Source organism: Sus scrofa, chromosome 18 (assembly GCF_054392235.1).
Source record: "Sus scrofa isolate SSC_HxYL_T2T_F1_AM1 chromosome 18, Sscrofa_HxYL_maternal_Yorkshire_Landrace_v2.0, whole genome shotgun sequence".
In the NCBI taxonomy this organism is placed as follows: Eukaryota; Metazoa; Chordata; class Mammalia; order Artiodactyla; family Suidae; genus Sus; species Sus scrofa.
Window position 1 is genome coordinate 18,879,645 of NC_139400.1, and position 270,808 is coordinate 19,150,452.

At 50.2% G+C, this 270,808-nt stretch overlaps 2 protein-coding genes and 4 long non-coding RNA genes across 12 annotated transcripts; 1 reads left to right on the forward strand and 5 right to left on the reverse strand.

Annotated features, from left to right (window-relative positions):
* Positions 1-8,245: 8,245 nt before the first annotated feature.
* LOC146394907 (uncharacterized) lies at positions 8,246-12,916 on the reverse strand. The gene is made up of 3 exons (XR_014833646.1): positions 12,682-12,916; positions 11,087-11,168; positions 8,246-8,574 (listed from the first exon to the last, which is right to left on the reverse strand). It is a non-coding gene; the product is annotated as an uncharacterized LOC146394907 (long non-coding RNA).
* Positions 12,107-207,345, forward strand: HIPK2 (homeodomain interacting protein kinase 2). 4 transcript variants are annotated; one of them, XM_021078551.2, is made up of 16 exons: positions 12,107-12,270; positions 28,077-28,137; positions 75,808-76,894; positions 154,149-154,272; positions 154,553-154,672; positions 156,157-156,243; positions 158,823-159,007; positions 164,625-164,787; positions 168,285-168,492; positions 169,980-170,101; positions 178,354-178,496; positions 182,553-182,732; positions 185,845-186,126; positions 201,356-201,600; positions 204,462-204,622; positions 206,085-207,345. In XM_021078551.2, exons 2-16 carry the CDS (start codon positions 28,101-28,103, stop codon positions 206,541-206,543), a joined length of 3,603 nt encoding a protein of 1,200 aa, XP_020934210.2. In that variant the 5' UTR covers positions 12,107-12,270; positions 28,077-28,100; the 3' UTR covers positions 206,544-207,345. The 4 variants fall into 4 exon arrangements, with proteins under 4 accessions (XP_020934210.2, XP_084861379.1, XP_020934211.2 ...); XM_085005253.1 differs by having other exon boundaries at positions 168,366-168,492; XM_021078552.2 differs by lacking the exon at positions 28,077-28,137.
* Positions 113,652-118,868, reverse strand: LOC146394908 (uncharacterized). Its single transcript, XR_014833649.1, has 2 exons — positions 118,774-118,868; positions 113,652-116,440 (listed from the first exon to the last, which is right to left on the reverse strand). It is a non-coding gene; the product is annotated as an uncharacterized LOC146394908 (long non-coding RNA).
* LOC146394909 (uncharacterized) lies at positions 141,258-147,242 on the reverse strand. 2 transcript variants are annotated; one of them, XR_014833647.1, is made up of 2 exons: positions 146,996-147,242; positions 141,258-146,032 (listed from the first exon to the last, which is right to left on the reverse strand). It is a non-coding gene; the product is annotated as an uncharacterized LOC146394909 (long non-coding RNA). The 2 variants fall into 2 exon arrangements; XR_014833648.1 differs by lacking the exon at positions 141,258-146,032 and adding an exon at positions 146,317-146,374 and having other exon boundaries at positions 146,996-147,132.
* On the reverse strand, positions 179,158-186,115 carry LOC146394910 (uncharacterized). The gene is made up of 2 exons (XR_014833652.1): positions 183,325-186,115; positions 179,158-180,681 (listed from the first exon to the last, which is right to left on the reverse strand). It is a non-coding gene; the product is annotated as an uncharacterized LOC146394910 (long non-coding RNA).
* A 19,883-nt stretch (positions 207,346-227,228) lies between the features above and the next one.
* Positions 227,229-248,113, reverse strand: CLEC2L (C-type lectin domain family 2 member L). Of its 3 annotated transcripts, none has more exons than XM_021078806.2 (6): positions 247,681-248,113; positions 238,237-238,311; positions 235,532-235,698; positions 234,591-234,691; positions 232,287-232,399; positions 227,229-227,366 (listed from the first exon to the last, which is right to left on the reverse strand). In XM_021078806.2, the coding sequence occupies exons 1-5, from the start codon at positions 247,871-247,873 to the stop codon at positions 232,288-232,290; spliced, it is 648 nt and encodes a 215-aa protein (XP_020934465.1). In that variant the 5' UTR covers positions 247,874-248,113; the 3' UTR covers positions 227,229-227,366; position 232,287. The 3 variants fall into 3 exon arrangements, with proteins under 3 accessions (XP_020934465.1, XP_020934464.1, XP_020934463.1); XM_021078805.2 differs by lacking the exon at positions 227,229-227,366 and adding an exon at positions 227,952-228,091; XM_021078804.2 differs by lacking the exon at positions 227,229-227,366 and having other exon boundaries at positions 231,819-232,399.
* Between the last annotated feature and the right edge of the window lie 22,695 nt (positions 248,114-270,808).

Genomic DNA, 270,808 nt, shown 5'->3' on the forward strand with positions numbered 1-270,808 from the left:
GTGGTGTAGGTCTCAGATGCTGCTTGGATCCTACATTGCTGTGGCTGTGGCGTAGCCTGGCAGCTGCAGCTGCAGCTCTCATTCGACCCCTAGCCTGGGAACATCCATATGCGGTGGGTGCAGCCCTAAGAAGACAAAAAAAACCTAAACTCTAATCTTGTCACCCCTTAATGTCCCATATATGTCTCTGGACATAGCCCAACACTCTGATGAGGTTTATAAGGCCTCGCATGACTTGGCCCCAGTGATACCCCTCTGACCTCCTTCTATCCCACCTCCCCCATTACTCTTTCTCTTGCCAGCTTCCTACTCACCCCTAATGCTGCAGGCAGACTGAGTTTCCCCAGTTAAGCGCCGTGAGTTCCCATTCTCCAGACAGATCCCCTTGCTGCCAGGAACACTCACTCCTCTGCCTTCCTCGTTCCTCTGTGTTTGGCTTACCAGTCACTTTCTTGAGATGTTCTCCATCCTGTGTGTCCCCATGTCTGGGCAAAATTAGCCCTCAAGGGGCAGCCACAGTCCTCTCTTTTTCATCATCTACCAAAGAGGACCCTGAAATTGCCAGCCATGGAATTTTTGCTCTGCCCTCTTCCTTTAACCCCAAAAGGAAGGCAAGGTTGTAAGTCAGTCCACACAGTGGAATCCTAGGGTGCCTGGAGGAAGAAAATAAAATCTGGGGGTAGACTAAATGGAGATTTAATCATAATTCTTCTTCTTCTTCTTCTCCTCCTCCCCCTCTCCCCTCTCGTCCCCCCTTCTCCTCGTCCTCCCCCCCCCCCTTCTTTATTTTTAAGGGCCGAGCCTGCAGCATATGGAGGTTCCCAGGCTAGGGGTCGAATTGGAGCTGTAGCCACTGGCCTACACCACAGCCACAGCAATGCGAGATCTGAGCCACATCTGTAACCTACACCATAGCTCACGGCAACACCAGATCCTTAACCCACTGAGCAAGGCCAGGGATCCAACCTGCATCTTCATGGATCCTAGTCACGTTGGTTAACCGCTGAGCCATGAAGGGAACTCCCAGATTTAATTATTCTTGTAACATACTATGTGTTTGAATCCCCTTAGTGTTGTCCAGAAATGAAAAAAATCAAGAACTTATTCATTTGAAATTACATGGTGCCAATGGGCTGTCCTTGACTTTAGCTCTGAGAGGGAATTTCATGGGCTCAAGATTTCCCATTACCTTCATCCAGCACTCACCCTTTGTGCGTCAGAGCATCAGTCACACCACAGTGTTGTGTGTTTCTCCCCCGCTAGACTCCAAATACCCGGCACCACACCAGGCACATGGTGAGCCCTCTAATGATTGACTAATGAATGAATAAATGATGTAAAAGAAACTCAGTCACAAAGAGGTTAAGAGATTTGCCCAAGGTCAGACCACAAGTACTATGTAGAAGCAAACATTGAACTTGGGTTGGCCTAAAGGCCACGTCCTTAGCCACTGCCCCACGAGGGAGGCGCTCTAGGTGCCCCAGGCCTGGGTCCGCCTGGTCACAGTTGAATTGTCCGTACATGTATCCCTCGGTTTCCATGGGGGATTGGTTTTGGGACTCCCACCCCACCCCAGCCCCGCAGTTACCAAAATCTACAGAGGCTCAAGTCCCTTATATAACATGGCAGAGTACAGTCAGCGCTCCCTGGAGATAAAAATTGCCAACAAGTTGGTTGAATCCAAGGATGAAGAACCTGTGGATGTGGAGGATGGCTGTACATTCTTGTCAAATAAAGGAGAAGTGCAAAGAGGCTAATAAAAAAGAAAGAAAAGAAGAGCTTGTAAAGGCAAAGAAATAGGATAGGAGTTCCCTGGTGGCTCAGTGGGTTAAGGATCTGGCATTATCACTGCTATGGGCCTGGTTGCTGCTGTGGCATGGGTTCAACTCCTTGGCCTGGAAACTTCCACCTGCTGCCGGTGCATTGGGAAAGAAAAGGAGTTCCCACTGTGGCTCAGCAGTAATGAACTCGACTAGTATCCATGAAAACACTGGTTCAATCCCTGGCCTTGCTAAGTGGGCTAAGGATCTGGCATTGCCATGAGCTGTGGTGTAGGTTGGGTGTAGGTTGCCGATGCACCTTGGATCTGGCATTGCTGTGTTTGTGGTGTAGGCCAGCAGCTCTAGCTCTGATTCCACCCCTAGCCTGGGAACTTCCATGTGCCACTGGTGTGATCCTAAAAAGACAAAAATAAAATAAAATAAAATAAAAAAAATAAAAGATAAGAAAGAGACTAGAAAGCAGAGAAGGGGGAGAGGAGGAAGGGAAATAGAAGACAAGAGAACCCCTGCCACCTGCCTAGACTCAAAGCTGGTGCCTTCGGGCCTCACTGATGCCGTGAGTATTTATGGAGCCTCTAGGAAGTGCCAGACACTGTTCTAGATTCGTTGAACACATCAGCAAACACAATAGACAAAGACTCCTGACTTGGTGAAAGTTACATTTTAACAGGGAGAATCAGACAATCTAAAAAATAGGAACTTAATAAGTAAGTAAATAATATGTGACATCAAACAATAATAAATACTATGCAGGAATATAGCAGAATAGCATAAAGGCAGGCATTCTTTTTTTAAAGTTTTATTGCAGTACAGTTGATTTACAATATTGTGATAATTTCTGCTGTACAACAAAGTGATTCAGTTATACATGTATACACATCCATTCTCTTTCACATTCTTTTCCCACACAGATGATCACAGAATATTGGGTAGAGTTCTCTGTGCTCGGCAGCAGGTCCCCATTGGCCAGTTATTCCACAAACCTCAGTGTGCATATGCCAGCCCCAAACCCCTGTCTATCCCTCCCCCCTCCCCCATCCTCCTTAGTAACCATAAGCTTTCAAACTCTGTGAGTCTGTTTCTGCTCTGCAAATAAGTTCATATGTATCCTTTTTTTTTTTTTTTTTAAGATTCCACATATAAGCAATGTCATGTGATATTTGTTTTTCACTGTCTAACTTGATTATCATACTAAATGAAGTTAGGGCAGGAATTCTTATCCTAGAGTCCCATATCCACAAGGGGTTCATGGGCATCTGTAAACTTCGATGGGAAAAAAAGACCTTTATTTTCATGATCCTTTTTTTCCCTTGTCTTTTTAGGGCCCCACCTGTGGCATATGGAAGTTCCCAGGCTAGGGGTCGAATCGAAGCTGTAACTGCCAGGCTACACCACAGCTCAAGGCAACGCCAGATCCTTAACCCACTGAGCGAGGCCAGGGATCAAACCCGAGTCCTCATGGGTTCATTACCACTGAGCCACAATGGGAACTCCCTGTTTTCATGATCCTTAAATCTTCAAGTCTAACTGTAGGAAGTCAACCACAGGGGTAATAGCAGTACCTGTGATTTTGTTACCAATGGAAGTTACATGCATTTTTATGTCACATTGACAGTCCTTAGAGGTCTCTTGAAACATTGTTTATATTCATTGCTACTTTGTAGCTATTGGGCCTGCAGTTAGATCTTGTTATTTAATGTATCAGTAAAGAAACATATATTCAGTAACTGTATCTCATTATAATTAGATTGCTTTGTAACCTTATGTATCTTTTAAAATGCAACTAGGGGAGTTCCCTGGTGGCCTAGCACTAAGGATCTGGTGTCACTGCTGTGGCTTGGGTTCAGTCCCTGGCATGGGAACTTCTGCATGCTGCATGGACAGCTAAAAAAAATTTTTTTTAAATGCAACTAGGGGGAGTTCCCATCGTGGCTCAGTGGTAACGAACCCAACTAGTATCCACGAGGATGTGGGTTCAATCCCTAGTTCCACTCAGTGGGTTGAGGATTTGGCATTGCCATGAGCTGTGGTGTAGGTTGCAGATGCAGCTTGGATTTTAGGGTTGCTGTGGCTGTGGTGTAGGCCAGCAGCTGCAGCTGCAACTTGACACCTAGCCTGGGACCTTTCAAATGCTGCAGGTGCAACCCTCAGGAAAAAAAAAAAGAAAAAAGAAAAAATGGACCACAGTTGGAGAACTGGGGAAAGGCCACCATGTATAATCTGTTCCTGTGTGATCTCCTCACTCCAGCAGACTCGTCACCCATAATATAATGATGACTCAAAAAAAAAAAAGTTCTATTCCCCAACCCCCTACACCCACTGGGCAAAGGAGCATCCCTTTCTGAATATCTCATAGGAACCTTAAGTTCATGATTCAAAATGAAACTCGTTTTCTTTCCACATCTGGCATATACAGAATAAAGCCAGTTCCTTGACTTGACATTCAGGACTCTGCCTCTGTCTTCAGCTGGGTCCTTGTTCTTCGTGTTTGCAATATTCTGGCTTCTTACAGATCCTGGACACATGTGCCTTTCTACATACTGTCCCCCGGCCACAATTCATGCTCCTCCCAGACACCGACATCTGTCTCCTCCCATCCTATAAACACACCCCTGCCATTTGTCCCTTTGACCATATTCATCCTTTAATTACTGCACTCATCATACTGTATTGCTCTCTTTACCTGCTGGCTTTGAACTTCAAAGCAGGGGCTGTGGCTTATTCCCTTTTTCCTCCCAGCTTGCGCAGCAGACTAACACATAGTAAGCAGTCACCGAACATTTCATGAATTAAAGATTTTGGTAGAAAGAATGAAAGGAAAGAAAGAGAGAGAGGGAAGGAGGAAGGGACTAAAGAAAAAGAGAAAGGAAAGAAAATAAAAAGAGAAAAGAAAGAAAAAGGAAGAAAGAAGGAAAGAAGGAGGAAAAAGAGGAAGAAAGGCAGGCAGGCCAGCAAAGTTAAGGGAAGTGTTTAAAATGCATTGATATGAAAAGGAAGGAGATTGATTCAAGAAGGATGAAGGGATTAACAGTATCTAACTAATATTTGTCTAGAGATCAACCGGGGGAGGGGATGAAAAAAAGGCAGAGGATTTGACATCAAAGAGTTCACAGCAACGTCAGAACAAAGAGTCAGCCCGGATGGCCCTCTGCCATTGGTCAGTCTCTCTCCAGGTTGCCACACAGGGCTGAACTTTTTCATGCCAGGAGGAAGAAACTTTATGACACAAACTTTGCACAGCACAGAAATGCACAGGCCCAGTGATTCATCACTGAGCAAAGTTTAACTTGGCTTAACGGGACCCTCAGGCTTTTCAAAGCCTCTTCTGTGTCCACCCTCCCTTCCACACCCACTCGCAAGCTAGAGGCTTCTCTCCGTGCAGCATCTGCCTAGTTTATCCAAGTTCAGCCTAGACTGCATATCAGACAAACCAAGTATTATACCCACCTCCCCGCATCACAGAAATTTCTCTGCGGTGCTGGATTGCTCCTCCGACCTGCTTCTCATGCTAATGTGCCCTAATCTGCCATCCCTGAAACCTCCAACAGTGTTGCCCTGTCTTCTGTGTGTCTACATCACGGCTTCTTTGACATTCATAGACTGATTGTGCTTTGGGTTTGGGAGGAAGTGATTTCCAGAATTCTTTTCTTTTCTTTCTTTCTTTTTCTTTTTTTTTTTCTTTTTTTTCTTTTTTTTTTTGCATTTTTAGGGCCGCACCTGAGGCATATGGAGGAACCCAGGCTAGGGTCCAATCGGAACGACTGCTGCCAGCCTATATCACAGCCACAGCAATGCCAGATCCAAGCCACATCTGCGACCTACACCACAGCTCATGGCAACACTGGATCCTTAACTCACTAAGCAAGGCCAGGGATCGAACCCGCAACCTCATGGTTCCTAGTCGGATTTGTTTCCACTGTGCCATGATGGGAACTCCTCCATAATTCTTTTCTGTTGAATGTTGTTCCTGCTTCTCTTTGCATTTCCTGTATCCCTGTTCAGGTGTCTGATCGTTTTCCTTCCAGAAGCAGAAGTAGAAAATGAATGATGTCTCCCTGTTCCCCTGATCTTGCCGGTGTGATTTCTCCAAGGCTGCCATTTCCACCATAGATTCCATTCACCCCACCAAGCCTCACCCTGCCCTTTGCCCTTAAAGTCATAACTCCTATTGTTCCTAATTTGAATGCAATGTCCAATCCCCTGTCAGTGCACTGCTCCCTGCCACAGAAGCTTTTGCTTAAGGAGTCTTGTAGTTGCTAAAACCAGTTCCTTACAAAATGTATCATTTAAGACCATCGAAAATTTAAAGCAGAAGCTCTATCGTAAGAATAGCTAAAACAAATACAGGCCTGTATTATGACTTGTTTAGAAACAGAATAATAAAAAAGAGAAGAGGAAAGAGAGCAGAAATCATGTGTGGAAGAGGTAGAAAGATACAGAGAAAAAGCAAATGAGACAGAGACATTGTCCAAAAGAGGAAATCACACACATAGAGCAAGAGGCCAAAAGAGAGGCGTGATCTGGGAAGACAAACCCCTAAAAGCAAACTGCCTCCCCCTGGACACATCCTTGAAGACAAAACTACAGGCTCTGACACAAATAAAGACCAGGAAGGGAAATGAGGGCAATGCACACCAAGTCTGAGTAAGGTGCCACCTGCACAGGCTCAGGTGCGAAAGCCCTAAGATGAAGAACAACACCTGCTCACCTGAACCAAAAAGAGAACCATCTCCCTCTTGGTGGCCTGGAGGATGTTGTGATGCTGCATGTTTTTTCAACTGCAGGCATAAATGAAGAAAAGACCCCTCGATGCTTGTCCTGGGAGCAAAATGACCTTGAAATGAGGCCAAAGCTCCTTTATTAACCCCTGAGGCAGCTATTGCTGGTGTCATTTTGTAAAAGACGAGTTAAGAAGAGGCACCTGGCATTGACAGTTCCTAAGTCCCTTCCAGTCCTCTTGCCTTTATTAGGTTTTTCCCAGCATCCTGAACTTCCATGGACTTTTGGAAACCTGGAGTTCTAGGTAGTATAAAAAACTGGATTTGTTCAATGTGCTAATATTTGTAAATATCTTGAACACTAAGTGTCAATGCATTTATTAAACAAATAAAGCACAAGGCATAGGGTCTCTAAGCCAAATGTGGGAGCCCTTGGGCCCATCTCCCGGTCTCACCCAGGACGGTGGTCAAGCGCTCAACCTGAAATGCTCTCTAGTGCCCTCTTCTGGCACCTCCCGGACCTGCCTCACCATCTTCTCAGGCGGAATTTGAGAACCCTACATTTTGCCCAGTAATTCATCTCATCAAAGGCAGTTATGTAACTCTTGTTGCTCAACCCTGCTCTCATGGACTCCCTTGGTGGCATTTCCCTGTGGGGTGTATGTTCTGCTCTCACCTGACTGCACTCACCGGAGGGACGGAAGACAGATCAGGGGTCTCAATGTGGCAATTCAAAGAAACATTTAAATTCATTTAAATAACATCTTCCCATCTATATGATGACAAGTGTGTTGGCTCAGCTCAATGTTTTCGACTGAAGTTGTGCCTGGCAGAGGTCAGCTTTAGTCATGATGGTCTGAAGAGGAGATGGGGGGATTGTCCGTCTGGTTCCACGTTGTTCTTTCATGAGAATCCATTTCCATGCCCGAGATGGTCCCCTTCCTGTGGGATGGAGGTCATCCTCAAGGTGTTTTCAGCTGACAAAGTGACCTTTCTTCACTTTAATTTACCTTCTGTGTGGGTTTATTAGTTTGCTTGGGCTGCCATGCTAAATACCACAGACTGAGTGACTTTAAGAACTGAAATTTAGGAGTTCCTGTTGTGGCACAGAGGAAACAAATCTGACTAGTATCCATGAGGACTGTGGGTTTGATCCCTGGCTTCGCTCACTGGGTTAAGCATCCGGTGTTGCTGTGAGCTGTGACCTGCGGCCCCAAAAAGACCAAAAAAAAAAATATATATATATATATATATATATATATATATATAAAACCAGAGGCTCTGAGATCAAAGCATCAAAAGAGTTGCTCTCAGGTCGTTCCTGTTGTGGCGCAGTGGTTAACAAATCTGACTAGGAACCATGAAGTTGTGGGTTCGATCCTTGGCCTTGCTCAGTGGGTTAAGGATCCGGTGTTGCTGTGAGCTGTGGTGTAGGTCGCAGACGTGGCTCGGATCCTGCGTTGCTTTGGCTCTGGCGTAAGCCGGCAGCTACAGCTCTGATTCGACCCCTAGCCTGGGAACCTCCATGTGCCGCGGGAAGCGGCCCTAGAAAAGGCAAACACACGCACACATACACAAAGAGTTGCTCTCTTCCAAGATCCCTGTCCTTGGTTTGCAGCTGGCCTCCTCCCCCGGGTCTTCACGAGGTCCCCCCTCTGTGTGTCTCTGTCCTAATTCTCTCCTTATAAGGACACCAGTTATATCGGATTAGCATCCACCCGAATGACCTCCTTTTAACTAAATTACCTCCTTAAAGAGCCCCATCTCCAAACACAGTCACATTCTGGGGAGCAGGACTTCAACATGTGAATCTTGGGGGGACAGAGGAGGCTGCCTAGAACCACTCATGGCTAACCAGCAGAGGGAACAAAGTTAGAGGCAATTACTAAGCCTCAGTCAGTGCAAGCCCTGAGCCAAGGGCCATCCAGAGGAGCGGGCCATGGACCTTGCCCCAAGATGCTGCCAACCCAGTTGTGGGGACAGGGCACTGCCACAGAAGAGGTGAGTCACCATTGAGGCTGCGGTGGGCAGGGAACAACAGAGAGTGTGTGACAGGCCGAAACTCTTCAGTAAGCCTAGAGGAAGAAGAGAGGAAAATCAGTTGGTCACAGGGAGGGTTTTTTTTTTTTTTCTTTTTCTTTTTTTCTTTTCTAGGGTCACACCTGCAGCATATGGAAGTTCCCAGGCTAGGGGTCCAATCAGAACTGCAGCTGCCAGCCTATGCCACAGCCATAGCAATGTGGGATCCGAGCTGTGTCTGCAACCCACACCACAGCCCATGGCAATGCCAGGTCCTCAACCCACTGAGCAAAGCCAGGGATGGAACCCGCGACCCCACAGATACCAGTCAGATTCACCTCCACTGCGCCACAGTGGGAACTCTGACACAGGGAGGTTTTTGTGATAATAACAGTCACCTTTTACTATCTGCCAGCCCTCTTTACGAACTCTGACTCTCATCTAATCTCACCTCTGGGCTGTAGGAAGGACTGTACAAAAGTAAGTTACACCGAGTTCTTGGTGTTGTGCTTGGCACAAGGGAGCACGCAATAAATGGTAGCTATTATTCATCCAACAAATATTTGCACAGTAGCTACCATGTGCCACTGCTGGGAATATAATGCCAAGCAAGATGGGTTCTGCCCCTGTTGAGCTTAGAGTTTAGAGATGCAGTAGGCATGATGGTAGCTACTGGCCATATGTCGGTATTAAAATTAACTAAAATGAAAATTTCAGTTCCTCTGTCACACCAGCCACGTTTCATATGCTCTACAGCTACAAGTGGTTACATTTCCATCACTGCAGAAAGTGCCACTAGGTATGACTGCAAAGGGGAAGAGAGATAATACCTGTACGGTGAAGGTCACGACAGGGATATATAGGTACAGGGGAAGAACGTCGTTATTATTACTATTCTCATTGTATATTTTTTTTCTTTTCGTTCTTTTAGGGCCGCACCCATGGCATATGGAGGTTCCCAGGCTAGGGGTCGAATCGGAGCTGTAGCTGCCGGCCTACACCACAGCCACAGCAATGCGGGATCCAAGCTGTGTCTGTGACCTACACCACAGCTCATGGCAACGCCAGATCCTCAACCCACTAAGCAAGGCCGGGGATCGAACCCACAACCTCATGCTTCCTAGTTGGATTCTTTAACCACTGAACCTCGACGGGAACTCCTACTGTTCTCATTATAATCAAGATGCAGAAACTGAAGTTCAGAGAGGTTAGATAATATGACCAAGTTCACATAGCTACTGAGTGAAACAGCAGAGAGCTGAACTGGGGTCTCTTTTTATCTGGTGGGACCTCAGGCTGTTTTGTGGAGGAAATGAGTCAGACCAGACACAGGTGGAATCTGGTTAAGGAGAGAAGATGGAGAAGGCTTCCTTGGTGGGAGAGTGGCAGCTTGGGCAAAGGCACAAAGGCACAGCTGGCCAAGGCTGGCAGAGGACCACGAGTAAACCAGTTTGGCTGGAGAGGCAGTGACTTGCTGAACTCATGTGCTTGGAAAGTCAGAACCTGACTTTCTTGAATAAGAGCCAAGGAGCTGGGCAACTCGGTCCTATAGCCAGAGGTTGACTCTTTCAAGGGTATTAGCAGGAGTGTGGCATGGTCAGAACTGTGTGGAAACCCCCCCCCCCCCCCCCCCCGCCACCGTGGACTATAGCATAACTACATGGTGTTATCTCTGTAAGGGCTCAGGATCTGGCCCTGGAACCTCCACACGGCATGGATGTAGCCAAACACTTAAAAAACAAAAGCAAAAACAAAACCGTGTGTTATGGTAAACTGGGCTAAGACCTGATGAAGATGGCAGGTGGATAGACGGAAGGGATGAATGAATGGTATGAAGCAAAGAACACCAGAGTGGGAGTTGAGAGCTTAACCCTAAGACTTAATACCATTGGGCAATATACTTCACTTCCCTGGGCCTCGTCTTTTCTATTTTAAAAGGGTTGGGTGGGGGGACAGACTATCTCTGAGGCCCCTGTTAGCCATGGTAGTCTAGGATTCCGCACATGTGAGTGACATTAGGCTAAGCGCAGTGGTGGAAGCTGTAGCACAGAAGACAGAGGCAAGAAGGATAGATGGGAAAGTCCAAGGTCATCCTGAGCAAAGGCGGGTGGGGGTGGGCGGGTGGGGGTGGAAATGATGTGCAACTAACAAAACTAGGTAAGTGTGTGAAAAGGCTTCGGGGATTTTGGGGGGAGAAGGTTGTCACAGGGTATGGAGGTTGGGAAGGATAAGAGGTAGTGGGAAGACAATGGGTTCCTTCATTATTGTAACCCCCGACATACAGATTTTAAACTTTTTTTGAGTCCTCTGACGCGGAGAGGGAAATACAACTTACATCGTTGTCCAGTATGGATAACTGAAAACAGAAGGTTTATGAAACAAATACTCTTACTACGGGCAGTGGGGTCTGATATTTTCTATTCTAGTGCGTTTGATTATTTTAAATAGCTGGTTGCCATCCATTGAATGTCTTTCTTGATCAGTTAATGCGTCACGACCCACAGTTTTTAAAACACTGGCTAAGAGGAGACTCAGGTCTTAGGTGGGGGGCGATGGCAGGGCATCTACCAAAGAATCCAAGACGAAGCCGCAGGAGTGCACTGGCGAGGCTCCGGGCTGCGGAGAGTCTGGAGAGTGTAGAGTTGAAGCCCTGTTGGGAGAGAGTGTTGAGGAAGGCAGGGGCCTGGGAGGAAGTCGGTGGAACACCCGCCCAGGTGATAGGCGCGGGGAGGAGTGCCCTCTGGACCCCGTGGCCGAGGGGACAGGGCGGAAGCAGATTCCCGCAGGAATCCAGCGACCACCCTGCGTTCCCTAAGCGAGCGCGGCATGGCTTCTGCATCTCCGACCTCGTCGGGATTTGAAAAGCTCCTCCACTCACGCATTCCCGCCCCCCCGGGGGAGGGCGGGCGCCCCCTGCTCCATTCATCCCTCCCCCCGCCCCCGCGCCCCGACCCCGGGCAGCGCCTGCCAGGTGCGCGACGGCTAGACGCCGCCGGCCGGGGCTCCCTTTCCAGGGCAGCCCCTCCCGCCCAGCCGGCGCGCACACGCAAAGTTCGGCGGCGGCCGCCCCTGCGGGCCCGCTCTCCTTTGCCAATCAGAATCCAAGTGTGCGCACCGCCGCCCTCCCTCGCCGGCCCGGCTTCCTTTAATCCGCGCCCCCACCCCACCCCCCGGCCGGCTCCTGCCCTCCGCTCGGCCTTCCCCGCCTCGCATCCGTGCCATCGGCGCTCGATTGCGCGCGGACTCCGCTCCCCGGCTCGCTCGCTGGCGCGCGCTCGGCCGCCGCTCCCGCCCCCGCCCCCGCCCCTCCCCCGGCTCCTCCCGCCCCTCCTCCGCCTCCCGTGCAACTTTTGCCGAAGCCCCCACACACAGCCATGCTGAGCTGAGCCCCGGCCGGGGACTGGCCGCGCGCTGCCCGCCCCGGCTCCCGCCCCACCGCGGACCCGCTCGGGGGCCGCGGCCGCTCGGCCCTCGGCCTCGGCCGCTGCGCCCGCCCGGCCGCCCCGGAGCCCCGCGCAGGGCCCGGGCCGCGGCGGCGGCGGCGGCGGCGGCGCCCGGCCCCCTCCCCCGGCGCCGGCCAAGTGAGGCGGTGATGCGGGCGCTGGCGGCCCCGGCTGCGCCGAGAGCGGAGACACAGGCTCAAGATGGCAGATTCCGACTGAGGCTGGGGGGGCCGAGCTCGCGCGCCGCGTTCCCTTCTCCGTTGCCATGAATCGCGGACACCCCGGCCCCGATGGCCCCCGTGTACGAAGGTAAGGGGCGCCGGCCCGCCGGCCCCGTTCGCCCCGCGCCGCCCGGCCGCCGCGGCCCCCGCAGCTTTGTTCTGCCCGCGGCCCCCTCGCCAGGCAGCCCCCGGCCCGCAGCCCCCGGGCGCCCGGCCTCCGCGCCCCACCCCCGGGGCTCGAACCGGCTGCCCGCCCCCTCCCCGCCGCCCCCTCCGTTGCCCGGCGAACGACCGGGCTCCGGAATCGAACAGATCTAATTTCCAGGGTGGAGAAAGAGGCGGGGGGGTGGGGTGCGAGGGTGGGCTAGTGCCCGAAGAAAAGATATTGGGAGGGGGCGCCGGGGCAAAGACCGATCCATGACGGTGCTTTTTATTTATTTGTAATAAATAAAGGTGATGCGCTGTAGCTTTCCTCCCCACCCCCCCGCGAGAAAATTACCTTTCGGATGATCTGCTTTCCACTCTGTCCTCACAGCTCCCTTCCATTTCCCTCCATTCCCACCCCACGCTCCTTTATTCTTCGCCAGCCTCTGGTTTTGGGGGGCTGTCGGATCGGAATGTACCGGGCTAGGTGATGAGAGGGGGAGAGAGAGGGAAAAAGTCCATTTCAGACCCAGGCAGAACAATGAAATTGGCTAAAATCTGCCCGCAGCAGCGTGTGTAAGGGAGAATGTAGTTTAGGTTTTCAGGTCGGGGAGGCAGCCAGGAGGTTTGTCTCGCTGGATCTGGGTAAACCTGCGCCGTGCACCTTCACCTGGCGTTGGGTGCTTTTTCTGATCTGATCTGTCTTTAGGAAGAAAGAAAAGAACGGAAGGCAGAAGCACCGCGTTTCCCCTGCACTCTTTCGTTTCTCTTCAGTCAGTTCTGTCAGCTTCCACCCCGAAATCAAACCGGAATCAACTAAGTTTTTACACTTCGGTGTGTTTTTTGTATGTGTGTGCTTGTAGTACGAGGAATTTTGAACCAAAGGGTGCCTGATTTTTTTTTTTTTCCAGTCCTTTTCATCGTGAAAATGTTTTTCTCATGAAATCATGGAAATAGCAGCCTTTACATACTTTTAGCGTCAGTCCATCTGGCTTTCTTTCGGTTTTGTTCAGATATTCTGTGGATGAAATAGCAAATGAGAAGGGCAAGGGTTTGTGGGGAACGGAGGAGGGGCAAGGAGAGGGGCTTTTAATTCTTTTATAAACCCAGAGAACATTCACGGCCAGTGAGACAGGGAGCACATTAATAGTTTTCTCTCTGTTATAAAGGGAGATTAAAAAAAAAAAAACTTATCTGAAAAGAAAATCCGTTATTAGTTCCAGGGCTCCAGATGAATTAGGGTTCTGGATGGAATAAAGTTACCAGTCAGGCCCTGGATAACAAGGCTGTAAATAACCTATGGACTGTAAATATTTTTTTTCAGACTCTCCTAGAAACAAAGGGGCCTGTTTAGAAGGCAACAGAGAGATGTTATTCCAGGGGCTTTCCTCTCTGATTCTGAAGAACACAAGGTCCATTTAACCATTCGACAAAACAAAACGAAATTTCTGATCACTCCACCACGCAGGATGGAGCATGCCGGTGGCTCTATGAACATGCTAGGAGGACCCGGTCGGCGTTCATTGTTCGCCTGTGTCTCTGGGAGGGGGCTACAGTCAATGCTCCCACTGTCTATGGAGTGTTAAAATGAAACAATTTTCTCTTTATTAAGTACCTCTTTGAGACTCCCTCTGCTGGACACTCTGGGTGAGCATTGGAGAAGGAACTTGGCATTGAATTTGTAACTAGAGTAGACGGCTGCTTTCCTTTTCACAGGGGGGCCGGGGATGCCGGTTGGGTTGTATTTTGTCAACTTTGTCGAAAGCCGTCTTGGGAACCGTGCAGTTCCCTTCGTGTTCCTTTCATTCTAAATACCTCGGAGGCCAACACTTGGCACTCCTGTCCTTCCTACAGTGTTCTTTTAGCGCAGGACTCCGGATCAAGACCTGTGGGTGAGTAAGGTGTTGTGGCTTAAGAATCAGCGCCGATCTCAAAGGTCTCGGGAGCTCCCTGTTGTTATTTGCAAACCTGCCTTCTGTGTCCCGGGTGACCTCCGTGGTCACCTCCGTCAACCCCAGGTCCCCCTTGGTCTTCTCTGTGTGCTGTCTTCATTAATCCTGTGCTTCGTGCCCTTCGATTCTGCGAGAGTTTCTGCACAGCTCGGTAGTTCTTTTCCTAGTCTGCCTCCTCACCCCTGCTGAGCCGGTCCAGCATCCCTCTGCACAAGCCTAGGCCCCTGGGGCTTTGTGGAAAGAGACCGCTGGTCATGCTCTAAAACAGACGGATGACCTCTGTCGTCAAACATCGTGTTGCTGGAACCCACATTCGCTTCCTGTGTTGAGTGCCTCTAAGACTCCAGTGACCTCCTTTTTCCCTCCTTGGCGACAAGCATTGGATTTAGTGAACCTGATTTTTACCAGATCCCCAGCAGAGCACATGGACTCCTTGTGTGTGTGCTGAAGGAGCAGGGCTTTTCCTGAGGAATTGTCCCAGAAGAGTGATTTCTAATAGCTTTCAAGCTCCTGGAAGATTGAACATGGGCTTCTTCTTCAGAGAAGAATAAATAATGACAAGTCAGGCCTTTCAGCTGGAATTTGGGGATGTACTTATTTCTCTAAATGGGGGTATAGTTGCTCCTGGTTGGGATTTGACATGAGGGCCCCAGTGCATTGGCGGAACATTTGGAATTGCCAGGTATTTAGAGAGAAAGACTCCCTTTGTGCAGGGTAAGTCTGATAATAGGTAGGAAAGTGAATTAATGGGTAGGAAAGTGTAATCGGTCTTCCATGACTTACTTTTAAGGATAGATTTATAAATAGCACGTTCATTTTCAGTGGCTTGGTACCCATCAAGTGAAACTTCTTTAAAAAGGCTTATTTTATGGAAACAACCTAAATGTCCAATGAGAGATGAATGGGTTAAGAAGATGTGGTACATATGCCCAGTGGAATACTACTCAGCCATAAAAAAGAACAAAATCATGCCATTTGCAGCAACATGGATGGAACTAGAGACTATTAAGGGAAGTAAGTCAGAAAGAGAAAGACAAATACCATATGCTATCACATATCTGGAATCTAATAATATGGCACAAATGAACCTATCTATAGAAAAGGAACCTTCTCATGGACGTGGAGAACAGACTTGTGGTTGCCAAGGGGGAGAAGGAGGAAGTGGGATGGACTGAGAGTTTGGGGTTAGTAGATACAAACTCTTGCCTTTGGAGTAGATAAGCGATGAGATCCTGCTGTATAACACAGGGAACCATATCTAATCACTTGTGATGGAACGTGCTGGAGGATAATGTGAGAAAAAGAATATATATATATATGTATGTATGATTGTCAATGTCTGCTGTAAAGTGACCCAGAACATTGTCAATCAACTAATAAAAAAATTTAAAAAAGAATTCTAAAATTCTAAAAATAAAGAAGTTTTATTTTCTTTAGAAGGTTAAACATTCCCCTTGCGATTGTGTTTACTCCACCAACTTGTTAACAAAGCTTTTTCCAATACACAGTGCAAAGGCCAACCACAGAGGTCTGTAGGGCCACAGGTCCGGATAGAGGACCCTAAATTCCACCTTCACCGTGTTCCTCTGAACCTGAGCTGTGCCGTGTCCACCAGGGCTGGCTCACACAGTCAGACTTCCCAAAACTGTCGTGCTGAAGGCTGTCATCAGCTGGGCCTGAAGACACCTACCAAGAAATGGATTCTGAATCATCCTCCATTAAAAGAATTTGATGACACATGTTCAAAAATATCTTGTCCTGGGTTTATGTTTTATATTTTAAAAATGGGGAGGTATAAATATTGTTTTCTTTTTCTCCATCTTTATGTAGCACATCAAGGCTCACTAATTTTATTCCCAATCCTGGGCAGTGTGGCATAGTACTTGAGTCAGAGAAATCTGGGGTATGGTTTTGGGTGTGTTACTTAACTTCTGGGAGCTTTTTGCTTTTTTTTTTTAAGCCTTATTAGATTGTGCTAGGGTTCCATTGGAAACAAGTATATGTTAAAGCGCCCAGCTGTATAGGCTTTTTCTCAGTACGTGTTAAATCCCTCTATCTTTTGAGCTGCTTATAGGCGTAATGACTCCAGGGAAAGAATAACCCACAAATAGTTTAGAAAACCAATAATAGCAACATTTCAATTATTAATCTCCTGCTATTCCTTTTCCAGTTTGGGCAGCAGCAATAATAAACCCCCTGTGGCCGCAGAAGAAAGAGCCTTTTTTGACCCCCTGGGTGACCTTTCCAGATTCCTTCTTCCCACCGAGCTTCTGCTGGTTTCAGATGGAGGATTTCTCTTCTCTGGTGGCACATTCTTTGCCACTTTAAAAATGAGGCAACAAACCTTTAGAACAGAGCCACAGGGGCTGCAGCTGCGCCTCTGGGAAAATATCCCAAAGTATGAAAGATAATCTTTGCCCTTAATCAGGATCCACTCGTAACCCAGGCAGCAGGCCAGGCAAGGGAGCGCCCAGAGGTGGGTTAGTACCAAGGGCCTCCTCCGAGGGGAGGCACCCACTCAACCACGAGCCAGGGTCTGGAGCGATGCGTCGTCAAACATCATTTTCCTGCAAAAGAAAATTTGGCGCTTTATGCAAGTTACAGCTGCTCGTGTGCTTCATGTTTTGTTTTTTATGTTTCTCTCTTCCTTCCTCCCATAGAGACGAAGCTTAAAGGAACCCACCTTTGAGGTTTATATGGAACAAAGTAGCGATGATCAAGAGGGTGTGATACATGAGTATTTTTTTTGTTGTTCTCTGAAAGTGTCATTTGCCAATGCTTTCTGGTAGTCTTCTAATGGCAATTCAGGCTCTTCAGGTTGCTGTCAAAGGCGAGGTGCAGAATAATGCCAGCAGACTTTGCATAACCTCCAATGGAGTGTGAACTTGAAAGGCCCAAATGCAGAATAGTTCCAATTCATACAGCTGGAACCTGTTGAGGGGAGGAGAAGGTCTTGATTTTTCCTCTAAAAGAACCTAAAGTGGAGTTCCCATCATGGCTCAGTGCTTAACGACTCCGACTAGGAACCATGAGGTTGTGGGTTCGATCCCTGGCCTTGCTCAGTGGGCTAAGGAGCTGTGGTGTAGGTGGCAGACGTGGCTCGGATCCTGTGTGGCTGTGGCTGTGGTGTAGGCTGGCGGCTGCAGCTCCCATTAGACACTTAGCCTGGGAACCTCCATATGCTGCAGGTGTGACCCTAGAAAGGGCAAAAAGACACAAACACACACACACACAGAAAAGAAACTAAAATATCTGATGTTCATGGCAGTAGTTGTGATTTAGACCCCACCTAGTTTGTGCCCCACCCTCTACCCTCATGGATTCACTTGTCCTCCTAACAGACCCGCAAAGTAGGCACTGTCACCCCTGCTTTATAGGCAGGGCACTTCTTTAAAGCATCCATTTAACAAAAGTTTATGGAGGGTCCCTGACCTTGAGCTCAGGGGGTGGGAAGGGAAAGTCAAAACTAAACCTGAGCTCATTGGACTGTGGTCTGACTCAAGATGGAATGCCTTGTTTGTGTGCACACGTGTTCACTCGAGGACACTCACATGCACCAGTTCTAAATTCTTACATGCTGATGTTTCTTGAGGTATAAAAGGAAGACCCCCATTTCTCTATTTTCTCTTGAAATATTTTCTTTACTTGGAATCAGAAGCTTATTTCTTTTTTTAAAAAATTTAAAATTTTTTAGTATAGTTGATTTACAGTGTTCTGTCCACTTCTGCTGTGCAGCAAAGTGACTTACACATTTATATGCATTCTTTTTTTCATGTTATCCTCCGTCATGTTCCATCACAAGTGATTAGATATGGTTCCCTGTGCTGTACAGCAGGATCTCATTGCTTATCCACTCCAAAGGCAATAGTTTGCCTCTACTAACCCCAAACTCCCAGTCCCTCCTACTCCTCCCCCACCTCCTTCCCCCTTGGAGCCACAGGTCTGTTCGCCATGTCCACAAGTTTGTTTCTTTTCTGAAGATAGGTTCATTTGTGCCGTCTATTAGATTCCAGATATAAGTGATATCATATGGTATTTCTCTTTCTCTGGAGAGTCTCTAGTTCCATCCATGTTGCTGCAGATGGCATGATTTTGTTCTTTTTTATGGCTGAGTAGTATTCCATTGTGTGTATGTACCACATCGTCTCAATCCATTCATCTGTCGTCGGGCATTTGGATTGTTTCCATGTCTTGGCTGTTGTGAATAGTGCTGCAGTGAACATGCGGGTGCATGAATCTTTTGCAGTGAAGGTTTAGTCTGGATATATGCCCAGGAGTGGGATTGCTGGGTCATCTGGTAGTTTTATATTTAGTTGTTCTAAGGCACCTCCATATTGTTTTCCATAGTGGTTGTACCAATTTACATTCCTACCAACCGTGTAGGAGGGTTCCCTCAGAAAAGTATTTCTGAATGTAGAAAATACCTCCTGTAGATTTTCTAAGAAATTACCATCTCTTATTGGCAGAAGATTCTGTCTTCCTCTTTCATTACTTACATTTTTTATCCTTGTAAAAGCAGCACATTTCTTATTCGCACGCGTGGCTCAAAGACTTTCTGGTTTGGGTATTTGGCCGGTGGCCTCATTCACCTTAGGTGGCTGTTGGAGGATCCATTCCTGGCGTTGTTGCCTGGCCGAGATCTTTAATTCCAGGTAGTTTGTGGTCCTTATTGGTGGGAATATAGATCAGGTGGTCAGTTAGCAGATCCCTCCGGGAAGGCAGTTGTGGAGGAGGAAGACTCATCTCCACCTCTCACCTCTCTGGAACATGAGCTCAGAGCGGGACCTTGGGAGAAATGAGTTCCTTGCCTTCCGCAAGATGCATGGCCATAACTTGGAATTGTCATTTTTATCCAGAACGTTTCTTCCAGGAAAAGACCGTCCTGGGAACTCCTTCAGAACCACTTCCAGTGTTCTGTTTCTCTGATTGTCAAGAAATTCCTGGGCGGGCCTGAGATCTCGCCTCCTGTCATTCAAACTGTTCTCTTTTACTTGGTTTCTTTCTCTAAAGCCTTTCCTGTTGGGAGTTCCCATTGTGGTGCAGTGGAAACGAATCCACGTGGTATCCGTGAGGATGAGGGTTTGATCCCTGGCCTCGCTCAGTGGGTTAAGAGTCCGGCATTGCTGTGAACCGTGGTGTAGGTCGCAGGCATGGCTCAGATTCCATGTGGCTGTGGCTGTGGCTGTGGCCGGCAGCTATAGCTCTGATTCGACCCCTGTTCTGGGAACTAACTACCATATGCCACAGGCGCAGCCCTTAAAAGCAAAAAAATAACAATAAAAAAAAGTAAACTTTCATATTCTCGAAGATAATAACTAAGTCTCTAGCTTTCTCCTCCCAGAGCCTATCTTGTGTCCTCTGCCTCTCAAATCTCTCTGGTTTCTTGCATTGAAAAAGAAGTGGTAGTGGTCAAAATTGAATACAGTCCTGTAATCATGGCCTCATTAGTCCACCATGCACAAGAAAAACGCCTTCAAGGTGCTTGCCTCATTGTGAGCCCCTGGAGGGCGAGAACCACATCCGAGTCATCTTTGTGTCCCCCTCCGTAGCTGTGCAGTTCCTCACACCTAGTAGGTGCTTCATATGTACCTGTGGAATTGACTCTTCCCTTTAATACATCTAAGTAATAACTTGCATCACAGCAGCCCTGGACAGGTGACTCATCGTGGGCGTGCTCGCCCCTGTGCATGTGAGCCTTTATTTTTCTTGTACGTGCTTGTGTCTAACCATCCCTTGGCCCAGCAATGCCGTCTTCTGCTTGACCCTTGGAATCTTCGCGATCGCTTTGCATTTCACCTCTCTCCTTGCGGCTAAGAGCCTTGTTTCGTTATTTTACTTAACAGATCCGACAGACAGGATGCAGCTGACATAAGTCATTAAAAAAAAAAAGAGTCAAACTACTCCCCAAAGGATGTAGTGCATGGACGAATTGACAATTTGGTGTAATATGGGCTCGGCCAGGTTTAGGAAGGACGGTTTGTCAAATGCTCGAGAGGTTCTGAATCAGCGAAAGCGGTACCTGTTTTCCAGGTTCTCTGCCATGAGTAAGCAAGGTGTTGATGAGAGTGACTGCAGGTCACACTTGCAGCCCATATTCCTCCATCTCTGGTTTAAAGCCAATGGAAAAGGCAAAAGTTATGATGGGCAAAGCCATTCAACTTGCGATTTTCTGATGGGTGACTTTGCAGCTAGAAAGTAGCTAGTAAAATAGTTGCCAATTTAAAAAAAGCAAGGAGTTCCCGTTGTGGCTCAGCAGTAATGAACCTGACTAGGATCCATTAGGACATGGGTTCCACCCCCGGCTTCGCTTAGTGTGAGCTGTGGTGTAGGTCACAGACATGGCTCGGATCTGGTGTTGCCGTGGCTGTGGTGTAAGCTGGCAGCTGCAGCTCTGATTCTACCCCTAGCCTGGGATCTTCCATATGTCATGGGTGTGGTCCTAAAAAGACAAAAACTTTTTTTTTTTTTTAATTTTAAATTAAAAGAAGTAAAAAAATTTTGAAAGCAGCAAACGTTTCAAACTGCAAAATAATTTTGTGGTTTTATGGCCACTTATTTCTAAACCCAGCCTTGAAGAGATTTATAGTGTTTTTGAAAGTGGTCTGTTTTAGCAATTCTTGCCTAACTTCTTTTGCTCTAGTAGGTTCTGATTAATTAAATGCCACTGTGTTTAAGCAGAATGAAGATTGATTGACTCTTGCATGTGCTAATGCTGTAGACTTTATAAGACCTTCACGGTCACAGAAAGAACGCAGTTTAATATGTGCGTGGACAAGGGTATTTCCCTCCAGGTTGTGCTGTCCATTCTCAATGAAAGATCACTGTGCAATCTGCCGTAGTATTGGGGAGAAAAGCCCTTAGGGTTCATGTAGTTACAGATTGCATCCTGATGAAATAAGGGTTTTTTCCCCCCTGGAATGTTTTCCAGTTTCTTCCCTATCAGTATTACCTTTTTGATTCAACTTCTGGAATCGTTATTCACAATATACACTGACTTCCCAGAGGCATGTCGTAAAAAGGTGATCCATCATGCCAGTTATAGAACTTCTAGTTGCGTAGAATTAAAGAAGCAGATTTTAATGGTGTGTGTGTCTGGCATCCTGTTCCAAGTCACGTGGTGATGCGATTTGGAAAACTCTGGTTTGTTGGTGAATGTGGAAGTTTGATCTTTTTCTTCTCTAATGAAGCATTTATAGAGCTTGGACGAAAAGCAGCATGTAAGTTCTTGAAATTGTGCAGAAAGGCGGCGAGTTACACCCTCCTGAGTCCTGTGTAACTGCACCGCCTCACCAGAATCTGGGCTGAGAGCAGGAGCTTCTGCAGGAAAGTGTGTTTCAGGGGTGGCGGTGGAGGGGGGGGCTCGGGGCCGCCCACGCCCCCAAAGCACAGACATTGGCAGCTCCAGCGCTGTGATCATTAAGCATGACCCGCACCATCGGGAAAAGATTAATCGATGTTCATTATGTTCTGTTAACTGAGACCCGGCGTGGGGGGTGGGGGGGGTTCTCTGATGTGTTACAGAAAAGTTTCCATTAGAAAATGGTTAAAATAAAGAAACTCTTTCATTTAATTATACCATGACTCACTCCTAAAAAGATTGAAGGCCTCTTAAAGGGTTAAGTTACCTAAAGGGTTAAGTTACTAGAAGAGGGGGGACGTGCTGTATGTAAATCAGGTTTGTGGCGCAGCCTGTTTGTGGGATCTGTGAGGTGTGAGGTGTGCCCGTCTGAAGAGACAACAGAAATAGCAGCGCTCTTGTGCCAGCTTAACCCGGTGGACCAGCCGAGCGCAGGAGGGCATTCATTTGCAGAGTAATTTTTGCTCAGCTGGAGTGGGGAGCCCGGAGCAGAGCAGCAGCTAAGGGTACCAGTGCTGGGGATCAGTTGCTGAAAGGCTTAAAACAGGTTCTGATTCAAGAGACATTTTATGGGGTGGAGAAGGGACGAATATAATCAAAATGATGCTTGAAGAAGGTAATGCTTCCTGGCCTGGACGTCGGAGAGGGAATGAGGCCGCCAGAGGGTGAGGCGGACTGGGAGCCCCGAGGTGTGAGGGAAGGCAGGAGCGCCGTGGGGTGCCCACAGCCGTCTGGGTCATGCGGGAGGCGCGTATGCAGAACACTTGCCAGCGTGACCCGGGGGTTCAGCCAACATTCGTTCCTTTCCGCTGACCTCCCCACCCCTTCTAGCGGTGAGCCCGAACCAGGGAAGCGTGCCGTGTTAGCAATACCAAGATATTTACGTCCGCCCTCTGTGTCCACAGCTTGCACATCCATAGATTAAACCAACCGTGGACTGAAAATATTGGGGAAAAAAAAAATCCAGAGTTCCAAACAGCAAAACTTAAATTTACCATGTGCTCGGCAACTATCTGCATAGCATTTACATCGTATTAGGTGTTATAACTAATCTTGAGACGATTTCAAGTATACCAGAGGATGTGCGTGGGTGATGTGCAAATACTACGCTGTTTTATTCCAGGGACTCGCGCATCCTCGGATTTGGGTATCCGCAGGGGTCTTGGACCAATACTCAGATACCAAGGCACGGCTGTATTCTGTTTTTTTCTAAAGACTCTCTTCTTTCTCTAGACTCTCTCACATTATGTCCTGGCTTCACGGCATTGCAGGATCTTACAGGGTCTCAGTATAACCGGAGGGAGGTCATCGCCCATTCGGATCCTGCTTTGACACATGCAGAAGCTGAGGCCCAGAGGGGTGAAGCGGCTGCCTCAGCATCACCTTGAGCGTTGGAGGGGGGTGGAGCAAGACACCCCCATGCCCACTCTAGCCCTGGGCACAGGCGTTCCAGGGCACTGACCCCCAAGAGGAGCTTCCCTGCTGCTGGCAGCAGCTCCTCAGCAATGGTCCCCATGGGACTGTCAGAGCCACTCACCTTCCCCCGAGTCTGAAAGCCGGGACCTGGGCTCTGGGCCTCCCAGGTGCCCTGCTGCCCACAGTGCCTCCCTGAGCTCTCCCTCTGCCCCCCACCCCGGGGACTGTTACCCACTGTTCCAAGCAAAGCGAAGCCACATGCCCTGAGCTCCAGTGTTTAAAGAGTCTTCTCTGGGGAAGTTGCTCCTTATGTTGCCCTGAGAAAATTCACAGCTTGTCCCCATGAGCTACTTACTAACAACAGAAACAAAACCAGCAAAATCACAGAAGAGGAGTTCCCTTTGTGGCTCAGTGGTTCACGAACCCAACTAGGATCCATGAGGATATGGGTTTGATCCCTGGCCTCACTCAGTGGGTTAAGGATCCAGTGTTGCCGTGAGCTGTGGTGTAGGTCACAGACGTGGCTCAGATCCCGAGTTGCTGTGGCTTTGGTGTAGGCCAGTGGCTGCAGCTCCCATTGGACCCCTAGCAGTGCCCCCACCCTGCCAAAAAAAAAAAATCACAGAAGAGAAACCGGGACAGTTGTGATGGGTTTCACAGCACTTTTCAGTCCTTCAGCAGCTTTAAAAAAAAAAGAAGAACGTTAATTTTCCAAAGTACAGTTTGAATCCTTCTTTCCTGTTGATGTGACCTGACTTCAGCAGGCTGCTCTGAGCCTGGCTGGGGTCCTGTTGGTGTGCCTTCTGTCTGGTGCTGCTCCAGCCTCCTTTGGAAGCACTTCCATCCCCATGAGTGGCCCTTCACAGTATTTGAACTCAGGGCCATTCGTACTGAGGGATGGCTTGACTTGACGTGGGTGAATCCTCGGGGGGCGGTGCCAAACCAGGCCTGCGACCCAACCATTCTCGCTCCACCCCTGGTTTGTGTGTCCAGCCTCCAACCACTTCCTCATGCCCTCAGACCTAGGGATGCCCCTTGGCCACCTGCTCGGCCTCTGTGTACACCACGGGCCCTGCCTGGCGAAGGCCAGGAGGCAGGCACAAGGCCTTCTAGGTAGGGATTCCTGGGGTCCCAGGGCCCCAGAGGGGTGGCTGAAGGAGGACAGGTGCTCAGCCTGTGAGTGGACACACCTGTGACCCTGGGGGACACCTCGGAGGTAGGGGGTTCCAGGACAGAGCCCCCGTTGCCGTGTTCTAAGGTCAGTGCTGTTAAGGGGACTTATTGCTCGTAAAGCAGGTTGACATTATTGGTCAACAGCGGCAACTCGAAATGTTTCCGGTTTATACAGGTCACGGCCAGTGGTTGCCTCACTGGATCCTCTGCTCCTTTCTCTCCCTCCTCAACCTTGATCTTGTACTTTGAGTTGCTCCACAGAGCATAGTTGATGAAACTGCCCCATTTCCTGTTGCTGGCTGGGGAGAGCTCGCTAACCAGTCTGCTCCTCCTACAGTGAAACTTGACAGAGAGCCCAGGAAATCCAGCAGCTTTTCTGTTGTGTGTGTTTCAGCCATTGACACACACAGCCTCTCCCGCCGGCCTCCCGTGATGTCATCTCACCGCGGTTTCCACCTCCTATTATCTCCCACCCTTCTGCCCACAGCCAGCCAGGCTCCTCACCCTCTGCTCTTTGTTTGACTTTGACCTTGGCTGCTCATCTGCCTCGTTCTCCTTGTCAGGGTCAGGATCCGAGTGGAGGTGCATGGGGAGCTCCCTCTGGGGAGCGCTTGTGTGGGGACCTGGTTTGGAGGAGTGTGTCTCCAAACTTTGGAAACTGTCCCTCACCTGGAGGGCTTGCAGAGACAAATCCCTGGGCCCCACCCTCAGAGTTTCTGTTTCAGCAGGTTCAGGGCGGGGCTTGAGAATTTGCATGTCTTTGTCTTTTTAGGGCCAGGGATCAAATCTGAGCTACAGCTGCCTGCCTGCACCACAGCCATAGCAACATAGATCTGAGCTGCATCTGTGACCTACACCCCAGCCCACCACCACACAGGATCCTTAACCCACTGAGCAAGGCCAAGGATCGAACCTGCGTCCTCATGGATGCCCCTCAGATTCGTTTCCACTGAGCCTCGAAGGGAGCTCCTAGAATTTGCATTCCTAGTCTCAAACTCCAGTTTTAGAGGAATGCATCCAGAATGAGAAAGCAGGCCGTGTTTTGAATCTGGTGGGAGCCTCGTGGCTGAGCACTTGCTTTGGGCCCGTGGGCGTCAGACCTGCCGGGGCAGCCTTTCTTGGCCATGACTTCCTGAAGCCACAGGTCCTGGTGCGGACCCAGCCTCCAGCCTTCCTGCCTCAGGTCTGAGGGCTGAGGCCCCATCTTCTCCAGGGCCTGTCGGTAAACGCAGGGGCTCCTCTCCTGTTCTCCAGAGCCAGCCAGCCTGGAGTTCATGCGCCAAGGCACTGGGGCCCCAGAGCAGAATGGGTAGGTGTCATCCTCAGAGGAATAATAGATTATTAGTAACCAACTAAATAGCTCTGTGATTTTTCTCTGTTTACAGAAGAGGAAATTGAAGCTTATGGATATTAAATAACAAGTTCAGGATCTCATAAGCCAGGGCTCGAACCCTGCTGACACCTGAGCGTGCTCTTAGCCTGGCGAGCAGTTGGAGTGGTGTACGCAACACTCAGCCAGGAGATGCAGGGTTAACCCTCATAGGAAGGACCTAGGATCCTTCTGGGAGTAGAGGCAGCTGCAGTGGGGCTGACGTGCAAGAGCGCTGATGTCGCTTCCCTGGGGCTCTGCTGTCCTGCTGCCTCCTCTCCGTCCAGTAGGAGCCGATGAGGTGGTGGGCGTGAAGCACTTAGTCCAGTAGCTGGTGTGGAGGAGGGTAAAGGGCGGCCAAGCCATGAGCCCATTTGAGCAGTGAAAACAGATGCCTGAGAATAATCTTATGCAGCCGTCTAAAAGAAGGTTATGAGAAGATGGTAACAGCAAACCCTTACCAAGCCCTTGCTGCTGCCAGTTCTTCTCTAAGCTTTCGCACATAAGTTCATCAGATCCTCACGGTGATGCTGCAGGGTAGGGTCTGCCCCCACTGGGCTGAACTGTGGAGGCCCTGGAAGGTTCAGCAGCTCACACCTGGCTGAGCTGAGACAGCCTCTATGCTGCACCCAGAGCGCCTACCCTCGCACACCGGGCTCTGGCTGCTGAGGGTCTTCCCAACCCTACCTTGAAAAGAGAGTGAAATTTGCAAATAAGCCAGTTCTTTCCCAAATGTAAATGTTCTTTGTTTCTATCAAAATCTGAATAAGGCATCCATGAGGCCGTGGGTTCAATCCCTGACCCTGCTCAGTGGGTTAAGGATCCGGCGTTGCTGGGAGCAGTGGCGTACGTCACAGATGTGGTTCAGATCTCTAGTTGCTGTGGCTGTGGTGTAGGCCGGCAGCTACAGGTCCAATTGGAGCCCTAGCCTGGGAACCTCCATATGCCGCGGGTACAGCTCTAAAAAGACATAAATAAATAAATAAATAAATAAATAAATAAATAAATAAATCTGATAAGTGTTTTAACATTTGAGAAACTGATTTCTGTTGATCCTCCTGAAAGATAAAGTGGCGGGCCTAGAAGAATCAGGTCTGAGAGAAGAGCGCAGTGGTGGAAGGGCCACCTCTGCCGTGTGTTGAACTGAACTATAAAGCTTCACATCCGACACAACACTTGACAGAGCCGTCTGTACACACAATAGGTGCACCAGGTTTAAGGCCCTGTTTTTGAGCATTTAATAGATGATGAAGGAGGTACCCGAAGCAGAGGGGAGAGGAAACCTGATTTAATAAGTGCGACGGGGACCACGTGATAGCAGTTTGAAAAATCTCAGCAGATACTATCACCTGACATCCTCGCGAGCCCAGCATAAATTCTGCCTGATTGGAATGTCAACGTCACCAAAAGTCTGTCGAGTACATTCAGTGCGAACAAAACAGGCGAAAGCCCCTACCCTGAAGCCTCCTGCATTTCAGTTGGTAAAGGTAAATTTGTCAATGGGCAGGAAAAAAAAGAAAAATCCATTTTTAGAAAAAGCTTGAAGCTAAAAGTGGATATTCAGTCTCTGGAGGGGTTGAAATTTCTAAGCTTGGAATCTGTCAAAGCAATCACCGAGGAAAATATCGGTCGTTTTGTCAGTGTAACATTGCATCGATGCTGTTTCTGGGTGTCCTAGCAGTTATTTCTAAGTTTTTCTATCTAACATCAAGCAGTGTCTGAATTTGAGGATCAGTTCGCCAAAGTAAGCATGAGTAGGCCAAAGGCTATGGATATTTATCAGGTTCCAGATATATACCATCAGGTTAATTTCCCTTCGTAAGTATTTTTATATTAAACAGACCACCTCGATAAAGATTTAAAATCACCTGCCCATTCAGTCGGGAAGGGAAAGAGTTCCTCCAGTTCTGGGGGCGGGTGAGGATACCATGCCCGAGGGCCACGCGCCGTCTGTCTGTGCCAGGGACTCCTGAAGTTGTGTCTTTACCCAGATTTCTTTTTTGAGCTCCAAAGTCATAAAGCCAGCATCCTATGCACCATCTCCATTGGGGTGTCTCGCGAGCATCTCAGACTCTCCGTGTACAAAGAAAAGAAAGTCTTGGTTCCCGCTCTGGCACAGTGGGATCGGTGGCGTCTCTGCAGCACCAGGACACAGGTTCGATCGCCAGCCCTTCGCAGTGGGTGAAAGGATCTGGCGTTGACACAGCTGTGGTGTAAGTCGCAACTTCGGCTCGGATCCCTGACCAGAGAACTCCATATGCCGAGAGGTGGCCAAAAGAGGAAAAAAAAAAACCTGGTCAACTGTCTGAAATATGTGCTCCTCCTGGAAATCTTTATTTCCATAAACCGCATCTTCTTCCGCCCCGTAGTTCCCCTCAGAAACCTGACAGTCATCCTGACTCCTTTTTCCTTCACATGTAATCCGTCGCCGAATTTTATTGATTGCGCCTCTCAAATATAGCCATCCTTGCTTTCCACTGTAGCCGTGGCCTGTGAAGTCACTGCAGATGCTGGATGAACCACTGCGCCTTGGATTAGCCTCCTGTGAGTCGCTGGTCATATTCTCAACTGATCAGTATGTAACCTTGTTTTATGTGTGTTTGTGTTTAAAGACACCTATTTAATATATATTGTTGATTGATTAGCATTGAATTTGCAGCCCACAGCACTATAACTCATGCCCGAATGAAGCTTGCCTAACACATGTATTTTCCTGAAAGATACATCACCACCTGCTTGCATTTTGGAACTCTAGACAGCCCGTCATCACTGTGCTTGCGGATCATTTAAAAATTCCCAACAGGAGTTCCCGTTGTAGCTCAGCTGGTTAAGAACCTGACTAGTATCCATGAGGATTCAGGTTCAATCCCTGGCTCTCAGCGGGTGGAGGATATGGCTTTGCCATGAGCTGCAGTGGAGGTTGCAGATGCAGCTCGGATCGGGCATGGCTGTGGCTGTGGCATAGGTCGGCGGCTATAGCTCCAATTCGGCCCCAACCTGGCAACTTCCATGTGCTGTGAGTACAGCCCTAAAAAGCAAAAAAAAAAAAAAAAAAAAAAATTTAAATCCCCAATAAAAAAAACACATCAACAATGAAAAATATGGCATTAAATAGACCATGGACAGTATCCTTGCTTATAGTATAAGCTGAAACAAGAGGGCAGAGCACGACCTCGTTTGACCTCAACTGGGAACACAGGCATTGGGCATCCTGCAGCCCAGATTTTTCTCAGCAGCAGGCACACGTCCGGGGATGACTGTAAGAGAACCTGCTGAGGATTGATTTTGAGGTTACAAATAAATTTTAGCAAGGTGGTGAAATTTGCAAACACGGAATCTGCGAACAGTGCAGATCAGCTCTCCACGGTGAACCTCTCTCTTGCTCCACTGCCATCCCCTCGTCCACGGGTCAGCAGACTTCCTGTAAAGGGCCAGGGAGTAGATGCTTTAGGCTTTGCAGGCCAAATGGCTGGTGTCACAGTGGCTCAGCTCTGCTGTGGTACCAAAAGCAGCTGTAGACAATACATAAATGAGGCGGCGGGGCTGTGTTCCAGTAAAGCTCTATTTTCAAAAAACAGGCCCTGGGCTGGGTTTGGCTCTCAGGCTGTCGTTTGGACCCTGGTAACCTGGTCTAACTTACCTCTGTGTCTCACCCGCACTGCCCGCCTGAGCTGCCGCCCACATCCATTCTGGAGCTTCCAGCTGATTTCCTTGTGGATTTTAAGGGTAACTTAGGTCTAATCATTCTCCCACTTACGATGTCCAGCCACTTCCCAGCACACGTGGACTAGAATTCCACACGGCGACAGCACGGCCCCAGCTTATTTCCACGGTCTCACTGTGGGTCACCTTTCCCCTTTGCCCCATCCTGGCCTCTTCCAGCATGTGGCTGTCCCCTGCGGTTTCCTGCTTCAGCACCTTTGCACACCATCTCCCTGCTTGGAATGTGTGCATGCCCTCTGCCCGGCCAGCTCCCGCTCACTCAGCAGTCACACGGAAGTGACATTTGTCACTTCCTCCCGTGTAAATTAGATGGCACTCCTCTGATCTTAGGGCACCCCATGCTCTTCCTTCGGGACACTTGGAGTGGTCAGGGCCCAGGTGCTCAGGTGTGTCTCTTTTCCACCACCCCCCCCCCCCCCCCGCCGCCCCTGCATCAGCTGCTGGCTCCGGGAGGAGAGGAGCCAGGGACACAGCGTCTTGTCTGCTCATGTTGCCTTCACACACTTTGTAGACCTGGCCTAAAACTTGTGGAATCAGTAAGTGATTGTACACAGCAAACTTTTGTTCATACAGATCTTTGTATGAAGCTACAATACAGAAACCGGGAGAAGTCACCCTCTTAGAGCCTCTAGTCTGCCTAGTCAGTTTCAGAATGATGATTAAAGAGAAGATCCATCGTGACAAGTGAGTCTGGAAATGGCTGTGAGCGTGGGTCTTTGTTGTCTGAGGGTGGTTATGCCCTCGGGTACACCCAGTCCAGGGCTTTCTCCCCGGGCTCGAGAGCTCTGCTCAGGCCTACTGGTCTCCCTTTTCTCCTATTTTTTTTTTTTTTTTTTTTTTGGCTGGTAATGTTTTCATGCAGGAAAGTAGAGGTAAAGTGTGCTTGAGGAGGCATTTTGGTACCCCTTTTAGAAACTGACCTCGGAGTCTCCCTTGTGGCTCAGCAGTAATGAACCCACCTAGGATCCATGAGGACATGGGTTTGATCCCTGGCCTCACTCAGTGGGTTAAGGATCTGGTATTGCCGTGAACTGTGGTGTAGGTGGAAGACAGGGCTCAGATCTGGTGTTGCTGTGACTGTGGTGTAGGCCGGCAGCTGTAGCTCCGATTCACCTCTAGCCTGGGAACCTCCATATGCCGTGGGTGTGGTCCTAAAAAGACTAACTAATTAACTAAATAAATAAATGCTGACTTTAATTTCTTCTCTCAAACCATCCTCTCATCCCTCTGAGACCTTAGCTGGTATTAGTTTCTTCCTACAGCTTTGCCATAGTTTGGGGAAGAAGCTTTGACTTGCCAGAGGATCATCTAAACAGCAGATTCCAAGGGCACCCCAAGAATCCTGCCTGCTCCAGGTGGGCAGACCACTTAGCATATTGTAGAAAGAGCACACGTCATTTCTTAGGTGGTCTCTAGTAGGTTAGCAGTGATGAAATTTAAAGCCTCATTTAGCTTTTTTTTAAAAGATGTATTATGGAAACATTACCTGTGCATTATAAAAAGTTAGAAAGTAAAGGTAAGCCAAACACACTCTCCCCCTTTCTCTTACCTCTCTCCAGAGATGACCACAGTTATCCTTGTAGGTTTTTTCCTGTGTGTTTCTGTGTGTGTATATGTGTGTGTGTGCACGCGCACATATGTGTATATATATACATGTGTGTGTATATACATGTATATATGCATATGCTTTTTTTTACACCAAAATGATGTAGCACTGATTTGTAATCTGCTTTTTTCAGTGAACCATTTCCAACCTTTATTTCAGTAAATTTCCTTTAATTCCCTGCCCACATTCAATTTCTGTTATTGGCCCCCAAGTATACTTTGAAGCCAGTTTGTCTAAATCAGTATCTACTCTAAGACCATGCACTGCCCCTGGTTGTAACTTTCTTTTTGTCTCCCAACCCAGCAGAGTCTCTCCCTAACGGAAGGGGCCAGCTGTCCTTAGAAGCCCTCGTCTTCTAGACCTTCCTGAGGGCGCCGTGGCGCTGGATTCTTCAACCCCTGCATTTCCTGTTTCTAGGGATGGGTTCAAGTTCGTTTTGGGCTGAGGTGATTCTGGGCACTTCTTCCACCTTCCAGGGACCCAGCATTAACAAAGCCCGGGTTGACCCCTGGATGAGGGTTATGGCAGCCTTGGACCTTCTGCCAGGCAGTTTCATTCCCCCCACTTGACACCAAAAAGTGATCTTTGAGGTGTAACTTTGAGCGACTCACCACTTACTGAATGCTTTTAGCACCAAATGATAATTATTGCCTGAACTTACGTGTATTCGTTGGGTTTTAATAAAACAGTGTTTTTCTAAATCTTTCATTTTTTTAATATGAAATAGATTTTTTTCTTCTTCACTTGGGGCCATCTGATTACCTTGATCCTGATTAGAAAGGCAGGATCTTTGCTAGTCCTCACCCTTTAATCATTAGTTTTCAAAGTAAGGAGTTGAATGATAGCCATTTCAAATAGTGAGAAATGAGACTTTTCCTTGCCTTTTCTTTTTGCCATACTCATGGCATACAGAAGGCTTGTGGGCTTTGAATCGAACCCGAGCCACAGCAGTGACAACACCAGATCCTTAACCATAAGGCCACCAGGGAACTCCTGCCTTTTCTTTTTATCAGTATATAGTCATGGATTTTTATTGCTTTGGTGCATTTTAATCATTAATCTTTTTTATTATAACTTTAGGTAGGGAGACTCCTTCAGCTGGTTCCTGTGAACTTTTGTCAGAACCTCCATAATCTTTTTTTTTTTTTTTGTCTTTTTGCCATTTCTTGGGCCGCTTCCGCAGCATATGGAGGTTCTCAGGCTAGGGGTCTAATCAGAGCTGTAGCCACCAGCCTACGCCAGAGCCACAGCAACTCGGGATCCAAGCCGCGTCTGCAACCTACACCACAGCTCACAGCAACACCGGATCCTTAACCCACTGAGCGAGGCCAGGGATCAAACAGCAACCTGATCGTCCTAGTCGGATTCGTTAACTACCGAGCCACAACGGGAACTCCCAGAACCTCCATAATCTTGAAAAGCTTTCTTGCTAAGTGGCACAAGTGCCCCAGGCTTATCTTGGGACTTTGCAGGGTATTGGACAGTGGTGTTAGAGACCACAATCTGGGCATTAGGGGAGGTTGTTGCTATGGAGGTGACTCGTTTCTATAGAATTAAGTGAACAGAGTTGGAAAATATATGTTAAAAATTAAGAGTTCAGATTGAAACGGAAGTTTCCTTGTGACTCAGAGTGTTAAGGATCCACTATTGCCGCAGTTGTGACAGGTCACAGCTATGGCATGGGTTCAGTCCCTGGCCTGGGAAGTTCTGCATGCCTTGGGCTTGGACAAAAAAAAAAAAGCTCCAATTTAATGTTCAGTTTAAATAGTCCCCTGCTTTCACTTATTTTCCTCAATTTTATCATAACTCCTTTCTTTGGAGTTCCATGAGGATGCAGGTTGGATCCCTGGCCTCGCTCAGTGGGTTAAGGATCCACCATTGCTGTGAGCTGTGGTGTAGGTTCTGGACTCAGCTCGGATCTGGCGTTGCTGTGGCTGTGGCGTAGGTCAGCAGCTGTAGCTCCACTTCGACACCTAGCCTGGGAACCTCCATATGCCGTGGTTGCAGCCCTAAAAAGACCAAAAACAAACAAAAAACTACAAAAAAACTCCTTTCTCTTCTACAGAAAAAAAAAATCTTTATTTCTTATTTAACCTATAAATGTCGGAGTACAGTTTTGAAATTACAACATTTACATTATTTATATCATTACAAATGCTGCTGCAACTGCAAAGGAAAGTTTAACTTTGTACTTTTTGTGTTGTCCTTAGAGTGCGTCCAACTTAGGATTCTACAGTTGACCCTTGAACAGTGCAGCGGTTCGTGGCCCCAACTCCCGCCTCCACAGCCAAAAATTCAAGGATAACTTTTGACTCCCCCAAAGCTTTACTAATAGCCTGCTGTGGAGTGGAAGCTTTACCTACCTGTCAAAGAGTCAATTAACACATATTTTGTGTGTTCTTTATATATCTACATATATTCATGACATACCTAACTTTTTCTTGATTTCGGGGGGCAGGTATTTCTATGATTACACAGTTCATCTGTGAGTTTTTTCAAATTGTTACAACTCTCCCCAAATTTTTCCAATATATTGACTGAAAAAAAAAATCAGCCTATAAGTAGACCCACACAGTTTCAACCTGTGTTATTCAAGGGTCACCTGAGCAATTAAAAACTGTCTTCACAAATCTCTAAAAATCAGTTCTTCTTCAGAGTGACTGTGTCCCCAGCGTGGCACATGGTTAGTTCACATCTTTCAACTTTTCAGTTTAAGAACTTTTCAAATTTAGCTTTTTTGAGAGAGGTAATTTATTTACATTAGTGAAAGGTTAAAAGTGTACAAATGTTAAATCTAGGTGGCAGGTATATGGGGTGTGTGTGTGTGTGTGTGTGTGTGCTTTTTAGGACCACACCTGTGGCATCTGGAAGTTCCCAGGCAAAGGGTCCAGTTGGAGCTACGGCTGCCAGCCTATCCCACAGCCACAGCAACTCGGGATCTGAGCCTCATCTGTGACCTACACCACAGCTCATGGCAACGCCAGATCCTTAACCTACTGAGCAAGGACAGGGATTGAACCCGCATCCTCATGGATACTAGTAGGGTTTTTAACCTGCTCAGCCACAACAGGAACTCCCTATATGGGAATTTGTAAGTCATTCTCTCTACGTTTCTCTTTGAAAGTTAAAATAATTAAATTTAAGCCATATAGAAAGATATACACAATTGTCTTTACCTTGTTCCCTCATGGATACCCCTTTTATTAGCATAAAGCTTGACCCTTTGAGTCTTTGTTTTGCAGATTCAAACTGTGTGTGTGTGTGTGTGTGTGTGTGTGTGTGTGTGCGCACGTGCGCGTGAGTTTGCAGCAGACTTTTGATCACTGTCCAGGGATTTCGAGACTGACAATACTGGATTTTTATACTGCCCCAGTTATGTTCAAAAGATGTGAATTTTGGAGTTCCCATTGTGGCTTAGCGTTAATGAACCCGACTGGTATCCGTGAGGATGATGGTTCAATTCCTTGGCCTTGCTCAGTGGATTAGGATCCGGCATTGCTATGGCTGTGATGTATGCCGGCAGCTGTAGCTCTGATTCCACCTCTAGGCTGGGAACTTTCATATGGCCCTAAAAAGAAAAGAAAAGAAAAAGATGTGACTTACGAATACTGCCTTTGGAGTTCCCGTCGTGGCTCAGAGGAAACGACTCTGACTAATATCCACAAGAACGCAGGTCTATCCCTGGCCTCGCTTAGTAGGTTAAGGATCTGGGGTTGCCTAAGGATCTGGGGTTGCCGTGAGCTGTGGTATAGGTCGCAGACCTGGCTTGGATCCTGCATTGCTGTGGCTGTGGTGTAGGCCAGGGTTACAGCTCCGACTGGACCCCTAGCCTGGGAACCTCTATATGCCGTGGGTGTGGCCCTAAAAAAGACAAAAAAAAAAAAAAAAGTTACTACGTCCTTAGGCATACTTGGGTTGAGGGTCGGGGAAAGACAGAGAGAGAAGGATTAATTCAGTGATTCCTTCTTTTAGGTAGATTTCCCTAAAGTATCTGAACCTGAGAGACAGGGAAGGTAGAACAGGGTTTGGAAACATCTGCATTTGCTAGAAGAAAACACGAGCTGACGGCACTAACTGAGAATTGAACTGCACGAGACAGAAGCAAAATCTGAAGGGCAGATGGATTTTTAAAAGGTAGCTGTGGACCCAGTTGGGACCAGTGATTCGAAAGCCACAGGGAGCAGGTTTAATCAAACTGTCAGAAAGAACTTTTTAATGCCGAAATCTCTCTACAAATGGACAGCCTGGGGATCAGTGGCTCCCTTACAGCTGGGGGTGTTCAGGTTGAGCACCTTTCAATGAGGCTGCTGGAGAGTGAGGTCCAAAATGTGTGGTTGGGCCAGGCGACCTGCACGGTGACTTCTGAGAGACAGTGGAACTGTCCCAGTTTGGCCGAATGTATCTGAAGGATGCGGTTCTAGCTCTTACGTGACCGCCACCCAAAGGTCCCTGTACACCTGCTTCTGTTCAAAATGAAGCTTCAGGAGGGTGTGGCCTTGACCCAAAGCCAGGTGACAACCCCGAGCATCTCCCATTCCTCCTCCTTTTTCCCGAGAGACTTAGATACAGTGATATTGTACCTCACATGGTTCTGAACCTAAAGGACAGGGCTGGGTGGGCTGCGTCGTCTTTCCAGCCCAGCAGTTGGGGCCTGACCTGCAGCTCTACCCCGCTTCCTCCGGTGTCGACGCAGGGATGAACAGGACTCGATCCCGAGCTGAAGCGGGGAGCCGGAGCCCCAGCATTCCTTGTTTTTCTGTCTGTGCTGCAATGCCTGGCTCCTGTGTGGCACTCACCTCTCAAGTCAGGTTGAAGCCCAGCAGCCCAGGCTGCTGCCCTCCTGCTCCTTGGTTATTCAGTGCAACCTTTAGTCTAGGAAGAGTGCCAGTCTTCATTTCCAAGAATCATATCTCCTAAATGGGGCAATCTGCTTTAAATGCCTGCTCGCCTGGCGCCTTCCCCATCTCCTGATTGGCACAATGAAAGGAACAGTTTTACCTTTTTAACTGCCTGTACTGTGCTAGACAGGGTGTGTGTGGGTGTGTGTGTGTATGTGCATGTGCACACACAAGCACATGTGCACCAACGTGCCATCCTTGCACCCTCGAAGTGGACGTTTTCGGAAGCCTTAAGAGTCATAGGCAAGCTTTCCTTTTGCATTTTCCCTATTGTGCTCAACCTAAAACAAGTTATTTTTAAGACAGGCTGGCTATTCCGATGCACCAGACTTTTTGTTTCTTGTCGGGAAACACACACATGGAGCTGGGAGAGCTCCTTCTCCCTGCGTGGTCCCAGGTTGGCATTTGCTCCATCACTCATGACATCAGGCACCTCATTCCGGTACCCTCTCACTTCTCCTCCTGTGTTCCCCATGTCGGGCGAGTGACCTGGCATTCTCCCTCCGAGAGAGCTGGGCTGGTCTCGGCATGGCATGGAGAAGCCACCGGTGGTCGCTCGTCCTCTCTGATTTCCAGTTTGACCCAGCTCCTCTGGAACCTGGGTTTTTATTTCCTGCCCCTCGGCTGCGACCAGAGGCTTCTCTCAGGAAGTGCCAGTGACCCCTCTGCCCCTGTCTGTGCTGGCAAGGCAGCCACTGTGTGCAAGTATGTCCCTCTCAGAACGTTTCAGCAGCATCTGAGGCTCGCTGGGTCAGAGCCCTGCGTCCAGTAGTTCAGCCTGGTCACCACCTGCCGGGACAGAAGAACCTCGGGCCAGATGCCCACCTGTGCCCTCCCAGAGTAGGTGGCGACGCCCTCTGGTGGGGTGTGGACCTGGAGTTGATTTCCTGGTTTGGGGACAAATCTGTGCTCCCTGCGGCCTTGTTTGTCACCTAGGTCTCCTGGGGATTGATGGGGTCAGACATGCAGACGTTCAGCCTGTGGTGGTGGCACCGACCACTGTTCTCAGTCAAGGAGTCTCAGCCTGGAAGGTCTGGCGAAGCGAAGCCCCTTGCGTTTCAGGGGAGCAGGTGTGGCCCATACCGCACGTGCTTCGGCCGAGTGTGCGGCTCTGTTCTCTTTCCTTCCAGAAGGCGACATGGGTTGAGGAGAACCAGGATTTGCTTTACCGGAAATGACTTTGGAGAAGCAGCTCCTTAAAATAAAATCCTAAAAGAATGAGAACCGAGGGAATGTTGGGCGCAGTGGTCCCGACGCCGAGGCGTCAGCTCCGAGTGCCTCCAGGAAGACGGTGGCGTTTCAGCGCTTCAGAAGGGAGGGAGGGGAGTGCGGACGTGAGCAAATCCGGGGCAGCCTCCGCATCGGGAGGGCAGCGAGGTCTGGCATGGGGGTAACCGGGACACACGGGAACGTTATTTCGTTTCGATCAGCGCAGGACCGTTTGGGATGTGGAGAACAGCTCTGTGACCTGCTCCATCTCAGGGGTCTCCGGGACACCCATGGGGCTCATGACTGTGAGCTGGGCGAAGACTCAGGGTGGGAAGTGGCTGACAATGGGGCAGAGGATGCAGGGCGACAGCCACTGTGATGAAAGAGATGCAGCCCTCGCCCAACCAAAGAAGAGCATCTGTGGCGGGGAGGGGCAGGGGGAGGGGTGGCTTGGAGAACGTTTAAAATATCCCGCCTTGGGAGTTCCCGTCGTGGCTCAGTGGTTAGCTAATCTGACTAGGAACCATGAGGTTGCAGGTTCGATCCCTGCCCTTGCTCAATGGGTTAAGGATCCAGCGTTGCTGTGAGCTGTGGTGTAGGTTGCAGATGCGGCTTGGATCCTATGTTGCTGTGGCTCTGGTGTAGGCCGGCAGCTGCATCTCCGATTGGACCCCTAGCCTGGGAACCTCCATATGCTGTAGGAGCGGCCCAAGAAATGGCAAAAAAGACAAAAACAAAAAAAAAATAAAATAAAATATCCCGCCTTTGGGAGTTCCTGCTGTGGCGCAGTGGGTTGACGATCCGGCTTATCTCTATGGTGTAGCCAGTTCAATCCCCAGCCTGGCACAGTGGGTTCAGGAGCTGGTGTTACCACAGATGTGGCGTAGGTTGCAGCTACAGCTCAGATCAGTCCCTGACCTGGGAACCTCCATGTGCCACAGGTGATGCCAAAAAAGTAAGAAAAAGAAAACCTAACCATTTCTGAGCATGTGTGCATGTGCCTGCGTGTCTGCCAGACACAGAAGAGACGATGCTGTGGGTGGCCTGCGGGCAGTTCAGTTAAGGTGGGGGCTGTGGTGCCTGGTCCAGAGAGGACAGTGCATTTCCCAAGGTAGGAAGCTCCCCTGGCCTCCCCCCATCCGCTTCCTCCGAATTCTTTTCTGGAAGAGCCAGAGCCCGTCGTCTTTATGGGCGGCGCGGGGAGAATCGGTGCATGTGTCCTTTCTCAAAGTGTTGATCGGAGCTGACCACCTCCGATGGTTCAATAAGCTCCAGCGGGATTGCTTCCTCCAGCCCTTTGTCATTTCTCATGTGTCTCCGTATCTCCCACCGGGCGCAGGTCGGCATCCAGCATTTAGGGGTGGTAAACATTAGCACGTGTGCTTGGCCCAGCAGAGATCCGTGTTTCTCCATCATCCCCTTGGCCGTCCACCCGGCCGTGGTTCCATCCATCCCGATAAACCCTTCGTCAAACAAGGAGCCTTCCCCTGTGGCCCCCATCAGTTCTCTCCCTCATAGGTGGGACCGGGTTTGTGCCCTGTCCCATGACTGCCAGACCCCCAGCAGCAACGCCAGTCTACACGTCCATCAGACAGTCTTTGCAGCCTTTACTTCTTTAACTGGTTGTGTGTGTGTGTGTGTGTGTGTGTGTGTGTGTGCGCGCGCGCGCATGCGTGCGCTAAGTAGCTGTGTGTGCTGTATGTATACGTCTGAAGAGAGAGTTTGAGGTTGTAGCCCCTTTGCCCACCATGCTGTATTCTAGCTCACTGATCCAGGCGTTAGGAATCGACCTGGTAAGGTTGCATCTCCAGTAGAAATTAAGGGTTCTATTTGAAACACTCACAAAGGAGAGTTCTATTTTTGTAAATAGGATAATTGGGTGGAAAACTGTGCTAACATCTATTTTTATTTAACCACTCCCAAGGACAAAGCCTAACAGTTAAAACCACCATTTACCCAGGGGCAGAGTCCTCTGTATACAGGCCGAGTAGTCAGGGAGAGGGGGGGACATCAAGAGTCGAACCGTTAAGTCCCATCCTCTTGTCGCAGGTGTACGGATGGAGGTGGGACAGTGCGGAAGGGGGAGGAACAGGCAGAGGCGCCCCCGCACCTGCCGGGAATGTGCTGTAGTGAGCAAGAGAGCTCGTCATGAAAGAGTCAGATGAGAGACGGGTTGTGTTGTGACAGAGGTGACATTTATTCTGTAAGGTGTTCGGTCATCTTTCACTCTGGTGCAGGCGTGGGGAATGGTGGATGGCAGCACAGCATGGCTCGTTACACGGTGTGTACGACCCCACAGGGGAGAAGCGGGAGGAATGAGCATTTATAGAGCTCCCACTGTGTACCACGCGGACCAGCAATGGTTAGGGCGTGACCTTGCCATCAGAGAGACCTGGCTCTGGGCTCTAAGCCTGCATGTGCTTGTTCAGAAGCGGGGATAATGGTGGCTGCTCAGCCCACAGACTGGTTGGGAGACATCAGCAGCACATCGCTGGTGCTCAGGAAATGTCATTTGTTAGGATGAAGGCCACCCATTGGTCTTTGTTAACACTACGTGAGACGGGCCTCGTGTTCCCTATTTTACAGATGGGTAAACTGAGGCCTAGGGGGTTGATAACCTTACCCGAGATCTTTCATCTTGTAAGTGTTGAAGCTGAGATTCACACCAGGTTTTCTAGCACACAAGCATCTTGTTTTTCTCTATTCCATGCTGCCTAGATTCATAAATCACTCTGTTGTTTCTTGTAACTGGGAGGTGTGGGCTGTGGACCAGAGCACTCTCCTGGGTCCAGGTGCTGGTGGGTGACTGTGTCCTCTGCGATCACGTTGACAAGCTCAGGCAGGATCTGTATGACGATGGTGACGAAGCAGGATGCTGAGTCTGGGCAAGGGGCGATGCTTTCCGCCTGCGTTTGGCACACCACCTGGAGAAGCGACCTGTACTCTCAGATGGCTTGATTCAGTGGACGCGGAGGCACGTCCCAGCTCTGGTTTTGTGACCACAACAGTTGCGTCCCTTTCCTTTGGCTCTCCTGTCAATGTCCAGGTTTCGGACCTTGTTCAAATCTAGTGTGATGGGCTCGAATTGACTTGATAGATGATACAAACGGCGTTATGTGGTCTAAGCTTCTCCCCGGGTCTCCACCTGCTCCCACAGAGCTGAAAGGTCAGTAGCTTCTTACAGATCTTTTTATATTAATAGGATGATGATCTGCACATGTATGTGTGACGGGGTCACCATGCTGTACAGTGGAAATTGACAGAACACTGTAAACCAGCTATAATGAAAAAAATAAAAATCATTATATAAAAAAATAGGATGATGCAAACAGACAGTGTGTCAGGGTGGGGGGTGCTTTTTCTTGGAGGCTTGAGGGCGCATTATAGGTTGAGCTGTGTTCCCTCCAGATTCATACGTTGAAGTGTTGGCCCCCAGTACCTCAGAATGTGACATTGTTTGGATACAGGGTCACAGCAGATGTCACTACTTAAGATGAGTTCATACCAGGATGTGAGGACCCTAATTCGATATGACTGGTGTCCTTATAAAAAAAGTGGGGGGGAGGGCGTTCCTATTGTGGCGCGGTGGAAACAAACCCAACTAGTATCCATGAGGATGTAGGTTCGATCCCTGGCCTCACTCAGTGGGTTAAGGATCCCAGTGTTGCCGTGAGCTGTGGTGTAGGGCAGCTCGGATTTAGCATTGCTGTGGCTGTGGTGTAGGCCGGCAGCTGCAGCTCTGACTCTATCCCTAGCCTGGGAACTTCCATGTGCCACAGGAGCGGCCCTAAAAAAGGAAAAAAGGGCGGGAGGTGGGGGGGGGATTTGAACACAGACACACACATGGGTAGAACTTCCTGTGAGCACGATGGAGAACTCGGGCTGATGCATCTATATTCCAAGCAACACCAAAGATTTCTGGAAACCACTGGAAGCTAGGGGAGAGGCCTTGAGCAGATGCTTCCTCACAGCCTCAGAAGGAACCGGTCCTGCTGACACTGTGATCTTGAACTTCTAGTCGGGATGACACAGTTCTCTTGTTTTAAGCCACCCGGATTCTGGCGCTGTGTCACAGCAGCTCTCACAGCAGGGAACCCATGGAGAAATCGTGACATAAACTCCAGGAGAGGAGTAAGAATCGCTCACGCGCTTTGGTTAACGCTTCCATTGGATGTAAGGCTTCAGGAAGTAAAGAGAAGAGAAGCGCCGACAAGCAGACCAGCTTCTTTCTGAAGAACGCGAGCGTTTGTTCCAAGAGAGACATTGCTCTGAGGTGACATTTTGCCTCATTGGGTTTTTTTGTTTTTGTTTGTTTGTTTTTTGGGTTTTTTTTGCGTTTTGCTTTTCCCAGCTTAGATGTCGAATCAGAGCTGCAGCTGCCGGCGTGCCCCACAGCCACAGCAACGCAGGATGGGAGTTGCGTCTGCGACCTACGTCTCAGCTCATGGCAACACCGGCTCCTTAACCCACTGAGTGAGGCCAGGGATCGAACCCGAGTCCTCATGGACACTAGTCAGATTCATTACCGCTGAGACACAAGAGGAACTCCCTTAATTGGGTTTTTTAAAGGGAAACACTTTGTCCATTAGGGTTGGAAACATATTTTCGTCAAGACCATAAGGCGACTTAAAAAAAAAAAAAAATTGGCCACCCATAAGTTTAAATTTCACTGTGGCAAACGGATTTGTCTAACAGAACTTTCTGTCCAGATTATAATGTTTGCGATCTGCGCTCTCCAGCACAGTAGCCACTGGCTGAGTGTGGCCGTTAAGTACTAGAAAGGCAGCTGGAGTGGCTGAACTGCATGTTTAATTTCTGAAGTTCTAATTTAACTCTCCACTCGTGGCTGATGACACCATGCTGGGCACTGTGGATCTAGAACGTAAGGTGGCTGTGGGATGGGGCCCAAAGGGGAAAACCGGGGGGCCTGGATCTTTAGCGAGGTTCATGGGAGGGTTGGGTTACCTGGTCACCCTGGGTTTGCTAGTGCCCTTGAGTATGGCCTTGTCCTTAGCCAGCAGGACTCTGGTGGGAATAAACGTGAAGAAATGCAAGCAGAAGTTTCTAGGCGTTTTCCTAAAAAGATGCTTAATATGGGCCTGCTTCTCAGAGCCCAGGTCCTCTTCGGCTGTTCAGGACTCAGTAGGGAGATGGGGCGGATTAAGGAGCAGGAGAGGAAAGGCTGGAGATGCTGGGTCTGAGGCGCCAGGGGGACTGAGAAGTTGGTTTCAGGTTGTGTGTGCTGGCCCCCACATACCCAGAGGGACCCAGAGTCCCAGCGTTAGGAGGTCAAGGATGTCCAGGTCAGCCCACCTTCTCTGAAAGCAGGAGGGTGGCCCTTGCAGTATGTGTGCTAGATTCCCAATAGTTGTGTGCAGATGCCCAATAAAAGCTCCTGGAGTTAGCACTGCCCCCCGCCCCTCGCCATCTGCATTGACGGCCGCTCCGTGGGATGTGTGGCCAGGGGATGCTGATTTGGAGAGAGTGCACGTGGGCTGTTTGAGAATCTAAAACAGACCCACAGCTGGGCGTTCTCAGATGCGGTTTCACAGCGAACAAGAACGGCTCCTGTGACTGTGCTGGCCAGCCCTGGTCCAGTGACCATTGTCCGTGTCTCACCACCACTGGCTTTGGCTCAGTGCCCCATGTAATTAAAAAAACTGCACCTTTTCCCAACTCCACTCCGCTATCATTGTGATTTCACAGAGAAGTGAGAGGCTCGTCTAGTCTTGTGATTTTTTCCACACCCCGAGACAAAGTGGGAGTGTCCTGCGGAGAGGCTTTGCATCAGGATGTCCCTGCCTCCCCCTGCCCCCCTCCATCGCAGCAGACTGAACTCTAAGCAGGGTGGGGGCTGTCATGACAGCGAGGGCCGGATTCGCCTGGTTGAGTGGTGAGCTGGAATGGCTGGGCCTTGGAGGACAGGGATTTTCATTTGAGAAGAGGTTCGGAAGAGAAGCAGGGCTGAGGTCAACCCCCAGTACATTCGGGAGCTAGTACCTGGCGCACAGCCTCGTGCTCGGGGACTCGGTGGACATCAGCAAGTAGGGAGAGCAACTGGTAGCTTGTGCCCACACAGATAGGGTGACAGTGCCTCAGCTCACCGAAGCCCACACTCACACTTCTCCCAAGACCTCATAAACCCATCGTAGACGAGATTAAACAAAGCAACAAAAGAGAACAAGGTTTGCGGGGTGAGATGTGAGGAACCCCATGGGAGAGACACAAAGAAAAACCTCTGAGGTCCCAAATGACCAGGGATGCTTATTTGACCTGGTCTTTGAAGGATGGCCTTGATGTGGGTGGGTGGCCAGGGTACCTGAGGCTGCTCCGGGCAGGGGTGCACGAGGCTGGCTGGGGACAGTGGGTGTCTAGCTTGCCCTGACGGGCACAAGTTACAGGTCACAGATTTTTCCATTTGCACGGGATGATGTGACTGTAGCAGCCATCAGCAGATGGAGAGTTCAGAGGGACTACACTGAAATAATTAATAACTTGCAGAGGCAGCCAGGAGTCCCCGTGTCTCAGTGTGTGCCTTTCCGTTCCAGCAGGGTACAAGCAAAGAGCGGCTCGCGGCCCCATCTGCTCCGCTCTTCCTGGCTCTATCTTTTATTTAATAACCTCTCTGTGACCTCTTCACGTGAGGTCACCCGTCTCCTCTTTGTCTCTTGTTCTGTGTTTAAATAGTCCTGGCCGTGACTTGCTGGGAAGGGCTTAATGCGTCGTGGGTGGGATTGACCTCCTGGTTGAGTTGAGGACAGTGCTTGCAGCAGTGCGCGCAGGAGGCAGCGGACGGGGACTTAGAGCCGGTGGCCAGGGCCGGTGGGAGGCAGGCAGGGTAAGATTTAGCTGGACCCCTGGGAGAGTGGCGATGATGCTGTAGTCCTGGGAGAGAGGGGGAAGCAGGAGGAGTGGGTTTGTGGGGTGAAGGACAGGGTTATGAACTTGATCTGGGCCATCTGAAGCATGAGAGTGGACATCCCCGTGGAGACATGAAGCAGGTGTCAAAAAGACCACCGACTTCGCGTGTTCGAGACCCCATAGCTGCAGCGGGAATTCCTTTGGCATCAGTCGTCCTTCCCTTCCCTTCTCAGGTGGTTCCCCATAGAGTCCCTTCAGATTAGCGGGGAGGAAGCTTCTTAAGCCTCCCTGGCCTTTATCCTCGCACTTGAATGCTAAATCCAGAGCTCCCTGTTCCTGCTCAGTAGTTCAAAAGCTCCGAGGGATCCTTGGAACAGTCGCACCCTGGTGGGACTTTTCAGAGCACTCCTGGGGTTGGGAGAGAAAATTTCAGGGTAACTGCAGAATAATCGGAGCTGCAGCCAGCGCGAGTGATCCTCGGGCTGGGATGTGGATGTGAGGCCAGCGTGTTTGAAGGTGGCTGAATACCTGTTGACCTGTGTGCCCCAGCTGGGTGAACTCCACCTGCCTTTTCACTTCACGTAATTGCGGTGAACAGCACGCCAGCTCGTGTCTGTGAAAGGAGCAGGGTGAACGTTCCCAACCGGCCTTGCGGGCAGCCCAGTTGACGGCCTCGAAGCTCCACTTATTCATCTGTGAAATGCAGGGACTTGGCGAGGTGCCCTGTCACGTGACTTCCAACGCTGGCCTTTTAGGTCGGTCAGGGATTCTTTGTCCAGGGCTTGCTATTTTTTCCAGAAGAGCCATTCTGCCATGGCCAGGTAGCTTATCATCGTGGCGAGAAGCCGCATGATGCGGTGGCCAGCACGTGGCCTTTGGGGTCGGCGCCCCGAGGTGAAGTCCTCGGCGGCGCAGCTAGCCGTGCTGCTCTTCCGCAGTTAGCTATTCCTCGCCGGTGCTCAGGTTTCCTCACTGCGGAGAGGGAACAGTACTACTCACTTCTGCCTCACTGGCGGGTGATATCACCAGTATCAAGGATTTACCCTTGCGCCTATTTTTTAAACAGCTTTAATAAGACATAATTCACACACTATCATGTTGATCCTTTCGAAATACAACTCACTGGTTGTTAGTATACTTGCAAAGTTGTGCATTGATCACTACTACCTGATTCCAGAACTGTTTCCTCACCCCCGAAAGAAATCCCATACCCATTAGCAGTCACTCCCCAGTCTCCCCTCCCCCTTGGCCTGGGCACCTGCTAATCTGCTTTCTTTCTTTTTTCTTTTCTTTTTTTTTTTTTGTCTTTTGTCTTTTTTTACGGCCGCACCCATGGCATATGGAAGTTCCCAGGCTAGGGGTCTATTCGGAGCTGTAGCCACCGGCCTACACCACAGCCACAGCAACTCGGGATCCAAGCCGCGTCTGCGACATACACCACAGCTCACAGCAACGCCGGATCCTTAACCCACTGAGCGAGGCCCAGGGATCAAACCCGAAACCTCATGGTTCCTAGTCGAATTTGTTTCTGCTGCACCTTGACAGGAACTCCTGCTAATCTGCTTTCTGTCTCCGGACTTTTTGCGCCAGGCTTTGCCTGTTCTGAACATTTCGTGTAAATGGGATTCTGCAACATGTGGTCTTCTGTGTGTGGCTTCTTTTGCTTAATCTTTCATTTCTGTCGCAGCAAGCATCAATACACCATTCCTTTTTCGCAGCCGAACAGTGTTCCGTTGTATGATGTACTGTATGTATTTGGCTTATCCATCGACGCTTGGTGGACATTCGGGTTGTTCCCCTCTTTTGACTGTTCTGAATAATGCTAGGAACGTTTGTGTACGAGTTTTTGTGCGGACGTGTGTTTTCTATCTCTTGGTATCTCGTTGTGGTTTTTTTTTTTTTTTTTTTGTCTTTTTGTTGTTGTTGTTGTTGTTGTTATTGTTGTTGTTGCTATTTCTTGGGCCGCTCCCGCGGCATATGGAAGTTCCCAGGCTGGGGGTCGAATCGGAGCCATGGCCACCGGCCTACGCCAGAGCCACAGCAACGCGGGATCCGAGCCTCGTCTGCAACCTACACCACAGCTCACGGCAACGCCCGGATCGTTAACCCACTGAGCAAGGGCAGGGACCGAACCTGCAACCTCATGGTCCTAGTCGGATTCGTTAACCACTGCGCCACGACGGGAACTCCTCGTTGTGGTTTTGATTGGCATTTCTCTGATGACTAACAGCGTTGCCCATTGTTCGTGAGTTTATTGGCCATTTGTGTATCTCCTCTGGGGAAATATCCGCTCAGATTCTTTGCTCATTTAAAACGTGGGGTTATTTGTCTTTTTATTGTCGAGGTGTTAAGACTTCATAATACATTCTGGATACTGTTCCTGGTTTTTAAATAGGTGCTCGGTCAGTGTTCATTCCTCTTACCAGGTTTCTCACAGAAATCTGTAACGTTTCAGGTGACATCAAGAACTAATGGCCCAGATGTCCAGTGGCCAGGACCTCTTAAACCCTACCCATACGTCTTGCCCAGAGCTCTTCTTAGCACAGAGCCTCCAGCCTTTCTGACCCTAGAGCCCAAATTTGGAGCCTGGAACAGCAAGGGTAGGGAGGGTGTGCAGAGGAGCTGTGGCAGAACCCACAGGCCAGTGGCTGTTTCTTTCTTTTTTCTTTTTTTGGCTGCCCCTCGGCCTGTGGAGCTTCCGGGCCAGGGATCAGAGATCACATCTGAGCCTCGGCCTTGAACTCAGTCACAGCCGTGGCACTGCCAGCTCCTTAACCCATCGTGCCGGGCTAGGGGTCGAACCTGCGTCCCAGGGCTCCCAAGTTGCTGCCGATCCCGTTGCACCGCAGTGGGAGCTCTGGCAGTGGCTGTTTTCTAAGTCCTCTGTTTTTCTAGATGGAGGACCTAAGAGGTAATTGCACAGCTTTTGTTGCTGCTGCAGCACCGCAGTGTCCTCCTCCTTGCGCTGTGGGCATCTGGATGTTGGAGCCAAAGACCACGTAGCGATTAATCTGAGAACATCATCTGCCTTCCACAGTGCTGCCGCCGCCACCCTGACTCACGTATTTTCCAAGGGTGATCTGGGAATTTTAAGTCATGTATAGAAATGTCCCAAGGATAGTCATGGGTCTGTTTTATTTTTTATTATTTTTTTCTTTATTTTTATTGTTTATTTATTTATTGGGGCTGCACCCACGGCTTATGGAGGTTCCCAGGCTAGGGGTCGAATTGGAGTTGTCCCCACCAGCCTACGCCACAGCTGCAGCAACACCAGGTCCGAACTGTGTCCGCAACCCACATGCACCACAGCTCACGGCAATGCCAGATCCTTAACCCACTGAGCGAGGCCAGGGATTGAACCTGCGTCCTCATGGATCCTAGTCAGATTTGTTTCTGCAGCAACATGGCGGGAACTCCCAATCACGGGTCTATTTTAAAGAGAAGGGAGTGTTGCGGGAAGCCTTTAAAGCTGCCTGAGAGGACCTGGAAATTATTTCCTGCAACATGGCGGGAACTCCCCATCACGGGTCTATTTTAAAGAGAGGGGAGTGTTGCGGGAAACCTTAAAGCTGCCTGAGAGGACCTGGAAATTATTCCCCGTTCTGAGAACTGTACTCAGGATCCCCGAGACGTGTTCTGCGCTTGCTGCCCCTCCGCCACCCTCATCCTTTCTCTCCATCCCTTCAGCCTGGCGTCTGTAACCATCCCCTTTCTGCTGATTCAAGTCCAGCTCATCCCTCCAGGCCCAGCGGGGTCTCCTGCCCCCTCCGGAAGCCTCTCAGGGCCGCTATAGTTAGGGCCCCTTCTCCCCGCACACCAGGGGGAAGATACCTCCTGAGGAGTCAAGGCCTTGGCAGTCACCCTGGACCGTCCCCTCCCACAGAGAGCCAGCGCCACCACTTTGTGAAACTGCCGAGCCACAGATCTGCCCTGAAGACCTGGCCTTTCCTTCACCATGGATTTGAAAGGCCGTGGACAGACGTTATTGAGTCCTCCTCGTAAGTCCATCAGGACAGTTTCACATCTCTTCACTGCCCAGGAAATTTGCTCAGAGGACACAGCCAGGCCAGTTGCATTTGAATGATGGTTATTGTTTTAAAAGGGTAGGAGGTCCCTGTAGGCATGTGAGTCCATTACGGTGCAGCTGTCTCTTCTCCTTCTGTTTTTCTCAACATTTGGCCCTGCCTCCACGTGGTTGCCATCAGTTTTGCAGAAAGGCACATTCTACCCTCAGAAAGTGTGCCATCTACTTGGAACGATGAGATAAATCAGAAAATTATTCACTTTTAGAGCTGGAAGATTCCTGGGGGATTATCTCAAAGAATATTTTCCAATCTCCCATCCTGACTAAAAGCCATTAAATGCTTTACGTAGAAAAAGAAGAAAATTTTCCTTTATGAAATAACTTTGGGCTGTGGAGCACCTCGTGTGGCCCTCTTGGAGATGCACCATGTGCACTGGTATGTTAAAGGCTCTGAGAAGTCCTGCAGTGAAGACGGCAGCTTGGTTTGATTTAACCTGGCCTATTAAAAACGGTTTTGATCTCAAATTTTGCTGTTCTTTTTTCATGTAGAAATTAACAGCTCCTAGGTCACTAGGCACACAAAGAAACCTGTGTTCAGAAATACTAAGTTGATATGATCAAAGCTAACACAAAGCCAGACATGAAACCAGATTTTCTGACTCCTCCTCCGTTGTTCTTTTTGTTTTGCTTTATTTTATTTATCTTTTTTTTTTTTTAAGGGCTGTACCCATGGTGTATGGACGTCCCCAGGCTAGGGGGTCCGATCAGAGCTGCAGCCGCCGGCCTACACCACAGTCACAGCCACACCAGATCCAAGGCACATCTGTGACCTACATCACAGTCACAGCCACACCAGATCCAAGCCACCTACACCACAGCTCACGGCAACGCTGGATCCTTCACTCACTGAGCAAGGCCAGGAATTGAACCCGAGTCCGCATGAATGCTTGTCGGGTTTGTTGCGGCTGAGCCACAGCAGGAACTCCCCACGGGGCCTTTTACAGATAACCACGTCGTACCTGGAAGAGGGTGTGCGGTGTTTGAAATGCTGTCCTTTGTGTCGTTCACGACGAACACGCAGCTGGAGGGTGGGAGCGCCACGCGTGTGAACCCCGGTCCTGTCATTTTACGCGCTCATGACCTTTGGCAGCGAAGCCTTTTAGTCTCCCGGGGTCTCTTTCTTCTTCCCTAAAGAGAGGATGACCCTAACAGCCTGGCGGGGTTGTGGGAGGATGAAGTGCGATCGTCTGTGGGAGCATCATCTGCGTTCGTGTCTTCGTCTCCTCGGACTTTGCTCCCGAGACCAGACGCTGGACCCCGGGACCTGTACCTTGAAAAGGCCAATTATCACAGATGCCGGGAAGGCAGTAAGGGCGATCCTAACGGATATTTATTACATGGTGACTTAAAGAATGACGGCGCGTGGGATAGGAGTAATTTCCTGTGGAAATTCAGAGCTCTGTTGAACAGCCGAATATTCATGGGCTTGAGAGGCAACTGATGGGGGCGCGGGCTGGACCTTGCCGATGGCCTGGGGCCGGGTGGACAGACTCTGTCCCAGGTAGGACCCCTTCAGGATCTCAGGCCCCTCCTCCATCCCCACAGCACAAAAATGTCCTCAAGGTTTCTTTTAAAAGAGAGAGCAGTTTGCCCTTGGAAGACAGTTGGGTCCATAGCGTTTGGCAACGAAGTTTGTCCCGAGATGGGAAAGGCATAGGACAGGGGAGACGCTGTAAGAGGTGGCAGGGGGCAGGGCCAGAGCGCAGAATGGCAGGAGGACACAGCCGAGGTTTCCCCAGTGCAGAAGTCAGCCCATCACCCGGGCCTCAAAACATGCCCACGTCGCTTTGCAGTTTGCACTTTTGCCTAGGAATTTCGTCTGGTGCCCTGACATGAAGCCCAGGCATTTGTTAATCACCACCTTGGAAGGACCACAGGCCTGATTCTGAATGACCAGTGGCATCGATGGGGGGGCCTGGCTGCTTTCCTGGGCTTCAGTGCATGTGTGCCAGTTTTAGCTCTCCCTGTGCCATGTAGCAGGACTAACAGGCGACAGGCCCCAAAGGCCCCGTGTCTTTGCCGTCTTCCCCATCTCATGGCTCCCTGGGTTTCTCGTGGCCCTCGCCCTCTCCACGTGCCCTCTCGGAGGGTGGGCGTTTTCAGGAGCAGAGTCTGCGGGTGATGGTAAGTAGCTCGTACAGGCTTGGACCAGTAGCCCCCACAGCCTCGCTGTGCTGAGGGGACCCACGGCAAGAGCATCAGCTTGCACCCCGCTGCAGCTGTGCTGTGCACAGAGGGCCTCTTCATCTGGCACCAGCGCACGAAGTGCCAGCCCTCGCCTGCCATGCCAGGTGCTGGCTCGGCCTCCGGGACGGCGCAAGGCTAAGCATGCTGCTGGCACCGAGCGAGTCACAGCTTCTCTATTTACCTCGAACCAAACAAACCCTGACTCCTGCTTTGAATGTAGCCTGGGGTATCACAGGACGGCAGAAGGGCAACCACATCTATGGAATTGCCTTCTGAGGGCTTTGCCTTGGGCTGCCGTCTGGCATAACTCTTGGGGACTTCAGAGGCCCCTTTGGGAACAGAGTGGCACTTCCTCAAAAGGTTAAACCTGAAGTCACCACGCGACCCAGCAGTTCCACTCCAGGGTCTGCGCCCAAGAGAACCATGGATGTTTGTCCACACAGACTCTTGTAGAATGGCCAGAAAATAGAAACGCCTCCCACGTCCATCAGCGGCTGAAGAGGTAAACGCGTGTGCTGCGTCCATTCAGTGGAAGGTCTGGCAGTAAGAAGGAATGCAGTGCTGGGATGTGCTGCCATGTGGATGAACTTTAAAAAGTTATGTGAAAGACACCAGACGCAAAAGGCCATGTATCGCTATCATTTATATGAATTGTCCAGAATAGGCCCATCCGCGGAGACAGAAAGTCGATTGTCGGTTGCTGGGGGCTGGGGGGAGAGAGCGCGGGGCAGGGCTGCCGACGAGTGTGGGGTCTCTGCGAGGAGGCTGAGAATGTTTTGGAATCAGACAGTCACAAGGATCGCCCGGCTCTGAATAGCCTCAAAAGCACTGAACTGAACCTTTCGTAAGGATGCCTTCTGTGGTATGTGCGTTATAGGTCAGTGTGGCCGTGATGTGAAACACTGCCTTGAACCTGCACTGCAGTCAGGTCCTCTGCGGACGTAGACGTGTTGACCAGGAGTCAAGTGAAAAGTCGTGGGCGGGGACGTTGCGGGAGAGGGGAAGCCCTGTTCCCGCCGCCGGAGAGAAGCTCCAGGTTTGGGTGAGCAGTGTTTTGAGGGCACATCGAGTGTTTTCTGAGTGTTTTGGACGATGTCTGTTCCAAATTTTGGATCGCCCTGAACTTCCTACTTCCAACCTCCTACCTGCAAATAAGCTCCATTTGGAGCCTGTTAAGAGTCCAGTGATGAATGAATACATGTGCTCTGTCGTATGTTGAAGAAGTTACTTGGGGATTTCCCATCGTGGCTCAGGGGAAACGAACCCAATTAGTATCCATGAGGACACAGGTTCGATCCCTGGCCTTGCTCAGTGGGTTAAGGATCCCGCGTTGCTGTGGCTGTGGCGTAGGCCGGCGGCTACAGCTCTTGATTCAACCTCAAGCCTGGGAACTTCCATATGCTGCGACTGCGGCTCTAAAAAGACCAAAAAGAAGAAAAGAAAAAAACTATTTGCACCAACAAAAAAAATGCAGAGATGAGCCCCATACCTTCACCAGGTTCGGAGGTGATGACGTTGAGCCGTTTGCTTTATCACTCCCGCGTTCCCTCTCAGCGTCTCTTTGTTGTCACGGGTATGTGCACACACATGTATATATTCACATGTTGGTAAATGCTGTTTTTTTCTGAATGAACAGAGGGTAGGTTATGAATGTCCTGGCCCCTAACTTCTGCACTATCCGGCACAGTAGCCACTAGCCCCAAAGGGTGTTTAAATGGAGAGTAAACAGAACGTAAAAGTCAGTGCCTCCGTCACACAAGCCACACTTTCAGGTGTTCAGTAGGTGCCTGTCGTGGTGAGTGGCTACCGCATGGGACCAAAGGGCACGGGCCAGCATCACTCGGGGTTCGAGGGGACGCGGCGCCGTGTCCCGCCCCACGCTCACCGCGCGCAGCGCCCAGCAGTTGGCGGCTCGGAGAACTCAGCCCTGATTCCGTGCTCCTGTCTGAGCCACGGTTCGTACCCCAGTTTTGTCAGCTGACCCAGCGATGTTCTCGTTCCTTTCAGAATGAGGTCTTCTTGGTGGCCCAGATTGGCTTGGCTCCCGCTCAGGGGAAGCACGTGGACTCTGTACAGACGGTGAAGCTGGAGCTGGGGTTCCGCACTATGGCCCTTCTTTTCATAAACTTGGGTCCTTCCTTCAACTCGCATGCTGGGACCCGCTGGTGTTTCCTTAGCTCAGAAGTGACGCGGTGCCTGGGTCACTGGTTGACTATCTCAAACTGCAACCCCCCCCACCCCCACCCCTGATTTGCGTACTGACGCTTAGTGTCTGAGCAGGTGTGGCTCTGCTCTTAAAGCAGCAGGAAAGAAAAAGGAAACCAGCCTCCCCAGCCATCTCGCTTTTGTTTTATTCTGATAAGTTCTCCCACATTTTAGCCTGCAGCCAAGGAAAGTCTCTATCTTGTTTCCTGTTTGTTTTGTTTTATGGCTTCGAAGCCATCCCAAGGCTCTGAATCGTTTCATGGAGCCCAGGACCATCCTGTGCCGGACTCCCATCCCACATTCCCAGGTGCCACCAGCCCTGGCCCATTGTCACCTCACTGTCCTACCGTCCAGGGGAAAGGGGACGCTGGTGATTCTCAGCCGTACTTTGGATGAAAAGGGGCAGGGGAGGACGGCGAGCAAAATTGCAGAGTGATTTCTCCATTGGACCTGACTGTGTCAGAGCTTGTCCTGCAAGAGTTCCTGGTGACTTGATGGGACTTTAAGGCAGGAGTGAGCGGATTCCTGGGGTTGCTAACTCCACTTCCATAGAGCACCACCCCCGTGATTCTTAGCATTTGGAGGGAGTAAAAGCTGGGAACATGGCAATCAACAGGCTTATTCTTGTACCTTCTATTTCCATTTGCCCCTCAGAATGTATTCTCATACCTCCTCCCACCTTTTATTTTGATTCAGCATTTCTTGGAAGAGAAAAATATTTAGCAAGGTAAGAGTCACTGAAGAACTCAGTGGGAATCTTACATGAGCCATATAGTGTGAGCCAAGGAAGAAAAGAGAAATGGATTCATGCAGAGAGAGGGGAAATGGAGCTGATAGCTTCATTTTCTGCTTAACTAAAAAAGAATGCAGAGGGCTTGGCTGGCAGGGTCAAGACCACAGGGCGAGCAGCTGGGAGCCGCGCGAGCAGTGAAGTTTTTGCCCTTCGCCGCCCTTTGGGGGCTGACATAGAAAGGACTGTCAGCACTGGTCCCTTGGCCCCCTTTGGAGGAGTAAATTGAGGGCGTTTGATGCTGGTGAAAGAACCGGAGCACTCCTCCTGTGTCCCGCCACCAGGACGAAAACGGAAATTCGGGTGTCCCCCATTCCTGCCTTCTGTGTAACAAGAGGTTCCCTGATTGGCTGAATTGTTCTGACTGATCCCTCAGCTTCTATGAGGCTTTTTCTGTGTGTTCTCACTTGTTGTGGGTCTCTGTCCCTCCAGACCTGAGCTGGAGCCTTAGGTTTTGGTATGAGTGTCCTCCCAGCGTCAGCAGAGGCAGTATCTCTGAGACCTGGCCCAAGCACTGATTGAGTTTCAGGCCACCTCTGGCCTTGGAGATACAGGATGAGAATCGAGAATCGGGCAGGCTGGGGATGGAGGGTCTTTACCAGCACGACCCTCTGCAGCCTGCTGTCTGGGTTCACCCAGGGAAGCACTGCAGCCACCTGGCCTCTGCAACCTGTGTCTGGGCTCACTCAGGGAAGCACTGCAGCCACCTGGTCCCTGCAGCCTGTGTCTGGGGTCACTCAGGGAAGCACTGCAGCCACCTGGCCCCTGCAGCCTGTGTCTGGGCTCACTCAGGGAAGCACTGCAGCCACCTGGCCCCTGCAGCCTGTGTCTGGGGTCACTCAGGGAAGCACTGCAGCCACCTGGCCCCTGGTGTGTCTGAGCTCTTTCTGGCAGCAGAGCTGCCATCATGCCCCATAAGCTCCCGTGTTCCCAGGCAAGTCACCCAGCCGGCCTGGCCATGCGTGCCCTCTGCCACGCCAGGAAAGGGACCAGCCTTCTTCACCTGTCACCATGATTTACATGTTCCCTTGGATTCCTCTCCTGCCCTCTGCCTTCCCTGGCCTTTAGCTCCTTCGTTTCTTGTCTGTGGCCTTGCTTACTTCTCACCGATGCTGCGTTTCCTCCAGGATCCTGCCTCCCAGATGCACCTCCAAGGTGAGCAGGTCGCCTCTAGGCTCTGCCATGAGCCCGTCTTCCATCCAGACGCCCTGCTAATCCTTTCCCCCCAGCAAATATCTCTGCAGCTCCCACGACCTCCAGGATTCCATGGAGGCAGGTGCCAGAGGCCCTCCTCACCTGACTCCCATCTTTCCAAGTTCATTTGCACTCGCCCTGCGGGAGCCTCCCTGAAGTCAGACCCTTTCTTCTGCCTCATGCTCCCTTTAGATGGCTTCCGTCCTGCTTTATCTCCTATTGTCTTATTTTTATTTTATTTTTTTCTTGCTTTTTAGGGCTATACCTGCAGCATATGGAAGTAGAGGTCAAATCAGAGCTACGGCTGCCAGCCTGTGTCACAGATGCAGCAACATGGGATCTGAGCCACAGCTGCGACCTACCCCACAGCTCATGGCAATGCCGGATCCTTAACCTACTGAGCGAGGCCAGGGATCCAAACCACATCCTTATAGATACTAGTCGGATTTGTTGCCCCTGAACCACAATGGGAACTCCCAAGCTATCTTATTTTTATATTGCATCAACAAACTCACCCAGGTTCTGGGGAACATAGATGGCTTAGAAAACTTAAATAAGACCAGGTCTGCTCTTACTCCCCAAGCCCAGTGTGTTTCCCCTGGCCCCTGTGCTTCATCTGCCCCCTTCCTCCTCCTGGGGTGCCCTTCTGCATCCAGGCTCCCGGACCCCTGCAGCGTTCAGTTGGTAACAGTTACGCCTGCCTGATGCAGTCAGTGGTCTTCTCTCCTGTCACCCATTTCGTCTTTAAAGAGCAGTAATACTGTTGGTCACGACGCCTGTAGTCTTTGCATAGCACTTGGGGTGCTGCTAAGACCTGGTAGGCACTCAGATGATATTTCTGGATGCCCACCATGGCCTGTAGACTCCTCAGCTTGGCAGAGATGGAGATCTGACTTCATACCTTCATCAAGGATTATGAGGTTCAGAAGGACTGATTCTTCCTAACCGACCCAACAGAAGACTGACTAATCTCCACCATTGAAAGAGACCATCTTGGGTATTCATACACGGGGCATTTCCTCCTTAGTCAGAAGGAGTCTTTCTGGAATCCCAGTGAAAGATCAGAGATGGCTTACTGAGCACAGAATTTGAGCAAAAGGCATTACGGTGCTTTTAGGATACCTATAAATTATGAAAACATTCTCTGCTCCAGAGATATTTCTCTCTGAAGAACCTATATCCGGCATCTAGTTTCAAATACTGTTTCTCCCCCTTAACAATGAAAAAAATCTCAGACTCTTATTTATAGACCTCACTGGGACACCTGTCACTTATCATTGTAACATCACCCGTCTTTGTCTTGCTACATTCAGCCTATTATAGTTTCCAAATTTATAGATATTCTGGTTATTTATATTTTAGGTTCTTCAGTTTTGAGTCACAAATAAGATGACATCTTAAATCCTGGTTTGTAATTTTTGAGGATTCCTCTTTTAGGATCTGCCGCTCTCTATTTATGAAATAATATAACGTGACACCCCTGCTAGGGGAATGACAGATACTGCGCCTCAATTCGAGGAGTCTCAGTCCAGATCCCATGTAAGTAAGGAGTCCAGAATAGCGTTTGTTCGGCTGTTAATGAATCAGTAGTACCCTGGGTGTGTGAGCAATGCTATTTTTAAGCCCATTGCTGACTGCAGTGATAAAGGGGGTACAGACTGTGCCTTGCCAGCTTGTGAGCTTACCGTGAGTAATACCCATGCTTTTTATGATGGCAGAACTTGAATATTCTTTACCCAGAACATAACCATCGCATCACGCACCTGGGGGCGGGGTGTGAAAAGCGTTCTCCCCACGGGTCCTAAGCTAGTTCTCCCTCGAGGGCATGTCAGCCTAAATTCTGCTGTGCCCAACTGCTGTTTGGGTTTGGAGAGCAGCTTCCTGTTTTAGTCACCGGAAGGGCGTTTGTCTCAGTTTCCATACCAGACAAGCAGCATTTGTGGTGGGTGGTCCTTTGCCTTCCACTGCCTCAGGAAGGTTGTTGTGGGGGGGGGGGGCGGGGTTAAGTGTGTGCACACCTGAAGTCACTCATAGCTGTGAAGACCGGAGCTGTTCCATTATTTGACACATGGATTCAGAAAGAGCACAGAAGTGATGCTAAAATATGAAAGATAGGGATTGAACTATTTAGAATTTTTTAAGTTGTCTCGAAAAAAAGATGTGTGCTCTGATTTTGATGGGTGAGGATGCTGAGCATCAAAATATTATTACATTCAACCTCATTAATTCAGACTCATTCAGGATAGCAGCATTAAGGAAAATTGCAGCGCTGGTTAGGATGGGCTGAGTTATACTGTGGCAGCAGCCTCTCCCCCCTTCTCCCCCCCCCCCCGTCCCAGATCTCAGGAACTTAAAACACCAAAGCCTTGCTCCATGATCTTCCTGCCTGTCCACCTTGGTTCAGCTGGGGTCTGGGCTCCTCGATATGCTCATTGAGTTCCTGCTTCCATTCCCGGACCTATCACTGCCTGCCTTAGCAAGGGAAAGCGGGACCAAATGGGAAACTGCACACTGGCTGTCAAAAGCTTCGGCCTGGAAACGACACCCCTCTCTCACTTGTTATTGGCCAAGGTTAATCCCACGGCCAAGGCTAATTCCAGGTTACTTGCCTTTGGCTCCCTGCGTTCCCCAGGGGTTTTCAGAGTGAAGGGCAATTTACTGGAATACCAAAGAAAATATTAGAATATGTATACTTTGGAGGTCCCATCATGGCTCCGAGGTAACGAACCCGACTAGTAGCCATGAGGACATGGGTTCAATCCCTGGCCTCGGTCAGCGGGTTAAGGATCCAGCGTTGCCGTGGGCTGTGGTATAGATCTCAGACGTGGCTCGGATCTGGCGTGGCTGGGGCTGTGACGCAGGCCGACAGCTACAGCTCCAATGTGACCCCTAGCCTGGGAACCTCCATATGCCGTGGGTGCGGCCCTGAAAAGATTTTAAAAAAAGAAGAATATGTGTATTTTATCTCATCCTTTTAAGTTTCCTACTTTTGTAAACTTGGTAGTAAAGTGTTTTCATAAACGTGGTAATAAAATAGAACATATATAATTCATTTAAAAGAAACACCGCATGTATTAGGAGTGTTCAGGGTTTTTTTTGTATTAAATGCTCAATCAAAACCACTTAGATCATAGTTGACATAAAAGAACACATGTGCGCTAGTATGTACCCAGTCCCATAAACGGGGTCCCATTTATGACCAGGAGTAGTGCTTTTTTAAAAAAAAATTTTTTTAATTGAAGTGTAGTTGATTTACAGTGTTTTAAGCGTATAGCAAAGTGATCCAGTTTACATATACATAGATCCGGTTTCCACTCTAGGTTATTAGCAGATGTCGACTATAGCTCCCCGGGCTCTACTGCAGGTCCCTCTTGTTTCTTCAAAAGATAATAGTGTGCTGGGGAACGCTTTTGATGGAGATGTCACCCGGAAGAGAAAGGTGAAGTCGGTAACATACGGAATCTGTATCAGGATCTCGGAAGCCCCGCACACACCCCGGGGTCCTCGGCAGGGTGGAGGGAAGTTGTTCTTCCCGACCCAGCTGCCCTTCCTCCAGGAGCAGCATGTGAGATGAGGAGCATGTCAGCCCTCGTCCCGTTTCACTGTCTTCCTGCTCGGGCTGTCCAGTGGTTCGGAAATAGCCCGCCGGGTCCCCCGATGGACCGCCAGGCGGGATGCCGCAGGGACCGTGGTTCCGTGAGAACTCAGTCCATCGCAGCCAGCCAGCGTGGGCGGTGCCTGACCTCGGCTGGGCCTCGGTGACCCTCCCCACCCACCCCACTCCTCCTCTGTCACCGACTGCTTACCTCCAGCCGACTGTGGGCCAGACGCCCCTTCCAGTGCGTGACAAACGCTGACTCATTACTTCACCACCAGGACCCACTCCCCCCATTTCACAGGTGAGGAAATTGAAGGTGCAAAGACGCTGCGTTGCTTACTGAGACCTTGCAGCCAGCAAGGGGCAGACCTCAGAAACCCTTGGAAACGAGCCCTTGGAACACAAACCGCTATTAAGTTAGGACCGCCTCTGTCCCCAGCTGCCATCCTGTGTGCCCCAGAGCGGGCACATGAGAGCTTTCTGACGTCTTCGCTGTGCTCCACGGGGAGGGAGCAGGATCCAGTATGATCGCAGCGGGCACCTCCCCTCCAGCCGCGTGCCAGTGGCCAGTGCTGTGGGGTTGCTGGGTCGTCACAGCACTGAGACTGGCCTGATGACTCACAGCATACAAATGTCCTTTGCCGCAGACCTAAGAACCTGCTGTAGTTTACACAGCGTGGAACAGCTAGCTCTTGGTTTGCCCTGCCACGGGATCCCCTACCAGCTGATGTTTATACTCACAACATCCGCACGCAAATAACTCCTTAAATATGGTATATTTAATATACAGTACTGCTCTTTGTTTATATCGTGCTTTGTAGTTTACAGAACCCATCCCAGTGTTACTTTATCATCCTGCGTGTGCTTACAATATCATTTCACTTGTGCTAGCAGGTGTTCTGGCTTCTCACCTTTCTCCCTTCTTTTGTTTCTTTCTCCTTCCCCCTCCTCGCCCTTCCTCCCTCCCAGCATCCCTGCCTGCCTTTCCCCCTTTCCTCCTCGCATCTTCCCACCCCCTCCCACCATCGGGCGGGCTTCCCACATCCATCGCTAGTTGAGTTTCGTCACCTGTCAGTTAAAGGCAACCGAGAGTAATGAAAAAATTCTCCAAGGAGCAAAGGAGCTGTAATGCAGAGTTACGGTTGTAAACAGCAGTCGCCATTTAAGTCACGTAAGAAGGATGTATTGCTGTGCTTTGAAGAGGGGGAAGGAAGGGATTCTGTCTCTGAAAAGAACCCAGGGGACAGGGTTCCATGCATTGGGCCTCCTGGGCATTGCTGGGTCTCTGTGGTGTCTTCACAAAGTTTTCTTTGCAGGTAGATAACAGCTTTGGAGAGAAATGTTCAAAGAAATACATAAACATGAGGACCCAAGGCAGCGACAGGTGGTACGCTGAGAGCAGGATGCACAAGGCGGCCCCCTTGTCCTGGTTTCTCTGTTCCAAGGCAAGAAGCTGAGGTCTAGACAGGGCAAGTGCCAGCCAGGGCTCCTTAACTTGCTGTGGCTAGCAGGGAGGCACTGAGCTTTTCCCTGCTTTCCAGAGAGATTGTGCTGCTTCAGAGTCACATGCTGAGCATGAAGAGCAAATACACTGGCGTAAAGAGAGGAGGTGTTCAACACTCCCCCCCGCGCCCCCACAGGACAGGACTTGGAAGTGAGATGGGGCCGTGGGCTAAGGATGCTTCTGTTGCCTTTCAGCCTGGAGGCGATGCGGCAGAGGCAGGCTGTCGGGGGCAGTCTGCCGTTTGGCCGGCATGACCTGTGACTGTTGTAAATACTTTATCACAGCTTCAGTACGAGCACGTTTTTCCCAATGAACTGCATCCTGAATTATATCACAAAGTGCGTTCGTTTCCTCGGGCCACTATTACAAAGTACCACAGACTAGGTGACCTAAAACGACAGATAGCTATTCTCTCACAGTTGCGGAGCCCACAAGTCTGAAAGCAAAACGGCAGCAGGGCCATGCTCGGCTGGGACTTCAGGGGCCGCCCTTCCTCGCCTGCGCCTGGCTTCGGGTGGCCCCAGCCATCCTCAGCCCTCCCTGGCTCGCAGCTGCATCGCTCTCCCCGTGTCCTTACGTGGAGCTCTTTATGTGCCTGTGTCTGTTCTCCTCTTCTTACAAGGATGTCAATCATACTGGCTCAGAACTCACCTTAACAGCCTCGTCTTAACCTGATTACACCTGCGAAGATCCTGTTTCCAAATGAGGCCACCTTCACAGGTACTGGGGGTAAAGACCCCAGCGTGTCTGTTGAGGGGACATACAGTACTAGAGTTTATCCAGAGTAACAGGAGTAACACAGAGGAACAGAAGGTGCGTGATTTGTTGGTGTAAGAGAGTTGGCCGTGGCCCGTAGTCACAGGAACACCAGCACGGAAGAGCGGAAGGAGGGTTTTCAGTTTTGATGCTGAGTGTGCCAAACGTTTCGGAAGGAGACGCTAAGCTCAAAAGACAAATTAGTTATGGGCTGGGGGTGGGATGGGTAAGGGTTACGTGAAACACGTGACTTGGTAAGAGGCATTGGAGAATAACTGCTTCCTTTTTGCCTGAAAGGGAAAAGACCTATCAGATTTTTAGTTGTGACTGGGACTTTATAACCCATTTCTAAAAGATAGAAAAATTCAATGAGGCCTACGCTTGCCCCCCCAGACCCCTCCCTGACCCCCTCAGTACCTGCCCAGCCCCTGGTCACTGCTTCCTTGAGCTGCTCGGTGATGATCTGGAAACAACACTGAATGGAGGGGATTCCCAATGATCAGAAATGGCTGAAAGATTTGGGGACAGTACTTTTGTAGAGATTTGTTGTGGGAGCCACGGCTCAGGAGTAACAAACCCGACTAGTGTCCATGAGAACTCGGGTTCGATCCCAGGCCTCACCCAGTGGGTTAAGGATCTGGCGTTGCCATGAGCCGTGGTGTAGGCCGCAGGTGCGGCTCGGATCCCAAGTTGCTGTGGTTGTGGTATAGGTTGGCAGCTCCAGCTCTGATTTGAACCCTAGCCCTCCATGTGCTGCAGGCACAGCCCTAAAAAAAAAAAGACACCCAAACATGAATACTGTTGAAGCTTTAACCAGCTCACGGAGAACATTTCAGGGACCAAGTGAACAGACTTCTAGATCTTCGAAAAATGTGTATTTCAATGAAACTCTGGGTGGACACCAAAAATGTAGCTGATTTTTTGCTTTGATGCTTTGTGAAGGTTCACCCTTTTTAACAAGTGTATTTAAAAGATGATCTTGGTATTCCTGTCGTGCTGCAGTGGAAACGAATCCGACTAGGAACCATGAGGTTTCGGGTTCAGTCGCTGGCCTTGCTCAGTGGGTTAAGGATCCGGCGTTGCCGTGAGCTGTGGTGTAGGTCGCAGACGCGGCTGGGATCTGTCGTTGCTGTGGCTGTGACTGTGGTGTAGGCCGGCAGCTGTAGTAGCTCCAATTCAACCCCTAGCCTGGGAACCTCCATATGCTGAGGGTTCGGCTCTAAAAGGACAAAAGACAATAAAATAAAAAAGTTGATCTTGAGCTCCTCAGTTGGGAAGAAAATGCAGAATTAAAAAAGGTAAGTCCTCACCACCTTTGAACTAAAAGGACAGGGCGGGTAACAGAAGGGAAGCAGAGTGAGTCTGAGAAAAGACCACCTGGGGCGGGGGTGCTCCTTACTGACACCAGAAGAGCACCGAAGAAGCAAGTTCGTCCTCCTCCCCCAGCCTCGCCGGCCCACGGGCCCACGGCGGGTCGGTCCCTCGAGTGTACTCAGGGTCTCCCTCAGAAACGTCTGGTACACTCAGAATGGGAATGAGAAGCGGCGTTTACCTTCCCACTTTGGTGGGAGGTTTTTGGTGTTTGTCTTTTTACGGCCGCACCTGCAGCACGTGGAGGGTCCCAGGCTAGGGGTCGAATCAGAGCTACGGCTGCCGGTCTACACCACAGCCACAGCAGCTCGGGATCCGAGCTGCACCTGTGACCTACACCACAGCTCATGCCAACACCAGGTCCTTAACCCTCTGAGTGAGGCCAGGGATCGAACCTGCATCCTCATGGGTACTAATCAGATTCATTACTTCTGAGCCACAGTGGGAACTCCCAATTCTCTTTCATACCCCAGTGACCACAGTGATCCCTCCGTGTACGTTACAGAGCCGTTCCTGCGCGCTCTTTTCTAGAAGCACTGTGTCAATAACATAAACTTAGGCAGACTTTAATTCAGAATAAGCACTTTTGCTTGTCTCCATGTATAACATCTGACTAATCGCAGTCCCCTCCTGGGTCCTTTGAGGCAAGATACAGGGAAATGACAACACAGAATGTCGCCTCTCCGAGGAGGGGAAAGCTGAGTTCTTTTAGAACGTCTTGACGATGTAGCCCGAGAAAGTTACACGTTAGCAAAATGCTTTCGGTGTCCTTAAACCTACGGCTAAGGGTTGCCGTGTCTCCCCCAGCACCGCCCCCCCCCACCTGCAGAAACTGACGTGTTTAATTCCCAATCCCATGACTTCAGAACGTGACCTTGTTTGCGGCAGGATCTTGATCGAGGTAGTCAAGATACGGGTTGTTCGAGCGAGCCCTAGTCCAGCACGATTGGTGTCCTTATAAAAGAGGGGATTGTGGATGTAAACACACGCGTGGAGTGAAAACAGCTGCTGACAAACCTCAGAGAGGCCTGGAACGATCCTCAGAAGAACTTGACCCTGCACACACCCTGATGTTGGACGTCCAGCCGCCAGAACCAGGAGAAAACAAACTTCTATTGTTTCCACTCCCCACTCTAGCAAACAAATACGCCTGTGCTGAGGTGGTGGTGATGTTTTATTTGTTTGTTTGAATAATTTCTTTAGGCTTTTTTTTTTTTTTTTTTTTTTTTTTTAGGGCTGCACCCATGGCATATGGAGGTTCCCAAGCTAGGAGTCGAATCAGAGCTGCAGCTGCCTGTCTACACCACAGCCACAGCAACACCAGATCCGAGCCACATCTGCGACCTACACCACAGCTCATGGCAACGCTGGATCCTTAACCCACTGAATGAGGTCAGGGATCGAACCCGCACCCTCAAGGTTCCTAGTCGGATTCTCTTCCGCTGTGCCATGATGGGAACTCCTGTTTTAATAGTTTAGTTTCTTAATGAGTGCAGTTATTCCTTGAAAAAGGTGTTTTTGAGTTCCTGTTTTCCTTTCACTGATCCTACCAGTTTCCTGGAGAAAGAAACTGAAAACCACGTGTGTCATCTTATCAGTCTCATGCTTTTCTTCATCAGAATTGTCTTGGATTGGTAATTTTCAGATTGCTTCTGAGCACTTGGGAACATGGCTTCTAGATAATCAATTTATAGGCTCCGTGTCCTCACCCGCTGCGGTGAAAGGCTGGCGCATCCCTAATGATTTATGGCTTAGTCCAGGGCACTGCGGCAGAGTCACAGGAAGGGGAATTTGGGAAAGGCTTGAAGCTGGTGTAGGTGAAGTTAGCAACCTTCGGGAAGAGAACGTCTGACCAGAGAGAGGGGCTGATAGGGACAAATAATGCACCCGCAGGTAGACAGATTGTGGAGCGTTGGCAAATGGCAGGCAAAGGAGGTTTTCTCTATTGAAGAAACACAGCTTATGGGAGAATGTGCAGATTCAAGGAAGATGACATAAAAGACTACACCAGCTTCAAGCCTCTCATAAAAGACTTGAAAAGTCCTGAAGGGAAGCCTATTTCTTGGGAAAGTAAGGGGCATCGCGTTGGGCTCTCGTCTTTCTCTCCTGCTGCCCCTGTGGGAAAAGAGGGCCCGGCCCGTGGCTTGCTCCCCGCCACGCCCAGTGGGGCTTTCTCTGTCTTCCTTCCCCCAGATCAGTCTCTTTTGTTTTTTTCCCCCATCGTTTTATCCTTGACTCCTCCCTGCACCTCATGCTGCCCTCCTCATACCGTTTGACAGTGTCTGTGCCCCCAGGGATTGTGTCACTGGCCACCTGCTCTACTTTCTACCTCGTCCCTCCTGGGAAACGGCTTTACCCGCATGGATCCCGTTTTCCCGTAGGTCCGACGACAGCCCTCAGGTCTTCCTCCAGCCACGACCTCTCGCCCGTTCTCCCGTCCGGGTTTTCCTCTGGCTACATAAGTGTTGTTACGGCTGCCCCCAGTGAGCTCTGTCCAGAATAGAGCGCTTCCAGCTGGACTCCGCCGTCAACATCGGCAGCAGCACTGTTCCTTTCTCGGTCCGTTTGGAATGTGAACCTTTGATGTCAGTCTTTGCGCGTTTCCTTGTCCTTGTCGCTCTGTCCTGCGGAGCCTCGTTGAGCAATGTTTCTGGCCCCGCCCCTTGGCCCTTGGCCTCCTGCATGGGCTGGTTCGGGGTTCCTGTGCCCTCTTCCCCCACCGCCGATGCCTGATTTCCATTCTCTTTTCAAAACGGTTTGTCTTCATTCAGGACCCGACTCAGCCAGTGGGCACTGGATGCTGACTGTCAGTGACCAGCGGCTCTTGACACGGTAACTGGTAAATTCAGCACCTCCTTGCCTCAGATGCAGGAGGAACAATTAGTTGATCAGTGACTGTGTCTGCTGGGATCTCCTGTCAGTGCTTGTAATTCAGCTTGTGGGAGACACATTCCGTTATCCTGTCCCCCAAGAGAAGCCACTCTTTCACACCACCTCCCATCTTTCGGGTCACCATCCCCGGAACCCTGGTCCCTTCAGGCCCCGGACTGTTTGAGTCTTCTCTCTCCGTTGCCCTTGTGTCCCATCTGCCCGTGTGTCTGGCCTTTCCTTCCTTGCCATGTCCTTGCTGTTTTCTCAGGCAGTTCTCTAGCCCAGGTCCCCGTGGCCTCGGCCTGGACGGCCGTGACAGCCCAGGCCCTCCTCCTCGGGACCAGCGCTCTGGCCGCTGTGCCCCAGAGGAGTGACATGTAACCTCTTTCAGGGGGTCAGTTTATTGTATTTAAGCAGTTTTAAATGGTTCAACTCCTCAGATGTCGCCATAACCGGAGGACAGAGAAACACTGCGTGAGCTGGGATCACAGTAGTGGGTGTCATTATCTTACCAGGTGGCATACAGTCGATGAACCCCCTACTTTATTTATTTATTTATTTTTGTCTTTTTAGGGCAGCACTCGCGGCATATGGAGGTTCCCAGGCTAGGGGTTGAATCGAAGCTGTAGCTGTTGGCCTACACCACAGCCATAGCAACACAGGATCAGCTGCCTCTTCGACCTACACCACAGCTCATGGCAACGCCAGGTCCTTAACCCTCTGAGCAAGGCCAGGGATTGAACCCACAACCTCATGGTTCCTAGTCGGATTCGTTAACCACTGAGCCGCGACGGGAACTCCAATGTGCCCCCTACTCTAGATCTGTCTCCTCTCACGTACCAGCTCTCACTTCTGCCTTGGCTGTCATGGTACCTGTCTCCTTATCTCGTGCTTTGAGTCTAAGACCCGAAAGCACAGAGAAGAAGAATGGTTAGCAGCGTGGATTTGGAGTCCAGTAGACTTCAGTTCAAATCCCAGCCCTGCTAGTGGAGGCAGAGTGAACTTGGACGAAAACCGTGGCATCTGCCTACACTCTGCTTACCCACCTGGAACATGGGAAGTGCAGCTGACCTTACACTTGAGGGGTGTGAGCTTCTGGGTCTGACACAGAGAGCAGCAAACCCAGTCCCTCTACGACTTGTCAATTGTGTGATAGATGACAGTGAGTAAGGTGAGTGGCTTAGTGAGAGGGCTTCACACAGGCTTTTTCAGTATCTAAAAATTACTTCTAGAAGATCTGAATTATCAGAAGATGACAATTCTGGGTAAGGAGGCCGTTGGTACACACAGTGTGGACCTGTAGTTACTTCAGGGGTGGGCTTTTGTTAAGGTATTACTGTAACTAAATGCTCCTAAGTTGTTGTCTCCAGGAAGAGCCTCAACTTCCTGAGGGCAGAGACCGTGGCGCTGGCTGCACCCCCACCCCCACCCACCAGCACCCGGATTTGCTTGCACCCAGTTAGCAGGACCTGGAGCGCTGTCCCTCTGCCCTTCAAAGGACAGAACATCTTTCTAATCCCAGCTCAGATCTTACCTCCTTTGTAAACCCTGGCCTAACCTCAACCCAGAGGGATTCCTGCCTCTGAACTCCTGTTGTGCTGACTTTGGCAAGTGGCTTCTGGTGCCCAGAATCGCCAGTTGTCCTTTTCACTTTGCATTGAACTTGGCAACCTCCCGAGAGATTTTTAAGCTCCTTTAGTACAGTGCTGATGTCTTAGATGTCTTTGTGCTTCCTTTTGTCCCCAACCCCAGTCTTTTCATATAGAGGACCCATAATGGAATCAGTATTGTGATATTTTTTGTCATTGATAAAGAATTTTGTAGAGCTTGTGGTGGATCCTAAACTGTGCTCTGCTGGAATATGCTAACATTGCACAACTAGTGGATAAAGAGACTTGGGTGGAAAATGCTACACAGGCCCTCTAGACATTTAGTATATACTGTTCTGGAAATGTATCATTTAGAAATGTGCTAACCTAAAATTATCTTTGCACCACTTGTGAAATGTACACTTGATAAGCAGGGTGACTGTCATTAAAATTTTATGAATATTGTTCCATATGTCAATGAAGAAATTTTTTGCTGTTACTTTTCAACCGCCTGAAGCATCAAATGATGGTGTTATACGGGTAATCAAGGATTACAGATTAACCCTTTCCTAGGTTTTTAAACATGTCCATTCAGATGCATATTTCTTTTTCTTTTCTTTTTTTTTTTTTTGTCTTTCTGCCTTTTTCTAGGGCCACACCCACGGCACGTGAAGGTTCCCAGGCTTGGGGTCTAATTGGAGCTGTAACTGCCGGCCACAGCCACAGCCACAGCAACGCCAGATCCGAGCCACATCTGCGACCCACACCACAGCTCATAGCAATGCCGGATCCTTAACCCACTGACCAAAGCCAGGGATCGAACCTGCAACCTCATGGTTCCTAGTCAGATTCGTTAACCACTGTGCCATGACGGGAACTCCTCAGATGCATATTTCTAACATTCTAACATTCTTTGATGTTTTTTGAAATATTCTGTAATGTTATTATATCTTATGTGCATAACATGACATGTAAGAGAGATATAGTTTTCAGCTAGATATGGGGATTGGTCCTTCCTTTGAGTTCTGTATTACAAAAAAAAAAAAAAAAAAAATCTGTAGTTCCCATCAAATGCTGACTATTGGGTAGAAGTGTGTGGCCAAAGGACTTTAGGAGGTGGGGAAGCTGGAGCCTCTTAAACTAGGTGGTCATGCTTCTGTTCTGTTCAGTAATGTAATTGGATTCTGAGTGGTGATCTATTTCACACATGCAACACCAAAATTAAATTTTAGGAGTTCCTATCGTGGCTCAGCGGAAATGAATCCGACTAGTATCCATGAGGATGCAGGTTTGATCCCTGGCTTCACTCAGTGGGTTAAGGATCCGGCGTTGCCATAAGCTGTGGTCGCAGGCACGGCTTCTGTCTGGCGTTGCTGCGGCTGTGGTGTAGGCTGGCAGCTACAGCTCCGACTGGACCCCTAGCCTGGTTACTTCCATATGCCGTGGGTGCAGCCCTAAAAAAAAAAAAAAAAGAACGAAAAATTAAATTCTACATGCTGATAAAAATGGTGCCACTATTTTATTTCTAATTCCTTCTCTTGAGCCTTGATAGAATTCAGTGAAATTGAATTTAGTTTAATATTTTTTTTAAATCATGGTTGAACTCATTCCTGTAGTTTCGCCAGAGTCTGATCTTCCAGTAGATAACTTTGGGTGGTGAAATGGAAAGGAAATGTACTCAGATATGAAGCAACTTTTCAGTTCATCTAATTGTGAAATATAAAATTATGAAGAAACTCAGCAAATAAGTAGGAAAAGATGAACTAAGTGAGCCAGTCCTTTAACAAATGACCTTTTAAAAATTCTTGTGAGTTAAGAGCTCAGGAAGATTATGAAGATTTTTCACTATTCTTTTTTTTTAAGGTAGGAAAAAATTCTTCATAACCCTAGAAAAATAAATTTCTCATTAAATTATTAAGACAGAGACACATAGAATTACCCAGATTTGAACTTTTGGGGTCAGGGTCTGATTTTTCCACTTATTATAAGAACCTAAACCATCACTTGACATCCTTGTTTTCTTCTTTTGTTGTTTTGGTTTGGTTTTTTTGTCTTTTGAGGTGTGGGGCGCACCCTCGGCGTATGGAAGTTCCCAGGCTAGGGGTCCAGCCAGAGCTGTAGCCAGCCTATACCACAGCCACAGCAACTCAGAATCTGAGCCGTGTCTGTGACTTACACCGCAGCTCACGGCAGCACTAGATCCTCAACTCACTGAGCAAGGCCAGGGATTGAACCTGCATCCTCATGGATGCTAGTCAGATTCATTTCTGCTGAGCCGCAACGGAAACTCCAACATCCTTGTTTTCAAACTAGGACCCTTGTAAGAATGAAAGAGGCGAGAATGCACATTTTAGTTGAACTGGCATAAGAAGGGTAATTCTGGGTTGCCCCAGACAAAGTCAGAGGTGTGTTTGCTGTGTCCACCAAATATCCAGCCCAGAGCTTGGTGTGTACTAAGTGCTCGAGATTTTAAAATCCGGAGAATCCTGAGTTAATAGGGTTTGAAGTCAAATATGATAGCATTTTATGGACATAAATAGCATCTCTAATAAAGAGTAGAGGGCAGATGTTTTAAAAGTAGTATTTTGAAATACAGACTTAGGAGTTCCCGTCATGGCTCAGTGGTTAACAAACCTGACTGGCATCCACGAGGACACAGGTTTGATACTTGGCCTCGCTCAGTGCGTTAAGAATCTGGCATTGCCATGAGCTGTGGTGTAGGTTGCAGATTCAGCTCAGATCCTACGTTGCTGTGGCTGTGGCATAGGTTGGTGGCTATAGCTCCAATTGGACCCCTAACCTGAGAACCTCCATATGCCATGGGTGCAGCCCTAAAATGAGAGAGAGACAAAAAATAAAATAAAATAAAATAAAATGAAATACAGACTTACATGCATGTTTTTTTTTAAAGGCAGAATAAGGGAGTTCCCATTGTGGCTTAGTGGGTTAAGAACCCAACATAATGTCCATGAGGATTCAGGTTCCATCCCTGGCCACATTCAGTGGGTTAAGGATCTGGCATTGCCACAAGCTTCAGCATGTGGCTGGGATCCAGTGTTGCCATGGCAGTGGTGTAGGCCGGCAGCTGCAGCTCCGATTTGACCCCTGGCCCAGGAACTTCCATATGCTGCAGGTGTGGCCATAAAATTAAAAATCAAAAAACAAAAAAATGAAAAATAAAAAAAAATGAGTTCCCTTGTGGTGTGGGTTAAGGATCCAGTGTTGTCACTGCAGCCACTTGGGTCACTGCTGTGGCACAGGTTCGATCCTTGGCCTGGGAACTTCCACATGCCATAGTACAGCCAAAAAAACCAAACCAAACCAGAGAACACAGCTTCCCCAGTTTAAAAAAAAAAAAGCAAAATAAGCATTTGATTAAAGTGGCCAAAAATGGGCCCCAGGACTTTCATTGCCTTTAGCTTACAGGCTGTCAGAAATGCACCCAGTGTAACCAGGAACCCAGAGTTGTGCGAGGCATGAAAGAGGCAGTCTTTTGTATCTGTGGTGATAAGAAATGACTTCTTTCAAGTAGTGGACTTAAATTCTGCTAACCGCAGGATATATTTTAATGCCCATTTTATAGGAGCTGTATTTCATTTGCCTTATGCAAGGAGGAATACCTTACATATGGTTGTGTGATGTAAGCAGACTCAAATTCTAATAAGTCTGTTTTTAAGTGCTTTTCACGGTCACTTGTGTAACAGACATCCTCAGAAACTTGTAACATTAACAAGCACGTCAGGTCCTGATGAATATCTGATACACAGTGTTGGGATTTTGACCTGCTTATGTGACAGATGGTCATTGGGACGTGCCTTTTAGAAACTTGAGTTCCCAATCGCAGTGACTGCTGTGCTTTCACATGAGTGACACTGCGGCCGTCACGTCCGGAGTTACCCCGGCATCTCCCCAGGCTTCTGTGCAATGATCGGGGTCTGGCGGCCCCTCCAGGGAGCGGGGGTGAGTTTTACAGATTTACCCTCCAGGGATTTCCCGGGTCCCTCACAACCCAGGCTCAAAAATCCAGCTTCACCCCCATCTGGTCATAGCCTCCCAGTCTCCCAGGGAAGGGGGAGAAAAATTCACGTTCCCTTCCAAGAGCCCAGTAGGAAGGGCAGAGATGACCCCGAAAGCAATTGAGATTGTATCATCGGATCCAACTGAAAAGGTCTGTTAAGCCCCCTGTCTTTTCTGAAAAGCAGAGTGACGGATAAGAGGGCAGCAGGCCTTGGAGAGGACGGGGGTCAATAGAGAATGAAAGGAGAGGAAGCAGTTCCTCCTCGGGTGAGACACAGAGGCCTTCCCCCTTCCTGCCCCCAGCTCGGGGATCGGGATAAATCGAGTGTGAAAGGTTGGAGTTCCCATCATGGCTCAGTGGTTAACAAACCCAACTAGCATCCATGAGGTTGCGGGTTCGATTCCTGGCCTCGCTCAGTGGGCTAAGGATCTGGTGTTGCCGTGAGCTGTGGTGTAGGTCACAGACGTGGCTCAGATCCCATGTTGCTGTGGCTGTGGCATGGGCCAGCAGCTCTAGCTCCGATTGGACTGCTAGCCTGGGAACCTCCATATGCCGCTGGAGGCCTTAAAAAGACCAAAAAAAAAAAGGGAACGCGGAAAGTGTGGGCTGGGTGCCGTTTGAGCACCACTTATTAGGAGTTTTTCCAGAAAAGTCCTCTCAAGGAGAAATGTTTGGAAATAAGTTTGGTTATTACTAGGATTATTTTAGAGATTGAAAAACAAATAACAGTATTTATTATTATTATTATTATTGTTATTAAAGACATTCTCTTTAGCTCTGTTTTCTTTGAGCAGTTTGCTTCGCAGAGTGAAATGGCCTCCGCTACAGAGTAAAGGTAGCAAGGCTGTACTGGCAAACTTCCAGTTCTAAGATAAATACGTTCTGGGATGTGGAGCTCCTGTGGTGGCTCAGTGGTTAATGAATCCGACTAGGAACCATCAGGTTGTGGGTTTGATCCCTGGCCTCGCTCAGCGGGTTAAAGATCCGGCGTTGCCGTGAGCTGTGGTGTAGGTCGCAGACGCGGCTCGGATCCCTTGTTGCTGTGGCTCTGGCGTAGGTCGGTGGCTACAGCTCTGATTTGACCTCTTGCCTGGGAACCTCCATATTCTGCGGGTGCAGCCCTAGAAGTGGCAAAAAGACAAAAAAAATAATAATAATAAAATAAGTTCTGGAATATAATATACAGCCTGGTAACTGGCTTAACAATGCTGTGTTTTGTACTTGAAAGTTGCCATGAGAGTGAATCTTAAATGTTCTCACCACACACAGGTAATTATATGAGGTGGTGAAGATATAACTAACCTTATTATGGTCGTGATGTCGCGATATATGCGCATATCAAATCACCATATTGCACACCTTAAATGTACACAATTTTCTGTGTCAGTTATATCTCAGCAAAGCTGGGAGGAAAAATAAGGCTGTCTCGGGAATTGCGTCCAGCTCTTAGAATAGCGGCTGCTGACCTTACAAAGGAGCTGAGTGGCCACACCAAGGCCAGGCCAGAGTCTGCAGGGGCGGCCGGCGCAGTGAAGGCTATTTCTAGCCATGCAGGTCCCCGCTCTGCTCCTGGGAATCTGTCACCAGAGGTAGCCAGTGACAGTTTCCACAATTTTATGACCCTTGGCTGTCGTCCCAGTAGCAAATAAGTCATAGGCCATTCTCTTCCCCTCTGTAAAATTCCACTTCTCCGCCCTGGCCTATCCACCGAGAGTTTTTGAGACAGTGAAATAGAGAATGGAGCTGCATCTCCTTTATGTCACATCAGCATATTTCTTCTGCCATCTCTGACCCCTCAGCACCCTCCCACCACGAAGTGCCGAGGGTGGAGGAGTAAGGAAGGGGGCAGGCCAAATTCCACGGAATAAACGAAAGGCTTCTTTTACTTTGCCTCGTCAATGGATGAGTTACTAAAAGCCGAGGGCTTGGTCATCTCTATGTTGTATAAAATACCTTCAGCAGTTTGCTTCTTTAATATTGAGAAATATAGAAAAGCCATTGTCTGTGTCATTATAGAATTAGGGGAGATGGACTTGAACAAAAAGTGCAGTAGGAGGAGTAGGTCAAGTGTGACCTCTGAATGAGCAAAAGCCATAAGAGTCTGGTCAGGCAGAAGGCTGTCTGCAGAAGTGTGGTCACATCACACAGTTCAGGACCCCAGCAAGGAAGGAAGCCTCTGTCAGGTCTGTGGGATCAGGATCAAGGTGGGGTTCAGAGCAGGTGTTAGGCTGAGGTTGCCCCTGGGACCTCAGAGCACATCCAGGGTGACGTACACACAGAAAGTGACTGCTGCCCCCAGGACAGAAGCTGCCTGGACTCTGCCTTGGTCTAGGTGGAAAGGCATTGGCAGGTTTTTCTTTATTCCCCAGAGGAAGGCCAGGTTCCAGAGGTGCTTGTGACTGGTAGTTGCTCTGTAGCCAGAGAACTAAGTTCTCCTGGAGTCTGGTCAGTTAGAATGCTTCATTCCATCAGCTGCATGCCCACCATGTATAACGAGCCTGGCTCATTGCTGGGGGCAGGGGCGGGGCGGGGAGAAGACAGAGGAAGGAACTGTAGCTTGCACCCTCAGAATATAGCCTGGTTATAGAAACGTGACTTAATCCTGTAAAAAGTTACATAGCACAAAAGGTAATTCAAGGTAAGAGATTTTTGCAAGATGGAAGTGCAGCTTGTGGCCACATGGGCAGCATGTGTGATAAGCGCCTTGGGAGAAAAAGGTCGGGAATGTCACTGTGGGTTGGAGTTCTGGGAAGAGGAGGCATCTGAATTGGCTCTTGTTTGGGTAAGTTGAGAAAAGCCGAGAAGGCGTGCAGGGCCATGGTGTAAGAGCCTGCAGGTCAGACATATGAGAGACATTCAACGAACAGTGACTAGAACAGCTCAATTCCAATGGAGGGGTCGGAAAGGTTAATCCTTGCAGGCGAAGCCAACAAAGCCGTCGAAATCAAAATATGAAGGTGTTAAGCGTCCTCAGATTTATCTTCTAGACACTGAGGAATCATGGAAAGTTTTTGGACAGAGGAGTGTCATGCTTAGGAATGTTCTAGGAAGATCATCTGGTGGCTGAATAGGGGCAAATTAGAGGAACAGAGAGGGCTCAGGTCACCCAGATGCCTGCACTTGCCTTCCTCTGCCAGAGAGTGGTAAGTGCTTTAACTACAGAAGGGGCAGCTAGAACAGAAACAGACCGATGCCAAAGACATTTTGAAGGAAGGAGAAATGAGACCCCGCACCTTCTTGTCCACAGAGGCAGAGAAGAGTCATCAAAGGTAAATCCACACCTGGATTTGAAACCAAGTAACGAGACGACTCTGTTATGAATGGTCGTGAGGACATTACCACGGAGGGTGAAAAGGCCAGGGTGTTCGGGGGACATAAGGGCTTCATCTCTGGACGATCCTCTTGGATGTTGTAGCAGGAGTCACGAGGGCGTGCTTGGCCTGTGATGAACACGAAAGGGTTGCCTGTGTAGATATGACGGTTTAAATCCCAAGAGACCAGAGTCCCAATACTGGAAATGCCCACATACCAAAGGAGGAAGAGGAACCAGCCAGCCCGTAGTGTGCAATCAGATACAGGATGGGGAGGTTACAGATTCACAGAGCGCAGATAAGAGCATCAAGGAGGAAGTCGTGGTCAGCAGTATCAGATGCTCCTCGGAGGTCAAGGAGAATAGGGGCTGAAAGAAAGGCCGTGGAACGAGGCACTTATGAAGTCATTTGCCTTTAAGATGCAGTCCTGCAGTGCGTGGACGTGTGCGGGCGGTGGATTAAGGAGTGAGCCTTGAAGCAGAGGCATGTAGACCGCTGAGTATAGGGAAGAGGGAAAGGATTACTTCTCCTGCCTTCCAGGTTGGAGTTTCCTTGTGCACCTCCGAAGGCAGAACAAAAAGACTGTCCTTGGATTCTTTTGGCAAAACTTAATTATTAAGCGCCTCCGAAGGATTTGGATCCAGTTAACGGGGAGAAATGGAAAGCCAAAAGGGAGTGAACGAGAGGGGGCATGGAGTTCAAGAGACAGTGGGAGAGCTTGAATCGTGAGAAGAGGGGGAGCTTCTTAGTGTTGGCAGGGAGACACCTCTTCCTCTGAGCCCCGAAGGATGGAGGAGACAGTGGAGAAGGGAGGTAAATTCAGGGATGTTTTGACATGAAGAGGGTGAAGGCGGAAAGCCAGGCTGCTGGTCTCGGGCTTCTGGACAAGGTGCAAGGTGGGTCCTGGCTGAGAGGGTGGCCTCGTGTGACGACCAACGAGGTGAAAAGGAAAACATTAAATGAGCACCCCAGGTCTGCGTCCAGGGGCGCAGACACAAACACAGGGTGGCTAACCATCAACGGTGCCTGATGGAAATGCCATCTTTGTGCTTTTGTGGGAGATGTTTCTCACCTGCAGCCGAGAAGGTGGGCGGTGTTTGCTTCAGCCTTGACCTGCGAGGACTTACCCTTCCTGACGGCCTTATCTTTTAGCCTGAGTACATTTTCTTTAAATGTTTGTTTGTGTCTGATATCACCATAGTTATAAGTCATACAGTGTTCTGTCATTCGATTTCTGAGGTTGTCTCAATCGTAGGTGAGATTTTGATATAAAATAATAGTACTTTCTAGATAAATGTATTGCTGTATGAAATTCACAGGAAAAGCGAGTGCGTAGAGCCCATGAATTGTGCTGCCCGCTCCCCTCCAAAAAACGTTGATAAAATGTTTTAGACTATCTGCGTGAAAACACCAGACCAACTGCTGATTGACTCCACCCTGCAGAATTGAAGTGACTAAGATGCCAGGGGGTAATTACAGTTCATCCAGAAGCTAGCAGATCACAAGGGGCTCCACGATCGGACCTCTGTGGGAAGATGTTTCCTCCAGTGAGTTAACCTGACAGTTTTAGGGTTAGCGGCCAGGAGTAGCTGAGCACGTGGGACAACTAAGTATATGACCATTCCCCGGGCCATCTCATACAGTCTTCAGTTTTGGGGGGTTTTGTTGTTGTTGTTTGTCTTTTGTCTTTTTAGGGCTGCACCCACAGCATATGGAGGTTCCCAGGCTAGGGGCCTAATCAGAGCTGTTGCCACCAGATGATGCCACAGCCACAGCAACACCAGATCCAAGCCATGTCTGCGACCTACACCACAGCTCACGGCAACATGGGATCCTTAACCCACTGAGCGAGGCCAGGGATCGAACCCGCAACCTCATGGTTCCTAGTCGGATTCGTTTCCACTGTGCCACAAGGGGACCTCCCCAGTCCTCAGTTTTAATAGGATTGCAACCCCATGAGGAGGGATTTGTTTCTATCACAAACAGTGTTTATTTAAAGAAAAACAAACAAAAAAAAACCCACCCAAGTCCTGGTATTCTGTCTCTGAGTATTTATTTGGTTTTTGGCCTCGACGTGCAGCAGCTCCATGTGGGATCTCGGTTCCCAGACCAGGGAGTGAACCCGGGCCCCAGCAGGTGACAGCGCCAAGTCCAACCGTTAGACCACTGGGGGGAGTCCCAGTGTCCCTGAGTCTTGGCTCTCCCAGCCCCCCAACCCTCCCGCTGGTGGCACGTGAAACACGGGAACTTGCGGGGCCCACAGACCAAGTGCCCAGCCTGTACCTCGGGGTGGGGCCGACTCGCTTCGCGGACCTTCTTTCGAGATGGGAAGAAGACTGCAGGGCCTGGGGCCGCGGCGCCACCCCGAAGCGGCTGCGTGGCTTGGTTCACGCCTCGGTGACTGAGCTCTCTGTTTCCCCGTCTCTTTTTTTCCCGCAGGTATGGCCTCACATGTGCAAGTTTTCTCCCCTCACACCCTCCAATCAAGTGCCTTCTGTAGCGTGAAGAAGCTGAAAGTAGAGCCGAGTTCCACCTGGGACATGACCGGGTACGGCTCGCACAGCAAGGTGTATGGCCAGAGCAAGAACGCGCCGCCTTCGCAGCCAGCCGCCGCCGCCACCGTCAGCGCCTCCCTGCCCATCCCGAACCCAGGCCTACCTTACGAGCAGACCATCATCTTCCCAGGGAGCGCCGGGCACATCGTCGTCACGTCCGCCAGCAGCACGTCTGTCACTGGGCAAGTCCTCGGTGGCCCGCACAACCTCATGCGTCGCAGCACTGTGAGCCTTCTCGACACCTACCAAAAATGCGGACTCAAGCGGAAGAGTGAGGAGATTGAGAACACGAGCAGCGTGCAGATCATCGAAGAGCACCCACCCATGATTCAGAACACCGCGAGTGGGGCCACTGTCGCCACTGCCACCACCTCGACTGCCACCTCCAAAAACAGTGGCTCCAACAGCGAGGGGGACTACCAGCTGGTCCAGCATGAGGTGCTGTGCTCCATGACCAACACGTACGAAGTTCTGGAGTTCCTGGGCCGGGGGACGTTTGGGCAAGTGGTCAAGTGCTGGAAGCGGGGCACCAATGAGATCGTGGCCATCAAGATCCTGAAGAACCACCCGTCCTACGCCCGCCAAGGTCAGATCGAGGTGAGCATCCTGGCGCGCCTGAGCACGGAGAGCGCCGACGACTACAACTTCGTCCGCGCCTACGAGTGCTTCCAGCACAAGAACCACACGTGCTTGGTCTTCGAGATGCTGGAGCAGAACCTCTATGACTTTCTGAAGCAGAACAAGTTCAGCCCCTTGCCCCTCAAATACATTCGCCCAGTCCTCCAGCAGGTGGCCACGGCCCTGATGAAACTAAAAAGCCTCGGTCTTATCCACGCCGACCTCAAACCGGAGAACATCATGCTGGTCGATCCCTCTAGACAGCCGTACCGAGTCAAGGTCATCGACTTTGGGTCAGCCAGTCACGTGTCCAAGGCTGTGTGCTCCACCTACTTGCAGTCCAGGTATTACAGGTAAGGCCCTTTGCCCCGCCCCGGCGGTGTTCACAGAGGAGGCGCAGCGTTGGTTGGTCCCTGCGGGGGAGAGAACGTCGCTGCCCTCAAGCGATCATCATTTAGTCGGGAAATCGGGCCACGTGCACATCGAGATGAGGCTGAGCAGCCGAGGCTGAGCAGCCGTGTAAGAATGGAGCCAGGTCAGATTCCTGGCACAGACGTTCTGGCCTTGGGAGGGATTCCCGGGGGCTGGGAGCAAAGACTGGAGGTGTGGCAGGGGAGCCAGGTCCGCAGGGATGAGTAGAATCCAGACAGGGGTGAGGAGGGAGGGGCTTGTTGCATTATGAGGTCGGCCTGGCTTCTGTGTGTGGGCACAGCTGGCCTGTCACCTGCTCTGAGGCGGACCAGCAGGTCTCCCTGCGTGACCTCCTACATGACCTCATGTCCCCTCCCCTCCTCCCGACACGCGCCCCCTCCTCGCCTGAATTATCTTCATCCTGGCTCAGGTTTCCAGGCCCCTCCTCTGGTGCTGCCCCTCCCTCCCCAAGCCCCGCCCCCCCTGTAGGAGGCACTTCCCAGCCTCTGAGGAGGAGCCTGGCTCCTGCTCCACCTGCTGGGCTCAGGAGGGGTGGACCCGCTCCGGCTCACCTGGGTCCTCCCACTCACTCTTCTTACACTCGGGGGTCGGCTGAGGGCCCCAGAGCCAGGCATTTCCCATCAGAGCTGTGTGGAGAGGGAGGCGGACCCCAGCGCTGTGGCTGCCCAGGAAGGGGAGCTGCGCTAGAAGGCGGAGGGCCCCGGGGAGTGGGTGGAGGAGGCGGCTGGGTGGGAACTGCAGGCCCTCTCTTTAGAAAGTGTCCTTCTCTGAGCTCGGGGTGGCATCACCTCAGGTCACCGTCACTGCAGGTCCTCAGCCCATCCAGTGCCCTGGCCAAGGGGTGCCCTGCAACACGCCAGAGGCCGCTTCTTCCTAGGTCTTGGCCTGCACTGAGGGCGAACTGCAGCCAAGGTGGGCTGCTCAGGCTTTTACTAGTTGTCTTGATGCTGTTTCGTGAACAATACTGGCTTTATTTGAGTTTATTAAAAACTGAGCATAGCAACTTGTAAAAGGGCTTTTTAAAACTGTTTAAAAGGCAAGAGAGTGAGAACAAAACTTGATGAATTGAAGTGACTTCAGGACTCTTAGGCACTCTCGTGTTTGCACGAGACACTGGGCACCCCTCTCTCCGCAGACCCACTCCCAGACCTACTGTGCTCTCCCGTCTGCCCCGGTGCCCGGGCACTGGGGGCCCAGGAGGTCTGGCAACGAGAGAAACCGCCCTGTCATCAGGTGTGGAGGCGTGTTTGCCGAGGGTCCAGGGCTTTCGTTGACTCCCCTCTACGCCTTCCACTTATGGCCCCTCCACCCCCATTTCCCTGGGAAGTGGGTGTCATGTGACCCCCGTCATTCGCACTTACGTGACTGAACTTCTGAGCACGGTAACCTTTTCCTTTGGGGTCACTTTGGCCAAAAAGACAAGTGTCCTCACCGTGGCCCCCGTGCCCCGCCCTGCCTTCAAGGGCACAGTCAACATCAAAGCCAGCCCAGCTTTTCTGCCCGAAGTGATGCTTTATCTCTGAATTAGTCACAGTGTCCCATCTGTCCCCCAGGAGCCCCGGAGTGGTGTCCCACCACACAGCAGCCTGAGGGTGCAAGGACAGTCCCCAGCCGTCGGTGCTAACCCTAGCTGTGTGGGACAGCCAGCCCCCGGCCACCATCACCCAGCTGATTTTCCCGCTCGCTTTGCCCCTTACAAGGGAGGGGAGCCGGGTGGGGAAGGCTCTCCAGCTCCCCTTTGTGAACCTGAGCAAGACGTCCTCAGCTCCATCCTGAGGTCCTGTCTCTTGGAGCTGCCTGGAGCAAAGGAGTCCTTACCCCATGGGTCCAGGACCTGGGTCCTCCGGGGACCCCCGCGTCTGAGCTGGATGCCCTCTCACTTCGAGAGGGGAGAATGCATACCTGGGCCGTCTCGTTTGTAAATGACAGTGTTCACTGTCTCAGCGCCCCCTTGTCTCTACCTAGTGACGTGGCGATGCTGTGCTGTAAAGAGCTGTTCCTGTCCCCGTAGGGGTCCGGGGTGGGGGGGACCTGGAGGAGCAGCTGTGCCGTGGGGAGCGGTTTCCCGGCTGTAGGCACGTGTTTGTGGAGGTCAGGCGTACCTCCTCAGGTGTTCTCAGGGGCAGGCCGACCGTGTGTTCTGCAGGAAGCAGAGGCTGCTCTTTCCATTATTAAAGTCTGATGTGTGGAGAGCCCCTTCCAAGGTGACCTTCCAACCTGAGGGTCCGTTACCTCGTTAATTGTCAAACCACACTGGTTCTTTGGCTGGATGGTGCCTAAGAATCACCCGGAGAGCTTGTTAAGCGCACACCTCCACCAGGGTGCCACCCACCACCCCACAGTCTCCAGAGGGGCGTCCCTGGAGAAAGTCCTCCTGCACACGCGCACACACGTACACACGCACACACATGTACACGTGTGCTGGGATGCACCACGGGGGAATTGGAGGTGAGCTTGGGCCCGTGTCTGAGGCCCGCGCTGGGAGAAAGGAATTTCCTTAATGGTGTCACCTCTCAGGGGTTCACACCCTGAGGAATGGAGTTGGAGGTAGTTCTGTGTGCTTCTGCTCACGTGCCTTGGAAGTGCCTGCCTTATCCGCAGGGTTACGTTCAGGATCACCAGCGGATGCCCGAATCTGAGGCTCGTACCGAACCCTGTATGTACTCGTTGGTTTTCTATGCATACGTACCTGTGATAAAAGTGTAGGTTATAAATTAGGCACAGTTGGAGTTCCCGTCGTGGCGCAGTGGTTAACGAATCCGACTAGGAACCATGAGGTTTCGGGTTCGGTCCCTGCCCTTGCTCAGTGGGTTAACGATCCGGCGTTGCCGTGAGCTGTGGTGAAGGTCGCAGACGCGGCTCGGATCCCGCGTTGCTGTGGCTCTGGTGTAGGCCGGTGGCTACAGCTCCGATTCAACCCCTAACCTGGGAACCTCCATATGCCGCGGAAGCGGCCCAAGAAATAGCAACAACAACAACAACAACAACAACAAAAAAAGACAAAAAGACAAAAAAAAAAAACTAAAGAATTAATAAAAAAAAAATAAATTAGGCACCGTTAAGAGATTAACGACAATAACTAATGATAAAATAGAACAGGTATACCAGGAGACTGTAATAAAAGTTATATACATGCGCGCGCTCTCTCTCACAATATCTGTTTGTGCAAATTCAGTGTCTTTTCCATCATAACCAAGCGCTTATCATGCACTGTGGCTGGAACTCACACTTTGAGGTGCGACAGCAACACTAGCACAGATTTCTTTTCTCCTTCTTCATGTAACGGGGAGAGGGTTCATTCTTACTGTAGATCTCAGCAACCTCAGCCGACTGGCTTTTTCTTTCCTTGCTAAGTAGACCACCTTCACCTTTTCACGTAAAGGAAGCACTTTCCAGCTCTCTTTGGCGTATCTGAGTTGCCGGCATCACTCCAGGGCCAGTGTTAAGTACAATAAGGGCTACGGGACCCCAGCGCCAAGACACCTCAAGAGCCCATCTGAAAACTGACTTGGCTACTGAGGGACCAATAGGGGGGTGGCACACGCTGGACAAAGGGATGATACACGTCCTGGGCAGGAGAGATCGGACTTGAGATTTTTATCACACTGCTCAGAACAGTAGGCAGTTTAACACTTAGGCATTGTTTATTTCTGGAATCTTTCTCTTAATGTTTCTGGATTGTGGTTGACTGTGGATAAAGGGGGACTATTGCATTTGATTCTACAGTGATGCCACTTATTTTTTAGAGCAAGCAGCAGTAAATTGATGTTGGGGTGTTTCCACTGTTAGCGAGACCAGCGAACTAAAAACAAGAGCCAATATTAAGCTCCACTTAGGAAAAAACAAACAAAAAGACACAGCACTCAGGCAGGAGATAGTCAGCAGTTCACATGTGTGGATTTTTTGTTTCTGCTCCAGCCTCTTCAAAATACTGTGTTTCAGGGTTAAGGATCCGGTGTTACCACAAGCTGCCGTCTAGGTCACAGACGTGGGCCAGATCTGGGGTCGCTGTGGGTGTGGGGTAGACAGAAGCTGCCGCTCTGATTTGACCCCTGGCCTGGAAACTTCCATATGCCGCAGGTACGGCCATTAAAAAAAAGAGAGAGAGAGAAATACTGTGTCTCAATTTGGTTGGACCCACTTCAGACGATTACTAGGATCGAAAAAAAGGAGGAGCATAAAAATTTCGGACATAAAACATGGCCAGTAATTTGCTTTTTCAAAATAATCTAACCTTTTGGTTCGGGTTTTTTGGTCGCAGAGACCGTGTTCAAGTCGATTCCATAGTGGTTCCAGGTAGGGGTGGAGAGCTGTGTTAATTCAGTTCAATTCATCCAACATTCCTTGGGTACCTGCTGTGTGTCCTGTGGTAGGTGCGCTGAAAGGTAGGACATAAGGCATGACCTCTCACCTGGAGGAGTCCACGGTTGGTCTGAGGAGATGAAAAGACGCAAACAAATCTGCTAGAGTGTAATTCCAGTACTTTGAGATTGCAGTTGTTTGATCACTTGGCAGATATTCATTGAGACTCTAGGGAACCAGTGATGAGGAAAAAACGGGTAAAAAAACTCAGTCAATGAAAGCTTTTGCAAGATCGTTTAATAGGAAAAGTTTATAGAACAAGAGCCATATTGAAGGACTCTTGAGGTCCATCTTTTTTGTTGTTTGTTTTGTTTGTTTGTTTGTTTGTTTTTTAGGGCTGCACCTTCAGCATGTGAAAGTTCCCAGGGGCACTACAGTGACACCTGTAAGGGTTGGGTGAGGGAGGTCCGACAAGGGAGCGTTTGGATGGAGGCGAGAGGGCTTGGATTTAATAAAGGAGTGAGTTGGTGAAGCTAAGGATGTCGGTGAGGTTAATCAGTTGGATGCAGCATGAGAAGCTGGGCGGGTGGGGGCGACCCAGAGGCTAGGAGACAAGAGCAGTTATTCCTGAATAAAAAGAAGGGGCTCTGGGTTCTAATCCCCCTACCCCCACCCGCAGTATAAATGTGGACACGTTCAGTGCTTTGAAACTCTGGTAGTGAGATTGCAGAGCTGCCTTAGAGGGAAGAGTTGTGTGTTTGCTCCGCTGTCTTTTGTTGACAGGCCCGGCTTTCCCTAAGGCACAACGGTGCATCTCGGGTCTCCAGGACCTGGTCTCAAGTCCCTCCCCTGCTGTCACGCAATAGGCTCTGGAAGGAGACCCGAGAGACTTTAGCTCCAGCCCCAGCCCCGTCCGTCCCCAGCTGACTGTGTCCCCCTGAGTCATTAGATGGGTACAGTCTCAGCTGTGAGCCACTCACACTCCTGGGGGGAATCCACTTAGGACAGTTGGCCGGAGTTGGGGGTTCGGTCTATGGTTCAGCCCCCGTGGACTGGCCGTGGCCTCAGCCCACAGTGGGAACCCTCCGTCATCCCCTCCCCATCAACGGGAAAGATGACCCCGTACTCTGAGGCACCGTGTCTCATCACTTGTGATGGAGCATGGAACGTGTGGAGGATAACGTGGAAAAAGAACGTCTGTACCTGTATAACTGGGTCACATTGCTGTGCAGCACAAATTGACAGAGCGTTGTACACCAACGATAGCAATGTTTTTTAGAAAGGGGGCATCGCTTAATGAAACCTTAAAAACAGTTTCAGAAAAAGTGTCGTGTGTGCACATTACAAGGTGGAAAAGATTTCTGACTGGAAGTTGAGTTGGATTGACAAGACAAGTTCTGAAAGCAACTGCATTAAGGCATTAGCCTTTTCAATTAATTTACCATTTGTTACTAGCAGATACATTGGAAAAAGGTGCTAGTTTACACTTGAGAATATCGGGTGAAATATTCAACTCCCTCACAGTCTCATTCACCCGCGTGGGGGAGGTGGGTAGAAATATGTGAAGACTGGAGTTCCCGTCCTGGTGCAGTGGAAACGAATCTGACTGGGAACCATGAGGTTGCGGGTTCGATCCCTGGCCTCGCTCAGTGGGTTAAGGACCTGGCATTGCCGTGAGCTGTGGTGTAGGTCACAGGTGTGGCTCGGATCTGGCGTGGCTGTGGCTGTGGTGTAGGCAGGTGGCTACCGCTCCGATTCGATCCCTAGCCTGGGAACCTCCATGTGCTGCAGGCGCAGCCCTAAAAAGACAAAATAAAAAACAAAACCAAAAACCAAGAAATATATGAAGGCTTTTAGTTGCAGTTTCTTCTCTGAGGAGAAGCAAGCAGTTACCTGGGCTGTTACGTGATCATCACTTTTCCCTTGCTTGTCTCTCGGGCCTTGAGTCATGTGGTGAAATACCTTGAAATTAAGGTCTTCTGTGGTGTGAAATAATTAAAGCGAGAGCCTCTCTGCATCTCTGTGTGTGTGAGTGTTTCTCTGCCCAGGTGAAACACACATGCATGCACACACAGTCACATGAATAAATTCAGTTAACACCGTGTAAGCCCATCGTGACACATGCAGACCTAGGTGTGTCTGCAAACACCTCGGTGACAGCAAAGATGCTGACATCCATAGGTGCCTGCCACGGGGAGGGAGACGCACGGACACATGCACCAAACACGCACAACTTCAAAGACATTGAAAAACTGTATGCCTTCACAGATCGCATGAGCCAGAGGTCAAGAGCCCAGGTGCAGAAGCCGTGTCGACTCCCTGGGAAAGTAGCCCAGTTTTCAGCCCTGCTGCATGTCCCCAAGCCTGAGGACAGTAGGGCTGGAACCACTCTTGGGCTCAGCGTATAAACCCGTTCCAAGTGTGATCCAAAGCCCTTCCTGCCGCAGTGTCACCCACGTGCTTGTTCAAAATGGAGATTCCTGGGTTGCAAAATGAATCTAACCAGCAGGCTCTCTGGGGGTGGGGCCAGGTGACACAGATTTAATACCAGCTCTGCAGCTTTTTTTTTTTTTTTTGTCTTTTTAGGGCCACACCCTCAGTATATGGAAGTTTCCAGGCTAGGGGTCAAATTGGAGCTGTAGCCCAGCCTACACCACAGCCACAGCAACAAGGGATCTGAGCCGAGTCTGCGACCTACCCCACAGCTCAGAGTAATGCCAGATCCTTAACCCGCTGAGCAAGGCCAGGGATCGAGGCCCAAAACCTCATGGATACTAGTCGAGTTCATTACTGGCAAGCCACTACGGGACTCCCTCATTCTTTTTTTAAAGCCACTTTATTGAGGTATGATTGACTTAGAAAAACTGGACATATTTGATGTGTACAACTTGATGAGTTTGGAGAAAAGTCTGTCCTCTTGCGAAACTCATGTATGCCTCAAACAGACCCATCACCTCCAGAGGTTTCCTGCCAGTGTTTTCATTTATTTAAACTTTTAGAATTATTTTGTCCTTCGAGAACTGCTGCTCTAGGATCCCAGAGCCTGTCATCCTCCAGAGGGGGTTACTATCTGCCCCATCAAAACGGGGGATGTGGGCCCACTCTTGACAGCCTGGTGTGGCGCTGCTGGCCTTCCACCTGAGTGGCTAGTTGCCCCTCCGGGGGGCCTCGTTGTTAGACTTTTTTTTTTTTGTGGTCAAACACCTTATGCCTTTTTTTTTTGTGGTCAAACACCTTATGCCTCGATGGTGGTGACAGTGACGATCCAAAAGTGGTTGGCGCGGGCGACAGGAAGGGCTCTGCGGGCGGGTGGGGGGTGCGTGGGGGTGAGGAAGCGTGGGCGGCAGAGACATTAGCAGACTTTACTTGTGCATAATTTGCTGTTGTTGTAGCGCTTGCTGCTGAGGAGCCACCGAGCTCTCCCTGGAACCCAAGCTGGGTTCAGGACCATAACCCTCATTTATGCGCCGAACAAGTAATTTTTTGAATTCCGAAGATGTGCCAGACACTGTGCTTTGTGCTGAGGTTTCAAGAAACGAGTAGGAGTGCCCTCAGCTATGCAGCTTGGCCCCCACATCTGGAATGGAATGAGCTGTCCCCGGGGAGCCAGCGGTGGGTGTGCCAGGCGCCACTGCCCTCGTCCACATCCGCGCCGCTTGGACGTGGAAAGCGAGAAGGCGGAGCGCATTGCCCTGGAGTCCCTGTGCCCCTCTCCCGGGGCCGCTGGGATGTTCCGAGTCCAAGGAATGGACCCTCTCTCTCCTGCCCGTGGCCTCCCACGGCTGGGGTCTCTGAACAGCGAGGACAGATGGGGCATCCTTTCCTCACCCCTCACCCGCCTTCCCAGGGGATGTGCCCAGCCATGGCCTCTCAGGGCAGGTGGAGCCCAGCGCGCCCTTTCTCCCTTGGTGCCCTGCGCTGCTGGCTCACCGGGTGTTAGAGCCGATGGAGGAACGGGGCTCTGGGGTTGGGTCCTGGGCAGGGATGGAGATGGTGACATTGTAGACGCAATCATCATGGGTTAAGTGTCCCCAAAAGCAGAGCCTGAGACAGGGCTTGGTTACAGGGCGTCTGTCTGGCGGAAGAGCTCAGGAAGCAGAAGGCAGGGAAGGGGGTTGATACCAGGAGGAACTGGGGGGGCTGCCCCATTCTCCCTCCGAGGAGCCTGCCGTAGCCTCTGGGATCGTGCCCCGGAAAGAAGGCAGCTGTGGCTCTGAGGGTCCCCAAGGGTGTTGGTCTCCTGTGCCTTTGTTTGGGCCGAGCTCGTGTGGGGACTGGGTGGGCCTGAGCAGACTCAAATGACATGGGGTCCAAAACAGACGCTGGCAGCCACGGTCAAGGTCAGAAAGACCATGGTTTTCACCGCAAAAGCTCTAAAATGGGAGCTCCGTCCCATGCCCCGGGGAGTCCGGTTTTGTCTTCCCCACCAATTACATGTGGCATTTTGAATGGAAAGGGAATAGAGGGGAAATACCTTTTCAGGCAGACTTGAATCCTCTCGGCTAAGAAGGTGCTTGAGCCGCGGGAGGGGCCTGAATGAGTGTCAGGAGCCGAGGGCGGAGGTGGAGGCGAGGTGGTCTCCGCCACATGCCGAGGGGACAGTGTAGGAGCTACTCCCCCAGGCTCCTTTGCTGCAGGAGCAGGTGACCAACGGGCCAAATGAAGGGATGAATGGTACTGGTGGCCTCGTGTCCTTGCGGCTCAGCTCACGGTGTCACCCTCCAGGAACCCGTCTGTGCGCCGCTGCCTGTAGTCTCTCCTCCAGGTCCCTTCCCTGTTGACCTAAACCTCGGGCCCAGGGCAGCCGGCACGGCTCCTCGGGACTGTGGAAAGTAACATGATGTCTTTTCTATTAAAGGAAATCTTGGTTGCTCCATTTTGATCCGGTTTCAGCAGAAACACCCCTGCGACCCCGCTCCCTCCTTACTTCTCTCCCAGCAACAGTTTGTTTCAGATTAGCCAACAGGTACATCATCTGCGTTAGGGGTCAACAGGGGAGGGTCCTTTGTTGGGCACGCACACTTTTTGAGCACCCGCGCCCTTCTGCAGAAGTAAAGAGCCTTGTCGAGATTTCACCTTGTCCACGTGTCTCACTTTCCGACACTGGCGGCCCCAGCCAGAGTTATTTTAATTTCCACCAAAACCCTGGATCATGAAAGCCCCTTCCCTCCGCTTTTTGGGGAGCAGACACATCCCACCAAAAATGTTCTTTCTGACTCGCCTCTCCACCTGTGAGATTTCAATTTAAAACCTGAAGACAGCTGACGCGGCTTTTAACAGATGAGTTCCCTGAAATCAGCCAACACCTGTCAGGTCCCATTGTACCTTTACAGAAAATTAGAAATGACTTCCCAGCAGGAAGACGGCGCCGAGCACAGCAGGACCTCTGCCTAGGGAACCTGGCGGCCTGGAGACAGTGCCATCCGCTGGGCCACTAACCCCTTCTCTGCTTCTGAGACGTTTCGAACACGCTAGTCGTGTGCCCATAACGTCGTCTTCACACTGAGGAGCTCAGGGCACAAAGGTCTCCCGCAGCGAGGAGAGCCGGTGGACGCTGCTCAGCGCGTGCCTGGCCCACGCCAGCGCTCGGCCCACGGCTGTCATTATCATTTCTCCTGCTTCTTCTCTTCATCCCTGCCTTGACAGATGTGAGTTCAGATCTGCTGCTTTACTGCTGTGTGGCTTAAGGTGAGTTCCCAAACCTCTCTGAGCCTCATGGTTGTTTTCTCTTACGAGTGAAATACGGCAGCACCTCCTGAATTTGTTCCAGGGGCTGAGTGAGGTGGCCGCCTGTGCGCCCCTCACGTCGGTGCCCTTAGTAACCATCACGCCCTCCCCGGCTTCCTGCCCAGTTCATGTGCTCCCAGCTAGCATGTGCTTTCTTTGGCCTGGCGTCGTCGTTAGCTGTCGATGATGAGCTGTAGTCCCAGGCGCCTTGGGAACACGAGTTGTCTGCTTTCCACCCCTGTAGCCATGTGGAGGCCCAGCACAAACTGCCCATTCAGTGGGCATTTGAGGAGTGTGTTTGGTGGGTTTCCTCTGGTGGCAGGAAGGGACCGTGTCCAGTGCAACAGGGAAGGTATTCGCTTTTGAGGAGCCACGTCCCTTTCTCTGAGTTGGGAGGGAGACTCAGGGCCCCGTTGTTGACTTGAGGGGCTGGGCCATCACCTTTCTGCCGCTGCTCCCATCCCGGCAGAAAAGCCTGAGCTCTGCCCTTGTCAGACAGGTGCACAAGCCCTGGGGAGGGAGTGGGGTGCGAGGCACTGGAAGCCTCATGAAGGGACATGGCATTTGCCACCTGCCAGTGTCCCACTCCACGTGCCATCTCTGCCAACATCAGAAGACTGGAATGATGAGCAAGACTCTGCTTAGGGGTTCCCCGAAGGGGTGTGTGTGTGTTGGGGTCGGGGTGCTGTATGTGTGATGTGATGTGTGTTGCTGTGGGTGGGGGGTGTGTGTTTGGTTGTGTGTGGGGGGTTGCTGTATATGTGATGTGTGGGGCGTGTGTGTTTGGATGTGTGGGGTATGTGTTGCATACATGATGTGTGTTGGTGCATGTGGGGGTGTGAGTTTCGATGTGTGGGGGGTGTGCTGTAATGTGATGTGTGTTGATGCGTGTGTTGTGTATGTGATGTGTGTTGGTACATGTGTAGGGGTGGTGGGTTGGTGAGTGTGTGTCGGTGTGGGTGTGTCAGGTGTGTGAGTTCAGTGGCAGCAGGAAGGCTGGTCCGTAGGGGTCCCCATACTTGGAGCCCCTTCCGATCCTGCTTCGTGTGACTGCGGAAGTGTGTTCTCCAGTCACAGCGTGACTTAGGCCATTATTGACCGTGACCTAAACGTTCTCTGGGCAGAACGCGAGGGAGAGACTGCTGGTGCCACTTCTCTGTCATCCACGGACCTCCAGTGAAGGATTACTCGTTCCCTTCTTTTTGTGAATTAGAACGTCTGTTGGCAAATGAAAATGCACCGAGTGTGAACGCGCAGCACAGAAATAGCCCTGGCCCTGAGGATCAGATGCTCTCGCTGTGAAGGGCGAGTCCTCACCCCAAGGAGGAGTGGCAGGGAGGGGACTGCGCTGTCCCGCCCGTCGTGGGGGCGACGAGCCCAAAGTCAGAGCACTTACAGCAGCAAAGTCGATGGAAAAAAGTTCTAAGTAACGTGTGAAAGCTCCTTCCCCCCAAAGACCTCTAAGGAAATGGTTGGTAATATGAAGCCCTTCAGCGTTATCTCGCCCAGTTTTTCTTCCTGTTTGTGTTGTGTTGTGTTTGGGGAAAAGATATCCTGGCTCATCCTGTAACAGGATGGCCAGCCGGGCAGCAGTCATTTCTGGAAATGGCTGGACCAGGGAGCTGTGAAAACAACTCTGGGGAATAAACAGCTGCTGCTGACGGAAGCATTTCTAATCATGAAGGTTTTTTTTATTTTATGGGCTGTTTCATGTGTAGGTAGGTCATGGGCTTGTCCTCTAAAGGTGAAGGACAGTGACCACTAGTAACAGAGAAATGACGGAAATTCCCGTTGTGGCTCAGTGGTTAACGAACCCGATTAGCACTCATGAGGACGTGGGTTCAGTTCCCTGGCCTCACTCAGTGGGTTGAGGATCCGGCGTTGCCGTGACTGGTGGTGTAGGTCGCAGATGCGGCTCGGATCCCACGTTGCTGTGGCTGTGGTGTAGGCTGGTGGCTACAGCTCCGATTAGACTCCTAGCCTGGGAACCTCCGAATGCCGTGGGAACAGCCCTGGAAAAGGCAAAAAGACGGGGGGGGGGGGGAAGGAGAGAGAGAGAAAAGTGGCTTGGTCATCCAGCTTTACCACGCTGCCCTTGGCTCTTACAGGATGCTGCCAGCACACGCAGGTGTGAAAAGACATCCTTTTAGACAAAGCAGTTTTCCTAAAAGCAGCTGTTCCCTATGGCAGGCCTCCCATCCGTGGGGATATTCGTGCTGGTTTTGTAGCGAAGGTTCCCCTTTATCCCCCGCTGGAGAGACGGCACCTGTGTGCCATCCCCGACGCAGTGGGTTCCATTGTCTGTGTTCTGGGTGACGGGCCTCACAGAGAGGCCCCTGTCCCCTGCAGCGTGACCTGTGCTGTGCACCCCAGTAACTGGGCTGTGGCCCAAGGCCGCATGCTGGGCACAGAGCCGTGTTCCTTCCGTCCCCCCCCCCCCCCCCGCCACCACTGACAGGAACTTTTCACTTGTTTCCTTGGAAGGAATGAGAGTCCCCAGCGTGTACCTGTCATTGCGCAGTGTCCTCTGCAGTGTCCTCCTCAGGGTTGGTTGAAGACACAGGTTTTCTGTGACCCTCCTGGCAGTGAGAGGTCCCCGTCTGTTTGCAGCCCTGAGCTCACGGCCACCACACACCTGTTTGCCTGGCTCTGTGGTGCCACCCAGGCCACTCTCTGCTTTAGTTCCAAGCAGCGCAGGGGCACCAGGTACCCTTCCTGGCTCATCAGACGCCCCCTGCAGCTCCCTTGTGATTCCGTGTTTCCTGCTCTGGCTCCCATGTTCCCAATTCCCAACGCAGAATTCAGAATCCTCTTCCAGGCCCAGCTCCCCACCCCCGGCCCCTGCGTGAGCCCGCACTGCTCCCTCCACCCCACCCAGACCCCTAAGTCCAGCCCCATCCCTCTTGTTTGTGAAACCACCCAAGTGCCAGGTTTTGCACAACCAGCAGTGGTTTCTTCTCCTGGGGACACTCGGGCCTTGTGGGATCTGGCTTGTTATTCACTTGTCCATTTGCCCTCCAAGGAAATCATACCCTTCCCGGGGCCAGAGTCTGGCTCTTAGACCCTGCGAGAGACCCGGGGCTGGTGTGGAGAGTGAGCTGAGCTGACCAGCCACTGCTGGCTTCATCCAGGGAGGACACGGAGACAGAGACCCGGGGCTCAGTGTCAGGCCGACCATGTGACCTCGGTGAGTCACCTGACCTCTCTCAGCAGGGCCATGGGGACCAAGAAGGTCTGAGTGAGTCACCCCCACCCCCGCCCCCGCCCTCACTTAGCCCTGTGCAGCCACCCCCGCCCCGTGCCTTGGGCAGAGCGGAGGCGGTAACTTGTTACTGTTTCTAAATGTGACCTGCCTCTCCTCACTGTCCCCGGCGTTTCCCTTCTCTCCCTCTACCTGTGTTCCCAACACTAATCCAGGTGGACACACCTGCAGCAGCGGGAATTCTCCGGGCACCGCCACACATGGATGCTAGGGACACGGCTAAGTGAGAGCTTGGCTCTCAGAATATAGCTCGTTGCCCTGCTGTCCCTGCAGGAAATGTGTTCGTGTGTGACTTTCCATTTGCGGCCACGCAGACCCCAGTGAGGTTTCTGCCGGCACCACCAGAAACAGTAAGATTGAAGATAGATTTTTCTCTGAGAAGTGCAGAATTCGAATTTCTTTTTCCAACTCTTCCTGTTTGTATTCTGTGTCCTGGTTTGTGCAGAAGAACCCGTATCTGCCTCTGGTAGGCTTACTTTTCAAGCTCCGTTCAGCACATGATGTCAGACACCTCTAGAGGCACGCAGGGCACTGCAGAAGCCGTGGGCACAGGACCCCTGGCCTGGGGAGTGTGCTGCAGCTTCTCTGGAGAGAACACCTCTGAGGAACCCACCCACTGGGACGAAAGCCTCGGGAACCGGAAGCTCCCAGAGAAGTGAGCAGAGGGGCTGAGTGGGCCTGACTGTCTCTGAGGGGGAATTGACAGCTTACCTTTGCCTGGGCCTTTGGTTATGATGATAACTCGCATTTTCTGTGCTCCTAGAACGTAGCTTTATGTAACTGTCATCATAGCACCGGAGTAGCTCAGATAGCATTGTTTGCTTTTTCTTTTTTCTTTTATTATTGAAGTAGAGTTGATTTACAATGTTGTGTTTGTTTCAGGTATCACGTAAGTGATACATACATACACGGATACTCTTTTTCAGAGTCTTTTCCCATAAAGGTTATTCCAAAATATTGAGTATAGAAATTCCTATTGTGGCGCAGTGGAAATGAATCCGACTAGTAACCATGAGGTTACGGGTTCGGTCCCTGGCCTCGCTCAGTGGGTTAAGGATCCGACGTTGCCATGAGCTGTGGTGTAAGTTGCAGACATGGCTCGGATCCTGCCCGGCGTTGCTGTGGCCATGGCGTAGGCCAGCGGCTACAGCCTTGATTCAACCCCTTGTCTGGAAACCTCCATATGCCGTGGGTTCGGCTCTAAAAAGCAAAAAAAAAAAAAAAAAAAGATACTGAGTATAGTTCCCTGTGCCGTGCAACTAGGTCATTGTTTATTTTATGTATAGCGGTGTGTATCCATTAATCCCAAATTCCTAATTTATCCCTCCCTGCCACCTCTCCCCTTGGGTAATCATGTTTGCTTTCTGTGTATGTGAGTCTCTTTCTGTTTTGTAAATAAGTTCATTTGTATCATTTTTTTAGATTTTACATAAAAGTCGTAATATATGATGTTTATCTTTCTCTGATTGACTTCACTTAGTATGATAATCTCTAGGTCCGTCCATGTTGCTGCAAATGGTATTATTTTATTATTTTTTGTGGATGAGTAATATTCCTGTGTGTGTGTGTGTGTGTGTGTGTGTGTGTCTACACCACATCTTCTTTATCCATTCTTCTGTCAGAGGACCCTTAGGTTGCGTCCGTGTCTTGGCTCTTGTGAGTAGTGCTGCAGTGAGCATTGAGGTTCATATATCTTTGTGAATTACAGTTTTCTCTGGATTTATGTGGGGCAGCATTGTTCCCCATCTCACTACAGGGTCAGCGCCTTGTCTGGGGCCACCCACATGTTAGTGACCAGCCCCGAGGACTGCAGCGTGTCCCATTCTGTCCAGGTGATTCCTGCCCTGGTTGAGGACCCCTGCAGAGGTATCTAGACCAGAGACAGATGCAGAAGGGCAGCCTCCAGCTCCCGCTGCCCGGGCCTGGGCTGCAGGCAGGCTCAGGAGCGTGTTTGATCTGAGCAGGCACCTGTGCTGCCCTCCTGCCCTCCCCACCCTCATACAGACGAGCGACCTATCCTCCAGAGCCGGTATGTTTTCTCATCGTGTTCGGAGCCACGTACTTGGGTTTGCATACTGCTTGGTTTTGTTTGTTGTTCCCTCCCTAGGCTGGTGGTAGTGAAACGTGGTGTCCTTGACACACAGGGCGGGACAGCATCTCCGAGAGCTGGGAAATAAACGTGTCTGGCTGGGAGAGCTCGCGGCGTGGCCCCGCGGCCCCAGTGCGCATGCGCATCCTCCGGGTGGCTGGTCCCTCCGGATGGCTGGTCCCTCCAGGTGTTAAGGAACCGGTCAGCCTCAGCCTGGAGAGCTTACTCCTGTAAAGGTAAATGGCTTAGATGCAGACGATGGCATCGCCAGGCTGAGACAATTAATTCATAAACTCGCCGAAGTGCAAATGCTGCGAACTTCCGCGCTGGGAAGGACCGCCTTGGGCGTGGGGCACAGGGACCCGCACCCTCTCACTCCAGGCCTTGCAGCAGCTGGGTGTCCCCAGCCGTCACACGGTAAAGTGTTCCTCTGCGCAGAAATCTGACTTCCCGCGAGGGGAGGAAGGCCCACACAGCCCAGCGAGCTGGCGGTCTCCAGGCACTGCGGAGGGAGCAGGGAGGGACCTTGCGCATTTATTCATGGCCTCTCCTTCCATCTAGCAAGACCCACCACTTAAATACTTTCAATTTTGCCTGCACAGCAGGAGGATTGCTGGGTTTGTTTTGCCACAGAAACTGAACATTGCTAATGACACATGCCAGCATTGCCTCGCTGAGCAGGTAGGAGAGGGGTTCTTCCGCAGGAGACAAACTCCCTGCTGCCCTTGGGAAATGAGATAGTGCCCTGTGGTGGCCGGAGAGGTGGCGAAGCCCAGCTCTCCAGCGCCTCCTTCTCGGGGTGCTTGCTCCTCAAACTGCCCTCCGTCAGCAGACAGAGCATCCTCATCCATAAAGTGGCCGTGGGCTGGAAGCCAGGGGTTCTTCTGTTTCTTACTTATCATACCTGTCCTTCAAGGCCTGGCTTAGCTCTCATTTCTCCATCCATCTTCCTCTGGTCACTTTGCTCTCCGTGCATCTCTCCCTTGTGTGGTATAAATTCTTATTGCATTTAAAATCTGTACTCTGGGAGTTCCCGTCATGGCTCAGTGGTTAACGAATCTGACTGGGAACCATGAGGTTACAGGTTCAATCCCTGGCCCCACTCAGTGGGTTAAGGATCCAGCGTGGAGTAGGTCACAGACGCAGCTCCAATCCCACATTGCTGTGGCTCCAGCGTAGGCCAGCAGCTACAGCTCCGATTAGACCCCTAGCCTGGGAACCTCCATATGCTGTGAGTGCAGCCCTAGAAAAGGCAAAAAGACCAAAAAAAAAAAAAAAATCAATCAATCAAATCAAATAAAATCTGTATGCTATGCCTCCTTGCATTTGATGGTACTCTTGGACTTATATGTATTTTGTATTGGATCCCGGGTGTCAGCCCCACTAGCTGGATTGTAAATGTCTTGTGTGTCTGTCCTGGGATTAACGCGGTCTCTGTACTTGACGGGGGATTAGAGATTTCACAGGGCCTCTTAAAGGAAAACTGTTACATAAATCCCCTAAGCCTTTCATGAGTCGCAAAGGTCAGCATTAATTAAAATCATTTCAGGATTTTTTTTTTCATAAATTAGATATGTTTAAAGAAATTTTTTTCAGGAACCTTCATACATCACTGGTAGGAACTGAAATTAGTACAGCCACTATGGAAAACATTTTTCAGTTCCTTAAGAATTTAAGTGTAGAATTACCGTATGAGGGAGTTCTTGTGGCTCAGTGATAACAAACTCAGTTAGTATCCATGAGGATGCTGGTTTGATCCCTGGCCCCGCTCGGTGGATTAAGGATCTGGCATTGCTGTGAGATGCGGTGTAGGTTACAAACACGGCTCAGATCTGACATGGCTGCAGCTGTTGGTATAGGCCGACAGCTATGGCTCCGATTCGACCCCTAGCCTGGGAACTTCCCTATGCCACAGGTGCGGCCCTAAAAGAAAAAAAAATTACCATATGATCCCCGCAGTTGCACTCTTAGGTACATACCCAAAGGAATTTAAAACAAGTACTCAGACAAATACCTGTACATTCATAGCAGCATTATTCAGGTGGCCCAAAGGTGGAAACAGCCCAGATGTCCAGCAGTGGATGGCCATTTAAACAAACTGGCATAGCCGTACAAGGGGGGACTAGTCAGCTGTCAAGAGGAAGATACCAGTGACACAGCTGCAACGTGGCTGTCCATCCAAAACACTGTCCTGAGTGACAGGAGCCAGACACACAGGCCGCCTATTATATGATTCTCTTTCTGTGACCAGGACAGATAGTCCCATGAAGACAGAAGGCCGATTGGTGGTTGACGGGGGCAGGAAGAAGGAGGAAGGGGTGAGACTGCTGAATGGGGAAGAGGTTTCTCTTTGGAGTGATGGATGGGAATGTGGTGGAAGTGAGTCAGGTAGTGGCCACACAACACTGGGGATATATGAAATGCCACAGCATAGCTCACAGAATGGTGAATCTGATGAAATGCGAATTGCACCTCAATAGAAAGAACTTTTTCAGGCTCAAAAGTTGGAATGGTAAAAACTAAAGAAAATTAAAAGTTGGGAGTGGGATGAGATTTTATCGGGAACTGAGGTTTAAGCCCTTCTTTTTTTTTTTTTTTTTGTACATGGGGCCCAGAATTGTCAAAAATGCCAACTTGAATATAAGTAGCTTTTTTTAGGGCCTCACCTGTGGCGTGTGGAAGTTCCCAGGCTAGGGCCCCGAATCGGAGCTGTGGCTGCCAGCCTACGCCACAACCACTGCAGCTCAGGACTCTAGCCGAGTCTGCAGCCTACACCACAGTTCACGGCAACGCTGGATTGAGGCCAGGGATCGAACCCGCATCCTCGTGGATACCAGTTGGATTCATTTCCACTGCACCACAAACGGAACTCCCAAATATGAGTAGCTTTTGAGCGCTGTATTTGTGTGGTAACTGTGGGAGCTGATCTAAAAATCCTTACAAAAGCAGATTTTTTTAAAGGATCATTTATATATTTCTGGTGCTAGGCTGACACACTAATGTAGATTTTGGTTTGGTTTTGTTTTGTATTTCCCTTGACTTGGAAAGAAAAGGAACAGCTTTAACTTCACTCTCTTTGAGGGCATCCAGGGTGTAAAGGTGGAGATTGGTGCTGCTCTGGGGAACCTGATCTTACCTGCAGAACAGGTGCGCAGTGGTCACCGATCCAGGGTTCCCAGAGCCGGGCCGTCTGCCTCTCTGTGGTGTGGTGCTTGCCTCCCCTGTCCCTGACTTACCAGGGAGACTAATCCTGGTCTTAAAAGAAAGACCTTGGCTTATGACATTTTGGTTTTCCTAAGGTATCTGGTGTTGCTGGGCTTAGAGCTGGAAAATCTGAAATAAAAATTCTAGGGTTAGGGTTAAGGTTAGTTCCCGTCGTGGCTCAGCAGAAATGACTCTGACTAGTATCCAGGAGGACTCGGATTCAATCCCTGGCCTCCCTCAGTGGGTTAAGGATCTGATGATGCCATGAGCTGTGGTGTAGGTCGCAGACGCGGCTCGGATCCTGTGTTGCTGTGGCTGTGGTGTAGGCCGGCGGCTACAGCTCCGATTTGACCCCTAGCCTGGGAACCTCCATATGCCACGGATGCGGCCCTAAAAAAACAGACCAAAAAAAAAAAAAATTCTAGTTCTGCAGTTTTCTGACTGTGTCCTTGGGCAGGTTCTTTGGCCTTCCTCATCCTTGCATCAGGGACAGTGACACTGTCTTAGAATAAAGGTGTGAGGATTAGGTGGAATCCAGGCATGCAGGGCCTGGCCTGTGGAAATGCCTGGAAACATCCACCTCTCCGAAGAGGAAAATGCTGACGCGTGTGTCCCCAGGGGTGGTGACCTCCAGGAGCTGCAAGTTCGCAAGTACTTGCCTTTCACAGTTGCCCCCGGCCCCGCCCTGTCCTCCTCTGTTTACGTCTGTGCCCCTCTGTGTCACCCCCTTTCTCGGCCCTGCGGTCTAGAGGAAGCTCCGACTCCCTGGGTTTTGATTGTTTTTCCGTCGCCTGTCTTCCTTCATCAGTAAAGACTCGGCATTTCACCCTTGGCGCACCCCCGATGGCCACGTGGATAGTTAGATTTTATTCCCACCAGCCTTTAGAAGAAAAAGAAATTTGCATCTTACCACACGTATATTTACGTATTTGCTTCTCCTCCCCTACTGTCCACACCACCAGCCAGTGCTCCACAAAGATGGCCTTATCCATGGCTTTCCTGCTTCTTGCCCTGGTGTCTGTGGGTCTGCAGCGCCCTTTCCCTTCCTGGCTGGTTGTCTGCTCTTCCCCTGATCTTGACGTACGGCTCTGCTCTCCCCCTTCACTCAGGGAACATTTCTTGGACACCTGTCAAAGGCCAGGCAGTGTTGCCATGATGCAGCAGAGTGGGCCTCTCGGAAACAAATCCGACTGGTATCCATGAGGATATGGGTTCGATCCCTGGCCTGGCTCAGTGGCTGGCTATGAGCTGTGGTGTAGGTCACAGATGATGCTCAGATCCCACGTTGCCGTGGCTGTGATGTAGGCTGGCAGCTGTGGCTCCAATTCGACCCCTAGCCTGGGAACCTCCATATGCCACGGATGAGGCCCAAAGAAGCAAAAAAGCCAAAAAAAAAAAAAAAAAAAAAAGAAGAAGAAGTAGCCCTGTCTCTCAAGGGGACTCCTGTAAGGAAGGTTCGAAGTCACTGTGATCACAGCCAGGCTGTCTTCAGCGGGATACAAGTCCACTAGGCTCTGTTTTGATCACCACCTATTCCCCAGGCATGCTTCCCCATGCCTGGGGGTAATTTGTCCAAACCATCCTTTGGGGGCACAGTCAGCAACTTTGCCCACAGTTTTCTCATGAGTGCACATCCTTCCTGCTCCTTTAGTTCGTGTGGGTCATAACAGACTGTTCGTCCTGTGACGCCTTCAGTAGAACAGCCCTGATTTGTTCTGATTCTTTGCTTTCCTCTGGCCCCTTGGAAAACGTTTGCCCACTTCTGTCACGAGCTCCAGAGGTTTGCCTCCTGGTCCTACCGATGTCGTGTAACCAGGTTGGCATCTTCAGCCCCGTTTCATGGTGGGGGTAGCCCCAGCCACCCTGCAGGCCACCCAGCCGGCCACCCAGCCGGCCACCCACCCAGCTGGACCTCTCGATGGCCGTGCAGTTATGTTTCGGCCGCACCCTCGGCTCAGGAGCCGCCCGCTGTGCTGACGGTCACTTGGATGACAGGGACCACGGTTCTCTGAGAACCGGCTGCCGGCAGCCTCCTCCTCTGTTGCTGGCGCACGTGCGGCTGCTGGCAGTGGGCAGCAGTGTGAATATTAATAAACTCCATGTCACTTTTATTACTTTTTCACTAGGTTTTCGTGGAGATAGTGTTGATGAGGAAGGCATGCATTTTGTTTGCTTGACAAAACGGCAAAGTCGCAGCCAGAGGGATGGCGTGTTGGGGAGAGGCCGAGCCGGCGTGGCAGGCCAGATGACATGGGGGGACCCTGGGAATTTTTAGACTGTAACTGTCCTCTGAGGCAGATAAATACCCCGTGTGGCGGTTCGGCAAGGAATTGCTAAGGTGGCTGCGGCAGCATCACTGGCGCTGGGTCGGCATGGGGACCCCGGACACCGCACCCCGCATCCCTCGTCTGCTCATCAGCATCCTCCCACCAGCCCCATCCCCACCGCTCCCCTTTCACCATCGGTCCCTGTTCCCATGTGGCCGTGGACAGCGCTGGGAGGTGCAGGAGTGATCAGGCTGGCGGACTTGTCCAGACCACTGAGCCTGGGCCAGTGGCCCTGTGACACCCGTGGTGGAGTTCCCACATGTCCCCAGAGACAGGTGTCCTTGGTCCTGTCCTGGGAGGGGACTCCCCACGGGGCTCTGAGCCGAGTGTGGCTGGAGTGTCGCTGTCAGTCCCCGTTATCTGTGTGGTCGAGGTGGAGGTGCTGTCCCTGGGCTGGGTGACAGGAGCTCACTCTTGCCCCATGTGTCTGTTTTGTGAGTCAGACAATGAAATAAATTTCTGCTCACTTGCAATTCAGTGGTCTCTTTCAACCAGGTCAAAATAGAAACCTAAGAAGCCCAAAGTCCTGAGTAATACAGAACGCTTAGACCTAACCATTCTTTTTTTATTTTTATTTTTTTCTTTTTAGGGCCACACCCATGGCATATGGAAGCTCCCAGGCTTGGGCTCAAATCAGAACTACGGCTGCCAGCCTATACCACAGCCACAGCAACATGGGATCCGAGTTACATCTGCGACCTATACTACAGCTCACAGTAGCACCAGATCCTTAACCCTCTGAGCCTGGCCGGGGATCGAACCCGCGTCCTCATGGATACTAGTCGGGTTCCTTTCCACTGCACCACAAGGGGCACTTCTAGACTTAACCATTCTTATTTCTTTATTGAATAGGGGAAAAGTATGTTCCTGCTTGTCAATTCCAGATTTTTTTTTTCCGTTCAGCATTAATTACTTCAGGGAGAGACTGTACTTTTTACACACATAGAAACTGCTCGTTTTTAGCTTTTTGGATTATTTCAGTTGATTTATCACTCCTTTCATATATTCATTTTGCAGCAGGTCTTCTTTGAGTGCTTACTGTGTGCTGGGTACTGTGTTTGATACTCGGATGAAGCAGAGGTGTTTTTTTTTTTTTAGAAATTCTTCCATGAGTCACACATATAAGACAAGAATAGCCTATGGTATAAGTTTTATAGGTGACTGAACCTGCCCCATTCCAACACCATACTTAAAAATGTCTTCATTTTTCTGGAAAGAAATCTAACAGGAACACAGCAGAGCACCCGCTGCCTTCTGACACGGAGTCGAGGACAAAAGGGGAGTGGCTCTGACATTTAATGAGCACCTGCTAGAGCCCAGGTGCCTACATTTAATCCTCATGACAACCGTTATTGTGCCCATTTAATAGATGAGAAAACCGAGTTTCTGGAGGCCAACTGCCAAGTGTCACAGGATTTGGAAATAGAGCTGCCGGGGCTGGAGCAGAGCGCAGAATGTCCAAGTGCATGTTCCTTGCACCAAAGGTGCTCTCTCCCGAGCTGAGCGCCCCTGATCCCTCAGAGTTGTCATTCTGAAGCGATGAAATGTGTCCACCCACAGAGGTGCACGTGTGTATCCTGTGTCGATGTGTCCTTCTCTCTGCTTCAAGGTAAAAGGCACCCGTTGTCTACATTCACGGAGTTCTTAACATAGTAACTAGAGCCACCGTTTATTAAGTGCCTATCATGTGCCAGAAACTCGACCTACGTTATCTCCTTGCTGCGCAGCTCCCGTAGCCGGGAGTTATCCCGTTTTATAGCCGAGGAAACGGGCTCAAGGCGGTTCAGAAGGCCGCCCGGGATGCTACAACCCCCAGGCGATAGAGCCCAGCGTTTCCGTCTCGCCGGCTGTGCTCTGGTCCTCCCAGGGTGTGGCCCATCTCCTGTCACTGCTGCCACCTCCTCCCCACCATCCAGAGTGGTGTCCTCCTCTGTTCAGGACCGCAACCAGACGTGTTCAAGGTCCTGAAAAAATCCTGGCGCAGAAGCCAAAGGACCTGGACTCTGGCCTCAAGGCCGGACATGTGACCTTGAGCTAGTCATTAACTCCTGGAATTTCAGAATCATTAAAAAAAAAAAAGAAAGGAAGAAAGAAAAAGCCCTGCTTCCTGCTTCCCTGCCTGGGCCTTGGTCACACGTGTCAGAGAGCTCTGTAAGCTCCCTCTGCATGATGTGTAGACTCATGTTTGGTACGGATGCACACAGCATTTTTTTTTTTTTAATGCGTATGGACATACTTGTGATTAATGTATTGAAGAACATGGCTTGGCTGCCATTGCTTTTTGGCATTTTGTGTTTTCTCAGTTGGAAGATAATGAAGATGCAATTACTGTCATGTGATTCTTTCCGCCCCCTGCCCTCCCACTCTCCCTAATGTCTGGGCCACAGCCCCCACCGTGGAGAGCCCAGCCGCCCTGCACCCCTTAGCAGGCTTGCTGTGCGTGTCCAGGATGTGGAAACAGTGCAGGGGGCCCCTGAGCCAGGCCCAGGGCTCTGCCCTCACTCAGGGGTGTTTGTGTGAGGCAGGCTCTTAGGGAGGGCCTGCCGGCCTCTCCTTGCCGCCTGCACGAGCCTTGTGCGTGGGCTCCAGGACACCTGTCTAGGGCGCTCAAAGGCCTTTTTGAGTTTACTTCCAGGTTCTGGATTTTATTCTAGGTTGTTGTTGATGCCAAATAAATAAGCTTCAGGTGTTACTAAATTTATACCACTTGCCCTGGGAACTGTATCTAGTCAGTTGTGATGGAGCGTGGTGGAGGATGGTGTGAGAAGAAGAATGTATTTATGTGTGTGTGTGACGGGGTCACTTTGCTATACAGTAGAAAATTGACAGAACACTGTAAACCAACTATAATGGAAAAAATAAAAATCATTAAAAAAAAGAAAAAGAGAAAAAAATTACACATCTCTACTAACAAAAAAATACTGGGAGTTCACATTGTAGCTCAGCAGTAACGAACCCAACTAGTATCCATGAGGACTCAGGTTCGATCCCTGGCCTTGCTCAGAGGGTTCAGGATCCAATGCTGCTGTGGCTGTGGTGTAGGCCAGCAGCTGTAGCTCCAATTCAACCCCTAGCCTGGGAACTTCCATATGTTGCAGGTGTAGCCCCCAAAAGCCAAAAAATTTAAAATTTTAAAAATAAATACAAAGAAAAAACTGTCTCAGATATTATGTAGTTAGGAATTGCACCGGCGTGGCATTTCTCTGAGCACTAGTTTGTTTTTTTTTAATTTAGATATGCATGTTGATATATTAAATACCTTTCCCTTTTCCTAAGTTTTACTTTTGAATAAAGGATTCTCTTAAAGCTTCTCTTTTCACACAACCTGGATATGATGGATTCAGCAACTTCTCTGAAAAGAGAATGGAAGTAAGTGTACTACATGGTGTATTTCTATTCCAAAGAGGATCTGAATTTGCTTTATAGGACACAGGTCTTAATTTAGTGTTTGTTTGTAATATATAAATGTAAGTGTGTGCTTTACAGAGCACGACCACGTATACAGTTTCGTTTAATCATCAGATCAGCTCCGTTTCCTCCCCACTTACACCCGTGGAAGCTGAGACCAGCCTGGACCCGGGACACAGAGCCAGGCCCAGCCAGCTCCCCCGACACCAGGCTTTCATTTTAGTCCAGCTTCAAGGCATCTACTGTATTCCATGTGATGATGCCAGGTCAGAATTTTTTTTTTTTTTTTTTTTTTTTTGTATTTTGTCTTTTTTTGTTGTTGTTGTTGTTGCTATTTCTTGGGCCGCTCCCGCGGCATATGGAGGTTCCCAGGCTAGGGGTCGAATCGGAGCTGTAGCCACCGGCCTACGCCAGAGCCACAGCAACGCGGGATCCGAGCCGCGTCTGCAACTTACACCACAGCTCACGGCAACGCCGGATCGTTAACCCACTGAGCAAGGGCAGGGACCGAACCCGCAACCTCATGGTTCCTGGTCGGATTCGTTAACCACTGCGCCACGATGGGAACTCCTTTTTTTTTTTGTCTTTTGTCCCAGGTCAGAATTTAAATGCTTCCAAGGGACCTAGTACTCTTAGGGGCGTAAAACAAAACCTCAAAAGAGCAAGCCCCTGTTACACTGGATATCTAGGATGTTGTCTTGCTGTATAAGAAGAGAACAGTGGGTTTGTTGGCACACCCTCCACAGACGCGGACACTGGAGTTTGCTGCTGCTGAGGGCGAAGGGCTGGCTCCTCCCGCGGCCGAGGGCCCAGCAGCTGCCGTGTTCTCGGAGGCTCCATCAGCAGCAGCCCTGCCAGATAGTCATGTGGTAGAAACTCTCGACTTAGGGACGCGGAAACAAGGCTCTACAGCTGACCCCACGCATAGCTGGTCCTGGACGGTGATAACGGGGAAGGTTTCCCTTTATCCAAAGAGAGCCTTTCCCACAGAATCCCAGCACCGTGGTGCCAAAAGCCATCTTGACAGTCTTCTCTTCCCACCTCCTTCAGCGCAGGTCCCGTTCCGCACATTCGGGTCCAACACATACTGGTTTAGGGTGGAGAGAGGTGACCAGGAGCTGGGGAGAAGTGGCCTAAGCACCTGCTGGCGGAGTCTGGCCGGGTTCAGACCCCTGGTTGGAGGCCCCACCCCCACCCCGCATGTGTGCCCAAGGGACCAGATGGAGGACCACGGCCCGGCTCCCTTGATGCCGTGCCTGGTGCTTGTGACACTAAACCCAGGCAGGTGTTTTTGCGTTGATGGGGTCCCTTTTCCTTCCATGGGCCAGCAAGTCCCTTGTCCTGCTCCAGAGGCCTGCCGAGCGCAGGTCCTTCCCAAGCACTAGCCCTGCTGTCCTTTTAAATCTGTTGTCTCTGCTGCTCCCTGTCCTCGGGTCCCTGACACTGGGCCCCCATGTGCTCTGGGCCCCGTACCGCCTCTGTCCATGACCCCGCAGGGGTCTGTGTCTCTCAGGGTTACTGACTCATTTCTCCTGACTCTTTCCTCCTCCTCCTCCTCCTCCTTCTCCTGTTTTTCTCATTTTGAGTTAGGTATCTCTAGACCCCACTTAGTCTCTAGCAACATTCAAGTTGTAAGTTTGGAGTTCTGAGCCACATGGTTAAATGTGAGCTCAGGCCTTACCCTCGAACCAGCAGGAAGCTGCAAACAGGCAGGGATGGGCAGGTTTGCACAAGAAGAACTCCAGTCTGGGCTCATCAGATGGGAAGTATTTCTGAACAGCTCCCCTGTAGCAGGCAGAGTCCCCAGTAGCTTCAGCAGTTTAGCTCATCCGTATAAATGACATTTATGAAAATAATTTGGGGCTGTTTCGTAGGAAATACTTATTTTCATTCCCAGTTGAACAGCAAGTTGCTTCTTTCTTGTAAGAGAATATGTAACCTAAAGGGCTTCTGGGTGATGCGCTTGTATTGGCTAAAGCATAATGGTGAGAACTTCAAGAGAAACGTCACCATGGTGACGGAATTAGGCGGCACCAAGACCTCCACAAGGTGTGACCACTTCTCTTACATTGCGTGTCCCCACCCTGCTAAGTTTTCCTCCACAGCCCAGCAGGCCTCCCCGGCAGCAAGTCCATTATTTCCCCAGCTCTCAGGAGGAGCCCGCGTGGTCCGTGGCTGCATTTACACCCCAGGCAAATTTGGCGCGCCACAGACATCACCGAGCTGTAACAGGATTAATCTTTGGCTGTTGCTCCGGGTCACTAACTGGTAGTCATGTTTTCACTTTGAGAATTTCTCTGCATGTGCCTTGTTTGTTGTTGTTGTTGTTGTTGTTTGGTTGTTTTAGGACCATACCTGCAGCATATGGAAGTTCCCAGGCTAAGGGTTAAATCGTAGCTACAGCTGTCAGCCTACACCAAATGGAGTTTTTTAAATGGAGTTAAACGTGAGTTTCTCTCTGGTCATTCTTTTTTTTTTTTTTTTTGTCTTTTTGCTATTTCTTGGGCCGCTCTCACGGCATGTGGAGATTCCCAGGCTAGGGGTCCAGTCGGAGCTATAGCCACTGGCCTACACCAGAGCCACAGCAACGCGGGATCCGAGCCGCGTCTGCAACCTACACCACAGCTCACGGCAACGCCGGATCGTTAACCCACTGAGCAAGGGCAGGGACCGAACCCGCAACCTCATGGTTCCTAGTCGGATTTGTTAACCACTGCGCCATGACAGGAACTCCTCTCTGGTCATTCTTGACACTCACCAGGTTGCCAGCCCCCAACCTGAACCACATGGAGAGCAGCCCAGCCCCGGAGGGTCCAGAGAAGACAACCCTTAAAGTTCCCCAGCCTCCAACCGCAGCCTTCATTCAAAAGTACAAATATTGCCTGTTACGGTCTTGAAATGCTACTACATCAGTGATATGAATTGTTGAAAAATGTTTAAAACACGTTTAAGGTGTTTACACATGTAACACGTTTAAAAATAATCTTGGTACACCCATGTTCACAGAAGCATAATTCACATTAGCCGAAAGGCAGGAGCAACCCAGTGGCCACTGATGGATGAATAGTCAAACAAAATGGGATATATGCAAACAATGGAATATTATTCAGCCTTAAAAAGGAAAGAAATTTTGACAGATGCTACAACATGGATGAATCTTGAGGACATTACGCTAAGTGTCATCAGCCAGTCACAGAGGGACGAATATTTATGATTCCTCTTATCTGAGCTACTTAGAGTAGTCACATTTATAGAGACAGAAGGAATGGTGGTTTCCAGGGACAGGAAAGAGAGGATGTTATTATTTCATGGGTACAGAGTTTCAGTTTTGCAAGATGAAAAGAATTCTGTAAATGGATGGTGTTGGGGATGGCACAGTGTGACTGTACTTACTGTCACTGTACAGTAAAAAAAAATACATATGTAGATGTTTGTGTGTGTGTACATACATACATAGCTCTCCTCAAATTCAGAGCCTAGTAAATATTTCACAACCATTCTCGAAAGCATCTGCAGCCTTCAGAGTCACAAGAGGGAAAAAAAAATCTGTGTGTCTTTGTAATAAATAGATGATGGATCTATCAGGATAGGATTGTAAAAGATATTGTACCTTCTGTCTTGATGTGTCCATCTGTCTGTCTGTGTCTGTTTATCTCTGTCTTTCTTTCTTGGGTCTCTTGCTCTGGCTGCCGTGTTGTGAGCAGCTCAGTGGAGGCCCACGTGGAAAGAAACCGAGGCCTCCAGCCAAACAGCCAGAGAGCAAGTGAGACTGCCTGCCGGTGGCCATGTAGGCGAGCTGAAAAGCAGAACGTCCTTTGTTTTGTTTTGTTTTGTTTTGTTTTTTTTAGGGCCGCACCTGCGGCGTATGAAAGTTCCAGGCTAGGGGTCAAATCAGAGCTGCAGCTGCCGGCGTACACCACAGCCACAGCACCACCAGATCTGAGCCGCGTTTGCAACCCACACCACAGCCACAGCAGCGCCAGATGCGAGCCGCATCCATGACCTATGCCGCAGCTTGCAGCAATGCCAAGTCCTTCACCTTCGGAGTGAGGCCAGGGATCGAACCCACATCCTCATGGCTGCTAGTCGGGTTCTTAACTCACTAAGTCACAATAGGAACTCCAGAAGTAGATCATCCTAATTGCAGCCTCATGAGAGAGCCTGAACCAGAGCACATAGCTAAAGCGCTACTCAGCAGTGAGATGAGTGTCATTTCAAGCCACTGAGTTTTGCGGTGATTTGTCCCCTGCAGCGGATAGCTGGTGCATCTTACAGTATTTTTATGTGTGTGGCATCCATGTATGTACAGAACATGGGAGCTCTATGTGGTCATCGTCATCCAAACTCTTGCGTTTGAAGCCAGGCCCCCCGGGGAATGCTTAATATCCCACAGACACAGAGGCGTTCTTCATTCATTAGCGAGCGACGGGATGATGGGTTCGCGGTGAACCTGCCTCATCGCTATGGAGGGAGGCGCGTTCTCCCTCTCCCACCAGACTGCCTTGTCGGCTGCGGTGATGCTCCCGGAGGACTGGGCCTCTCCTTGCCACCCATTCCCCCTCTGGGGCCTCTGCTGTCCCGCAGATACAGACAAGGCACAGGCGCCAGGGGCGAGGAGGGTTTTCAGAAAGCACTCAGCTCAGAGTGGAGCGCCGGCCTGCCGGTTGGGTGACTCCTGGTGGCCGTGGTCTGGCCCACTTCTGCCGCCTCCGCCAAAAGGAGGAGGCCCGTAGGCTCTTGGTGCAGCGCTTGGGGAGGCTCGCTCTTGACCCTGATCCTGAGATGTACCACTGGGTACATCGGCCTCAGAGTAGCCGGGCACAGAGCGCTTGGTGTGTGCGAGCCAGGTGCCGCTTGCAGGGGAGCACAGAGGGGCAGCGCCTCGTTTCTGCTCTCGAGGACTGGTCGTTCCTGTGGGGGTCAAGGTCATGCATTACTGCTCTGCCCACCAGAAGGACCCAGAGGAGGGTGGGTGCTGAGGGGGAGCTGCCCATTGGAGGTGGCAGCCCAGCTGGGCCCTTCAGGATGGAGGATCACCACCTGCCTCCTGGGGGCGCATATGGACTCCTTCGTTCTGACCCCTCACTGCACATACGTGCTTACAGATCTGGCTGCTGCTACTCAGTATGAGTGTTTGGCGGAAACTCATCTAGAGATGGGCATTATTCCGTGTCTTTAGTGCCCTGCACAGTGCTTGACTCACTGTAGGCCTCGGGATGCTTTATGAATGAGTGACTCGGTCAATCAAGCCGTGAATGAGCGAGCCAAGGTACATGGCGAGACTGGACAGGTAACTTGGACTGAGCTTTAAGGGCCAGGGATGCCATGAACATTGAGCTAATAATTAGCAGTAAGGGGTGTTTTCTTTCTAGGGTGGAAGCAGTGCCTGAATCAGCACCAAGGAAAGGTGGAAGCGGGGGCAGTGGCCATGTCAGTGTGTTAGCCTGAGCCCCAGCCTCACCCAGGGTCTGTACCAAAAGTGGCCCCAGCCGTGTGCCAGGAGCAGAGGTGGCAAATTAAGGCAAGGCACAGACCTGAAGGATGCTGTTGTGATTCCCGGGCTAGAAAGAGCAGAGCCCACTCAGGCCAAACCAGTGTGGTCTGGGGCAGCTCCCAGGCCAGGGAGAGGCTGTCTTCAGGCGAGGCTTCAGGTCACCCGACAAAGAAATTCGGGGACATTCTGACTTGGAGAACTTGAGGCCGCCGGCTCTCAGGAGCAGCAGGTGCTGCAGAGAAGTCTACCTGGCCAGTGGGGAGTTCAGGCTGCATTCTGAGGCTTTCCTTAAGAGAACCAGGACTTGTCATGTGCTTCCTGGTGGTGGTTGCAGCACCCTAATTTTCATGAAGAGCAAACGGAGCTTAATTTGGAGTCACAGAAAATGTGTCTTTTTTCTTATGTGGCATTTAGCAGCCATGGGAGTAATTTTTCGTGGTCACCTCCTGATTGTCCTCGCTGATGGGAGGGTGGGCGGAGCTTCGGGGCTAATGTGTAAAACAGCAGGTGATCCGCCGGTGGCCCTGGGGTGGATTTGTGCTTCTGTTTATAGAAGTGCCTATTCTGAAAATTCACCACAGAATTTCGAAATCAACTTTTAATGAGGACAATTCAGAAGCGCCTGAAAAGCAGGGTCTCTTCCCCCCCTTGTCCTCCCCCTCCACCCCCATCCTGTCCCGAGTCCTCCTGTGGGGTGACAGCCTCATCCATTACAGAGCAAGCCAAGGAGGAGACGGATTAAAAGCCAAAGGCAGAGAAAACTTCAGAAGTTCATTTTTCTAGGTGGTGGATGTGATGCAGCTGTGAAGACACTGACCCGATTAAAAGTTCAGAGGGCTGCATATAATGGCCTCTCCTGTACGTTTATATTAGGAAAAGTGTGTTACCAGCTCCCCCAAAGTGCAGAGTCTCCCCGAAGTAGAGGTCGAAGAGTGGCTTTTTCAGATCATGAGTCAACATCAGCCAAGAGGGATGAATCACGATCTTCTTGGGAGATTCGCGGGCAGGCACACTGGGCTGGGGGATGCTGCGCACTGCAGTGGCCCTGGGTCCTTGTGACAGACGGGAGACACAGCCTCAGAAGGACAGGCAGAGCCACCATCAAGCTGTCCTCCGAGCTTTATCTCGGGCTGTGTTCTGAAAGGGGGCAGGGGGCGGCAGGGCGGTGCTCTCCTGTGCTGGTGAGGAAGTTCAGAAAGTGTGTTTGAACATACACATGCCCAGGCAGGAGAAAGATTCTGTCTTCCCAATGCTCTTGTCCCATCTGAATGTGAAGTTAAAAGTGATTGGCTGCAGGAGTTCCCATCCTGGCTCAGCAGTAACGAACCCCACTAGGATCCATGAGGACTTGGGTTCCATCCTCAGGCTCACTCAGTGGGTTAAGGATCCGACATTGCCATGAGCTGTGGTATAGATCACAGGTGCGGCTTGGATCCAGTGTTGCTGTGGCTGTGGTGTAGGCTAGCAGCTGCAGCTTTAATTCAACCCCTAGCCTGGGAACTTCCCTGTGCCCTGGATGTGGCCCTAAAAAGACCAAAAAAAAAAAAAGACTGGGAGTTCCCTTCGTGCCTCAGTGGAAATGAATCTGACTAGGATCCACGAGGACACAGGTTTGACCTCTGGCCTCGCTCAGTGGGTTAAGGATCTGGTGTTTCTGGGGTGTAAATCAGATTCCTGGTGGGAAGGAGGCCTCGTGGAGGTGAGTCCTCAGGAAGCCAGCTGGATCCAATTAGAAACAGACCTGGGGCCGAGGGGACCTGCCCCAGAGTGGTTTGCAAATGCTAGATATAGGCTAAGTTCCTCTTAAAGTCTTGGGGTGGGGGCAGGGAGGGGCATTTTCCGGAGATCAGTTTGCCTTAGAAAATTCCTGGTTCACCCTCGCTTTCCAGCCTTCACCCCCATACATACCCTCCCTTGGCATCATCTGGGGAAAGCTCTTCCTCCAGGGTTCTGGCTTTGGGGGCCGATAGACACTAAGGTCCGCGTCAAAATGATTCTTGATAAAGGCATCCTAGGTGTTAAAAGTTTCTTTTAAGAGGGATGTTCTACTTCTGAGAGCTTAGAGAACAAATGGCATTTCATGCAGAGCCTTTTACCAGTCATGGTGTGAGTGTCTTTAGGCCTTTTTTTTTTTTTGGCTCTGCAGCAGCCAGCTAACAAAGTGTGTTCCTGAGATGAGCTGACAAGGGTGCAGAAATGAAGAAATAAACAAAAAGCCATGTTAATTTCAAGCTTCAGTAGGAATACAAAAAGAAATATTCACATTTGCTGAATGACAAATAATGAAAACGGCTGGGAATGTTTAACGCTTCTAGCGAGGTTTTGTAAGCACCCCTGGAATTTTCTCCCGGTCCAGTATAGCGCATTTATAACCGGCAGGGCCCCTGTGACGGCGTTTTGATAGGAGGTCTAATTTAAAGAGGGGTCCGTCCCAGCACTCGGCGTCCCTCATAGGATTCCCAGCCCAGCCCGTGTGCACCTCCCTCGTCTACCCCGGAGCAGTGGCATCGCCTTGGTGTGATCTTGCCAAGTGCTGCTCTGCAAAGTACGTCGCCGCGCCCAGGAAGGACGGTCGCAGGGCTGTTGTTTTGTTATCATTGTCGTTCGATATATGTAAAGAAACACGTAGATGAGCCTCCAGCTCCTACTCATTTCCTGTTTGGTTTTCAGTCATGTTCTCTATGAATCTGTCCCCTCACCGTAACAAAGTATGTTACACATTGAGACATCGCAAAGCTCGAAAATGTCGTGACTGTGTCGGACAGACCTAAGGCACTGATGGTTTCAATGTGCTTTAATTCGCTTGAGCCATTTCAAGAATTGGTAGTTTTTTCAGTACCCACTGCATATGAGGGGCCTTGGTGCCTCCTCCGGAGAGGCCTTTATTCCAGGGTGTCGATAGCGAAGCAAGAGGTGTTTCGTTGTAGAGAGAAGGTGCCAAGTCAGAGGCAGGGCTCCTTTCTCCTGCTGAATTCTCTTCACCCACCTGTCAGCCCAGTAGACACAAGCTCACACACGAGACTGGCCTTTCACTTTGCATACCCAGCACTGAGCACCCACCGGCGGCCGACAGGTGTCCCCGCCATGTCCATGGCCAGGTGTCCATGGCTACTTCTTTCTGCACCGTGTTGGCCGAGGTGAGTTGCAGCATGTGGCCTGAAAGCCAAAAATATTTCTTATGTGTCCCTTTACAGGGGGCTGCCAGCCTCTACCCAGAGGAACGAGCAGGGATGAGTACGGTTACGACAGGACCATTAGGAACGGTGACAGCCTGTGCTTGGTTCCCTGAGCACGCGACTGACCTGATGGACCTGTGGGTCGGGAACGTTACCAGGGAGTGGTTCATGGTGGAGAAGGAACTGAGTGTAGGAAAGGCACTGGGGAGCTTAGTCCACACACCTGTTGAAGCATCAGGGCGGGAAGTACATGGTTTTGAGTCTCAGCTGAGAGGTGGCTTGGCACACTTTATCCCTGGACTAGAAACCCTTACCCCCAGAGTCCCTTTGTGGCTCAGTGGAAACAAATCTGACTGGCATCCATGAGGACACAGGTTCGTTCCCTGGACTCACTCAAGGGGTTAAAGATCCAGCGTTGCCGTGAGCTCTGGTGTAAGTCACTGACGCGGCTCGGATCTGGCATTGCCATGGCCGTGGCGTAGGCCAGCAGCTACGGCTCTGATTCGACCCTTAGCCTAGGAGCCTCCATATGCCTTGGGTGTGGCCCTCAGAAGACCAAAAAGAAAAATGAAAAAAGAAACCCTTACCCTTCTCGTCTTTCTTAAGAACTCACATCAGCCCCACCCAACCGGCCATACCCTGACTTCTAGTGTTGTTAGTAGGTGGATGGGTGTCCTAGCTCACAACCTGTCTGTGCCCTGAGGCCCAGGACTTCAGCCAGCCACACCTCTGTTAGTGGTTAGCTGGTATTTTTAACATAACTAGTCATCTCTAAATGTTTGGCGATGATACAGTCAGTGAGCAGGGTGTGTTGTTGGAGAAAACATACCCCATCTCGTTCCATAAATTAGTCAGAATCCATCAGGCTAATAATTGTAGGAGCAAACATCTGTCTGTCTGATGCACCAACATCCATCAGATAAAGCAGTTGAACCCCCTTCAGTCATTCAGGTACAATAAGACTAAAATTAGACACAATGTAACTACAGAAAAGATGAGAACATTTAACCCAATGTTAGTTTTAAGACCAATAGAGGCGGATGCTGAGGCGTCTGGATTCCAAGGACGGTGCAGTTGGATGGCTTTTCCAGGGAGGAGCCTGGCTCGGGGGAGGGGAGGGGACCACCCCAGTTCATCGAGCCCCTCCTTCTGGTCTTGACCCTGAGCCCCATCAAGGGTACAGAAAGCATGAGTTGGAGAAACGCAAATCAGGTTTTAGTAATATGCATTAATGACCCAAATCAAGGGAGACTCTGCTACTTAATGAAGTAAGTAATCCATTCTGGGAACCGACTTTGAAAACAAAAGACTAATTGATTACTGTGATCACCGCGTCCATTTTTCTTCCTTTCTGGCGAAGCCGTCTTTGGTCCGTGCCAGGTTTGAGACCTGGGGCCAGACGGGTTCCTTGTCTGCAGTGTGTCTTTTCCCATCTGCACACGGCTTGCCTGGTTCCCTTGTCTGTGCTCTCGCTGCTCCATTAGCCACACACACAGGCCCTCCCTCTGAGGCTTCCCCTCTGAAGCCCTGCTTGTCCAGGCTCGGCTCACACCGCGCCTCTTGGACGGGTTCAGGCCGTCTTGGCCCTGGTGGAGCTCTCTTTTCTTTAAGTTCCCCACTTTACCTAATCAGTATCCCGCAGTTTCTCGTCTAATTTTCTTGTTGCTTCATATGTGGGATCATGGAAAGGATTAAAAGATGAAAAACAAAAATCTCCGCTCACTTTGCAGAGTGAAATCTGACCTCTCTGAGCTGATAAGCTGCCTTCGGCACAGCCCTGAGGGTCAGAGCGGGGTGTCGGAGGGCTCCTTGTAAACCAGGACGGGCTGCACAAGTCTTGTTATCAGCATGGCTTTTTTTTTTTTTTTTTTTTTTTTTTTTGCTTTTTGGGGCCAGACCCACAGCACATGGACGTTCCCAGGCTAGGGGCCCAATCAGAGCTGCAGCTGCCAGCCTACACCACAGACACACAGTGCGGTATCGGAGCCGCACCTGTGACCTGCGCCACATCTCCTGGCAGCACTGGAGCCTTAACCCTCTGAGCGAGGCCAGGTATTGAGCCTGCATCCTCATGGATACTAGTCAGGTTCACTACCACTGAGCCACAACAGGAGTTCCCAACGGCATCACTATTTTTTTTCTTTTTTTGGCTCGCAACATCTTCGCTTCTCTACTTGGCTTATATTTAAGATCCCCACACCGAAAGTCAGCAAGTTTTTGAACACCCTTAACAAATGGGCTTTACCCAGTGCCAGGTTTGCTGGAAATAAACCTTTTAAAAACAGACTTTCGGAGTTCCCATCATGGCGCAGTGGAAACAAATCCCACTCGGAGCCATGAGGTTTCAGGTTTTCCATCCCTGGCCTCGCTCAGTGGGTTAAGGATCCTGTGTTGCTGTGGCTGTGGTGTAGGCCGGCAGCTGCAGCTCCAAATGAGACCCCTAGCCTGGGAACCTCCGTATGCTGCAGGTAGGCCCTTAAAAAGACAAAAAAGACCAAAAAAAAAAAAAAACAGACTTCTTCAGGGTCCCTCCTGCCCTTGCAGGTATAGAAAGACAGGGAAGCCCCACCTGCAGCCGGGAGAGGGAACTCAGATGCAGACACCGGGCCAGCCCAGCCCTGCCGCCCTCCTCCTTCCCCAGAGCCCTCACCCACGCGGCCCCCGCAGACCCCAGTGCCCAGGGGTTTCCCCCAGCCCTCAGCACCTCCCCCCCCCCCCCCCCCCCCCCGCCGCCCATGTAGTCTTAGGAAAGGAAGCAGCGCTGGGGACTGGCTGTGTACTCAGAAGGCCACCGCCTTCTCCCCTGGGAGGGAGCTGGCAGAATATGAATGAGAGTGAGAGTGCGTCCCCGTCAAGGTCAGGAGCCGCCGCCACTCTCTTCGGGTGCTGCCATCCAACATGCGGGGTTTCTTGCCCACCGACCCTCTTCCCCTGTCCCCACCCCATCTCCCCCACCCCCCTCCCCAGCCCGGTGGGCTCACTCTCTAGGTCTGTCATATCAAAATATCATTGGCCATCCCCCCCCCATAAAAAAAATGTTCTCACCACTGTTTTCAAATCACCACTGTTCTAACCACTGGGACTTTCTGTTCTAGACAGATTTATTGCTGTTAAAATATTTGTCTTAATTGTTGCAGGTGGTAATTTTGCCTTGTTGGCTTTGTTCCAACTTGCCTTGTTTTTTGCAAGGAGGAAACCACGTTAAAAAATACTAAATCATACCATGACCGAGAAGAGTAAAAGTGTAAATTCTGTATAAATAGAATAGGTATTAAAGAGGAGGCGGTCATGTAGGGGAACGGCCCTCAGTGACTGAATAAATTGTGATTCCGGCTCGATGATCTTGACCCCCAGAATTAATAACTAATTATTAATAAATAATTTTAATACACAAATAATTTAAATTATTAATAAATAAAGTATTGATAAATAATTTTAATAAATAAATAATTAAAATTAATAAATAATTTTGGGGGGGTGGCTGTGCCGGGAGTCCTGGGGCCAGGGATCAGTGCAGACCTAGGCTGCAGAAACGCCAGATCCTTTAACCCACTGTGCTGGGTCGGGGGTTAAACCTGCATCCTGGCCCTTCTGAGAGCCCTCGGATCCCCTTGTGCCACAGAGGGAACTCTAATGACAGTGTTACTTTTAATTTTAAAGTCCTTATACTCTTAAGATTTGAACTGACCTTTTTGTGGTAGTTGTTGGTATGACATATTTAAAACTGTCCCAATTATTCTTACAAATTTGACTCGACTTCCATATCGAAGATATTTTGTAATTTCATGCTAACCTAAGTAAATGTAATGTATTTTCAAATCACTGAGTCAGTAGGTAATCAGTTCTACTAACATCCCAAGTGTCATATGTGGGAGTTCCTGTCGTAGCACAGCAGAAACGAATCTGACTAGGAACCATGAGGTTGTGGGTTCGATCCCTGGCCTCGCTCAGTGGGTCAAGGATCCGGCGTTGCTGTGAGCTGTGGTGTAGGTCGCAGACATGGCTCGGATCTGGCGTTGTTGTGGCTGTGGTGTAGGCCACCAGCTGTAGCTCTGATCCGACCCCTAGCCTGGGAACCTCCGTATGCCGTGGGTGCATCCCTGAAAAGACAAAAAGACAAAACAACAGCAACAACAAAACCCAAAAAAACCCAAGTGTCATATGTGGTAGAATGTAAATTCCATGAGGGCAGGAATGTTGAGGGATGTGTCTGTTTTACTCATTATATTCTCTCTAGCATCTAAAAAAATGCCCAGTCTGCACTGAGGCCACCAGGTAAATATTGAGTGAATGAATGAGCTAGAGACAAACCATAAGAAATTAATAAATGAAACTCATAAAATCCAGAACAGTATTTTATGCAAAAACGCATATGTGTCATTTTAAACTAGATCCATAAATACAAGCATACTCTGATTCATTGCACTTCACAGGTAGTGCAGTTCTTCCAAACTGAAGCTTGTGAGAACCCCGCATTGTCACATAATGGTTAGCATCTTTTAGCAGTAAAGTACTTTTTAATGAAGATGTATACCTTTAACACACTTACTAGACCACGGTATAATGTAAAAATAACTTTTACATGCCCTGAGAAACCAGAAAGTCTTGTGACTCCCTCTCTTGCGATATTCTGGAAGCAAACCTGCAGTATCTCTGAGGTCTGCCTCTAGGGAACCAATGGGAAGAATTCAGACTCTCTGCCTTGCCATCTGAACTATACCGCTCGATGCCTGGAGCTTGGCAATGCTCATTTCTAATAAACGCCTTGGACTCACTTTGCTACAACTTTACTCACCTCTGCAAGCACCATAAGGGAGGCCAACCCATATTGGCACACAAATCATATAAATAGTTTTTAATCAGCTTTGATTTTCTGATCTACCTTCAGCACTCCTTATAGAGCCTGGCAGACAGAAAGGCGAAGACCAATCACAGCCTTAGAGAAAATGTCACGTTCGCAGCTCTTTTCCTGTCTGTAAACGCAGTTAACCGATGTTGTTTTCTATAAACCTGTCTTGGGTATAATTACTATTTCTTTTAATTATTTTACCTTTTACTGTTATAACCTTCTATTATGTTTGACATGCCAGTTTCACTTCACTGAATTCCAGGTGTAATACTCTGTTTTCAAGTATGATAAAAATATCATAATGTTCTTTCTGTTGCAAATCACTCCCTCGGTGCACTGTTTCAAATTGTGGGTTTGAAGTGTGTTACTTTTCAAATTGTAATCAAGACGAGAAGGTATTTAAACGTGGCTGAAAACAATCTGGTTTGAATATCGAGACTAAGAGGTACAGCCGTGCCCACTCCCTCCGCCGCCGCCGCAGGGGAATGGTCCGTAATGACAGCATGTCACACGTGCCATGTCAGGGTCCAGCATCTTAATCAGGGTGCAGACCTGGGGGACCCTTTCACTTGGGCACCCCTCCGCCAGTTACTTGGGGGGTGGTGTCCGCTTATGCAGGAACGGCTTCTTGTCTGACCTCTGAACCGGTCTCAGCTCAGCCTCTCAAACCCGTCAAGAGAGTTGAAAATGTCTGGAGTTTATCCTATCAGTTCTCACTTGCCAAAGGCCTAAAAGCGCTTGGAGAGTAATTTAAACCAAATCTTTTAGTAGGGCTAGTAAAAAAAATCCATTTCACCTGTTAATTGTGCCGTGTTTTGCTCTGTCTTAGAATCTCCGTAAATAGCAGATGAATATGATGGGCGGGACAAGACGTAAATAAAGCCCAATTATCCTGGTTTAAAATTCAGCCATGGATACGCCTGTGCCTGGCTGTCGTGTTGACCTCATTGCCATATGACTGCCATCAATAGCTCTTTATATTTAATCCATTTCCTCTAAAAGCCGCACTGTGACCCGTTGATAATGTTCCCAGGCTTTTCTCCCCGTCGTAGTTGATGGCAGTTCGCATTATTAAAGTTTCCTTGTGAGATACAATCTATTTGACTGTCCTGGGCCTTAGTGCTTTTCAGCTTTTATCACTTAATTTCTCTGTGACCGGTGGTATTGTTGTCCATGAAACAATTCAGGGGGGACCCAGGAATGCCCCCCCTCCCCAACGCACGCATTTATGTGGGTTTTAGTCATCCCTCTGCTTCATCCCACAAATCTCTTCTAAGACCCTTACTCAAGCGGTAAGTTTGGGAGCACCGTTTATAGACTTGTTTTCTCATTCACAGATGAGTCCTGAGAAGCCGCATTTAGAAGACAGTTTTTAGGATCTTAATCTCAAAGGGAAAATCGGTTTTCCGTGTCACCTCTGTCTTTGCTGATCTGAATTTGGTGTAGCTGCTTCTGTCCCTGCCAGACCCTCAGCGCCTCAAGGCGAGAGAGCATGGCTTCTGTTTATGGTTCATCCTTTTAAATAACTTAAGAGGGGGCTGAGTTACACAGTGACCCGCTGGCCTCAGGGATAGGTTGTGGTCACCTGCAAGGGAGGAGGGCTCTGAGGCCCCTCCAGGAAGGTCACCCCTACCCAAAACCATAAGCCCTCCTTTTATTTATTTTTTATTATTATTATTTTTTAAGAGTTGCACCTGTGGCATATGGACGTTCCCAGGCTAGGGGTCGAACTGGAGCCATAGTTGCCAGCCTACACCACAGCCACAGCACTGTGGGATCCAGGCCACATCTGCGACCTACACTGCAGCTCTCAGCAAAGCCGGATCCGTAACCCACTATGCAAGGCCGGGGATCGAACCTGCGTCCTCATAGATACTATTCGGGTTTGTTACTGCTGAGCCCCAACAGAAACTCCCCTTCGTTTTTTAATGTAGGTGTTAGCTAACGGGATTCATTCACCTACAGGAAGGGGTTTTAAGGCCGCATTCTTGGTCTTGTTTTTGATAAGAAAATTGAATTGGGCCTTCTGTAAATTCCACACCTCACATTAGAAAGCACAGGTCAAGTTGATCCTGCTACCTGAATTCTTCGGTGGTTGAGTATTTTCAGAATATCTTGACCTTCGAAAGGCATTCGGCAGAAGCCAGTCAATGTAAATAGTTACATTTAGAGGAATAAAAGATAGTCAGCCGTCCTTTCTTCACCATTTCCAAGCAGTTGAATTCAACGCTGGATTTTGTCTTAACTCAACAGAACAACTAGGGAGCTCCTGTTGTGGCTCAGCAGGTAACAAATCTGACTAGTATCCATGAGGATGCGGGTTCAATCTCTGGCCCCACTTAGTAGGTTAAGGATCTAGCATTGCTGTGAGCTGTGGTGTAGGCCAGCAGCTGCAGCTCCACTTTGACCCCTAGCCTGGGAACTTCCATATGCCATAGGAGCGGCCCTAAAAAGCAAAAATAAAAAGATATAAATAGAACAGCATATATCCAATCTAATGTACAATTTTTAACACAAGCCAAACAATCCCAGAAAATCTGAATAACATTTGTAATTTTAATCACAAACTCAATGGCATTAAACTCTAATAGAACTGATTGCATTTGTTAATTTCTCCCTGTCAATCTGGAAGACATAAATGCGATAAAGCACATTTATCAGTGAGAGATATCTCAGCAGACACCGGCTTAAATAAAAAGTCCAGTCTGTTTCCCACAACATGTAACATTAATCATACTTACTTGGTTAATAGGAAGTTATCTATTGTTACGTAAGATATTGTTGATTGAAATTGATGTGTATCATATATAAATAAGTGCTCTCTTCCCTCTTACCTAGAAGATAGCCCTGGTAAAATAGAATGTACTCACAGCTCATTGCCTATGAAACCAGATGGTTCTCTGGGTAAAGGAAATTAACCAGTGTGTTGTGTGTATTATACGAACGTACACACCTTTTCCAGGGACTGTAGTTGTTTTTTTAAGAGCTTACCCTTGGTTATTGTTTTCTCTTTATAAAAGCCAACACGTCAGTGCCACTTCTGAAATGGCAGTTGCTATTTTTGGATCCTGCAGCAGTGACTCAGCACAAGAGGTAAATCAAAAATTACAAAATTGAATTTAGAACTATACGTTTGTACAATCCTACTAAAGGTCAGCTTAGCAAATTATAACAGCAGCCGTAAATATTTATATATCCTCTCACCTGATAATCTCACTCCTTAAAATCCCAAGTAATTGGTTTTTTAAAAGGTGTATGCATATATATATATAAAATTATCCAACTATTGTTCCTAAACATTGAATGTCAGAGACAATAAAATCAGCAAATAAGTGAGGAAGAATAAAAGTTTGAAAAATGGAATATTACTAGTGGGATGGACTCTGGATTGTAAGTGTGAAGTGTACAAGAGTAATGATAAACTTCAGGTGACCAAAGAATGCAAAATTGTATGTGGACGATGATGACAACTATATAGAAAATGTTTAGGGAGTTCCTGTCGTGGCGCAGTGGTTAACGAATCCGACCAGGAACCATGAGGTTGTGGGTTCGATCCCTGGACTTGCTCAGTGGGTTGGGAATCCAGCATTGCCGTGAGCTGTGGTGTAGGTTGCAGACGCAGCTCGGATCCCACATTGCTGTGGCTCTGGCGTAGGCTGGTGGCTACAGCTCTGATTGGACCCCTAGCCTGGGAACCTCCATGTGCCGTGGGAGCGGCCCAAGAAATGGCAAAAAGACAAAAAAAAAAAAAAAAAAAAAAAAAAATGTTCAGGAGTTCCCATCGAGCCTCAGTGGAAATGAATCTGAGGAGTATCCATGAGGATGCAGGTTCAATCCCTGGTCTCTCTCAGTGGGTTAAGGATCCGGTGTTGCCATGAGCTGTGGTGTAGGTCGCAGGTGTGGCCTGGATCAGGTGTGGCTGTGGCTGTGGTATAGGCAGGCAGCTGCAGCTCTGATTCGACCCCTAGCCTGGGAACCTCCATATGCAGCAGGTGTGGCTCTAAAAGATTAAAAAAAAAAAAATTAAAGAAAAGCTATTGTGTTAGAGCAAGAATCCAGATTTTTTTTTTTGACAGTTTTTTAAATATGGTTACGAGGTTGTTGAGTACATTTTCTAGCATGTTTTTGTTCCATGGCGTCGAAAGGGTTGGTCAGTGATTACGGTCACATTGCCAAATATAAGGTGTCTCGTGGTGCCACTTAACAAATGACGGCCTCCACTTGTGACATCCTAAAAGAATGACTGCATTTCTAAGAGTCCCTTACCAGCTCCCAGAAAGTCATTTGCCCAGTGGGACAGTTCGTTCTGTGGTATCTTATCTGCCTAGTTACAACCTCAAGGAAGGAGATGGTATTTGCCAGTCCATAAAATGACATTTGGCCACCTGACCTCTGACTTGTAAGAAGTGTCACAGGGTTGCTAATGGTTTTAGGGAGCCTGGGGTTTTCCGTGTTACCGTAGCGACAGAGAGACAGCCCCTCTCGCAAGGTGGCACCTTGGCCCAGCCACTTCGCAAGTCTCAGAAGGCCCCGACTCGACTCGTAGCCGCTGGTTGCAGGTTAAAAATAGACTGACATTCCCACCCCATGCAAAACTGATTTGACTAATACTCTTCTCAGCCTTCTTAATTAAAGGAGGGAACCCAAATAGTAAAATAATTGCCCTTCATATATATTGATAAATTATTTTGAAAAATTGCAGTCTCCAGAATCCTGCTTACCATGTCATCTCTGTCCTTTTCTTGATGTCCTTTTGTTTGTGCCTTACTGCTCGCCTTTGTAGAAATTGGCTTCTGGCTACTAACAGTCACTGCCCGTCAGCAGGGTCTATTGAGCAGGGTCTATTGAGGCATTGCTCTATTGAAAGCACCATTAAGGGGCATCTCCGTGTTTTAAAAAAAAAAAAAAAAAGATCTGCTTACTGACTTATTTGAAAGAGCTTACAGTCTAGTTTGGAAACGGAGTAACTGAAGAATGTTCTCAGTGCTCAAGATGAGCAGATGGCCCTGGTGTCCCAGCCGACGTGACTGTGCATGTAGGAGAAAGTTAAGTACCAGATACAATTCAAGGGGGTGCGTTGGGTGCTGAGGTGAGAATAAAGGGCAGGGGTGGATTTCTGGGAAGTGGGTGAGGGGAAAACAGCTGTGAGTCTGGGATGGATGAGCTGATGAGCGTGGCTGCGTCCGGGAGAGCTGGGTCAGTGCCTGCATAGCTATGGTGTCTGCTGAGAAAATGAGGAAGACGCAGCAAAGGCAGCTATTTTACACAAAAGGAATCTGCTCGGTTTCCTAACCTATCGAGTGTGAGATAAGAAGGGGGAAGGGTAGCCGGGGGAAAGGAATTTGAAGCATTTGGAAACTGTGGTTGTGTCGGTGTTGATGACAGGCTGGGGACAGGGTACCTCTAATAGGACGGAGGAGGGATTCTGAGCTGTTCGTTTGGCGTGTTGTAAATATCCAGTATCAGCAGGCTGTTCATTTGGACAATTAAGGTATCGAATTCAGGAGCAGTCGGGGCCAGAGATTAGATGTGTCTGTCTGGTGCGCTTTGGACGAGCTGGCACGCAGAAGGAAAAAGCCGCGAAAATCAAGGGGAGGATTAAGTCCGTGGCGGAGAGGGGGACAGGGACAGCAGAGAAACAGGCCACGGTGCGGCCTCAGAGCCACTTCAGTGCAGCAGAGACCAGTGGAGGCGACGCGCCGTGACCCCACAGGGAAATCGCAGGCAGAAGCCACGTTGTTAGAAGGAGGGAGAGAGGCTTCAGGGGGAAACAGTTCTTGGAGAATAGTTAACAGAAAGGAGGGCAGGAAAAAAAGCAGATGAGGGGGCAAAGGAAGATGAGGGGTGGGTGCTTAGATGCGAAGAGGGCGGCGATGAAGCAGGTGCCCACCTCCACCCCCGTGGAGCAGCCGCTTGGAGAGAGGCCCAGGCACCACTTCAGCAGGCTTGTGGCCGTTTATGGGCAGAGGGCCATGTACAGAAAAAGTTCCGAGAGCTCTCAAAACAGAGGTGGACTTGAGGGGTCCCGTTACGGCTCAGTGGTTGACGAACCCGACAAGCATCCATGAAGACACAGGTTTGATCCCTGGCCTTGCTCAGTGGGTTAAGGATCCGGTGTTGCCATGAGCTGTGGTGTAGGTCACAGGGGTGGCTCAGACCCCACATTGCTGTGGCTGTGATGTAGACTGGCGGCTGCAGCTTCGATTCGACCCCTAGCCTGGGAGCTTCCATATGCTGCAAGTGCAGCCCTAAAAAGACCAAAAAAAAAAAAAAAAAAAAAAAAGGTGGGCTTGCGAGAAACCAGGAGATCGAGTTTAGGAGGTGTCTGGGCCCGTTGCTTCTTATCAGTGACCCTGTCTCCAGGTTTCCAGGGTTGAGGTGGAAAGCGCTAATCCCTCAAGGTTCAATTTTACCCCAGATTCGGACTGAATTTAGCTCCGACATGGTTTGTGTTTGTCAGTCCGCTTGTTTCTAATGTCTCATGTACCCAGTTTTACCTGAAGCTATCACTTAAAGTTTGTTCCCCAAGGCACATCAATAGCTTTAAAGCTAAATAAAGCCCGTCTCCACCCACAGTTAACTCAGTTAAGCACAGTTAACTCACCTTAGCTGAGGGGTGCTAGCAAGAACCCCAGCAGCCAAGAGCCGAGTGGCTCTTTCTAAAGAGCGTGCAATATAGCCTCCTATCTGACCCCTCAGGCAGTGGAGGAGCCCGTGAGCTGGGTCACACAGCTCCCACGTGGCGGAGCTGTCGCTCGGACCCGGGTCCTGGGGCTGTCCAGCCACACCTTGCTGCTGCCACCTCTGCGGGTGGAAACTCTCTTCTGAGCTAAAAGCAGGGCTCAGCCTGGTGGTCTCCAGTCTAGCCTTCAAGTTGTCAAGGCCATTAGTCATGATGACACGGCTGTAAACATGCAAACAAATATTGTATAAGGAAGGCGGACGTCAGAAAGGACCAGCAGTGATCGGACAAGCTTCCTGAGCAGGGGCCTGGCGGTGCACCTTAAAGATTAGGTAGGACGCAGTTGGACAGAAAGCAGGGCGATTTTAGGGGCTGAGAGAGGTGGAAACAGGACTTCGTGTAGCCAGCAGTGGACAGAAGGGAAGCTGCCTCAGAGTTCCCCTTGTGGCTCAGTGGTAGTGAACCCGACTGGTATCCCTGAGGACACAGGTTCAATCCCTGGCCGCACTCAGTGGGTTAAGGATCCGACATTGGGTGAGCTGTGGTGTAGATCACAGATGCAGCTCAGATCTGATGTTGCAGTGGCTGTGGCACAGGCCAGAGGCTACAGCTCCAATTAAACCCCTAGCTTGGAAACTTCCATATGCCTCGGGTGCAGCCCCAAAAAGACAAAAAAAGGGGTGGAGGCAGCTGCCAGAAATAGAGCCGGGGGTGGGGGGCACAGGTGGGATGATGGAGCCAGATGACAGAGGGACCCCAGAGTCACAGAGAAGACCTGCGCTAGGATGCCAGGCGCGTCTTGAACACAGGGCCACATGAAGAGAGTGGCATTTTAGGAAACTTGGTGTGGCAGTGTCTGCAGGAGAGCAAGCCCAAGAGAGACTTGCAGGAGTCGAGGTGCTGGCTAACCTGAGGGGTAAATCTATTGATGCCCAAGAAGATTCTAAGAGGAATTAACAGGCAAGGAGTTTCTGATCCGCTATGGAACTGTCCTCAAGCCCCAGTTATTTTCTTCATAACATTTTTGGAGAGATCGATCTGCAGGGGGAGGGTGGGTAACAGGCACGTCCTTAGCTTTATATAGTGTGCTTCTGCTAAAAATACGTTCTAACTTTCAGCTCCGCATTTGACCGTTGTTTGAAACTCTATGTGGAACATGGCCTGGACAGTGGCAGAGCTGGGTGCCTCTCAGCTGGTGGGAGGGGCACACTCAAAGATCACGGTTGAGAGAATTGTTCCGAGCAGCAGGAGGTCTCTTAGAGCGTGCTGCCCAATTCCGCCAAAGCGAGTGACCTGAATGAGGACACAGGAGGCTCGCTTGGCAAGTTTGTGGGTAACACAGACTTTGGAAGAATCGCTGAGTTTCTGGGTGATAGCATCAAAACTGAAAAAGATTTCAACAGGACAGCAGCATGCGCAAGCTCACCGTATACATGTAGTAATAATCCAGTCTTGGCATAGTGTTTTTTAAAAAAAAAAATTCATGGAGGAAACCGGAATTAGTTGGGGAGCATGTTAAAAAGACTTTGGAGGAGTCCCCTGGTGGCTCAGCAACTTAAGGATCCGACATTGACACTGCTGTGGCTCAGGTTGCTGCTGTAGCATGGGTTCAATCCCTGGCCCATATGATGCAGGGTGTGGCCCAAAAAATAGACTTTGGGATGATGGGGGGTGTTGGAGGGAACAGTTTTGTAAGGATGAGTGGTTGGTACAGGATAATGACTATCAAAAGGGTTAATGCGGAGTTCCCGTCGTGGTGCAGTGATTAACGAATCCGACTAGGAACCATGAGGTTGCGGGTTCGGTCCCTGCCCTTGCTCAGTGGGTTAACCATCCGGCGTTGCCGTGAGCTGTGGTGTAGGTTGCAGTCGCGGCTCGGATCCCGCGTTGCTGTGGCTCTGGCATAGGCCAGTGGCTACAGCTCCAATTGGATCCCTAGCCTGGGAACCTCCATATGCCGCGGGAGCGGCCCAAGAAATAGCAAAAAGACAAAAAAAAAGGGTTAATGCAATCTGAGGACAGAGTAAGAAAAACACAGTATTTAGAACAAGGGAGGTGATAGTCTCATTGCTTTGTATTTGGGTCGCATTGCATGTGGAGCAATGTATGTTCGTTTTATTGTGAGGGGCCAGTTTTACTTTTGATGTGAAGGGCGGTGGTTGTTAGCAAGGAGAAGAAACACCTCTAGATTCCTGGGAACTGTCTATGTAGAGGGGGGCCCTGCGGAAGACACCGCCACAGACAGGCGGATTTATCCTGCCCTCCTCCAGTGAACGCACTTAGGGAATTCGGGGTTCCCATCACAGCTCAGCAGAAACAAATCTGGCTGGCAGCCATGAGGACACAGGTTCAATCCCTGGCCTTGCTCAGTGGGTTAAGGATCCAGCATCGCCTTGAGCTGTGGTGTAGGTCGAAGAAACGGCTCAGATCTGATGTGGCTGTGGCTGTAGCTGTGGTATAGGCCAGCAGTTACAGCTCAAATTGGACCCTCAGCCTGGGAACCTCCATATGACGCAGGTGCAGCCCTAAAAAGGAAAAAAAAAAAAAATACAGCAGCTTGGAGTTCCCATTGTGACGCAGCAGAAGGGAGACTGGCTAGGAACCATAAAGATGCAGGTTCGCTCCCTGGCCTCGCTCACTGGGTTAAGGATCGGGCATTGCCATGAGCTGTGGTGTAGGCCGGCAGATGCAGCTCAGATCCCACATTGCTGTGGCTGTAGTGTAGGCCGGCAGCTGTAGCTCTGATTCAACCCCTAGCCTGGGAACTTCCATTTGCCTCGGGTGCGGCCCTAAAAAGCAAACAAACAAACAAACAAACAAACAAACCACACATAGGGAATTAGGGTAAGCACATTTGGACTCTGTGAGCAGCTCATCAGTGGAAGATTAAACAGAGCTTTGATGAAGCGTTGCCAGGGATTCTATAGGAGAGACTCCGCCGTTGGGTCCAGGGCTGTACTGCATGGTTACCTAGGTGTTAGCCAGTGGTGTGCCGGTGGCTTGTAGCAACGTGCAGGGGCTGCTAGTGAAATAATCAGGAGTTTGGCAAGCCGGGAGTTAAACTGTTGGTGGCTTGAAGTCAGCCTCGGGGACAGTGTTTAGACCACAGAAGTTGCCGATGTTACAGATCCCCTCTCCACCCCGCCCCCCGCGTCCGAGTGCCAGCACACCACCGGAATTGTCTGGAATAAAGAGTGTCTGTTCGGAGCCGGGAGCCTCTGGAATGTGACACGGCAGCTCCGAGAAGGGAACGTCCCTGTTTATGTTCTTCGGACTTTTCGTATTTTGTTTCCCTTCATTGTACGCAGCTCCCCTGGTTGCTGCTCAAACCGCTTCCTATCTCCTGCCAAGATCTGAGGCCTCTGAGTTTCCCTGTCATCGGATCTGCCAGGGAAGCTCAGATATGTTCTGTTTCTTGGAATAATTCTTTCCTTGTTGAGTCTCTAGCCCGGCTGCTCCCTGGGCAGGAGGTCGCCCCCACCTCTCTCGGCACTAGCCTACAGAACCTTGAGCCCCAGAGGAGTTCAGCCATCGAGACAGGGTTTGGAAGCCTCTGGGTTGTGGAGGACACGTGATCACAGGTGCCGCATCCAGCTTCTGAGTATCAGAGACCTGCCGGCCCCACGGCAACAGCAGTCCAACTGCCGCGGCTGTGTGGGGGACCCCGGATCAGCCGCTGTCCCCTGCCTGGTGGGCAGAGAGCAAGCAGTGATTTTAATTCTATTATTTCTCTTCCTCATTCCTTTCTACAGAGGGGATTTGAATGAAGTCCGAGTCACATGCGAGGAGAAAGCAAATGTCCTGTGGCGGACACCACAGCAGATTCTGCTGTGGTCCTGCAAGTTCTATTTGAGTTTGTTCTGAGCTTCCAGGGTGAAAAATTGAATTGACTATTTTTACTGTTCTCATGTGTCTGCTGTGTCCCACTTGAAACCCCAAAGGCTTTTTCTTTCTTCCTCAAGGCTGCCCTTCCCTCACTCCCTCCCTTTGCTGATTTCCCAGGAAACAGGCAATAGCACCCATGAATGGTTAGGCTATACCCTGGGCAGGTGGCGGGCGGCGGGCGGTGCGGGGGGCACTTCTGGCAAAGGTCATATTGCCAACCAGTGAACAGTTTGTATTTGATGTAAAAAATTCTTGCTAAGTAAACTTATCCAAAGGTGATTTTTGAGTTGAGTTGTGGAACGAACACACCACCCTGAATCTCCATATCCAAATTATAAATAAGAGAGTTGGAAGGATAGGGGCTGCTTTTAACCCACGGTAATGCGGTGTGAAGCTGTAAAGAGGTCTGTGTTATTTATTTTTAATTTAATTTTTATTTTATCTTGGAGTATAGTTGATTTACAATGATATTCGTTTCTGGTACACAGCAGAGGGATTCGGTTATGCATATACATATATCCATTCTTTTTCAGATTCTTTTCCCATGTAGGTCATTACAGAATATCGAATTGATTTCCGTGCTATACAGTAGGTCTTTGTCACTTTCTATTTTGTATATAGTAGTGTGTATACGTTAATCCCAAACGCCTACTAATTTATCCCTCCCCGCTGCCTTTCCCCTTTGGTAACCCTAAGTTTGCTTTCTATGTCTGTGAATCTTTGTGTTCACAGACCCAAGTGAACAAGTTCATTTGTATCATTTTTTTTTGGATTCCACATATAAGTGATACCATATGTTGTGAGCCACACAGGAAGTCCTAGGTGATATCATAGATATTTGTCTTTCTCCATCTGACTTTTCTTACAATGATAATCTCTAGGTCCATGTGTGTGGCTGCAAATGGCATAATTTCATTCTTTTTTACGGCTGAGTAGTATTCCATTGTATATATGTACCACATCTACTTAATCCATTCCTCTGTCAATGGACACTGAGGTTGCTTCCATGTCTTGGCGATTGTAAATAGTGCTGCAGTGAACACTGGGGCGCGTGTATCTTTTCCAGTTATTGTTTTCTCCAGGTACATGCCCAGGAGTGGGATTGCTGGGTTATATGGTATACCGTTCTATTGTGAGTTTTTTAAGGCACATGTGGACTGTTCTCCGTAGTGGCTGCACCAATTTACATTTCTACCCAGAGTGTGGAAGGGCTCCCTTTTCTCCACACCCCTGTGTGAGGATGGCGTGTGCAGAGGGGTCCGGAAGAGCCGAATAAAGGAACAAGGCAGGACAGGAAGAAAGGGCAGGAGAGAGGCAGGCTGCCTCTCCTTCACGGAAAGGTCACCGGCTGGGACACACCCTTAGAAAGGTACCGTCCAAGGACTGGGAATAAAGAGGGAAAGGATTTCGGCTGCAGAAGTCGTAGGATGACGTGAGGTGGTGACCTGATGATCGTTTTAACTGCAAGCCTGGCCTGGGACACCAGGAGCCCGGGGAAGAGTCTCAGTCCTGACTTAGAAAAGCTGCCACCGCAGCCTGGGGTCAGAGCTCTGCCAACCCCTGGGCTCAGGGCCTGGAGAACCTCGTACAAGGATGGACCTGAAAAAGGTCACTTAAGAGACCTGAAATGAGCACAGAAAGAGCCAGAATGCCATGAAGTCGTTCCTGAGAACAGCTGCAGACACGCATACCTGAGTTTGGTCTGAATGGCCTGATTGGGATGCAGGGCAGGGCAGAGGTAGAAACGCCACTCCCGGGAAAGACGGAGGATGCAGGGGGCGCAGAGAAGCGACTCCATTCCTCAGGGTCATGCTCTGCCATAAAGAACGTTCCTCCTGCCCCCTTGCCCTTGGTGGCAGAAAGAAACAGGGGCCCTGTTGGTTTTGGCCACATGCTGTTGGCCTCACTGAGAAATATGTCCATTGATCACCATCCAGCCTTCCCCAGCCAGGGTTTCGGGGGAGAGTGAAGCCCTCCCGACCCGGACGCCCATTGTGTGTAATGAGTCATCTTCTCCGCTGGGTGCCTGGGGGCCCGTGAAGGCAATAGTGACCCAGGTGACTCTGTGTTCTGCGGCTCAGGTGGAGAACCCTCCTTGAGAAAGACTGACGGTGCCCGGCTTTCCAATATAAAATCACTAAGTGGAGTTCCCGTAGTGGCTCAGCAGAAACGAATCTGGCTAGCATCCATGAGGATACAGGCTCCATCCCTGGCCCGACTCAGTGGGTTAAGGATCCTGCGTTGTCGTGAGCTGTGGCGTAGGTCACAGACGCTGCTCAAATCTGGTGTTGCTGTGGGTCTGGTGTAGACCAGTGGCTACAGCTCCGATTCGACCCCTAGCCTGGAAACCTCCATAGGCAGCAGGTGCAGCCCTAAAAAGACAAGAAAAGGAAAGAAAAAAGAAAATCATTAAGTGGAGTTCCCTGGTGGCTCAGCAGGTTAAGGATCCGGTATTGTCACTGCTATGGCTCGGGTAGCTGCTGTGGCACAGGTTCAATCCCTGATCGTTGGCCAAAATATGAAATGAAATGAAATGAAATGAAGCAATCAAGTGGTTTAGCAGCCTCCTGGGGTTCTGCCTGAAGAGAATTGAAGAAGGCAGCTGTACTAGTGGGCGTTCAGGATTAGGAATGTACAGAACTCACCTTTGAAGTGTCTTCCACCTTTGCTGTATCCATCAGAATTCCAGTTTCCCCTGATCTTTACTCAGGATGACATCTCTTATTAATAAATCAAATCTGTGCTTCCAAAGGCTCACTCCTGTCACACACAAAAAAAAAATGCCTAATATTCCAGTAACATTGGCATGAAGTTAGTTTCTATGAAGAAAATTTTGTTCTTGCCTTCCCGTTTCTTTTTTTTAGAAGGTTCCCAAGGTTGGGGGGTGAATCCGAGCTGTAGCCACCCGCCTGTACCACAGCCACAGCAACATGGGATCCAAGCCTCATCTGCCACAGCTCACGACAACACCAGATCCTTAACCCACTGAGCGAGGCCAGGGATCGAACCTGTGTCCTCATGGATGCTAGTCAGATTCGTTTCCGCTGGGCCACAACAGGAACTCCTGCCTTCCCATTTCTGATGGCGGTTATTCTATGAAAATAATTCAGTGGAATTGAAAACTCTTGATTCATCGTCACTCCCTAGCTTGGTCATTTCTATTACATTAAATAATTCCATGAGTGAAGGAGTGGATTAAGCTTATAATTAATAGTGCTACATACATTGACATTGCCTCTGATCTTTACCCCCAAATATAAGGCGACCAGGTAGGAATCGTTCCTACCATCTTACAGTTGAGAAACCAGGCTCATCACAATTAAGAGACTCAGCCAGGAGCACAAAGTAGGTACATGGCAACTTCCAGTGTAGAGCCTGGCTCTCCCAGCCCCTAATCTGGAACTTTTTTTTTTTTTTTTTTTTTTTTTTTTTTTTTGCTATTTCTTGGGCCGCTCCCACGGCATATGGAGGTTCCCAGGCTAGGGGTCCAATCGGAGCTGTAGCCACCAGCCTACGCCAGAGCCACAGCAACACGGGATCCGAGCCGCGTCTGCAACCTACACCACAGCTCACGGCAACGCCGGATGGTTAACCCACTGAGCAAGGGCAGGGACCGAACCCGCAACCTCATGGTTCCTAGTCGGATTCGTTAACCACTGCACCACGACAGGAACTCCTGGAACTTTTAAAGGGAATCTGGAAGAACGGTGGCCAAGCACGTGATGTGAGACAGACTAAGTCAAGCAGTTGTATTTTGGTGAGCACCTAGTATGTGGCACTGGGTCCTGGAAAAGAAGATGCCATGGCTTTTTCATCAAGAAGCTTACAGCTTCTTTGGACATCAAACCACTATGGCAGGAACAATTAGGTTTTCTGGACAGTGAGTGCAGAAAAAGAAGAGTCCTGAAATGCACCAAAAACATTCCCGGGGGAAGAACTGAAGCTGAATTGTGGGCAGTGATTGGACTGTGTAACCAGAGACCAGCGAGAGCCACGGTCTAGCCGGCGGGGCATCCTGGCCAGGGGTCATTTAGGTGCAGGCATATGTCCAGGTCCTGCCTGGTTTGGGGATGAGGAGCTAAAGGTGAGGGCTGGAAGCTCAACATGGGGCAGGCCCCAGGGTTTGGACCAGTGAAGTGAAACACTGAGTAGACACGGTCCAAAGGGATATTTGGGTCACCCCGAGCCTCTGTGAGCAGCGTGATAGTGACCCACAATGCCAGAGAGAAGACGGCTGGTGCATTGGCTCCTGTGCAGAGGCCAGGGCTAGGGGAGCAGAGAGCAGCCTGGAGCTCCCGATCAGGAAGAGGCTTGGAGGCGCTGCTGCGAAAAAGAGTGAACTGAACTCGGAGGATGTTTGGGATTTGAAAAGGAGAGGGAAGAGGCATCACAGGATGGGGAGAGGGACACACAGACGTGTGGGATAAGAGGCAAGGATTCTGGCCTGCCAGAAGTTATGAACTGAGCAGAGAAGAACCAGATGGGATCAAGAGATGGGAATGGCTGCTGAGGGGCCGGGGAACAATTTGAATTTGGATTTCGTGTGATAAGCAAATGGGATCTGGAGGACGGAAGTGGCGTGATGAAAGCAGTTCTGGGAAAACAAGTCTGGCGGCATCTGTAGTTGGGATTGGAGAGGGAGAACGATTAAAGGCAGAGAAACCAGCCAGGAGATGATCAGATATCTGGGTGACGCCGTGGGAGTCTGAGAAGGAAGAGGGAGAGGCGGTGGTGGGGAACGTTGTGAAGAAAGCAGAGCGCAGGAAGGGAGGATGCCATGGGCACAGGTGCCTTGAGGGTCCTGGTTTTGGAGATGAGGAGATAATGATTCTACGGGGGTGGCCTGGAAAGGAGCCCCATTTGGCTGGGTGTGGGGTGGGGAGAGGAGGTGATAGTAAAATTCAAGACGTCCAAGCAGCGATGCCTCCGGCTCTGAGAAGATGCCCTAGAAGCCAAGGAGAGGTGGGGCCCGGGATGCAGCTGGTGCTGGACACTGGCTGACAGTGAACGAGTCCCACAGGAGGGGCTGGGGTCCAGGGTATGGAGGAGAAGAAGGAAGAGGAGGCAGCAAAGGAAAGAGAAGAAGAGTAGGCAAAATCAGTGGAGAGCTGGCAAAACACATCAATCTAAAGGGATTTGGACCCTGAGTTGGAGGTCGTCCGAGTCTGTTCTGAAAGAGGGGGGAGGCCAAGGATGGGACTGAGGAAAAGGCTGGTGGGTCAGCCAAGACGAGCTCAGTGGTGGCAGGAGAGCAGTTTCTCCCGTTTCCTTAGGGTGGCCCCCCCATCCCACCTGCTGTTCCTTGCCAGGTTCCTGACTCCCTGCCCCCTAAGCCTTCTCAGCTCCGACAGGTTCCCCAAGGGGCCTGTCAGGAGCGTGCTCCTTCTGTATGTCTTTTTGTCTTTTTTTAGGGCCACACCTGCAGCATATGGAGATTTCCAAGCTAGGGGTCGAATCGGAACTGCAGCTGCTGTCCTACACCAGAGCCACAGCAACACCAGATCCGAGCCATGTCTGCGACCTACACCGCAGGTCACGGCAACACCAGATCCTTAACCCACTGATCGAGGCCAGGGATCGAACCCGCAACCTCATGGTTCCTAGTGGAATTTGTTTCCACTGCGCCACGATGACAGCAACTCCCATGCTCCTTTGAAATCCTGATTCTGATCCGTAGTTACATTCTAAAGCACAGATCCAATCACACATTTTAAATCGGATTGGTGAGTTGCTTTGGTAGTGAAGGAAGCTTGTATAGTCAGTGGGAAGGAGGGCACTGCTGAAAGGGAGGGGCCGGGGCCTGGAGCGATGCTTTAAAGGAAGAGAGAAGGGGGAGTTTCCATCGCGGCTCAGCAGAACGGAATCTGACTCACATCCATGAGGACACAGGTTTGATCCCTGGCCTCGCTCAGTGGATTAAGGATCCAGCATTGCCGTGAGCTGTGGTGTAGGTCGCAGACACGGCTCAGATCTAGCATTGCTGTGGCGTAGGCTGGTGGCTACAGCTCAGATTCGACCCCTCACCTGGAAACCTCCATATGCCGCAGGAGCGGCCCTTAAAAAAAAAAAAAAAAAAAAAAAAAAAAAAAAAAAAGAGAGAAGAGGAAAGGAGAAAAGAAAGAGAGAAAAAGGAAGCGAGCAGGTCTGAACCCGAAGCAGAGACCTGACAGCGTGGGATGGGGTGCAGCGCTGCAGAGGGAGACAGACAGACACGGTGGAGGTCACTCCTTCCTGCATCCCGGCCTCTCTGGACGGGCGGAAGGCTCTCACGCCGCCTCGCCCCGCGGAGTTCTGCTCACCTCCTTTGCACCGCAGGGAACAGCTTAACTCATGATCATCTTCCCCTTTTCCAAAGGGCAGGTTGATACTTGCTTATTTATCGTAAATTGCTTCATGTACCCCCAACTTTGTTGGACTCCTCAGTACCTGGCTCTGCCCCGGTTTGCATTTATCATGACTGTGCTCCCCACTAGGTGTGGTCATTGCCCTTAACTCTGCACCTTGTGGACCCTCGGAATTCGGTCCCTTGCTCACAGCCCTCGGCTCCAGGCTTTGGACCCACACTCCCCCAGAGACGCTTTCTGAGGCTGGTGAATTCCTCCTCGGTCGTAGCAGCCCTTCACGTACATCCTGGCACTTCCATTGCTCTGGGTCGCCTGGGCGTGTGTCATCGCTGGTGATGAGAAGGGAAGCGGAATTGACCCCTAGGCACGTGGTGCTGGCCAGGACTTGAGAAATCACCCTATCCAGCTCCCACTCTCGAGGAATCCCTTCGACAGCTTTTGTTTAACGTATTAAATAAATAGATTTCTCTTGATTTCAGCTGTTCCCAAAATAAAGATTGGGTGGGTGATCCAAGGACGGGGTTGCTATTACCCGGCTGATGTTACCATGAGTATCAAGATGATACCAGGGCTTTGCTGGGTTTGTAGGAATCCGCATTGTGCTGGTCCTCCTGCTCTCGCTCCCCCCCCCCACCGCCCCCACCACCCACCACTGGCGCTTTCATTGGGCGGGGTGTGCGAGGGACCAGATGCCGGGCTCAGTGAATTCCTGTCTGTACCTGGAGAGCCAGCCCTTCTAACTATAGCCATTCCGAAGATGTGTTTTGACTGCTGTTTCCTGGAAGAGCTGCTCTCATGGAACAGCTTTTCTGTGCGTCTGGTACCGTTAGACCCACATGAACGTGGGCCCGTAGAGTCTTTGTGTCCTTGGGACTCTGTTTTGCTTGTCATTCAGTATGCTGGGCTACACCTACATAAAACCGTCTCTGCAGTTTTTGGTCTTTCCTAAGGCCGCACCCGCGGCATATGGAGATTCCCAGGCTAGGGATCCAATCGGAGCTGTAGCCACCAGCCTACGCCAGAACCGCAGCAACTCGGGATCCGAGCCGCATCTGTAACCTACACAACAGCTCATGGCAACACCAGATCCTTAACCCACTGTGCAAGGCCAGGGATCGAACCTGCAACCTCATCATTCCCAGTCAGATTCATTAACCACTGAACCACGGTGGGAGCTCCCCTCTCTGCATTTTAAAGACCGTCTTTGGGGCCAGGGGTGTGTCGTTTGCCTCCCTCCCCACCACCTGCAGGAGGAAAGACACATCGCACAGGTGGAAAAGCTTTGCTAATGCGACAGAAGACTTGGAGGCGCCCATCCGCCAGGCCGGGGTGCTGGGCTGTGCTCCCTGAGGCCGCGTGGCTCATTTCCCTTGCTCACGTCTGACCTCTCCGTGGCGTCTCCAGCGGGAGGCAGTGTGTCAGACCTTTACCGTGTGTAGTAGCGCTGTCCGTGTGTGACGGATCCTCTCACATCTCTGAAGCCACCATCTGTTTTCCTGCATTTGGTTATCTCAGCGCCGCCTTTCCCTGTGACTCGAGTTTAGAAGCAGACGCCCCTCTGTCTGTACTTTCTGAATAAAGGAATCGAAGAATAGCTGTTGTCTTCCCCCAGGGCCAGGGCGCCGGACGTACAGGGTTGGTTTTGCTGCCCTGGTGTCATTTGCCCCTTGCTCGTGCCAGCCAGCCCCCTGTGTCCCTTTCTCGCTCTCTTGGCCATTCCTGTGTCCTCCTGCCACTGCACCTTTGCCTCGGCTGTTTGCCAGTCTGCAGGCCCTCCCCGTCCTCCAAACTCTAAAGCCTGCACATCCCTAGCGGTGGTGGTGAATCTGGCCTCACTCAGCTCTTCCCCGTTCTTCCCAGCCTGGAGTGAGCCCACCGAAGTCCACTAGCGCTTCAGCCCCATGAGGGCAGAAACCGTCTATTTTGTTTAGTGCCAAACATGCAGCATCCAGGACAGGGTGGAGGCTCGGTATTTGTTGAATGAAAGACAGTGGTTGGGAGTTCCTGTCGTGGCTCAGTGGTAACAAATCCGACTAGTATCCATGAGGACGCCGGTTCGATCCCTGGCCTTCCTCAGTGGGTTAAGGATCTGGTGTTGCCGTGAGCTCTGGTGTGGGTCACACACGAGGCTCAGCTCCCAAGTTGCTGTGGCTGTGGCGTGGGCTGGCAGCTGTGGCTCTGATTCGACCCCTGGCCTGGGAACCTCCCTATCCCACAGGTGCGACCCTAAAAAGACCACAAGACAAAAAAGAAAAAAGAAAGAAAGTGATTGGTCTCTGTAAACGCACCTACCAGCTGACATATCTGTCCCCGTTCATCCTTCTGTACATGTACACCAGATGCTCAATAAGCTCCTTGAGACCAGAAGCCATGACTTTGTCTCACCATCTTAGCAGAGTCTGGAACACACTAGGAGCTCAGTAAATACTAGTGGTTGCGTTGACTGCATCATCACTCAGTAATCTTCCCCCTGCGTGGGGTGCAGTGGGGAGGCAGGCGGTGTCTTTCTCTTGCTCTTAAATAAAACCACCAGGAGTGGCTTTTTCAGCAAGCCCAAGGGCCTCCTCCTCCCACCCCAGCACTTGGCTGTTTAGGAAGGATGTTCTTAAGAGCATGCTGCTCTTAACATTGCCTTCTTTTTCTGTAAATTTGCAAAGGACTGTATAGAATTGTTCAAGAATCAGGTATCCGGAGTTGCCGTCGTGGTACAGTGGAAAAGAATCTAACTAGGAACCATGAGGTTGCGGCTTCGATCCCAGGTGTTGCTCAGTGGGTTAAGGATCCGGCGTTGCCGTGAGCTGTGGTGTAAGTCACAGATGCGGCTCGGATCTGGTGTGGCTGTGGCTGTGGTGTAGGCCAGCAGCTGTAGTTCCAGTTAGATCCCTAGCCTGGGAACCGCCACATGCTGAGGGTGCAGCCCTAAAAAGACAAAAAGACAAAAAAAATAAAAAAGAACCCGTTATGCAGGGGTTGGCTAGTTAATTCCTGAGTAAGCTGCTCTGAAAACTGATTATAATCCTGTTTCAACTGGAGAGTTGGGAGAAGGCCAAAAAAGGGCATATTATTGTATCTTGTAGGAGGGAACGATCTGGCAGATACTCACTGAGTTATGGCGCCAGAGCCTTCCTTTCTTCTGTTATTGTAAATTATTGTTACAGCAGAAAGCCAGGTCAGCAAAGGAGACTCCAGCCCCGCCCTTCCTCTGACAGGGATCTCATACCATGGAGTTTGTCATAAACATACATTGTACCCACTCAATGTGGGATCCTTTTCGAGTTCATGCTGTTTAATGTAAAGAGTAATAATTGTTTTATACTCCTGCTAAGTTCTCAGGTGTCCCTTCTGGGCTAGCTGTTGACTAAACCTTTTTTAAGAAAACTAGTTTAATACCACTCCACAGTCGCCAACATACGGCTGAAAACAGTCATTTTGCTTAGCTACTCCACTCGTCTTGCCTCTTGCCTCTCTTTTAGGGGTTGCAGGCTCCTAGGGCCAGGCAGGTGAAGTCAGCTGTGAGGACATGGCAGGGGCACACATGTATGCCATTTAAGGGGGCAGCACTGCTCAGCCCAAGCTAATTGCTGCCAAGCGCACATGTGCAGCCTTGAGTTGCCAGAGCTTTAGATTTTGAAGAGAAGCTGGGAATCCAAACTTTTAGGGAATATCACTTGATTTCCAAATGTTAATAACTAATTCAGAAAAGAGGTTTTTGGTTTTTTTTGTTTGTTTGTTTGTTTTGTCTTATTTTATCTTAGGGCTGCCCTCACAGCATATGGAGGTCCCCAGGCTAAGGGTAGAATCGGATCTGCAGCTGCCAGCCCACACCACTGCCACAGCCACGCCAGATCCCAGCCGCATCTGCAACCTACACCCCAGCTCACAGCTTTTGTTCTGTCCCTCAGGCCTGGCTGCCTTTGGGCACTTGAAAGTCCTCCTTAGGCATCATTTTCATCGTGTCACCTACCTTTTTAAGTGGGTGATCATTGACTGCCATCCGGAGTGTCTGTCCCTGCAGGGAAGGGAGCAATGCAGGGTGTAGCACGATGTTGGTCTCTAGGCAGATGCTCCGCTAAAGCTTGCTGAGAGCACAGTCCTCAAGCTTCTTCTGTATGATCCCTCTTCTCTTCAAGATACGGCCACACGGAGGTATTGGTCATCTCTCACTGCGTAACGCATGACCTCCAAACAGCAGTTAACGCGTATTATCTCACAGTGTCTGTGGACCAGGGATCTAGGACCACCTTGGCTGGAGTGAATGTCTCAGTCTGGACGGCAGTCATCTGAGGACTTGCCTGGGCCGGAGGATCTTCAAGGTAGCTCATTGTCATGGCCGGCAAGCTGGCGCTGGCTGTTGGCCGGGGGCCTCAGTTCCTTGTCCGGCGGGCCTGTCCATAGGCCTGCTTGAGCATCTTCACAGTGTGGCTGCTGGCTTCTCCCAGAGGGGGTGAACCGAGAGAGTGCAAGGTGGCAGCTGCCGTGTCTTTCTTGACCTCATCTCCGAAGTCAGAATCCTATTGGGTACACACATTTGACCCGTTCAGCGTGGGAAGGGATTTCGTGTTAATAAATGCCAGGAGCTACAGACAGACCTCCTTGGAGTGTGTCTGTCACAGCTGTGCTCACAGTCGTCCCTCAAGACATCCCTTTTAACAAATGATTGAAGACTGAGAGTAGTTTTTTTAAAACACATAGGGAATAACATTTATGTAGCAGCGATTCATACCTAGTGTTCATCTCATTTACTCTTGTGATCTTCCAATCAACTTCCGAAATTAAATATCCTGTCTTTTTGTTTGTTTGTTTGCTTTTTAGGTCTACACCCAAGGCATATGGAGCTTCCCAGGCTAGGGGTCCAATTGGAGCCACAGCTGCCAGTTGACACCACAGCAACAGCAACGCAGGATCTGAGTGGCATCTGCGACCTACACCACAGCTCACGGCAACACCGGATCCCTAACCCACTGATCAAGGCCAGGGATCGAACCTGCAACCTCATGGCTCCTAGTTGGATTCGTTTCACTGCACCACGACAGCAACTCCTAAATATCCTGTTTTTATAGCCCATCTTAGAACTATCTTCCCTGAATGTATCTAAATACACTTTTTTCTTTCTCTCTCTTTTTTTTATTTTTATTTTTTGGCTGCCCCCATGGCATATGGAGCTCCCGGTCCAAGGTTCAGATTTGAGCAGCAGTGGGGTATCCTTAACCCACTGTGGCAGGCCGGGGATCAGTCCTCTGTCCCAGGGCTCCAGAGATGCCCCCAATCCTGTTGCACCATCGCAGGAACTCCTTAAACCACTTTTTAAAAATCACTTTAAACATTCTCCCTGTTTCACCTCTCAGAGGGATAGACTCAGGTGTACCATTTGCTTTTCAAGGAAGCTCTTCCAGTCACTGCTTTCCCTGTCTGCTTCATGGGTTTCCTTGTTCTCCCATTCTCTCGGTTGCCTGAGATGACACTTCTCCACTGAGCCTAATGTTTTTTAAACATTTAAAAGAAAATCCCCAAGAAGTCATGTCCTAAACCAAGAATAGTACCTGCTTTGATATATTAATAGAGTCGGTGAAGACCAATGGCCCCCACGGATTCCCTGGGGCCCTCTGAATTGGTAGGAGAGGGGTGCCCGTTAGCAGACGTGTCAGACCCGGACAGGGGGTCCTCCAGTTCCTGCCCCAGTGTCTATTTCAGGGACCCCCTGTGCAACTCACCACCCCATTTCAAGCAGCAGAACCAAGTGGGCACCGCTGATGCGTCCAGAGACACATCACACACACACACACACACACACACACACACACCTGCCCAGGCTGCACCTTTTTGCCTTTGTCTCCTCTAAAACCATCCTTAATAATCATTTTAACCATATTTTGCCTGAGTAAAAAAACATATATATTTTTTTGGTCTGGCCGCACCCGCAGCATATGGAGGTTCCCAGGCTAGGGGTCGAATCAGAGCTACAGCTGCCGGCCTACACCACAGCCTCAGCCACGCCAGATCCGAGCCGCATCTGTGACTTACACCACAGCTCACGGCAACGCCGGATCCTTAACCCACTGAGCGAGGCCAGGGATCGAACCCACAACCTCATAGTTCCTAGTTGGATTCATTTCTGCTGCGCCACAACGGGAACTCCTGCCTGAGTAAAAATGTTAAGGGGAAGAGCAGGTGCCCGGGCTTGATTTCCCCTAGGAAAATGCCCTCTGGTAGCTGGTGCTTATTTGTTCAATAAACAAAACTTTAGGCTGGGAATTGAAGGTCAACATAAGCCGAATCCATGCGTGCGCTCACTGCTCCGGGACCACAGCATGTGCGTGCACCTGGGGGAGGAGCCTGCCCCCCGCCCCCGACCCCGGGCCTGAGCTGTGGTCACCCAGGAGGGTGTCGGTAAATGGAAGTGCAATGCATCATTCATGAGGCTGTGGTGGCCTGAAGTCTGGGTTGGGGGGGGGTGGTAATTACAGAATTGAGAATTGAGAACTGAGGCTGCAGGCGTGTAGTAACCGTTCTAGGTTAGAGGCTGTGTGATAGATGGCCGGCATTGTTCTCTTTCTGACCTTTTTCTGAACTTCCTCTGAGAAGAACAGAGGAAATACGCTTCTGCCTTTTCCCATATTGTTTTTGAGTAATGTCTTCTGATGCTGGCGTTTGGCGTTCCGGTTCCTCCACTTGGGGTTTTGCTTTCCGCTCACCGCCCCACCCCTTCCCCCGTGCTTTGCTGCTTCCCGGAGTAGAATCTAGTGGCTCATCACTTCATCCCAGTGTTCATGGTAAATACAGAGGCTACGCATTTATTTGCGATGTTGAACACAGTACATGCAGGGAAAGGAAGGACCCCTGCAGCATCCTTTCCCCACCTCTGCTCACTGCCTCTCTCGCCCAAAGCTGGCTCCCCCAGCCAAGCAAGACAGGCGTGAGAATGGTTCCTGGGGATGATGCCGATGGGCCAGTGAGAAATGCGTGGACCATGGCCTCTCAGTGGGAGGGATAACAGAGCAGGTGATGGACCGTAAGCTCCAGCTTGCAGGATAAAGTCATTTTCACTAGATGGTTAAGGTGCATGAAGGACTGATACTCACATTTAAATTAATGATGTGAGTTGTGGCTCAACGGAAATGAATCTGAGTAGCATCCATGAGGACGCAGGTTCGATCTCTGGCCTCACTCGGTGGGTTAAGGATCAGGCGTCACTGTGAACTGTGGTGTAGGTCACAGACACGGCTCAGATGCTGCATTGCTGTGGCTGTGGTGTGGGTCAGCAGCTTCAGCTCCGATTTGACCCCTATTCTAGGAGCCTCCATGTGCTGTGGATGCAGCATTAAGAAGACAAAAAATAAAAATAAACTACTGATGCAGTTGCGGAGAAAAAAACAAATAGCAGGGTGGGGGAACATGGGCTGTATTTCTTTCATCAGCCTTTTCTCTGTGCACCCAGAACACTCGGGTTTGTACTGCCACACTTCGCTGCCGGTGTCGATTTCCTGCCCCGTAATTTGGGGCTCTGAGATCATCTGAAGCCTGGCATCCTCTGTAAAGTCAGGGGGCCCCGGGCGAGGGAAGAAGGAAGATGTCTGTTTGATTTGCACACAAGAAAACGTCATTAAGAGTCTGGCAGAATGGTCCCACTTAGCCTCAAAGTCGAATCTAGAGTTGAACCTTTGGGGTGGTTGGGGTTGTTTTGTTTCTTGAAAAACAAACTCTTTTTGCAGCCGAATGAAAAGGAACTAGACAGTTCTGTGTCAGAGGCTTTCAAACTAGGGACGGAGTTTGGTTAGTTCCGTTTCGTCGGTCGAATGCTGACTGCACACCTGCTGTGTGTGGCACTCCAGCGCCTAGCGCTTCCTTCGGAAGCAAGTGTCAGCTCTCTTGTCAAGGAGCTTTTGAATCCAAGACAAGCCTAAAAGCGTACACGGGGAGACCTGCTTACATAGCTGACCCTCTACAGAGATGGGAGCCTCTCAGTTGCTTTAAATACTTTTTCAAAACTTTTATTCTTTGGCAGAAAAAAAAAAAAAAAAAACTGAACTCTTCACACCAATGATCACAACCATTCTTTCAGTCATCCATTTAATTGCTTGTGGTTCTTTGTTTTGTTTTGGCTGCTCGCATGGCATGCAGAAGTCCCTGGATCAGAGATCAAACCTGTGCCACAGCAGTGACAGTGCCAAATCCTTAACCACTAAGGCCACCAGGGAACTCCTTTAAAAATCTCCCTAGCTGCCTCCTCTCTTCCCATCCCTACTTGTTATTTCTTTCCTCACTTCCAGATAAATAGTTTCTCCTTTTCACCCATTCCTCCACTTAGGTATCTTTTAAAGATACAAACTTCCTCTGTCAAGCTTCTGCCGTTAAAAGTAAACAAAACTTGGAGTTCCCATCATGGCTCAGTGGTTAATGAACCTGACTAGTATCCATGAGGGCTCAAGTTCGATCCCTGGCCTTCCTCTGTGGGTTAAGGATCCGGCGTTGCCATGAGCTGTGGTGTAGGTCGCAGACACGGCTCAGATCCCTCGTTGCAGTGGCTGTGGTGTGGGCCGGCAGCTGTAGCTCCAAGTCACCTCCTAACCTGGGAACCTCCATATGCCACAGGGGCAACCATAAAAAGACAAAAAAAAAAAAAACTTTATAGGTGTCTATTCGGAGTTCTCCGTGGAAATCTTCTTTATCAGAGAAGTACTAGAAGGAGCTGGCTTACTCCCCACACCTTCTTCTTCCTGATCATTGTACAACTATAAATGTAAAAAAATGTAAAAAAAAATGTAATAAAAAAAGAAATTAAAATAAATAAATAAATAAATGCATATACAAATACAGAAGCAACACATAGTAAGAAATCCCTGTGCTTGCTTCTTCCTTGGACGGTCACTTCTGCTCAGCAGACATCTGCGGGTCGAGTGTTTACTGTGTCTTGCCCAGAGCTTGTGGTAGGAAAAAAGACACCGCAACCCTAGCCTCTTACAGCTCGTGAGTGTGATGTGTGACCGTCCTTATCTGTGGAGCAGCCCCGCCCCACAGCACCTGTGCCAGGTGTACAGCGATGAATGATGGACAGACCGCCACCTCCAGACGCTTCCAGTCCAGCTGAGAAGCTACCGACCAGTTTTCCTCCTTTTAAGAAATAATTAGGGGGAGTTCCCGTCGTGGCACAGTGGTTAACGAATCTGACTAGAAACCACGAGGTTGTTGCGGGTTCGATCCCTGGCCTTGCTCAGTGGGTTAAGGATGCGGCGTTGCCGTGAGCTGCAGTGTAGGTCGCAGACGCGGCTCGGATTCCATGTTGCTGTGACTCTGGTGTAGGCCAGCGGCTGCAGCTCCAATTCGACCCCTAGCCTGGGAACCTCCATATGCCGCGGGAATGGCCCTAGAAAAGGCAAAAAGACAAAAAAAAAAGAAAAGATATAAGTAGGTAAGATAATTCTTTTCAAGACATCACACAGCATGAACTGATCAAGAAAAGCCACAATCTGTTTAGACTGATGAAGCTTCTAGGATCAGGTGAACTGTGTCATGAAAACCAGTGAGGAAGGAGGCAAAGAGGAATAAACAACCTGTCTTTTAATAAAGACATTTAAAAAGTCAAAAAGAAAAAAAAAGGAAATAATTACCCGGACCGGGATGAGGGAACCGGACCGGGATGAGGGAAAGGCGTGGATGGGCTGGAGATGTGTTGTGGGGACACCGAATAGGCAAGTGCCTCCTCTGGAGGAGGCCAGATTCTAGCTGGAAGCCTTGCTGGCCAGGGGCACATAGTGGACAGCGGCCCGGAGGGGGTCCCTGGGGGCGGCCCCTGGTCCTGAGCGCTCCGATGAGTCCGGAGGGCTCTGCCCTCTTTCCTCTCGTTCCGGCACCAAGTCAGCTGCTCCCTCCCTTCTTTCCTTTCCTCCTTCTTCCTTCTTGCTTTCCTTTTCCTCTCCCTCTTGAGTCCCAGCTGATGGACATGGGGCAGCTCCCTGATGCCACATGCCCGTTGGCTCTCCGGACCCAACTCGCGAGAACAAAAGGAACATTTTAATCTCTCTCGCGGAAGGCGGCTCCATTCCACCGGCAGGGGGCAGGTCCCGCGCTCGGATGGCAAAGAGGCCCCAATGGCAAAGAGGCCCCGTGGTCAGGGTGAGAAAAAGTCTCAAGCCGTGGGATCCTCATCTGGGGAGCAGCTCACTCCCCTTCCACCGACGCAGACATCCTAAGCTGCAGCTCGCTGTGGGTCTCTCCCGTAGGGTCCCCAGCGGGCTCCATCCCTCTGTCCCACGGGAACCAAAGATTCGGGTGCCTTTCAGAGGGTGCGTCCGCGGCGCGGCGCTCCGGCAGTCCCTAATGCGAGCTGCAAAGAGCCAACTTCGGTTTGTTTGTTTTTAGGGCCACACCCGCGGCATATGGAGGTTCTCAGACCAGGGGTCAAATCAGAGCTATAGCTGCTGGCCTACACCACAGCCACAGCAACATGGGATCTGAGCCACTCTGCGACCAAGCTCACCGCCACGCCGGATCCTTAACTTCCTGAGCGAGGCCAGGGATCGAACCTGCAAGCTCATGGATCCTAATTGGGTTGGTAACCACTGAGCCACAACGGGAACTCCAAACCAGCTTTGTTTTTTGCTCCTTCATCCAAACACAAGGAAGCAAACTTGAGCTTTTTTTGGTTTGTTTTTTTCCAGTGCCTTTCCCAAAAGTTGGATATTGGAAGGTTTTCCCTAAATGAGTTGCCCTTGGCTAGAGACCTGGGATTTATGCCCATTTTGTTTGGCAAAACTCTCCCCATTCTAACTCCTGCCGGAACACCAACCAGCCACCTCCCGTCCCTACCGGGACAGGTCCTGACAGACCGACCATGGGTATGTCTCTGCAGTGTTTCCTGCTGGAGAATTGGGTGAAGGATGTCTCCTCGCTCCTGTGCTGCTCATCTGATCTCTGGGCAAAGCCAGAACCGTGTGCCCTTCCCTGGGGAGCAAAGCCAGCCTCGTCCCCCTGGCTCCTCTTCCCCCACTCACACCTGCCGCCCGTGGAGGCAGGACATACTGCATTTCGTGGGCCAGAACCTACTCCCTCGGCCAGGATGGCCCCTGGCTTTAGTTGAAAGCTTGCTTAGGTAGCGTATTAACTTTGTGGGCCCCTCTTTCTCTGTAATTCTCTACCAACAGTGCAGTACAGGGCAGAGGCCTCTGAGGAGGGTACAGGAATACCCCGTGGCTGCAGGGGAAATTCATCCTCCCACGCATGTTTGGCGTCTTTACTCAGTGGCTTCTTTTCCCACCTCGGGCTTCGGCTCCTGCTCTCTCGATTGGTGGTTCTCCACTCAGTGACACCGACTGCATCTCCTGCTCAAAGAGGGAGCAGGTTTCTGTTTTCAGGCCCTGTCTTGCTTACCCCTATCCATCAGCCATGGAGAATGCCTCCTGGAGTCCCCACTGAGAACCTGACTGATATCCAGGAGGAGGCAAGTTTGATCCCTGGCCTTGTTCAGAGGGTTAAGGATCCAGCGTTGCCACAAGGTGTGATATAGGTCACAGATGCGACTCGAATCCCGAATTGCTGGGGCTGTGGTGTAGGCTGGCAGCTGCACCTCTGATTTGACCCCCAGCCTGGGAACTCCCATGTGCCACCCTAAAAAGAATAAAAATAAATAAGAACACCTCCTGATTTAGCCCCGCGAGCCCTGGGATCAGCTGATGCTGTGGGGAAGGGAAATTGCCCAAGGGTGGGCCTTGTCACTGGCTGAGCGCTGGTCTCCAGGCTCATGCTGGCCCTGTCCTTCCCGGGGCAGGTGTTTGAGTGCCCTCTGTGGGCCTGTCGAAGCCAAGTGTTAACCAGTGTCCGTTTTACCCTGACAGCGATAGTGTGCACACAAGTACTCTTACCTTCTTAATGAGGTAGAGGGGGAGCCTTGAATTAACACACTCAGGTGTGCCAGAGGCCCGTCCTTCTTCCCGGCCTGACATCCCACTTTCACTCCACTGGGGGTGACATATCACCACCCGGAATAAAGTGGAGGGGCTGCCTCTGCGCTTGGTCCCCAGGAATTGAAATTCCCGATTCCCTCCCAGCGCAGAGAAAAGGGGCGTGGTCTCAGGAAGCAAAGGGTAACAGCAGGTGACAGTGTGACTCCGGCTAGGCCTTCTCGGTACCACGAGGCTTCCTGGGGAAGGTCCAAAGGCAGTTTCGGGAGTTCCCTGGTGGCCTAGCAGTCAAGGATCCGGTGTTGTCACTGCCGGGGCGCGGGTACAATCCCTGGCCCAGAACTTTCACATGCTGCAGGCGCAGCCAAAAAATGAAAGAAATAAATAATAAATAACTACACAGTTTCAGTCCTGAGACTAACAGCAAAGCAGAGGAGGCAGTGAACCAGCTAAAGTCATTCCTGCAGCCCCAGGCCTTCGGGCTGAGCCCCTGCGTGCATGCTGGGACTCTGGTCCAGCAGAGCCTATCAGGGGCATGGGGTCCGCACCAGGGCACACACACCCCTGGACAGGCCACCTGTCACCACCACGTGCGAGGAGTGGACTGTGTGTGGGCGGGGCTTCACCCGACGTGTAGGGACACTGGGCCTTGCTCTCTGACAGGTCACGGAGCTATATGTTTTTGCTTTATGCACTTCTGTGTGTGTATGTGTGTTGTTAACCTTCATAATCAATTTTTTTTCAACTTTATAAAAGAACCTGGAGAAGTGCAGGTGTTAAAAGAATCTCTAGATACAGATACACACAAAAACCTGAGAGTCTGTTTCCCTCGCTGACAGGTGCTTCCCCAAACATTTACTGAGTATGTCCTTTGGCAAAAAGTACACACGTAAAAAACCTGATAGTACTATAGTCCCATGGGGTGTTGGAAAGCAAGACCAGACTTTGTCCAGCCACCCTTGGCTGGTAAAACCCCAATAACCAGACTGGAAGGTACAGGGCCACCCAGCTTGGGACAGGCCAAGTGACCCAGTGTGGCAGTGCGTGTCAAGAAGATAAGAAATTACAGGGCAGTGTGCATATCTTTGAAATGACCCACAATGGGTCATTTCAAGTTCCTTCTTCCTGGCAACATTTCTTATTGATATTTACAAGGAACCAGACATCTGGGAACTGGTTTCCTGTTTACGCCAACGTTATTAGAAGCCTTTGGAAATTATAGTCATTGGAGTTCTAGATCCAGCCGTTTCCTCTGGTGTATAAGCCAGAAGGTAAGATTTTGGTGCTGTGCTTTGCAGAGCTGAAGCAGGGTCAACACAGGGGTTGGGGAAAGGGATGGAGAGATACTTACAATTTAGTGCACGCCAGGAAAGTCTTATTCAGAGCCAAGGTGTTCACTGCCAATACAAATCCAACAAACGTCCGCTCTGATTCTAACATTATGCTGCAGATGGTCGGCTGAATCAAGGAAGCTCGCTTCCTTTGGAAAACAGCCCAAGGGGGGCATCAGAATGACATCAACCTCGTGACCAAATTCTGATGGTGTGTGATGAGCTTTCCATGTGGATGTGATGCTTCGTTCTGAAGTCTTGAGCGTTTCTATTGGTAGAGCTGGAGATACTCAGTTACAGCAGAATCACCGGGGAGGGTCGTGCATCCCCATCAGCACACAGCTTCATGGACATCAGTAGGGGCCCTCAGGTGTCGAACTTCTGAAGCTGCGTCTCTTTGTCTTTGTCCTCATCTCCCAGCACCTAAGACAGAGCTGTTCCTTGCATTTCTCATATTCACCAAGGAAGCTGTGTCTTTTTCAAAACCCAATCCTAGGTTGACTTTGATTAGCCAGACCTTGATTGCTCTGTGGTCTCCACTAGGACCCTTCTGAGTCCCCCAGACATGGTGTGAACCCATCTTCTTAGGGATGCTGCCGGTGAAGCCCTCCACCACTCACCCCTCCACCACTCCACCCTCAGGCTGCCTTCTGTGCAGATCCTTTGGGCTTTAAGGTCCAGCTTCTCTCGAGAAGCCTCCCCCTGGCCCTCAGATTTCCGCCCTTTTTAGGGCTCTGTGTTGCTTTGATGTCATCCTTTGCCTCCCGTTCCCGGTCACCAGCGCAGGTAGTGGCTCCGAGCACATGTCAGCATTTCCAAGACTCCTTATTTTTGCGGTGGAAACTTGAGATTTAACAACCTATCTGAAATACAATTTTACATTTTGATCGCTTCTGCCCCAGCCATACCGAGTTACTTTCAATCTACATATATTTGCGGGAACGGGCTTTTTCACTGCAGTCCAATTCGAGTACACCTTATAATATCAGTGATTATTAAATACCATGGACTAACAGAGTGTCTTGCTTCCAAGGAGTTCAAACTGCTTTATAGTTCTGCTGACCATCATTTATCTTCATAAGCTGCTGTAGAGACAAGGCGGGGGAGGGGGCGGCGGGGGGGAAACAAGATTCATAATCAGATTTTATAGATGGTGAAATAAAAACTCGGAGAAATTGAGTAACATCTTTCCAGAAATGCACGGTTCTTCCTGTGTTCTCTGATTAATGTTGCAGATTTATTGCCCAAGTTGGGAGTGGCTGTGAACCTTGCACTTGTTTTATTAGCGTGCTGTGCGCATGATGGCGACATGGACTTGGCCGGGGAGGCTGGGCGAGGAAGAGCTTGTACCACGAAAGGGAACGCAGGGTTAGGGCAGTGCACCCCGCTAGGAGGAAGTGGGGGGTTGCAGGTGGGTGGCTTTCCTTCTAAAATGAAATGAGAGGTACTTAGTTGTTGATGAAATTAATCTTTGTACTTTTTCATATAAGTAAGTGAACCAAAAATGTTTAATGTGTATGCTTTCATAGATTTAAACAGAGTTCTGCTCATGTTTCAGCTTAGGAGGAAGAAAACAGGCCTTAAAAGGGATGCCTTGAAGTTCCCGTTGTGGCTCAGGGTAACGAACCTGACTAGTATCCATGAGGATGCAGGTTCGAGCCCTGGTCTTGCTCAGTGGGTTAAGGATCCAGCATTGCTGTGAGCTGTGGTATAGGTGGCAGGCGTGGCTCAGATCCCTAGTTGCTGTGGCTGTGGTGTAGGCCAGCAGCTGCAGCTCCAATTCGACCCCTAGCCTGGGAACGTCCATATGCCACAGGTGCAGCCCTAAAAAGAAAACAAACAAACAAAAAAGATGCCCTTTATTTACTTGCTGTCACATGGCCTTAGCTATGTTATAGATAAGTGGCTTCATCTCTGCTGATTGCCAGGCCCCCTGCTTCCTGTGACGCTCTGTCTCATCGCATCCTCCCGCCAGCACCAGGAAGTCGGTGTACAGCCACAGCTGGATTCTGCCTGTGAACACGGGGCTCCTGAGTGTTTCCACTTACCTTGGTGGGGGAGTTGTCCACGCTTCTGTTGGGGGTCATTCCCACAGAGGGTCACAGGGTCTGGACGTGGTCTGCGAGTGCCCTGTCAGCCATGTGCACAGCCGGAGGGAGAGCCCGTGCAGGGAAACAGCGAAGCTTCATCCCTGGTGTGTTGAAGATGAGGGCAGTTTATTCTCTTTCTAGAGGAAAATAGAGCTTTCGTGTCTTGCTGTGGGAATGTTGGGCAGGAACAGTCTCTCTCTTTCTTAGGTGCAAATTTTGTCTGACACTTCATATATGTTTAAAGTATTCGATGTCCCAAAATAGCGCTGAGGAGCCTCTGTAAGATGATTCCGTGGGGTGGCGAGTGACGCATGAGTCACCGACGGGACCTGGGCCATTCTGAGCCCGGGAGGAAAGACCATTTCCCAAGCCAGCCGTCCTGCCTATTGTGGAGCAGAACTGAGAATAGAAACGGCTCCTGTACAAGAAACCGGAATGTGATTTTTTTTTTTTTTTAAGCACATAAACTTTGAAACAGAAAGGCCAAGTCGTCTGCCTCTTGTCATAAGAGGTGTTGCCAGCGAGATGGTGCCGGCATCGGGGAAAACTGGCACCTGCTGAGGGTGTGGGGTTGAAACAGAGAGATGCTTTCCTTCTGCAGATGGATGGTGAGCACCTACCGTGCCCCTGGCGCTGGAGATACAGCAGTGGCGGGGAGGATAAGAGGGAGCGACAGGGGAGGACACGCACTCTCCCAGGCCTGTGCCTGGAGGCCACCCCACCTGTCCACTTCCCAAGACTCAGCTCAGACTTCTCCTGGGGAGCCCTGCCTCCTCCTTTTCCTCCCCTCCCCGCAGTGCTGGGTGCCTGCAGCGTGTTGGCTGTAGGCTTGCTTGTCGCCTCTGACTAGACCGTGCACTCCTGGAGGGGCCGTAGGGTCTGGTTTATTTTTCCGTCTTCGGCACCAAGCACGGTTCCTGGCGCGCAGTAGGCGCTTCAATGGCAGTCGAATTGTTCCACTGAATTCTGGCTTAGAATAAACATTGGTAAGAATGGTTTCTTCTTCACTAAAGAGTAAATGTGCCTTAGCAACTAGGAAATGTGCTTCAGGTGTGCTGAACAAACAGACAAAAAAAACAAACAGATTTTAGACTTGACTTTGGACTTCCGGGAGCTCAGACAGAGCCTTATGGGCCAGCGGAACCGGGCTCACTGAGGGAGGGGCCAGATAGAGTCGTGCCTTCCTCACCTGAGGGTTTGTGGCCTGGGTGTTGAGCAGATTTTTATGCAGTCCGCTGTGTGCCAGAATGAGGATCAGAACACACGAGACACAGCCCCTGCCCTTCAGAAGGTTTAGTAGAGGGCAGATTCCCAAACGTGTGTACAGCAGTAGCTGGTCAGTTCATATTTATTGGTCCGGTTCAGCGATGTGTGTCTATCTCCATTGCCCGGTCTGCCAGCACAGAGAAGGTGGCCGGGGTGTTATTTGAGTCGGCCGGGGGCGGGGAGCAAGCTGTATCGGAAACGTGATCAGCGTGTCATGCGTGCAGAGAAAAGGACACATCCTTTGAAACGAGGGAGAGTTTCAGGGTAGATTGGAAAAGACGGAGACCAAAGGCAGGAGACCAGTAGGGGGTTACAGCAGAGGCCTGGATGGAAGAGGGCTCCATCAGGCTAGTAGCCCTGGGAGCTGAGTGGCTAATGGCTTCAAGAGAGTTAAGAGGTGATGACCCTGTGTTATCCTTCAGCCTCTTCAGCCCCCTGCTGCCTTTGGTGGCTTTTTTGCTGTTCTTTTGTGAACCACCCATAGGCAGATACCTCCCACCCTCGGTCCCTGCCGTGGGCGGGGCTGCTCTCGGGTGGGCGGGGCTGTAGGCCAGGCCCACCTCCAGGCCTCCACCCTTGCAGGGGCCTGACCCCCTCCCCCAGGCTTCCATTCCTTCGTGAGGATTTGCCCCGTCCACTCTCCTTTGTTTGCGCTGCCTTAGGACTTTCCACCTGCATCACATATTTTAGCACTTTTTTACATTTAATAAAGGTTTATTCCATCAGCAAATCCTCATGGATTGAGTGGCTGGCTGCTAAATGCCAGCCGCGGTGCTGCGTTCCTGGACTTAGCAGGGGAGCCAGACAGTGAGCAGGTTATTGGGAAGGTGCTGTAAAGTGACATTTCCGGCCCTGTGGATGGAGACGCACTGGTATCAGGGGATGCCTGTCTGTGGCGGTGACAAGGAAGCTGAGGTTTGAGGGGCGGGAAGGGGGCGGCCACCTGAGAGCGAGCGGAGGGAGCTTTGGAGGCAGAAGCAGCAGCACCTCATGAAAGCTCTGGGTCCAGACGTCACTTAGGCCTTAGCGCCTGAGAGGAAGCTGGCTGGGCTGCCTCTTACTGAACCGGGAGAGTGGAGTGGAATGACAGCGCCCCGCTGGGCAGGGCCTGGCCACGGAGGTCCCCGTGGGCCAGGAGGGGATTCAGTGTGTCGGGGAGCCCCTGAAGGGCCTCAAGCAAGGGATGTGTAGTCCTTCTGAACAGCAGAGAGTGGACCGAAGGAAGGGGTGACAAGGGGTAAAGACCGGACAGGAAGCGCCAGGCCAGAAGGGTGGCTGGGACCAGAGCATTGGCAGCAGAAGTAGAGAGTCAGGGGCCACTTTGAGATATTTTTCAGAGCTGCAATATTGCTGAGTTGGGTGGTGAGCTTGGAGGGGGAGAGAGAGATCATTCCCAGGTTTCCAACATGAATAACGGGACGGGCGTGGGGGATGGGCGGGCATTCCACTTAGCGCAACAAGGAAGACAAAAGGAGGAATTATTGTGGGTGGGGGTGGAGCAGAGAGAGGACGTCTGTCCCAAGTTTGAGATGCTGTGGGGCATTCCAGTGGAGAGGCAGGCCACCAGAACATAAAGCTAGAGCTGAGAAAGTCCAAGATGGAGACAGACATCTGGAAATTCACGTGGATTTAAGCCTGTAGGAATGGGAGTTCCCATTGTAGTGCAGCAGAAGTGAATCAGACTAGTATCCATGAGGACACAGGTTCAATCCTTGGCCTCGATCAGTGGGCTAAGCATCCGGCATTACCATAAGCTATGGTGTAGGTCAAAGACTCGGCTTGGATCCTGCACTGTTGTGGCTGTGGTGTAGGCTGGCAGCTGCAGCTCTGATTCCCTAGCCTGAGTAGCTCTGTATGCCAAGGGTGTGGCCCTAAAAAGCAAAAAAAAAAAAAAGAAAAGGTAAATCTGTAGGAATGGCTACAGTGACGGTATCTGTTTCCTAGCACTGTGGAGACAGTGCGTGACTCGGAATAACAGATATTTATTCTCTCCAGTTCTGAAAGCTAGAAGTCCGAAATCAAGGTGTCAGCAGGGCCACGCTCCCTCCAAAGCCTCTGGGGGGAGGATCCTTCCTTGACTTTTCTAGCCTTGGCTTGTGGCAGTGTCACTCCAGTCTCCGCCCCAATCCTCGCATGGCCGTCTTTCCTCTGCATCTGTGTCCACACGTCCCTCTTCGTCTAAGGACACAAGTCATATTGGACCCACCAAGAATCCGCCCTGCTCCAGGGTGGCCTCATCTCAACTAATTACATCTGCAATAACTCGATTCCCAAGTAAGAACACACTTCAAGGTACGGAGGGTACAGTTCCACCCACAACCATTACGGAGAAGAGCAGTGGAGAAAGGGAGGGATGCTGGGGCTTCGCCATCCTGTCGCCGCTGGATAGAGGAGGACAAGCCAGCGAAGGAACAGACAAGCCGCAGGCAGAGGGGCAGGACAGACATGGGAGCACGTGGTATCGTGAAAACCAAGACCATGGCTTCACAGGGGGACGAAAGGTCACCTGCGTGCAGGAAGAAATGTGGTTCTCGGGTTCCAGGGCTGAGCAGCTGACCAGTGGACATGACAGGGTCACTGCCAACAAGGACACTTGAGTGGTCGTAAGGTCTCAGGGCCCTTGCGTCGGGTGGGGGTGGGGGCGGGGGGGTCCAGCCAGAGGAGGAAGAGGAGATGCGGGAGACACAGCGGTGAAAGCTGCGGGAGAGGAGGACTCCAGAGATTGAGCTTTGGAAGGAGAACAGAGAAAGGCGGCAACAGCTGCTAGGAGCTGAGGGATTAGGGAAGGTCGGATCGGGTTTGGTTGTGTTTCGTCCTTGCATCCTGCTTCATTTGTTTACATGGGAGATGCTGGAGCACGTGCGTGTGCTTGGAGGAGTTTTCCTATGTGTGTATGTGCACGGTGTGCATTTTGTATGTGTCTTCAGTTGTCACTTGTGCTTCCCAGCCTCGGGACAGGGCTGCGCCGTCTGTTTCTTTTGTCCCCCCACCATCCCGCCTGACGCTTGAGCGTTCGTTCACCATGGTCACGGCAAGAATAATACCCTGCTGTACGTAGCACGGTACCGTGAACAGGTGCCCTTTCATTTTCTGGCGGAAAATGGCCTGAAAGCAATTTTCACAGGCCCCGTGCGTGTGATGCGAGTGGGCAAAAGCCACATCTAGTGTTTTTTTAACCAAAGAACATCACTCAGGTGAGCTTTGCATGACACTCTTACTGGTTGGATTCTGCTGTGCAGCTCATCAGGGAACAGAATCCAGGAAATGGGTTTCCAGGGGTTTTCAGAGGTTCCCGGTGGCCAGCCTAGGGGCTTAAGAACCAGTTGATTAACCTGGTAGGAAGGGCAGCCCCATGGTCAAGTTCAGACATGTCCCCAAGGAACCAAACCAGCCTGTTCCTAAGACCCGATCTGGTGAACGGAGGGTCCAGGCTGTGAAGGGACAAGTCACAGGAATGGGGGATAGAGGTGCTGAGATGCTTGATGCTGAGCCAGCAGCAGCAGCCACCACGGGAGGGGCTTCTCGGGACCAGACCAGGATCCCTCTTCCAGGAAGAGGCCTGAGTCTGCATGTGACAGGAAGGAGGAGGACACACCTGAGTCTAGAACAGCAACAGCAGAAAGAAAAGCAGGTTCTGGGAGTTCCCGTCATGGCTCAGCGGTTAACAAACCTGACTATCTGTGAGGCCTCGGGTTCGATCCCTGGCCTGGCTCAGTGGGTTAAGGATCCGGTGTTGCCCTGAGCTATGGTTGTAGGTCACAGACGTGGCTCAGATCCCGAGTTGCTGTGGCTGTGGTGTAGGCCAGCAGCTACAGCTCTGATTCTACCCCTATTCCTGGGAACCTCCATATGCAGCGGGTGCGGCCCTAAAAAGACAAAAAAAGAAAAAAAAAAAAGAAAGAAAAAGAAAAGCAGGTTCTGACACACGTGGAATAAAAGCATGTTGTTTGCCCTGTAATGGTCTTTTCGGATATTCTTTTCTTTTCTAAAAGATATAGGGTGTTTTTTGGTTTTTGCTTTTTTTTAATAAACCAAAACCACCTCTGAGGAGATTGCACTGCTAGAGGTAACCGGCAATAATCTGTCAGTCACACACAATGATCAGCTGCAGCTCCAACTCAACCCCTAGCCCGGAACATCCATGTGCCTCCAGTGAGGTCCTAAAAAGACAAAAAAATAAAAATAAAAATACCACTGCAGCACCCCCCAGAGCAGTGCCAGAGGGCAAAAGCCAGCTCCCACCTTCTCACAAACCCTCCGCCACGAGGCTTGGAGGAGACAAAGACCAAAGATGGGCCAGATGCCAGGCAGAACACTGGCAACGGAAGATGCCCCACAGCGGGGGGACGGCGACAGGGAAGACCCATTAAACAGCCCTGAGGCCACTCGCACCCCACCTTCTGCAGCACCTCGGAAGCCTGGGAAGACCCAGCCCTGGGCTTCAGGACAAGTGCTCGCTGCCCAGAACGTGACTGTGGTTCCCTAGAAGCACCCGGCAGCTGTGCTGACGCTCCAGCTCCAAGTGGAGAAACGCCTTTTTACATCGGAAAAATCAGAAGACTTTGAAACAAGACATTCTGGCATCCTGGCGGATGGATGGGGGTGTGGGGTTTGTCTTGTTTTTTTCAATACCACTCTGCAGAGAAAAAAAGATGGGCAGCGAGAGCCAATTTAAAGCAGCAGCTGGGGTGATGCTTTGGAAGCAGGGGGAACTTCAGCTAAGAGCCCCAAGCCCTTCCGTCCCTCCTCGTATGCTAGATGAGCCAAGATAACCCAGATGGAGAAAAGTCCCCCGGCTCCCTGCACCCCCACTCCAGGCCGCTGAAAGGGTAGGAGAATAGTTTCTTCCTGCATCGCTGAATCAAGGAGGCAGTTCATAGAGAAAACCGGAGTGGGGCCGGTGCGTTTCTGTATCAGCAGAGTGCTTCGAGCCTCATTTTTTTAAAAAGCATTTACTGCATCCCTAGCCCTGCTCGGTGGGTTAAGAATCTGGTGTTGCCTCGACCTTTGAAGCGTGGTTTTCTCCAAAATGTAACCCTAGCTAATCATGACCAGTTCCTAGAAAAGGAGAACTCTGTGACCTCCGGTTTTGATTACCAACCACATGCGACATTTTCCCTTTGAGTTTAGGTGATTTCCTTCAGAAATTCCAGCATGTAACCTGGTTTATCATGTGAAGGAACAGAATTTCTATGGTTGGGAAAGAGCTTAGCATGGAATTCTGACTGATACCCAAAGTATGTGTCAGGAATAGGGTTCTGTCATTGTAATAGAGACCTTTTTAGGTTGACTTCTTAGAAGCTCCTAAAAAAAATAGTATTTCCTTGGGAAAGGGCGATGCAAATTCCTAAGGGAGGGTTTGTTGGCATGACCGGTTATTGGCTTTAATTCTCTTCTGGCGGAGGACGCTTGTTTTATGTATTATTGAAAATCGAATACCTGTCCTTCAGAATTCCTTTCCAAAAACGAGGCATTGTCTAGAGATTGGTTCCCAGGTTTTCAGCTACAAAAGAGAACTGCGCTCCATGAAGTGGTATTCGCTCACCTGGCTGGCATGTCATGGTGATGAGATCAAGAGATGTGGTTCCCTCTGGGTCTGTTCTAGAGCCACAGACCAACCCTTTATCTCAGCCAACCATCCAGCCAGGCTCCCTGCTGTTGGGAGGACCAGGCCAAAGGATGCAGGGACTGTGGCAACCCGGCGTGAGAATGACAGGCCCTCGAAGGGGTCAGGCGTGGTACCCCAGGCTTGAAAGCTTGGATTTTCTGTGGAATTCCCATACACATAGCTGCCCACATTTCCGCATCGCTCATGATTTTTTTTTTTTCCATTCTTCCTTTTCAGGGCCCCTGAGATCATCCTTGGTTTACCATTTTGTGAGGCAATTGATATGTGGTCCCTGGGCTGTGTCATAGCGGAGCTGTTCCTGGGCTGGCCGCTGTATCCAGGGGCTTCAGAGTACGATCAGGTGGGTCCACACGGCACCGGTATTGGCGCAGGCCCTGTCCACATCAGCACCTCGCTCCCGACCTGGCGGATGGATGGGAGTGTGGGGTATTTTCCCGTCTCCCCAGCCTTGCAGCCCTTCGCCTTGCTTCCCTTTATCCGCCTTTCTTTTCCCTTTTCCTCTGATGGCTCCTCTCCATCCTTAGAAAAGTGTCATTTTTCTCAGAGGCACTAGAGCCATTCGTCCACCCCGTGTGTGGTGACAGGAAAAGCCCTGACTTCATTCTCCTCTTTTCTTGCAGATTCGGTATATTTCACAAACACAGGGTTTGCCAGCAGAATATTTATTAAGCGCAGGGACAAAGACAACTCGGTTTTTCAACCGTGACACCGACTCGCCCTATCCTTTGTGGCGGCTGAAGGTAGGTAGGAGACTCTCCCTTGGATTCGGCCACGGGGCGGATGCATTCGAATGCTCAGGAGCCCCGCTTGGCCGGCCCTGCTGCCTTTGGCCTTCTGCCTCTGAGGGCGCACCTCCCAAGATCTGGTGGGTTCCGAGCCGGAAACATGAACCATCCCCTCGCCCTGAAGGAGCTGCCAGTCCAGAGGGAGGCCGAACCCGTGCAGCCAGCCCAGCCCCCTTCCCGTGACCCGCGTCCTGTTCCCAGCAGGAGCGCAGGAGGGTGGGAGCCCGGAGGAGGGCGCCTTTAACCCGAGGTGACAGAGGGTCAGGAGGAGCCTTGGAGGGGGCCCTAAAGGATGAAGAGGGCCTTCCAGGCAGAGGAAACAGCCTTAGCTGCATCTGAAGGCTCCCGGGAGGGGGTCCCCCAGCGGGCAGGTGGTGTGGCCGCCCCATTGCACACCGTAAACCCCGTGGTTTGACTCTAACGGAAACATTTTTTGCTTTCACTTTGATCTGTGCCTCGTAATTAAAATTAACTTTTTTTTTTTCCTGGGAAGGAGAAAATAATGCAGATCTTAAGGGTGTTTTATATTCATTTTAGGTGCTTCCTTTTTTTGCAAGGATGTGGGTGGGTGGTTTTTTTGTTTTGTTTTTTTGTTTTGTTTTGTTTTTTTGACTGAAACCACAGCCAAACTATAATACATTTAAAGATAATATGTAGCCAGTGGTTGCAAAAGAGTTAGGAAAAGAGATTCAAAAGCTAAGCAAGCATCTTAGACTGTTGACCGGAGGCTGGCCTTTGGCATCTGTGAGGGTGAGTTTGATAAATTAAATTTAAAAATCAAACCATGCAGAAAAGGGCTTCTGCTCTTCCACCTGTGGAATCTGACCTTATCCCTTGAACTTGGGGAAGAAAGTCAGCTTAGCGGGGATATGGCATATCTTGCTCATCTGGGGACCCTCCAGACCAGACTCAGAGCTGTTCACGGGAAGGAAAGAAGAAGGATGAGTGAGTTAGTGTGGAGCACAACGAGAGAAAGTAAGTAGGATGCAGGAGTTCCCGTCGTGGCTCAGTGGTTAACGAATCCAACTAGGAACCATGAGGTTGCGGGTTCGATCCCTGGCCTTGCTCAGTGGGTTGAGGATCCTGTGTTGCCATGAGCTGTGGTGTAGGTCGCAGATGCGGCTCAGATCTGGCGTTGCTGTGGCTGTGGTGTAGGCCAGCAGCTACAGCTCCGATTCGACCCCTAGCCTGGGAACCTCCATGTGCCGCGGGGAAGGCCCTAGAAAAAGGCAAAAAGACAAAAAAAAAAAAAAAAAAAAAAAAAAGAAAGAAAGAAAAGAAAAGAAAGTAAGTAGGATGCAGGTCACTCAAGTCTCTTCCAAAAGGTGGGCAAGTCTTTTGCTTCTTTCCTGTTGGGAGAGGCAGACGCTGTAGGGTTTGCGCCACTGTGGCTGGGAAATAATTCACCTTATCAATGAGTGTTTGCCTCTCTTGATCAGACACCAGATGACCATGAAGCAGAGACGGGGATTAAGTCAAAAGAAGCAAGGAAGTACATTTTCAACTGTTTAGATGATATGGCCCAGGTAAGCTCCGTGGGTGGCTATGACGTGTTAGCCTCTTACAAACAAGACCTCTGCAAGAGTAAGACAGGATGGCGGGTAGAAATCCACCTTACTCAACCTTAGCGGTTGACCCTGACCTTAAACAGTGGTACCCCAGCCTCAGTCAGAACACCGTTGGGTGTGTGGAACATTTTTAAGACCTTTCACTAGTTCTTTAAAAATAGCTTCAGTCTGTTGGTTTCCCAGCTGTAGAAGAGTACTGGCCAATCTTCCTGACGTTTCCATGAGAAAGATTCACACCCATCTGTACACGTGACTAGTCCCTAGGGCTGCCATGACAAGCTGCCACAAGCCAGGTGACTTAAGACAACAGGCAGTTATTCTCACAGTTCTGGAGGCTCAAAGTTTGAAATCAGAGTGCCAGCAGGGCCATGTTCCCTCCACAGGCTCTGGGAAGAAAGAGCCCTTCTCCTGGCCCCTGGTGGCCCTTGGCAATCCTCAGTGTCCCTTGTCATGTAGCTGCTTTGCCCCTAACTCTTCCTCCTCCTTTATGTGGCCAACAACCCTGTGTTCCTTCTCATCTCCATGTCCAAATCTCCCGTCTTTCTCTCTTTTTCTTTTTAAAGGAAGTTCCCAGGCTAGGGGTCAAATAGGAGCTGCAGCGGCTGGCCTACGCCACAGTCATGCAACGAGAGATCCGAGCCACCTCTGCAACGTACACCACCACTCACAGCGACACTGGATCCTTAACCCACTGAGTGAGGCCAGGGATCGAACCTGCGTCCTCATGGATCCAAGTTGGGTTCATTGTTGCTGGGAATTTGCCTTTCTTCCTCTTAAAAAGACACCAGTCTTTGGATTTAGGACCCACCCTACTCCAGTGTGACCTGAACTTTTTTTTGCATCTGCAGAGACCCTGTTTCCCAGTGAAATCACATTCCCGGGCGCCAGGGATTAGGACTCATGTCTTTTGCAAGAATGCCGTTCAACCCACTGTACTCACTCGCCGTCAGCTCACTGGAGAGACCACAGGCTCTCACCTTTGTGCCCAGAGAAAGTTCTAGAACTTCAACACTTTTTAGGGTAAAACTAGGCTGAAATGAGCACAGCCCAAAGTGAGTTTTTCTTCAAAGCATCAAGAAATAACACTATAGGCCAATAAACACTTAGCACACCTCTTACTGAAGATAAGTGTAACCAAAAAACATGATTCTGGGTAAAGTATACTTGTCAGTTGATTAGAAGCTTAGATTGTCTGAGAAAGCTGAAATTGCTTTCCAGCAATTTCTTGAAAAATATAGAAAACACCATAAAACAAAGTTTTTAAAGGCTATCCTAGTGTAGACTTGCTTTTGGTCAAAGAATCCTGTGTTCAGGTATCCTGCTCACCATGGCCAGAGGTTATCCCAGCAAACACAGGGCTTGAATAATTCTGACCCTGATTCAGGAGCTGCAAGAAGACTGTACGTGTGAAAGGGGGCATTTAGGCTCTGGTATCTCCCTCTGAAGGAGAAGTAAATAAACCTTGTGGGGAGTTCCCCTTTTGGCTCAGCAGTTTGAGAATCCAGCTAGCATCCATGAGGATGCAGGTTCGACTCCTGGCCTCGCTCAGTGGATTAAGGATCTGGCATTGCTGTGAACTATGGTGTAGGTCTCAGATGCCGCTAGGATCCTGCACTGCTGTGGCTGTGGTCTAGACTGACAGCTGCAGCTCCAATTCAACCCCTAGCCTGGGAACTTCCATATGCCACAAATACGGCCCTAAAAAGCCAAAAAAAAAAAAAAAAAGGCAACCAAACGACCTTGAACCTTGCGGCATTCTCTTGAGGTTTATCACTGCAGTGGCCTGGGTTGCTGCTGTGTTGCAGGTTTGATCCCTGGCTTGGGAACCTCCATGTGCCTCAGGTGCAGCCAGAATAAAACCTAAACCTTGCACCTTTGTGTGTGTGTGTGTGTGTGTGTGTTCGTTTGTGTGTCCTTTTTTTTTTTTTTTTTTTTTTTTTTGCTGGATCCTTTAACCCACTGTGCCTGGCTGGGGTTTGAACCTGTGTCCTGGAGCTACAGAGATGCCTCCAGTCCCACTGTGCCACAGCAGGACCTCCACGTCTTATCTTTTACTGCTTGGTTGTAATTATTGTTGTTTAACTGTGGAAAAATACCTGTATCCTAAACTCGATCATCGAAACCATTTTTAAGCGAACTGCTTAGCGGCATTCAGTGCGTTCGCATTGTCAGGCAGTCCGTCTCCAGATCTCTTGCTCTTGCAGCTCTTTTCAGCGAGGCGTGATGTGTGGCGCCCTCCAGCCTAACTGTTAAAAGCAGGAGCAGGGAGCTCCCGCCACTTCTGTGTACCCGCAGGTGCCAGCGTGGCCCCCTCCCTCCCCGGCGAGTGGCGTCCCTCGTTCTTTCCTGCGGGGAGAGCAGCCGCATCCCCTGGGCAGTGCTCACACCCGGCGGGGCCTCCCTCGGGGCCACACAGCCGTCTGGGAATGGGACGGGGTGACGGAGGGGTCGGATGGAGCTGCCAGGCGCGGAATAAGGGGGCTCGGGGGGGAGAGAGGCCCGGCGAGGTCTTGGTAACCTGTCCCCACTTGCTGCAGGTGAACATGACCACCGACTTGGAAGGGAGTGACATGTTGGTGGAAAAGGCGGACCGGCGGGAGTTCATCGACCTGTTGAAGAAGATGCTGACCATAGATGCCGACAAGAGAATCACGCCCATTGAGACCCTGAACCACCCCTTCGTCACCATGACGCACTTACTCGATTTTCCCCACAGCACACAGTAGGTATCCCACGCGAGGCTTCTTATACCAGGGGGTGCGGCCAGCTTCCTCTTAAAGCCCCGGAGAGTACACCTCGGGCTTTGCAGCCGAGCAGGGTCTGTCACAAGCCCTCAGCTCCGCCCTTAGAGCTGACAGCAGCTGTAGACGGTACCTACACCCGTGAAGGAGGCTGCGCGCCAGTGAAACAGTAGTTGTAAAAACAGGTGGCGGCCAGATTGGGACACTGGGCCGAAGTTTTCTTGACACCAAAAGAAGAAACAGGGAGTTCCCATTGTGGTGCGGTGGAAACGAACCCGACTAGTAACCATGAGGATGCAGGTTCGATCCCTGGCCCTCTCAGTGGGTCAAGGATCCATTGTTGGCGTCAGCTGCAGTGCAGGTCACCGGCGCCACTCGGATCCCATATGGCTGTGGCTGTGCTGTAGGCCGGCAGCTACAGCTCCACTTAGATCCCTGGCCTGGGAACTCGCATATGCCGCATGTTCTGACCTAAAAAGCAAAAAAAACAAAAAACACAAACAAAAAGAGGCAACAGTGGAGCGTGAAAGGGCTCAGGGCCGGGCGACCAGGTCTGGGTGTCTGGGCACGAAGGAAGATGCTCAGCAGGGCGGTGTCGGTGAAGCAGAGCCGCCTTCACTGCTGGAGGTTACTCCCAGACCTGGTCTGGAGTGGACTCCGTCTGCTTTGGATTTGGGCCTCTCCATTCATCCATCCGCTCATCTGCTGTGCTGCGCGCTGTGCCAGGGGCTGGAGTAGAGGCGGGAGGAGGAGAACAGGTGGAGGCCCTGCCCACTGGAGCTTCTGGTCAGCAGGCGAGAGAAAGGTCCTAAACCAGTGATCCCTAAAGGACCCAGGCGGTCGGCAGCGGATGGACGGGGCACGGAGAGCGTGTAGCAAGGGGGCCTCGCCTCGGGGGCAGCGTGGGGAAGCCCCGACTATGTGAGCCCCAAAGGAGAGGGAGGTCCCTGCTGGAACGGCCAGCAGAGCAGAAAGGGTGTCGCCGTGTGGAGGCTCCAACACAGGCAGGAGCAGACCTGAGCGCCAAGGGCAGGCCTTCCGCGTTAGGAGGTCGGTCTTTATCCTCAGAGCGACAGGAAGTCGTGAAAGGATTTATGTGCTCGGGAATGGCTGGGGAGAGTTCGTTTAGCAAAGATCTGTCTGCTGTCTCTCGATCAGGTCAAATGAGCCTAGAAGAAATGCCTTGGAAGTTCTGGGTAACTTAGCGAGAACTGTTTCTTTTCTTTTTTTTTTTTTTTTTGTCTTTTTTTAGGGCTGCACGCTCGGCATATGGAGGTTCCCAGGCTAGGGATGGAATCGGAGCTACAGCTGCTGGCCTAACCACAGCCACAGCAACACAGGATCCAAGTCATATCTGCAACCTACACCACAGCTCACGGCAACGCCAGATCCTTATCCCACTGAGCGAGGCCGGGGATCGAACCCTTATCCTCATGGATACTCCTTGGGTTCATGACCACTGAGCCACAACGGGAACTCTGCTTCTGTCTTGTCTTGTCGAGCCCTGGGTGGTGGTGGTTTAAGCGGGGTGGAAAAGTTCAGGCAGAGCAAACGGAACAGAGAAATGGAGCAGAGGTGCTGGGCGTGGCGGTTGGCCGGGGTAGCGTGAGGGGAGCTGTTCTGCTCAGGTGAACACTTGGAGGAAACAGATGCTTGGGTCCCTCAGGTTGCAGTTTCGCTGGGCTGCTGCTGGAGAAAAAAACCGACGCCGATTTCTGGTGTTGCATAAATGAAGCAGTGGCGTAGTTCTATCCCAAAGGACGGCTGGGGGAGGCTTAGCTTAGTAAGAAAGGACGTGAAGATGGAAGGAGCCAAAGCGCCTGAGGGGGCGACGAGCTCAAAGAATGGTTAGTGCAGTGACGGCTGAATAAGCCAGAGGTTAACAATGGGACCAGGCGGGATGCTTGAATCGGTGATGGGACCCTGGAGCAGGTCCAGGCTGACGGTCCAAGGAATGGGTGCCGGGAATGGACAATGGGTCGCGGGAGATGAGAAGGAGCTAAGAAGCCAGAGTGTCTGATGGGTGGTCGGGGTGACCCCTGACGTCTCTGGGAGCGCAGGGAATGGGTTAAAGAGAGAGAGGAGAGGTGAGGTGCAGCACGAGAATGGGAGGCAGTGTCAGTGCATGGAGGCCGCCGTTGCAAAGTGCCCGGAGTGGCCGAGGGCCTCAGAGAGCAGACATGTATTTTCGTGTGCTTCCAGAAGCCCAAGATCTAGGTGTGTGGCAGAGCTGTTCTCTCTCGGGGCCTCTCTCCTGGGCTTTTGTGTGGCCGTGAACATCTCCCTGTGTCTTCGCACGGTCTGCCTTCTCTTCCTGTGTGTGTCCTGATTTCCTCCTCCTCCTGAGGAAATTGGATTTGGGCCCATCCTCATGACCTCATTTTAAAGATTCCATCTCCAAGAGTTCCCGTCGTGGCTCAGTGGTTATCGAATTCGACTAGGAACCATGAGGTTGCGGGTTCGGTCCCTGGCCTTGCTCAGTGGGTTAACGATCCGGCATTGCCGTGAGCTGTGATGTAGGTCGCAGACGCGGATTGGATCCCCCGTTGCTGTGGCTCTGGTGTAGGCTGACGGCTACAGCTCTGATTCGACCCCTAGCCTGGGAACCTCCATATGCCGCGGGAGCGGCCCTAGAAAAGGCAAAAAGACAAAAAAAAAAAAAAAGATTCTCTCTCCAAATGCAGTCACTTTCTTACATACCAGGGGATCAGAACTTGGACATGTGAATTACATGCAAGTCACCCTGTAACTGAGGGTGATCAGAGCCGTCACTTCAGTCTCCCACCCCGGAGGCACGTGGGATGCGAAAGAGTAAATTGGCACACCCTTGAGCCTCCGCGGGGGGCAGGAGGGAGAGGGACCCGGGGCGGGAGCTGCAGGTCAGAGCGTCTGCCATCACCCCTGGCCCAACCGTGGCCAGAATCAGATCCGGCTGAGTCTGCAGGCTGGATTGGACCTTAACCAGCCTTGGAGAAGTGAGGGCGTGGTGCCCGCCACGGTCAGTGCTTCCTGTCATTGAGGTCCGTTCCGTACTGGTTGTTGTTGAGCACGTCAGATCCGATTGCAACAACCAGCTCTTGCCTCTTCACCTTAGAAGCATGTGTGAAACAAAAGACCCTGGTACACAGAAGGAACGTGGCCCCAACCCTTGCAAACGTTCATTACGGGGTTTGTCCCATTTCTGGGGGTGGTCAAGGTGAGTCAGGGTGTTGGTCTGTGCCATGAGAGAAAGGCAGACTTGGTGGTTTACTGGATGGGGGGCCAGAAGATCCGTCTTTGCATGTTCAGGGGTGACGTGGGATGCCTGAGAAACAGCTGTGGGCATGGCTGGGTGCTGGCCAGAGGGCTCCCGCTAAGTCAGTGAGACAGTCACTGCTCAGAGCTGGGGGCTTGGCAGAAGGACCTCAGGCTGCTGTCTCGCTCTGGCTTCTGCCAAGGAGCAGCAGCAGCGTGCCGGCGTGCATGGCGAAGACCAAGCATGGACATCGTGAGCATCCCCTTCCAATTTAGAGCTGGACCAAGACAATTTAGAAACTCGAAACATAGGCCTCCGAAGGCAAGAGTGGGCTTCGAGCACACCCAGGCTTACCGAGAGTAGGGCTAATCCCCCAGGGACCCTAGAATGTGCCGGGCAGGCCATGCCGAGCTCTGGGGCCAGAAGACACCACCAGGCCACCCTCTTCTGTAGACCCCACCGCTGGGGCTGAGCCAGAGACGCCTTAGCATCTAGATTAACCGGTGAAAGAGACTCCACTCACTTTTCCGTGTTGGGATTCTAGCACACGGACTCCTTATAAACCGCTCTCATGAAAGTGCTTTCCCCCACCTGCAACTGGAAACCCAGATCATTTCAGTCAGAAAATTCAGAGTTTTTAAATTGGGCTGGGAGTTCTCATCGTGATTCAGCAGTTAATGAATCTGACTAGCATCCAGGAGGACGCAGGTTCGATCCCTTACCTTGCTCAGTGGGTTAAGTATCCACTGTGGCCGTGAGCTGTGGTGTAGGTTGCAGACACAGCTGAGATCCCGAGTTGCTGTGGCTGTGGTGTAGGCCGGCGGCTACAGCTCCGATTTGACCCCTAGCCTGGGAACTTCCATATGCCTCAGGTATGGCCCTAAAAAGAAAAAAGAAAAAGAAATGAAAGCTTTGTGTCGAATTGTCAGAAAACCATGGATGCATCAAATACAGTCCAATGCAAAAGCTCTTAGCAGTGGACTTGGTACTCAGTAGATACTCAAAACACATCGGCATTACCAGCATTAGTAATAGTATTTTTAGCTCTTGGTTACTGGAAAATACGTTTTCCTTTCCCTCCAGGGTTATCAGTCTGTGTTTATTTCGTGTGCATTGTGTGGCCAGCATTAGTCGTGGTTAACTCAGAAAAAACGTCTAAGTCAGTTCAAAACATCATTCATGGAGAAGATGTTTGGTTATAGCCCACTGCACCTGCTTGGCCCAGAAAAGAGCTCACCTATGGTATATAGAAACGGTAACCATTTGTCATCTTAAAATAGTAGAAGTTTATTACATTATTTATAATTAAAATAATTACTTTCAATGAAATTTTAATTGGAGTCTTATTATCTTGAATATTAGCCTTTGAGGAAAAGTAAGTTTAATTAGACATGCAAGTGAATGGGAAACAAGGCATACATCCTAAAGGACACTCTATGGGGGATTTTCAAGAACTTGGTCGAGGCTGCTCGTGGCTTTCCTTGTCCTGAATGCTGGTGTCAGCCACACTTTTATACCTGACATTCACAATCAGGGTAGTGTTTTGATTCACCAATGCAATGGAGGAAGAAAAAGAGGGAGCAAATTTTTATTTTATGTAACCGGTCAAGAATTAGAAAAGAGAAAGGGAGAATGCAGGAAGTTAAAGAGACTTGTAGGTGTGTAGGTGAAAACTGCCCGAGACGAGCTCTTGATCTTGGCAAATTACCCATCCTCTCTCGGCTTCATCCTCACTCGTAAAATAGGGGCCACGGTTGTATATATTCTTCTGATGGCTCTTCGTAGGACCGAGTGAAAGAGTGCTTGCAAACACCTACCACGCTGTCAGTAAAGTTAGCCACTATTACTAATATTTTTGGTCTCGTTTCACGCAGGGTCCAGTGGGGAGGGTGGCTAGTTCCTGGGCTGACCCCTAGATGGCGCTGGTGCCCTAGAGGCGCTGGAAAGGGTGCGCGCCTGGAAGGCGGAGGCCGGTCCTAAACCGCTGTTGAATGTTCCCAGTCAGAGAACTTATACATTTGTTGATGGGCCAGAAACCACTTTGGAAGCTGAGAATGAGCCGTGAAGTTGGAGGCGGATTAGCAGCATGAGGAAAGAGGTCTGTGGTGCCTGGAGAACCTTGACCCACGTGAGATGGGGAGATGCGGTCGCCAGACAGCGCAGGTGCACGTCAGTCCCCCTGACTCACACGTAAAGGCTTTGCCGGAGAAATCCAGGAACCTGAGACCTAAAGTTAGCTTTCCCCGTCGCGCTGTTCGTTAGATTAACTGTTCTCCCCTCCTCTCTCTCCTTCTTCTCCCCTTCCTTCCACGTTACCCTCTTCTCTTTCCCCGATGCCCCATCTCTGCCTCCTGCGTGAACAGCGTCAAGTCGTGTTTCCAGAACATGGAGATCTGCAAGCGCCGGGTGAACATGTATGACACGGTGAACCAGAGCAAAACCCCTTTCATCACGCACGTGGCCCCCAGCACCTCCACCAACCTGACCATGACCTTCAACAACCAGCTGAACACTGTCCACAACCAGGTCAGTGGGGCACCGAGGGGAAGACAAGGGGGCCTGACCGTGCGAACCTCGGGAATTTTATTTTCCCACCAAACCGAACCGGGAGACAAAATGCCTCCACCATCACACACCACAGACAAAAATCCCTCTGTGGTCACATTCGGCTCTGTCAGAAAGTGTTCCTTTGAGAGACCCAAGCCCTCTTTGCACTGACTCCTGGCCTCATGGGAAGGTCCCAGAAATGACTCACTAAGGGGGTTATTTCTCAGTGGTCCCTCTCACTGCTTTCCTCTGTCCTAATGGGGGATTAAGGCAAAGGAGATGCTGTGATCCTTTTAGGGCTGACATCCGCCTGGTCAGGAGTTCCAGACCTGGAAGGGATGCTGGCGGTCATGCCGCTGGGCGCCCTGCTCCTGGTCTCGGCCCTGCTGGGCCCACATGAGCTCCTTCCAGGACACATAAAACCTGTCCTTTTCCACAACTGGGGGGAAATCCGTTCATCCATCTTGTCACCAGAATCCCAGCAGTTGGACCTAAAAAGGGACCCAGACACCAAATATTCTTCCCACAACCCTTTGCAGAAAATGAACAGAATCCAGCCCCTAACCCACTGCTCGAAATATGGATGGCACCTGGGAAATAGTCACTGAATGGGTGATGTCGCCATCCTACCTCGGGCTGCCTCTGATATCCGAGAGTCTTTTGTCCCCACCTACTAGTCTTACCAGGTCCCCCAAAGAAACGTCCCTGGATTTTTTCAGTCTCAGTATCAGTCTTTAATGAAACCCTCCCATCTGGCTGTATACACACCATAGGAGAGGAGCGTGTCTGCTCTAATCCTCAAGTGTGAACACTCTGCTTGGCTTCTGTTCTTTTCAGCAGGTCCCCAATCCCACTGAAGAGTCACCGACCCCGTCTTCCTAGGCCATTCCTGGCACACGGGGTTGCTAAGGCCCAGCTTGACTCTCCCCACCCCGCCCCCCTTCTGCCTACACCCTAGGAGAGGCCGCCTGGAATCTGCTGTCCCCTGGGGGCCATCGGTGTTCTTACAACCCTCCTTAGCAGGAAGAGCTAATGTTCTCTAAGGCCTCGAGTCCAAAATAAAGAGCTTTCCCACCCAGCGCCTTGCTCCGTCCTCAGGCTGAGGCAGCCACAGGCAGAGAGGTGAACTCCTTGACCCAGTATCACCGTGGTTTTGTTCGTCATCGCCAGCGCTCCATCGCAGTGAGCGGATTAACTGGCCATTGCCATGGGCGTGGAGAGGAGGAGGAGGTGCTTTGAGAGGGGAAGGTCGGCCTGGCTGAGGAAGGAGGCCAGACCAAGAGGCATACTCGGTGTTCCTCAGGCAGTAAGTGGAGGTTTTGAGCAGAGGTGCTGACATGCACAAAGGCGTCTTTTGGAAAGAATGTTCTAGCCCCTGTGCCCACGAAGAACTGGAAGAAAAGAAGTAGAGGCCAGAACATCCCTAGGCAGGGCCTTACAGGTCACAGGCACCAGGAGAAAAGGCCGCTAAGGAAGCAGCAACTGAAAAGAGGGTTCCAGGGGCCTTTGAAAGGAAGGAGCCGCAGGACCAGTGACTGACCAGAAGGGGGAGTAGTTGAGTACCAGCGTGGGAACCTGGAGGAGGCGGGGACGGGAAGCTGGGAGGGGGGTCCGGACTCTGGCTGTAGAATCCCAGCAGGTGTGTGATGGGAAGTGTGTTTGGGGGGAAGTCTCGAGGAGAGGCGAGGCCATAGAGAGAACACATAAATACAAGTCATGCCATCGGTAGCAACACAGATGCTGGCCCCATCCGAACGCCTATGTATAAGGCAAATAAACAAGGACCTACCATTAGCACAGGGAGCTATAGTCAGTATCTTGTACTAACCTATAATAGAAAAGAAATCTGAAAGAATATATATAAATGTAACTGAATCACTTCGCTGTACACCAGAAATTATGGAGAAAATTTCTTTTCCGCCGCAGTTAGCCGGAGGCCAACTGTGTGGTGCTGCAAAAACAGACACTTATGGGAGTTCCCCGTGTGGCTCAGTGGTAATGAACCTGACCAGTAGCCATGAGGATATGGGTTCGATCTCTGGCCTTGCTCGGTGGCATAAGGATCTGGCGTTGCCGTGAGCTGTGGTGTAGGTCACAGATGCGCTTCGGATCCTGCGTTGCTGTGGCTGAGGTGTAGGCCAGCAGCTGCTGCTCCAATTCAATGCACCCCCCCCAAAAAAAGCAGGCACTTATAATATGTGTGTGTGTATATATGTATATATATATCTTAAAATGTAAACACGGGCACCACAAACTCTTCTGCTTTGCACTGAAATCCAGCATAAAATAGAGTATAAAAAACACGCAAAATGAAACTTTATCCATTTTATCAAATTTGGCACCCATGCACACGCTTCTTGAAATTCTGATTGTGTTTGTGTCCAAACAGCCTTGTGGCTCCTTCCTGCCTTTCTGTTTTAGTCCTTGGACCCTCTAGTGGCCAAACCTCTCGTGAACAGTGTTGAGCCTGGAGCCATGGGGAACCCCCACCTGTCTCGCTAAAGGATCGGTGTGAAGAAGATGAGGGCGAATCTGGAGAATTCCCACCTAGAATTTCCTTTCCTTCTGTGGCCTGGCTTCACATGGACGTTCAGTCGTGAATGCTCTCTAGTTCTGAGAGAGAGAGAAGACAGGACCTCATTTCAATATTTGTCTGACCCGTTTCCATTCACAGTCTCTTGACCCACTAGCATCTTCTCTGCCTTCCAGCCTTAGTGGCTGAACGTCCACAGGAGATGCGCTGAATTCCGACCAGTGACCCCAGGCTCGCCAGGTCCCTCTCCGTCTCCGCAGTAACAGTGCCCTGCAGTCATGTCAGGGCATCTGTGAGCAGTGCTGCCCTGAGACCTGAGCCAAAGGGCCCCCATCCCGGGCCCTCCTCAGGAATGTGTGCTTCCATGCCAGGCTCCTGGTACCCGGGACCCTGGGCCTGCGGGGCCTCTTCCTGGCTTCAGCAGCCCAGTAGGGGCTGTAGCACCAAGTCCAAATGCAAGCACCCGGAGGCCCTCGACGTGTGGGACGGAGCTGGGACAGGGAGGGCAGGAAGCCGAGGGAGCCAAGAATCCTAAACTCAAACCCGGCCGTCCCCGTGGGGATGAAGGTGTATGCGTCCGAATGGACGTACATACATACATACATCCTTTCTAGGCTCATTTTTAACTTTGCACTCTTTAGAGAGGCCCTGCGGGGTCCCTTTGCGCCTTTGTCCAGGCCCCACGATGTGAGGAACAGGCCTGGCTTGGAGCAGCAGGGGTGACTCTTGGGTTGCGTGTGGCTGCAGGTGCCCGCCTTTCCCTGCGACTTCTCAGCCATATTTCCACCCCCGTCTATTTTTGCTTTTTCGCTCTTGGTTTGTGTCTGTTGGTTTGCTCTCCGTTGAGTTCGTTTGTTTGACTTAGATTCGTGTCTCCCAGCATTGCCACCTCCCTCATGTTTTATTTTTGTTTATTTTTGTTTAACCCCCACCATTCCTTTAGGCTCCCACCTCCACCAGTGCCACTCTTTCCTTAGCCAATCCCGAAGTCTCCATACTAAACTACCCATCTGCACTCTACCAGCCCTCAGCGGCGTCCATGGCTGCAGTGGCCCAGCGGAGCCTGCCCCTGCAGACGGGAACCGCCCAGATCTGCGCCCGGCCTGACCCCTTCCAGCAAGCGCTCATCGTGTGTCCGCCCGGCTTCCAAGGTAAGGACGAGGGGACAGCCTCCGGGGCGCCGGCCCCCACGCTTTGCCCCAGAACGAAGCCCGATTCGTGTCTTTGGGCTGAACTTGAGGGCCCCACCCTGCAGTCGCCAGCCCAGGAACAGTGGCACTCGACACCAAGTTGGGCCCTTCTTATTCTCACCACCTGCCAGCAGATTTGTCCCTCGCCCCCTGTCCTGCTGTGTGCGCTCCCGTTGTTATGCCGATGGGGGCTCTTGCCTTTTCTCACAGGAAATAATCTCTGTGTGTGTTATCTAGAGAAAACAGCCCCTCTGGAAGTTCCCGTTGTGGCTCAGTGCTGATGAGCCCAACTAGTATCCATAAGGATGCGGGTTCAAGCCCTGGCCTCGCTCAGTGGGTTAAGGATCCAGTGTTGCCGTGAGCTGTGGTGTAGGTCACCAACGAGGCTTGGATCCTGTGTGGCTGTGGCTGTGGTGTAGGCCGGCAGCTGTATCTCCGATTGGACCCCCTAGCCTGGGAACCTCCATAAGCCGTAGGTGTGGCCTTAAAGAGCACAAAATTTTAAAATGGCCCGTCTCTGCCAGCCAGCATAGTCCCAGCTCTCGGGGAAGAGTATGCGTCTTTCTGAAAAGTACCTCTTGGTCACTGCTCCCCGCCCCCGCCCCCACCGTGGTACTTTAGCCCTGCTCCCCTGCCCTTCGCCTGAACGCTCTAAGAAGCGGGCATGGACCACTTACTTGGTTACAGCTTACACAGAAAGCTCAAGAATTTGTGTCCGAGAACCCCGAAGTGTTAAGTTGCGTGCGTGGATGGTTCAGTGCAGCCTCACTCTCTGCCCCCCTCCACGCCCCAGAGCTCTGGCTTTGATGCACAGATATGCCTTCATGTCAGAAGCGGTTTTCTAGCTGAAATTTGTCCACATAACTGTCCACTTTTGGCTGTACAGATGCCTTAATTTGACCTTCTAGTCTTTGAAAGCATTCAAGGTTGTTTTGTGCATTTTTAAAAAATGTTAAATTAGTGCAGAACAGACTCGTGGTTGCCCAGGGTGACGGGGGAGGGAGTGGGAGGGACGGGGCGTTTGGGGTGAGTAGATGCAAACTATTGCATTTGGAGTGGAGAAGCAGTGAGGTCCTGCTATATATAGCACAGGGAACTGTATCTAGTCACTTGTGATGGAGCATGATGGAGGGTAATATGAGAAAAAGAACATATATGTGTGTGTATGTGTGTGTGTGTGTAACTGGGTCACTTTGCTGTGTAGCAGAAATTGACAGAACATTGTAAATCAACTTAATAAAAAATTTTAAATAAAAAAGTAAATACATAAAAAAACATGTTGAGTTAGACACTAAAGGAGAGGCTTCCAAAGGACCAGGCATTTGGGGGGTCGGGGGTTGCCTAGCGCAGAGGGAGCCAGGAGCTGAACATCTGGCCGGCAAGGGACTCCCCATCCAGCTGCGTCCAGGTACTCAGCCCTTCTCTCCCTTGCCCGTTGTGTGGACCAGGACTGCAGGCCTCCCCCTCTAAGCATGCTGGCTACTCTGTGCGAATGGAAAATGCAGTTCCCATCGTCACTCAAGCCCCAGGAGCTCAGCCTCTTCAGATCCAACCCGGCCTGCTTGCCCAGGTAAGTCTCTCGTTGTCACGACCGGTATTAACAGCATCCGTGTGACTGTCACTCGCAAACGAGATGCATCTCCGCTAATTCCCTCCCCGATGGTGAGTTAGATGCTTCAAGTCATTAGAATGTATCGGTAATATTCTCGATGATCCCCAGGCGAATTACCTTCCTAAGTATCCAGCTTACAATTTCAAGAAGAAATTTAGACGCAGGAAACGTCTGGGGAGATTTTTATTGTATCTTTGTGATGTAAATTAATATGGGAGACCTAGGGTTTAATCCTGACTCTACTGATAATTCTCTGTGACCTAAGGCAAGTCACTTAACATTTCTTTGCCTGAAACTTCTTTCTTGTAAAATAGAAACTCTTTTTTTTTTTTTTTTTTTTTTTTTCTTTTAAAGCCAAAAAGAACCTTGGCGATTACCTCTTTGTTTTATAGTTGAAAACCAGGATCACAGAAGCTTCAGGCTGGTATCTTCCTTATCTGTGCACACAGCTACTCGGATGGATTCTTAGAGTGAGATCACAGAGGTGAAAGTGGCTGCAAATGTGTAAAATGTTGTAGAAATTTTAGGAAACAGAGTGATGCAATGATAAGAGTAATCAATCCTTAATATCGCTTGAACCTTATTAACAAATGCATCACCACTATGCCAGGCACTTTACAGTTGTCATGGCTTGAATGCCAGCAACATAGTAAGGGGTTGTCTGCTTTTGACAAATAGGGGGAACGAGGCACCAATTGCTGGCTCAGAGTCACACGGCAATTAGGTGGCAGAACCGGAACACAGACCCGAGAAGTCTGAGACCAGCATCTGTATTTTAACCACCATGCCATCCTCTTTCTTTACAAGCACTTCTGTTTGGGGGCATCAAGGACAGCTTGACCTAAATGTTGTTCGTTTAGAAGCGCCCTTGTTTTTAAATAACATTGGTTCCCAAGGACACCTTATTTATAATGTCTTCTGTTGAACAGAAGCTTGAGGTTTTAATTTCAATGTCCTATCCTATGGCACGGGTCTGTTTCGGATTTGCTCGCTTCTATTCCGTTGTGCTAATAGCCTATTGTCTTAACTGTTCTAACTTTAGTAATATGTCTTGGTATCCGGTCAGGAAAGCCCTGCTCCTGTATCGTCCTTCAAAATCTCTCTGTTCTTGTCCCGTAACTTTTTTATGTGACTGTTAACATCACTCTTACGTAAGGATTTTGGTTCCACAATGAACGAGCCAAACACGAACAAACACACACCCCAAACTCTGGTTTGTGTTTCTCGGACTTGCACTGGATTTATATTTACTTTAGGAAAATTGACACCTTTATACTCTTAAGCCATTTTATCCCTGAACATGATATAATTGTAAGTAAATTACCTTTTATTCCCTTCACTAAAGTTTTCTTTTGTTAAAATGATTCCTAAGTATTTCAGTTTCATTATTAATGATTTTATTAGCTGTATTTTCCAATTATTTGTCTTTGATTAATAGGAATATAACTGGTTCTTTTTTGGCCACACCCATGGCATATGTAAGTTCCCGGGCCAGGGACTGAGTCCAAGCCAGAGCTGCAACCTACAGCTGTGGCGATGCTGGATCCTTAACCCACTGCACCACAGCGGGAACTCCAAGGGCATCCTTAACTTGAACTTTAACTTGGAAGGAAGTTCTTCTAGCTGTTTGCCATTAGGGATTTTGTTTACTGTAAATAGTTGATAGGGACACTTAATCAAGTTTGCTAATTTTTTAACGAATTAATATTAAATTACATCACATGTCTTTTCTGTATCTATTGAAATAACTCCCAGAGTTCCCTGGTGACCCAGCAGGTTAAGGATCCAACATTGTCACTGCTGTGGCTTGGGTCACTGCTATGGCACAGGTTCAATCCCTGACCCAGGAATTTCCACATGCTGAGGGTGTGGCCAAAAAAGTGAAATACTCCTGTGTTTTTGTTCCTTAATCTGTTACAGTAACAAATTACTTCATAGATGTAATAACATATTACTTAATGTTAAACTATCCTTGTATTTCCAAGGTGAACTTTTTTGGCATCTAACTTTCTTAGGTGAGAAATGCCATGAATGTCCTTCTTGTAGGATCTGTATCTGCTTTGGGCATCCAGCTCATGCCACTCTCACAACGTATGTTGGACATGATCACCTCTTCTTCTGTTTTCTGGAAGAGCTTGTTTGATTTGATGCCAACCATGCTTCGTGTCTTTATTCTTACTTCCAAACTGAGGCTGCATATGACCGCTATACCAGCTTCTGGTGGCACACAGAGTGCTGTCTTGCTGAAAGTTCGGAGACAGAGAACCTTCAATATATAAAGCACGCCTTCTACTCCGTCTTCTCTTAATGGTCTCCATGGCTCCCTTTCCTTTGCACATTTTGGGGGTAGGGAGTTCAGAAAAGGCCCTGGTAAATCAAGAGACCCACAGCTCACTCCAGGTGCAAAGCAGCTTGTGTGTATTTTATTCGTGTGGCAGAAATCCAGGCCAGTTTCCCTCCCAGGGCTGCTCCCCTGTGAGCCAAAAACTAGAATTCACATGTACTTGAACGGGTACTTAGAGATCCTTTTTTGTGCTGGCACTTAACCCTAGTAAGCCAGGAAGCATCTCTGAAAGAAATAATAATTAGCATCTCTTACTAGCTACAATAGACATTGTTCAGCATTTCTGAGTTTGTTTCAGTCCTTTAATCATAGCAGGGAAGGGCTTTACCTACTGCAACGTGAAAAGGAGTCCCTAGAGTGCAACAGCTCTCTAAATGGATTTAATGCAGAGCTCTAAGTGGGAAAGTGAACAAAAAAATACATGTACAAGGGTTTTAATCGGGACCGCGTTTATAGCAAGGAACTGCTGGAAGCAACTGGGATGTTTATTCAGTGGGAGATTTGTTAAATAAATTGATGCGTGCATAAAATGGAACACCATGTAGCCATTAAAAAGGACGTGGTAGACTGACGTGTCTGGACGTGGGGAGCTCACTGAGAGACATGAAGTTAAAAAACACAAAAACCAGTCCTGTCCTATCCATTATCCCTGTGTGTCTTTTTATTTGTAGGTCGCTTTTGATTTTCTGTTTTTCACTTAATCCATGCCAATGTGTTCGCTTACTAAGGTGGAGTTCTCTCCTAGATATGCCTTAATGGTCCCTTCAATGGACAAAAACAAGCTGACTTCTAAACCTAGTATGGCAGCTTTTTTTTTTTTTTTTTAAACGATTGAATATTGAAGCTGATGCTTTTAGTTTTCTCGGGGTAAATTTCTAGATATCAGGCAGAGGCACTCCAAATATTATTACTTTAAATACATCCCCAGAGGTGGCCTGTTTCTTTTTCTCTAAAGATTTAAACCTTTTCAAGTTTATTTGTGAATGTTTAGAGTCTTTTGACTCCATCCCTCGTGTTAGTTTTATTGGCTGTGTCCTTTCCTCCCCACCTCCCAGCAGTGTCACATGTCCCTCAGAAGGAAACGCTCCATCGGGGAGGGGCCCAAAGATGTGTCCCTGGAAGAAGAGGGACAACCTCTCATTTCGGTGACATGAGGGTGATCTTGGGGATCCCTTACCAGTCACGCTTTTTGGTACTGCCTGAAAGGAGCTGTCATTTCTGTTCTCAAGCCCCAGCTGCCAGAACTAGTATCCTGACCACCACCAGTCACTGTGAATGAGCAGATAAAGGCAGAGAGATGGGGAATACAGTTCTTCTTCCCTTTTTTTTTTTTTTTTTTTTTTTGGTCTTTTCTAGGGCCGCACTCTCAGCAGCATATGGAGGTTCCCAGGCTAGGGGTCAAATCGGAGATGTAGCTGCCGGCCTACACCACAGCCACATCGTGCTGTATCCAAGCCGCGTCTGCGACTACACCACAGTTCATGGCAACACCAGATCCTTAACCCACTGAGCGAGGCCAGGGATCGAACCCGCAACCTCATGGTTCCTAGCCAGATTCATTAACCACTGAGCCACGACGGGAACTCTGGGAGTACAGTTCTTGATTATACAGTATTGGATCGGGAGTTCCTGACCCTCAGCAGTAGCAAACCCGCCTGGTGTCCATGAGAATGCAGTCTTCCATCCCTGACCTCCATCGTGGGTTAAGGATCCAGCGTGGCTGTGGCTGTGGTTCAGGCAGGCAGCTGGAGCTCCGATTTGATCCCTAGCCTGGAAACCTCCATATGCTGCAGGTGCAGCCCTAAAAAGCAAAAAACAAACAAACAAACAAACAAAAACCATTGGCTTGAGCTCTTTAAACTTCACTGCGTCTCAAAGCTGCCTCGGGTGGTTTGCAGCAGCCAGGTTTCCCGACCACCTCCTCTTGCTGCCTGCTTCAGCCTTGCTTGGTGCCTGAGGGGCGAAGATGGTCCTGCGTTCGGGCAGTTACCACCACTACCCATTCCTGGATGAGGCCATCCTCTACGCACATCATCCTCTTAAAGGGCCCGGAGGGTGGGCTCTGGGGTTAGACTGTCGTGTTCAGACGCCAGCCCCTCCACTGACTGGCGGCGTGACTTTGGGGAAGTTGTTTCTTGCATTTCGATCGAATTCTCTGTCCAAGTGATGCATCCCCTGTGTACAGATGAAGGCTGCCACAGACCTCTCAGAAAATAGGTGTCTCCTGCTCTGTTCTCCGCCCAAACAATAACTTTTAACCTTTTCATTTTATTTAACTCCACGTTTCTACATAATGTACTTACGCTGTTTCCTACAGATTTTTCCATTTTAGGTGTTAAATGACTTCCTTCCGTGGAAGACGGAGCATTAGCTTACATGACCCCTCCATCCCCCGCACTGACACATTCTCTCGTCGTCTCGTTCACCTCCTCACTCTTCCTTTCTCCCTTTCCTCCTGTATGACCTGTTTCATTCAGCCACTTTGTATTATCTACCTAGTTGTCCATATTGTGTTGTATGATTCACAGCTGACCCTCATGATATGCTCTGCTTCTATTTCATTTCCCATACCTCTTCTTTTTCTTGGAATTAACAGCCGTCTCATTTTTTTTTGGTTGGGTTAGTTTCCTCTGTATGTTATTTTGCAGCCCCAGAGTCTTCCAGACCTCTGAAAGGTTTGTGTGTTTGATGTGCTGATGTGTTTGTGCATATTGAGAAGTCCGGTGGCTGTTGTTTTTCTTTCTTTCTGAAAAAGCCTGTAAGACACCTTGTCCAGAGTGGCCTGCGATTTCACAGCCCCATGCATCCTCGGGCGTCTTTCAGAATATGCATTATCCTGGACACCCGATTGGCCCTTTTCATCTGGAGAATTTTTTTCTTTTTTCCTGCGTTGATTTCTTCTCCTCCGTTTTCTCGGCGCTTCTTAGTGGGACTCTTACTAACTAATTGGGCGCTGGTGCTTCTGAATCGATCTAACGATTTTCATATCTCTCTCTCCTTTTCTCTGTATTCTTTCTGTGCTGCATTCTAAGATTTTCTCAGCTTCATGGAATTGTTCATTTCTTTCCAAGGGTTCTTTCTTGTTCTCTAAATATAGACACAGATATATAGAGATGTATATTTTTATATATGATCTTGTTTCATGGAGATATATCTTTTTTTAATTCTCGGAGGACATTAATTACAGATTTTTGGAAATTTCCTTCTGATTCCTACACTCTTGTTGTTTCCCTCTGAGTTTCCTTTTGTGTTTTAATCTCTTTCACGTTAGAGGCCTCCTTTAAAAATCTCGTGATCCTTGGCTGTTCATTCATATTTAAGACTGAAGCACTAAGGAGTTCCCATTGTGGCTCAGCAGAAACAAACCCTACTAGGATCCATGACGACAGGAGTCCAATCCCTGACCTCACTCAGTGGGTCAAAGATCCGGCATTGCCGTGAGCTGTGGTGTGGGTCACAGATGTGCCTCGGGTCTGGCGTGGCTGTGGCTGTGGTGTAGACCGGCAGCTGTAGCTCTGATTCGACCCCTAGCCTGGGGATTTCCATATGCTGCAGGTGTGGTCCTAAAAAGCAAAAATTAAAAAAAAAAAAAAAAGAAAGAAAACCCACATAGGGTGCGGAGTGGAGAGAATTGTTGAATATGGGCTTTTCTGTCGGCTCATAAGGACTGATCTCTGCATTTTCATTGTCATATCCCCTCTCCTCAAATGTTTCTGTAGTTTTTTCTTTTGGGATAGTCGGGTTCCCTAGAGAGCATCCTCCAAGCTCCAGCTGTGAGATGGGGACAGGGTGTAGAGGGCAGGGTATATGCCTAAATACCAGGGATCTGGGAGGGATGAAGCAATCTCATGGTTCATATGCAGGCTTGACCTGAGAGTCCTTCAGTCTGTTCACTCCAAACGTGCCCTTCTGTTTTCCAGCTTCCAAAACTTTGTTAACTGTTCTTGTCACTTCCTATTCTCTTTGCCCAATGGTTCTATACATTTTTTTCATTCCTTCACTGTCATTTTGGTTGTCATTTACGAGACAGAGCAGTAAGTGTACTTTTTTTTTTTTTACCGTATTTTCAGCCAAGTTATTTAACTTCTCTGTGTTTCAGTTTATTCATTTGAGAAAAGAGAGCGGAAAATAGTCTCTGTGTCATAGGGCTGGTGCTAAGATGAAGTCAGAGCATCTATTTATGATCTTAGCTCTATGCTTGGCACGCAATGTGAATCCAGAAATGTTACCTCTAATCTAATAAATTATAAAGGAATAATGAGAGAACTATCTGATGAAGTGAGGTCTCCAATGAGCTGAACATGTCAATCAGTGGCAGAGGTCCAAAAAACCCTTTCACCTCCATCTCTTTGAGGTAAAATGTTCACAGTCATTTTAGGGAAATAGGGAGAAAAATAATGTCCTTAGCTTGATATCAAGATTTTTTTCATTTTGTAATGACATTGGTCAGAACACATGCTTTTTTATGAGATCTGAAATAAGTTCCAGACCAAATCAGCAGAAATTGGACTGCCAGTGAAATTGTTATGCATTTAACCTTTTGAACTCCTACCTGTTTTAACCGGTTATTTTTCTGCTTACTGTGTTTTAATTCAGCAAATCTGAAATACAGTTTGTTATAGTTCATTGTCTCAGTAGAACTGCTTCTTTCATTTTGTCAGCAGACATTTATTAAGCCCTTACTGTATAATCTGTGCCCATGTTAGAAAGCCCAATAAGCAAGCAGGCACCAGGCAAAAGGTGGAAGAGATGGCACTGGGTCTGACCTGCAGCGTGGGAAGGCTGGACCAGGCGAACTGGTCCAAAATGCGGCTGTAACATCTTTCTACACATCACTGTTTCCTAAGCCTTGACTCAGATGTGTAGTCCATTTCCAGGAGTGCTTGTTTGTGCAGATGAGCCAAAACACGTGAAGCACACGCACAGTTTGCGGACCGCTACGTGATATAAATGACCCAGTGTTAGTCACGCCCAGCCTGATCCCAGAGAGAAGTATAACTCAGATCCCAAACCTTCACATCCTTGACCTACCCAAGAGATCTTTTATCTTAGCGGTGTTCCTGTAAGTTTCCATGTTTGGACAGCCGTGTGAATCATTTAATAACCAAAGTCAAGCAGAATAGGGATGGAAGCTATGGTGAGCTTAAAACACAACACACACGCACATGCACATGCACCTGCAAGTCTATTCAAGGAGTGATCAGGAAAGTTCTTTTTAGGCTTCTTAGAAAAAGCTTAGTATTTATGAAGAATTGTTGGGCTGTGGCTTCCTGTCTGTCTCGTTTTTGCTTTGAGGGGTTGGGCTAATTTTCCATGAAGCTTAAGGTCCCAGCTGAGAACTTCAGGTCACACCTCGTTGCGCCCAGATGCAGGCGAGCATCGGATATTTGGTGATCTCAGAATTATGTTCACTTTGATTTCAGAGATAACACAAGTCGGACCCCTAGATTCAAAGTGATAAACAATAGGTAAAATATTGAATAAATGACATAGATGCAAGGCTTCTCGATGGCAAAGCCTTATGGCTCAGTTCAACTGACCTCAGTCTCTTGCACATAAATGGGTGACAGAAAAAAATCTGTAAATGACCTTTCAGAAGTGTTCAGCATTATTCATCAGAGCAAGTTTATAAACAAGTCATTCTTCAGTACTGCTCTTTGCCCATTTCCTTATTATCTTCTCTTTACTTTGCGTATGTTCGTTGTTATCTCCCCTAATTTTTGAGGCCAAAGAGCTGCTCTCTGCTTCCCTACCTGTCGCAGCGTCCAGCACAACCCTGGGCCCTGGGCAGAGTAAGTGCTCGGCTCGTGCACATCGGTTCCGGGATGAACACACATGGTGACAGCAAACATCCTCTGTCCTACAGCAGGCCTGGCCAAGCGGGACCCAGCAGATCCTGCTCCCCCCGGCGTGGCAGCAGCTGACGGGAGTGGCCACCCACACGTCCGTGCAGCACGCCGCCGTGATTCCCGAGACCATGGCAGGCACCCAGCAGTTGGCCGACTGGAGGTGAGCAAAGCAGCAGCCACGGCTGGGATGGGAGGCGTGTCCACTGCCAACCCAGAGAGCTGCCAGGCTAGCCTGTACCTCAAGCCCCTGCTTTGTAGAGGGCTTTTTTAATTAAAAAGAATATTATGTAGGGAGTTCCCATTGAGACTCGGCAGGTTAAGGACCTTGGGTAGTCTCTGTGAAGACTCAGGTTTGATCCCTGGCCTCGCTTCATGGGTTAAGGATCTGGCCTTGCCAAAAGCTGCAGTACAGGTCACAGATGCAGCTTGGATCTGGCGTTCCTGTGGCTGCTGTGTAGGCCGGCAGCGGCAGCTCCACTCCAGCCCCTAGCCTGGGAGCTTCCATATGCCACAGGTGCAGTCATAAAAAGAAAAGGAAAAAAAAAAAAAAAAGAAAAAAGATTATGTGGAATAAGACTACAGTGTAATAAGAGGTTATTTTTAAATAAATGTACCAGGACACAAGGAAATCAGCTCTAGTGCTTTACAGTCAGTTGTCTTTTGTCTTTTCTTTCTTTCTTTTTTTTTTGGCCGTGCCCCCGGCATGTGGCAGTTCCGAGGCCAGGGACTGAACCTAAGTCACAGCAATGACAACACTGGTTCCTTTAACCACTAGGCCACCAGAGAATGCCTTTTTTTTTCCCCCAAATTATCTTTTTCAATTTTTATTTAATATTGGAGTATGATTTACAGTGTTGTGTTAGTTTCAGGTGTACAGCGCAGTAATTCAGTTATACACATTGGTTGTCATTTTGAACCCAGAATTCAGTTCCACTGTTTTTTGTTTGTTTTTTGTTTTTTAGCACTGTACCCGAGGCATATGTAAGTTCCCAGGCTAGGGGTCAAATTGGAACTACAGCTGTCAGCCTACACCACAGCCACGGGATCCGCTCTGAGTCTGCGACCTACATCACAGCTCATGGCAACACTGGATCCTAACCCAGTGGGTGAGGCCAGGAATCAAACCTGAGTCCTCACGGATACCAGTCAGGTTCGTTTCTACTGAGCCAAACGGGAACTCACAGTTCCATTATTTGATCGCCAGTGTAATTCACCACACTTGGCTTAGGATGACTTTGGACTGTTTCTCAGAATTAAATTCCTCTCCCAGAAAACAGATTTGTCACCAGTGAAAGGATGCGGGAGAGAGTCCCTGGGGCTCCTAGGCAATTCTACAGGGTGTCCTCAAGGTGTTTGGAGACATAGGCACACTGGAGTCACGTCAGACCTCCCAGGGGAAGGCTTGCCAGAAAAGGGTTTATTTGGAATGGTAAACTCTAGTATCTTTGCTGAATGTGTCTCTTCAGTTGATAGCCATATCTTAGATAGCGAAGTTCACTTTCCACTGACTCCAGAGTCATCCAGCTGAGAGCCACCAACACGTCACACCCCGCATCTGGTTCCAGAACACCTCACCCCATCCCACTCATCGGCTTCCTCACTGCTCTGTTGTTTTTATGGCCACTTCCCACTTTTCCTTGTACCTCCCAACCACTCCATCCCAACACCGCCGCAGTGCCCGCCTTCTCAAGTGCAGAGCCAAATGGCAGTCCCTCCAAGTTGTCCCCAGCTTCCCCTGGCCCCCTGGGCTGTCTCTCCTTCAACCCAAACATCAGGGCAGGTCCCACCCCTTGCCCTCTGACGACAGTCTCTGTGCCAACCACAGAGTCTCCCTACAGCTCCAACTCTGACCTGAAACGCTACCGTGAATGAAGAGCTCTCGACGAAGACAAAGAAATAGAGATAGAGGCCCCCAGTCAAGCCTCAACTGCAGCTTCCTCTGTTCCACCATCTAGTTTTCTGACTAGTAAAAGGAAGAGGTGAACAGCCTGTTTCCCACAGCCCCCCCTCCTCCCCAGTGTCCACCCCCACTTGCTGGAAGCACTTTCAAACCAGGTAAAGCTGGGTTTAGTTCAGGCCCTACACAACCTGGGACAAATAATTTAACCTTATGAGCCTCAGTTCTTCTTCAGTAAAGTGGGGATAGTAATGCCAATTCATAGGATCGTTCAGAGGTTTAAATTAAAGTTGAGAAACAAAGCTCTTGACGAGACTGAACCTGAGCCACACTAGCACCTGGCATGCCACCGGGAGTAAATAAATCTGTTATCTTTGGAGTTCCTGTCATGGCTCAGCGGTTAACGACACTGACTGGCATCCATGAGAATGCAGGTTCAATCCCTGGCCTCGTTCAGTGGGTTAAGGATCCGGCGTTGCCGTGAGCTGTGGTGTAGGACACAGATGTGGCTCCGATCCCGTGTTTCTGTGGCCCTGGCTTAGGCTAGTGGCTACAGCTCTGATTGGACCCCTAGCCTGAGAACCTCCATATGCCACAGGTGCAGCTGTAAAAAGGCAGAAAGACAAAAAAAACAAAAACAAACACAAAAAATCTGTTACCTTCGCTTCCCCAGCTCACACTGGTTCATGCTCAGCAAGACCATCTTCCCACTCCAGCTCACTAGCAGTAGCAACCAAGTGGAAAGCTGTTTGACCAGTTGTGTTTTTTCTCGTTAGAGACTGCGCGTATGCTGTACTCCCTTTTTCCTTTGTCTTTTAGCATTTGCAGCTCATTTAATTTCAGCAATAGTCATTCATTCATTCATGCCTCTTTTCTTATCCCTCCACATCTCGGACCTAGTTACCACACACAGACACCACCTAAAGTCAACACAATTCCTTTCGGACCTCTTCTCCATTTAATGTGCGGACCAAAGAATATTGGTAATCGTGGCTAGTAAACAAAAGAGAGGTACCACTGCCAGACCTGTATCACAGGAAAAAGAATGACATGTCCCTCGCAGAAGCAGCAACAAAGTAAAGAAGCCATAACATCAGTTTCTAAAGTCCATGTCATTGTCCAAAAGACTATCAGAATCTGGAGTTCCCATTGTGGCTCGGCAAAAACGAACCCACTAGTATCCATGAGGATGCGGGTTTGATCCCCTGCCCCGCTCAGTGTGTTAAAGCATTGCCACGAGCTGTGGTGTAGGTCACTGACGTGACTCAGATCTGGCATAGCTGTGGCTGTGGTGTAGGCCGGCACCTGCAGCTCTGATTTGACTCCTAGCCTGGGAACTTCCATATGCCACAGGTACGACCCTAAAGAGCAAAAAAAAAAAAAAAAGCCTATCAGAATCTCTACAGTCTCCCAATTCCTTTTTTTCCTATTCATCCTTTTCCCTAAGTTTCAAAGATTAATTTCATAGTATTTCAAAAATTCAAATGAGTTTTCCTATAACTTTTCATTTTACTATGCATTAAATGGCTTTTTTTTTAATTGGCAACTCTCTGAATTTATCACCATTCAATATTTCTGTGGGAAAACAAGCCTTGGGGTAAGCCTTGAGGTGGCATACAACCCGTTTTCAGGATAATGGCTGCCAGTATTTCTATCAACATGTGTCTGTGTTATTAATTTTTATGTAATACCAAATTCTATACGTGTTTAGTCAGCCTTCAGTGAATCTAATTGTTCATTCAGAAAGCATGTACTGGTTGATCAGCTACCACATGCTTGAGCACTGGGCCAGCCACTGAGAGAATTCTAAAGAATGTTCTTGCTTTGTAATGCCAGAAACATATGGCTCCCAGTCTTCAAAGTTTGTTTTTCACATAAACTACAATATCCTCCCTTATAAAATGCTATTACCGTCCACTTCATGGAGTGGATATAATAACACATTGAAGGCACTTTGTAAATTCTCAAGTACAATACACAGCAGGGTCACCTGTTCAAGGACTTTAAAAGCTGGAGGATTTATTTCCTTTCCGGATTTATTTCCTTTCCGCAGAACTTAAGCTGAGTCTGCATACTTGGCATCCTCCCTACCTGCAATGCCCTCTTTTCTCACCAACAAATTGTGTCCCTGCCACTTAAGCCTTACTGCTCTAGGGAAGGTTATCTGATGAAGTCACGGGAGGGGGACGCTTCCAGGGTGGTGAGATAACTGCCTTTTGGTTTTAATTTGCTTTTAAATGGGGAGAGAACTTTGCCTTATCAAAGAGCTCCGTTTTTTATAAGACCAGTAAAGAGTCTGCTTTCCCCTCTCCCTTTCAGGAACACACACGCTCACGGCAGCCATTACAATCCCATCATGCAGCAGCCTGCCCTGCTGACCGGTCATGTGACCCTTCCAGCAGCTCAACCCTTAAATGTGGGCGTGGCCCACGTGATGCGGCAGCAACCAACCAGCACCACCTCCTCCCGGAAGAGTAAGCAGCACCAGTCCTCTGCGAGGTAGGTGGTGTGAGAGTGGCTCCCCCGGGGCTTGGAAGTTGAAGATCTGGATTCCCTGGAGCGGGCTGGCTGTGGCCTGTAGAACCTGCTGTGCCGCGTGGGTAGCACTAGGGTTTAAAGGAGGCCCTCATTCTGAGGCCCGTAGGAGTGCCGGCCCTGCGGGCACCCTAAGGGTGGGTCCCTGGGGCCTCAAATGGGTCTGTCCCCTTCCACTTCTCTTTCTGGAAGACACTCAGACTGACCTCTGAAGTTGCCTTTTCGAAACCATAGTAACATTTTTTTAAAGTAGTGGAGAAATGTGCTTGCTTTGAAATCGCCAGAAATGTAACTCATTAGGTACTTGCTTAACTATAAGCAGTAACTTTGGTTAATCATAGACACTGACCAGTAGAACACTGATCTTTCCCGTGGTTTTTTTTTTTTTTTTGGTGTTTTTGCCATTCTTGGGCTGCTCCCGCAGCATATGGAGGTTCCCAGGCTAGGGGCCGAATTGGAGCTGTAGCTGCCGGCCTACGCCAGAGCCACAGCAACACAGGATCCAAGCCGCATCTGCAGCCTACACCACAGCTCAGGGCAACCCTGGATCCTTAACCCACTGAGCAAGGCCAGGGATGGACCCCACAACCTCATGGTTCCTAGTCTGATTCTTTAACCACTGTGCTGCGACGTGAACTCCTCTCATTCCCTTTAAATGCAGTTTCATCTTTATGAACTCTTAAAAATCAAGGTAGACAAAAGGTCATGTGCTGTTGGATTCCATTTATATGGTATTTTGGAAGAGGTAAAATTCTAGGGATAGAGATCAGATCAGGAGCTGCCAGGGATTCGGGCTGCAGAGAATGGAATTCACAAGGAAAGAGCGTAAGGGAACTTTTTCAGGTGATGAGAAAGAGCTATGTCTGGATTGTAATGAGGGTTACATGACTGTACATTTGTCAAAACTCACTAAACGTTTCAAAAGGGTGACTTACACTGTACGTAAATTATACCTCAATAGACTTGACTTTAAAAATAGAGATTTGCAAACAAACCCCTAACAAAGAGATCAGGATTGTGTGGCTGCGGAGTTGTCCCTATGTCTCTTCCCAGTGGCTCCAGTCTTGGAGGTACCTAATTGCTTGTTTGGAATAGATTAATCAAAAGATGTATATGAGGGAGTTCCCGTTGTGGCTCAGTGGTAACGAACCCAGCTAGCATCTGTGAGGGCGCAGGTTGGATCCCCAGCCCCACTCAGTGGGTTAAAGATCTGGCATTGTTCTGAGCTGTAATGTAGGTCGCAGACACTGTTCAGATCTTGCATTGCTGTGGCTGTGGTGTAGGCCAGCACCTACAGCTTGGATTCAACCCCTAGCCTGGGAACTTCCATATGCCATCTGTGTGTCCCTAAAAAGAAAAAGAGAGAGAGAGAGGAGTCCAGTAGATGAAATGTCTGGTGAATTTTGGCCTTCTACTCATTGTGTGGCAAGGTGCCAGAAATTAGGCCTGCCTTTTTCCATTCTTTTTCATTCTATAGCTGATCCAAAAGCTGACTTCCCTAAATTGTCATCCTTCTTGGAGAAGATTCTTATTTGGATGTTTCTGACAACTTAGGGAAATTCATGTCGGAGCAGTGACAAGCTTCCAGAGTGCTGTTGTTTGGCAGCCCCGTGACAACGCACTCATGTCACTGTTAGATTGGGTGGCAACAGAGGCCACTGTCTCCATCCTCTCATGTTGTCATGCTCAGCCTGGTGGGCAGTCACAAAGAACCTGGGTCGGGCCCAGTGGGCTTGAGCTCAGCCTCCTTGTGCTCACCTTGGCCAAGCAGGGGCAAAAGGAACCCTTAGCCTCCGACCTGTTGGCAAGTCCCTCTTTGATTCCTCCTCACCACCCAGCTGGCCTTAGGAAGGCTCTTTGCCAGTGCATTTCGAGATCAGTATGACTACAGTGACAGTTATGTGTTTGCCTATTTTTTGGGGGGGGGCACACCTATAGCATATGGAGGTTCCCATGCTAGGAGTCGAATCAGAGCTGCAGCTACCAGCGTATGCCACAGCCACAGCAATGACAGATCCAAGCCAAGTCTGCGACCTACAACCACAACTCAGGGCAACGTGGGATCCTTAACCCATATGAGCGAGGCCAGAGATTGAACCTTTGTCCTCCTGAATGCCAGTCCCATTCGTTTCTGCTGAGCTGCAGTGGGAACTCCCCATGTTTGCCTATTTTTAAGACCAATGCCTTAGGCAAAACAGTTGAAAAGACGAGAAAGCTCTTCCTTGTCAGGGGGGCATCAGGCATACTTTTCCTTAACATTGCCAAGTGGAGGTATTTTAACTGCTAGAGTAGTGAAAACATAATCTCAAAATGTTAACATATTAGTAATAACAAACACATAGTTTTAGGATAAGTACAAATGATGAAACAGTCTTATCAGTAGGACTTATCATTACAAGCCCCCCAAAAGGGACAAGCAACATATCTGATAACAGCTAAATAGAAAATTAAATAGATCTACCTGCACAGAATTATTTTCATGTCTTATTGCCATCACTTTGGCTAGGAGGTGCTACAATCTCTAAGGACATATCACAGTCTTAGATTTCATTATAGGCTGTCTCTGGTTTCACTGTATAGATACGACAAGGTCAGCTGAGGGGAAAAGTAAACTATTTTTTCTCTAAAGTTATCAGAAACTACATTGACTAATTTGGTAAGTATTTTCCGAATTGGTAGTTCCCGTCGTGGTGCAGCAGAAATGAATCTGACTAGGAACCATGAGGTTGCAGGTTCGATCCCTGGCCTCGCTCAGTGGGTTAAGGATCTGGCACAGCCAGGGCACAGTCCTCGGCCCTCCCCTTCGAAACCTGGCTACTTCCTTTATCCTGCTGGGGGCAGGGACAGGCCAGGGCCCAGAGAAGGCCAGGGTGCTGTCCCCATCTGTGTGGCAGCTAACAAAGAGCTCTGCAGATGGCCACTTCTGTAGTCACACATTAGGGTCGGCGTGCCCCCAGCCCTCTGCCTTTTTATTTGGAGATTTGACAAAGCTGGTGTTTCTAGACGGTTGAGGTCCTTGGAAGATGCTGCCAGGCCTGACCTTCTCCATTGAGTGTGTGTGGCTTTATCATTCCAGAAACATCTCCACCTGCGAGGTGTCCTCCTCTCAGGCCATCAGCTCCCCTCAGCGGTCCAAGCGCGTCAAGGAGAACACGCCTCCGCGCTGCGCCCTGGTGCACAGCAGCCCGGCCTGCAGCTCCTCCGTCACCTGCGGCTGGGGCGACGGGGCCTCCAGCACCGCCAGGGAGCGGCAGCGGCAGACGATTGTCATCCCCGACACCCCCAGCCCCACTGTCAGCGTCATCACCATCAGCAGTGACACGGACGAGGAGGAGGAGCAGAAGCACGCCCCCACCAGGTGAGGCTGTGCCACCTTCGGGCTCCAGGAAGGAGCGCAGTTGGGGGGCGCCGCGTGTGTGCCGCTCGCACAGAGACAGTTGTCGTGGATCCGGACCGTTTTACATCGTCAAACGTGATGATCCCTCTCTCCTGGCCCCTGAATTTTCATTTTGCCATGTCCCAGAGGCCTAAAGTGATTTCAAGGGAATGTCGGACAGATTTTCCATAATTGTTGAAAGCCAAAATAATTGAGTCCCTTTGGTCTTAAAAAATAGTTATGGTGGGAGTTCCCACTGTGGTGCAATGGGGTTGGCGGTGTTCTGGGAGCGCTGGAATACAGGTGTGATTCCCCGGCCCGGCACAGTGGGGTAAGGATCTGGCATTGCAGCAGCTGCGGCTTCGGTTACAACTGTGGCTCAGATCTGATGACTGGCCCAGGAACTCCATATGCTACACAGTGAAAAAAAATAGTCATAGGAGTTCCCTGGTGGCCTAGTGGTTAAGGACTTGGCATTGTCACTGCTGTGGCTCAGGTTTGATCCCTGGCCTGGGAACTTCATATGCCACGGGTGCAGCCAAAAAACCAAAAATAGTTGTAGGCCCTCTCCATTTGGGAGACTTGAGGCCATAAAAACCAGGCACACAATACCAGTGACTTCCACCTCCATGAGCTTAAAAATCACTGCCTGGGGCTATTACATTTATTCCCAGTTGGTCAGAATATTTCTCTTATATTGCTTTGGCTCCCTCAGAATTTGAGGTAATTGTCCAATCAGAAATTTCCCTGTGTCTGATTAACCCAGTCTTTCAAACTGTCAGTTGGCTTTCCACCCAGAGAGCATCACTGTTTATTCCAAAGTAGCAAGACCTCACTTTACTCTCTGTGGGTTTTCTGGGGAGAGGGAAGAAATATTTGTTACATTTGTGAGCCCAGCCCTGGCCCCAAAGCCTCTTTTCCACAATTTGCAGCCAGCATTCAACAGAACGCTGTGTGAGCTTGGGCTGTCCGATGGTCCCCTGGAACGTGCCCCTCCAAGCAGTTGGTCCCCTGGCTTTTAGCCCCTCTGGGCCTCGGGGCCTCACAGATCCCATCTCACAGCCCCGGCCTGCTGGCTTCCACAGTGGGACCAAGGACCCAGAAAGGGAAGCTTGCCACCCCCGAGCCCCGTCAGCACACATCCCGTGGCTGGATGCAGAGCTTAACGTTCACAGTTAGACCTGATTTATTAATTCCTGATTAGATACAGTGTCACTAATTATCATCACAAGTCCTTTTGATTAGATAGTAAATTCCTCCACTGGAAATCATTACATGATGTGTAGATTGGCTGATTAAAACATCCTCACTCCAGCTATTCCTACATTTCCCATCTTTATAATGAATGCATTAGGGTTTTTGTTTATTTGTTCGTTTGTCTTTTTAGGGCCACTCTCATGGCATATGGAAGTTCCCAGGCTAGGGATTGAATTGGAGCTGTAGCCACTGGCCTATACCACAGCCACAGCAACTTGGCACGGAGCTGAGCTGCAACCTATACCACACTTCAGAGCAACCCTGAATCCTGAACTCACTGAGAGAGGCCAGGATCCATCCCGCATGCTCATGGATACGAGTCAGGTTCGTTACCGCTGAACCACAAGAGAACTCCATGAATGCAGTGTTGCGCTTTTTTTTTTTTTTTTTTTCTTTTCATGGTAGGGCTAGTGTATCTCTCATTTCAGTGTCCTCTCTAATGCTGAGGCTCTTCTCGAGTGTGTCTCAGCGAAGAATGTCATGGAGCACTTGCCATCCTAGCAGTAGGCAGGGGCCGGAGGGGCCATGGGGCCAGTGAGACGGGCCACAGCGCCTTGCTCCCGGCCTGCCTACTCCAGAACTGGCCTCGGCATCCTTTTGGGAAACAGTCCCACGTTGAGTCACTGCCCCTCGTGGCTCGCTTCACAAAGAGGAAGCCTCCTCCCAGCCGGACCCCTGGCCTGGAGCAGCTTGGCCACACATCTGGGCATCAGGCATAAAACAACCTCACACGGCCCTGTGCCACAGCTGGAAAAACGCAAAAGCAGTTTTGAAATCCGACAGTTGACCAGATTGGAACTTCACGTTGATAATTGACTAGACAGAGTCTCAACATCTGTGCTCCAGGAGAGAGTTGAATAGCATGTCTGAGGAGGAGGGGGAGAGCCACCCCGACCGATCAGGCCGCAGCTGAAGCCCAGGTTGCAACCTGGGGGCCCAGGAAGAACAGGACTGAAGTTCTTGGCAGCATGTGAGGCCCTTGGTGTCCGTGAGTCAAGGTTAGGGGAGGGCAGGGAAGGAGCAGATAGGCAGGCGCGTTTGTGAGCAGCAGCCATGCACAGTGACAACGGGCTGCTGAGTACCAGAGCTTCTGAAAGTGCAAAATGCAGGGAGCAGCCCACAGGCCCAGGGTGATGAAATGCACCAGAGATATTCCACCAAGGTGGGGGGGTTGTGGCGGGGGAGCTGCAGGGTGAGGCCAGAGCATAATGGAAAAGTGTCAGCTGTCCCTGGGTGTGAGGGCAAGCTCACAGAATGAGAAAATAGTGCTTTCTGGAGAGGTCAAATGACTATTGCCTGAAAAGAAGAATGTTTTAGGACCCAGGAAGATAGGAAAAGTGTATCGAGTCCGCAAAACAGAAACCAGTAGCTATTTTATTTATAGAGCAGCCACCGGGTGATGTGATCACATTATTGTGACTACATTTTGTAATGAGAAGGAAAAAAAAAAAAAAAGCAGAGGGGAATACAGTTACTCATTCTTAGAAATCAGAATTATCATAAAATTTAACACAGTAAATATTTATTGGCCCCAGCGGTAAGATATTCTGCTCGGTACCGCAGGTGCTACATAAATAAGGTAGACAGTCTGTGTCCTCCGGAGGTTTGCAGGGTAATAAGCAAAATAAGACACATATAAATCATTATAACGCTAAACAGAGTATCAGTTCCCTCAAACCTAGCAGAGGACTCTGGAGAGTCAACAGGAAAATAGCTTTGAGGAAATAGCAGGGGAGAGGGGGCAGTTCAAGGTCAGGTGTCCTGAGGGGTGTGGACAGCGGGTGGAGAAGAGGAGCCTGCAAGTTCCCTCGAGACAGAGGTAACAAATTCCCGCGAGATGAAAGAAATTCCGGCAAGATAGATGAAACAGGAGGCCTGGAAGAGCGGGACTTCAGAATGAAAAGGGGGTTCGAGGGTCTCCCCTTGGATGGACACGGTCCACTTTGCCAGGAGGTGCCGAGGAGCTCACTGGAAAGCATCAGCGGTCCTGGGGAAACAAGGACGTGTCCCCGGGTGTCACCCCCCTGGAGACGCGCTCCAGCTGGAAGCTGCTCTGCCGGCAGTGCTCCCCTTTGAACCGTGGAGGCGTCTCTCCTTGATCTGACCATCCTTGTTCGCAAACCTGATTTCTCCTGCGCGGTGAGCATCTTCACTCTGCTCTTCTGCGTTCTTGACCTCATTTCCTCTTTGCAACTCACCCCCAGCACTAAAGGCCTGTCACTGCCTGAAATGCTAATTACTTTCCCTAATGTGACTCAGCCTCAACACAGCCGCTAGAGAGTCTGGGGGCCCCTGAGGCTCACAGGGATGGTGAAGGTGGGTCACAGACAGCACCCGCACCACCCGTGTCTTTTAGAGCCGACGTGAGACAAGGCATGGTAGGCCCACGTTGGGCCTTGTTAAGGCAGTCGCTAGTATCCAGGACCAGATGACATTGCCTAGAGTTTTCAGAGGAATGCCAAGGCAAAATTATGATCCCTGACCCCCAGTATGTGGCATGGTTAGTAGCCAGAGCAGGTGGATGGTCAGCAATGGCCATTCGTGAGGAGGACTCCAGAGGGTGAGGGAACACGTTGGGAGCAAGTGAATTAAAGAGAAGGAGAAGTGGAGTTCCTTTCTTGGCTCAGTGGTTAACGAACCTGACTGGGATCCATGAGGATGTGGGTTCAATCCCTGGCCTTGCTCAGTGGGTTAAGGATCTGGCATTGCCGTGAGCTGTGGTGTAGGTTACAGATGTGGCTCGGATCCCACATTCCTGTGGCTGCGGTGCAGGCCAGCAGCTATAGCTCTGATTCAACCCCTAGCCTGGGAACCTCCATATGCCACAGGTGCAGCCCTAAAATAGCAAAAAAAAAAAAAAAAAAAGAAACAAAAAAGAGAGAGAAGGGGCATCTTAACGAATGTTCCCTAGGTGTTTTCACCTATACTGTCTTATACATCATTGCATGGGGTCTGCGTGGCCCCTCGTTCTAGTCCTATTTGGTAGATGAGGAAACCAAGGCCCTAGAAAGATCAGTGACTCGCCCAAGGTAACAGAGCTTCTGAGTAGCAGGATTGGAATTCAGGTCCTGTGACATGGGGGAAATGGCCATCCTAGTGACGGTGAAGATAAGTGATTTCTCTCCAGCCATTAATTCAGCAAATAGAAATTCTGTCCTCCACCTCCTCTGACCACGGCCATGTCCACACACACACGGTCACACCCACTGCCGACAGGGTACCAGACCAGGGCAGTGCGGAGGCCAGAGACTGTTCCCTGAGCCCTGGCTGGGGCCAGGCCTGGGTCGGAGTGCTGAGGCTCTAGCAGCAGGGAGTGTAGAAGCCAGCTCTCCTCAATCTCCAGGAAGATTTGAAAAAGTGAGGAGGCTAAGAGAGATCCAGCAGCCTCTTCTTTCCGGATGGTGGATGAGGGGGCTCCAGGTTCATGGCTGGAGCGTTGACTCAAAGACAGACAACAAACCAAACAGATATTTTTCTGGGTCCCCCAGGATTAAGTAGTAGAACCAACCTTATTTTTATTTCTTTTTTTTTTTTTCTCTTGAAGTATAGTTGATGTACAATGTGTTCATTTCTGCTGCAGAACTAAGTGATTCAGTTGTAATACACACACACACACACATTCTTTTTTTTTTTTTTTTTTTTTCCTATTCTTTCCCACAGGACGAGTTAACCACAGGATGTTGAGTACAGTTCTCTGAGCTCCACTGTAGGACCTCACTGTTAATCCCTCTGCTTCTGTGTATAATCGTTTGGTCTCTTCTCTATGTGAGTCCGTTTCTGTTTCATAGATAGAGAACCAGCCTTATTTTAAGTACATATAAATGGGAGTTCCCGTCGTGGTTCAGCAGAAACGACTCTTGATTAGTATCCATGAGGACAAAGGTTTGATCCTGGCCTCCCACAGTGGGTGAAGGATCTGGCCGTGCCGTGAACTATGGTGTGGGTCGTGAGCTGTGGTGTGGTGTGCTGTGGCTGTGGTGTAGACCGGCAGCTGGAGCTAGCTCCAATTCGACCCCTAACCTGGGGACCTCCATATACCACAGGTGTGGCCCTAAACAGACAAAAAAAAAAAACCATAAATACATATAAATGATTTTGCTTGAGGAGCATTTGACTATCTACATATACTGAATAAGCCGTCTTTTTCTCCCTTGAAATTTCCTTGGAGAAAGTTTATGGGTGCATATCTTATTATTAAGACCCTTCTGCTAACCTTGCCTCATCCCGAAACTGTCTTTTAGAGGCCGTGAGTCTGTATCCTACTGCCCTCAGAAGTGTGTGACCCACCTGGCCACTTCAGCTGATCAGCTAGCAATCGCTTCGTTCCGTTCCCATAATTAATTCACACATTCATTCTGTCATCTGACCATCCCTGGTGGCGGGGCTATTTCCCTTCGGCCGTCAGGGCACTGCTGTAGTCTGCATCAGCGGCAAGCGTCAGCAGCTGCTCTGAGTGTCACAGCTCATGTGACCAAAATGTCAACTGCAGTAGATTGAGTCATCCGTATCCCTCTGAAAATGTTTATCTAAAAAGAAATGTGACCCCAAAAGTGTTCTTCTTTACTCTAAATTGAAAATCTAGAGACCTTACTATAGAAAAGGCACAGTCAGGAAGCTGATGGACTGTTGCTCGAAAGCCTTTGGCCTGAAAAACTAACATCCACTTAAGAGGATCCATGCACCCACTCAGGCCAACGTCATGCTGTGCTAGGGGCATCAGAGTCAAGCTTGAGGGAGGAAGCAAAGGAACCCAGCACACAGTGTCGTTTGGAGGACTTGTAGCCTCGTGGTGTTAAGTTACAACACGTCCCACAGATGCACAGATTGCAGTCATGAGGCTCTTTCCAGGGCTTCGTTCCAAACACCCCAGTGGTGAAGGGACTGCATTTTATGAAAAAGCTGCCTCTTGGAGAGGAGACCCTGCACCCTGCTGTCCCCAGCTGCCAGTCCTTAACCCTTCAGCACATTGCAGAGCCATCACTGATGTGAAGCAACTTCCTCGTGTCCTCCCTGCCTTCTGAGGGCAAAGGGAGGAGGGCAGGGGTGGTCGGATAGCGTAGGGCACAGCCATGCCCAGCGGGTGGACCCAGCACCATTGGAAGAGGCTTGCAGGCTGCATTGCATGAGAAGGTGGAGGGAGCGTGCACATCTGCTGGCACCGCCTGTGATGCCTGAGGACTGGGGCCACCCCTGGCTTCAGATTTCTCCGGAAACTAGTTATATAAAAAATGCTCACAGTGATGATGATGATGGGGTGTGTGGGTGTGTGTGTGTGTTTGTGTGTGTGTGGTAAGAGAGACCGTATACTTAGATAGAAACATGTGGCTAATATGACTTGAATGGAATTCGTGCACCAAATTTAAAATGTAGATTTTTTTTTTTTTTGTTCTCACTGATGATTTTTTTTGCTTTTTAGGACCAAACCCGAGGCATATGGAGGTTCCCAGGCTAGGGGTCCAACCGGAGCTGTAGCTGCCAGCCTACGCCACAGCCATAACAACACCAGATCCGAGCCGCGCCTGCAACCTACACGACAGCTCACAGCAACACCAGATCCTTAACCCACTGAACAAGGCCAGGGATCGAACCTGTGTCCTCATGGATGCTAGTCAGATACGTTTCCACTGCGCCATGATGGGAGCTCCTGACTTTCTTTTATTTCATTGGAGTATAGCTGGTTTACAGTGTTGTGTTGGGCTCAGGTGTGCAGCAAAGTGATTCAGTCAAACACACATGCACTCCTCTTCAGAGTCTTTGCCCGTAGCGGTTCTTGCCGAGTGTTGAGTAGAGTTCCCTGTGCTGCGCAGCAGGTCCTCACTGGTCATCCCTTACACATATATCACCAATGACTTGAGATCGAGAGCCACATAATACATCAGAAGGAGCCCCCTGGCCTGGTGGCATCAGTTTCCGGTCCCTCTCCTCACCTGAAAGGTTGGTTAGAAACAGCTGATCTTGTGTGAATTTCGAGTTGGATTGAAAGGGAGTGGGAAGTACACACCCCCGTTCAGGTGACCGGGCCCGAGCCCGTCACCTGCATCAGCTGGGACAGCTGTCCAGGCAGACACCCCCGGGTCCCACACCTAGAGAAGACTGCGTGAGGGGTGCTCCGCTGGCCAGACCAGAGGAGGAACGTTGGCCTGCTTGTGTATTCAGGGCTCGTGGGTGGGAGGGGCTGGTAAACAAGCCTGGAACACACTGAGAGGAGGGGGTGCAGGCTCTGGACAGCCCCACAGCAAAACAAACTCCACACCGAACTGGAAGATGGGCTGAGGGAGGTCCCGGCGTGTCCCAGCAGTAACTAACCCAACTAGGATCCATGAAGATGTGGGTTCCATCCCTGGCCTCGCTCAGGGGGTTCAGGGTCCGGCGTTGCTGTGGCTGTGGTGTAGGTGGCAGACGCGGCTCAGATCCCAAGTGGCTGTGGCTGTGGTGTAGGCCAGAAACCATGGCTCCACTTCAGCCCCTAGCCTGGGAACCTCCATATGCTGCAGGCCCTAAAAAGCAAAAAAGAAAGAACAAATGGGCTGAGGGCATACGTGTGGCCAACAGCCCTATGAGACACGCTCACGTCATTCCTGATCAGGGACATGCAGATCCAAACCCCAGTGAGATGTCACCTCACGCTGTCAGGAGGGCTCTTATCAAAAAGACAAAAGACAGCAGGTGTTGACGAAGTGGTTGTGGAAACACTGGAACTCTTGTGCCCTGTGGGTGGGAAATGTGAATTGGCACAGCCGCTGCAGACAGTAGTACAGAGGTGCCTCAGAAAAAACTAAAAATGGAACTGCCGCATGATCCAGCCGTCCAACTTCTGAGTATTTATCCAAAAGAATTGAAATCAGGACCTCAACGAGGTAACTCCTGTGTTGATTGTAGCCTTATTCACAACTGCCAACATGTGGAAATCCCTTAACTGCCCTTCCAGTGAATGGACAGATGAATGGATGAGAAGACGTGACGTGCACAGCCAGGGAAATGCTTAAGAAGGGAAACCTGCAACATGCAGAAGACCTTTGGCATGAGCTCTCCAAAGTAGCCGGATTCATAGAGTCAAAGAGTGGAATCTTGGTTGCCAGGGACTGTGGGGAGAAGTGGGGAGTCACGAATCAAGGGGTATATACTTCAGTTAAGGGGGATGAGTTTTAAAGGCCAGCACCTCATCTCTAGTCACATCTCTAGTATAGTCACAACTCTAGTACTATATTTAAAATCATGTGAAGGCGTTCCCATCATGGCACAGCGGAAATGAATCTGGCTAGGAACCATGAGGTTGCGGGTTCGATCCCAGGTGTTGCTCAGTGGGTTAAGGATCTGGCGTTGCTCTGAGCTGTGGTGTAGGTCGCAGATTCGGTTCGGATCCCGAGTGGCTGTGGCTGTGGTGTAGGCTGGCGGCTGGAGCTCCAATTTGCCCCCTAGCCTGGGAACTTCTATATGCCGCGGGTGCGGCCCTAAAAAGAAAAATAAATAAATGGATAAAATTTTGTTAAGAAGATAGGTCTCATGTTACATATTCTTACCACAGTAACATACAGTTTGTTAAAATAAAGCTAAGACCATGCTTAGTCACATACACACCAAGTAGAAAGAGAAAAGTGCTACCAGCTCTTGGCTCAAACCTGACTCTGCCCCTAAGTAGCCGTGTGACCTTGAACAGCTAAGTGAGCTCATCTCCCCACATCTGAAAAAAATGAAAGCTGCAATATTCTCTACCAAGTGGTCTGGCTGTGAGGATTTAAGAGGCTAAAACAGGTCAAGTACTTTGAACAGCAGTTGTAAGTTTAATAAATATTACCCTTATTTAGGGAGTTCCTGCTGTGGCACAGTGGGTTAAGAATACGACTGCAGTGGCTCAGGTGGCTGCGGAGGCACAGGTTTGCCCCCTGGCCCGACGCAGTGGGTTCATGGATCCGGTGTTGCTGCCGCTGTGGTTTAGGTCATAACTGTGGCTCAGAGTCCGTGCCTGGTCTGGGAACTATCATATGTGGCGGGGATGGGGGGTATTACCTGTATTCAGTGTCACAGTAATAGAAGAGCAGTGACATATAGCATGGTCTGTGGACTCAGGGCTGAAGTGAGTCGTGGAAAGTTTGTTGGAGGACATGGGTTTTGACTCTGGTCAGGAAGAGTGGAGGTGACAGGGACCGGGAGTAGAAATCAGACACGCAGTCCAGGTAGAGGGCCCTGCAGGGACGGGTCACAGATTTGTGTCTGATCCTCTGGCCGTTGGGGCTGATGTCTTGTTCGCTCCTGATTTCCTTTCATCCTTTTATAATGATGAAAATCATCTATTGCCATGACAACACAATGTAGTCACGAACTCTGGCAGCTTTGTTCTTTATGCAGAAGTGATGCTCTGTCAAGGCCATTGAAGCAAATAGCGCTCATTTACTCCCGTCTCTCTCACTTGCATTAACCAATTCATAATGGGATTGATAAGCTATCAATAATAATTAGGCTCTATCGTGGGATGAATCCCAGAGGAATTGGCACGGAGGAGCTGAAGGAATCCATGGCAGTCATGTCAGATGTGTGCTCCTCTTTCAAGTGACTCATATAATAGCTTCCCATTTGTTCTCTAATCTGCGTAGTACATTCAGGGAGAACACAGAGATTGCTAACAATAGACGAGATTAAAAGCAGAGCCATCAAATTAATTTCACCTCTTCCAAACCTGTCACATGTAAACCCAAACAGCGTTAGACTGTGTTGTACTGATTTGCTGACTCGGTATAGGGACTTCCAGCATTTCCAGAAAAAGGAGCTGAGAGCCAGAAAGAGCCTAGAGAGGTCTTCTCCCGCACTCTTTGATAGACCTGGAGATAGCGGCCTGCGGAGTTCCTCGACCTCTGTGGTGGAAAGACTCACTGCCTGTTGGGTTTCCATCAGGAGATGGGCCTAAATTCTCAGGGGTCATCGAGACCAAGCTGTGAGTTGTTTTAAGACTGGCCAGAAAGCCATCCTTCAGTGATAAGAAGCTCACTGATTGATGAAGTGGCCTGTAGTGTGTTCCGATAATTCCAGTTGTCAGAAAATTTGTACTCATACTGAGCCGAAGCTTTTCCACAATTTCCAAATCTGAGTCAAGAGTTCCAAGTATGTCCAACTTAAATTTTAGTACAGCTTGGCCAAAGTTAGTGGTATGGGTGTGTGTGTGTGTGTGTGTGTGTGTGTGTGTGTGTGTGTGTGTGTTTCATTTGCTCATTTTCTAAACGTCTCAGGAAGTCAGCAGTGGTTGTCTGGGTCCAGGCCTGCATGTAGGGTACACTTACTTCTCTCCCAAGTCGGAGTAAAGAACATCCTATTTCAAATGTCTTTAATAATAAATCTTTAAGGGACAGTTACAGTGGCTCCTTTAATGCTTCTCTTCCTCATGGATTTCATAGCAGGTTGGAGCGGGAGGGACATTCAGAGACACCGCCAGATCCGGGCCGCTGCCCGGAGCCACAGCAGTGAGTGGATAGCAGTGCCAGGACTAGGGCACAGCTCCCATTTGCGAGCCAGCCTCTGTTCTTCATGTGGGGTCACCACCCCGACAGCACGGCTGCCTTTGATCAGATGAGTCCCTGTGTTCCTGTTATTTAATCAGGCAGAACTGGCCCAGACCGTAGCTGAGAGCAAAGTGCAGGCCCCGGGAGCTGCACGTTCAGGGCCTCCCAGCTCTCACCCTGGTCCCGGGAGCCTTTTGTAATGGAGGAGGGGGCATTCCCTTTAATAATATCTTATTACACCAAGGACCGCTCGCAGCTCGCAGTCCAGCCCCACCCACCACAGGAAACAGCTGCAGGGACACCCGTCTGTGTTTTTAAGGCAGCTCTCCTTCCAGGGCTCTCCCTCCTCATTCCCCAACTTCCCGTGACTCCTGCAGCCCTCAGATTCCTTGTCCCTACCTTCCAGGCGTGAGGACCTTTCCTTGGCACCCCACTGTCTGGTTTTGTGCCAGATGTCAGTGCCCCACCTCACCTCCCACTGATCTCATTTGCTTCCTCCCCTTGCCCCCAGCCGCAGCGTGTAGCAGCTTGATGTGGGATCTCAGTTCCCGGACTAGGAATTGAACCTGGGCTGCAGCAGTGAAAGCCCCAAATCCTATCCATCACATCACCAGGGAACTCCCTATTTGCTTTTTTATTTCTGAATAAGCATATGGACTTTTTAAAACGTGAGATATAATTTGCCTACCGTACAATTCACCCACTTAAAGTGTGTGTGTGTGTGTGTGTGTGTGTGTGTGTATAAAATAAAATTTGGGGAGTTCCCGTTGTGGCTCAGCAGTAACAAATCTGACTAGTATCCATGAGGACTCGGGTTCAATCCCTGGCCTTGCTCAGTGGGTTAAGGATCTGGTGTTGCTGTGAGCTGTGGTGTAGGTTGCAGATGCGGCTTGGATCTGGTGTTGCTGTGGCTGTGGTGTAGCCCGGCAACTACAGCTCCAGTTCAACCCCTACGGGAATTCCCCATATGGAAACTTCCACATGCCCTAAAAAGACAAAAAATAAAATTTTTTTAAATAATAAAATTTGCCTCTTTACCATTTTTCAGTACAGATTCAATGACGTCGAATACATTCAGAGTATGTGTGGCCATCACCACTATTTCCCAGACTTCCCATCACCTCCGACAGAAACTCTGTACTCATTTGGCCATTGGGCAGTGACTCCCCAAACCCCTCTCCCCGCAGCCCCTGGTAACCTCTTAACTGCCTTTTGTCTGTATGCATTTGCCTATTCCAGGTTCCTCGTGTAAGCGGAATCGCAATGTCTGTCCTTCGGCGTCTGGCTTTTTTCACTTAGTTTTCAAGACTCATCCATAGTATAGGGTTGATCAGAACTTTATTCATTTTCATGGCTGAATAATATTCCATTGTGTGGGTACACCGTGTTTTGTTTACCCATTCATCTGTGGATGGACACAGGTTGTTTCCACCTCTTGGCTACTGTGAATAATGCTGCCATGAATGTTAACATGCGAGCCTCTGAGTTCCTGCTTTCAATCCTTTTGTGTACATATATTATGGACTTGCTGGCTCTTATGGTGACGATATTTAGAGTGTAGGTCTTCCTTAATTACAATATAGCCATTTTATTCAGTTAGCTCTGAGTATATGCAGTCAGTTCACTCCTCCCCTTCTTTAAAGGTTTTAACAATTACCGTCTGCACAGCTCACTTGACAGTTCTTCGTGGAAGGCTTTGTGACATCCCTCTCCTTAACTGAGTATTTTAAAGCTTTTACTGTTTAACTTGTCATGTTTTTATACAGTCCCCCACTGAGATTTTAATCTCCGCCAAGGGTGGAGACGTGAATTATATTTCTCTGTATAGAAATTCCCTGTAGCACTTAGAGTAGATCTCCAAGATATCTAACTGATGCGCTTGCACGTCTTTCATATCAATCTTCCGGTTTATTCATAGACTAGAAACTTTTCCAGCAAGTCCGGACCTTTGTAGAATCCACTTTGCCTAGAGATGTTTTTTTGTTTTCGTTTTTGTTTTGTTTTGTTTTTTGCCTGTTAGGGCCGCACCCTCAGCGTACGGAAGCTCCCAGGCTAGGGGTCGAATTAGAGCTGCAGCTGCTGGCCTACACCTCAGCCACAGATCCCACACCATGGGATCTGAGCCGTGTCTGCAACCTTCACCACAGCTCACGGCAGCAGTGGATCCTTAACCCACAGAGTGAGGCCAGGGATTGAACCCGTGTCCTCGTGGATACTAGTCAGATTTGTTTCCACTGCCCCACAACAGCAACTCCCTAGAGATGGTTTTTTGCAGTCCCTTTGTCACATGTTAAATGAGGTAACACAACTACAACTGCTAATAATAAGAGAAGCTAGCTTTTATCGAATACTTTGTGGGTTTTTTGTTTGTTTGGTCTTTTTGCCTTTTCTAGGGCCGCTCCCACAGCATGTGGAAGTTCCCAGGCTAGGAGTCTAATCGGAGCTGTAGCCGCCCGCCTGCGCCAGAGCCACAGCAATGCGGGATCCGAGCCATGTCTGCGACCTACACCACAGCTCACCGCAACGCCGCATCCTTAACCCACTGAGCAAGGCCAGGGATCGAACCTGCAACCTCATCATTCCTAGTCAGATTCGTTAACCACTGTGCCATGACGGGAACTCCAATACTTTGTGTTCTTAACAAAGTCAAAGCACTTTCCATATATTTTCTCACTTAATTCTCAAAACAAGCCTGTAATGTAGGTACTGTTATTATCTATATCAGACTGATAAGGAGACTGAATCACTCGGAGGTTGACTAGCTACCCAGGGCCACAGCACCAGCCCATGCTGAAGTCAGACCTCTGTCTGCCAGGCCGTGACCATACCCACAGACAGGGTCAGGGAGGACTGCCTGGGCAAACCCTGAAAGATTTACCCTGCCCACATGTCAGCAGTGCTGGGCTGCGGGGAGCAGGGCGGGGGACCTCCTGCGGGCTCGCTCCCAGCCCCTCAGTCTTTGGTGGGCTTGCAGCCCTGCTGTCCTCCCAACCCCTGGGCTCAAGTTGGCCCACCTCTCTGCTGCCCTTAGGGTGGTGGGGATTGATCTTGGAATCTGGCCTGTGACTGGACATGTGACCTTGGGCAAGACACGTGGGGCCGGGGGTGGGGGGGGTCTTCCATTAGATACTCTGTAAACAGCGTCTTCTCTTAGCAAATGAATTGGAAAGTGTAGGCAATCGATGTTTCTTAAAAATAGGTGATCAATATTCAAAAATAGATGAAAATCCATTTTTAAAACCTTCACAGTAAGCAACAAATGCCATATCCATCATCCCACCAGCCTCTCACTAAGCCTGGAGGCAGACAGAGTTGGTTCCCCAAGTAACCACACAAATATAAACATCTCAGGAAAATAAAAGAAATACGCTGGCCAGGAGCCATCCAGAGCCGGTGGCTCCCTGTCAGTGTGCTCAGGTGCCGTGGCAGGCTGAAGGCCGGGGGTCAGAGCATCGCCCTCCAGGGCATCTTCTGCCCGCCCTAGCTGCACTGCCTCCCCCCACCCGACCCTCGGCCAGGCACTGGGGAAGCACCTCCCCCGAGAAAGGGACTCGGGTCTTGGGCGGCCTGCACTGCAGTCATCCCATCTCCCGCCCTCCCGACAAAGAGTCGATCGACCAGGCTGAGTCCAGCTCCGACCGCTCTTGCTCTTCGGGCCTCAGCTGTGGCAAGTGGGGTCAGCCGCCTGCTCAGGGCCTCACTTTCTTCCGTCCCTCGCAGTGCGTCCTAGCTCCTCTTGGATGTCCTTGTCCTCCGTTGCCTGGATGTCCCATCCCCAAACCTCATAAGTTTATGCTGTTCCTTTCCCAGCGGTGTTTTTCTCCCGCACCAGGGCCTCAGGTTGCCTGGGTTTGGCTGGCTTCTCTTTGCTTTTATCTTCTTTTTTTTTTAAGGACGCACCCGCGGCATATGGAGGTTCCCAGGCTAAGAGTCGCATCGGAGCTGTAGCTGGCAGCCTACGCCAGAGCCACAGCAGTGCTGAATCCAAGCCGCATCTGTGACCACAGCTCACAGCAACGCCAGATCCTTAACCCACTGAACTAGGCCAGGGATCAAACCCATGTCCTCATGGATGCTAGTCGGATTCATTTCCGCTGTGCTACAATGGGAACTGCTCTGTTTACATCCTTACTGGTGGCTCCGAGGGCGCTGCCGCACAGCTGTGGGCTACAGGTGCCTCTCCTGCAGTGCTGCCGAGCCCTGCTGCACAGGGAGGCCCAGAAGCTTCTCTTGCCCCAGCTCCAGCCCCTCCTCGTGTCCTCACATATATCCCACCACCACCGGGGAGCCAGGTGCCGCTCCTGGGCCCCGCTGGAGAGCCGGAGTCCCCCTTCTGCCCACTTGCCACCCCACCCCGCCACCCCGGAACGCAGAAGGGCTCTCCCCAGCCGGATCTGAAATGCCAGTTTGGTGTCTCACTTCCCAGCCTCTCATGGCCCTGGTTTCTCTCTTTCTGTTCCCAGCACTGTCTCCAAGCAGAGAAAAAACGTCATCAGCTGTGTCACGGTCCACGACTCTCCCTACTCCGACTCCTCCAGCAACACCAGCCCCTACTCCGTGCAGCACCGCACCGGGCACAACGCTACCACCTTTGATACCAAGGGGAGCCTGGAGACACACTGCACTGGGAACCCCCGGACCATCATTGTGCCCCCTCTGAAGACCCAGGCCAGTGAAGTGTTGGTGGAGTGTGAGAGCCTGGGGCCAGGTAATTTGGGGCGTCTCTCCGGGGGCTGGTTTTCTCATTTCCTGCTGCTTCCCACCTTGTTATGTGAGCACTCATGAGGAGTGCCCCCAGGAGTCCCCAGGGGGTTGTGGGTCCTCACCAAAGATCCTGTTCAAGAAGACAAGGGAGTTCCCGCTGTGGCTCAGCGGTAATGAACCCATCTAGTATCCATGAGGATGTGAGTTCAATCCCTGGCCTTGCTCTGCTCAGTGGGTTACGGATCTGACTTTGCCATGAGCTGGGGTGTAGGCAGACGCAGCCCAGATCCTGTGTTGGTGTAGGCCAGTGGCTACAGCGCCGATTCAACCCCTAGACTGGGAACTTCCATGTGCCGAGGGTATGGCCCTAAAAAGATCAGAAAAAAAAAAGCAGCAGCAGCCAAGGTAGGATTCTGCTCGACATGACACTGTATAAGCAGCATTTTTGTTTTTTCATACCTCACTGCCTTTACGAAGGCTCTCTGACTAGCTTGATAACCATAAAATCCACGCTGCCCAGCTCCTTTGCCGCTGGTCTGGAAGAACATGAGGTGTGGGGAGTTCCTAACTGACCGGTAGCATCATTCCCTCCCAGGGAGCCTTGTGGGGGTGGGGGCTTCCTGGATGGAAAGACCCTTCTCGAATCTTGGTGAGTTCAGCATCTCTTCGGAGCTCCCCGTTGGGGAGAGGTGGTAGTGAGCGTGTTTCTCTCTCTCCCTTTGTAACCACTTGATTAAAAGGATCCCTTCAGGAGTTCCCCCTGTGGCACAGTGGGATCCATGGCATCTCTGCAGCGCCAGGTTGCAGGTTCATTCCCCAGCCCAGCGGGTTAAAGGATCTGGCGTTGCTGCAGCTGCAGCATAGGTCGCACCTGTGGCTCGGATCTGATCCTTGGCTGGGGAACTTATGTGCCACGGGGCAGCCAAAAAAGATAAGCAAAAAAAACCCAAAAAGATTCCTTTCTACCCCATGAAGGCTGTCCTGAACAAACCAGGCCATAGAATAAAGGCTGAGGACTTAACCGTCCAAATAAATTTAGCGGCTCACCCCAGATTTCACAGTAGGAATTTATCACCCCCTGCTCGTGCTCGCCATGGAAGAAGCTGGGGAATAAACTGGAGGAAATCTGCTCTCTCTGCTTTTCGGCCACAAACCAGCCCTGCCCAGGCCCAGCACCTCCACGGTAGCTCTGCTCAGAAGCACAGGGCTGCAGACCACGAGGAGATTTTGTCAGAGGAAGAAGCCGTTGTTCCTGAGGAGAGACCGCCTGTCTGTGTCCCTGAGGTGGCTTCCAGAGGCCCTGGGACCTTCTGGGGTTGGTGGCCCGTGTGAGGCCCACAGGGCCCAGGCGATTCAGGTGCTGCCCTGCGGGCCACCTGGGAGTTGGGGGCCGAGGGTCGAGCTCACAGCGGTGTCTCCAGGGCCTTTGCAGCTCGGGGCCATGGGCCAGCCTGCCCAGTGGGGGCCGGGGGCGTCGCCCTGAAATGCTCTTTCTCAGGCACATGTTTGAGCAGAAATCCTGATGAGAAGCAAAGAACCTGTAAGGCAAACAGAGTAGCTCGCCCAGGAGGCAGGACCGCTTAGAGCAGCGGTCCTTGCTTTTCTGCTCCCATGTCCCTTACATCATTGTCTAAAACTAAATCCATCCCGCTTCTTTAAATATTTGCAAGGATGTGATTCTTTTCCTGTGGTATATTGTATCATTACTTAAAACACTTGAAATATGTTTATCAAAGCCTTGGAGGAGTTCCCATTGTAGCTCAGTGGATTCCGAACGGACTAGTATCCATGAGGACATGGGTTCGATCCCTGGCCTCGCTCAGCCGGTTAAGGACCCGGTGTTGCCGTGAGCTGTGGTGTAAGTTGCAGGCATGGCTCGGATCCTGAGTTGCTGTGGCTGTGGTGTAGGCCGGCAGCTGTAGCTCTGATTCAGCGCCTAGCCTGGGAGCTTCCATAGCCGTGGGTATTGCCCTAAAAAGACCAAAAAAAAAAAAAAAAAGGCACTGAGAGGCAGGCGAGCCGTAGCACTTGACTCCACCAGTCCTGTGCCCACGCGTGCCGTCCCCTGCCTTTGCGCCTTCGAGCCTCGAGTTCCACTCTGCGGGGAGTTGGTGTTCACACATCACCTGGCACTGAAATGAACTAAGATGGTTCCTTGTCCTGTTTGTTTTATTGCGGTGGTTTTTCCTCCAGACTCGGGGGGCCCCTTTTTGGACACTCAGTCATCTGTATCCTGCTGCATCTGGGCCTGCACCTCTGTGTCCGGGCACATGCCCGCAGCTGCACCTGGACGAGACACAGGAGCTGCGAGCACTCTGCTTCCCTCCCTGACTCCCCTTACAATTTTCAGATTTTCAGCGTCACAGGGTAGTCATTCTTCATTCTTCATTCTTCTTTTTTTTTTTTTTTTAACTTTTTAGGCCCGCAGCATAAGAAGGTTCCCAGGCTAGGGGTCCAGTCGGATCTGTACCTACCAGCCTACACCACAGCCACAGCAACGTGGGATCTGAGCCTCATCTGCGACCTACACCACAGCTCACGGCAACGCCAGATCCCTGATCCACCGAGCGAGGCCAGGGATCGAACCTGCGTCCTCATGCATACTAGTCAGATTCGTAACCTGCTGAGCCACAACAGGAAGTCAGCACCAGGTAGTCATTCTCAAGTCCAGCGAAATTTGCTCCCAACCAGTGGAAGGAGCCGCAGCCCCAGGCCAGCCCTGGGTCTCGGAGAGACGCAGGAGTGGTGGCCAGCAGCCTTGGGAATGCCTTCTAGGGAGACCACGGCTGTCCCCCGAAGGGTAGGGGGTTCTGGGCAGCTGAGGACCTGTGACTGACCTGTGACCCTTTGCCCTTCCCAACACAGTCAACACCAGTCACCACTCGTCCTCCTACAAGTCCAAGTCCTCCAGCAACGTGACCTCCACCAGCGGTCACTCTTCAGGGAGCTCGTCGGGAGCCGTCGCCTACCGGCAGCAGCGGCCGGGGCCACACTTCCAGCAGCAGCAGCCTCTCAACCTCAGCCAGGTAAGGCCGCCGTGGCCGGCCCAGCACGGGTGTGCCCCTCACCCTCAGCTGCGGAGCGGACCCCTGCCCGCCTCCCGCGGCCATGGCCCCTCCAGTGGTGGCAGGAGGTGCCCCAAGCGCCCCCTCATGTTCTGCTGGGATCTTCTTGGGGGAGGTGGCACCCCGACTCACTGAGTGCCAGCCCAAAGCAAACTGACTTGTCCGCTGTTCGGAAGCCCTGAGCGACAGGGTGCCAAAGCTTAATGTAGACAGGCCCGCAGTTTGCTGCGTGAACCCGACAAAGGATAAAGTACCGCCCCGACCCAGTCGGGTCAGAACACCAGGGATGGGCCTCAGTCTTGAGCAGGCAGGCCCCACCGAGTCCTTGTGAGGGCTCCTCCTGCCCGGAACCCCAAACCCAGAAAAAGACAGAGACGGGCGGGGCGTCGTGGGGTGTCAACAAGGGCGCTGCTGGGCCCGTGTGCAGAGGGTCCCTCGGGGCTGCACTGCAAGGTGGACTGGAGGCCGGATTCCTCAGAGCTCGGGGCTGAGATGTGGGGCAGTTTGGGTGGAGCAGCCCCTGGCTGTAACCCGAGGCCTTGTCCGTCCATGTCAGCGTGACTTAGGCTCTGCGGGAGGGACGGAGGGAGGGTTGCCTCGTTTGTGGGTCTGACTTGAAACAGCCAGGTTTCTGAGAGCCTGCGACTTAGGGAGCAGAGCTTCACGGGGAGAGAGAAGCAGCAGGCTCTCCAAGAGGAGCTCCTTTTGACACTTCACAGCGGCCAGGTGGCCTTGGGTGACCGTGGGGTGTCTCCCGTTCCCGTAGCTGCTGGCTCTGTCTGTTCCCAGCCTGGGAACAGCTGGGCATGGCCTGCCTTCTCCAGCCCAGGCCGGTTGGTGCGCTCCCAGCCCAGGAGGGAGACGTCTTCTGTTACTCTCCCCCCTCCTCCTTCGCTCCCTCCTCCCCCCTCCCTCCTCCCCTTCTCACCCTCCCCCCTCCTCCCCCTTCCCAGCCTGTCCCCCCCTCCTCCCCTTCACTCCTCCCCTCCTTCCTCCTCCCTCCCTTCCCTTTCTCCACTTTTCCCTCCCTTCTCCTCCCTCTCCCTCCTCTTCTCTCCTCATTTCTCCCTCCTTCTTACTCCCTCTTCTCCTCTTCCTCTCTTCCTCCCATCCCTCCTCCCCCTTCACTTCCTCCCTTCTTTCTTCCCCACCCCCCACGTCTCCATCTCCCCTCCTCCCCCTCCTCCCCACTCCCTCCTCCTCCTTTTCTTTCCTCCCCCTCCTGCCCCTCCCCCACCTCCCTCCTCTCCCTCCTGCCCTCTCCATATCTCCCTCCTTCTCCCCTTTCTCCTCCCTCTCCTGTCCCTCCTCCTTCCTCCTCGTCTTCCCTCCCCTCCCCGCTTCCTCCTCCCCCGCCTCCTCCCCTGCTCTCCAGCGCATCGAGCCCCCAGCACAACCTCTCCTGGTACCTCTCCTTCTCCAGGCTCAGCAGCACATCACCGCAGACCGCGCCGGGAGCCACCGACGGCAGCAGGCCTACGTCACTCCCACGATGGCCCAGGCCCCATACTCCTTCCCGCACAACAGCCCCAGCCACGGCGCTGTGCACCCGCACCTGGCCGCTGCCCACCTCCCCACCCAGCCCCACCTCTACACCTACACGGCACCCGCGGCCCTGGGCTCCACCGGCACCGTGGCCCACCTGGTGGCTTCCCAAGGCTCCGCGCGTCACACCGTGCAGCACACTGCCTACCCAGCCAGCATCGTCCACCAGGTCCCCGTGAGCATGGGCCCCCGGGTCCTGCCCTCGCCCACCATCCACCCGAGTCAGTATCCAGCCCAGTTTGCCCACCAGACCTACATCAGCGCCTCTCCAGCCTCCACCGTCTACACTGGATACCCACTGAGCCCCGCCAAGGTCAACCAGTACCCTTACATCTAAACACTGGAGGGGGGATGGCCGCAGGGGAGGAGGGAGAGGAGGAGGGACCGAGGGGGCAGCTGGTCCTTCTATACTGAAGACGCCGCACATGAACAATGCAAACGGGCCGGGCTGGGCAGGGGGCAGGGGGCAGGGACGGGACGCAAACGAAACTTGAACTAGGAAGTGGGAGGACTGAGCGTGGAGAAGAGAACATTTTAAGAAGGAAGGGATTTAAGGAGGGGGGGAAATCTATGCTTTTTATTTTAAAAAAGAAAAAAAAAGAAAACGTCAGTAACAAAAAAAAAAAAAAAAAAAAAAAAAAACCACAGCTCACGAACCCATTGTGCACCAAACTGGAAAGGAGAAGAATAGAGCGACGGAAGATTCCAGAAGTGAGGGGGGTGGCCTCAGCTTTTGAAGAACTTGATGAACTTCTCAAAGATTATTTTCATATGGCAGCAAGTGACGCTTACGAATTTGCTGTCAGGGACACCTGATATGGAAATCCAATAGATTTTTAATGCGTGAACGTAAGAATTAGGGATTTTTCCAGAACTCTATAAAGGGTCAGCAGCCGTCTGGAAAGGTCCAGCCATGGCCTGAGGAGGCATATTCGGGGGCTGGCCTGGGGTTGGCGAAGCCCGGTTCTGGCTCACCTGCCAGGACGGACTGGGGGGGGTGGCGGCGGTGGCGGCCGGGGGGAGGAGGACCGGAGAGGGTCCAGTGTTTCCATTTCAGTCTCTTTCTGAGCATTCTGGATAAATCCCTAAAGCAGTGATATTCCGCCAATGTCATTAATAGTGTGTGTTGCAAACTCCAAGGTCGGTTTTCTTCTCCGAAGATTTCTTTTCTCTTCCACTCCGTCCCTCGTCCCGTTAGCGCAGGGTCGAGGCCTCGGCCGAGCCCTCGGAGATGTAGCAGCCTGCACCCGTGTGTCGTCCTTTGTGTTCACCCCCGACGATACCAATAGACTTTGCCTCAGTGCAATTGCACAACAAGAACGTGATCTGACGTGGGCGTGTGCGCACGTGGCGCGCCCTCCTGCCCCGGCCCGGCCGCCAGCTCTCGCTGTCTTGGTTTCACATCTGTCCCTCCTAGTGCCTTACCGACCGTCGGACGCGGCGTGAGGGTTTACTTCCGCGGTCCTCCGCGAAGCCGGCCGAGGCGAGCCCCGCCACCTCAGCCCTTCTTCTGTGCTGTTGTACCATTTTCCTCTGGTCTGGCCTTTCCTTCTTTTGGTTTGGTTTGGTTTTGGCTTTTTAAGTTTCTCTTTTATCTGAACCCCCGTTGTCTTTCCCGGGCTGTTTGCTAGCAGAGGGGTGTCGGGAAGCTGGCAGGGGCCAGGAGGAGCCCCGGGATCTGGAGAGAGAGGTGGGGGGCCCTGACGGTGGTAATGGCTTTAGATGACCTCGGAGACGCCGCAGGAGAGACTCCCCACGCGGCACCCCCACCCCATTCTGCCACAGGGGCCCAGCCCTGCCATGTGCGGGCCTAGAGGGCCCATCTCTGTTTCAGGAACGTTGGCCTTGCCAGGCAGCTGCCTCCTTCCTCATGCAGAAGGGGCAGAGGACAGGAGCCCGCCTTCCGACTCCAGGCCCAGGGCTCCCTTCCCGTGGCTGCCTGCAGGGTGGTGAGGGGGCCTGGGGCCCAGCCCCACGTTCTCAGACGCACCTCTGCTTCGCTCTCTCAGCGCTGCCTGCCTCCCTCTCACCTCTGGTTCCACCGGCTGTGCTTTGCTCTCACGGTTTTGCCAGATCCTTCCCTCTCTGGACAACCAGGAACCGGTGTTTGCTGCTGAATGTGTCCTCCAGTTCCCCGGGCCTGCCAAGGCCCACTTCGGCTCTTGGTTTCCGGGGGCCTGATGAGCAAAAGGCTGGAAGGACACTTAGGAGGGTGACGGGCAGTCAACGTTTTCCAAGGATATGTGCCCTTTGTCCTCTTTGCACCTTCAATACATTCTGGAAATGTCAGACTTTGCACACTGGTGGGGGTGGGGTGGAGAGGGCTCTACCTACAGCAAATTATTCCTGAACACATGCACGTCGGGAGGCTCCATCTGGTCAGAGATAGGATGTTCAAAGTGTGGTCCTAGTGGTTTTTTTGTTTTTTGCTGCCGAGTCCTTAACTGACCCCAAAGCCAAGTTTCCAAGGTGCAAAGAGATCACTCCCGTTTCAGTCTGCGGCCCCCACTTTCCCTCCTCCCTGTACAGGCCCCCTCAAGGATCTACTGTGAAAGGTGTTTTGTACCACGATGTCTGACCTAACTCAGTAACGAAACCCAGCCCTTACCTTAGCTCTTAGCTGTGAAATATGAAGTAACTCTGGAAATGTCCCCTCTCCTCCCGTAAATTCTGCTTCGCCTACACAGCAATCGGTCCCCAGCTTGAAACCAGCTTAGGCCGGAAGGAAGGAAGGACACCACCACCCACTCGGGAGGGGCACCCCCGGGCCGAGCCCGTGGTACCCAGCGGGTGGACAAGGTGCTCCGCTCGCCTCGGGGGAGCAGGGGCCGAGACCCATACCAGATCATCCAGGCGCGAGGACGTGCTGTCATTCTGAGACAACAGGAAAGCGGCCCCTCCGAGCGAGGGGCGGGGGGAGAAAAGTCTTTGAAGGATGCGCTAGACAGGGCCTTCCCAGAGCCAGCCCGCCGGGGGGCTCATCTCTGTTCTGGACTTTGGGCATCCAGAGGGCAGCAGTGCCCCGTCGGATCTCCCCTCGCCCGGTGACCCGGGTACAGACGTCTCCGCTGCCCACGAGCCAGCATTTTTGCCTTATTGGGTAGCATCCTGAGCCCCCCTGTGTGGTTCCCTTCGAGCCCGTTTCTAGATCTTATCTCTTGCCAGCAGAGACAACACAGCCTTCCCTTTTAAGAGAATGATTTCGTCGCCTCAGCTGGAGATGATGCGCTCGCCTGACATCATCTTGCCCTTTCTTCCAGATCAGGAATGAAAGTTCCATGCTGCTCATAAAGAGAATATGATTTGTATGGATTGTCTTGGTTATTAGCATTGTAATGACTCTCATAATCCTCATTTTGGTATTTTAGTTGGGATTTTAAATGCCCATGGTGTTCCAGGTATCTTTGTGTTTTCTCTTGACTATTTAAGTTTATTTTGTTCTATCTGTGAGTATCTGAGTAGACAGGCGGGACATCCCGATGTCCGGTTTTGTCAGACCAAAAAAAAGAAAAGAAAAGAAAATGATCCAGGAATTAGGAAAAGGCTCTCGAGAAAGATACACCACAAAACAAGGTTTGAAGAAGAATCAGGGCCTTTATCTCTTCACAGGCCAAAAGGCCACGTTGGGCTCTGGCGACACGGGCCCCATCCACACTGTGTTCTCCTAGGTGCTCAGTGGCCTGGGAGGAGACCTGAGAAGATGGGCTCGGGGGTCCCTGGCTGAACCTTGAGCCGCGGGTCCGTCCCACGTTCCCTGCGCTTCTGCAATCTGACAACTAGATCCTGGGCCTGCCTGAAATCTGCTATTTACCTGTCCAGCAAAAAAAGTAAAAAACAAAAACCTCTGCCCAAGCTGACCCAGCTCCTTTCCCAAATGCTGCCCCCCCTCCACCCCCGTGTCCCATCAGCACAGCCGGAGTGTGGCGTGCGGCACGCAGCCTTCAGTGCGGAGACAACTTCCCCTCCTAGGAGCCCTTGAAGGTAATGAGCTGATGGAAGGTGCCAGGCAGGTGGTACCACTCTGCCTCCTCCTTCAGGCCCCCTTCCCCACCCCGACCCCATCTTCTCAGCACATGATTCCAGGGACAAACTATGGAGCCAAAAAAAAAAAAAAAAAAAATTGGTGGAGGGATAGTAGGAGGCTAGAGAAACACTGACCCAAGTCCAGCAGCTCCTTGGACACTCCGGCTGCTGCTCCCCCAAAATTGATGGCCCACATGCTGCTCCCCAAACCTAGAAACTACAGGGCCTGAGATGAAGGAAGATTTGGAATGACTGGCTTCCCTGGAGTTAATGAAGGGGACCTCAGGCAGTGGCCAGCCCACATTAGCGCCCTCCCCAAGCACCCCATCCCCAACCCCTCCTCAGCCTAAGCCCCAGAGCTGAGGGGTCAGAAGCCCTAGGGAAAGACCCCAGTGGGAGAAGCCAGCCTCTGCGTGTGCTCTCACCCCGTCCTCTGAGTCGCCCTGGCAAGTAGGATGGATAAAGGGCTGCCAGCCCCTAGGACCCAGCTCTCAAGTAGAGGGATGCCAGTGGAGTCCTTGTTAGACCACAGATAACCTAGAAGGCCACCTGCTCTGGAGTTAGCTCCGTCTTTCTTTACTGAAGAAACGTGGCTGAGGCTAAGAGGGAAGAAAGGAAGGTCCAGGAGAGTGTCGTAAGTGGAGCCTCAGAAACCACAGGTGGATTGGCTTCTGCTCCGTGGGGTCTTGCGGACCCATCTGGGTCTTTGCGGCCGTCTAGGTGCTTAGTGCCTATTTGGTGATGTTTTGGCCATTTCTAAGGGAAGGGGTGAGCCAGCTGATGGGTGGGAGGGTCTGAGGCTTGATGCCAGTGAATACTGTCAAGTGGAGCATGTGGTTTGTGGGGTTCAGAGGGAAGGAAGGGTGGGGCCAAACGGACGGTTGTCTCCTGGACTGGATTTGCGTTCTGGCCTTACTGGCGGTGGGTGGCCGGCAGGCTGTGGTGGCCAGCTGGCCTTGTCCTCCTCACCCTGGCAGGTTCAACCCGCCCAAACACCAGATTGTTGGATGGAAGGAAGGGAAGGTGAGATGAGCCCAGCCGCTGACAGGCGGATTTTCCCGTGACCAGAGCTTTGGAATTGCAGACACTCATTTTTGAACAAGCTTGTGCTGGAGGATTTGGGTTGTGCGAGTGCGTGTGTGTGAGGGGAGCAGACTTTCTTGGAAACTGGAGGAAGGAGATGAGGAGGCTTAAGGAACTATTGCTGATGGGCTGTGGTTGATGAAACGAGGGGCGTCGACCGGCTGGCCCCGGCTTTCGGCCTGGGGACTCTGGTGCTGGGGGCAGGATGGGATGCGGGGAGGGCTCTTGCTGGCCTGATGAGTAGCTGCTGGGACAGAACGCAGAGAGAAGAGGGAAACTAGGTGTCCTGGGGCAGCCGAGAGGCACTTGTCAACGCCAGCCCAAGCGACGCTGCCATGAGCATTCCGGCCCCTGGCCCCGTACGCGCTTCTCTCCCGGGCTTTGTCTTCTCTTTCCGGTGTGTCTTAGAGATTTCAGGTGGGGGAGCCTCAGCATGGAGCAGGCCAGAGCTGTCCTTACCAAATTGGAAAGGAAAGTGCAAGTGTTCCTTTCTTTAGCCAAAGAACCCTTCTAGGAGACACCCCCACGTGCGGACAGAACGGCTTCCTTTCTGGGCAATAATGACTTCATCAGTGAGTGATGCCATCCCATTTGTCTTTCTCTTTCCCCTCTCTCCTGACTTGGCTTTTCGTTTTGTCTGGAGTTTTTGTTGTCGTTGCTTTTTTTTCTTTCAAAACTGAGCTCATCTTGTGAGAGGAGTCGAGGTCAGTCGCCCTAAATACTGCTGCTCTTGAGAAGCACAGCACGGATCTGGGGGCTTAGCTCATCTCATGTTTCCCAGGAGAGTCAGACCTTCTGCCCAGAGGTGCTTTGGGGTTCACTTGCACACTGGCGCCGGGCTTGGGGTGTGGGTACATTTCCGCTTTGATGCCTTAGACTCACTTCTGGTCTCTGGACTCAGCCGAGAACAGGAGATGGCGAAATGACATGTAAATGCAATCGAGACCTCTCAAAGGCCCTTGGTGCCCTCGCTCCCTGGAGTGAGCCATCCTAGGAGAGGCCTCTCCCATCGTTCTTGCAACTTCCAGGAGTCCGAGAGGGCCAGCTCCAAACCAGTTCCTCCCGCAAGACTCAGTGCGCGCTTACAGAGCAGTGACCCTCCCGAGGGCGCCCTTGCTCCGGGTACCTGAACCAGAAAGGAGCTTCGTGATGCCCCAGCCTGACTCCCCCACGCCTCTGAGACACCCCCACCCCCAGACTCAGAGCCCTCGCCTCAGAGCCTTCTGTTGACCATCTCTTTGTTAAAACTTGCAGTGTCCCTCGAGTCCTAGCCAACGTTTGTTCAGTGCTTTCAGCAGGTCAGGCTCATACCTGGCCCTCTATGAGCGTGACCTCAAGGAGCCCACAGGCACCCCATTTGCAGCACCCCCCTTTACAGTTGATGAGCAAGTTGACTGACCCTCTAAGAAAGTAGCCTGTGTTCAAGGAAAGAAAATACAACAGTGATCCGAAATCCCCAAGTTCTAGTGAAATTTTTTGTTAATCAGACCCTTTCCTGAAATAGGATTTTGTTTCACTTATTTAACCATGCTCCCACTTCCAATGTGCCAAACGTGTTTATCCTGTTTTCACTCCGTCTTTGTAATAAGCCCTGTGACATCGGCAGTACTAGTCCCTTTACAGGTGAGGCGCCTGGCTCCGCAAGCTGGTAACCCGGGTCACACAGCTAGTAGGGGAGCCGGGCCTTGAACCCGGGTCTGCTCAGCTCCAGAACCGAGCTCGCAGACGCCAGCCTCGGCTGTCTCCTTGGCTGTTTGTGCGAAGAAAAGCCTCGAAGGAACGTCCCCCTGCACCACCCCCGCCCCGTGCGTGGAACCCAGCAGAAGGTCTGTGTGAAGGGGGCGTTTGCATCAGATCCAAGCAGCAGGAGCAGGATTAGTTTGACTTTTAGAGAAAACTCTTAAGCGTGTTTCTTTTGGCTCTTCCTTTCCAGTGTACCAGCTAGCTTTCGTAGTGCTGCTACAACTAACTCTTGTAAGAGGGAGGGAAAAAAGTGTTCTTTTCTTCTTTAAAAAAAAAATAATTTTTTTCTTGCTTGTAGTTAATTCTATAAAGGCAATACTAAAGGTATATATTTTTTTCAAAATGCTATTTTTTACTGCACTGAGAAATATCATGACACTTCTGGTCTCTGTCATCATCTACTCTTTCGGCTCTGGGTAGACCCAGGTGCGGGATTCACACCAAATTTGTAAATATTGTGTGTGGGTCTGGTGTCCAGGAACTGTTTTCTTTGTGTAAAAAAAAAAACAAAAACAAAAACAAAAAAAGGAGGAGAAAGACAAGATGACTTTTAGAAAGAGGAACAAAATAAGGTTGTCTTTTGAGATAACCTCAGACGGAAGGTAGCGGTTTTGTAAACTGAGAAAAACTAGGCAACTTTCAGGATATCAGGAAGGAGAGTGTCTTGCCAAGTTTTGAGGTTACTAGTAATACAGAAGCATTTTTATGTTGGTTGAAAGGTGGCAAGAATTTAGAAATACTTTAGATTTTTAATTTTTTAGGAAACTATTCTTGCTTTAAGAAACATCTCAGTTGTTTTGGGTGGGTTTTTTGTTTTCTTTTTAATTTCAGAAACTTCTTTATTGACTGGCTCCAGGCTTGTTTGCCTAAATGCTTAGGTAGTTTACACAAGTTCTAGAACCTTCTAGAACTTTAATTCCATTGGAAGCAAACCCAACTAATCAGAATTGGTTGGTTTCAATAGGTATTCTGGAATTCTGACAGAGCACCTAAAGATCTATCTAAAGAAGGTTTTAGATACATTATCTTACACAAACTGTGACCTGATGGCAATAATTACCTCAAATGTGGGCATTCATCCTGGTTTTAGGCTTTTTTGAAATCATGTAGCCAGCTTGATCTTGGGATTTAAAAGACTTAGGAACTCTGCATGGGCTGAAAATAACAATTCACTCATACGCTGGTCATCGTTGCTTAAGTGAATTCTGAAAATAGCTCATCTTTACCACAAAAATTAAACCAAGGAAGAGATTATTCTCTGTCTTGTAATCAAATGTGATTTTCAAAAGCACATGTTAAGGATATATGTTTTTAGCTACTGTCAAATGCTCTGAGCCTTCTAAGATCTCCAGAGAGTCACATTTTCAGTAATTGACTGTGGATACTTCAGCATCTTTCTGGCTACATTTTATAGTTCACGTGTTTCATAGTTTACATTTAAACTGGTACTTTTTAAAGAAAGTTTTTGTTTTTAACTGACATCTTCAAACCCCAGCCGTTGCCTCTCTAATCGGAGGCCATGTCCCCCCAAGGCAGGTGCGATCTGCCCATATGCTGTGTGAGTCCACCGAGAGCATCTGCCTCCAGATGGGTTTCCATGCAAACGAGAGCAGATGTGAAGGGATTTCCGGGGGGGAGGGAGGGGGCAGGAAGGGGTGGGTCCACAGCCTGGGCCAGATGCGAAGAGCTCATGATGCTGTGTTGTATCCATACGGGTCGTCAGGGCCTTCTCTTGGACATCTTGGAAGAGACAGAGGATAGATACCCGGTTCGTTGATTTCGTCTTGATTTGAATGTTTAATTTATTAATCCATCTACTGGCTTCCAGTCACCAGGCAGTAGAGGACACTGGGGTTCAGGTGGCCCCAAAGGTACAGCTGCTATTTCCAGGCCCCCAGCCGCATGCAGATTGGTGATGTGCAGGGGAGAGTCGTGCCCCACCCCCGTGCCGATATTCACTGGTTGGGTTTCCATGTGTCTGCTGTCACTCCTTTCTCCTTCAAAATAAGTGTCAAAGGATGTGTCTACTTTTTTTTTTTTTTTTTTTTCCACTCTTCGTTTTGAAGCCTGGGTCATTAGGAGATGGGGGCCTAGATTTTTTTCCTAGAGGTTGTAAGTGCTGCTGAGCAGGAGGAGGGGGTGGCTGTGGGGGGAGGGGCAGTGAGACACCCCCCCCCCCCAGGTAGAGGTCATGGTTGAGAGTGGACCCCTCCTTATGCAGGAAGGTACCAGTTTCCCTAAGAGTTTTGGTTCATTTCTTCTTTTCTCTTGTGCCACAGCCTTAGCACAGAGGACCTGCTGTGATCTGAATCACATTCCTTTAGCAGATGACACCCTGAAAACTGCAAAACCCTCCCGGGACCAGGGAACTGGTTTTTGTTTGTAATGCATTTGCTCTTCCCTTGGGAACTCTGTCGATAGTATGTTCTTAATACAGGTTTTGGTTAGAAACGTCATTGTAAAATATTTTTCATCTTGCCACTCTGAATTGTACTCCTGCTTTCCTCTGTGTGGTTTTTCTTTTTTCCTTTGCTTTGATTAACCAAATGAATTTTTTGTCATTGTCTTTGGGCTATAAATTATATTTTTAAAAAATGGAAGTACAGAAATGGGCTTTTTTTTTTTTTTTAAGTAAATATGCTGTATCTGAAAAAGGGCTCTTCCTTCACTCGTAGTTTGCTTCCAGCCAGCCTCCACACGAGCCTCCTGGCACTCCCTCCCCCTTCTTGTTTTGGGTCTTGTCCCCGTGGCCACCTTGGCCTCTCCCCTGCTGTCACCCCAGCCCCACACCCAGGCACCCAGGACTCCCAGGAAGCTCTCATGAGCCAGGAAGAAGGACCCACTTAGCCTCGTGAGTGGTGGTCTTGCCTCCCTGTCAGATATTCACCTGCTTGGTTGAAGGGGCAATAGATTTTTTTTTAGTATTATTGTTGTTGTTGTTGTTGTTATTATTATTATTATTTTAATAGTTTGGCTCAGGTTATAAGGAAGAACTTGGGAAATGGAAAGTGACTTGACCATGCCCATCCTTCGTAGCTTTCTGTGACTTCTGAATGGCACCTAATGTGTCCCCCCCGCACACACTCCCTCCTCCCTTCCTGCAGGTACTCTTGTTGGCTGCCTCCACCCACTCTCGCTCCCTCTCACTTCTCACCCCATTCACTGTTGTGTTCCTGCTCATTTAAAGCTTCCTCCCGTGGCTTTTCCAGGGCACAATCATTTCTGGCCCCCAGAGCATCTCCTCATCCTCTCTGTGTGCATTTTTTTAACCAAATGAAGTAGACCAGGAAGTCATACTCTGGGGCAGCGGAAGTTCTAGTGTAGTAGAATCACTGTATAGATGTAGATGTTGATATATATGTTTGTGTATATATATATCAAGCCAAATTTCTGATAGGAAAAGTATAGCTTTACAGATGAGGAGGAAGAGGCGATTTGAAAAGCCTGAGTCAGTGTTGGTTGGCATATTAGAGGAGCCCTGGACCACAGCCCAGGCTGCATCTTCGCACGTGGGCCCAAGGCAGGGCGCCCGGCCCCCCGCCACCACCTCGCCACTGCGGAGGCAAGAGGCCCTGCAGGGTGCCACTGCTCTCTCTGGGTCCCCAGCGACAAGGGCATAGACGAGTGAGGGGAGGCAACACATCAGGATGACTGGAATTTTCCATCCCGTTTTGCTTCGACCGTGGGTATTGAGCGGCAGCCTCTGATATTCTATCCCATTTCCAAAAATGGTATCCATTAGGCCGGAAAGAGAACGGATCCGTAGAAATGTTGACCTTGCAGCTGCCCACGAATTCAGGACACTCTGGACAGGAAGACACACTCCCCAGAACGAGAGCAGGGAAGAGGGGACCGGGGGAGGCTCGGTCCCCGGTCCAAGGAACGTAGCTCCTCCCCAGGGTCGTCTCGCCCAGACCTTCTCTACCAGGTCCCTCCGCTCAGTTACCCTCGGGAAGCCCTGCTCTGTTGTGTTCCTTCACTGTACGGTTTCTGTAATAAAAAGTGTTAATCCATGTTAATCCTTGTGAAAACTATTGCGTGCAACAGTATTTTCTCGTGTACCTCTTTTTCCTATGTGAATTGTCCCTCTTTTCTTTTTTTATTTATAAATGTCTACTTTTTTTAAAAGACAAACCAATGTGTTGTAGGCCTATATGTAACCTATTCCTTAGTCTCATATTATAGGTATGTTATAAGAATGGATATTTTACTTGGCTTTAGAATGTTTTACAAGAAAAATAATTCTTATCTGATCAAGTCCTTGCTACTAAAATGCTTGTGTTTTTCATCATGACGTCGTGTGCTTCTAAATTAATGATCATTTTCGTTGTAGAAAAATGGAGTGAATTTATATTAGTCTTGGAAACTAATAATAGCATTGTAAATTTATGAGATGATTTTAACAGAAAAAAAATTATAGAAGAATATAGTTATTTTAATTGTAATATTACTAACTGTAGGGTGAGAAAGGGGGGTCCCGTCGTGTGAACTATGTTATAGCTTGTTACTCACAGTTTCTTTTTGATCATTTTTTCGGTCTCTGAGGTGAAACGAGTTATTAATTAAAATTCGTAAACTCACATATGCATATTGTATATGTGTAGAAATGTAATCACACTCTGTCTTGGAATTACATTAAACTGTTTGGAATCACTGTACCCTCGGCCCAGCACGTTGATTTATTCTAGAGCCAGACCAGTTCTGAGACAAACAAAAAATGAAATTTGTTAACAAAGAGGTCATTGTTAACAAGGGGCATCTCCCGAAGGTTGTTTAGTTGTTTAGAAGTTAATACCTCGGAACACATTCCTAACCCACCGCTGCGTTTCAAATGTGCCAACACAGAGTTCCCTTCGTGCTCACTGGTTAACGAGCCCGACTAGGATCCATGAGGATGTGGATTCGATCCCTGGCCTCGTTCAGTGGGTTAAGGAGCCGGCATTGCCGTGAGCTGCGGTGTAGGTCGCAGACAAGCCGAGTCTGTGGCTGGGATCCCGTGTTGCTGGGGCTGTGGTGTAGGCCGGCAGCTACAGCCCTGATTGGACCCCTAGCCTGGGAACCTCCATATGAACCTCCATAGGCTGTGGGTGCCGCCCTAAATAGACAAAAAGACAGATAAGTAAATAAATAAACAAAATCGCGTGTGGCTGGGGTGGGGGCGGAGCCTGGAGGGCCTTTCACTGCCGGCTCCAGGCAGCTGGGTGGGGGGTCTCCTCACTGTCACTGCCCACTTCTGATCCATTCCAGCTCCCGCTGCTCCCAGGGCCGTCCCTGAGGTCTGAGGTGTTGCCGTCATCTGCCCCCAAGAGCTTTCCAGCCTTCATCCCAGGTCCGGCTCAGAGTGCAGCTGTCCACTCTCCCCAGACTTTTAGGGGCTCCCCAGCCATTCTGGACCTCACCGGGAGAAACCACGTCTCCTCCCACCGGCGTCTTCCCACCCTTCCAGCACACTGTTTTTCCCCCTTTTTAAAAAAAAAAAATGGGAGTTCCCGCTGTGGCTCAGCAGAAACAAACCCCACCAAGTATCCATGGCTCTGCTCAGTGGATTAAAGATCCGGTGTTGCCATGAGCTGTGGTGTAGGTCGCAGACTTGGCTTGGATCTGACGTTGCCATGGCTGTGGTGCAGACTGGCAGCTGCAGCTCCAATTCAACTCCTAGCCTGGGAACCTACATATCCCGCAGGTGTGGCCTTAAAAAAAAAAATTTAGAATAGAATAGGATAGGAGAGGATAAGATAGGGTAGGATAGAAACGAAACAAAACAAAACAGCCAGCCTGAGTCAGCTCTCCAGTAGGCTCACCCGCAGGCTCCAATGAGGCGGGTGTTCCTTGTCCAGGTCCCCATACCCTTATGCATAATTCTCTTTAGGCCATCCTGTCAGCATGTCTTTCCGGATTTTCCTTCCCCCACAAAAAACACTGGATTCCTGTGGTTAAATATTTATCTTTCATCGCTATTTCTAGGGCATCTCTCACCCTGCCAGGCACATAGGAGGAGATCAATAAATATTTAGATACATGAACAAACTACTTAGCCCATGGTCATTGTCCAATCAACCCACCTTCCCACCCTCCAAATTCCATGTCTCTCAGACTTCAGGTCATACCAATACATTCTAAATGCAGCCAGGCTTAAATCCAACTCGGCCAAATTTCAAGTGTCATAAAAATCCATTTTTTTATTTTTATTTTATTTTATTTTTGCTTTTTAGGGCCACACCCACAGCATATGGAAGTTCCCAGGCTGCAGCTGCCGACCTTCACCAGAGCTCATGGCAACGCCAGATCCCCGACCCACTGGAACAAGGCCAGGGATCAAACCCACATTCTCATGGATGTTGGATTCATTTCCGCTTTGCCGCAGTGGGAACTCCCATGCAGAAGATTTTGACAAAAACTCAGAACTCTCCCAACATACTTTTTTTTTTCCTTCATTAGAAATGCACTGCCAGGGATCACAGCCCCTGGAAAGGGAGGGAGAAGCAGACCCCATAACCCAGTGGGATAAGAGTGTGTAGAGAGAGGAATACAACGCAGCTGTGTTTAAGCATCTCACCACCAATGTCTCCAGAAAGCTATTTAAAGTGAAAAGCCAAACGATCCGCCAAGCAGATTCAATCCTGGGGAAATCAAAAGACAAGTTCTTTGCTTACTTGAACTGATAATGAGCAGGATGTAGAATTCTAGATCCCCAGAACAAGTCCTGTTTCCCAGCAGAGCCGAGGAGCCCCCTGGAGGCCAGCCCAGCCAACGGGTACAGCATTGCCAGGGTGGGGGCTCTGCCCTCTTTGCGGGAAGGCACTCCCACGTCACCAAGCTCCCCTGGCTTTGGGGGTGTGCCGCCTGGTAGTGGAGGTGGTGCCCCAAAGGCTGTTCTAAACAGTCAGCGAGTTTGTTTTTTGGGTGTTTGTTTTTGTTTTTTTTTTTTGTTTTGTTTTGTTTTTTTGTGGAAGTCGAATGGCAGACATACATGTTTGTTTTCTTTCCTTTTTTCTTTTTATGGCCACACCAGGCAGGATATGGCAATTCCTGGGCTAGGGGTCAAGTAGGAGCCGCAGCTGCCGGCCTACACCACAGCCACAGCAACACTGGATCCAAGCCGCATCTGCAACCAACGCTGCAGCTTGCGGCAGTGCCGAATCTGTGACCCACTGAGCAAGGCCAGGGGTGGAACCTGCATCCTCACGGACACCCTGTGGGGTTCTTAACCCACTGAGCCACAGCGGGAACTCCATGACTGACATGTTCTCTAACTCTTCCCTGGAAGAGTTATTAAGCAAATACCAAATAAGTGTAAGAGCAGAGACCACTCTTAGAGCCAAATGTAAATGTAATGCTGGTGAGGTGAGGGTCCCCGTGGCCCCTTCACCATTCAGTACTGCCCCCACCCCTTCTGCCAGTACTCAGCTTTTTCTTTCCTTTTTTCTTTTTTCTTTTTCGGTCTTTTTTTGCCTTTTTAGGTCTGCACCTGCAGCATATGGAGGTTCTCAGGCTAGGGGTCGAATTGGAGCTGTAGCCGCTGGCCTACACCACAGACACAGCAACACCAGATCCCAGCCTTGTCTGCAACCTACACCACAGCTCATGGCAATGCCGATCCTTGACCTGCTGAGTGAGGCCAGGGATCAAACCCGCAACCTCATGATTCCTAGTTGGATTCGTTTCCGCTGCGCCATGATGGGAACTCCTGCCTGTACTCAGCTTTAAAGAAAAAGCCTTGGACCCTCCCATGCCCCGCCATGGCTGACACGCTGATGTCCAACTTGGTCCATGCAAACTTCCTCCAACAGTTCTTCCTTACATTGCCTGGCACTGCTTGAGGAGGGGGAAGCCCAGCAACAACCCCAGCCCTCACTCTCTAAGAAGTGGCAGCCAGGAGCCAGTTTTGTGAGATTGAAGCCCCGCGTGAGGAGTCATCAAATCCATTCCACCTGCCTCCACTAATCAAGGTCGTTTTAACACTTACAAGCCCTCCGAGCAGCACGTAGCCTGAACCATAAGACTTTTGCCTGAGTTATTTTCTAGGAGCTTGGAGGCGGAGCTGCCTCTGGTTCAGCAGAGTGGGTTAAAACGCGGGGACCATGGGGACCCTCCGGCCGGGCACCGCAGGGGCCTGTAACTTAGTTACGCCTGCGCAGAACCATGCCTCCCAGGCCTTCCCATCACCTTTGCCCACGTGCCCCACGCCGCTCACCGCCCGGTTGCTTTCTTCGCCTTCCCATCCATACCCCGCCCCTCGGCTTCGGGGAGGCAGGTTTGAGTTCTGAGATTTAAGACTGTTCTCCGTGCCCTCACTGGGCTGCCTTGCGAAGAAACCCTCTTGGCGGGTAAACTTCAGCCTCTCCGTTCAGAGTGTGTCAACGAGACAACGTTCGCTAAGAAGACCCTGTAATTCTCACCGGTAAGTGCTCACTTTACGCGTGCGGGGCTGTAGATCGAGTCCTTTCTCCCAAGATCCTTCGCCTTCGGCAGCGCTATAAAATCCCACTGGCGTGCGGGTAGCCGTGTCGAGAAACCGCTTGATGTGGGCTGCTTCTGTGTCGTTTGGGTGTCTTATTGCGGAGGCTCTCCGACTCTGCTGCAGACTAAGCCCGTGGACCGGGCTGCTTGTTAGAGAACAGAGTGCTCATCAATTGTTTTCAAAAGGCGAGAACCAGAAGGAGAGTGGACGCTTGCAGGAAGCCCTTCCAAGGGGGAAAGGATGCCACAGGTCCTAAGAGAGCGCAGGCCAGCGGGACCGTCGGAGGGGAGGCAGTGCCGGGCAGAGGGATGCAGAGCCTGGCTTTGGCGTCCGCCAAATTGGGGTCCAGGTCCACGCTCTCATGTCTGTGGTTGTAAAAGCTGGGAAATCATCCTCGCAAGCCTGTGTTCTTATCTGTAAAATGGAGATACTGCCCCATGCAGCAAAGACTGGTTGAATATTCCCCCAAAGCCATTTTCTCTTCTTGCTAAGCACCCAGCCAGCTGATACTTCCTAGCTTTCTTTGCAGATAAATAAGGCTCTTCCTGACCCCTAAGAAACCCTCATACTTGTATCCATACTCTCTCCCCTCAATTTCTGGCCAGATGTGGAAGAACTGATGAAAGACTCTGAGGTCTTAGAGAAAGAGGGGGGGCACTTAATGGAAGGAGCCCAGGTCACTGAATGATTTCATGGCCTCCTAATTAAACCATATTGGACAAAACAATTAAGAATAATAAAGACATCTTTTTATTATATTTAAGCCACTGAAATTTTAGGATTGTTACTTATAGCAATTAGCCTGTCCTGGCTAATACAGACATTAATTCCTAAAAGTGAAGTACTGCAGTAGCAAAAGGCAAAAATAAAATACATCGCATTGGCTTAGCACCTGGTCAGAGGGAGAAGGAAATTGATTTCAGGAGCTGGAATCATGGTGGCCCAGGTTGAGCTTTAATAAAATATTAGATACAGGAGTTCCCATCATGGCACAGTGGAAACGAATCCGACTAGGAACCGTGAGGTTGCAGGTTCGATCCCCGGCCTCAATCAGTGGATTAAGGATCCGGCATTACTGTGAGCTGTGGTGTAGGTCATAGATGCGGCTCGGATCCCTCATTGCTGGGGCTCTGACGTATGCTGGCAGCTACAGCTCTGATTCGACCCCTAGCCTGGGAACCTACATATGCTGCCACTGCGGCCCTAAAAAGACTAAATAAATAAAATATTAGATACATATGCAATTAAAAACAGTCTACCTAAAAATCTAGAACTAATAGATCAGTCCAATAAGATTATAGGATGAGGTCAATGTCCAAAAATCGATTCTTTCATCATATATACAATTCTTAAAGATTCCATTCCATTTACAGTTATTTCATTATATTCCTGGAGTTGCACAACACATACTTGCAGTCCGTCTCGCACGCAAGAGCTTATACCTCCCACTCTTCCATCCCTGTATTGCCCTATCCTTTCCCTCTCTCCACTGGCAACCACTACTCTTTTCTCTATATCTGTGAGTCTGCTTCTTTCCTGTTATATTCACTAGTTTGCTGTATTTTTTAGATTCCACAGATAAATGATATCGTATGGTATTTGTCTTTCTCTGTCTGACTTTTTTCACTTAGCATAATGCTCTACAAGTCCATTTATGTTACTGCAAATGAAAATTTTTCATTCTTTTTTATGGCTGAATAGTACTCCAGTGTGTATGTGTATATACACACCCCACATCTCCTTAATCCATTCATCTGATGATGGACACTTAGGTTGCTTTTATATCTTGGCAACTGTAAACAATGCTGCTATGAACACTGGAGTGCGTACATCTTTTCAAATTAGTGTTTTCCTTTTCTTTTGAGAAAACTTCATTCTGTTTTCCACAGTGGCTACACCAATCGCATGCCCACCAAAAGTGTACAGTGTAAACGTGTTCCCTTTTTTCCACACCCTTGCCGACATGTTATGTGCATTCTTTTTGATGGTAACCATTCTAAGCGGTATGAGGTGACAGTAATTGTGGTTCTGATTTGCATTTCCATGATGTTTAGCCATGTGGAGCAGTTTTTCATGCGCCTGTTGACTGTTTGCATTTCCTCTTTGGAGAAATGTCTCTTCAGTTCTTCCGCCCATTTTTCAACCAGGTTGGGTGGTGGTGGTTGTTTTGATGAGTGGTATGAACTTTTTATATATGTTGGATGTTAGTCCCTTATCAGTCATATCATTTGCAAATATTTTCTCCAACTCAATATGTTGACTTTTCATTTTGTTGATGGTTTCCTTTGCTAGACAAAAGCTTTTAAGTTTAATTTAGGTCCCATTTGTTTCTTTTTGCTTTTTTTGCTTTTTAAATGATTTTTTTCCATTATCGTTTATTTTTGTTTACTTTAGGAATCAGCTGCAAAAAAATACTACTGCGATTTATATCAAAGAATGTTGTGCCTATATTTTCCTGTAGGAGTTCTATAATTTCCTGGCTTAAATTTAGGTCATTCATCCACTTTTAATTTATTTCTGTAGTTGATGTTAAAGACTGTTCTAATTTCATTATTTTACAGGTAGTTGTCCAATTTTCCCAACACCACTTGTTGAAGAGACTCTCTTCTCTACATTGTATTATTCTTACCTCCTTTTGTTGTGGATTATGACCATAAATATGTGGGTTTATTTCCGGGCTCCTATCCTGATCCATTGATCTATCTGTCTGTTTTTGCACCAGTACCATACTGTTTCGATTACAGTAGCTTTATAGTATAGTCAGGGGGCCTGATCCCTCTAACTCTGTTCTGCTTAAAATTGTTTTGGCTATTTGGGATTTTTGTGTTTCCATATAAATTAAAACAATTTTTGTTCCTGTTCTGTGAAAAATACCTTTGGTATTTTAACAGCAATTGCTTTGAATCTATAGATTGCCTTGGGTAGTGTGGTCATTTTAACTATTGATTCTTCTTTGTACGAGCAACAAATAGAATATGAAATTTCTTAAATTCATCTATAATAGCATGGAAAATAAAAAATATTAAATTTGGAGTTCCCGGAGTTCCTGTCGTGGCTCAGTGGTTAACGAATCCGACTAGGAACCATGAGGTTGTGGGTTCGATCCCTGGCCTTGCTCAGTGGGTTAAGGATCCAGCATTGCTTGAGCTGTGGTGTAGATTGCAGACAAGGCTCGTATCCTGCATTGCTGTGGCTCTGGCATAGGTCGGTGGCTATAGCTCCAATTAGACCCCTAGCCTGGGAATCTCCATATGCCCTGGAAGCAGCCCTAGAAAAGGCAAAAAGACAAATAAATAAATAAATAAATAAATATTTGGAGTTCCCCTCATGGCTCAGCAGAAACGAATCTGACTAGGAACCATGAGGTTCGATTCCTGGCCTTGCTCAGTGGGTTAATGACCTGGCGTTGCCATGAGCTGTGGTGTAGGTCACAGACACAGCTCAGATCTGGCATTGCTGTGGTGTAGGCCAGCAGCTGTAGCTTCGATTAGACCCCTAGCTTGGGAACCTCCATATGACTCAGGTGTGGCCCTAAAAAAAAAAAAAAAAAAAAAAAAAAAATTTAGGAGTTCCCGTTGTGGCTCAGTGGTTAACGAATCCGACTAGGAACCATGAGGTTGCGGGTTTGGTCCCTGGCCTTGCTCAGTGGGTTAACGATCCGGCGTTGTCGTGAGCTGTGGTGTAGGTCGCAGACGCGGCTTGGATCCCGCGTTGCTGTGGCTCTGGCATAGGCCAGTGGCTACAGCTCCGATTCAACCCCTAGCCTGGGAACCTCCATATGCCGCGAGAGCAGCCCAAGAAATAGCAACAACAACAACCACAACAAAAACAAAAGACAAAAAAAAAAAATTTAGATTTAACAAAATATATGCAGAAACTCTACCCTTAAACCTTGTAAAATGTTGCTGAAATGTTTAAAAATTTAAGTGGAGAAAGCTATTTAAGTCATTAATTGGAAGAGTTAGATTGTTAAAAAGACATGGCTCATCAAATTAATTTATAGATTTGGGAATTCCCGTCATGGCTTAGCAGTTAACAAATCTGACTAGCATCCATGAGGATGTGGGTTCCATCCTGGGCCTCGCTCAGTGGGTTAAAGATCTGACGTTGCTGTGAGCTGTGGTGTAGGTCACAGATGCAGCTCAGATCGTGCGTCACTGTGGCTGTGGTGTAGGCCAGCCGCTACAGCTCCGATTAGACCCCTATCCTGGGAACCTCCATATGCTCTGGGTGCCTAAAAAGACAAAAAAATAATAATAATTTATAGATTTAATGCAATCCCAATCTAAATTCCAACAGATGTTTTTGTAAAATTGACTGAAACACAAAAACTTGAACCTGTGTGACAATCTCAAACAGCCTTAATTGGAGTCCTGGAAGGAAAAAGGAGAAGAGCAGATAGGAGAAATATTTAAAGAGACAAAGGTGATGAATCTTCCAAGACTAAAAGACCTCAACTTGCAGAATCTAGAGTCTTGTGCATTCAAGCATACAGCTGAAATGTATTTCTCCGCCTTCCACGACTGTCCTAGCCAATGGACTGAATGTGTGGCACCTCCAGGCCTGGTCCCTGTCTAGTCTAGAGTAAGAGATGCTATGATGACAACAGGCCCAAAATCTCAGACACTTTGCTTCTCATTTACACAGTTTGCTGCAGGTTCAGACCTTCTCCAGGAAACCTGTCCCCTACATGCCTGTACCCAGAAGGCTTCAGTCTTAGGAAACCTCCAAATCAAAGTCACAATGAGGCGTTCCCATTGTGGCTCAGCGGTAACGAACCCAACTAGCATCCAGAGGACACAGGTTGGATCCCTGGACCCGCTCAGCGGGTTAAGGATCCAGTGTTGCCATAAGCTGTGGTGTAGTTTGCAGATGTAGCTCAGATCTGGCATTGCTGTGGCTTTGGCATAAGCCAGTGGCTACAGCTCCAATTCGACCCCTAGCCTGGGAACCTCCACATGCCACAGGTGCGGCCCTAAAAATACAAAAAAAAAAAAAAACAAAAAAAAACAAAAAAAAAAACCCTGCCGTCATCAGTCACTAACCCTCAAACAGACCAGGAAATATGATCCTTCCACATACCTGGAAGGAGAGGAAAATTATTGGTGCATGGCAGCCACTTCTCCTGCATCCCCTAAAATACATCTTGTGTGAGCCTCTATGTTCAAAGATTCTGGAGGGAGCAATGCTTTCCCCTGTCGTCACTGATCTGCATTAGTCTGTGGTGCAAGCCTCTGAAATGCAGGTGCTATAGAAGCTAGCTCAATCAAATACTGTGCTCAGCTTACATCACAGTGAAACAGACAATGATTTTTTTTTTTTTTTTTTTTTTTTTAGGGCCACACCTGGGGCATATGGAGGTTCCCAGGCTAGGGTCTAATCAGAGCTACAGCTGCCATCCTACACCACAGCCCCAGCAACGTCAGGTCCAAGCCATGTCTGCAACCTGCACCACAGCTCACTGCAACGCCGGCTCCTTAACCCACTGAGTGAGGCCAGGGATCGAACCCGCATCCTCTTGGGTCCCCGTCGGATTCATTTCTGCTATACCACAATGGGAACTCCCGATAGTTTTTTTTTTTTTTTAATTAAGCAACTACTATGGGCTTAACATACTTTGTGTGTGAAATGCTTAGCACAGTGCTTGGCCCTCATAAGCTCTTTGTATTCATTGGTACTGTCATTCCAATTTTGTCTTCGATGTGTTTGTGTCTTGGCCCAAATGGGTTCTCCACTCTGGACTGCAGGATCCTAGTGGACGTTGCGAGGTGGTTCAGCATCTCATCTCTTCCTCTAAAACACCGGCTAGTTTTCAGACGTCATGGGCAGCTGGGCCGGCTGTGCAGATTTCTAAGATCAGAGGAAAAGCAAAGAGGAGAGAGCCTTTGAACTAGGAGTCAAGACGAGTTTAGTTCAACACAGGTTTATTAAGCACCTTCAGTATGTACCAGGCGCTAGAGAAACAAAGGAGCGTGCGAGTGGGCCCCTGCCTCGAGGGGCTTTCATGTCTGCGGGGCTGGTGGGCAGGGAAACAGATGAGCAAAGCACGATCGCCTGGGCTCTGTGTGATGCAGAGGCCGAGGCAGCGCTCCCTCGTGGCCACCCCCACACTGCCCGCCCAGGATGTGCACGCTCAGGGGATGTGAGGGAGCTCTCGCAATTGAAGCAAAACAGAGCTCATCTTTCTTCATGAGCCTTCAGAGTGTGGCTCTGAAGTCACGCCACACTCTCCAGGGCCAAAAAGGCAAGGCTCTGCCGATGGCTGGTTGCTGCTGTACCCACCAGGGACACGAGAGGACATTTGGGGGCAATCTCACTGCCATATACAACAATGTACTTTTTTAAGCACATGCTGTGTGCTGCAAAGAGGCCAACAGCACATAATCCCTGCCACCTAGGGGCTTAGATGACACGCGGTGAGATGATGTGAAGAGATGAGTCTCAGGTGAAAAGTTCTGACAACTTGGGCTGCGGGAGAGGCTCGGTCTTAAGTGCTGAGGGTGCTGGGGAGAGGGAGGGGTCCCTGTGGGCCTGCCGCCATCCTGGAAGGGGTCCCAGGGAGCTTTGCACTGGGCCTTGAAGAGAGAGAAAGACAGAAGTCAGCATTTGCATTTCCTACACTCTATGGGAAATTTGTGTGAAAACCGTATGAAGATCAAAATGCACAGGGAAAAAAAAAGTGCTCAGGGGAGTTCCCACTGTGACGCAATGGGATCGCGGCATTTCCAGAGCGCTGGGATGCAGGTTCAACCCCCTGCCCAGCACAGTGGGGTAGGGCGTTGTCGGAGCTGCAACTCAAATCTGATCCCTGGCCTAGGAACTCCATATGCCACAGGGCAGCCAAAAAAAAACAAAAAACAAAAAACAAAAACAAAAACACCCATGGAGGAGTTCCCATCGTGGTGCAGCAGAAACAAATCCGACTAGGAACCATGAGGTTGCGGGTTCGATCTCTGGCCTTGCTCAGTGGGTTAAGGATCCGGCGTTGCCATGAGCTGTGGTGTAGGTCACAGACGAGGCTCAGATCCCGAGTTGCTGTGGCTCTGGCGTAGGCTGGCAGCTGCAGCTCCGATTTGACCCATAGCCTGGGAACCTCCATATGCCACGAGTGTGGCCCTAAAAAGAAAAAAAAAAAAAAAAAAAAAAAAGCCCTGTTGCTCTGTCTTCACAAAGGATGTCTACTGTCTAATGCTCCAGCCTTCAGCCGGTGTCCTGCCCACTTCAGGGACTACACCCAAGGACAGGGCGGGGGTGTGGGTTCAGATTCATCCAGGGAGCAGCTGCCCAGGCTTGCAGTGTCAACATAAAGTGAAAGTTGGGAATGAAGTTTTACTTGGGGCAAAATGAGGATGATAGCCTAGGAGGCAGCTTCTCAGCTCAGAGAAGTTGCTCCAGAGAAGTGGGGGGGAAGGTCAGTATGTATGAGGTTTTGGTGAAGAGGGACATAAAAAGTAATTATTTACTTTTTTTTTTTTTTTTTGCCTTTTGTCTTTTTAGGGCCACATCCATGGCATATGGAGGTTCCCAGGCCAGGGGTCAATTCAGAGCCATAGCCGCCGGCCTACACCAGGGTCACAGCAATGCCAGATCCGAGCCGTGTCTGCGACCTACACAGCTCACAGCAACGCCGGATCCTTACCCCACTGAGCGAGACCAAGGATCCAACCTGCAACCTTATGGTTCCTAGTCAGATTCGTTTCCACTGCGCCACAATAGGAACTCCCTAAGCCCACATTTTGCAGAAGGTCAGTGCTAGTCTTGTGAAAGTTACTGTTGTCACAAAGAGCAGATGTCACCATGAAGGATTTTAGTGCTTTTCTAGAGATGAGGAGATGTAAGGATTGGGCTCATAAAATCTTCTCCTTAAAACATCTAACTCTCTGGAGGCCTGTTCTGCCAGTTTTCCCAGAGCACAGAGGGCCTCCCTCCTGACTTCCACCCCGAACTCTTTCCGGGCGTGTTGAGGGTCAGCAGCTGCAGCAGCTCATGATTTAATCCTTGTAGAGGCAGGTGAGAAGCGCCATTCTCCAGTTGGCAGCAGCTAAGCACACTCTCCACTGCAGGAAACTCACCTCCGAAGGGAAAAATCTTTCAGAGGGGCTGAAGAATGGGGTTGAGGGGCGGGCGGCGGGGGCAGGGTTGTCCTTTGGGTCTCAGTGCTGCCACCTGTGGCCGTTGGCAGCAACTGCACCAGGCCCGGCAGCCCTGCCCACTCAACCAGGCTCTGCCTCCATGTGACATGGGGGTGCCTGGCTGGTTAATAACCCTGGGAGGGTGTTTCAACATTTCTGAAGTTTGGCATGCTGGCGTTTGGTTTTGGTCTTGTGTCTTCCTCCATAGGAACCACAAAAGAAAACTTAAAAACATAGATTACCAATCCACCATGCTGTAGAGTAGAAAAAAAAAACTGTATTGGGGAAATAACAATTTTAAAAAATTAAGAAAAGAAAAAAAAAAAAAAAGATCACCGCTGATCAGAGTTCCCTCTAGCTTTATCACACTGATTTAGAATTGTCGTGCGGTTGCAGGGCAAACCCAAGGTTAGCAGTGTTCATCCACCAGCAGGCCTGGAAAGCTCCACGCAGCAGGCTGTGGATAATTGAGTCGAAACAGGATCCCGAGGGCACAGGTTCTGTGTTCCCGCCCGCCCACACTGCCTCCTCCCAGCCCCCCCCCCAGCCATCTCGGCTCCCTTCTTCCCACCGGAACCCACAGGGCAGGAGGACACAGCCTGTGGGCCCAGGCCCAGCTCTACTCCCCCTCTTGGCCAAGGTACAGTTTTGTCACCTGTGGCAACATTTCTGAGAGAGTTAAATGATGAGCCCCATGAAAAGGAAGATGCTGGAGTTCCCGTCATGGCTCAGCAGTCGGGAACCCGACTAGTATCCATGAGGACGCAGGTTGGATCCCTGGCCTCGCTCAGTGGGTTAAGGATCTGGCGTTGCCGTGAGCTGTGGTGTAGGTCACAGATGCAGCTTGGATCACAGGTTGCTGTGGCTGTTGTGCAGGCCAGCGGCTATAGCTCCCATTCGACCTTTAGCCTGGGAACTTCCATATGCCACGGGTTCGGCCCTAAAAAGCAAAAAAAAAAGGAAGACGCTAAGGTTATTCAGACTCAGCGTCTTTGAGGGGAGGGCCACAGGCCTGGCTGAGAACAGATGTGAGTCGTGACTCTACCCCTACCCTGAATGGCAGCCGCTGACCACTTCCTCATGCCCAGCCCCTCAGCATACTTCCGCACAGGGGCTGGGGAAGGCGGTGGTGGGCTTCTGCCACCCCCACAAGCCCCCACCGCCACCACACTGAATTCCCTAAACTTTTTTTTTTTAGGGCCACACCCGCTGGCAAATGGAGGTTCCCAGGCTAGGGGTCTAATCAGAGCTGCAGCTGCCGACCTATGCCACAGCCACAGCCACAGCCACGCCAGATCTGTAACCCACTGAGGGAGGTCAGGAATCGAACCCACAACCTCATGGTTCCTAGTTGGATCTGTTTCCGCTGGGCTACGATGGGAACTCCCCCTGTTTTTTTTTTCTCTCCGCTGTCTTTCCCCATGAAGAGAAAACACGAAACCACAAAATCCCCTTGTTTTACTAAATCTCCAGAAAGCGTGCAGAAAGGTCAATAAACCAGGCCGACAGTTTTGTCTGAAACCTGACAGTAAAGGGACAGAGAAGAGCAGGACCTGTTTCCTTCCAAGCTATTTTCTGAAAATGGGCCAGGACCCAAATTCACCCAGGCGGCCCCCAGGCGGCCTTCCTGTCTCTCACCCGGCCGGGGGGGGGGCTGGGGAACTGCCAGGTCTCCCCACCCCCTGCTCCTCCCCAGCAGACCAGGGGACAGGCAGGGGCCCTTGGCCCTACGCAAACTCAGCCAGCCCAACAAGCACCTCATCCCCGCTAATCCCCCCCGCCACCTTCACCCTACCCCCGCCAAGGCAGACTAAGCCGTGCCTTGACTGTGTTCCAGAATGTTCCGGCGCTTCCCAAGCTGTTGCCTCTGCTCCCTGTGTATTCCCTGGGGGACCCGGCTGTCGATCCCCAGGCCTGGTGTGGCGTCTGGCACGTGGCGGGTGTGAATAAATGTTTGTTGCTCTGCGTTGCATGGTAATGAAGGAGCAGGAGGCACACATCCCCCCGACGTCTGAGACTCCCTCGAGGGTCTGGCCACGCCAGCGCTGCCCTGAGGCCACAGAATCTGTTTTCGGCTTTGGTGCCTCCACTTGCCGCCTGCCACACGAGTGTGTCATCACCTCTCTCCCAAGCCACCACCCTGGAACAAATGGCAGCTGACTTCCCTGGATGCCAGTCATCTTTTTATTCCATTGGGGACCAACACAGCAGCACCAGGGACACAGCAGGGGCCTGCCTGAGACCCCGGGCAGAGCAAGGCAAGGAGGGGGCTTCCCTTCCTGCCCCCCCCCCCGCCCCGTGGCGGAGGAGGCGGGGGTCTGTGCGGGCAGCAGCTCAGGCTGGATCAGCCCCCGGCCTTCCTCACGGCGCCTCCAGAGGAGGGAAGGTTCCAGCGTGGGGCCAAGGAGGGACGCGTTGGGGTGCCTAAGGGGGACGCTGAACATGAGCGAGGACCATGCCCGTGAACGTGTCAGCGCATCCAGGGGAACAGGTGTCCGCGGTGCTGCTGAGCGTGTGGGACGCGCCGACTGAGCCGCGGGACCTGCCCGGGGCCGAGGAGCCCAGAGGCCGAGGGCCCGTCCTCACTGCTGCGCCTTGGAGAGGAGCCGGCTGCAGGGCGGCCCGGGCCCGGACCCACCTCACGTGTAGGCCGTCTTGCTGCACACCCAGGGCCGGGTCATCAGGCACTCCGTCGACGCCAGCCTGGTGGGCTCCACGAAGACGCACTCCCCGGGGCCCGAGATGGAGAACCTGTGGCCGGGAGAGAATAGACCAGGGCCATCACCGGGCTGCCCCGGAGGCCCCGGGACTTGCCCCTCCCCCTGGAGCCGCCTTCCCGGACAGTCAGCCTCTCCCTCGGACCTTGCTGGTGTGGCCTCACTTGTCTCCTGACCGTGTGCCCCACGGCTCCAGCCACCCTGGCGCTGCCCGTGGGCCTTTCCTGGACTCGCCCTGTGCCTTCCCATCCTCCTGCCAGGCTCAGCCCACTTGTCCTGGGAGCCCAGGGCCCTGTCCAGGACCACCTTGCCCACACCTCCTGTGTGTAGCATACAGGGAGCTCAGGAGAGATGCACTGAGTTAATCTCATAGGTTAGGGGTGGACTTGGGTAGCCCCGGTGTTTAACCCCCGGGCTGTGTTACCCAGGATCCACTGATGTCCTCCATGGACCTGGGTGTGCCCTGGAGGGGAGGGTTCTTCCTGCCTAAAATCATCCCTTCTGAATCTTGACATGTCTTTTTTTTTTTTTTTGGGTCTTTTTAGGGCTAACCCCGTGGCATATGGAGGTTCCCAGGCTAGGAATCCAACTGGAGCTACAGCTGCTGGCCTACACCACAGCCACAGCAACGCAGGATCCAAGCCACATCTGCGACCTACACCACAGCTCCCGGTGACGCCGAATCCTCCACTGAGTAAGACCAGGGATCGAACCTGCATCCTTGTGGGTGCTAGTCGGGTTCATTAACCAGTGAGCCATGACGGGAACTTCTTGACATTTCTTCTTAACTCCATTTGGTCACCCTGACCCAAGCCCCCTGCCAAGGTCAGTTGGGATTTCAGAAGGCACTAGATGGATGCCAAGAGGGAGTGGGGGGGCCAGGGCCACCTCCGTGTCAGAGAAGCGTGGCCCCAAGGCCCACTGGTTGCCAGGTGGTCAGTACCCTGGGGACCCAGCCTCCAGGGCTCCATGGGTTCCGAGAGCAGGAAGCTTCTAGAAAGGGGTGGGGTAGTAAGGACAAGCTGCTTTCTCAGCAGCTCTAAGCACCTTTTCCTGAGGTGACAGCAGGAAAAGGAAAGAGAAAAAAAAGGAAGAGGGGCTGGACAAAGAGAGATGCGAGGTGAGGGCAAGGGACGGCAGAAGCAGGAACGTGGGAGCTGTTGTCACGGGCCAAGGTGGGACACTCAGGTCAGGTCAGTGGCAGTGCCCCCGCCCAGCTCCTGAGGCCTAGTTCTCCAGCCTTAAGAGCCTAGACTAGGAATTCTTGTCCTGGCTCAGTGGTAACAAAGCCGACTAGTATCCATGAGGACATGGGTTCGATCCCTGGCCTTGCTCAGTGGCTTAAATGATCCAGCATTGCCACATGGTGTGGTGTAGGTCACAGACATGGATCAGATCTGGCGTGGCCGTGGCTTGTGGCTGTGGTATAGGCTGGCAGCTGCAGCTCCAATTCAACCCCTAGCCTGCGAACCTCCATATGCAGCAGGTGCGGCTCTGAAAAAAAAAAAAAAGAGTCTAGGCCAGAAGCAGAGGTTCTTATTCCACTGTGGGTGCCCCTCTGCCTTTCCCTGAGCCTGAACTGCTCACACTCACTATCACCTCCCTCACCCGCCCCACCTGCTGCCAGCATCATTCCACAAACCAGTCCCTGGCACAGCACACCCGCCACCCCATCGCACACTCGTTTCCACACCACTTGGGCCACACGAATAATACTTAGCACCACACACACCACCAGCTCAAGAGGTGTTCTCTCTAAGAGCCCACTGCTCGTGCCCAAGGTTCAGATCCCCTTTCTCCCATAGTGACAATGTTTAGGTGGCCTGGGGCTGCCCAGAGTAGAGGCCCCATCCCCCACCCGCCCTCGCAGCCTGGTATGGCCGTGTGGCTCAGTTCTGGCCAACGTGGAGGCGTGTCCAGGACACCCTTCCTTTCTCTGAGCCACGCGGACAGACTGGGCCATCACATGATGGAAAGAGCCCAGGCCCCTTCCAGTGACAGGACGTTCTGATGACCACGTGGTGGCTTAAATGAAGCAGAGCCACCAATCCAGGCTGGACTTTATGGGAGAGAGAGAGAGAGAGTAGTAAAGCCACTGTCATGACCGGGTCTCTGTCCCACACTCTAACTCGCGCGAAGCCAAGTTCTCGGTCAGCAGGTGTGTCTGGGGTCCTAGGCCTCCCCCAGTCTAAGCTCGGCAGCCAGAAGATGAAGCCTCAGCTCACGTGTCTGGATCAAATGGGTCCCCGTTGACCCAGTGGAATTCGTCCCCAACTCTGCGCAGGCCAATCCAGGGCTCTCTCCGTGTGAACTTGAACATGAATTCCTGCACCAAGGGAAGCCAGAAACCCCAGAGTCAGGTGCCATCTCTGACTGCTCATACCTCCCCAGACATACCCCAGCTTGGAAAACCGGCTCCCAAGGTGTGTAGACACTGAAAGGGTGATGCCTCCCTGCATCCCAAGAATGAGGAGCTGGGGTTCCAGACACCCCCCTCTCACGGTGGGCCACTTGCCACGGCCTCGAAGGGCCCCAGGCTCCAGGAACACACTGTGGGGCCAGGAAGCCCGGAATGGGCTGGTCCTCCTGGCTCAGCGGTCCAGCCATCCCGATTCTCAGGAAGCCTGGGGTTGCCGACTTGACGGGTTATCTGGGACACCTCTCAAAGCTCGGGCTGGATGTGCTCCTAGCTGCATCTTCCCAGGCCTCTCTCTGCAGAAGAGGGCTACTGAAGTGCCTACCAGACCAACAGCAGCGACTGTGAGCTCATCTACTGTTTCGGATTGCACGACCTGTTACCTTCAAGATCCAAAATGGCCAAGAGACCCGTTAATTGTGTTCTTTGCACATTTCCAGTGATGGAACTGTCTAGGGTGTCGGAAAGATCAGGCCCTGATTTGGACTCGGAGAAGGTGCCAATGCAATTTGACATTTCTCAGGGCATTGAGACTGTGTGAGGCTCGCACTTGACCAAATTGAGTTCAGCAAACCAGCCTCGGATACGAAACAGCTGGCGTGGACAGTAGCAGGTAGCTGTGCAATCAGGTGCCCTCACAGACCGGTTCCCACCCCATGGAGTCCACCTGCAACCCCCTCCCAGGCTGTGCTCTGGAAATAGGTCCCTGGGGACACCGCGTGTCCTTGGGACGTGGCCGGCCACACTCACCAGCTCCTTCTGGCTCTGAATCACAGCCAGCACGGCGTCGTGGGTGCGGCAGTACTGCCTGCCCGTGTTCCAATCTCTCGGTTCCTCAGAAAAGAAGTAGCATTTCCTCCCATAGAGCAGCCAGTCCTCCGGACAGGGCGCCTCGCACTTGATGCAGCCCTTGGAAGCTGCAGGGAAAAGAAGGGGCTCCGTGTCCACCTGCACAGCAGGCCTCACCCCCCCACCCCCCATAATCCCGCTTTGCGCCCCACCGCTCCCTCTGCCTGTCTCAACTTTGGTGCTCATCAGCCACATGCCTCAGGGGAGCCCCTGGCGATGCCCGACAGGTAAAAGGCCGGGGGTGAAATAAGCAGAATCACACCACCCCAAGGAGAAGCGACAGCAGGTCAGCCCCTGGGTTGAGCGCTCCTCTTCCTCTTCCTCTTCCAGCTTCCCGAGCTGGGGAACCTGAGAAGCTGGGCCTCGGAAAAAGGGCCTGGAGGCCATGCATTCCTCCCTCTCTGGCCAAGGTGGGACCCTCTCACTGGCCACACCCTCACCAGCTAATGATGCTGAACTGCTGGAAAGTTCTTTTTCAGTTTTGAGTCCTAACCTGCCTTCCTGTGACCTAGACCTGCAGGTCCAGGATCTGCCTCGGGAGTGACTCGGGGCAAACCGGGTCTTCCAGCGCCTACCTGAGGAAGGACCCCAGGCTCTCCTCTAGCTGGATTGAACAAACACTGTCTTGGCCACAATTCCTTGCAGAGGTTGCTCTCCAGACCCCTCTCCATCCCGCCTGGCTCCCTGCGCCCACGTTACCACCAAGATGCCGCCACCACCACCAACTGGGACGAGTCAGCTGGGGCCCGCTACAGCGGCAGCAGTCTTGCCAGGGTGCAGGTGCTCTGATGAGAATCTTGAGCACCTGCACACGTGTGCTTTTCTGGGAAGGGAGCCTGGAACTTCCATCCGATTCTCGGAGGGCCTCCGTGTCAAAAGGAATTCGTCCTTCTCTTTGGCTGTTTTCCTACGATCTCTTTCCAAGCCAGCTTCCCCCGGCCCCCAGCCAGAACGCGTATAAAACCACCTTTAAAGCCAAAGGCAGGCGCTTATGTTTATTTCTTCCACGGTCATCTCATTTACATGGGCTTATTTGAGGTTTTTTGTTTGTCTTTTGTCTTTTCTAGGGCTATACCCGTGGCACATGGAGGTTCCCAGGCGAGGGGTCCAATTGGAGCTGCAGCTGCCAGCCTACACCACAGCCACAGCAGCGTGGGATCCGGGCTGCGTCTGTGACCTACACCCCAGCTCGCGGCAACGCCGGATCCTTAACCCACTGAGCAAGGCCAGGGATTGAACCCGCTACCTCATGCGTACGAGTCGGGTTGTTTCTGCCGTGCCATGACGGGGACTCCCTGGCGGTGCTTCCAGGAGACCTGGGAAGAGACTCTGGTGCTTTTCTACAACCACAACACGCAGAGCTCACACATCGCCCTGCCCCTGCCCTCCCCGTGTAGCAACACAACATTTTAATTTGTAGCAATTAGTGTGAGTGAACCCAAGCTGGCCCGTGGTCACCATGTTTTCCTAAGCGCTCACAAGCCCCTGTTAGGCCTGCACGCCCCCCAGGCGCAGCCTCAGTGGGAACTGATATCATCAGGGGACTTTCCTCGCATTTTGAAGTTTTCAGGTGCTTCTCAAAGATAAAGACAGAGGAAACAAATCCGACTGGGAACCATGAGGATTCGGGCTCACTCCCTGGCCTCGCTCAGTGGGTTAAGGATCCAGCGTTGCTGTGAGCTGTGGTGTAGGTGGCAGAAGAAGGGGCTCGGATCCCCCGTTGCTGTGGCTGTGGTGTAGGCCAGCAGCTACAGCTTCGATGGGGCCCCTAGCCTGGGAACCTCCACATGCCACAGGTGCGGCCCTAAAAAGCAGCAGCAGCAAAAAAAAAAAAAAAGATTGCAGAGATCCTAAAATCAATTTGCAAAACCCTTCAGAACCCAGGACATACTCTGACTTGAATCCATGAGAAGCAGCCAAATCCCCTGGTCATGGAGCCTTGTCTGCCTTCCTTAGTAGCTGTGTTACTCCTCCTTCAGCCCTTTCCCTCGCGCCACGCCACCCCTCGGTGCTTCTCAGCCCTCTCCCCCTTGGAATGTTCTGTTCCCTCTCCCTCCGGGTCCCTAGGAACCTATTCCTTCCTACTCAGGGTTTAGTACATGTGATCCCCACTCTGGGAAGCCACTCAGGCAGCAACACCTCCATCACTGGACAGGGGAGTTGATATTCTAAATTTAAAAAAAAAAAATCTCCAGCACTTTGCCCAGGGTCTAACACACAGTCGGAGCTCAATAAAATGTTTGTCGAGTGACTACATGTGATCTTTAAGGCCCTTAAAGATCCCCAGATCATCTTTAAGAAGCACTGCCCGCCCCACACACACCAAGTTTGTTCTGAGTTCTCGCCAGCATTTTGGTGGCTGTACCTAAGTAACAGCTCAGCTCCCCTTTGGCTGCAGGGCTTAGGAAAGGGGACGGGTAGAGTCAACGTGTGAATGCGTCATGTTAGGCGAAGATCTCGTGTAGAACCAGCACTCTGCTCTCCATCTACGTTGTCCCCCCACAGCACTGGTGGCACGTCTAGAACCTTCCTTTACCTAACGAGACATGCTTTTGACAAGGTGTGTAGAAGCCGAATTGCGTAAATGCTCTGACAGCCATGCTCACCCAAGATGCTCATCACCACCAGGATAGCAAACAGAAGGACGGCGATGGCCCCCAGCAGGAGACGCGTGGTGGTGTCTGCGGAGAGAGAAAGGGGTTGAATGCCCGCCCCCGCTGCCAGCCCCAAGTCCCAAGAGCGAGAACCTCTGGGGCATTCCGTGTTTTCACCCTCGGAGTGGGTCTGATGCTGAAGTCTGAGCACAGATCCGGCTGATGCTGCGATTCCCCTGCTGAAAAGCCCGCCTCCAGGGCCATGCACTTGACCTCCTTCTGTGACTGTCGCCGCTGTCCGATCCCCAGCCTCCAGCTGCTTCTCTACCTCATCCCTAGTTTCTGCCAGACAGACTCCTTGAAATAACCCAGTCCGCCCTCTCTGGCCCACACGGGGTCTCCGCTCCCAGAGTTCTCCTCCTCTACTGCTGCCTCTTGAAATCCTGCCCTAAACTCTCCATCCTCCTCACGGAAGTTTTCCTGACCCTCTGGCCTCTCCATTTTAGATGTTTATGCCTTGGCGCTCACTTAAAATTTCAAGAGTTCATAAAAGAACCTTTTAGACTTTAGACATGGCATCTTTGAAGGTTTTTCATGTGATAAAATATACATAACATAGGAGTTCCCGTCGTGGCTCAGTGGTAAACGAATCTGACTAGGAACCATGAGGTTGTGTGTTCAATCCCTGGCCTCGCCCAGTGGGTTAAGGATCCGGTATTGCCATGAGCTGTGGTGTAGGTCGAAGACGCAGCTTGGATCCCGCATTGCTGTGGCTGTGGTGTAAGCCGGCGGCTACAGCTCCAATTAGACCCCTAACCTGGGAACCTCCATATGCCACAGGTGCGGCCCTAGAAAAGGCAAAAAGACAAATATATATATATACACACACACATAAAAGTGAGCATTTTTAAGTGTACAATTAGCAGCATTAATCACATTTATGATGTTGTGCAACCATCCGCGCTGCCTCTCTGCAAAACTTTTTCATGACCCTGAATAGAAACTCTGTACCAATTAAGCATTAACTCCTCATTTCCCACCTCCGCCCAGCCCCTCATAACCTTTAATCTACTTTCTGTCTCTAAAAGTCCGCCTACTCTAGGTGGCTCATGTAAATGGAATCATACAATACCTGTCCTTTTGTGTCTGACTTATTTCACTTAAGGTTTTCAAGGTTCATCCATGTTGTAGCACATATGAGAAGCTCATTCCTTTTTATGGCTGAGTAATATTCCACTGCATGACTATGTACATTTTGCATATCCTTCCAACCACTGATGGACACATGGGCTGTTTCCATCTTTGGGCTCTTGTGAATAATGCTGCTATGAACAAGGTAAACAAAGATTTGTTTGAGTCCCTGTTTTCAGTTCTTTGGGGTATATACCTAGGAGGGGAATTGCTGGATCAGGTGATGCTATGTTGAACTTTTTGAGAAACCATCAAATTTTCCATAGCTGCTGCACCTACCAGCATCCTACCAGCGACACCAAGGCCCAAGTGTTCTAATTTCTCCATCTCTTCACTAAACACTTACTAGCTTCCATTTTTTGTGATAGCCATCCTAGTAGGTGAGGCCTTTTTATTTTTTAGTCCTTTTAAAGAAAACTTTTAAAAGTTATATATGTGCATAGATGAAAGATGCACCTCCACAGCCCAGTGCTGGTCTGTGCACTGTTACTAACCTATGATAAGTGCAAAATCCTGAAAATATCTAGAAACAGTTATAGCAATTCTGCATGGCTGTGACATCCACATGATATTGGTACTGTTTCTAGGAATTCAACTGTATTGTACTTCACAACAGATTGCGAAAAGAAACCTAGTCCAGAGCTCCCGTCGTAGTGCAGCAAAAACAAGTCCAACCAGTAGCCATGAGGATGCGAGTTTGATCCCTGGCCTCACTCAGTGGGTCGGGAATCTGACGTTGCTGTGAGCTGTGGTGTAGATCGCAGATGCAGCTCAGATCCCGTGTTGCTGTGGCTATGGTGTAGGCCAGCAGCTGCAGTTCTGATTCAACCCCTAGGCTGGGAACTTCCATGTGCCATGGGTGCGGCCCTAAAAAAAGCAAAAAAAAGAGAAAAATAAACCTGGTCCTTTAGCAAGGCTTTGAAAAGCAACAGCTCTAAAGTCAAGAAATATAGAGTTTCCATTGTAGCTGAGCGGATTATGAACCAGACTAGTATCCATGAGGACACAGGTTCGATCCCTGGCCTCGCTCAGTGGGTTCAGGATCCTGCACTGGTGTGGCTGTGGTGTAGGCTGGCAGCTGCAGCTCCGATTTGAACCCTAGCCTGGGAACTTCCAAATGCTGCTAGTGTGGCCCTAAAGACCAAAAAAAAAAAAAGGTCAAGAAATCCTACCAGGCTTCACTAAACAAATGAACTGCCCCCTCCACAGAGGCAGACCCCTGCAACTCTTTTACCTAATTCTTTTGGCGATTGCCTCCAAATCTCTAAAAGCTTCTCGACTTTTCTAAGATGTTATTTCTTGACTTCTCACAATAAGGAGGAAGATGTAATTCTCTGCATTACCGCCCTGCCCTCTCGGTGTCACAGTTGGGTTTGACTGACCGTGTGGTGTGATTTTCTTACATGTGTTAGGAGCAACGTAAGTGCCACTCCCAGCAAAGCCACATAGTGTCCTGCGAGCTTTATTTCTACATAACTTCTTGTTTCCCTGTAATTAATCGAGGTCCTCTTGTTCCTTTGCCTCCACGTGTGTGCTCATCATTATTTCACCTCCAAAACTCCTTTAAGCCGATGAGGCAAAATCAGGAATTCCACTTCACCCCTGGCTCAGTCTGCAAGGGCTGCTGTAACAAAATACCCGAGGCTGGGTGGCTTACGCAGCAGACACTTGCTTCTCACAGTTCTGTAGGCTGGAGAGTCCAAGATCAAGGTACCACCAAATTCCATTCTTGGTGAGGCTCCCATGATGGGAGTCGTGCCCTTGTAAGAAAAGAGGAAGAAACACCCACTGCAGAGCGAGGAAGTGCCCTTACCCACGATCTCTTTGCCTTTTCACTCAATTTCCTGAAGATTTTTTTCGACTTTATCTTCCCACTCTCTACGCACTGAATTTTTTATGTGTACATTTATTTTTAACTTCGAAGGTTTTTCTGGGGTTTGTGGCTGCTGTCCTCTGAATACTCCCTCTTAGAGCATCCTGTTCTTTTTTTTTTTTTTTTTAGCTTCATTGTGGGATATGGAAGTTCCCAGGCCAGGGATCAGATCCAAGCTGCAGCTGATACCTGTACAGCAGCTGTGGCAATGCTGGATCCTCTAACCCACCGCACTGGACTGGGGATCGAACCTGCACACACTCCGTAGTGACCCGAGCCGCCCCGGTCAGATTCTTAACCAACAGTGCTACAGCAGAAACTCCCTATTCTTATTTTAATGCTGAAAAATTTTATCTTTGAGGATATTACTGAGGATTTTTTAGTCTGGTGGAGGAGGGCTTGATGGGGGGTTGGGCGACAAAGTGGGCGGAAAGGTTTAGCCTGTTATCAGCTCTGTTTCCTCCAAATTCCTTTTTTGTTTGTTTTCTGGGCATTTACTTTGGTCTCTAGCTTCCACATCGAGACTTTTCTCAGCTCTCTGGAGATCTTTGGTCATGATTAAAGCAGGAGGAAGGAGCGCTCACTGGCACTTCTGAGACCACGTCGGGGGCTTATTAACAGTGGGGCTCACAGCAGAGTGACCTGGCTGGGCCAGTACTCAAGACCATATGTTGACCTCTTGGAGTTTTTCCTCTTGGGACCAAGTCTGGAGATGGCTCTTCTGTCTTCCCTTGTCGAGGGTATAGGTGTGGCCGGGAGACAAGGCTGGGAGCCATCCAGGGCACCCGAAACATAAACCTTGACTGAACTGCTTGCTCTCAAGTGTGTGGGTGTCCAGAGTTCCTTTCTCACAAGGGGAGAGGCTCGCAGGATGGGAAGGGGTGCTGGGCATCTGAAGTCTCTTCCTAAAGAAGAGTCCAGCCAGTCCTTCTGGTTCCAGCTCCATCTTCACCCACAGCCATGCTGGCTGGTGCCCCCACCTCTTTACTGCGAGGCTCCTGCGTGGGACTCAGGTGCTTCCTCCACTTCCTGAACTTTCTCAGGCCGGTGGAGTTAGTGTCAGGTGCCAGTCGTTGATCCCTAGCTCCCAGTTTTGTTGCTATTGTCTTCTCTCCTCTTCTTGTTGTCCTTGTGGCCCTTTAACAAATCCCATTAGGGAGTTCCCATTGTGGCTCAGTGGTTAACGAATCCAACCAGGAACCATGAGGCTGTGGGTTCGATCCCTGGCCTCACTCAGTGGGTTAAGGGTCTGGCGTTGCCGTGAGCTGTGATGTAGGTCGCAGATGTGGCTCGGATCCCGCATTGCTGTGGCTGTGGTGTAGGCCAGCAGCAACAGCTCCGATTAGATCCCTAGCCTGGGAACCTCCATATGCCATAGGTGCAGCCCTAGAAAGACAAAACAAACAAACAATCCCATTCGTGTTGTATCAGTAGCTTCAGAAGGGAAGGAAAACAAATGCATGTATTCAGTTGGCCACTTTTAATTACAAGTCCAACAGTGCTCGCTTCAGCAGCACATATACTTGCAAGTCCAACAAACATTTGGGAGTCCTTCCTATGAGGTCTATACTGGCAAGTGACCAGGAGTCCAGAGGTGGGTGGCTCTAGGCACTGTAAGAACAGAGGCTCACATCTGCCAACGAGGGCTGGGCTCCTTCTGCACGTGCCCTCCGGTCCTCGGTGCAGCTGCTTGTAAGGCTGGTCCCCGTGAGCTGCTCGGCGGCTGCCTGCGGCAAGCATGCTGGGTGAATCCTTCCTTTCTCTTCTGTATTAGTTTCTCAGTCCTGTCCTGTAACCCCGGCACCGTCAGAAGAGCATAGCAGCCTCATAAACCACTTCACCTGGGCGCAGATGGCAGCTCTGCCACTTTCCAGTGGCAAAGGAACTTTGCTTCTTTTTGATTTCATTTGCCTCATCATCTTTAGAGGGCAGTCATGAAAGTGTCTGCCTCAGAGTTTTGTGAGAATTCAAAGCCCGGTGCTTAGAACCGTGCCTGGCGTGGTCAGCTGTACTCCAGCATTAGCGGTCGTCCTCAGGATGATTACCAGCCCACGAGCTCCTGTAGGATAAGGGCTGTGCTTTATTCACCTTTGGATTCGCTCTAACGGGGCTCAGTCATTGCCTTGTGTCATAGAGCAGCCACTGGTACTAAAAACCCAATGGGAATTTAGCTGAAGGACGATGCCCTTGGCCACGTGGATGTACACCTGCTCCCCAGGGAGAGGCGGAGCTGCGCATGCGTCTCCAGCATCGCGAGACCTGAGGCCGCTCCTCATTCTTTTCTGGAGGACCTGCGCGGTGACAGAGGACCTGCTACAGAGTCTGACTCTTGGTTCACTCTCAAGGACAGCCGTGGGGCTGCACAGTCCCAATATTATATTAGTTTCCCAGCTCGACATGACAAAGCATCACAAACTGGGTGGCTTGAAACACCAGAAATGTATTAGCTCCCAGTTCTGGAGGCCAGAGGTCGACAATCAAGGTGTCTGAGTAGCTGCTCCCTCTGAGAGCTGCAGAGAAATCCTTCCTGGCTTTGTCCTGGGTTCTGCTGGTGGGCTGGTGAACTCCAGCATGCCTTGCCTTGCACCCGCATCGCTCCTCTCTCTGCCTCATCACGTCCTTCTCCCTGTGTGTCTCTGTCTTCACGTGACCACCTCTTAAAAGGACATCGGTCATATTGGATTAGGAGCCCACCCTCCTCCAGGACCATATTTCCAAATAAGGTCAGAATAAGGTACTAAGCAGTTAGGACCTCACCTTCTCTCTTGGGGGCAGGGGGGGATCTCATTCAGGCCAGCAATTCTTTCTTCTGTGCAGTGGCCCTTATTAGATGGAGCTTGAGGGAACAGTTTACTTCTGTTTATAAATATATTTGACTTAGCCTAATGTTAGAGGGAACAACTGAAAAAAAAATCTGGTTCCCAAGCCCAGACCTGTCTCCCAACACCCTCCCACCCCACAGCCCAAAAGAGACGCACAGCTGACGTCTCTAAGCCGCCAGGGCCACAGCCTGGCGGGCACATTCTTGACTGTTCAAAATGATCAAATGTGGAATTTGGCAATTTTTAAATTTTTAAGAGGCTCTGCTAAATGCATGAGTGTGGTTTTGATCAGGAAGTTGTGGGTTTATGCCTAATCAAGAAACTTTCCACATTAAAAATTCAGAATTGGTGAGCCCAGAAAAAGTCTATAGCCTGAGATGTGCAGAATCACTCGGTCCCCGCCCCCGGTTCCCCCCAGGCTGCTCTTCCTCACCCCCACTCCCACTGCCAGAGAGTTGCCCATTTTGAATCACCTCCAGTCTTTCCATAACCCAGGCGGGAGCTCCGGATCACTTTCCAGCCTCTTCCCCAAGGCTCAGGGTGAAAGTACCAGGGCTGTCTGAGGGGCACGGGGAGACGAGCTATATGCGTCAGAAGCACAATTTGATTCTCTTCCATTCGCCTCACCAAGCCCCACGTCCTGGGTCAGCCTGGGACAGAGCAGGAGCCTTCATATCAGAGGGCCTCGTGGCAAACTCTGCTTTCATGTGTGAGGAAGCAGTGCGCGTCCTTGGGGAGGACACTTAGCCCCTCTGAGTCTCGTGTCCTCCTGTATGAGACAGATACGACCCTCCCCAAGCCCTGCGAGGGGAGATGGGAGGGTTAAAGGAGACGGCTAAGTGAACCCCCAGTGCGGGGTTGGCAAGTGCCTGGTAAATATTCAGCCCACAGTAATAAAGGAGCACAGGCTCCCTGAGGGTTTGGCGTGGTCCGCTCAAGACGTCTCAAGACAAGGGTTTGGCTTAGCAAGGGCCACAAAACCCCTTGGTCCCCAGGTCTGGCAGGCCCTCCTTGTCCCATCACAGGTGTTTCTCAGGCTCTGTGGACCGGGTTCGTGACAGGGGCTTCAGTTTGGGTGGGCAAGCGGACTCATGGTAGGCAGACCAGCAGTCACAGGCTCTCAGGTGAGCAGCGAGTCACCCATGTTCCCTGGGCTCCTCGAGTTAGGGATGCAGAGCTCTAGGGACTGGGGAAAAGGGTCACCTGTACCCCCATCCCAGCACCTTTGTCTGTGTAGCCCTGAGAGGCCGACATCCTTATCTAGCTTAGCCGATGAGGAAACTAAGCTCAGACAAGTTCGAAAACCTGCCAGCCCGCTGGCAATGGATGGATCTGGCTCAGGCTTACCTGACTCCAGAATCTGGGCTCTTTGCACCTCACCAGGCTGCCTCAGTCCCTGTCCTGTGATTTCTGCAAAGTCAAGGGTATTCTTAGAGCTGCACCAGGAGGGAGGTTTGTTTGGAAGGAAGCGAGGAAGAGTGAGTGAATGTGGGAGATACATGGCAGGACCCTGGAGAGCACCCGCCTGGTCCAGGAGCTCCCCTCTCCAGGCTGGAGATGCAGCGCCCAGGAGATGCTCAGCGGACAGGCAGAGGGGAGGCCCCCGGCAGGGACATAGACTCCAGAGCCCAAAACTCCTGGGGGAAAAAGCCCATGGGCCCCAGATGCTGAGCCCCCAAGGACCACAGGCATGGGGCTTGTGGCGCTGCTCCTGGTGGACCATGGGAACAAGGGCCGGGGCCAGAGGTGCCATGAGAGATGGAGCTAGACCTGGACAGGTGAGACAAGACTGGGCTGCAAGTGGGCACTAAACAAGGGGAGGGCTAGATTCCAAAGGCCTGGAAAAACCAATGTCCTGAGAGACCCCCTGGGCTATTTCCTGCCTGATAGGCGGCTTCTTCTTCAGCTTGACTTAGTGGTGGTCCGCCCAGCCATGGCTGGGAGCAAAAAGAAGAAGCCAAGGTCAGGACCGGAGGTAGAACAGGAGCCAGTAAGCCAGTGGCCCTGAAAGAGGCCACATCACCCCAAAGTGGCCCTAACCATTGGGAGTTACAGTCAGGTTAGGGCAGACCCTGGAGGAATGCTTACCAATGAAGGAAAGAAGAAATACAGGCAAAGGGAGTGAGCAGTTTCAAGAAATAACTTGTGCAGGAGGGAAGCAGGGGGTCACAGGCAAATGTAACCATGAGCCCAGAGACCCTGTCAAAGGGGGCTGGTCCCCCTTTGTTCAATCCGCTCTTCTCAGCCTGAAGCTCCTCTGCAATGGCTCCTCCACTCCGAGCTCTAACCTCTTTGCCTCCTCTGTCCCAAATCACCGTCCAGGTGTCCAGCTTCCCTCCAGAGCCAGCACAGCCCCTCCTCAGGCCATCCGCATCCCCTGGCCCACCTGCCACTGGGCCAAATGCTGACAAGGCTGTCCCCACCTCTGACGCCTTGGCAAGGCACCTGCCCTGGCTGATGCTGATAATGTCCCTCCCCTGACCACCGCCCCTCCTTCCTCACTGACCTGGCCTTGGTCTGACCCTTCTGGGCCACCGCTGCCTCTCCAAGGGCAGACACACGGTCTCATTCGCTGCTTCAACAGCCACTTCAGACAGACCCTCGGGCAAGGCCTGGGTGGCCCTTCATGGTCTGGGTGCTCCCGACGCCTCCCTTCTCACGCTCCCCCCATCCTGGTAGCATGGAGGTCGGAGGTCAGGCCCCCACAAGCGACAGGCTAACTCTGGCCACTGATCCCTGAACATGTCACTCCCGGAGCCTGGTGTCCCCCTTTCTTCTCTTTCCACACCTCCTAAGAACTCGCCAGCTCCAGGAAGCCCTCCTTTTCTGAGAAGCCTTCCCTAAGAGTTGGATGAGCCAAGGTCTGGGCTTCCCTGGTTAATGCCATCAGGTCCTCGGACTTCAGATTCCAGGTGTCAGGAGGACCGAGACACCTCCAGGGGACCAGCCCCCGACCCCTGGCCAACTCCAGCACCTTCCACACCGCACCCCACCAGTGGCCACACACATTTACGGAAAGAACTCATGAGCTCCAAGTCCATCTTCCTCTTGGCTTACTGCCCCCTTGGCCAGGCAGGGGCTCATGCCTTGAGCCCCTCTGACTGGAAGGGGTAGGTGGGACCCAGGACTGGCAAGGAAGGACCTGGGACAGATACTCCCTCCGGTCACCACGAGGCGCCCCCCCCCCCCGCCCCCAGGGCATGAGCCCCACTTCTGGGGTCTACGGCTTTGCTGTCACTTTGCCCAAAGCATTTTTCACTGCTACAGATTCAAGCCGCTCTCAACACCTCCCCGGCGAGAGGTCACGGTCCCCTTCACTCATTAAGGAAACTGAGGCTCAGAGCGTGAAACCTGCTCCCAAGGTCAGAGTGAGACGGGGGCCAGGCTATACTGAAGGCGGGCCCCAGTAACAGCTGCCGCACCCCCCATGTGGCCTCTGACTGCCCTGACATCACGGCGCCAGGTTCCAGAGTCGCACGCCTCACCTTCCCCACCGGGAGACCGGCCAAGGTGACTCTAGCCCGCCTCCGGGTCTCAGGGCTGGGGAAGGGGGCTCCGCGCGACGCTTACCCTCCAAGGCCGCTTTCCAGCTGGTGCTGCCCTCGTAGCCCGACCCGGATCGCCGCAGCAGCCCCTCGGGACCGCGGCCCTCCGCCTCGGCCGGCGAGCGCGGCCTGGGCGCCGCGGGGGCGGGCGCGGGCCGGGAGGCTGGGGGCGGCGGCGGCGGCCGGGCCCGCGCTGGGGGCTCCCGGGCCGGCTCCATGCCCCGCGCTCCGCCGCGCCGCGCCCGCGCTCCTGTGCCGGGATGCGGGCCCCAGCCCGAGGCGCACCCGGCGCTCTGCGCGCCCCGCGGGCCCCCCAGGCCGGCCTCGGGTGGGCGAGGGCCTGGGCTCCCGCAGGCCGGGGCCAAGCCCGCCTCCCCGCGCCCGACCCGCTGCGCTCGGTGGCCGCCGCCGCCTGGGTCGCTGCGCGCCGCGCCTGCCGGGGCCGAGCCGCAGCCTCCGCGCAGAACCCAGGGCACCAGAGGAGGTGCGGGAGCGGGCGGGGCGGGGGCAGGGAGGGAGGAGGCGCCGGCAGCCGGGACCGCCCCGCAGCCCGGGTTCGCTGGCCTCCGCCCCCTCCGCTGGGGTCCAGATGCTGTCGAGCCAAGAGAGCACGGATCCTGGAGCCGGGAGACCCAGGGTCTAATCCAGGTCCACCTGCCAGCCTCTTGCTCATCCTCTGTGAAGACGGGAGTAAAGTTCACGCAGACGATGCAGTGAGGCTCAAGGAAGATGCGGGGCTTTCTCCTGGGCTACCCCGGAGCCAAAGCAGACGGGTGAGGGCTGTGACTTGGTTCAGACTCTTGGCAACCGAGAAAGAAAATGACGGGATCGGTGAGCAGGAGAGAGCAAAGGGCCGAGGAGACGCGTGGAGCAGCATTTCAGGTTCAGCTCACGTTGACGGAGCAACCCCTCGGTGCCAGGGGGCTTTACAAACCTTAACTGACCACATTCCCAGTTCAGACTGAAGCGGGATCGGGGAAGTCCAGGGCATTGCTGAAGGCAGCGCTGTGCAAGCGCTCTGTTGGCTGCTGTTCTCACTCCCAGGCCGGGGCTGGGCTTCTCCAGTGGTCTTCGCTCCAGGGCATTCTTCTGGGGGCTGACCTCATGCCACCTCGGGCTCCACGCCCAGGCCTGCGTCTTCGTTCTCCAGTCCCAGTCCTGCGTTTGTTTCCTATCTCAGGCTGTGATTCCTCAGCAACCTTCTCATTCTCTCTCCGCTCCCAAATCCAGTCAGGTGCCAACTCCTATGAATTCTCCCTCCCAGAGTTTCCGCCCTCCCTTCCTGCAGCTACAGGTCAAGTTCAAGTCAGTTTCATCTCTTGTCTGACCACAGCCCCAGCCTCCCAATGATCTCCCTCAACTCTCCCTCCCTCCAAACCTTCAGCACCAGAGGGATTCTAAAATGCAAACCTCACCAGAACTTCAGGGTCCCCTCTGCCTGGAATACATTTCTTCTTTTCCTTTTGCCTTTTCTAGGGCCACACCCACAGCCTATGGAGGTCCCCAGGCTAGGGGTCGAATCAGAGCTGTTGCTGCTGGCCTACACCACAGCCACAGCAATGCAGGATCTGAGCCACGTCTGTGACCTACACCACAGCTCACAGCAACGCCAGATCCTTAACCCACTGAGCAAGGCCAGGGAGCGAACCTGCGACCTCATGGTTCCTAGTCAGATTTGTTTCCGCTGACCCACAATGGGAACTTCTATTTCTTCTTGGTCCTTCTAATCCCAACCTGTAGTCCGCTCACACACCAGTGTGCCCAGCTAACGTGTGCCAATGCTTCAGATCACACATCCTCTCGGACCCTGCCTTCATCTGGATTCTGTTCTGTAGACCGTGAGAGAAGACCCCCATAACAGTGACTCAAACCAGAAAGTCCTATAAAAGACCCCCGGGGCTGGTCAGCCCAGGATCGGACTGAGAGCTCTGAGGTCATCAGGAGCCCAGTTTTGTGCCCCTGAGCAGGGTCTTCACCACTTTCTAACACTTTGCATTCCTCATCTCCATCTCAGGTCAACCTGGGCTCCCCTGTGTCTCAGGATACAGGCTCCATTCCCCAGGTTAGAGAATAGGTGTGAATCCTGTCCCACACACTCAGGTTGGGGACATTTTTTTCCCCTTTCTTCCTTTCTTTCTTTTTCCTTTTTTTTTTTTTTTTTTTTTTTTTTTTTTTTTTTTTTTTGCTTTTTAGGGCTGCACCTGTGGCATATGGAGGTTCCCAGGCTAGGGTCTAAATCGAAGCTGTAGCCACTGGGCTACACCACAGCCACAGCAATGTCAGATCCAAGCTGCGTCTGTGACCTACACTACAGCCCAGGGCAACACTGGATCCTTAACCCACGGAGGGAGGCCAGGGATCGAACCCTCATTCTCATGGATACTAGTCAGGTTCTTAACCTGCTGAGCCACAGTAGGAGCTCCAAAAATGTTTATTAGGATAGACTATCCTGCCACCTGTCAGAGTGGGATGGTTAGACCTAAATCCTTACATGCACTGAACGGTTCTGGTTGGTGTTTTCTAGACCAGGAGAGCACGGGGTTGTGAACGCAAATGTCCAGGGGCAGACATTTGAAGGAAGGAAGGAGGGAGTAAATCCTGCCGGTGGTGGCTGCAGAGAACCCCTCACTCAGGTCAGCAGGTCACCGCCAAGTGGAACTGCTGCTCCACTGTTAGCAGCGCGTGCCAGCGTTGTGGCATTTTTCCAAAGGGGTTGGAAGTATGCGTTGTTATGTGAAACATCATCATTTTTAATTCTGGCAAATAATTTATATTTTTAGTAGAAAACTTGTGTATAAGCCAAAAAAAGTGATAACAACCACAAGACACACATACATCTGTAGGAGAGATTCAGCCTCTGGGCTTCCACTTGACAATCTGATTAAAGGATGTACCTGATGTCAGAGACCCCATCTGGCACCAGACATCGCAGACCTGTAGGAAAAATGGTCTCTGAATGAGGCCCCTGAAGACAAATATCTCCTAATTAGGCAAGAGCCTCTTTTGCTGGCCGGTCTCCCCAGCTAGAAGGAAACGTCCTCACTGCTTATTACATGAGGATGGGCTGTGGGTTCTTATGGTCATGAGCAGGTGCTGAACTGGGAGGGTATTAGGCAGCTAGTTCCCCATGGATGAGGGCTGAACCTATATACCACTTATAGGCGTCTCAGCTTATTCCTTCGCACTGGGCTTCCGAAAGCACACCACCTTCTCCCCCTGTTGGCACACACCCTGGAGTCAATGACGTCACCCAAGATCCGCAACCAGACTGCACATTACTGTGGCGGTAGGAACAGACCATTTATAATAACAAATATAAGTCATTTGTACTTATTGTCCATAAGTGAATGGACGGTGAAAAAAAATTGCAAAACCAACACAAAGAGAAGACAGGTACTAAGTACAGGTAGTAGGATGTATTGTATCACATGGTTGTATTTTGGCATCGTTCTTCTTCACAAGAGTCCATTCTTGGCTGCCAGCAATCAAATTCTCATTGCTGGAGTTCCCGTCGTGGCGCAGTGGTTAACAAATCCAGCTAGGAACCATGAGGTTGTGGGTTCGATCCCTGGCCTTGCTCAGTGGGTTAAGGATCTGGCATTGCCATGAGCTGTGGTGTAGGTCGCAGACACAGCTCGGATTCCGCGTTGCTGTGGCTCTGGTGTAGGCTGGCAGCTACAGCTCCCATTAGACCCCTAGCCTGGGAACATCCATGTGCCACGGGAGTGGCCCAAGAAATGGCAAAAAGACAAAAAAAAAAAAATTCTCATTGCCAACGAACCCGACTAGTATCCATGAGGACTCGGGTTTGATCCCTGGCCTTGCTCAGTGGGTTGAGGATCCAGCCTTGCCATGAGCTGTGGTGCAGGCTGGCAGCTGCAGCTCTGATTCAGCCCCCAGCCTGGGAATTTCCATATGCCATGGATGCAGTCCTAAAAAGACAAACAATTTTATTTTATTTTTTTGAAGACTACCATGATTCTCATTTAATTAAAACTTTCAAGAAAGAATATTTACAGTGACTTAAAGACTCCTGCATAAATAGATCCTTAAATACCAGGACACTTTGGGAGGATGCAGGTCAAACACAGCTGAGCTCCCCTCAGCTCAAATGAGACAAGGCTCCTGACTACAAACTGTTTCCTTAACTTGGGGGTTCCTGCAGGATGGGATAGATTCGCTGAGCACCACAGTAATCTTTTAAGACACGAATGAAAAACATGGTCCTGTATTTTAAAAACCCCAGAAATGGTTTTAGGACAACAGAAGCACCACAGCCACTCAGATGAGCAAGAGTCTATTATAAGTAAAATTACCTGCACAGCAAATTCTTTAACAGTTCAGCAACCAATACATAAGAAACGTTCTTTAAAAAAAAAAAAAAAGACAAAAAATTTTAAAACAATTTTTTTAAAAACCAAAAAAACAAGAGACAAGACATCCTAAGTTGCAACCTTATCTCTTGCCATTTTCTGTCCTTGGCCAGTGCTCACAGTGCCCTCAGCGGGTTGCGAAAAATTCAGTTTTGCCAATCAAGCTGGACCAGACTTTCAGCCACTCTGGATTGCGGGTCACAGGTAGAAAGGGCTTCTCATTTGAAGAAAAAAGAAAAAAGAAACTGTATTTTTTTTTCTGCTTTTTGTTTGTTTTTGCCATTTCTTGGGCCGCTCCCGCAGCATATGGAGGTTCCCAGGCTAGGGGTTCAATTGGAGCTGTAGCTGCCGGCCTACACCACAGCTCACAGCAACACAGGATCTGAGCCACGTCTGCGACCAACACCACGGCTCACGGCAACGCCGGATCTTTAACCCACTGAGCGAGGCCAGGGATTGAACCTGCAACCTCATGGTTCCTAGTCGGATTGTTAACCACTGAGCCACGACGGGAACTCCTCTGTGTATGTTTTAATTGTAAAATACATGCAGTATAAAAACTGACCATCTTAATGATTTCTCAGTGGCATTCGGTACATTCACATTTTGTGCCCCCATCACCGCCTTCCCTCTCCTGCACTCCTTTCATCCTGCAAAACCACAGCGCAGCACCCATTAAACAATGAGTGACCACACCTGAATTTGTTGCTTCATTACTGTGTAATGAGAAAGGCCAATTTGCTGCCAAGAAGGGAAGGGTTTCCACCTTCCTTGACTCCATCAATTCCATATTCCAGGGTCATTACAATCCTCCATTCTTTGTGTGTGTGTGTGTGTGTGCTTTTTAGGGCCACACCTGTAGCATGTGGAAGTTCCCAGCCTAGGGTTCGAATAAGAGCTGCAGGTGGCGGTCTACTCCACAGCCACAGCAACGTAGGATCCCAGCCGTATCTGCGACCTACACCACAGCTCATGGCAACGCCGGATCTTTAACCCACTAAAAAAGGTCAGGGATCAAACTCACATCCTCATAGATACTAGTTGGGTTCTTAACCCATTGAGCCGCAGCAGGAACTCCCCAATCCCCCATTCTTGATGCCGGTTTCTATAGTAAGACTTCCTAGGGTGAGCTGCAAAAAACTCTGCCCAGTCTGGCTTAGGCAAAAAAAAAAAAAAAAAAAAAATCCATTGCACATGTAACTGAAAGTTCAGGGTGGAGAGGGAGGGGCTCCAGGTAAACCTGGACCAGACGCTTAAATTAGGTCATCAAGGCGTCTCCATATTTGAGCTCTGTTCTTCTCCATATTGGCTCCATTCTCAGACTCCACACAAAGGAAAGTGCTCCAGGATCACATCTTCCCAGATGCAAGGTCAGCGGGAGAAAGAGAACTTCTCTTCCCTTAATAACCCAGATAAAGACCTGGCCTGGATTTCCCGTTTTGGTGCAGTGGAAACGAATCCAACTAGAAACCATGACGTTGCGGGTTTGATCCCTGGCCTCACTCAGCAGGTTAAGGATCCGGCGTTGCCGTGAGCTGCGGTGTAGGTCACATATGTGGCTCAGATCCCGCGTTGCTATGGCTGTGGTTGTGGCTGTGGCTGTGGCCAGGAGCTATAGCTCCAATTAGACCCCTAGCCTGGGGACCTCCATATGCCACAGGTGTGGCCCTAAAAAGACAAAAGACAAAAAAAAAAAAAAAAAAAAAAAAAAGACTTCGTCAGATGCTGGTCAGGTGGCCGAGCCATCCACTTATGGCTTTACAAAATGAGACGCTGGACTCGAGACCCAGGAACTGCCAGTCACCTTCACAGACACCCCACTTCCCCCAGACATGACAGTCAAGCCCACGGGGATCAAAAGCTCTTCCTTCAACAAATTCTTTCCATTGTCGAGCACCAGTTACACACGGGGCGCAGGGCTAGGTGCTGGGACTACAGAGGCCAGTGATGAGCCCAGTCCCAGCCCCCAGGGCCTCCTGACCCGGGCTCTGCTGGTGGATGGAAGCTGAGCCCTGAGTGAGCGCCCTGAGAGTGAGAGGGCAGCTGAGCTTCGCGTTTCTGATGGAACCAAACCAAGAGAAGCTGGTCCTGGAGTTCCTGCAGTGGTTGCAGTGGGTTAAGAATCCGACTGCAGCGGTCCAGGTCACTCTGGAAGCATGAGTTTGATCCCCAGCCCAGTGCAGTGGGTTAAAGGAACCGGTGCTGCCACAGCTGTGGTGTAGGTCAGATTCGATCCCTGGCCCAGGATCTTCCATATGCTGCAGGTACGACCATAGAAAGAAAGAAGGAAGGAAGGGAGGGAGGAGAGAAAAACTGGTCCTGTCCAAAAAAGAGTGATAGTTAAGATGAGAAAGGTGTCTTCAGGATAATCTTGCCCCAAACCCCTACCTCATGCATTAATTAGCCCTTAATTAATTAGGTGACAGGAACCTGCAAATGACACGAAAATTGGCTTAGGATAAAAACCAAGTCTAATTTTCTGATTTATACTTTTCCCCAAAAATGACAAAAATAAACACTGTTTTTTTTTTTTTTTTTTTTTTTTTTGCTTTTTAGGACCCCACCCATAGCATATGCAGGTTCCCAGGCTAGGGGTCGAATCGGAGCTGCAGCCGCCGGCCTACACCACAGCCACAGCCACATGCGTTCCAAGCTGAATCTGCGACCTACACCATGGGAACTCCCAAGAAAATTAATACAATACAACACAATAAGATTCTGGGTAAATTGTGAGTCTGACTAAGCCTTAGCGTTCTTACTGTGTGCGACCACATCAAGCTGTGTGTAGGTTTTCAAACAAAGGCAGAGAGCAGTTATGGAGTGTGTGGGCCTCACTGGCTAGCCAGGGTTCACCCCTGACTGCAGTTGTGCTGTGTCCCCACATTGCTGAATATTCAGTGAGGCTCCAGAAGTGATGCATACAGGCACAGTTGTTTGGAAAAGAGTAAGAAAGAAAGAAATTCATAACAAGTAGACAAATTAACAAATGATTAATTTGTAGTATGAGAATAAGCACAGAAACACCCTGGATTGAGGGTGTTTTTTTTTTTTTTAATTGACGTATAGTTGATTTACAATATTGTGTTAGTTTCAGGTGTATAGCAAAGTGATACGGTTTTTTTTTTTTATTCTTTTCCATTATAGGCTATTACAAGATATTGGATAGTGTTCCCCGTGTTATAGAGTAAACCCCTGCTGCTTATCTGTTTTATATATAACGGTGTGTATCTGTTAATCCCGTACTCCTAATCTCCCCCCCCCATTCCCCTCTCGTAACCGTAAGTTTTCTAGGTCTGTGAGTCTGTTTGTTTTGTAAATAGATTCCTTTGTATTATTTTTTAGATTCCACATATAAGTGATAGCATATATTTGTCTTTGACTTCACTTAGTGTGATACTTTCATTCTCAGTAGGATTGCCACATTTGCTACACATGGCAATATTTCATTCTTTTTTATATTCCATTGTGTATATAATATTCCACAACTTCTCTTGGATTGAGATTTTTTTAAGGAGCAACTCAGAGCCAAATAAACCTAAAGAGCCATAGTCCAGGGTTTCTCAGCTTCTGCACTGTTGACATTTTGGTCTGGATGATTCTGTGTTATGGGGTGGGGGGCTTTCCTGTGCCTGTGGAATGTTGCTGCATCTGTGGTGTCCACCCCACTACATGCCACTAGCAACCCAGATTTGACCATCGTTAATGCCTCTAGAACCACTGCCATGGGTGAATATTTTGAGACTCAAGAAGATCTTGGAAAATCTCTCTCTTGAAAACCAAGCAGCTGCTGTGGGCTCTGCCCCCACCTATAGAAACTGCTCTGGACTTTGGGTGGTAATTATGAGATGTTTTTCCTCATCCAGCTCAGAAGCCTGAATTCAGCCACCATTCGGCACAGTGAGCCAACAAGGAAGGGGAATATCCTCTGGGGGCCAGAAGCCCCGCCCAAAAAAAACCCACCCAAAAAACCCATAATTTGGTTTCTGGAGCAGCAGCCTGCAGTGGCAGGGAACACTTCTAGAAAACTGGAAGTTCTGCTGCAGAGAGAGGTTGCACAGGCAAGCCCGGTTGAGGAGGCAGGTTGGAAAACTGCAGGCATCTTCCTGTGGTCTCCAAGTGTTAACAGAGATCTTGTCCTGGCGCAGATGCTATAGTTTGTGTGTGTGGCGGGCAGCGGGGTGCAGACAATAAACCTATCAGGTAGGGATGTTTGCTGTGAGGACACATAAGGAGAGAGGGGAAGGACTGGGGCGCGAGGCTGTTTCAGATGGGGTGGTCCGATCCCAGCATCTCTCTGATGGAGTAACTTTCAACCTGAGAGAAGGAGGGGACCAGGCATCATATTGAACCCCGAGTTCCCAAAATCTTACACAGTGCAGGGCACACAAGCAGTCTTGGCAAACGCTTCTTGCAATCCCACACAGGCTCATTTCAGCCCTGGCTGGCCTGTGAATTTGCCACTGAGCCTGGGCAAATCACCGCCCTGCCTCAGCTCCCCATCTCCCTGCTCCAGCTGTTTCCAGAACTGAAATGAAACACACATATGGCGAATATTGTGAATTAAGGTAACGGGTGAAGACTAGAAAGTGGCCTCCAGTTATTTTCAAATATGCCCAGACATTAATGAATATCTTAGAAGCTACAAAGCAGGGTAGAAATTTTTTTTCTTCTTACATTTTCTGATTCAACTAAGTGGGTGTTCAAAGTGGAAGAATAAGCACTGGTTTCCTGGAGTTCTAAAACTGTTTTCATCTTGAATGGAGTAAAGAGACAGCCTTGTAAACCTTCTTATGTTCCCTGGTTTGGCCTCGGAAATGACGGGTGCAAGATTCTCTGAAGCCCCGCCCCCTCCCTCATTGTTTCTGTTGATAACCCAGAGGTGACACCTCGACCTTGAAGGCCTGGGCAAGAATATCCTAGGATGCCTGAGCCCGGTGTTTTCACAGAGCTAAGTGAATTCACATCAAGCATGAGGTCTGACCCGGCTACACAGAGTGCGCTCCCAGTGGCTTCTTCGATAACAGGTTCACCCATTTTCAAAGCCTTTTGATTTGGGTGCCGTGATATGCGTGACTGTGGAGCAATTCCGCAAGCTTCCAGACACATTTCAGAGCTTTTCTTCTTGTTGTTGTTGTTATTTTAAATGCACAAGCCGTGAGCCTTAAAGAGCCACTCCGGTTTTTCGAGGAAACGGGGCCGCGGTCTGACCGTGCCGCCCCGGCACTGCTCCCCCCAGCGCGGGCGCCACCTTGACCGTGGCCTTGAGCCCAGAGCGGGCGCCTCAGAGGCCCCCTGCTCAGCAGGTGCGTGTTCTCGCCCCCTCTTCCAGGGCTCACGTCCTTGCCCTGAGATAGTCTTCACCTAAGAGCAACGTTTGGGGGAGGTAAAACAGGTCCCAACCCGATAGCGAGGGTGACACAGTCCGCGTCTGCGCAGAGCTCCGGCGGGGAGTGGGGACAGCCAAGGAGCTTGGCCCCTGGTCCCCTGCGCCCGGCGAGAACGCTAGGGAAGGATCCTGGGGCTACTGGGGGAAATCGCCCTAAAAAGCCACACCTCCCTAGCCCCCGAGCAGACCGGAAAGCCAGCACTCCCCCCCTCCCCTTCACAGAGCTATTCAGTAACTACCAAAGCCCTTCTTTATCCAGCTCCCCGCTGCCTGGATTCCTTCCAGGGACCCCGCCTCCGGGAAAGAGGCTGTCCGCAGCTTTTTGCTTTCCCTTTACACGGGGTCGCCATCTAGTGACAAGGATATATACTACCACGTTCTAACTGTTAGTGTTAAATGATCTAACTTTTTTTTTTTTTTTTTTTTTTTTTTTTGTCTTTTTTCTTTTGTCTTTTCTAGGTGCGGCATATGGAGGTTCCCAGGCTAGGGGTCTAATCGGAGCTACAGCTGCTGGCCTCAGCCAGAGAGCCACAGTAACACGGGGATCCGAGCCTCCTCTGCGACCTACCCCACAGCTCACAGCAACGCTGGGATCCTTCACCCACTGAGCGAGGCCAGGGATCGAACCTGCAACCTCATGGTTCCTAGTCGGTTTCGTTAACCACTGAGCCACGACGGCAACTCCTAGATGATCTAACGTCTATGTTCTAATGTTCTAATATTAATGTTCTAACTTCTAAGGGCTAATGTGTGGACCTTTATGGTGAGTGCGGGAGAGCACTCTGGGGGGGACTGGACCCAATTCCAGGTCCTGTGGGGGGCGGATAAGGAGTGGCCTTTCCCTGTCCTGCAACTTGCTGGCCTGGGGCCATCTGGCAGGGGGACTCGGGTCTAAGCCAAACATTGAGTCAGGGCCCCTGTGGACAGCACCCTTATTCTTCAAAAGGGGAGGCCTGTGGCCCTGCTGAGGTATGCTCTGAGAGCCACACTGGGCATAAGACCTGTCTGGAAGGATTCCGGCTTAGAATACCCCGTGCTTGTGGACAGGGGTAAGTGTTCCCAGAGACCAGGATGCCAGAGGAGGGCATACCTGTCAGAGCCCAGCAGCACCTGCCTCCTCCCTCCCCAGGGCACATCCAGTTAGAGACTCAGAGGACTGGGGAAGAGAGAGGGCAGACGCCTAGGTTCCTGAACAGTCTGGCTATGAGCGATCTCATCCGTACCACTCTCAAGTGCTTCAGGACAGACCCAAGGGGCAGGTGCATCCTGCAGCTCAGGTGGAAAGAGAGGCCAGTCTCCTTTTTTTCAGTCACCCTCTTCTTTGCTAGGGTTCGGCTCCCAACTTGACTTCATGGAAGGAAAGCATCCACCCTCTTTAAGAGAATAGCCTCTCTCCACAGGTGCTGCGCTCCCAAAGGCTGCGATCTCCTTCCCTCCCTGTGGTCTTTTTTTTTTTTTTCCAGTGAATTTTATATTTATATGTATACAACCATCATCACAACCTAATTTTACAATGTTACCATCCCAAATCCCCATCCCATTCCTCCCCACCCCCAATCTGTCTCCTTTGGTAACCATAAGTCTTTCAAAGTCTGTGAGTCAGTTTCCATTCTACAAATAAATTCATTGTATCCTTTTTCTAGAAAACACGTATCAGTGATAGCATATGATGTTGGTATCTCACTGTCTAACTTCACTTATTAGCATGCATTTTCTAGGTCCAAGCATGTTGCTGCAAATGCCATTATTTCATTCCTTTTCATGGCTGAATAATAGTCCATTATGTGTACGTATCACATCTTCTTGATTCACTCCTCTGTCAATGGACATTTAGGTTGCTTCCATGTCTTGGCTGTTGTATATAGTGCTGCAGTGAACATTGAAGTATGTGTATCTTTTTTTTTCTTTTTATCTTTTTGCCTTTTCCAGGGCCACACCCCCAGCATATGGAGGTTCCCAGTCTAGGAGTCTAACCGGAGCTGTGGCCACCAGCCTTACACCAGAGTCACAGCAATGCGGGGTCTGAGCTGTGTCTTCAATCTACACCACAGCTCACAGCAACGCCAGATCCTTAACCCACTGAGTGAGTCTAGGAATCAAACCTGCAACCTCATGGTTCCTAGTTGGATTCGTTTCTGCTGTACAGCATGGTGACCCTGTTACACATATATGTGTCTTTTCAAGTCATGGTTTTCTCTGGATAGATGCCCAGAAGTGGAATTGCTGGATCATATGGTAATTCTATTTTTAGTTTTTTGAGGAATCTCCATACTGCTTTCCACAGTGGTTGCACCAATTTACATTCCCATCAACAGTGTAAGAGGGTTCCCTTTTCTCTACACCCTCTCCAGAATTTACTGTTTGTAGACTTTTGATTATGGCTATTCTGGCTGGTGTAATGTGGTACCTCACAGTAGTCTCGATTTGCAGTTCTCCATTAGTGATGTTGAACGTCTTTGCACGTGTTTTTGGCCATCTTTTATGTCTTCTTTGGAGAATTGCCTGTTTAGATCTTCTGCCCATTTTTTGTGGTTTTTTTTTTTTTTTGGCTTTGAGATGCAGGAGATGCTTATATATTTTGAAGATTAATCCCCTGACAGTTGCCTCATTTGCAAATACTTTCTCCCATCTGTGGGTTGTCTTTTCATTTTGCTATGCAAAAACTTTTCAGTTTAATTAGGTCCAATTTGTTTATTTCTGTTTTTACTGTCATTACTCAGGAGGTGGAGTTGAGAAGATACTGCTGGGTTTATGTCAGAGAGGGGTTTCCCTGTTTTCCTCTAAGAGTTTTATAGTATCTGGTCTTATATTTAGGTCTTTAATCCGTTTTGAGTTTTTGTGTGTGTGGGTGTATGGTGTTAGGAAGTATAATTTCATTCTTTTACATGCAGCTCTCCAGTTTTCCAAGCACCACTATTGAAGGGACTCCCTTTTCTCCATTGTATTTTCTTGCCTCCTTTGTCATAGATTAGTTAACCATAGGTGTACGGCTGTAATTCTGGGCTTTTTATCCTGTTCCACAGATCTATATTTCTGTGTTTGTGTCAATACCCTACTGTTTTGTTGACTGTAGCTTTATAGTATAGTCTGAAGTCAAGGAGCCTGATTTCTCCAGCTCTACTTTTCTTTCTCAGGATGGCTTTAGCTCTTCTGATTCTTTTTTGTTTTGTTTTGTTTTTGTTTTGTTTTGTTTTGTTTTTGTTTTTTGGGTTTTTTTGTCTTGTCTTTTTGTCTTTTTGTCTTCTCTAGGGCTGCACTCAAAGCATGTGGAGGTTCCCACGCTAGCGGTTCAATCAGAGCTCTAGCTGCTGGCCTACACCACAGCCACAGCAACGCAGGATCCAAGCCATACCTGCAACCTACACCACAGCTCATGGCAACACTGGATCCTTAACCCACTGAGCGAGGCCAGGGATCGAGCCCACAACCTCATGGTTCCTAGTCAGATTCATTAACCACTGAGCCAGAACAGGAACTCCTCTTCTGGTTCTTTTGTGCTTTGAAACAAACTTTAAAACATTTTGTTCTAGTTCTGTGAAAAATGCCATTGGTAGGAGATCCCGTCGTGGCTCAGTGGTTAACGAGTCCGACTAAGAACCATGAGGTTGCAGGTTTGATCCCTGGCCTTGCTCAGTGGGTTGAGGATCCAGCATTGCTGTGAGCTGTGGTGTAGGTTGCAGACACGGCTTGGATCCTGAGTTGCTGTGGCTCTGGTGTAGGCTGACGGCTAGAGGCTCCGATTCGACCCCTAGCCTAGGAACCTCCATATGCCATGGGAGCGGCCCAAGAAATGGCAAAAAGACCAAAAAAAAATGCCATTGGTAATTTGGTAGGGACTACATTGAATCTGTAGATTGCCTTGGGTAGTACAGTCATTTTGACTGTACTTTCCAATCCAAGAGCATGATATAGCTTTACACCTGTTTGTGTCAGCTTTGATTTCTTTCATCAGGGTCTTGTAGTTTTCAGAGTATAGGTCTTTTGTCTCCTTCTGTAGGTTTATTCCTAGGTATTTTATTCTTTTTGATGTAATGGTAAAGGGGATTGTTTCCCTAATTTCTCTTTCTGATCTTTCATGTTGGGATATAGAAATATAGTCGATTTCTGTGTATTATTTTCTGCAACTTTACCAAATTTGTTGATGAGATCAAACAGGTTATTGGTAGCATCTTTAGGATTTTCTGGGTATAGTATCAAGTCATCTGCAAACAGTGATAGTTTTACTTCTTCCTTTCCAATTTGGATTCCATTTATTTCCTTTTCTTCTCTGATTACCATGGCTAGGACTTCCAAAACTATGTTCAAGTAGACATCCTTGTCTTGTTCCTGATCTGAACAGGAATTCTTTCAGCTTTTCACCATTGAGAATGATGGTAGCTGTGGGTTTGTCATATATGGTCTTTATTATGTTGAGGTAGCTTCCCTCTATGCCCACTTTTTGGAGGGTTTTTATCAGGAATGATGTTGGATTTTGTCAAAAGCTTTTTCTGCATCTATTGAGAGGATCACATGGTTTTTATTCTTCACTTTGTTGATATGGTGTATCACACTGATTGATTTGTGAATATTGAAAAATCCTCTCATCCCTGTGATAAATCCTACTCAATCATGGTGTATGATACTTTTAATGTATTGCTGGATTTGGTGTGCTAGTATCTTGTTAAGGATTTTTGCATCCATGTTCATCAATGACATTGGCCTGTAATTTTTTCTTTTCTTTTCTTTTCTTTGTCTTTTCTAGGGCTGCTCCTGCGGCATGTGGAGGTACCCAGGCTGCGGGTCTAATAAAAGCTGTAGCCACCGGCCAACACCAGAGCTACAGCAACACGGGATCCAAGCCTTGTCTGTGACCCACACCACAGCCCATGGCAATGCCAGATCCCCAACCCCTGAGCAAGGTCAGGGATCAAACCCACAACCTCGGAGTTCCTAGTCAGATTCGTTAACCACTGAGCCAAGATGGGAACTCCTAATTTTCTTTTTTTTAATGGCATCTTTGCCTGATTTTGGTGTCAGGATGATGGTGGCCTCATAGAATGAGTTTGGGAGTGTTCTTTCCTCTACAATGTTTCGGAATGGTTTTGGAAGGACAGGTGTTAGCTCGTCTCTAAATGTTTGATAGAATTTGCCTGTGACGCCATCTGGCCCCGGACTTTTGTTTCGTGAAAGTTCTTAAATCACAGTTTCAATTTCAGTACTTACGATTGGTCTATTCATCTTTTTAATTTCATCTTGGTTTAGTCTGGACAGGTTGTACCTCTCTAAGAATTTGTCCATTTCTTCTAGCTTGTCCATTTTATTGGCGTGTAGTTGCTTGTAGTAGTCTCTTATGATCCTTTGTATTTCTGTGATATCCGTTGTAACTTCTTTTTCATTTTGAATTTTATTGATTTGAGTTCTCTCTTTTTCTTGACAAGTCTGGCTAAGGGTTTATCAATTTTGTTGACTTTTTCAAAGAACCAGCTTTTAGTTTCATTGATCTTTTGTGTGGTTTCCTTCATTTCTGTTTCATTTATTTCTGCTCTAATCTTTATGATTTTTTCTACTAACTCTGGGTCTTGTCTGTTCTCTCTCTAGTTGATTTAGGGATAGAGTTGGGTTGTTTCTTTGAGATTTTTCCTGTTTCCTGAGGTAGGCTTGTATTGCTATAAACTTCCTCCTTAGAACTGCTTTTGCTGCATCCCGTAGGTTTTGGGTTACTGTATCTTTATTGTCATTTGCTTCGAGGTATTTTTAAAATTCCTGTTTGATTTCTTCAGTGATCCATTGGTTGTTTTGTTGTTGTTTAGTCTCCATGTGTTGACATTTTTTGCAGGGTTTTTTTTTCTCATGTTTTTGATTTCTAGTCTTAATAACATCGTGGTAGGATAAGACGCTTGATGTGATTTCCATTTTCTTAAATTTACTGAGACTTGATTTGCAGCCCAGAATATGATCTGTCCTAGAGAATGTTCTATGTGTACTTGAGAAGAATGTGTATTCTACTGCTTTGGGATGAAATATTCTGTAAATATCTATTAAGTCCGTCTGGTCTAATGCATCATTTAAGGTCTGTGTTTCCTTGTTGATTTACTGTCTGGATGATCTCTCCATTGCTGTAAGTGGGGTGTTAAAGCCCCTGTTATTATTGTGTTGTTGTCAATTTCTCCTTTGAAGGTTGTCAGCGGTTACTTTATATATTGAGGTGATCCTACATTGGGTGCATATATAGTTGCAATTGTTATATCTTCTTCTTAAATTGATCCTTTGATCATTATATAATGTCCTTCTTTGTCTCTTATAATATTCTTTATTTTATTTTGTCTGATATGAGTATTGATACTCCAGCTTTCTTTTGATTTATGTTCGAATGGAATATATTCTCCCATCCTCTCACGTTCAATTTGTATGTGTCCCTAGAACAGAAGTGGGTCTCTCTTTTCTTTCTTTCTTTCTTTCTTTCTTTCTTTCTTTCTTTCTTTCTTTCTTTCTTTCTTTCTTTCTGTGTGTGTGTGTGTGTGTGTGTCTTTTTAGGGCCACACCTGCAGCATGAGGAAGTTCCCAGACTAGGGGTTGAGTTGGAGCTGTAGTTGCCGGCCTATGCCAGAGCCACAGCAACACGGGTTCCAAGCCAAATCTGCAACATACACCACAGCTCATGGCAACGCCAGATCCTTAACACACTGAGTGGGGCCGGGGATTGAACCTGCATTCTCATGGATACTAGGTTCGTTACCTCTGAGCCACAATGGGAATGCCAGAAGTGGATCTCTTGAAGACAGCAATTTAATGGGTCTTGTTTGTGTATCCATTCAGCCAGTCTGTGTCTTCTGATTGGTGCATTTTGTACATTTACATTTAAGGTAATTATTGATATGTAAGTTCTTATTGCCATTTTATTAATTGTTTTGGATTTGTTTTTGTTGGTCTTTTTCTTCCCTTCTCTTGTTCTATTCTCTTGTGGTTTGATAATTATCTTTAGTATAGTGTTTGGATTGCTCTTTCTTATTTGTGTCTATTTTTATCTTATTTGTATCTATTGTAGATTTTTGGTTTGCAGTTATAATGAAGTTTTGATACCAGAGTCTATATGTTGTTTTAAGTTGTTGGTTTCTCAATTGCAATGCATCTCCAGTACCCTGCATTTGTACCCTCCTCTTTTCACGATTTCTGCTTTTGGTAGCATATTTGTGTGGGGATGATTTCCTACCTTTACTATGTTTATGTCTTTACGGGTGAGACTTGTCATTTGCAGTATTTTTGTTTCTAGTTGTAGCCTTTTCTTTTCCACCTAAAGAAGTTCCTTACTATTTGTTGTAAAGCTGGTTTAGTGGTGTTGAATTCTCTTAGCTTTTGCTGTCTGAAAAGCTTTTGATTTCTCCTTCTAATCTGAATGAGGGTCTTACTGGGTAGAATAATCTTGGTTGGAGGTTTTTTCCTTTCATCACTTTAAGTATCTCATGCCACTCCCTTCTGACCTGCAGAGTTTCTGCTGAAAAATCAGCCAATAACCTTATCAGGATTCCCTTGTATGTTACTTGTTTCTTTTCCCTAGCTGTTTTCAGTATTTTCTCTTTGTCTTTACTTTTGGTCCACTTGATTAATATGTGTTTTGGGGTGTTCCTCCTTGGATTTTTTATATGGTACTTGTTGTGCTTCCTGGATCTGAGTGAGTGATTCCTTCCCCATGTTTGAAAAGTTTTCAGCTATTACCTCTTCAAATATTTTTTCTGGCCCTTTCTCTCTCTCTTCTCCTTCTGACACCCCTGTAATATGGTTATTGGTGCCTTTAAAGTTGTCCCAGAGTTCTCTCAGACTGTGTTCATTTCTTTCCAATCTTTTTTCTCTTTTCTGTTCCAAGTCAGTGATTTCCATCGGTCTGTCTTCCGCCTCGATTGTTCATTCGTCTGCCTTCTGTATTCTGCTATTGGTTCCTTCTAGTGAATATTTTATTTCTGTTATTGTATTTTGCATCTCTGCTTTGTTAATCCTTACATCTTCTATTTCTTTGTTTAGTGTTTCTTTTAAATTATCAATCTTTGCCTCCAGTTTATTTCCAAGACCTTGAATCATCTTTACGATCATCAGTCTAAAGTCTTTTTCATGGAGGTTGGTAATCTCCAGATCACTTAGCTGTTTTTCTGAGGGTTTTCTTGTTCCTTTATCGAGTCACAATCCTCTGCCTTTTCATTTTGTGTAGATTTTTAGTGTGGTCTCCTTTTTGCAGGCTATAGGGTTGTATGTAACCTCTCTTGCTTCTGATGTCTGCCCCCCTTGTGGGTGGCTGAAGTTGGTACAGGGGCTTGCTGCAGGCTTCCTGATGGGAGGGACTGGTGCCTGCCCACTGGTAAAGTGGAGCTGATTCTTAGCCCTCTGGTGGGTGGAGCTTTGTCTCCAGGTATGATTAGAGGCTGTGTGCCTGGGTGGGGGGTCTTTAGGCAGCCTGTTTGCTGATGGGTGGGGCTGTGTTCCGCCCGGATTATTGTTTGGCCTGGAGCTTCTCAACCCTAATGGATGGGGTCAGATTTTTCCAAAATGGCCCCCTCTAGAGGGGCACACACCTGATGGTTATTCCTGAGATCTTTGTCTCCAATGTCCTTCCCCTACAATGAGCCACAGTCACCCCCTGTTTTCCCAGGAAATCATCAATGAACCGAAGCAGATTCCTATGGAGACTCTGTTTTGCCCTGGGACCTAGTGCATGTAAAAGCCTGTGTGCACCTTTCAAGAATGGAGTCCCCATATCCCCCAGTCCCATGGAGTTCCTGAGCACAAGCCCCACTGGCCCCCAACACCAAATGCTCCGGGGACTCCTTCTCCCACTGCCAGATCCCCAGGTGTAGAAACCTGCCGTGGAGCTCAGAACTCTCACTCTCATGGGTAAGCCTCTGTGATACAGTTACTTTCCAGTCTGTGGACCACCCACCTGGCAGGTATGTGTTGCTTATATCATGTAATTGCCCTTCCTACCATCTTGATATGGTCTCCTCTTTGTCTTTAGTGTAGGATATCTTTTTTGATAGTTTCCAGTCTATTTTGTTCAGCAGTTGGTTGTAATTTTGTTCTTTTCATGAGAGAAGGTGAGTTCCAGTCCTTCGACTCCACCACTTAATCCCATCTCTCCCTGTGTTCTTATATTTGGGGGAAGTGAGAGGAGGGAAAAGAGGGAAAGTTCTCATGAGGCACCACTCAATAAGCCACGTGGATAGGCTTGGCCTGACTGCTGGGTTTCCTTGGACTTAGAATGGGGGCCATTAGTACCTCTTATCCACAGTTTGGGCCTTTGCTGCCATTCTTGGGCAGTGAGATAACTCCCCCACTCATATGGGATAAGTGGATTAATAGAAGCAGATACAAAGAGAGAACTGAGAACCAAGAGAGCAATCAGAGCTGCCGTGTACATCTGTGCAAGTTGCTCACTGTGCAAGGGCACCTGGCCTGTTTGGGAAGTGGGGGGTAGGAAGTCATTAGGATCTGGAATTAAGCTCTTACATGGTCACAAAGCCATGCCATCTGAAGGAAGGGGTGCGCTTTGCAACCTCACCTACTCTCGGTGACCCTGCCCACAGGGGCCTCCTTTACCTAATTCTCACAAAGGCACAGATAGAGGCCAGCCGCAGCCCTTAGAAAGTGAGGTGACTCTCCCTGGAGAAACAGCTCCTGCATGGAGCCCCAGCCTAGGACTTCTTGGCTTCTGTGGACTCGCCCCTGTTCTTGCACAGTGGAAATTCTCTCCCAAGTGCTCAGTGCATTACCTGGAGCTGCAAACCTTTTCCAATGCTCATAGTCTCCATCAGGGGGCGATGCTGAGGAGTAACGTTAATACTTTTGCAGAAGCTTGGTATTTGATTATAAGGTTTTCAGGCAAACCATGTATCTGCACCATTCTGCTGACTCTGGCCTGGTTTCTCAAACCAAACCAAATGGTTCCGCTTCTTTCTCTTGTTCCCAGATACCTTGTGTACATAGACACACCTCTAGACAGAAAGGTCCCAGCGGACAGAGATGAAAGTGGCCTGTCGGTGGGTTTATGTCTCCTCCCCCTTGTCTATGAAATCTGGGTGGTTTAGCTCTTTTTGATGGCATCTCCTCAAGGCCTATCAATGGCTCGGGTCCGTGTACTTGTTTCCTAGACCTGCTGTAAAAGTACCACAAACTAGGTGGCTTAGACACCAGAAACGCACTGTCTCACAGTTCTGGAGTCTAGAAGTCCCAGATCAGAGTTCTCCTTGTGGTGCAGTGGAAATGAATCCGACTAGTATCCATGAGGATACGGGTTCAATTCCTGGCCTTGCTCAGTGGGTCAGGGATCTGGTGTTGCCATGAGCTGTGGTGTAGGTTGCAGACGCAGCTCAGGTCCCACGTTGCTGTGGCTGTGGCTGTGGCATAGGATGGCAGCTACAGCTCTGATTCAACCCTTAGCCTGGGACTCTCCATATGCTGCAGGTGTGGTCCTAAAAAAATTAAGGCAAGACAATAAATAAGTAAATAAATAAATAATAGAGAGTTGCTGTTGTGGCGCAGCAGAAATGAATCCAACTACATCCATGAGGATGTGGGTTCAATCCCTGGCCTTGCTCAGTGGGTTGGGGCTTTGGCATTGCCGTGAGCTATGGTGTGGTTCACAGATGCAGCTCAGATCCCGCGTTGATGTGACTGTGACATAGGCTGGCAGCTGTAGCTCTGATTGAACCCCTAGCCTGGGAACTTCCACGTGCTGCAAGTGCATCCCTAAAAAGCAAAAAAATTAAAAAATAGAAGTCCCAGATCAAGGGGTCAGCAGGGTTGGCTCCTTCTGAGGGCGATCAGGTAGGATCTGCTCCTCACCTAGGTTCCGGTGGTTCGCTGGCTTGGCGATCTTTGGTGTTTCTTGGCTTGTAGGTGCACCGCCCCGGTCTGCCCTCAAGTTCAATGCATACATATCTGTGTCCAAATCCCCCATTTTTATATTGGATTAGGGCCCACCCTAATGACCTCCCCTTATCTAATGACATCTGGGAGGACCTGATGTCCTAGTAAAGTCACATTCTGAGGTCCTAGGAATTAGGATTTAAACACAGAAATTTGAGAGGACACACTTCAAGATGACACTAAGATGTCCAAACAAGACAGCACTAAAACCCTCACCTTCTACCCATTGCCATGGTGATGGGATGGGCCTAGGAGAGCCTGGAGGGATGGGGAAGTTTGGCTCCATAAAAGCTACAAAAAAGCTATTCTGGAGTTCCCATCGTGGCGCAGCAGAAACAAGTCTGACTAGGAACCTTGAGGTTGCGGGTTTGATCCCTGGCATCGCTCATTGGGTTAAGGATCTGGCATTGCCTTGAGCTGTGGTATAGGTCTCAGATGTGGCTTGGACCTATGTTGCTGTGGCTGTGGCATAGGCTGGCACCTGTAGCTCCGATTAGACCCCCTAGCCTGGGAACCTCCATATGCTGCGGGTACAGCCTTAAAAAGTGAGAAAAAAAAAGCTTTTATTTCTGTGTCAGATTTGATCAGGAGCCTGTCTGATCCCCAGGTAACCAATAAAATCTCTAAGACAAACAAGCCGGGTAGTTTCATATGTATGTGTCTCCAGGCCACAGAGGAGAAGGAGGGTCAATAGCCCAGACAGGCCCTGAGCTATCTCAGTGGTCAGAGAGGCACAGGTCTGTGGAAGGCTGGCCTACACGGTCGGGGCTGCCATCATCCCCTTAGGCTTTTGAAATTGTAAATTGTCTTAATCATCATTGTGAAGGTCTCCTCAAAATTCACAACAGCTTAAATGGCTGTTTTCGTCATTGTGTTTTGCTTGCAGAAATGTCACTGATTTGGCTCAAAATCACAGTGTCACATTCTCAAGCACCATGACCAGACTGACTCTCAGGCTATATGCATCACGGTATTTAAATTTGCCACATGTAACAGCTGTGTAATCCCAGCTTGGGGCTCTGATGAGGCTGGTGGAAAACCGCCTTCAAATAGCCTGCAAAAGCTTCCCGGGCAAACAAGTGCAGTGGAATCAATAAGCCAGCTGGTTATGACTTCAACTTGTGGACCAGGGATCCTTACACTGCTGCTGATGGATGGACTTCAGGGAACCTGTGACCCTCCTAACACTGAAAACTGCAAAATGTATGTATTTTACTAGGGAGACTTGTTGGAGACGAAAAGGCATCTATACGATGAGTTCCCTGGGGGCTCAGCAGGTTAAGGATCTGGCATTGTCACTGCAATGGTTCAGGCCAGGTGCAGGTTCCCTAACTCAGGATCCTCTGCATGCCATGGGTATAGCCAAAAACCAAAAACAAACTAAATCAAAAAATAGGAATCTAGGAGTTCCCATTGTGCCTCTGAGGGTTAAGAACCCAGCTAGTATCCATCAGAACTTGGGTCTGATCCCTGGCCTTGCTCAGTGGGTTAAGGATCCAGTGTTGCTGCAAGCTGGGGCGTAGGTCACAGAGGTGGTTCCGGTCTGTCATTGCTGTGGCTGTGGCATAGGCTGGCAGCTGCAGCTCCAATTCAACCCCTAGCCCAGGGACTTTCATATGCTGTGGGTGAGGCCCTAAAAAGGATAAAAAAAAAAAAAAGAAATCTATACAAATCAATTAAGAAATGCTGCCCTAAGAACTCCCATCCCCTCACACATCTTTATGGTAAAAGAGTAAATTCAACTTTCTTCTAGAGCATAGAAACCCATCATGACATTTTTAATTGATAGCGATGGGAGCAAACACTTGAAACCTGGTAACGGTTACCTCCCAGTCTGGACCTTGCGGTTCCTGTCGAAGTTATGTATGTGGATCTATGATTTGGAACGTGCAGGCTCGGTTCTGTGGTCCCCTGTGGCCTGGAGTCTCGGATGTGTCCCAGTAATAGAAGGGTCTATTCCTTTATGGAGAAGGGTGGATCTTGATGGAGTCTACGGACTTGGGCCTAAGAGTATTAGGGATGTAAGACCCTCCTCCTAGAAGTTTGCCTCTCGAGAGGGATTTTGTTCACATCAGCCAGAGCCGAATGGCAGACAATGCCGACTTGACCAAGGTTTCACATTGTTTGTAATGAGGACAGAAGCTGGGCCAACTCTCTCTCCGTCTCCTTCCGTCTCCCTCCCTCTGTCTCCCTCTTTCTCCCTCCCTCTCCCCTCTCATTTCTCTGACTTTCCTCCACCATGCTACCCTATGAAAGACAGACAGAAGATAGAGCTTATATTTTTAATACATAACTGGGTAACATTCATGGTACATGGTAGGGAAAGTTCTCAGTCTGTAGTATAAGAGGGACAGCCAGATACTGTTACGGAAATAAAAGAAGACATTTTGGCAAATTGCTTAAAAGTATTTTCCTTTTTTTTTTTTTTTTTTTTTTTTTTTTTTTTTTTTTTTTTGCTGTCCCACATCACATGGAGTTTCCGGGCCAGGAATCAGATCCTCAGA

Bases quoted from the DNA above. Each gene is read 5' to 3' on its own strand.
- HIPK2 (XM_021078551.2), top strand. From the start codon at position 28,101: ATGCTGGATGAACCACTGCGCCTTGGATTAGCCTCCT. The intron at 154,673-156,156 runs GTAGGTAGGAGA...TCTCTTGATCAG, and splicing joins ATCCTTTGTGGCGGCTGAAG to ACACCAGATGACCATGAAGC. The intron at 201,601-204,461 runs GTAATTTGGGGC...TTCCCAACACAG, and splicing joins GTGTGAGAGCCTGGGGCCAG to TCAACACCAGTCACCACTCG.
- CLEC2L (XM_021078806.2), bottom strand. From the start codon at position 247,873: ATGGAGCCGGCCCGGGAGCCCCCAGCGCGGGCCCGGCCGCCGCCGCCG. The intron at 234,692-235,531 runs GTGAGTGTGGCC...CCCTTGGTGCAG, and splicing joins TTCAGAGCCAGAAGGAGCTG to GAATTCATGTTCAAGTTCAC. The intron at 232,400-234,590 runs GTGAGCTGAGGC...TCCCGGCCACAG, and splicing joins GACCCATTTGATCCAGACAC to GTTCTCCATCTCGGGCCCCG.